Source organism: Taudactylus pleione, unplaced genomic scaffold (genome assembly GCF_031769625.1).
Source record: "Taudactylus pleione unplaced genomic scaffold, aTauple2 ptg000146l, whole genome shotgun sequence".
Taxonomy (NCBI): Eukaryota; Metazoa; Chordata; class Amphibia; order Anura; family Myobatrachidae; genus Taudactylus; species Taudactylus pleione.
The window spans coordinates 1746827-2035184 of NW_028284548.1; positions in this window are offsets into that span (position 1 = coordinate 1746827).

The window sequence follows — 288358 nt, forward strand, 5'->3', positions numbered from 1 at the left end:
CCCCCCCGGGAAACTTAGGTTTAGGCTGCGGGGAAGGGGGGGTTAGGTTTAGGTACTTAGAGGGGGGTTAGGATTAGACACTAGTGGGGGAGGTTAGGGTTAGGCAACCCCAAAGGAGGGTTAGGCTAAGGAATTAGGTTAGCGGTACTTACCTTAATTAGCGAACGGGATCTTCACCCCGGCCGGGCTTCCGCTGTCGGGATTTGAACCGCTGGCCATGCGGCAGGCGGTAATACCTACTACACCCCTTATCACAGCCTTTGTCAGCAACTCACGCACAGAATAACTGCACAGTAAAATAAAAATTAAGGATTCAACCCTTTGACCTCTCATATTGTAAAAGGTAGCTAGGCATAGGCAAACAAATGCAGTTCTGCACAGAACAGAGTATACTTAACCAGCAGAGTGCAATACATAAAATCACTAACAGGACTATATGATACAATAGTAAAAGTGCTGTGGATACAGTACAACAGGTCATGGCCATAATGGAGCAGACAAGTAGGTGAGTATTTTGTCACATGTTGGAAATTTAGAGGTCTTTATAGGTGAACATAAAAAGTTGGAATTGTATTCTAAACAGGATTGGGAGCCAGCTGAGGATTTTGCACTGAGATGTAAAAGAAGAGGAACAATGGAAGAGGAAGATTAGCTGTGGAAGCACTTTCATCACTAGTGGGAGACAGGTAAACACAGAGGAGGAGGTTGCAGTAATCAGTATTCAAGATGATAAGAGCATGGGTGAGGGACGTGGTAACAGCCAGAGGTAGGGAAGTGTTAATCTTAGCAGTATTGTGAAGGAGAAAGAGACAGGATTACATGAGGGGTTGTATTTTAGGAGCAAAGTTTTCTATGATGACCCTTGAGAGAATTGTATATGACATTGCGCCCTATTTATTAACATTATTTTTACTAAAAACTTCGGATCAGCTGTCAACGCATCGGAGCAATGCTGAATTTCTCCAGATCCTGCGGTGAGTTAAATGTTAATTATCTGGGTCAGAACCCCAATAATTAACTTAATGAATAGACCCATAAATGTGGAATGTAGTAAATAGGGCCCTTTGGGTGGTGGAAAGAAGAAAAGCACAGTTTTGGGTGTGTTGAGCTTTGGTTATGTTGAGGCAGCATTCAGAGATGGCAGAGAGACAGTCAGATACACAGGAAAGCAAAGACATGGAGACATCATAGGAGAAAATCGAAATTAAAGTATCACCAGCATAGAGCAGTGGTTACCAAACTTTTTTGAATGATGGTGCCCTAGAGTATCAGCATTGTATTCATGGCACCCCTAAGCCAAAAGTTTGTTATTGAGAAATTCAGAAGAAAATGTAGTAAAGTGAAGTAAATTGTGCTTACCTGTAATTCTTAGGGTCAGTTATGTGGTGGTGGGCAGGTTTGTGCTTCTGTTTGTGCACATATTTACATTACATTGACCATAAATAATTGAATTTGGTGCTGGATCACCAACCTGAGGCACAGTTGCAAGTGTCTGGAGGCACCCCAGGGTACCAGGGCACACAGTTTGGGAATCACTGGCATAGAGCCAACAAAGAGTATAAGTAGACAAAGAGAGGAAGTGTAAATAAATAAAGAAAAGCAATTAAGAATAATGGGAGCCCGACAGAAAGAGGAAAAGGAGAGCAGCAGACCCTAGAAAAGAGACTCTGAAGGAGTGAACAGAAATGTAGGTAGTAACCTGGAAAGATGGTGCCATGAAGGCCAAGAAAGTGTAATCAAGGCTAAGAAAGTGTAAGATGACAAAAAAACAAAGATGGTTGATTGTGTTTTTATAAGCAGAAGAAGGTTCAAGTAGTACTGACAGGGAGAAGTGGATCTTCAATTTAGCCAAGAATAGATCATTTGTCAGCCTGGTGAAGTCAGCCTCAATGGAGTGGAGAAGGGTGTAGCCCAATTGTAAAGGGTTAAGAAGAGAGAGAAGCAGTGAGAAAGTGTGTTAAACATTCCAATCAAAGAGTTTGGGAAGCAAAGGAAGTAAAGATATGGGACAATAGCTGAGGAGGTATATGAATTACTGATCAGGCATATGAATTACAGATCAGGCACATGCACAAACATGCAGTTTGCCATTGCGTTATTTATGAAAACTGAATGGCAGTGGAACAGGGGCCATAGGGATGTATGGACATTATAACAAATTAAACTAGGTGCAATCAAGTGTAATTATGACTATTTGTTAGAAATAAAGCAGCCTCCCAATAGATGTATCTGAAATTACAGTTTTAAATTAATAAGAATTATATATGTCTAAAAAGTGCTAGTTTGTTTTTTATAGTTATAATTTTAAAATAAAATCTTTTGAATATATGTGTGCTCATGCAATAATTCGTAAGCGCCCCCTATGATGTCATTTAGACATATATAATTCTTATGTATGGACATTAGTATATGCAGCATATTTATTACTTACCGTAATAAAAAATAGTCACATTCTCAGATATCTATTACTTTCTAATGTGAAATGTAAAATTTGATCATTTGATACTTATAAATAAGAAGCTAGAAGTGCATATAACTACATCTAGCTATTCCTGAGAATCATTAGGAGATAAACTGATAGGAAATTGCATTGATCTTTATTTACTTTAGTTACATTTGCAAGTCGACGTGAACCTCTGTTTGACTGTTATGTTAACATATCTTTGTCTGTTCATTAATATCTAGCTGCTGCTACATACATGCAGTCCTATTACAGTCTGCAACATTCTGGTCTTTATTGTTACAGGTATTATTATAAAAACTCAAAGAGCAAAATTTACTAAGCGGCAGGTTCTAAACTTTGGCGTTTTGGTGGTGGTGTGGTAGCAGTTTTGCTATCCATATATTTATTTTTACTATTTACTAAGGCCAAAAGCACTGCAAAACCGATGTCAAAACAAATTTTAGAATATAATAAAACAGAACTGTCATCTAGAAACCGCCACCAAACTGCCACCAAACCCCTGGGGTTTAGGACCCCACGTCAAACCATCACCAAACTGCCAGGGTTTAGAAACTGCCGCTTAGTAAATTTTGCTCAAGGTCCTTAACAAATATCCTGCTGAAAAAACACGTGTCTGATATTTCCTGGCTGGCTTCATAACTCCAGTCCTGGCCTCCACGACAGAAATATGTGTTAAAGGGTAATACAGTAGGTCTTTTAGCATCATAAAGATAACAAGGAACAAACTATTTCATATTCACAGCAACTAATGATATATATATATAAATTACAGTGATGCATACTTTTATTTCAAGACTACTTTTAGAAAATATTTGAAGAGTTTCTTGGTTTGAGAAATTAAAACTTGCTATGGTCAATTTTTAATAACAATGTATCTGTCAATGAAAACAATGAATGTGGAAAAATCACATATAAAATTTATATGGTGTGATTAATGAAGAAATTTGATGCAGCTTAGAACAGTGTATTGTGTTGGTTTAACTCAATGAACTGTGTAATTCTATAAATGAATTTACTATGAAAATATTCACTTTATATTTTGCTGTTTAAATGCATTTGATTAAAGACAAAGGACCTTATTGTTATCAATCATCTTTTGTTTGTCAAAATGTCCCCAGTTTTAAAGTAGACTGGGAAAGATAAATCCATTCACTGAATGTTAACAGCAGTGCAGAATATTTCAGGAGATTATTGTTCTGATCATATGAAAAGCACTGATCTGTCCACTCTTTTGACTAAATAAGTGAAGATATTACAGCAAGTGACAGGGGTAGTGTCAGGATCCAGGGATCAGAACATCCTAAGGGTCAGACTCATTGAGACACAGGTTGACTTATGTAGACTGTTCTCTTGAGAAAAGTGCCCAAATTTATCCAGTTAGAGACCCACAATCAATCCATGAAACAGGTGCCAAGCATTCTAACTTCTCAAACCTCAGAAGGGTGCAGCAGAAATAAGCTTTAGCTGCTGCCTCAGAGCTGTTTGCAAATTGATCACCGGTATATGCAGTTCCGTAACAAGAACTTTAACTGCTCTGTGCGAGCCCTGCCCCCTTTGCGAATGATGTCATGATTATTGTGTATAGCGGGTAGGGACACCTGGAACTGCAGCAGTGCCCGGAGAGTCTTGAAGAGTCTTGAAGATGCTCTGGTCAGCTATATTTACATGAATGACAGTAATACGGAATCTGCAGTTAACAACAGGGTGAGATGGCATACCATATCTGTATTGGACAAGAACACGTCCATTAAGGCATCAGCCTTAATGATAGGAATTTCATTGCTTTTTTAGTTTGAGTGTCAGAAATGCAGTAGGTTTTGTGAAATTTAAGATCATGTCAAATGAAGCCTCAATGGGACATGTGAAACCATATGGTTTTTTGTCTATGGAATATCATTACTTTTTTACATTTATTAACCATATCAATCATGTGTGCCTCCATTATAATTCTAAATCACTCTAATATAAACCACCTAGCTCACTCATGTACCCCAGTATAATCCCATGTCATATCAATCATATGTGCCTCAGTTATAATATATAATTTACCCCAGTATAGACCTCCTAGCTCACTCATGTACCCCCAGTATAATTCCTATATGAACAGTCATGATGTATATTTGATACATTGCATGCACATACTATGCAGGGCGGTGAATGTGAGTAGGATAGGATTGCTAGACATGCACATTAATGTCTCACAAAGAGGCTGTGTGGGCCAAATATCAGCAGCATGGTCTACACGCCCAGCAACACACCAGCAATGTACAACCGCACAATACACACAGAGAATATAATATAATATATACATGCATTTCTCTATCCTTCTCCTGTCACCGAGTGCCCGAGCACAACACCGACACAATAAATAAATAAAGCTGCACAACTTCAGGACAGATTAGTGCGCTGCGCGATATGTCCTCTTGGAGTTGTAGCTCTTTGCATGCTGCTTAGTAATGGCTTCAACTGAGTAAAATGTCCTTTGTGGAACTACTGCACCCGAGACACTGACAAGGCAACCAGCTCAGCCTCTCATCCCGTCCTCTGTTGCCACGCTGCTGGAGAAGAAAATACCTGGACACAAATTTCTGGTAGATGGCAACAGAAATGGGCACCAAGGAGGGAGCGCTTGCTGCCGCTCACAGCTGGATGGGAACATGCTCCCTGTGGGCAGACACAGGCGGCTCAGCACAGTGGCATCATTCCAGGAGATCGGCATCACACAGAGGCAGCAGGAGTTTCGGTGTGAAAGACAGAAGTTGTAAGATGTGCAGCCGCCTCTTCTTGTTGGTGCCTTATTGCCCGCTTTCTGTTATCCCCTGCTGATGTGTATCATCAGTACAGCCCACTGCTCCTGAAGCCCTTGAAGTGTAGTTTCGGTCATTTCCCAGTGCCTACACCCAGAGTCATGATCCGGACCAGTTTCCTCTTACTGACCTGGTGTGTCCTGTGCAGGGGTGAGTCAGTGTGACAGTGCCGAGGGGTGCAGCCGCTCTGCTGCTGGGCCATGTACTGTTATATATATATATATTTATATATATATATATATATATATATATAGTCCAAATAGGTCCACACTCTCGTCTTCAATAATAAATTTCTGGGGTGACACACCCATATGGGATCACAATAATCCTCTTCATGCAAAAGTAGAAAAAAGGGGGGGTAGCACTCACCAGTCTTCTTAAAAACATCTCTTTATTGCATCTCAGTAAAAATGTTACAACATTGCAAAATCCGACGTGTAACTTTTTTTCTACTTTTATATATATATATATATATATATATATATATATGTAAATATCTTGTAGCCTACACCATTACATACACTATATATACTTATATGCACCATGAACATCTGATATGTACACTGTACACCTAATAAAAATGGGATGCAGCCTAAAAGGCAGCCATGTTTGTTCACCCAAGTGAAGCCATTGTACACCCCCTGCTGGAGGCCACCTACTGAGCATGTGCAGCAAGTTGAACTTCCCAATCTTTAAAAAGGGGCACATTTTGCCCAATTATTAAAAAACTTTAACTTTCTCAATAACCTGAACCACAAAAGGCCCTATACTGGAACAAGAGCTATCTAACAAAACAAACCACAATTCTACCCGTCCATTCCAAATTTCAGTTTAGTACGTCCAATAGCTTTTGAAATGTAGCCCCTCAAACATCATTCCCCATCTCAGGAATTCCCTATAGGAGAATTCCATTTATTTGATTCAGTCTTATTATAAGGGCACGACCATAACCTTATTATAAAACACTTTTAAATGTTCTGCTGACTTTCCTCCTCTGAATAAATTAGTGATGTCATGATCACGTGCTGTATCAGACTCCTCTGGCACCGCTCAAACCAGAGGATTAAACTCATTAATGTGAGCATTGCAAGGGTTTATTACTGTGATAATGTGAACACACCAACCCCCCCAAAAAAACCTGCCCCACTGTATTACAAAAATGTATGTAATTCCCCTCCAGTTCACCTAATAAAAATGGGATGAGGGCTAAAAGGCAGCCATGTTTGTGTACCCAAGTGAATCCACTGTACAGGAGGCCACCAACTGACATTGCTCAGCAAGTTGACATTCCCTGTCACTATAATGGGGCAATTGTGGGCTAATAGTTTAAAAACTATAAACTTTCTCACTTACCTGAACCCCGAAAGCACCTACTCTGGAACAATAGCTACCTAATAAAACAAACCTAAATTCATCCCATACCCTGACTTATGCCTTCCCAAAAATCACCCATAGAGAACAGCAGAAAAGTGTTCCTAATTGAGAGTGGCCCAAAAAACTGACAGTTGGAACTTTAGATTACTCCCAAATCCTAATTTTTATTTTTTTGCCCTGAAATTTGGCATGCAGCACCAAGCGACAGTTCTACCCGTCCATGCAAAATTTCAGCTTGGTACCTCCAATACCTTTTGAGGTGTAGACTCTTAAACACCATGCCCCCCTCAGGAATTCTCTATGGGAGAATGTATTTTCTTTATTCAGCCTTAGTATAAGGGCACGACTGTACCCTTATAATTAGGGGTGTGCACCGGCCACTTTTCATGTTTTGTGTTTTGGTTTTGGATCTGGATCTTTCTTCGTGTTTTGGATCTGGATTGGTTTTGCCAAAACCACCCTTCCGTGTTTTGGATCTGTATTTTTTTTTAAAAAAGCATAAAAACAGCTAAAATCACAGAATTTGTGGGTTTTTATGCTCCTCCTCAATTATTAACCTCAATAACCTTCATTTCCACTAATTTCCAGTCTATTCTGAACACCTCACAATATTGTTTTTATGGCCAAAAGGTTGCACCGAGGTAGCTGCATGACTATGCTAAGCAACACGAGTGGGCGGCACAAACACGTGGCCCATCTAGGAGTGACACTGCAGTGGCAGACAGGATGGCAGTTTGAAAAACTAGGCCCCAAACAGTACATACTGCAAAGAAAAAAAAGAGGTGCAAGATGGAATTGTCCTTGGGCCCTCCCACCCACCCTTATGGTTGTATAAATAGGACATGCACACTTTAACAAACCAATCATTTCAGCGCCAGGGTCTGCCACATGACTGTGGCTGAAATGATTGGTTCGTTTGGGCCCCCACAAAACAAGCTGGCAATTAATGTGTCCCTTCACAAACTGGCTCTACGGAGGCAAGATGTCCTCATCCTCCTCATCCACCGATTCCTTGGATAAAACAGGAAAAAGGGATTTAGGTGTCCCTGGACTGCTTACGGTCTTAGCCAAAGTTTCTGAACTTGACAGTAACTTTTTATGAACGCGCTGCAGGTGCCGTATAAGGGAGGATGTTCCAAGGTGGTTAACGTCCCTACCCCTACTTATTTCACCTTTACATATGGTACATATGGCAAGACAGTTGTTGTCCGGATTTGGATAGAAATATTGCCAGACCAAAGAGGTGGAATGTTTGGTCTTCTGCCCAGGCATTACAGTGCTGGGTTTTTTCATCCCACGGACAACAACTGTCTCCCCCGGAGCCTGATTTAAACAAACCACATCACCATCAGAATCCTCCTCGCCAACTTCCTCCTCTGCACCAGCTACACCAGTATCATCATCCTGTTGTACTTCAACAGTGACATCTTCAATTTGCATATCAGCAAGTGGACTGTGGGTGCTCCTTTCAGCACTTGCAGGGGGTGTGCAAATGGTGGAAAGAGCCACCTCTTCCCGTCCAGTGCTGGGAAGGTCAGGAATCGCAACCGCCACCACACTTGGACTCTCCGTGGGGATTTGTGATATCTTCTTAGAACGCACAGTTCTTCGCTGTGCTTTTGCCAGCTTAACTCGTTTGATTTTTTTAGCGGGAGGAGGGCTTCCATCATCATGTGAAGCTGAACCACTAGTCATGAACATAGGGAAAGACCTTAGCCGTTCCTTGCCACTCCCTGTCATAAATGGCATATTGGCAAGTTTACGTTTCTCTTCAGATGATTTAAATGTTTTTTTTAAGGTCATTTTCCTGAACTTTGTCATTTGGGATTTTATGTGCCCTCTACTATGACATTGGGCATCGGCCTTGGCAGACGACGTTGACGGCATGTTATCGTCTATGTCATGACTAGTGGCAGCAGCTTCAGCACTAGGAGGAAGTGGTTCTTGATCTTTCCCTATTTTATTTTTATCGGAGAAAGTTTGGTCCTCCATTTATGTTATATTGATATATATGTGCGGCTAAGGCGCACACAAACACAGAAAATAATTTTTTATTTTTGTTGGAGACTAGTGCACTTTGTGGGTTACACCACCCTTTAAGAAATGAGCCAGCCGGCCCTTTACTTATGGGACACAGGCGCACGCTTGGTGCTGCTCCTTTGTTGATGCATGTGCAGCCACAGTGCACACAATTCACAAACACAGAAAATATTTTTTAATTTTGTTTGGAGTGTACTTTGGGGGTTACAGCACCCTTTAACGGTCAAGCCAGCCGGCCCTTTACTTATGACACAGGCGCACGCTTGGCACTACTTTGTTGATGCACGTGTGGCTACTGCGCACACAATTCACAAACACAGAAAATATTTTTTTATTTGGTTTGGAGTGTACTTTGGGGGTTACAGCACCCTTTAACGGTCAAGCCAGCCAGCCCTTTACTTATGACACAGGCGCACGCTTGGCACTACTTTGTTGATGCACGTGCGGCTACTGCGCACACAATTCACAAACACAGAAAATATTTTTTTATTTGGTTTGGAGTGTACTTTGGGGGTTACAGCACCCTTTAACGGTCAAGCCAGCCGGCCCTTTGCTTATGACACAGGTGCACGCTTGGCACTACTTTATTGATGCACGTGCGGCTACTGCGCACACAATTCACAAACACAGAAAAACATTTTTTTTAGCACTTGGGGGGAGCACCCCTGATGGACAGAGCACCCCCTGGACAACACTACAGCACCCCTTTAGGACTGGGACACTGCACAGGACTTTGGACTGGACACAGCCCCTATGGACAACTGACTGCAGAACACAGTCCAGCCAGCCCCTATGGACTTTGAAGTAGTGGACACAGCCCCTATTAAAAACAGCAGCACTGCACAACACAGACAGCCCCTATGGACTTTGAAGTAGTGGACACAGCCCCTATGGACAACAGCAGCACAGCGCAGCACAGCACAGCACAACACTACTCTGCACTACACTACGCTACACTACACAGCCCAGCCAGCCCTAACTCCCACCCTCCCTCTTCACTGTCCACAGCCGAGTGAGAAAATGGCGCCGACGCGGGTACCTTATATAGGATCCAAAACCCGTGAGACCCGGAAGGCGGGATGATGACGTTTTGCCTCGATTTCAGATCCGAGTCAGGCGGGAAAAGTCGAGCCTGACTCGGATCAGCCTCGGATCGGGGGGGGGCTCGGGGGGGTTCGGATTTCAGAAATCCGAACCCGCTCACCCCTACTTATAATATATGGATATAATGATACACAGTACAATTCAACCTAGCATACATAAAATGAGTTTGTCATTCTAACAATTCTATACCTTAGTTAAGGTGACAGACAAATGAATCTGTCTTGTAACACAGGATTCAGAGATCATGATTGGATTTGTCTAGTTATTACCAGGTTTATGATGAAGAAGAAACACAGGATTATTAGTGACCTTAAAGGTTAAACTATATCTCTTTTAAACCACAGGAAACCTTCACTCATGTTCTTCTTATGTATTTTATCAGTATTTTCCATAATTAGCAAAGGCAATTTACAGCACAACCAGATATATTAAAATGAGGAGAAGCAGACTGTGAAGACAATTACTAAATAAGAATAAATACTAGTACAGCGCATAGATATGCATATTTAGACACAATATGGTTTTGTACAGATTCACCCATGCAGATATTTAATTGATGGAACATGTTGGCACACGCTAAATTGCCTACCTGTATAGGCAAGGTTCTCATGTAGAGTTAGACACTAAACTAAACACAAGCATAAAACACTTCCAAAAAAAGGCAGTTACATCTGCATGCTGAGTTGGACACGCATCGAGATGTGTACAGATCTGTAACAATTGTTTATGTGCCAGGTTGACATCGCAAATACATTAAATGTATGTGTGATATTTCTCAATGACAATAGCTCATAGACGCTACTGTAGCTCACAGATTATACATTATTTTCCCTTTGTATTTTTTATGTACCCTAATCATACACAACATCCTACAGTATAGGATGTTGTGGGTGACTAGGGTACTGCTATGCTAGCAGTGTGTAGTATTTAGATCCTGTTTCTTACACTATCACTTTTTAAAGGACAAGAAGTGAGTAATTTTTCATGATGCACTTTATCACCTAGCACACACTTCATCAAAAACAATCACACTTTCTGATGACATTTGTGAATTTTGTGTGATTTAATTACAATTCATTTATCACCTAACACAATTCTATAAGCAAACAAGCAATTTTGCAGATATTTCTGGTAGCTATACTATTAATTAGGGGTGTGCACCGGACACTTTTCGTGTTTTGTGTTTTGGTTTTGGATCTGGATCTTTCTTCGTGTTTTGGATCTGGATTGGTTTTGCCAAAACCACCCTTCTGTGTTTTTGGTTCTGGGTTTTGTGTTTTGGATCTGTATTTTTTTTTAAAAAAAGCTTTAAAACAGCTAAAATCACAGAATTTGTGGGTTTTTCTGCTCCTATGCTATTATTAACCTCAATAACCTAAATTTCCACTCATTTCCAGTCTATTCTGAACACCTCACAATAGTGTTTTTATGTCCAAAAGGTTGCACCGAGGTAGCTGGATGACTATGCTAAGCGACACGAGTGGGCGGCACAAATACGTGGTCCATCTAGGAGTGACACTGCAGTGGCAGACAGGATGGCAGTTTGAAAAACTAGGCCCCAAACACTACATAATGCAAAGAAAAAAAAGAGGTGCAAGATGGAACTGTCCTTGGGCCCTCCCACCCACCCTTATGTTGTATAAACAGGACATGCACACTTTAACAAACCAATCATTTCAGCGCCAGGGTCTGCCACACGACTGTGGCTGAAATGATTGGATCGTTTGGGCCCCCACAAAACAAGCTGGCAATTAATCTGTCCCTGCACAAACTGGCTCTACGGAGGCAAGATGTCGTCCTCATCCACCGATTCCTCACCCTCTTCAGTGTTGTGTACATCCTCATCTGCACAGAGTATTAATTTGTCCCCGCTGGAATCCACCACCACAGGTCCCTCTGTACATTCTGGAGGCTGGTCTCCCTGGAGGAGTTGATAATTAATTTTTATGAACATCATCTTCCCCACATTTTGTGGAAGCAACCTCCTACGCCTTTTTGCTGACAAGGTTCCCGGCTGCACTAAACACTCTTTCGGAGTACACACTGGAGGGGGGGCAACTCAGATAAAATAGAGCCAGTTTGTAAAGGGGCCTCCAAATTGCCTCTTTTTCCTGCCAGCACAGGTACGGACTGTTTGACATGCCTACTTGGATGCTGTCACCGATGTAATATTTTAACATAGACGCATGCTTGTCGCTGCTGCTTTGAGGAAGCAGGTGCGGCTACAGCCCACACAATTCACAAAGACAGAAAAAAAAAGAATTTTTTTATTGTTTGTGGAGCGCACTTTGAGGGTTACACAACCCTTTAACAGACAGACGCACGCTTGTCGCTGCTGCTTTGAGGATGCAGGTGCGGCTACAGCCCACACAATTCACAAAGACAGAAAAAAAAAGAAGAATTTTTTTATTGTTTGTGGAGCGCACTTTGAGGGTTACACCACCCTTTAACAGACAGACGCACGCTTGGCGCTGCTGCTTTGAGGATGCAGGTGCAGCTACTGCGCATACATTTCACACACAAACACAGAAAAAAAGATTATTTTATTTTGTTGGAGCGAACTTTGGGGGTAACACCACCCTTTAACAGACAGACACACGCTTGTTGCTGCTGCTTTGAGGACAGTATCATATGCAGTGACAGTAGACTTGTCAGAAATTGTGGAGCGCACTTTGAGGGTTACACCACCCTTTAACAGACAGACGCACGCTTGTCGCTGCTGCTTTGAGGATGCAGGTGCGGCTACTGCGCATACATTTCACACACAAACACAGAAAAAAAGATTATTTTATTTTGGTTGGAGCGCACTTTGGGGGTTCACCACCCTTTAACAGACAGACGCACGCTTGGCGCTGCTGCTTTGAGGATGCAGGTGCAGCTACTGCGCATACATTTCACACACAAACACAGAAAAAAAGATTATTTTATTTTGTTGGAGCGAACTTTGGGGGTAACACCACCCTTTAACAGACAGACACATGCTTGTCGCTGCTGCTTTGAGGACAGTATCATATGCAGTGACAGTAGACTTGTCAGAAATTGTTGGCACGTCCTTCAGTCCGGCCAGATGTCCAAACCGGCCCTTGACTTATGACACAGGTGCACGCTTGGCACTGCTACTGTGTTGATGCACGTGCGGCTACATCGCACACAAGTCATAAAGACAGAAAAAAAATATTATTTATTTTTTGGAGCACTTTAGGGGTTACACCACCCTTTAACAGACTTATGGGACACAGGCGCACGGTTGGCACTGCTCCTTTGTTGATGCACGTGCTGCTACAGTGCACACATTTCACAAAGACAGAAAAAAAAATAATAATTTTTTTATTGTTTGTGGAGCGCACTTTGAGGGTTACTCCACCCTTTAACAGACAGACGCACGCTTGGCGTTGCTGCTTTAAGGATGCAGGTATGGCTACAGCCCACACATTTCACAAAGACAGAAAAAAAAGAATTTTTTTATTGTTTGTAGAGCACAGTTTGAGGGTTGCACCACCCTTTAATAGACAGACGCACGCTTGTTGCTGCTGCTTTGAGGATGCAGGTGGAATCTAGATGGGATTTGGAACAGGGGACACACTACCTCCATCAATTGTCTAAATCCCACTGCACTAATGGCGGATACCGGACGCACATCTAACACCAACATAGCAGTCAAGGCCTCAGTTATATGTTTTGCTTCAGGATGACTGCTGTCGTACTTCATCCTCCTCGCTAGGGTCTGTTGGAGGGTCAATTGTTTAGTAAAAGTAGTGGTGTTCCTACTTCCTCTCTGGGATGATGAACAATTCCCAAGAGCAGCAACAGCACTTGGAGGAAGTGGTTCTTGATCTTTCCCTATTTTATTTTTATCGGAGAAAGTTTGGTCCTCCATTTATGTTATATTGATATATACGTGCGGCTAAGGCGCACACAAACACAGAAAATATTTTTTTATTTTTGCTGGAGAGTAGTGCACTTTGTGGGTTACACCACCCTTTAAGAAATGAGCCAGCCGGCCCTTTACTTATGGGACACAGGCGCACGCTTGGCGCTGCTCCTTTGTTGATGCACGTGCAGCCACAGTGCACACAATTCACAAACACAGAATTTTTTTTTTATTTTGTTTGGAGTGCCCTTTGGGGGTTACAGCACCCTTTAATGGACAAGCCAGCCGGCCTTTTACTTATGGGACACAGGCGCATGCTTGGCGCTGCTCCTTTGTTTATGCACGTGCAGCCACAGTGCAAACAATTCACAAACACAGAAAAAATATATATTTTTTTGCACTTGGGTGGAGCACCCCTGACGTACAGACAACCCCCTGGACAACACGACAGCACCCCTTTAGGACTGGGACACTACACAGGACTTTGGAGTGGACACAGTCCCTATGGACAACTGACTGCACAACACAGTCCAGCCAGCCCCTATGGACTTTGAAGTAGTGGACACAGCCCCTATGGACAACAGCAGCACAGTGCAGCACAGCACAGCACAACACTACACTGCACTACACTACACAGCCCAGCCAGCCCTAACTCCCACCCTCCCTCTTCACTGTCCACAGCCGAGTGAGAAAATGGCGCCAACGCGGGTACCTTATATAGGATCCAAAACCCGCGAGACCCGGAAGGCGGGATGATGACGTTTTGCCTCGATTTCAGATCTGAGTCAGGCGGGAAAAGTCGAGCCTGACTCGGATCGGCCTCGGCTCGGGGGGGCTCGGGGGGGTTCGGATTTCAGAAATCCGAACCCGCTCACCCCTACTATTAATAGTTGTAATGGTAGTGTCTTTACATAGATTTTTCTTTAGAAATGTACTCATTGGGACTGCGTATGAATTATGGAGTCGAAATTATTTTTTTTCAAAATTTTTGTATGTCAGTCTGTTCATTCCAGCATCACGCATATACTATGGGATGAATTTGGATTGCATTTTCAATATTGTATAGCTTAGTCACCTAGAAAGAAATTGAGGTATGTATTACCTCAATGTGACATCAGGGAGAGGAGCAATAAAGGAGAAACCAGACACTTAACAATTGGCGCGTGCTGTGTGCAGACGCCTCAAGCAACAAATAACTATACTTTTATGGACTGTTTATTCACTATGGAGTCCAAAATTACTATATGTATATAAATATATATACATATACAATATATATATATATATATATACATATATACATATATTGCACTCCCCAAACGCAAATACTTATATATGCAAGCATGTATAAATAAACACACAAACATATATATATATCTATATCAAGATCTATTTTTCACGAAAATCCAACTATATATTCAGCACTAATCAGGCAGCTTATCTTGACTCATGAGGTTGTATACATTTCAATCAAGTAGATGGTGGACCAAGAAGCATCTTTTTGTGTTAATCCCTGAAGGAAAATCTGCAAATATTGTTTACTAAGAAATTTTGTGATCAATATCTACAATATAAAATATATATATCACAATATTAGACGCCACTACTGTCTTTGTAAAATTAGTTCTGCTGAGCAATAACAGACATCCATTTGAGCAAGGCTGTGGGCAAACACTTGAATATATGCTCGATATCTAAGCATTGCATTTCTTTCTCATATGTACAGTTACTGAGTCACTAAAAGATAATGTTATATATGCAAAAAATTGTCCTGATTCACCTTGTAGCAGCAGAGACTTCTGTCTTACTATCTCTATGTCCATTTCAACATGTTTTGTACTCAGGGCCATCCAATTGTTTACTTCTCCCAGGTCCGTTCTCTGTACTCAGGTGCTGATTTTGGTGAAAAGTGTCAGTCGCTGTCTGTATACAGGAGTTGGTAAGCATGTGTGTAGGAGCTCCGGTGGTGAGCGTGCATGTCTGTCTCACCGCCGGGAAGCTTCTACCGGGCTCTATTCGGCAAAGGGGGGCATGGACAATGCATTTCACCTGCTTGTCTCCAATGGGCTTCATCAGGGCTGTGATGTTCTGTGTCTGTCAGTGTGTCTTTATTTAAGTGCAGGCTGGGCTCCTTCTTCTTAGTCTATTTGGGTTCAGACTGGGATACTCCTTCTGTGTCTGTTTAAAGGGGAATGTCTCCTGCGCTTTCCAATTATTCCTTTCTTTTGGTACTTTGTGTATAAATTGTAATTACATAGTATCACTTGTTGCAATGATTTATTATTGTACCACATAATTGTTTGCACTTGGAACATAACAACATGATATAATTGTTCATAATTAGTAGGTACTAGGTAGAAAGGAAAGTAGAATATCAATTCAAAGATGTACTATAGTTGATGGAGTGTACTTTATTTTGTAGAAAAGTATGGGGATGGGAATAATTGATCCATTACTCTGGATATTGTTAGCTGGAACTTGTAATACAATAGGGGAGTGTTAAGATAGAAATAGATGGGTTAATATTCTCATTATTGATCTGTGGACTGAATAGAGTTAGTATAGTAAGTTCTTATCACTAATTGAGTACTGGACCTAAATTGGTATTAGAGATAAAAGTGAATACCAGTGACTTGCAATTGGATGTACTAGGTATCCTGAAGTTGATTCCGTTTTTTTGTTTATTTAATTTTTTTAGGAATGAACTGATAATGTAGTTCCACCGGATTTGTATACTATTCTTCTCTTAGGTTTTGCTGTCTTTAACTCTATGGGAGAGAGAGCGCCACTGTATATAGTGATGTAGCTACATAACCATAGATTTTTAAGTGGTCTCCCTCCTCAGTACTGGTCTGGCCTGTCCCTGCTTAGCTTCCAAGTTCGGAATTGTTTGGGCGTGGCCAGGATGGTATGTATGTAGATATCGCTATAAGTCTTGCTCTCTCTCCTAAGGGTGCTGGATGTATTATTTTTTCAAGAATTCGGAGAACTCAAAATCAATGTTCAGACCTTTTGGTGCTAGAGTTTTCAGCTTATAGATCCATCTGGTTTGTTCCTGTGACATGGATCTTATGTGGTCTCCACCTCTCCAAGCTGTTTTTACTTTATTAATCTCTGTGAAGGTAGCTAGGCTGGGGTCGCCATTGTGTTCTTTGATAAAACGATCTGAAACATTGTGTGTGTCTACCCTCTTCTTGATGTTCCTTAAGTGTTCGCCTATACATAGGCTAAGTTTTCTGGCAGTTCTTCCAACATATTGTAGGCCACATGGACAGGCCATCAAGTAGATTACCCCTTTGATGTCACAGGTCTTTCTATCTTTGATTTTGTGGATGGTTTCCATAGATCTTGCAATACATTCTTTAATGGGAGCAGTATGTTTGTGCTTAGTTGTTCTACATGCTAAGCACCTGTTACAATTAGAGATGAGAGGGTCCAGTTCTCAGAGAACCAGACCCACCCAAACATCCAGATCCGAGATGAGAACCGATCTAGGGTTGGATTTTCCCACGTGACTCGGACCTCAAAAAGAGGCAAAACGTCATCCTCCAACTGTCGGATTCTTGCGAATTTTGCATTCTATAAAGGTCCCGGTGATCGGCGCCATTTTCACTCCAGGTTTGGGTGGTGAACAGAACAGATGTGTTGCTGTCACTGTCTGTGTCAGTGTGTTGACCAACTTGTCCTGTCGGGGTCTGGTGCTGAAGGCTGCTGCTGTGTTGTCCATAGGGGCTGAAGTATATAAAGGGGGTTTCAGTGGGTGCTGCAGCTGCTGTGTCACTTGTCCCTTAAATCAAGTGGCTGCTGCTGTGTTATTATACATAAGGGCTGCTGTTGTTGTCCTATCCATCAAGAGGCTAGGGCTGCAGTCCATAAAGGGGTGCTGTGTTGTCCAGGGGGGATGCTTTATCAATCAGGGGTGCTCTTCTCCACTGTAAAAAAAATAAAAGTGTTGTTTTTTTTGTGTGCTTTAGCAACTTAGCTGCGCTATTATTGTTTGGTAACACTGCCAGCAAGACCGCAGTTTATCGTCCATGTACTTGTGACTCTGCACTGCAGGTGGTCTGACCGCACTCATCGGCAGGAGTGCTTTGTTGCCCATCAAAAAGGGGTGCTGTCTGTGTTGTTCATCAATAGGCTGCTGCCTCATTCAGGGGTGCCCTTCCCTAGTGTGAAAAAAAATACAAGTGAAATTAAATTAATAATATCAATATCAATCAGAAAAAAAATAAAAAATTGTGTGTGTGCGTTAGCAACTTAGCTGCGCTACTACTGTTTGGTGACACTGCCAGCCAGACCACAGTTTATCATCCACTTATTGTGACACTGTAAGTTGTAGCGCAATGTGTTATTCTTATTCATAAATAATTAATCTTGTGACACTGTAGTTGGTAGCACAGTGTTATTCTTATTCATAAATAATTAATCTTGTGACACTGTAAGCTGTAGCGCAGTCTAATATTCAACTTTTCACTTCTTTCCTCAATTGTGAATAAATAATTACTCTACACGCCGACAACAAGACCACAACATAGTGATAAATAACATGCATTATATATAAAACATAATGACATCACTGTAAGTGGTAGTGCAGTGTGTTATTCTTATTCATAAATAATGAATCTTATCACATTAAGTGGTAGCGCAGTGTGTTATTCTTAATCATAAATAATTAACCTTGCGACACTGTAAGTGGCAGCACAGTGTGTTATTCTATTCTTATTCATAAAAAATCTTGTGACACTGTAGGTCAGGGGTCTTCAACCTTTGCCCTCCAGCTGCTGTGGAACTACACATCCCAGCATGCACTGCCATAGTTTTAGCATGCTGTTATATCAAAAAGGTATCAGTGCATGCTGGGATGTGTATTTCCACAGCAGCTGGAGGGCCAAGGTTGAAGACCCCTGCTGTAGGTCATTGTTACCACAGTGTAATATTTAAAATTGGCAGAATATGATGTGTGTTCTGTACCCCACTTGATTCATGTTTGTTGATATGGAGAACGATCAGTTGAGACTTGATAGGAGAGCAGGAACCACATACTAGTGCTGGAGCTGCTGCCAGTGTCACCAGTCATGATGATACTGGTGGCACTGGCATACAGGGCTTAAGTCAGGGCATCTAAAATCAAGAACTAATCTTTTACAGTGGTAAAGAAGAAAACATCAAAGAGAAAGTTAGCTGCAGAAAGACATAAAATTGGCAATATGCCAGTTTCAGCACATGAAATGGCAAGGAAAGGCTAAGGCCTTAGCCTTTATTTATGACTGGTGGTTCTGCTTCTTATGATGATGTAAGCACAAGTGAATATGCTGACATATAAAATGAGGAGCTTCTATGGAGGTGCACCAGGATGAGTAGGATATTTGTTCAGCTGATGCTAATGAGGATGTCGATGATGAGGTTGTTGTTAATGAGGATGTTGTTTGTGGAAATTAGTCACCAGTGGATGAAACACATTTTGCCCATGATAAGGAAAAGCCCATTGTCATGCCTGGGCACAAGACAAACAAACGTGGTTGTGTTGACTCATCTGCATCACCAGTGGGTTTTTTTGGGAAAGTTTAGTTTTTTCTTGGCAGATGCACTTGCTGGAGAAATTGAAGGAGAACCCACCACTGCATCAAGTGCCACTTGAGCTGACAATTGCTTACCAACAGCTCTTTGCATCTCTTCAGATCTGTATCCATTGAGAAGAAAGACACAACATATTCATCCCTTCTGGGATGAAAATTCACTCCCAGTAGATGCAGCAGGCATAGCGCTCAAAGATTCACAAGAAAGATACAATGTAAAACTTAAATCTTAAATCTTGCATTTGTTCTGTTTGGCTTGTCCACATATCTATGGTTAATGGCATTTTGGAGGCCACTAATTAAGTTATTTTTTATGTCCCTGTATAGGTTGGGAAATGCTTTTCTAGTAAAGTGGAATCTTTGCAAAGGATTGTATAACAGTTAATTGTTTTTTGAAAGCACTACTAGTAGTCTTCCTGGTCCCCTTCTGGAATGAAAATCCACTCCAAGCAGCAGCAGGAATAGCACTCAAGGATTCTCAAGAAAACACAACGTAAGACTTAAATCTTAAATCTTGCATTTGCTCTGTTTGACTTGCCCACATATCTGTGGTTAAGTGTACAGTGGGTACAACGGAAATTTGGAGGCCACTAATTAAGATTTTTGTCATGTCCCTTTAAAAGTTGGAAAATATTTTTCTAGTTAAGTGGAATCTTTGCAGATTTAACAGTCAATTGTTTTTGAAAGCACTATTATTAGTCTTCCTGGTCCCCTTCTGGGATGAAAATCCACTCCAACAGCAGCAGGCATAGCACTCAAGGATTCTTCTGGGGCAAGCACTGATGTGAATGAGAAATATATTTTTTGTAAATGCCTCCCCTCCTTCCCTCTCCTCCTCCCTCATAAATTTGCTTTGGAATAAAAAAATGAAATACAATTTACTACCAATCAACCCTTCTTGTCCCTGCCTTCAACTACCTACATACTCCTACTATTTCAGGCCTCTTTAATAATAAAAAACATTTATTTCCTTTTGGAAGTTGAACTGCCACGTGTTTGTGCCGCCCACTGCTGCCGCTTAGCTTAGTCAGCCAGCTAGCTTGGTACAAATTTGGGCCTAAACTGGATGAAAACAATATTGTGAGCTGTGAGGTGGTCAAAATTTACTGGAAACGAGTGGAAATTAATGTTATTGAGGTTAATAATACTGTAGGAACAAAAAAAAATTATGTGATTTTAGCAGATTTTATAAATTAAAAAAAAAATACAGATCCAAATATAAAACACGCAAGGGGCGGTTTGGGCAATACCAAATCCAGATCCAAAACACAAGGAGATACAGATCCAAAACCAAAACACGGGCTCAGCACACATCTCTACTAAAATGTATACATTCCGCCTCCAGTCTACACTCTGAGCCACACTTGCTCCTCTTATTTAGGCTGTACATTCTTTCTATTATCAGAGTATTAGTAGTGGAATTTTGCAATGGGATAACACAGGGTGGAATTGAGTGCTCCTCATTCAACACTTTCTTCCCTTATGAGCAAGTCCGTCTCTAGCCTTTGTTTTTATGTCTGCATTATTTTGTCCATGTTTTACATTTGTCTATTACTCCCACTTTACTGTATACACCTATTATATGTATGGTTGAGAACAAGATCCTGCTACTTGTTCCCTTCTTGTAAGGTATCATTTCTGGAAATACTGTACTTGCTGCACTGCTCTTGCAGGAGAAGGCAGGAGCAAGACATGTTTGTTCCAATATTGTTTCTAGTAAAAAAAAAGTTCTATGTTATATAATTGGTTCAGATGTTCACTGTGCTAATGTTGATTGGTATAAAAGCAGTTCAGATTTGTGATTAAATAAAACAGACACTTCTATACTTCCCAATTGTCCTATTCTAAGATTCCCTTTGAAGTGGGGCTGTTATCTGTTTTAACAGTCAGAATTTTTGTTATACTGTAACACCTGGGGTTGTTGGGAGTAGTATCATTCTCACTGTGGCCAGTGGGGTCTACATGCACCTGTGGCAGCGCATTCAGCATTACGGGGGACTTTTTAGGAGAGGAAATGCTGGTTGGGGTTGGCAATGGAACAGCTGAAGAGCTTTGCATGTGGTAGTCATGCCCAGAGCTGCCATCAGAAATCGTGGGGTCCGGGACTCACAAAATAGGCAGGCCCCCCCCTCCCTGTGTTTCTGCAACTAGTCTCCCTAGCCAGCACCCCTCTGTCTCTATTCAGCCCTCTAAAGCCCACAGACATTTACCTTCTGTATCTTCTGGCTGTTCCTCTTCACGCTGCAATCAGATCCTCTGTCAGTGGTGGCGTCATGCGTGCTTTGCCTCAATAAAAAAAAAAACTTTATTGTACCAGACAGTTGCAATCCCCCCCACATTTCACTCTCTCTCAGCGATCCCCCAATTTCCCTGTCTCAGAGATCTGTTCGCATTCCCCATGTCTCAATGATACCCCCCTACTTTCCCCTCTCTCTCTCCATGATCCCCTCCCCATTCCCTTCTCTCTCCCAGTGATCCCCCTACATTCCCTTCTCTCAGCACCCACTACACACACACTCTTTGTCTGTCAGTGACCCCCCACACACACATTCCCCTCTGTCTGTCAGTGCCCCCCTCCAGACACACACACACACTCCCATGTCTGTCATTGCCACCCCACACATTCCCCTCTGTCTGTCAGTGCCACCCCACACATTCCCCTCTGTCTGTCAGTGCCCCCCCCAGACACACACACACTCCCGTTTGTCAGTAACAACCCACATATTCCCCTCTGTCTGTCAGTGACCACCCCACACACATTCCCCTCTGTCTGTCAGTGCCCCCCCAGACACACACACACACTCCCCTCTGTTTGTCACTGCCTCTCCCCAGACACACACTCCCCTCTTTGTCAGTGCACCCCCCCAGACACACAGACATTCCCCTCTGTCTGTCAGTGCAACCCCACAAATTCCCCTCAGTATCATTGCCCCCCCCGCTGTCTCTCAGTGGTGCCCCCCACCTCCCCTCCCCAATTAACTTACCTTTGTCAGTGTCCTGAGAGGCCCTCTGGTTCACGTCAGTCTATTGCAAGGTGCAGGAGTCAGACTTGCAGAGAGTACAGTAGTCCATGTGGGCAGACTGGTGAGAAACACTGCTCTGTCAGGCATATGTTGTCTTAGCTGCTCTGTGCTCATTGTCAGGTGGCTGGTCTGGGGGAGGGGCCAGCTACCAGGAAGTAAAGGAACTAGCTGTGCTCATTCATCACTGTCACTGACAGATGCCCTGGCGCTGCGGTGCGGATCCTGAGTGAGAAGGATCTGCTACATGCTGGGGAATACTTGCAGGCCATTACTCCCAAGGGGCACCTGCTGTATGACTGGTAGGTCCGTCCATGTGCAGGCCCCCCTCTCTGCCCGAGCCCGGAACTCCAGACCCGGTAGTTCCCCCCTGATGGCGGCAGTGGTCGTGCTGGGAAAGTGGCATGACCATAGCAATGCACATCCTCAGCACGATGAAACCATGCCCCTTTATGAGCTGCATGGGCATACCACAGTGTTTTCTCATATATGGGTGGATGCACAGCTTTTTATTGAAAAGCAGAAACACCATACTTTATTTTCTGCAACAGACCACATGTGCACCTTATTATAAGACCAGAATCTGGTTATTTAAATTGTGCGTTTCTAACCAATGTTTTATAAGCTTTATAGTCAAGATTGATAATATTAGTATGATTTGTAAAATTATCATGGTGTTTTACAGGGGAGGAACTGTCCATAGCAAAATTTTGTTTGGTGTCTGTCTGGTGATAGCACTGTAAAATCGATGGCACCTCCATTCTCCTCTAAAAAAAGCAGATCTAGGGCCCCTTTGCAGCTTGCACATCCGGCTTGCAAACACATGCACACAATGCATACAGAACAGGCATACCAAGCTTCTTGGAAAGGGGCGAGCATGGGCCTCAGAGTGGGGTGCAATATGGTTTTGCCAGGCTCACTCCAAGCCTAGTAGCAGTCCCACCACTTCCATCCATTGTAATTTCACCCCTTGTGCTATACAGTCGGTTTTCAAAGTAATCTGATATTACATACATATAGAATATATGTGTATTTGCTAATACATGTGTCCTTTTTGTTCATTGTTGTTAAATATACCATTCACAGCATGGTTTACTTTATTCCTATATTGTTTTTAGCCACCTGCAAAAAAGGGAATACATTTTCTTTTACCCACCCTATTCTTTGTGTGCAACTGTAAGAATTGGTATAAGATAAAAGACTGATGCGATCACAGGAGATTGAGGAAAAACACATCAAAGCAAAATCAATGATCTATGGGGACTATTAATATTACAAGATCCAGCAACTCCAACTGTGAATCACAGCTTTTGAGTCAGAAAGCAACAGGAAACACAGAACATAGACATATTCTCTACCTGGGACCTGCGGGAGGGGAAAAGAAACAGGAAAAGACTGTGAACATGGTATTTGTTTGTTCAATACTTTTAATATGATCCATTTCAATTAGGTTATTTATCTGTATGAAAATGCATATTTGGTACAAATTATAAGTGCATCACAAAGGTGTGTGTTATTTTGTATTTTAATATATTGGCACTACTCTCTGTGTACTTTATTTATCATACAGCTAGCACCAAAGATGTCCAATTGACACCTGTATATAGTGTTTAAAAATAAAACAAATTGATAAATTGTTGTGACTGTTATATGTATGTGCAGTCCCTACCACATTTGAGTCTGTGGGCTCAAATTGGCCATTTAAGTTACTTGAGCATTATCAATATTCATAGACAAAAAACCTTACGGTTTCACATGTCTCATTAAGGCTGCTTAGACATGATCTGAAAATTCACAAAACCTATTGAATTTCTGTCACTCAAACTCCAAAAAGCAATTAAATTACGATCATTAAGGCTGATGCCTTAGTGGACGTGTTCCTTGCGTAATACAGATATGGTATGCCATCACACCCTGTGGTTAACTGCAGACTCAGAACTCTCACAGAATGAGATTGCTGTCACTCACAAATTGGTGGAGCTGCTAATTCACATAATTGTGTTCTCATCGGAATACACACATGCAGTCTATGCAACTGAGGTCTGAGCAGTTATGTGGCACACACATCCCACTCAGTGCCCACCATCCTTCTCACTCCATACATCCATCTCATTCATTATACACATTCAGCTTCCCAATTGCTAAAACTGTCATACTCTGTCTATACATGTACACTATCTTTGCCTCCATGCTGCTATAACTTCCCCAATCCCTACAGTTGTGTGTTCTCCCAACTGTGCTAGTCTGCATGCCCTGATCCACACCAATTTGTCTCTCCCCATGAGCACCACCCTGTCTTCCTGCATCCGTGCCACTATGTTTCCATCCATCTGCACCACTGCCTTGCCCCCAGCCACGTCACTCTGTCTTCCTCTTATTTCTGCCACTCTTTATTCCTCCATCTGCACCACTCTGTCCATCCCAAATGTGCCACTCTGTCTTTCCCCTCCCACCCATACCACTCTGTCTTCCCCTCATCTGCCACTCTTTCTTCCTCCATCTGCACCACTCTGTCCCCCCCAAACGTGCCACTCTGTCTTTTCCCTCCCATCCACACTAATCTGTCTTCCCCAATCCCTATTGTTTTGTATTCTCCTATTGTGCTAGTCTGTATTCCTCATCCACACCAATCTGTCTTTACCCATCTGTGCTGCTCTATCTTCCCGCATCCATGCTACTCTGTATTCCCCATTCATGTTGCTCTGTTCCCCCAAACCATGCCACTCTGTCTCCCCCCCATGAGCACCACTGTTTTCAACCTATCTACATCACTTTGGCTCGCCCCCATCTGTACTGCTTAATCTTCCCCTCTGCACACCTTTCTGTCTGCCCCATCCACAACACCCTCGGCCTTATTCAGACCAGGTCGTAAGCGCTGAGCGCTCGCAACCGGGTCGATGATTGCCCACAGGGCATGCGTACGTCGGAGCCGGCTCCAACATGCGCATGGGCGAGACCCGGCTAGCGATGGGTGCACCATCGCTACAGGTCTCGCACCAAAGGGGGCGAGCTGACGATGGTGATTGACAGATCGCCCCATTTGGGAGGCGGGCAGGGGGGTGGCCGGCCAAATGGCGTTCCCGACGGAACGCTTGCCATTTGGGGGCGGCCCCACTGACATCAGCAATGATGTCAGTGGGGAGCTTCCTGCTCGATGACCATCGCAACCATCCTGACCTGACTTGATGGTCCTGACCATCGCAACCATCAACCTGGTCACTTGCTAGAGCTGTGGGTGGTAACCCACAGCTTAGCTAATGACCAGGAGGCCGCACTTCACACCACAAGCGGGCGCCCTCATTCAGAGTGACCGCTTGTATCTAGCGATCGACTCTGAATGAGGGCCTCTGTCTTCTCCCCCCATCCACCATACTCTGATCTCATCTGCTCAGACCTCAGGCCCTGATTTAGAGCTGGACGCTCTGACAGAGCGCCCGCTCTGAATCAGGGTGTCTTTTTTTTTTTTATGAAGCGGCCTCCTGGCCGCTCGCATTGCTGTGGGTTGCCACCCACAGCTAATGCGAGCGGCCAGGATGATGTTCGCGATGGTCAAAACCATCGCGACCATCGGGCTTGCGACGAGACCCTTGTTGTAGGTTCTCGTGGCCGCAAGCCCCAGAGAGCTTTTGGCTCAAACAGAGCCGAAATCTCTCCCACTGACATCACTTGTGATGTCAGTGGGGCCGCCCCCAAACAGTAGGCATTCTCATGGGAATGCCTCCGTCTGGGCAGCCACCCCCCCAACCCACCCAACAAACGGGGCGTGCTGTCACTCAACATTGACAGCACGCCCCCTTTGGTGCGAGACCCGAAGCGATGGATTGTCTGTCGCTATCGGGTCTCGCGCATGCGCACAACGGAGCCGGCTCTGTCGTGCGCATGTGCTCTCAGCCACCATCGACCTGGTTGCGAGCACTCAGCACTTGTGACCAGGTCTGAATCAGGCCCTCAGTTGCATAGACTGCATGTGTGTATTCCAATGAGCACATATTTCTGTGAATTAACAGCTCTACCATTTTGTGAGTGACAGCAATCTCACTCTGTGAGAGTTCTGAATCTGCAGTTAACCACATGGTGTCATGGCATACCATATCTGTATTACGCAAGGAACATGTTCATTAAGGCCTTAATGATCATAATTTCATTGCTTTTTGAAGTTTGTGTGGCACAAATTCAGTAGGATTTGTGAATTTTCAGATCATGTCTAAGAAGCCTTAATGGGACATGTGAAACCATAAGGTTTTTTGTCTATGGAATTTCATAGCTTTTTTATAATTTATTAACCATCAGGGTTTTGATGAGTAAACCGGGCCACCTGCAGGGCAGTAGGACAACAAATAGGTACACTAACATGACTGGAGGAGCAGACAGCACACAGGAGGTGTTTTAAGGTTGCAGAGGGAGATACGGCTGTGGGGGCAGGCTTCAGGTGTGTGGGGCAGTGGCAGCAGCAGGGGTGTGGAGCAGTGGCAGCAACAGGGCCATGCACAGAAGCATCAGCGGGCGACAGAGGGATTCACTGGTGCTGGGCATGCACCTGAGAAAATCAAATCAATAAGACACAGATGCATTTACGTATCAGTGAGATCCATCCATGCATTGTTTTAAAAAATGAATGTGTAATATAAAAAAAAATGACGTGCCCCTACAGCACAACCATCATCGAACTTTGGAGCCCCGGTGCTGGTTGTGCTAAACACAGGGGACAAATGACATAGGGGTCCCCTGTATGAAGCACAACCAGCAACAGGCTAATCAGAGCCAGTCCTGGTTACCAAAATACAGGTGACAAATGATGTAGGGGTCCCCCCCCAAAAAAACGGAATTCTCCCATAGAGAATTCTGGAGGGAGGGGGCATGGTGTTTAGGGGCTACACCTCAAAAGCTATTGGAGGTATGGAGCTGAAATTTTGCATGGGCTGGTAGAATTGTCACTTGGTGCTGCTTGCAAAATTTCAGAGCAAAAACATAAAAAATGAGGACTTGGGAGTAATTTAAATTTTCAACTGTCAGGTTTTTTTACACTCAATTAGGACCACTTTTATGCTGTTCTCTAAGGTGGATTTTTGGGAAGGCATAACTCAGGGTAGTGGGTGAATTTAGACTTGGGGTTTGTTTTATTAGGTAACTATTGTTCAATGGTAGGTGCTTTGGGGTTTAGGTACTTGAGAAAGTTACAGTTTTTAAACTATTACCTCACGAATCCGCCATTATATAGATAGAAAGTTTCAACTTATTGCACAGCCTCAGTAGGAGCATCTATCAGGTGTACTTACTGTGGCTTCACTTGGGTGCACCAAGATGGCAGGTCAGTGTGGGCAGTAGCAGCGTATGGGCTCGGGAGAAGGAAGCAGCCATAAGTTATGACAGGAACCCAGGGGAGCAGCAGGCGTTAGCTGTGGCCGGGACCCAGGGGCATTAATGGTGGTGGTGGTGCAGGCAGAAGGACCTGGGGGAGGTAGCAGCAGACAGATGCAGGCTTGGATCTGAAAGATCTGTGGTACCTGCATCTGTGTATAAATAAACACAGAAGCACAGATGGGCTCAGTGAGACCTGTCTATGCTTCTGTGATAAAAAACAAACAAAAAAATGGCATGGCCCTACCCCCCAACTGACAACCAGCACTGGGGTATGGAGACCCAGTACTGGTTGTGCTAAATACAGGGGACAAATGATGCAGGGTCCCCAGTATTAAGCACAACCAGCACCAGGATTTTCAGAACCAGTCTTTGTTGACAAAATACAGGGGACAAATGGCATAAGGGTCCCCCATATTCAGCGCAACCAACACTGGGCTCTGAGCCGGTCCTAGTTCTGGAAATACAGGGGGAAAAATGCATACAGTCCCCCATTATTTGCCAGAACCAGCACTGGACCCTTTCTAGCAGGGGTGATGCCACAGCCAGGGGAGCCCTTTCATTGGGTCCCCCAGCCAAAGCATCACCCCTGACTGCTAGTCAGCCCAGGCCAAGGATCACTGGGGAGTTGGGGACCCCCCAATAAAGGGGTCCACCCTCTCCAGGGCACTCCAGATTGATAGCCTGGGTCTATCCCCAGCACCCCTGGGAGGTGGGTGCTGGGTTGATTATGTAAAGTGTGGTGCATATGAAAATGTAAATATTGTCTTTTGCAGTAGTACTACAGGTCCCAGCATGCATCCCTGCAAACTGGTACTTGGGAGAACCACAAGTATCAGCAGGTAGGGCATTAAGGGTCTGCTGGTACCTATAGTACCCCTGCAAAATAAATATTAAAATAAATCAAAGACACAGTTTGTTTTAATATTTTATTTTTCTGCACCTTCACCTAGGGGATGGCAGTTTAAGCTCTTTTTCATGGCTGCCACTTCTCCCAGGACCCCCACGGCATCTTCCCCTGGAGCGCGGCAGCCTTAAGCTCTTTTGCATGGCCACCACCCATCCAGGGCTTCCGCGGTGTCTTCTTTATTCAGCTGGTCTTCTCTCCAGCTATCTGGCCGACGTACTGAGTGGACGGCGCCTCACGCTGGCTGTATATATGCCAACCGAGGGGGAGGGGCAATGATATCACGAGCCGTGATTGGCTCACGTTGGCCATCTTTGAATTTCCAAAGTGGCACTGTGGTGCCATTCTTGAAAAGGGCATGCTCGGTTCTCACCATTGAAGACAATGATGAGAACGCTCATTAGCTGAAAGGCGGAAGGCTCACCTCTCTCAGCCAATGAGCGCTCCGCATCGGGATTTCTGAACTGAAATCCTGTATGGAGCTGTCATTCGGGTAGTAGTGTTCTCTAAGAACACTACTAATGTCCGTGAGTTCGGGTATCTCTTTTTTTTTTTTTTGCCAAGACCCTGGATTGTCTGTAGAGGACAGATCCATGCATAGGAGGAGGTGAGTATGGAATTTTTATTACAGGTACTCCATTGGATTACCTACTGGAGAAGAGAACAGATTGGCTTCAGGGATACATAGGTGAGTATGTGACATAATGTGTACATGTGTGTGTGCATGTATGTTTTAATAAAATGTTATTGTTTTACGGTGTGTGTGTTGTGTGTTTTTTTAATATTGCTTTTGCTGTGGAACTACAGGTACCAGCAAGCCCGTAAAGCCCCGCATGCTGATATTTGTGGTTCTGCAAGTACCAGCATGTGGGGAGGCTTGCAGGGAACAATATTTGAATTATTTCATATGCACCACACTTTACATAATTAACCCGGCACCCACCACCCAGGGGTGCTGGGGATAGCCCCGGGCTATCAGCCTGGGCCTGTGGAGCCCTGGAGAGGGGGACACCTTTATTGGGTGGGTCCCCAGCTCCCCAGGGATCCCCGGTCTAGGCTGAGTAGTGGTCAGGGGTGATAATTCAGGTGGGAAGCCTGGTGAAAGGGCTTGCCTGGCAGTGGCATCACCCCCTCCACTAGAAAGAGTCTGGTGCTGGTTCTGGTAAATACAGGGGAACCCTACACATTTTTCCCCCTGTATTTCCAGAACCAGGATGGGCTCAGAGCCCTGTGCTGGTTGCGCTGAATACAGGGGACCCTACGTCATTTGTCCCCCATATTTTGGCAACCAGGACTGGTTCTGAAAATCCTGTTGCTGGTTGTGCTTAATATGGGGGGACCCCTACATTGTTTGTCCCCTGTATTTAGTACAACCAATACTGGGTCTCCAAAGCCCAGTGCTGGTTGTTTTTTGGGGGTAGGACCATGCCATTTTTTTTTTATTAAACACAGAAGCAGGTATCACAGATCTTCCAGATCTGAGCTTGCATCTGTGTGCAGCTACCTCCCCCAGGTTCTAATGTATGCCCAACCACTGACCACACTGCCACCCGCTAAGGCCCGCTACCATCCGGGGTCCTGGCCGCAGCTAACACCTGCTATCCCCCCACGCCTTTCCCATGGGTCCCACTGCAGCTAATGCCAGCTTCCTTCCCCCGAGCCCACCACCTCTAAAGCCAGCAAATGACAGCCATTTCTGTGCCCCCAAGTGAAGCCACAGTGATTGCACCTGCTGGAGGCTAATACTGCGGCTGTGCAACAAGTTGAAAAATCCTATCTATTCAATGGCGCATTCTTGAGGTAATAGTTTAAAAACTGTAACTTTCTAATTTACCTGAACCCCAAAAGCACGTACACTGGCACAAAAGCTAACAAATAAAACAAACCCCAAGTCTAAATTTGCCCCCCTACCCTAAGTTATGCCTTCCCAAAAAAAAACCATAGGCTACAGCAGAAAAGTGGTCCTAATTGACAATGTCAGAAAATGTAACAGTTGGAACTTTAGATTACTGCCAAGTCCTCATTTTTTATGTTTATGCCCTGAAATTTGGCAAGCAACACCAAACAACAATTCTACCCGCACTTGCCAAATTTCAGCTTGGTACCTCCAATAGCTTTTGAGGTGTAGACCCTTAAACACCATGCCCCCCCTCCGGAATTCTCTATGGGAGAATTGCAGCTATTTACACGCAGCCTTAAAATCAGATGTCCTGAACTGGGTGGTCCCAGTTTTAGCACTGTGGGCCCAATTCAGACCCAAATGCTAAGCCGCGTGTGAATGCTATGGGCGATTGTTGCACGTCTGCGCATGCATATGCATCGCAGTGCGCATGCGCGAACCAGTCATTCTGATCGGGAATTGTGCGCTCGTAGCAGAAACACTGAGTGCTACTTTGAGTGACAGATAGTGAATTTTGTGGGTGTGCATAATTAGCATGGAAGCGTCATTGTACACATCAATTGGTTATATTTCAGCCTGCAGTGATCACAGTGCTTTCGGTGGAGTAGGGTCTACCTCAAGCGCTGCGCACAGTTTCGTTGGCTCTCGGTGGATCTGATTAGGGGTGTGCACCAGCCACTTTTCGTGTTTTGTGTTTTGGATCTTTCTTCGTGTTTTGGATCTGGATTGGTTTTGCCAAAACCACCCTTCCATGTTTTGGGTTCTGGATTTTGTGTTTTGGATCTGTATTTTTTTTAAAAAAAGCATAAAAACAGCTAAAATCAAAGAATTTGTGGGTTGTTCTGCTCCTATGCTATTACTAACCTCAATAACCTTACTTTCCACTCATTTCCAGTCTATTCTGAACACCTCACAATAGTGTTTTTATGTCCAAAAGGTTGCACTGAGGTAGCTGGATGACTATGCTAAGTGACACGAGTGGGCGGCACAAACACGTGGCCCATCTAGGAGTGACACTGCAGTGGCAGACAGGATGGCAGTTTAAAAACAAGGCCCCAAACAGCACATAATGCAAAGAAAAAAAAGAGGTGCAAGATGGAATTGTCCTTGGGCCCTCCCAGCCACTCTTATGTTGTATAAACAGGACATGCACACTTTAACAAACCAATCATTTCAGCGCCAGGGTTTGCCACATGACTGTGGCTTAAATGATTGGTTTGTTTGGGCTCCCACAAAACAAGCTGGCAATTAATCTGTCCCTGCACAAACTGGCTCTACGGAGGCAAGATGTCGTCCTCATCCACCGATTCCTCACCCTCTTCAGTGTTGTGTACATCCTCATCCGCACAGAGTATTAATTTGTCCCCGCTGGAATCCACCACCACAGGTCCCTCTGTACATTCTGGAGGCTGGTCTCCCTGGAGGAGTTGATAATTAATTTTTATGAACATCATCTTCCCCACATTTTGTGGATGCAACCTCCTACGCCTTTTTGCTGACAAGGTTCCCGGCTGCACAAAACACTCTTTCGGAGTACACACTGGAGGGGGGGGCAACTCAGGAAAAATAGAGCCAGTTTGTACAGGGGCCTCCAAATTGCCTCTTTTTCCTGCCAGTACAGGTACGGACTGTCTGACATGCCTACTTGGATGCTGTCACCGATGTAATCCTCCACCATTCTGTCAATGGTAACAGTATCATATGCAGTGACAGTAGACATGTCAGAAATTGTTGCCAGGTCCTTCAGTCCGGACCATATGTCCAAACTTGGTCCTGCCTGCCCTGCATCACCACCAGCGGGTTGCTTAGGATACCTAAGTTGTTTCCTGGCAGCCCCAGTTGCGGGAGAAGATGAAGAAGGAGCTGTTGAGAGAAGATGAAGAAGGAGCTGTTGACGTGTCACGTTCCTCTTCAGCTGACAGTGTTTTCACCAGCAGGTCTTTGCACCTCTGCAGGCTTGTGTCGACCAGAAAGAGAGACACCACATAGGCTTTAAACCTAGGATCGAGCACGGTGGCCAAAATGTAGTGGCCTATTTTCAACAGATTGACCACCCTGGAATCCTGGCAAAGCGAATGAAGGGCTTCATCCACAAGTCCCACATGTTGAGCAGAATTGCTCCCATCTTAGCTCCTCCTTCACTTTCTCCAGCTGCTTCTGCAAAAGCCTGATGAGGGGAATGACCTGACTCAAGCTGGCAGTGTCTGAACTGATTTCACGTGTGGCAATTTTGAAGGGCTGGAGAACCTTGCACAACACGGAAAACATTCTTCACTGCGCTTGACTCAGGTGCATACCTCCTCCTTTGTCATAGGTGGATGTATAGGCTTGAATGGCCTTTTGCTGCTCCTCCATCCTCTGAAACATATAGAGGGTTGAGTTCCACCGTGTCACAACCTATTACTTCAGGTAATGGTGGGGCAGGTTCAAGAGTGTTTGCTGGCGCTCCAGTCTTCGGCACGCAGTCGCTGAATGGCGAAAGTGGCCAGAAATTTTCGGGCCACCCAAATCGTGTCCTGCACGCCCCTGTTACTTTTCAGAAAATTCTGCACCACCAAATTTATTGTGTGAGCAAAACATGGGACGTGCTGGAATCTGCCCAGATGTAATGCCCGCACAATATTGGTGGCGTTGTCAGATATCACAAATCCCCAGGAGAGTCAAGTGGACTAAGCCACTGGGTGATGATTTCCCTCAGTTTCTCTAAGAGGTTGTCGGCGGTGTGCCTCTTACTGAAACCGGCGTAGCCTGCCTTGGAACAAACTGGCGTTTCTGAGATGCTGCGACTGGTGACGCTGCTGTTGTTGCTGCGTAAGGTGATACATCTACCCTGTGGGCTGTTACAGTCATATAGTCCTTAATCTGCCCTGTTCCACTTGTCCACATGTCCGTGGTTAAGTGGACATTGGGTACAACCACATTTTTCAGGACACTGAGGACACTTTTTCTGACATTTCTGTACAGTCTCGGTATCGCCTGCCTAATGAAGTGGAATATAGACTGGATTTGGAACCAGAGACACACTACCTCCATCAATAGTCTAATCCCACTGCACCAATGGTGGATATCGGACGCATGTCTAACACCAACATAGCAGTCAAGGCCTCAGTTATACGTTTTGCTTCAGGATGACTGCTGTCGTACTTAATCCTCCTCGCTAAGGACAGTTGGAGGGTCAATTGTTTAGTAAAAGTAGTGGTGTTTCTACTTCCTCTCTGGGATAATGAATGACTCAACAGCAACAACGGCAGCAGTAGGCATTGCAATGCAGGTTCCTCTGGAGGAATCCCAGATAGGAGAGTCAGTCATGCCAGTGACATGGCCTGCAGGACTACTTACGATCCTGACTAAGGAGGAAATTGACAAGGAGGGAGTTGACGGTGTGGTTTGCAGGCGCTTGGATACAACAGGACAAAGGGATTTAGGTGTCCCTGGACTGCTTATGGTCTTAGCCAAAGTTTCTGAACTTGAAAGTAATTTTTTTTAACACGCTGCAGGTAGTGTGTAAGTGAGGATGTTCCTAGGTGGTTAACATCCCTACCCCCTACTTATTTCACATTTACATATGGTACATATGGCAAGACAGTTGTTGTCCGGATTTGGATAGAAATATTGCCAGACCAAAGAGGTGGAATGTTTGGTCTTCTGCCCAGGCATGACCATGATGGGCTTTTTCAACAACTGTCTCCCCCGGAGCCTGATTTAAACAAACCACATCACCATCAGAATCCTCCTGGCCAACTTCCTCCTCATCACCAGCTACACCAGTATCCTCATCCTGTTGTACTTCAACAGTGACATCTTCAATTTGCATATCAGCAAGTGGACTGTGGGTGCTCCTTTCAGCACTTGCAGAGGGCATGCAAATGGTGGAAAGAGCCACCTCTTCCCGTCCAGTGCTAGGAAGGTCAGGCATCACAACCGCCACCACACTTGGACTCTCCTTGGGGATTTGTGATATCTTCTTAGAACGCACAGTTCTTCGCTGTGCTTTTGCCAGCTTAACTCATTTGATTTTTGTAGTGGGAGAAGGGCTTCCATCGTCATGTGAAGCTGAACCACTAGTCATGAACATAGGGAAAGACCTTAGCCGTTCTTTGCCACTCCGTGTCGTAAATGGCATATTGGCAAGTTTACGTTTCTCCTCAGATGATTTAAATGTTTTTTTTAAGGTCATTTTCCTGAACTTTGTCATGGGATTTTATATGCCCTCTACTATGACATTGGGCATTGACCTTGGCAGATGACATTGATGGCATATTATCGTATATGTCATGACTAGTGGCAGGATCTTCAGCACTAGGAGGAAGTAGTTCTTGATCTTCCCTATTTTATTTTGAGTGGACAAAGTTTGGTCCTTCATTTATGTTATATTGATATATACGTGCGGCTAAGGCACACACAAATACAGAAAAGAAGAATTTTTCTTTTTTTTTGGAGGCGCACGCTTGGTGCTGCTCCTTTGTTGTTGGACGTGCAGCTACAGCACACAAAATTCACAAACCAGCAAAGAAGAATTTTTCATTTTTTTTGGAGTGCACTTTCGTGGTTACACCACCCTTTAAGAGATAAGCCAGCCAGCCCTTTACTTATGGGACACAGGTGCACACTTGGCGCTGCTCCTTTGTTGATGCACGTGCAGCCACAGTGCACACAATTCATAAACACAGAAAATAATTTTTTATTTTGTTTGGAGTACACTTTGGGGGTTACACCACCCTTTAATGGTCAAGTCAGCTTGCCCTTGATTTATGACACAGGCGCATGCTTGGTTCTACTTTGTTGATGCACGTGCGGCTACTGCGCACACAATTCACAAACAGAAAAAAAAAAGTTTAAATATTTTTTTGGACTGCACTTTGGGGGAGCACCCCTGATGGACAGGTCACCCCCTGGACAACACTACAGCACCCCTCTAGGACTACATTCTTTATGGGACACTGCACAACACAGTCCAGCCAGCCCCTATAGACTTTGGAGTGGACACAGCCCATATGGACAACTGACTGCACACACAGCCCAGCCAGACCCTATGACAGCAGCACAACACAGCCCAGCCAGCCCCTATTGACAACAGCAGCACAACACAGCCCAGCCAGCCCCTACCTCCCACCCTCCCTCTTCACTGTCCACAGTCGGAGTGAGAAATGGTGCCGACGCGTGGACCTTTTATAGCATCTAAAACCCGCAACATCCGGAAGGCAGGATGATGATGTTTTGCCTCGATTTCAGTTCCGAGTCAGGCGGGAAAACCTGAGCCGGACTCGGTTCCTGACTCGGATCGGGGGGGCTCATCCCTAGTTCTGATTAATTATACAATTCCTGGAGATGCCGTGTGCTAAGAAAGAAAGGTGGGCATCTTTATACCGGCTTGCGCTCACTCTGCAGTCGCTCTCTAAGACTTAGACATTTCGATTCATTTTTAATCTTTGTCAAGGCATTAACAACTGTATCACTGTTTACTATAATTAAACAAATACATTATTATGAGCAAACAATGGGGCAGATGTATGAAGCTCTGGAAAGTGATAAAGTGCAGAGTGATAAACGACCAACCAATCCACTCCCAACTGTCATGTTACAGGCTGTGTTTAAAAAATGACAGTTGGGAGCCGATTGGCTGATCGCTTATCACTCTGCACTTTATCACTTCCCAGAGCTTCATACATCTGGCCCAATGTCTGTCAGGTCCCTCCCAAATGGTAAACTAAAGAAAATAGTATATTCATTAATAGGCAAAACATATATATATATATATATATATATATATATTCCATAGGCAAAAAGCCTTACGGTTTCACATGTCCCATTAAGGCTGCTTAGACATGGTCTGAAAATTCACAAAACCTACTGATTTTCTGCCACTCAAACTTCAAAAAGCAATGAAATTATGATCATTATGGCTGACACCTAGTATCCCTGAAGCCAATCTGTCCTCTTCTCCAGTAGGTAATCCAAAGGTGTACCTGTAATAAAAATTCCATACTCACCTCCTCCTATGCGTAGATCTGTCCTCTTCATTCCAAAGTAGACAAATCCTGGGTCTTGGCAAAATAAAAAAACTAATTACCCGGACCCACGAACATTAGTAGTGTCCTCTAAGGTAGGGTAGGGGGGTACATAGTGTCACACACACAGGGGTAGGGGGGTACAGGGTGTCACACACAGGGATAGGGGGGTACAGGGTGTCACACACACACACACACAGGGGTTGGGGGGTACAGGGTGTCACACACACACAGGGATAGGGGGGTACAGGGTGTCACACACACAGGGGAAGGGGGTACAGGGTGTCACACACAAGGTTAGGGGGGTACAGGGTGTCACACACACAAGTGTAGGTGGGTACAGGGTGACACACACACAGGGTTAGGGGGGTACAGGGTGTCTCACACACACACACACAGGGATAGGGGGGTTACAGGGTGTCACACACACACAGGGGTAGGGGGGTACAGGGTGTCACACACACACACAGGGATAGGGGGGGTACAGGGTGTCACACACACAGGGGAAGGGGGTACAGGGTGCCACACACAGGGTTAGGGGGGTACAGGGTGTCACACACACACAGGGATAGGGGGGTACAGGGTGTCACACACACAAGGATAGGAGGGTACAGGGTGACACAAACAGGTGTAGGGGGGTACAGGGTGTCACACATAGTGGTAGGGGGGAACAGGGTGTCTCTCTCCCCCCCACCACCACAGGGTGGGATGGGAGTGGTGTATATATATATATATATATATATATATACACACACACACAAACACTATTACACACCCACAGAGCTGCAGATCTCAGGCAGCACTCAGTCCAGGGAAAGCAGTGTAGTGGAAACACAAGCAGGAGATATATAGATGGGAAGAGAGAGAGGGAGGGGGTGCTGGGGGGAAGTCTCAGCTAGCACTTACCCATGAGGAAGCAGACACCGGGACTCTCACAATCTGAGCTCTCCTTCAGCCGGCAGCGCTGATGCCTGACAGACGACCACAGTACTTCCTCTTTCACCTGCTGCCTGCTGCTGCAGCTGGGGGGGCGGCCAGGGAGTGAGGAGACAGACAGTGTGCAGCACTGACGCTGCAATCGCACTGCCTGTTCCTGACACAGCGTGGTGGCCACGGCCTGCTTTATAATTGTTGCCACCGCCACTCAGATATTACAGGGGCGGCCAGGCATTTAAAGTAGTACACTGAGTGCCTGAACAAAGCGCTGGTCGCGGCTGCCATTACAAGTGCCGCAGGCGCCGCTCGGAATTTACACAGGGGCCGGCCATTAGCTAGTAATACACTCACTGTTACTAACATAACAGGGCAGTGTGCAGCGCCCTCCAGTGGCCGGCGCCTGTAGGCAGCTGCCTAATGGTGGCACCGGCCCTGCCCCCCTTCGAGCCAGCCCTGCTTCAGGAGTCGGACCTGGCTCCTCTGTGCACAGTATGCATGGATCCTCCCACCGCTGATGTCAAAGCTGATTCCAGGAACTGAAATTGCTGCTGCTGCACACTGCCTGACCAAAAGTGTCCCCTCGCGGGCTCGCCAGGGTTTGTTCACCCACCCCTCATGGATGGTAACGCAGGGGTGCTACAGCCCTCCTGCAGCGATCACATGTTTGATATGTCACAGCGGTCCTTTCTTTACATAGTATCTAGCAGAGTGAGGTGGTTAAAAACAAAAGGCTGTACTGTAAACATACTTGAAAGGAAGTAAACAATGCAACAAGGTCCTGACGTCTCTTGTTTTTCTTCTGTGGGTTTGTCTCAGATGTTGGGATGTGGGGGTGCCAGGAATGGGGGGTGGCCCAAAGCATATTCTTGCACCTGGGCCCACCACTCTCTAGTTCCGCCACTGCTAGCACCCCTTCTGTGTCCCCAGCCAGCCCCCTTTTTTTATCCCCAGCCTCCCTTCTGTGTCCCCAGCCAGCCCCACTTCTGTGTCTCCTGCCTGCCACAATTCTCTGTCTCCTGCCAGGCCCCCTTCTGTATCTCAAGCCCAGCCAGCCCCAACACTTACCTTTTTCTTGTTGCTTCAAGGGCACGCGACGCAGATCCTCTCTTGCAGCAGCCCGGCGTGACACCATGATGTCACGAGCCAGGTCTCATAAAAAAAAGAATGTTATTGCACAGTAGTGGGCGGGCAGTGGGCAGTACGGCAAACAGGGCTAATGGGTGGTACCGTGCACCCTGGACCACCCCCCAGTTTTGCCTATGGTCCCAACTAACTGACTTTTTAACACCCAGCCCAAACCCCTGGACCTAGAAATATGAAAATTGGTGAGTATATTCCTTCCATGACATACGTGCCCACTAAGAAGGGATTTTCAACTCCTAAGGTGGTAAAAAGGGCTTAAATGTTTCCTCCCCCTGTGCAATGTCCTGCCTGACTATCTCATCGTGGCCGTAGCACAGTTCATATTCAAACACCAACTGGTATCCCAAATGCTGCCAAACATCACTGGAAGTTGGTGTGGCTCCCCTATTTGAATAGTGAGGGAATGGTTGGGGTTAAAGATACAATATTGGGTGAAGGGTTATGGGGTAAGGGTACAGAATTGATAGCAGGGTTATAGGATAAGCGTAAAGGCTGGTGCTCCATGAGCGATATCACCTAGTGTTTGCCCTGCAGTACCGGGCTCAATGTCCTTAACGACATTGAGCATTCACACTGAATGATATAATTCACGATATCGTTCAGTGACGTAACCTCCCTCATCCCCATACTTGCCAAACCTGACGATATCATCAGGTTGCCCTGCAACTACGGGCGATGAAAGATGTCATCACCAACCAGTGGGAGCTCACATTGCTAGTAGTTGATGGCATACCCACTGAACGATATTTCAGACGATGAACAATAACAATATCATTATTGTTCAATTTGTCCAATTTATTGTGTAGTGGATACGCACCTTAAGGTATTGATATAAGTGTTGAGGGATAAGGACACAGGATTGGGTGCAGTGTTAAGGGGGGGTAAGCATATAGTAGTTTGTTCAGGGTTAGCGGGTAAGTGTAGAGTATGGAGTGTAGTTTAAGGACACTGGGCTAAAATGTTTCCTCCCCCTGTGCAATAGCCTACTTGACTGTCTTATGGCTGTAGCACAGTTCATGTTCAAACACCAACTGTCATCTCAAGTGCTGCCAAATATTACTGGCAGTTGGTGTGGCTCCCCTATTTGAATAGTGAGGGAAGGAAATATGTTACTACACCGGTAAGAGAGGAAAATGTGTTACTACACAGGTGAGGGGGCGGAATGTCAATTGTGTTACTATGGGGTGAAGGAAGAGAATGTGTTACAACATGGGCAATGGAGGGGAATTTGTTACTGCAGGGGTGAGCAGGGATAATGTGTTACTACAGAGGTGAAAGAAGGGAATGTGTTAACTCCAGAGGTGAGGGAGGGGAATAATTTACTACAAGTGTGAGAGAGGGATTGTAATTCGACACAGGTGTGGGAGAGGAATGTCGAATTTGTTATTACATGGGCGAGGGAGGTAAAGGTGTTACTACAGAATTGAGGGAGTGCAATGTGTTAGTGCACAGGTGAAGGAAGGTAATATCTTACTACAGCAGTGATGCATTACTATAGAGGAGAAGGATTAATGTGTTATTGGAGGGGTGAGATGGAAACGGAAATAGTAAATACTGTATCTATGGCCTACCTGGGTGAAACTGGCCACAACTAAACTCAAATAATTTAAAACTGTTTGAATATTACCAGCTCACCTGGTTGGTAGATTTAGTTAACCCAAATTAAGTAGCATTCAAGTTTTAGCTAAACTGAAAAAAATATTGTGACTTTAAAAAGGAAATATATTTTTAAAACATCTTGTATGATGTTATTTGTAAAGATTTGAAATGACTCAAGAAGCATTATAGTAGATACATTTTATATACTGTATAATGTATATTCGAATAACATTTTTTTGAGCACCAACACCATATCTACAGCACATGCAAACATATACATTCTAAAAGGTGATTCATAAGTACATGTATAATCAAAAATAGGATGCATCTCTAAGGGTCATCCACAGCCATATTGTATTGTGAATGCCCCTGCCCCACCTCTGCCTTCCCTCTAAGCTCAAAGGGCTGTCCAGTGAAGTTGACAGCCCCTTGCATGGCATTAATGTGGCCTCTCCTCCTAGTGCTTAATGGCACATTTGAAGCCACGATGACCCAATTCACAGCACATTGCACCCACAACTGCAAGATGGCACTCATTAAATGTTGGCAAACATGGTTAAAACACTCACTTTTCAATATAATCATTTATTCTATTTCAATATACTTGCATTATATACTTTATATTGTATAGTTACTTAAGAAATTTGCAGGTAATGGCTCATAGATTGCCTGACAAACAATTACTCAAATGTGAAGTTGTTTACCTCTGCAATTTTTTTTTTTATATATATATTCTTAGTAGGGATGTGCGCCAACCCCCGTGTTTTGGTTTTGGATGTGTATCTAATTCAAGGTTTTGGATCTGGATTTGGTTTTACAAAATCACCCTTGCGTGTTTTGGTTATGGATCTGTATTTTATCTAAAAAAAAATCATAAAACCAGCTGAAATCACATACTTTGGGCCTGTTTTTTTTTCCTACAGTATAATTAACCTCAATAACATTTATTTCCAGTCTATTTTGACCACCTCACAGCTCACAATATTGATTTCATCCAGTTTAGGACAAAAGGTTGCATTGAGCTAGCTGGCTGAATAAGCTAAGTGACAGCAGTGGGCGGCACTAACATGTGACAGTTCATCTGCCAACATGGCACAGAGTGGCACTGCAGTGGCAGACAGGATGGCAGTTTAGTAAACTATAAATGTAAAAATGTCAGGCAGCAATGCCCCAAACATCACATAATGCAAAGAAGAGTAGTGCAAGATGGAAATGTCCTTGGGCCCTTCCACCCACCCTTATGTTGTATATAGTTAACAGGACATGTACAGTTTAACAAACCAATCACTTCAGCAACAGGGATTGTCAATTGTGGCTGAAGCGATTGGTTTGTTTGGGCCCCCACAAAACAAGCTAACACCGGGCAGCTGACATTGCTGGCAATGATCTCTCCGTGCACAAACTGGCTTTCCAAAGGCAAAAAGTTGTCTGTGTCATCATCATCCGATTCCTCACCCTTATCATTGTGTACATCATCTTCACACAATATATATTTATTTATTTAATTATTACCAGTTATTTCTATAGCGCACACATATTCCGCAGAGCTATACAGAGAATATTTGACCATTCACATCAGTCCCTGCCGCAGTGGAGCTTACAATCTTTATTCCCTACCAAATGCTCATTTACATACACACTAGGGATCATTTTGTTAGGAGCCAATTAACCTACCAGTATATTTTTGGAGTGTAGGAGGAAACTGGAGCACCCAGAGGAATCCCACGCAAGTACAGGGAGAATATACAAACTCCACACAGTTAGGGCCATAGTGGGTATTGAACCCATGACCTCAGTGCTGTGAGGCAGTAATGCTAACCATTACACCATCTGTGTAATATTAAATTGTACCCAGTGGAAACCACCATTACAGCCTCAGGTGCCTCTGTCATTTTTGGATGTAATTTGTGGTAAAGGTCTTCCTCTTGAAATTTGTAGCTCATTTTGATGAACAACATCTTTTCCACAGTTTGAGGAAGTAGCCTCCTCTGCTGATCGCTGACAATATTCCAAGTTGTGCTGAAAACTCTTTCGGAGTACACACTGGAGGTGTGTAGGTGGAGTTTGTGCAAGGGCCTCCAAATTGTCTTTTTTTCCTGCCAGTAGTGAAATGGACTGTCTGACCTGCCTATTTGGATGCTATCATTAAAATAGTCCTCAGCCATTCTTTGAATGGTGACCATATGAGATTGAGTCACGGTAGAGGTCTCATTAATTGAAGGCAATTCTTTTAGGCCTGACCAGAAGTCAAAACTCGGTTTTGTTGACTCATCTGCATCACCAGTGGGTCTTTTTTTGGGATAGTTTTTTTTTCCTGGCAGCCACTCTTCCTGGAAAAACTAAAGAAGGAGCCATCTCTGCATCACATGCCGCTTGATCTGACAATTTTCTTACCAACAGCACTTTGCATTTCTTCAGATTTGTGTCCATTGGGAAGAAAGACGTGATGTATGACTTAAACCTAGGATCCAGAAGGGGCACCAAAATGTATTGATCCGATTGTAAGATCCTGGCAACCCTTGGATCCTGGCGAAGTGAATAAAGGACATGTTCTACAAGTCTGACATGCTTACTGGAATCACTTCATTTCAGCTCCTCCTTCAGTTTCTCAACCTGCTTTTTTCAACAGTCTAATTAGTGGCATTACCTGACTCAAGCTGACAGTGTCTGAACTCACTTTACAGGTGACTACTTTGAAGGGTTTCAGCACTGTGCACAATAAAAGTATTTTCCACTGAGCTTGAGTAAGGTACATTCCCTCTCCTCTTCCTTTGTCATAGCTCATTGTGTAGCTTTGGATGGATTTTTCCTGTTCCTTCATCCTGTGAAGCAAATAAAGGGTGGAGTTCCACCTTGTAACTACCTCTTGCTTCAGCATGCACCTGCTGAATGGTGAAAATGTGCAGAAATTTTGCAGGCCACAGACAGCATCTCCTGCATGGCCCTGTCATTTAAAAAATAATTTTGCACTACCAAGTTGATTGTGTGAGCAAAACATGGGATGTGTTGGAATTTACCATGCTGTAATGCTCTCATAATATTGGTGGCATTGTTAGAATTCACAAATCCTGATGAGAGTCCAAGTGGGGTAAGCTATTTTGCAATTACTTCTCTGAGTTTTTCTAAGAGGTTTTCAGTGGTATGCCTCCTAGTGAAACTGGTGATACACAGAATAGCCTGCCTATGAATGAGTTGCTGTTTCTTAGATGCTGCTGCTGTTGTTGCTGCTGAGGCAATACACCCACCCAGTGGGCTGTTACAGTCATATAATCTTGCGTTTGCCCTGTTCCACTTGTCCACATATCTGTGGTTAAGTGGAAAGTGGGCACAATGGCATTTTTGAGGACACAAATTAGGTTTTTTTAACTGTACAGGCTGGGAATTGCTTTTCTAGTGAAGTGGAATGAAGAGGGGATTTGGTAGCTGGAACACAGGACCTCAATTAACTGTCTAAAACCCACTGCACTAATGGCGGATATCAGATGCACATCTAATACCAGCATAGATGTTATGGCATCAGTAATTCGGTGTGCAATTGGGTGACTGCTATCACACTTGCTATCACACTTGCTCCCTGTTGAAAAGGATTGTTTAACAGTCAATTGTTTTTTTTAAGTACTACTAGTAGTCTTCCTGGCCTTCTTCTGGCTTGAAGATCCATTCCTAGCAGCAGCAGCAGGTGTAGCGCTCAATAATTCTTCTGAGGAATCCAGGTTAAGGGAGGACTGAGTTAGCCTTATCAAATTGGATACAGAACTACTTCCAATCTTGATTGAGGATATTGTTGATGAAGGTGTTGGTGGTGAAGATACCAGGTGCTTGGATCTAGCAGAGAAAGGGAACTAGCTGATGCTGGACTGCTTGTTGTTACTTTTTTAGCCAAGGTTTTGAATTTTGCAAACACTTTTGATGTAACACTGTAGATGTAACAGGGAGGAGGTTCCTAGATGGTTAGGGTCCCTACCTCTACTTACTCTGGCATGACAACGGGTACAGATGGCTTGACAGTTGTCCAGATTTGGGAAGAAATTATTCCACACATAAGAAGTGGATTTTTTGTTTTATGCCCAGGCATGACAATGGCTTTTCCTTATCATGGGCAACAACTGTTTCCACTGGGGCCTGATTTACACAAACAATATCCTCATCAACAACATCCTCATCATCAGCATCCTCATCATCAACATCCTTATTAGCATCAACTACACAAATGTCCTCCTCATCCTGGTACATTTCCATAGAAGCATCCTCAATTTCTATGTCAGCATGTTTACTTGTGCTGCTCATCCCCACATTTGCAGAGGACGCACAAGTGGTGTAAGGAGGCTCCTCTTCGAGTACAGTATTGGAAAGGTCAGGCTCACACATGGCACCTGCCAACACTCTTAGACTATCCATAGGGATTTGTGACATTTCTGAGCACACAGTTGGTTCCTGTGCCTTAATGATTTTCATTTTATTGAAATGTCTACAGGAAGAAGGGCTTACATCATCATCAAGAGGCAGAACCACCAGTCATAAATAAAGGCCAAGGCCTTAGCCTTTCCTTGCCACTTCATGTGGTGAAAGGTATATTGCCAATGTTATGTCTTTCTGCAGCTAACTTTCCCTTTAATGTTTTTTTTCTTTACCACTGTAAAGGATTGCTTCTTTGATTTTAGAAGCCCTTGGGCATCGGCTTTAGTTGATGATGTAGATGGACTAGTATCATCATGACTGGCAGCAGCTCCAGCACTAGTGTGTGGTTACTTCTTTCCTCTCAAATGATCATTCTCCATATCAACAAACATGAATTAAGTGGGTACAGCACACACTTCAATTTGTACCAATTTTAAATATTACACTGCAATATCAATGGCCTAGTGTCACAATATTTTTTAGAAATAAGAAAAGAATAACACACTGTGCTACCACTTATAGTGTCACAAGATTTTTTGTGAATAAGTATAAGACACTGTGCTACTACTTACAGTGTCACAATTTTTTTATGAATACAAAAAGAATGACACACTTTGCTACCACTTACAGTGTCCCAATATTTTTTATGAATAAGAAAAGAATGACACACTGTGATACCACTTACAGTGTCACAAGATTTTTTATAAGTAAAACACTGTGCTACCACTTACAGTGTCACAATTTTTTTTAGGAATAAGAATAAAACACTGCGCTACGACTTATACTGTCACAATACATGGATGATAAACTGCGGTCTAGCCGGCCATGTCACCGAACACTATTTTTTTTTCACTGGGTAAGAGCACCCCTGGATGAGGCTTCAGCTCTTTGATGAAAAGCACAGCACCCCTTTATGGACAGCAAAGCACCCCTGCAGAGTGAGGAAGTCACAAATACGTGGATGATAAATTGCAGTCTGGCCGTACACTGGAGAAGAGAAGCCCTGGACTAGGAAGCAGCCCCTTGATGAACAACACAGCACCCCTTTATAGACAACAAAGCACCCCTGCGGAGTGCGTCCAGACCACCTGCAGAGTCACAAATACATGGATGATAAACTGTGGTCTGGCCGGCAGAGTCACTGAACAATATTTTTTTTTTACACTGGGGAAGAGAACCTATGGACAAGGCAGCAGCCCCTTGATGAACAACACAGCACCCCTTTATGGACAACAAAGCACTCCTGCGGAGTGCAGATGGACCACCTGCAGAGTCACAAATATGTGGATGATAAACTGCAGCCTGGCTGGCAGTGTCACCGAACAATAATTTTTTTTACACTGGGGAAGAGCACCCCTGGATGAGGCAGCAGCCCCTTGATGAACAACACAGCACCCCTTTATGGACAACAAAGCACCCCTGTGGAGTGCGGAAGGACCACCTGCAGAGTCACAAATACGTGGATGATAAACTGTGGTCTGGCTGGCAGTTACACTGAACAATAATGCTGGTGTCGCCGAGGGGTGACACCAAGGTGTAGACTGACACTCCCCTCACAGTGACAGGAGCCGGGTGCTGCACTGTATAAATAAGTGCAGCACCCAGCTCCTGACACTGTGAGGGAGCAGGCAATACAACACAAGGCAGTCAGCACCCCCTGAACCACCCCCAGTAATATTAAGAATAGGACCACGAGGGATCGGGCCTCGAGACCACGTCCCCATCCTGCAAGATCATGCCCCTTACAATGAGACCAGTCCCCATTATTGCATGTCTCCCCCCACACCGGGTGACACCATGGGGAGGGACGTCACTGCACCTTGTTAAGGACAACAAAGCACACCTGTGGAGTGCGGACGAACCACCTGCAGAGTCACAAATACGTGGATGATAAACTGCAGTCTGGCCGACAGTGTCACCGAACAATTATTTTTTTTACACTGGGAAAATGCACCCCTGGACGTGGCAGCAGCCCCTTGATGAACAACACCGCACCCCTTTATGGACAACAAAGTACCCCTGAGGAGTGCGATGGACCACCTTCAGAGTCACAAATACATGGATGATAAACTGCGGTCTGGCCGGCAGTGTCACCGAACAATAATAGCATAGCTAGCACTTACAAAAAAAAATAAAAAATAGATCTTTTGATTTTTTTTGTGGAATGATAATTATTAATTTTAACATTTTTTTTTTTACACTGGGGAAGAGCACCCCTGGATTTACAGAGCACCCTTGGATAACACAGCACTCCTTTATGAACTGCAGCCCTAGCCCCTTGATTGCCAGGATAACAGTGACACAGCAGCACCCTCTACTTTATGTACTGCAGCCCCAGCCCGACAATAATGCACCCTTGAACAACAAAGAAGAACAGAGCACATCTGTTTTGTACACTCTCTACAGTCGGAGTGAAAATGGCGCTGATCACAAGGACCTTTATAGAATCCAAAACCCACGAGAATCTGACAGAGATGATGATGTTTTGCCTCGTTTTGGATTCTGAATTAGGCTGGAAAACCCTAGCTGGACTTGGATCCTACTAGGATTCCCAAAGTTCGTGTAGGTCCAGACCCACTCATCTTTAATTCTTAGTTTCTTACAAATGCTGAAAACATTGTGTATCTAGACCACTAATGAGTATTGCGTATTGTTAAGTTTAATGAATCTAGTCACTTTGACTCATCTATGGAAATAAAATACTTGATTTACTTTCTGGGTCGTTTATCCCCCCAATTTGACACGACAAGAGAATATTGTGTATGTGGAGTTTGTAGTAGTACAAGTTATGAAAGGAATCCAAATGTTTTAGTCAGGGTTATATTTCTGGAAAAATAGGTTCAGGAACTGTATATATAAATATAACTTCATATATATAGTATTTAGAGAAGAAAGCACTCAAAAGAGACTTTAAAATAAAACTTTTCTTATGTAAAATACATTTTGGCCGAGTACATTACGTCATAGTTAATGAGAAGTTCAGGAACTGAGGGCCTGATTCAGAGCCGGACGCTCTGACGAGAGCGCTTGCTCTGAATCAGGGCCCTCCTACCTAAAAATGGAGCGGCCTCCTGGCCGCTCGCATAGCTGTGGGTTACCACCCACAGCTTATGCGAACAGCCAAAAAGATGGTCGCGATGGTCTTGACCATCGCGACCATCGGGCTTGCGATGAGACTCTGCGGTAGGGTCTCGCTGCCGCAAGCCCAGGAGTGCTTTTGGCTCTATCAGAGCCAAAAGCACTCCCAATGACATCACTAGTGATTTCAGTGGGGCTGGCCCCAGATGGTAGGAGTTCCCATGGGAACGCCTCCGTCTGGGCAGTAACGCCCCCATCACGCCCACCAAAGGGGGCATGCTGTCACTCACCATCGACAGCACGCCCCCTTTGGTGCGAGACCCAGCTATGCGGGTCTCCTGCATGCGCATGACGGAGCTCCCTCCGTCGTGAGCATACGCATTAGGGCACCATCAACCCGCTTGCGAGCGCTCAGCACTCGCGAGCGGGTCTGAATTAGGCCCTGATTCAGAGCCGGACGCTCTGACAGAGCGCTCGCTCTGAATCAGGACCGTCCCCGCTCCTTTTTGGAGTGGCCTCCAGGCCGCTCGCATAGTGGGGGTGACCACCCACAGCTATAGCGAGTGGCCAAAATGATGGTCGGGATGGTCAAGAACATCGCGACCATCGGGCTTGCGATGAGACCCTTGTGGTAGGCTCTTGCTGCCGCAAGCCCTGGAGTGCTTTTGGGTCTATCAGAGCCAATAGCACTCCCAGTGACATCACTAGTGATGTCTGTGGGGCCGGCCCCAGATGGTAGGTGTTCCCATGGGAACGCCTCCGTCTGGGCAGCCATGCCTCGGCACGCCCTCCAAAGGGGGGCGTGCTGTCAATCACCATCGACAGCACGCCCCCTTTGGTGCGAGACCCATAACGACGGCTTGGCCGTCGTTATTCGGGTCTCGTGCATGCGCACGACGGAGCACCCTCCGTGCGCATGCTCACTTGGGCAACATCGACCCACTTGCGAGCGCTCAGCGCTCGCGAGCGGGTCTGCATCAGGCCCTGAGTTCCTGCTTGTTCATGCTGAAACATAGCACTGGCTTTAGTGCTTATGACCATTAAAGCACAGGCAACACGTATCAAGGCTTCCTATTGCTAACACTAATAATATGTAAAAAATTTAAAATTTAGGTTTATAATGAAAAATGAAAGTCGCAAAGTAAGGTTCATGACACTGTAAAATTGCAAATACTTTTTTGATAAATTAATTTACAATGGTTTTTGTTACTCTTAAATAATATTATAAATCTTATATATAAAATTCATTGGTCTGTTTTTTTGTTTGAATATCCAGTTATGCATTTGGACACACCCCTCCACAGATTGGGATGAAACCAATGTGATGTGGTCCAGTTGGATACTGGCCAGGTTTTAGGGGGGGTTAGAGTCTTTGACCTGGGTAGCCTGTTCTGAGTCTTCGACTGGATGGATTTTTACAAAAACTAACATTGGATCCCAGAAGACATACTAGGGGGTTGAGATCCCTAAGTTTGACCTGAGGATGCTGGGCAGAACTTTGACCTGGGGACACTGGGCAGAACTTTGACTTGAGGAGCCTGTTTTTGGCTTTCACTGGATGGATTTTGATTAAATCTTCACAGAGGGGTGGCAATTGGTCTGGGAGTAATTGGGGTCCTGATCAGACCTCATGGCGGAGAATGCCGGGCAGAACTTTGACCTAAGGAGCCTGTTCTGGGCCTTCCACTGGATGGATTTGGACAACATCACAATATATATGGAAGAAAACTTCACAGAGTGGCATATTGTATCCCAGAAGACATACTAGGGGGTTGGGGTCCTGGTCAGACCTCATAGCGGAGTGTACTGGGCAGACCTTTGATCCAGGGAGCCTGTCCTGGGCTTTCTACTGGATGGATTTGGATGACATCACATAATAAAACTTACTTACTTGAAGATTTAAACCCGGGCAACGCGGGTACTTCAATTAGCTAAAAGTATATTTTCAGTGTATAAATTGTTTCAGCGTTTCATATTTTGTACCTTTGTTTTTAAATCAATCTACATTGTAAAATTGTGGTTGACCATACCCTGCCGCATTCTGCCAGGTGACGTGTACTATAACGCTGCATCTTAATTATGCATGCCTCTGAAACGGCATTGAGACGCCTTGGCATGCCTGTGTTCGCACCACCACTCCCCCGTTTTTATGGATCATCCCCTGTCACCACCCGCAAATGGCTTGTCCTGTCACACTGGCTAGCAAGCTGTCTATGCGCAGCGAGCGAATGCTTCCCGATCACATAGACTAGTTTGTGCACTGTGATAGGTATGCATGCGCAGAATGCAAAAATAGTCTAGCGAGTGGGTTTGAATCAGGCCCACAGTTAGCAGGGTTCTCACTGTTCACTGATGGGGATGCTCCAGGGACTGGATACAAACATTCAGCTCACAGGTGCCAATATTGATGCAGAGCAAGTTCACTAAACAATCCGAGGTCTGGGTAGGCAGAAAGCAATGTAAGATCCAGTAAACATTAAAAAGTCAAGGGCATGAGGCAGGCAAGGCTCATTCCAGTACATAATTTGAGGTTAGGGGTAGGCTATGGGCAAGCCAGGGTTCAGTAAAAAGGCTAAGGTCAGGGCAGGAGACAAAAGCAGAATCCAAAGACATAATAAGGGTCACATCAAGGAGAATTAAAGGAACAAAGATTTAGCACCATAGGTCAACAGTACAGGGGCACACAGAGCGAGCCTGAATTATAATATAGAACTAACAGGAGAGAAACTGGAGGTTCACCTACCGAATCCTATGATCACTTAATGAAGCAGCAGCACCTGTGACAGTCCCTGAAGTAAAAGACAAGCCATTACATATAAGCCAGCATAGAAATCTAGAGAGCAGCAGCCCTGGCTGAATGAAGCCAGCCTGTACTACCTAGCAATAGACTCAAGTTTTGTGGCTTATGCCATGAATCATCAAAGTTTTCTTTTACAGTAGTACTGTATCTTTTCCATTCAGTATTTGACTCTCTCACCACTTTCTGTTGAACCTTTGTTGACCTGATAGGTAGACTTTGTATGACCTCAAAGACATAAAACATAACTTTTCTCACCATTTCTGTCTTAATAAAATTAAACTTAATCTACTGATTGGGCCATAGCAGTTGGTATCCAATAGAAATCAGCCTACACTTAACAAATCACAGACTAACTATACTTTAGGTTACTACGAAAAAAGTAAGAGTGTGATTACTAGAAGGACCTTCAGCAAGGTGGTGAGAATTTTTTTGTTGGGGATGTAGTTAGGGAGTCCATTGTCATTTTGACTCCAGTGACTGGATTGTCAGCAAAATGTCAGCACCAGATCTAGATACGGTAAAAATGCTACTTCCAGCTTTTTTATCGTCCAGACATTATAATTAGATTGAGAGATGTGCGCTGACCCCCATATTTTGGTTTTGGTTCTGTATCTCCTTCAAGGTTTTGGATCTGGATTTGGTTTTGCAAAACCGCCCTTGTGTGTTTTAGTTTTGGTATCTAAATCTGTATCTGTATTTTTCTTAAAAATTATAAAAACAGTTAAAAACTTAAAACCACATAATTTGGATCTGTTTTTGTTCCTACAGTATTATTAATATTAATAACAATAATTTTCAGGCATTTTTAGTTATTATTAACTGCCTCACAGTTCACAATACTGTTTTCACTACTTTTTTTCGACAATATAGGCCAAAGGCTGCAGCGAGCTGGCTGGCTAAAGTAAATGACAGAGCAGTGGCACAAATGCTTGGCAGTTTAAAAAAATATAGGACATCTATGAAACATTACCACACAGCAGTGGCAGACAGGATAACAGTTTAATAAACTATAAAACTGTCAGTCGACAATGCCCCAAACAGCACATAATGTAAAGAAAAGAGGCGCAAGGTGGAATTTTCCTTGGGCCCTCCCATACACAGTTTAACAAACCAAGCACTTTAGCGACAAGGACTGACACTTTTGTGGCTGAACAATTTTTTGGAAGGAATACCTCGAATCATTAAGAAGGAAATTGATTAAGAGGGTGTTGGTGGTAGGATTGCATGTGCTAGTCCAAACTGCTGGTAGCTGATACAGGACTGCTTGTTGTAAATGTACTAATTATTATAATTGTGTTAAATAAATAGCATGAACTCTCTGCAAATGATGTAACAAGGAGGAGGTGCCTAGATAGTTAATGTCCCTGTGTCTACTAACTTTGGCTTCACAAATGGTACAAATACCTTCACAACTGTCAAGATTTGTTTTAAAATAATTCCACACCCAAGATGTGGCTTTTCTGTCCAGGCATGACAATATATTTATTTTTATCATGAGCAAGAACTGCTTCCACTGGTGGCTGATTTACACAAAGAACATCCTCATCATCAACATCCTCATTAGCACCAAATAGGACACCAATATCCCCCTCATCCTCCTTTTTCACTTCCTCTACACTATCATCTTCAATTTCTATTATTTTAACATGTATAACTAGCACAGCCATCATGGCATCAGTGATCTGCTGTGCAACTGAGTGTCAGCAGTTATACTTGCTTCCTCTTTCAAATGATTGTATTACAGTCAATTGTTTTTTTTTTAAACTAGTCTTCTTGGTCCCTTTCTGAAATGAAGATCCATCCCCATCAGCAGCAGGCCTAGCACTCAAGGATTCATCTAAGGAATAATGGATAAGGAAGGAGTCACCTAGCCTTATCCTGGATGCAGACCTACCTCTAATCATTAGTGAGAATATTGAAAGTGTTGGTGGTGGAGATTGCAGGTGCTGGGATCTAGGTAAGGGAAGAGAGCTAACTGATGCTGGACTGTCTATTGTTATTTTTTTAACACCACTTTATGATTTTCCTAAACATGTTCCATGAATATGCTGCAAATGACATAATAGGGAGGAAGTTCCTAGATGGTTATGGTCCCTACCTCTATTTACACTGGCTTTACAGAGGGTACAAGATGGCTTGACAATTGTTGTCCAGATTTGGGTAGAAATAATTTCACACATAAGAAGAAGATGTTTTTGTTTTATGCCCAGGCATGACAATGGTAATTTCCTTATCATGGAGAACAACTGTTTCCACTAGGGCCTGATTTACACAAAACAACATCCTCATCAACAATATCCTCATTATCAACATCCTTATTAGCATCAGCTACACAAATATCCTCCTCATCCTGATGCACTTCCACAGCAGCATCCTTGATTTCTATGTCACCATTTGCAAAGGGCGCACAAATGGTCAAAGCAGGAGGTCAGGCTCACACATGGCACCTGCCAACACTCTTAGACTCTATTCAGGGATTTGTGACATTTCTGAGCACACAGTTGGTTCCTGTACATTAACAATTTTTTTTTTTTTTAAATGTCTACAGGGAGAAGGGTTTACATCATCATAAGAGGCAGAACCACCAGTCATAAATAAAGGCCAAGGCCTTAGCTTTTCCTTGCCACTTCATGTGGTGAAAGGCATATTGCCAATTTTATGTTTTTCTGCAGCTAACTTCCCCTTTGATGTATTTTCTTTACCACTGTAAAAGAATTGGTTCGTTGATTCTAGGTACCCTGACTTATGCCCTGTATGCCCTTGGGCATCGACTTTAGTAGATGATATGTAGATGGACTAGTATCATCATGACTGGTGGCACTGGCAGCAGGAGCTCCAGCTGTAGTATGTGGTTCCTGCTCTCCTCTCAACTGATCATTCTCCATATCAACAAAGATGAACATATTAGGGTACAGCATACACATCTTTGAACAAATTTTAAATATTACTCTGTGGTAGCAACAATCTACAGAGTCAAAAATATTTTTATGAATATTACACTGCAGTATTACTCACCAACAGTGTCAAATACTTGTATGAATAATATTGCACTGTAATACCACCTACAGTGTCACAATACATGAATGTTACACTGCGGTGCCAGCTACAGTGTCACAATACTTTGATGAAATTGGGGTACCACCTACAGTGTCACAATACGTGTATGAATATTACACTGCAGAGCCACTTATAGTGTCACAATACATGTATGAATATTACACTGCGGTGCCACCTACAGTGTCACAATATGTGAATGAATGTTACACTGCAGTACCACCTACAGTGTCACAATACTTTGATGAAATGGGGTACCACCTACAGTGTCACAATAAGTGTATGAATATTACATTGCGGTAACATTTACAGTGTCACACGAATATGAATATTACACTGCGGTCTGACCGGCAGCATCACAGTAAAAAAATAATAATAATATAGTACACTGGGGTACAGCACAAAAAAATATATATATTTTTAAATTATATTATTAGCTTTTATTTTGTTCACAATGGGAACCCTTGGATGGACAGAGCTCCCCTGCAGGACACAGCATCCCTTGATGGATGGACAGAGCACCCCTAGACTGATAGAACACCCCTGGAGGACACAGCATTCCCTTGATGGATGGTCAGAGCACCCCTAGACCGACAGAGCACCCCTGGAGGACACAGCAGTCTCTTGATGGACAGACAGAGCATCTAGCACGTCTGTTCACTACACCCCTAGATGGACAGAGCACCCTTGGAAGACACAGCAGCCCCTTGGTGGATGGACAGAGCACCCAACATGTCTGTTTACTACACCCCTAGATGGACAGAGCACCCCTGGAGGATACATCAGCCTCTTGATGGACAGACAGAGCACCCAGCATGTCTGTTCACTACACTATCCACAGCCGGAGTGAAATGGTGCTGATGACCGAGGATCTTTATAGATTCCAAAACCCGCGAGAATCCGACAATGGAAGGATGACGTTTTGCCTCATTTTGGGATCCAAGTCAGGTGGGAAAAACCGATGAGAACCGGATCCGCTCATCTCTAATTTTAAATATGCTATTTTAGAGGCATGTTTAAAATGATAATGCCCACGCTGTAAGAATGCTTTAAGTAGCATTTTACCATGTCGGAATAATACTGCTGGCATTCTACGGTTGATCTAATGACTGTTGACAAACTGACCACTGATATGTTATGTATTCCATATACAGTACTTTTCTGCTTTCACAGGGGAAGTGTATCCACAGCCACAGCTGCAGGACCTGTAGTAATTGCAGTCACCACTAACATGGTTGTCCCATTTCTATGATGTAGTACATACAAAGCTAGTGCCTTTAATAAAAGATAAATCTTAAAATATTACATGTGGTACTTATCCTAATTTTATTTGGACAGGACATTATGACACTACAAAGGAAATGTAATATCATCTTCTGTTTTTATATAAAGCTTAGAGCTGTATAACAATACAGAATATCAGCATGGAGATAATTTAATGGATGCGGCTAGACAAAATACAATTATCATCAGAAATGCCTTGGATAATAACATTTGAGTGTAAAATGATACACAGTTTTCAGGAGCAAAAAGCATAATTTTGCATTGAGGATGAATTTTGTCAACATTGCTTAAACTAACTTAAGATATAAATTACATTTCAAATGCGATTCAAAATCGTTCTATTCTGGTGCTGTGGAACAAGAGTGTTAAATGTTTGCTCCACTTCAAAATGCTCAATACCTGCTTTCAAACACACATCTCTGCATGTACACAGATGCATATACTACTGAAAATATGCCTGGATGTTGTGCAGCACACGCCCTCACAATGACTCTCCTCTGATTGTGACTATGGCATGGGTATGGCATATGGGGCTGGAATATCCCCGGAATATTCAACTGCTTAACAAATAAGACCTTGTGGAGTGGTGACATGGACAACAGATGCAGTGCAAAGTCTAATGCTGGGTGCACACTGCATGATGAGTAACCAGTACGACATCGCCAGCGAAGGGACTGAGCATGCAGCAAGTGCATACACACTTGGCAAGGACGGGTCCAATGGGGGGAAGTTACGTGTCACGCTGCATTCTGCAGCATGGCATTGTATAGGCGTCCCCCGTCGGCCCTGCAATAGGGTAAGCTCAGCTCCAAGGACAATTTAATAGCGAGGAGTTCTTCATCCCCAATGGAGTAGTTGTACTCTGCTGGAGTGAATTTCTGAGAGAAGAATCCACAGGGGTAGAGATGACCATCTTGGTTGCTTTGAGAAAGCACAGACCCAACTCTCACAGAAAAAGCATCTACTTCCAAGATGAATGGCTGTGTGACATCAGGTTAACGCAAGACAGGAGCAGAGATTAACTTTTATTTGATACTCTGAAAAGCTTCCTTTGCCTTCTCTGACCACCAAGATGGATTGGCACTCTTCTGGGTGAAATCTGTAATAGGAACAATAATAGTGGAGAAATTCTTTATGAATTTGTGTTAGTAGTTCACAAAACCAAGGAAGCTTTGAATAGCTTTAAGGGTCATAGAGAGTAGCCAGTCCTGAATTGTTTGGAGCTTCCCAGGATCCATTCTGAGACCAGAACCTGAAATATTATATTCCAGGAAGAGGATAGACTTGACTTTGAAGACACATTTTTCCAATTTACAGTATATTTGATTGGCATGGAGATGTGAGATACCCGCCTTCACTTGCCTCCAAATCATTGGCGAATATCAATATAACATCCAGATAGATGACTCCATGCTTATACAGGAGATCACAATAAATTTCATAGAAGTAGTGCTGGAATACTGCGGGAGTATTACTGAAGCCGAAGGGTTACCATCGCGGGTGTTAAATATGGTCTTCCACTCGTCCACTTCACAAATACGTATAAGGTTGCAGGCTCCATGCAACTCCAACTTGGTAAAGATGGTGGCTCCACTAGATGCGATGTGAATCGTGGGTGGACCTCTGCGATATCCGTGAGTGATGTGCGCCCACTGCGAGCAGCCCTCAGCGCCTGTCAGGATAAACACAGCATAGATAAGAAAGTGGTTTTAAAACTCCAAAACGTGACTTGCTGGACTCAACCTTTGAACTTTCCTGGTCCTTGCTTATCCACTTGGCTGGGATCCCCATGGCATTAGCTGTTGAGCCAGTTCCCACCTATGATGGCTGTCCTCTGTCCTCATGTGCTGGACCTTTCTCCATCTCTATGGAGGATCGCTCTGGACCCTGCTGTAGCTCTCTCTTTGTGTCTTTTACCAGGATGCTGTTGTGGTAAGTCTGACTGCCGCTGATTGTCCCCCTCTCATCCCCCTTTCTACTTACAAGTCCCCATTCTGTTGTCCCCCTTATGCTACTCTTTTTTTTACCCCTTTCTTTGTCCCTTGTACTGTACTACCCCCTTCTCCTTTTTGGCCCCCAGTGTATTATAAATGTGGAAATAGGGCTTGACTTAGTCTAGGGATGAGCGTGTTCAGATTTCTGAAATCTGAACCCCACAGAGCCTCCCCGATCCGAGCCGAATCCGAGTCAGGTTCAAGTTTTCCCGCCTGACTCGGATGTGAAATCGAGGAAAAACGTAATCCTCCCGCTGTCTAATCTCGCAGGTTTGGATTCTATAAAAGGTCCCCGTGTTGGCGCCATTTTTCACTCTGGCTGTGGACAGCGAAGAGGGAGGGTGGGATTTGTGCTGCTGTTGTCCATAGGGGCTGTGGCCCTGATTCAGAGCTGTACGCTCTGACAGAGCGCTCGCTGTGAATCAGGGCCGTCCCTCTGGTTTTTTTGAGTGGCCTCTAGACCACTTGCATAGCTGTGGGTGGCCACCCACATCTATAGCGAGCGGCCAAAAAGATGGTCGCGATGGTCAAGACCATCGCGACCATCGGGCTTGCGACGAGACCCTTGTGGTAGGGTCTCATTTGTCGTAAGTCCTGGAGTGCTTTTGGCTCCATCAGAGCCCAAAGCACTCCCACTGACATCACTTGTGATGTCAGTGGGGCCGGCCCCAGATGGTAGGCGTTCCCATGGAAATGCCTCCATCTGGGCAGCCACGCCCCCGGCACACCCACCAAAGGGGCAGCATGCCCCCTTTGTAGTGAGACTCATAGCGACGGCTTGCCCGTCGCTATCCGCGTCTCGCACATGCGCACGACAGAGCCGGGTCCATCGTGCATATGCGCACTGGCCCAACATCGACCCACTTGTGAGTGCTCAGCGCTTGCAAGCGGGTCTGAATCAGGCCCTGTGTCCACTCCACAGTCCATAGGGGATGGGCTGTGTTGTGCTGCTGTTGTCCATAGGGCTGTGTCCACTCCAGAGTCCATAGGGGCTGGCTGGGCTGTGTTGTGCAGTTTGTTGTCCATAGGGGCTGTGTCCACTCCAAATTCCATAGGAGCTGGCTGGGCTGTGTTGTGCAGTGTCCCATGAAGGCTCTAGTCCTAAAGAGGTGCTGTAGTGTTTCCAGGGGGTGCTCTGTCCATCAGGGGTGCTCCACCCAAGTGCAAAAAAAAATAAATATTTTTTTTCTGTGTTTGTGTGCGCTGTAGCTGCATGTGCATCAACAAAGTAGCAGCACCAAGCGTGCGCCTGTGTCATAAGTCAAGGGTCGGCTGGTCTTTTGAAGGGTGGTGTAACCGCCAAAGTGCCCAAAAAATTAAAACATTTAAAAAGTGTTTATTTTTCTGTGTTTCTGTGTGCGTTAGCCGCACATGCATCAACAAAGGATGAGGATGACACCTTGCCTCTGTAGAGCCAGTTTGTGCAGGGACAGATTAATTGCCAGCTTGTTTTGTGGAGGCCCAAACGAACCAATCATTTCAGCTACAGTTGTGTGGCAGACCCTGTCACTGAAATGATTGGTTTGTTAAAGTGTGTATGTCCTGTTTATTCAACATAAGAGTGAGTGGGAGGGCCCAAGGACAATTCCATCTTGCATCTCTTTTTTTTTCTTTGCATGAGCTCTTTGGAGCCTAGTTTTTCAAACTGCCATCCTTTTCTGCCACTGCATTGCCACTCCTAGATGGGCCATGTGTTTGTGCCGCCCACTCGTGTCGCTTAGCATAGTCATCCAGTTACCTTGATGCAACCTTTTTGCCTAAAAACAATATTGTGAGGTGTGAGGTGTTCATAATAGACTGGAAATGAGTGGAAATGAATGTTATTGAGGTTAATAATAGCGTAGGAACAAAAAAAAACAAATTCTGTGATTTTATCTGTTTTTATGCTTTTTTCCAAAAAAATACAGATTCAAAACACAAAACCCAGAACCCAAAAGTAAACACGGAATTGTGGTTTTGGCAAAGATCCAGATCCAAAACCAAAACACAAAAAGTGGCCAGTACACACCCCTAATTTAGACCAGCTCACTAGATGCGTTCACACACTAGATGTGTATGCAAATTTTGGCATGACAAGCGATCGCATGCCAAGGCATTAGCACGCTCACTATGTCTTGGCGTGCGATCGCTCTGTGTATGCAGATGCCCACCAGCCTACTTGCACATGTCATCTCCAGGATGTGTATGCAACCATCGGTATATCGAGTAACATCGGAAGCGAACGCAGCGCTTGTGGCTGACCATACCCTACTGCAAGCATTGCGAGTGCTTCAGTGTGAAATACAACCTAGTGACGTGTACTATGACGATGCCTCTTAATTATGCACACCTCTGAAATGGCATCAAGTTGCTCAGGCACGCCTGCATTCACACCCCCACTCCCCCGTTTCTAGTGGCCAGCCCTTGTCACTACCCACAATGACGATGCCTCTTAATTATGCACACCTCTGAAATGGCATTAAGTCGCTCAGGCACGCCTGCATTCACACCTCTACTCCCCCATTTCTAGTGGCCAGCCCTTGTCACCACCCACAAATGGCTTCTCCTTCACTCATTCTTCAGGGCTGTCTATGAGCGGCGAGCGTACACTTCCTGATCGCTCGCACTGGTACACACACATGCATTGCGATGTGTACGCATGCACAGAATGCAAACAATCGGCTGGCTGCGTGTGGACGCATCCTAGCGAGCGGGTCTGAATCGGGCCCATAGTTTGGACATTGTTTTAAACAGAACCTCCCATGAGGATTCTTTTACAAGTACTAGCTTGGCCTGCTCTTTATCTGGACTATCTGGCCCATTTACAATTTACTGTGCTACTCTGCTGTTGGGTAGCTATTACTTGTGTAAGCTTCACTTTCACTGTGCCATATTGGTTCTCACCCGCCTCAGCCTATGATTCTACTGGTCATTTACTGCTACTGTTTAACTTCTGATCTTGATCATTATTTGATCCCAGTGTCGGAAGTCCTGTAGTGAGGTGAGATCTGTCCCCAGCAGGACACATCAATTGCTGGGGCTGGGACAGAGTGTCTGTTCTCAGCACTGATCAAGGACCAGCGGCGGGTGACATTTGTGGCTCGTGGACCGGCAGCCAATAGAATGAGTCAAATCTGTTGCGGGTGTAGGATGAGGATATCGTGCGAATATCTCTAGCAGCCACAAAAGAGGCCAGAAGACACCAAGCTCAAGAGAGAAGAGCTCCAGCGGCCATGGAAGAGGCCAGAAGATGCCAGGCTCAAGAGAGGAGAGCAGGATGGGACAGCGCAGAGAAATGTCTCTGAGGACCGGAGAGTGCTGCAGTGGTGGGAAAGTAAAAGAGCTAACGAAGCTCCCCGCTGCAGCTTCTCCCACCTGACAGGTAGGCTCTCTATGATGCCTTCCCATCATTAACCACTCCCTAGACCTCCAGTGAGGGTAATCAGGCTTTAGGCCTGTGGCACTGATAGGCAGGTATTAGGCCCTTACTCCTTAGACTATAAATGACCCTGGGCAATAGCCCCAGGTTACATAAATGAGAGGGAACACCATTTTTTTTACTTGCCCTGGGTGCCAAAGTCCCTAGTTCTGGCCCAGTGCATGCCACTCTGCAAAAAAAAATCCAAAGAGTTGCCAAGGCCTAAGGCACCTGCTGCCCAATAGAGACTAGTGCAGGAATCATTCTTCTATTGATGTGGGAGGAAGGTGGGCTCTCTGTGGGAACCCACCTAAAAGAGGCATTCCTTGCCTAGCTTAGGCACTCACTTTGAAGGGCTGTGGCTGAGGCAGAACTGGTTCTTCCCTCTTCCAGTCCACTTTAACTCTTGGCTGCACCCTTGGCCTTCAAGCTAAACAGTGCTCATGGACTGACTGTGGATGCACCCCCTGGCCACAGCGCCCAGGGTTGTAGTCCTGCCAGCATGGTCCTTGAGTCACCCATGCTTGCACATTATGTTCAGTGGGTATATTGTATATTTCACCACCTGCATAATAGTTTTATTGATTACTAATAATAATTTTCTCTCACAGCTCCAGTCTTATGAATAAATGTCACAATACTGAATAGACAGCAGTGGTTTCATGGCATGATAGTTTCCTCCATACATCAACAAACAAAGAATGGGCTATGAATCGGAAAAACTTCCCCTCACAATGGTGACTCTCTTCTACATACACTCTCTTCCAGACAGGAACAGCTACCATTACAATATCTGAGGACTCACTGCCACATACAATATATTTCAATCTCCAGAGACTCTTCCCTCTGTACATGTCAACTTTCTGCAGACTTGACTTTCACTGCTGGGTTCTCTCACTTACAGATGCTCTTTCACAGTACACGCTATCAAGATTCCAACCGCTCAAAATAGAAGCTCTTCTCTGCAAGCTAAACAAACATAGGGCCTGATTCGGACCTGCTCGCGAGCGCTATGCGCTCGCAAGCGGTTCGATGTGCGCATGCACACGACGGAGTCAGCTCCATCGTGCACATGCACGAGACCCGGATAGCGACGGGCAAATCGTAAAAAAGGGGGCATGCTGTCGATGTTGAGTGACAGCACGCCCCCTTTGGTGGGTGGGCCAGAGGCATGGCTGCCCAGACGGAGGCATTCCCATGGGAACGCCTACCGTCTGGGGCCGGCCCCACTGACATCACAAGTGATGTCAGTGGGAGTGCTTTCGGCTCTGTTAGAGCCGAAAGCACTCTAGGGCTTGCAGCAATGAGACCCTACCACAAGGGTCTTGTCGCAAGCCCGATGGTCGCGATGGTCTTGACCATCGCGACCATATTCCTGGCCGCTTGCTATAGCTGTGGGTGGTCACCCACAGCTATGCGAGCAGCCAGAATGCCGCTCTAAAAAAGCAGAAGGCCGGCCCTGATTCAGAGCGAGCGCTCTGTCAGAGTGCTCGCTTTTCTTCACATTGCACTCACCCTAACATCATGGATGTCTCTTCCACTTCTATCCATACAGGAGGTCACTCACTGACCTCTACTGTGACAATAGGCTGCCTCTCTAGGCCTCTGTATGTAAGGGTGGGCTGGGGCTATAGAACAGCAGGGACATTCCTCTGTGCACGGGAAAGGAGTGTGTCCACATTTTTACAGGGGTGTGGCCTCACAACATGCCTTTTGTCTTTCTGCATGCTGGCCGAGCAGAGTGCTGGGGGCTTGAAGCTGCTTGGCCAGCCTTTTAACTTGAACTAGTCAATCAGCCCATCTGGCATTTGCCAGAAGTTCCAGATGTCCAATCTGATCCTGTCTCTGACACTGCATAATGGGGATTCTTCTCCTCTAATTTACTTCTGAATCAACCTCACTCTCAGACAATGCAGAGTCAAATGCATTTTCACTTGATAGTGCATTGGCATTAATGGATATTAACAGGGCATTCTCACACAGGCTTAGGGTAAAGAGGGTATGTCCATGGAAGTGAGGATGATGTAAAGTTGACAGGGAACACAGTTTTATGCATGTGTGCAGACTCATTTTTGCACCTATTATAAGACTGGCACCAATGCATATTGATGATGATGATGGGTATCAAAACAAGCAAACAGACAAAGATCCATACAATTCTGCACAACATTTGTAACTAATATATATTTTTTTTACTAAATGACTAGCCCATCTTCTGAAGTACTGTGTTGTACAAATTTATTTTCATTGCCAGCCTGAAAAATCACTCCACAATGCTCTACGGAGGGATACTTTAATTTTAATAGACTTCCCAATATAAATACCTGTCTGTGTTTCTTTTACAGGAGATCCAACTGCTCAGTGTGGGTCAGAAGCCAAATGTTAATTCTGTAGCAGCAAACCAGAGCAGGACTTAGTATGCTATGCATACTAACATGCAGCCAGGTAAGTAACAGGGAAAAGACATCATGCATTTAATGGAGGTGGTATTACTGTAGGTGACACAGCAGCACCCTCAATTCAAGTAATGAGGGAATGTGTTTCAGTGAGAATGTAGTTAGTATGCCGGTGGATGGGATGCCAGCCATCAAAATCCTGATGTCGAAAGCCCTACCAGGATCTAAAGATAGGCGTCAAAATCCTGCTCTAGTCTATATCCCGATGCTGGAATCTCGATAGCCGCTATCCTGGACGAAGGAACATTGGGACGTCTTAGATGTTAGCCACGGTGGGGGGGAGGGTTAGATTTAGCTACCATGGGGGGTTAGGGTTAGGCTTTTGGGGATGAGGTTAGGGTCAGTCACCACTGGGAAGAGTGTTAGGTTTAGTCACTGATGGGGAGGGTTAGGGTGCAGGGTGGGAAGGGTTAGGGTGCAAGATGGGAGGGTTAGGGGGAGAAGGGGGAGGGTTAGTACACTCACCCGATCCCTGTCGGGATATCGAGCATCGGGATGCTGCTGTCGGCATTTTGACAGCAGGCATCCCGACTGCTGGTATTTCTTACCCAACCCCTTTCAGTGAGAAGAACCTCATGACTTGCAGAAAAAGGAACCCACTCCTGCAATCTGCCATCCTATAAGCACAAGTGTGGGCTGCTGTCTGAGCAGTAAATAATCCTACTGCAGAGTATCAGTTCATTCCCCTCCACAATCAATTACTGACCCTCTCCCCTATCACTTCATGCCCTAAATTTAATTCATGCCTCTCTCAGGTTAATTTATCTACCCGCTCCAGTCAATGAATGCTTTCATGTATTGCTTTGGGTATCATCTTGTAAAGACCCCTGGTTTCCAACAGTCCTGAGAGAGTGGAGTGCACCAAAGTCAGACTGGGAGCGACATTGTACCCGCCTCAACCTTCTCCTGAATTCCTTAATGGGTTGTCTCTACAAAGTCTGTGTCTAAATTGTAAGAGCAAATGCTCTTTCACAAAGATGCTTAATCTTAGTAAATGAACTTTAGTATGGCATAACTTTTGAAGTTAACCTGTGAAAAATGTATAAACCACATGTAACTTTGACAAGGAAGATGGGCCCTCCTAAGCTCTGGGCCCCATAGCAGCTGCACCCCTTGCACCTATTGGTAATTATGCCCATGGTTACAAGTGGAAAATTGCCGCACAATGCATTTTTCAATAAAACAAATAAATATAGGATTTAAATAAAAATATCCATATTGCTGTCTGGAGATCAATTGCAGCATTTGTTTCCTGGTATCATTACTTTTCGCTTTGCCCCAATCTAGTACTAGGGACCATATATCCTTACCTAATGTAATGTGGAGCTGGGTATTAATAAAATAACCACCAAATTGAAAAGGGAATTACAGTAATAACAAAATAACCATTAGGGAAGAGGAAGAATAATTGAGTGTTACACCAGCTTCCAGGTGGAACCAATTGCATTAAATTTACAGTATTAATCACTTTTGGTAGCAATATGGAACCACAGCCAAACATAATCCTAATCTTGTGTATTGGAGAGACAATGTAACAATATAACCATGCATGTGTGCGTGTGAAATGTAACAATTTAAATGATCTGCTTATAAAGTCTGACCCCTCTCCAACATGCATGTGCAATGGCAGCTGCCCAGTTTGCTAGAGGACAAACCCTAGCCTAGAAGTAGACGATGAAGGACCCACAGGGAACTGGTAATCATGCAGCACAGGGAGGGAGCTAAGGGGCAGAATGGAGCGGGTGGCGTAGCCGGATACAGACCGATGTGACCTGAATTAAGCCAGGTCCGATATACTAGTATTAATTATTTTAACTGGCTAGTCTTGTTTCCAAAAACCACTCAGAAATTGTTGGGTATTTTTATGATTGAAGTAAGTCAAGAACATTTATAAGTTATACAACACGATTCTATTAAAAAAAAAAAAAGTTACCTTTTTTTTCAGTCTCGTAACATAAATTCTAAGATCGATCAACGATATATCGAACCACTTATGATCAGAACATCATGACATCCTGAATTTGCATTTCCGCAGCAGCTGCTCCTCTCTGTAGCAGTCAGGTGGGTGTCCTGCTAGGCAGTCAGATCAGCAGTGTTTTTATTTAAATATATATATATATATATATATATATACACGCACACACACATACATACTCCCATATATATATATATATATATATATATATATATATATATAGCAATACCACGGGTGCGGCACTCAGGGCTATGTAGAGAAATAAAACTCCAACACGTATAATAACGTACAACGTTTCAATCAATTTATGATTTTCATCAGGTAATAACAGACAAAACAAAAAGTACCTTACCTTACACCTTTACAAACAGCAAATGAAACACCCAGTGACTCGTGCTCCAGCCCGACTCGGGACAGCGCGCACAGCAATGACGTCAACCACAGACGTGTAGTATCTGTCAGTGAGACCCATAACACAAACCATCACCATGGAGACAGCAGAATACATGAAAATATTGCAAATATCAAAACACAGATCTTAAAAGAAAAAGGATCTAATCATGACACACTCATGCATCTCATATATATCAACAATAGTCACGAGTAATGTAAAAATCAATAATTCAGACACGCTAATGGCAACATTTCGTTTAAGCCCTTCGGTGCTATAACATCCAGAAAATGAATCCAAAATGCTTCACGTTTGAGTAATAACGTATTCCTGTCACCTCCCCTCAAAGGTTGGGTGACATGGTCAATCATCCTGTATTTTAAACAGGAGAGACCATGACCAGCCTCTAAGAAGTGGCGAGCCACAGGCTGATCGCTAGAGCCTTTTGTAAGTGCACTTCTGATAGCAGATCTATGCACCCCCATTCTCTCTTTGAATTTTCTGGTTTTACCTATATAGGTAAGTCCACATGGACATAAGATCTGATATATAACATGGGTCGATTCAGAGGTAAGATGATGCTTAATGACTAACTTTTCACAGAATGTGGATGATAGAAAGTGTCACCAGTAAGCATAAATCTGCAAGTTACGCAAAGGCACCTAAAACATCCGCGTTTATTGGGAAGTATATTGCCTATTGGGTTAATCCCCTTGCCAGTAATGTCAGTCTTAACTAATAAACTTCTCAAGTTCCTGCCCTTAGAGTAGCAGGTACGTAATCTGTGATTATTTAGCCCAATATCATTATCCGTCTGGACCAGATGCCATAGTCTCTTACTAATGCCGTTAATCACAGGAGACAGGGTGTTATACTGTGTAACCCACGTAAAAGATTCCTGTTGCTCAGCATGTACCTTTCTGGTTAACAGCTCATCCTGGTCAAATAGTAACACTTTATTTTTAAGCTGCAGCAAGTGTTTTAATCCGTAACCCCTCTCAATGAACCGCAGTATAAGCTCATCTATTTGTTGTTCAGCTTTATGTCTATCATTGTTAATCCTCCTTAATCTGACCATCTGCGAATAGGGGATACCTAATTTTAGACCTTTAGGATGGCAACTACTAGCATGTACAAATGTATTACGATCAGTATCTTTACGAAAGACTGTAGTATCAGACGAAGAATTATTAAAACTAATTCTCTCATCCAAAAAAATCAACTGTCTCTGCATGTATATTAAACGTAACTTTCACAGGACAGTCAGAGGCATTGTGATTATCAAAAATCGTACTAAGATCATTACAAGGACCAGACCATATCAAGAACAAATCATCTATGAATCTCTTGTAAAACAGAATCCTGGACGAAATTCTAACATCATCAAAAAATATCTGTTGTTCAATATCGAACATATAAATGTTAGCATACGTAGGGGCGACAGATGTACCCATCGCACATCCTTTAGTCTGTAGGTAATATGCCCCATCAAAGATGAAAAAGTTACAAGAGAGAACAAGTTCCAATAGTCGCAAGATTATATCAATAGTATCTGGATCCATAGTGCTCTTATTAATCAGAAGTCTCTTTACAGCCGCTACTCCATCCTGATGGGGAATGATGGTGTATAGGCTTGTGACGTCAGCCGTGACGAGCCAAATCTCCATAGATGGAGGAATATTGATCAACTTTAGTAATTGTAACAACATAGTTGTATCCAATAGAAAATTCGGGTGCTCCTGAATAAGGGGTTGAAGTATAGAGTCCAATAATATGGAGGTCGGTTGCAATAATGATTTTCTGGCTGACACGATCGGCCTCCCAGGTGGTGGGTAAAGGCCCTTATGTACCTTGGGAAGGGTATATAACACCGGTTTAAGTGGGAACGCTGGAATAAGGATTTGTAAAATCTGCTCATCAATCAAATGTGCATCTTTAGCCAAAGTTAGGATTTCTTTAAGCTCACGTGTGAATGTCGCAGTTGGGTCACCCCTCAGTTTACTATAGACACCCGGTTCATTTAGTTGCCTCATGATTTCAGCTCGATAAGCCCCAATATCTTGAAGAACTATTGCCCCGCCTTTATCCGCGGGGCGAATAATAAGTTGATCATTGTTACTTAGAGATTTTAATGCATGTCTTTCATCAGGAGTAAGATTATGATGGACAAGTCTAGGTTGTGATACACAGTCAGCAGTCTCACTTTCCAAAAGTCTCATAAAAGTTTTAATGGATGGATTATTAGATAATGGGTCAAATGTAGATTTACTTTGCAACGATTTTAATGTATTCGGTATAGGTATTTGCCCAGTATTCGGTCCACTGACATTCTTTGAAAAGTACTCCCTAAGTTTAAGCTTACGATTAAGCTGAAATCTTTCAGCCTGCCATCTGAGATCAGAAAAAGCATTAGTGGGGATAAATGAGAGGCCTTTCGATAATAAGCTGCGTTCACTCTTAGTTAACTCATGGCTAGATAGATTGAATATTATTTCCTCTTTGTTGGCATAGGAGGTTTTCTTCCACGTCCTCTCGCGCTTGTATTGACCTCCTCCCCTGGTGTGTTGTTTCTTTGGGCCCCTTGTGTACGGGTGATAACCCCTAAAGGGACAGACCGAACTTGCAGATTTATGCTTACTGGTGACACTTTCTATCATCCACATTCTGGGAAAAAGTTAGTCATTAAGCATCATCTTACCTGTGAATCGACCCATGTTATATATCAGATCTTATGTCCATGTGGACTTACCTATATAGGTAAAACCACCAGAAAATTCAAAGAGAGAATGGGGGTGCATAGATCTGCCATCAGAAGTGCACTTACAAAAGGCTCTAGCGATCAGCCTGTGGCTCGCCACTTCTTAGAGGCTGGTCATGGTCTCTCCTGTTTAAAATACAGGATGATTGACCATGTCACCCAACCTTTGAGAGGAGGTGACAGGAATACGTTATTACTCAAACATGAAGCATTTTGGATTCATTTTCTGGATGTTATAGCACCGAAGGGCTTAAACGAAATGTTGCCATTAGCGTGTCTGAATTATTGATTTTTACATTACTCGTGACTATTGTTGATATATATGAGATGCATGAGTGTGTCATGATTAGATCCTTTTTCTTTTAAGATCTGTGTTTTGATATTTGCAATATTTTCATGTATTCTGCTGTCTCCATGGTGATGGTTTGTGTTATGGGTCTCACTGACAGATACTACACGTCTGTGGTTGACGTCATTGCTGTGCGCGCTGTCCCGAGTCGGGCTGGAGCACGAGTCACTGGGTGTTTCGTTTGCTGTTTGTAAAGGTATAAGGTAAGGTACTTTTTGTTTTGTCTGTTATTACATGATGAAAATCATAAATAGATTGAAATGTTGTACGTTATTATACGTGTTGGAGTTTTATTTCTCTACATAGCCCTGAGTGCCGCACCCGTGGTATTGCTATTACTGTTGTGTAGTGTGGAGGCACCGGGCGAAGATATGCATTTTACATGAGTGCCGGACCATCTTCTGATATGATATTATATATATATATATATATATATATATATATATATGTGCATACACACACATATATATATATATATATATATATAAAAATATCATACAAACTCGGCACTCGCTTGCTTTTCAAACTGCAACTCCTTTGAATACAGGGAATGTTGGTTCCAAGATATTGCAGTAATTTGTTAAGCTGACCACCACTTCACGGTCATTCCCGTCTGGCCAGTCCCTACACTGATTCTCAGATAAATGATCTTGGTCTGCCACCTTTGGCTCAAGCTTGCATACATTTTAAACATGAATATGGGTCCTGGTTTAAAGAGACAGGACCCCACCCAGGGATATCAGTTAATAAACACCTGGAAATAGAAAAAAATAATACAAAAAAAAATATATAAATAACAGGCATCTGGGGTGCCCTTGGTATGTGACCACACCATTTACATAACAAAATCATACAAACTCGGCACTCACATACTTTTCAAACAAGCCAGATGGGAAGACGTTGACGTGGTTGGCCAGCTGGACAAATTATTGCAATATCTTGGAACTAACATTCCCTGTATTTAAAGGAATTACAGTTTGAAAAGTAAGTGAGTGACCCTGGTGGCACAGCAGATTCTGGGGGAGAGTGCAAGAATACATAGGTATTGGGAGGTCCCAGTGAGATTGGCGACTGCTGGAAAATTATTTCTTGGCAGGCATTTAGTGTGCGTTTTTGACTGGGCGCATTGTTTGAGATGATGTCAAGAAATGCACAGCCTGGTGTGGTTGCACATGATGCGACCAAGCCAGGCAAGTGGTTAATATAAAAGCTCCAGGCACCCCTCTTGATGGTTTGTGGAAGCTTACACTCACAAACACAGGAGCAGTTACTAATACCCTACTTGATAACCTTGTCGATATATGGAATTGCTTTATTAAAATCAGGCTGCATACTGGCCCTGATTCAGAGCCGGACGCTCTGACAGAGCGCTCGCTCTGAATCAGGGCCGTCCCTCCTACTTTTTGGAGTGGCCTCCTGGCCACTCGCATAGCTGTGGGTGGCCAAAAATGATGGTCGCGATGGTCAAGACCATCGCGATTGCGACAAGACCCTTGCAGTAGGGTCTCACTGCCGCAAGCCCTGGAGTGCTTTTGGCTCTATCAGAGCCAAAAGCACTCCCACTGACATCACTAGTGATGTCAGTGGGGCCGTCCCCAGACAGTAGGCGTTCCCATGGGAACGCCGCCGTCAGGGCAGCCATGCCCCCGGCACGCCCACCAAAGGTGGCGTGCTGTCAATCACCATCGACAGCACGCCCCTTTTGGTGCGAGACCCATAACGACGGTTTGGCCATCTTTATTCGGGTCTCGCACTTACGCACGACGGAGCCGCCTCCGTCGTGCGCATGTACACTTGGGCAACGTCGACCCGCTTGCGAGCGCTCAGTGCTCTTGAGCGGGTCTGAATCAGGCCCACAGTGCTTAGTGAAAGTTTTGTGCTACTGCACATAAAAGTTATTCATATTAACAAAAACATTTTTATGTTTATGCACTTTTTCTTGTCCTATGTAAAAAAATCTCCAATTTTTATTTTCAATTATATACTTTCCAAAAATAAAGAACCCAGTAGGAGAAGAATGATTAATTTAGTTTGATAAAGGCGTCAGTATTGGGAAATTGATCTTGTAAGTGATGCTGCCCCAGATATGAACGGACATAAAATCAGAATATGTTTGTTTTATTTCGATGGAATCAACAAAGCAGAACAGACATTATCCCTTAGAAGCAGTAAGAAGCCTGTTCATTGAATCATTGCAGGATATGAAACCATTTTACATTAGTGCTTTTATTACAAAACAATATGTCACAAGAGACAATGTTATTACTTCAATAGCAAACGCAATAGATTTGCTTACGGAACAGGATCAATTGATAGATACTGAACATTTTGCAGAAATTACTCAGGCTCCAGCAAGCTGCTATATATTATCAAGAATGGAAGCGTGTTTGTTTCAATCGGCGGAGGATTAAACAATATAGCATTTATAGTTGGATAATCTAATTTGAGGTTGAGTAGCTACACTTGCTGTTTCAAGGCTGTAATTTTTATAAACTACCCATCGTCTGATGTCTGTCTATATTTTATGCAGGTGTTAATGATAAATCAAAACTTATGCTCTATGAATAAAAACACAGAGACTTATTGGTGGGGAAAAGTGTCAGCTTTATTTAATAAATAGGATATGAGGAGGGAAATAATGCTGATGAAGGAATAAAGAAAACTCCCACACAGCATTGTTGCTCTCTGCTCACTACTCCAATCAGGCCTCGATGGGGGCCTTCTGCCAGCCCATCATACACAGACTTAAGGAATCCAAACTTCCCTCCCAATTACATTAAAAGTCCCACCAGGACCGGTGGTGCCGCTGAACCAAGTATGGTAGAATCAGCCTAACTGTATTGATGGGGAAAGCATCTCAAGATCTACAATAGAGACAGCCACTGATACCGTTCTTTCCTTTAATAATGACGACAACCAAGATACAATAACGGGATGGGTGGATGGGAATGTCCAAAAAGCAAGAGACCTCCCCAACACAGAAATCAGTAGAAAAACTACACAACACCCACAAAAACACCCTAAACAATTTATTGGCTAACTGCAACAAACACCACAATAGTATAATCGCTTCCAAATCGTACTAGGTATTTAATACATGCCAGGCATGTACAAATACCTTCTGTTCCTCTTCTCACTAAAAAGTAGTTTGTTTGTTGTAGAAAAATAGTACCTTTAAATGAGACCTGACAAAAATACAACACTGCAGCCAATATTCTTTACAGTAACATACATCCCAACCATCCCAATTTTAGAGGGACAGTCCCTACTTAAGGGTTCTGTCCCATGCTGTCGCAGAATTGGTATTTAATGCGGCAGCAGGACCCCGATGGACCTAATTCCTGACTGGGGCTGGTAAGTAACCTACCCTCCCCTCTCCCCCCCTAACCCTCCCTTAGTGGTGCCAAACCCTAACCTCTTCCTCCTTGTGCCTACCCCTAATCCCCCCTGTTAGTGCCTAAACTTAACCCCCCCTCCCTGCACCCTAAACTTAACCCTCCTGGGTGGTGTCTAACCCTAACACCCCCTAGTGGTGCCTAACCCCCCTTTTCCTACCTTAACACTTAACACACGGGGTGTGCCTAACCCTAAGTCCACCTGGGGGCCCCTAAACCTAACCCCCCCTCACTGCTAGACGCTAAGACACCCGGCTTACCTTCGTTTGGTAAACCGGGTCCCGGTATTTTGTAGTGGGGCTAATGATAGCTGTCGGGATTTCAACGCCTATCTTTAGTCCCCTGTCAGGCTGTCAGTGTCGGGATATCGGTGGACAGGATCCTGACTGCATCCCGCTGTCACAATCAGTAATGCATTGTTTCTACTGCTGGTGAGTTGGGGGAAGTATGCTAGTCCACTGCTGCACTGCATAGCAAAGCAGCATTGAATAGGTGCCATATCCTAATTTTAAACATAAGAGGTCCTACCATGCTGAGACTTGTAGTACAATGCAGGGGACAAATAATGCAAATGCACACTATTATTACTAAGAACAATGATAGTCAAAATAATTCTGATAAACTCTACAATTAAAATGGAGTATAAATGAGGTTTTTGTCAGGATTATTGGTGTCATTGCTGAGAAATACAGGCATGTACTGTACTTATCCATCCTACAATACCATCAGGAAGATGTCTGATTGGCTCCATATTTATTCTGCATCAGGACAAAGACCCCAAACATACAGTCAATGTCATAAGAACTATCTTTAGCATAAAGAAGAACAAGGAGTCCTGGAAGTGATAACATGGCCCCCACAGACCCTTGATCTGAACATCATCGAGTCTGTCTGGGATTATATGAAGATCCAGAAGGATTTGAGCAACCCTACCTCCACAGAAGATCTGTGGTTACTTCTCCAAGTTGTTTGGAACAACCTCCCTGCTGAATTCCTTCAAACATATGTGTAAGTGTCCTGAGAAGAATTGAAGAATTGAAGCTGTTTCGAAGGCAAAGGGTGGTCACACCAAATATTGATTAGATTAAAATTTATCTTCTGTTCATTCACTTTGCATTTTGTTAATTGATAAAAATAAACTATTACAACTTCTACTTTTTAAAGCATTCTTACGTACTTTGCAGCATTTTTTCCACACCTGCCTAAAACGTTTGCACAGCACTGTATGGGCCTGATTCAGCAAGGATCGCTGATACGATCGTGACTGCAATCGCGCACGCAGGTCTGCTGCGAAAGTATGCTAACGCTTTCAATCGCAAAGCACTCGCACGGACAAAATGCAGACGCCCACTTCCCCTCTCTCATATCCGTATTACCTTGCAAACATCCTCAAACATCGGAAACATTGAGTACCTTCGACTCCTCATGTAGAATTACTGCAGCCCTAACCTTACCTATAAAGTGCTAACCTCGTTGTACGCATTGAGTACTCAAGCTGCGTATGCCCCTACAACGGCATTCAAATGCACTGGCATGTCTGCATTTCTCTGACCACCCCCCGTCACCACCCCCAAACTGTACTTTCTGTCACTCAGTCTGCAATGGGTCTGCATACTCATTGCGATAACAGTCCCAATCGCAGTGAGGCATTCGCGCATGCGCACTGCGATGCATACGCATGCGCAGTACGCAACAATCAACCATCTGCGTACGATTTTGCAGTTGCAATCCTTGCTGAATCAGGCCCTATAAAGTATATACACAAATATAGTGGAAAGAGGGAGGAGGTTGAACTGTACACCTAACACATTATGTCAATTTATCCATGACTTACCTATAATAGTGCTCATTCTAATATGCAGATAGCAATGTTGGAACCTTAATTGATTAATAACACCTAGGGGCAAATGCGTGGAGTGTAAAAGGGATGGGTACGGGATGATGGCGCCCTGGATCCCAGCAGTCAGAATCCAGAAGCTGGCATCCCGACCAGATTACAAATCCGACGGCTCTAGGTAAGTACTCCTAACCTTCCCTCCTGGATGCCTAAACCTACCTCCCCTAGTGCCTAAACCTAACCTCCCCTTAAACCTGACCCTCCCCCCTTAGTGACTAACCCTCCCCCTAGTGCCTAACCCTCCACCTAACCCTGCTACTTATCTTTGGGATCCTGGTGGTCGGGATGCTGGTGCCAGGATTCCGATAAGTGTTGGGATTCCTGTGTCTGCATTCTGAACGCCGGAATCCCCGCTGCCAGGATTCTGAATGTATCCTGTGCATATACCAAGCAGAAGGAGTCTCAGCCTTCAAGTGTACAATATATACACAAAGGGACCAGCACTAGGCAAGGGACAGCAGGATGCTGCCAAGCCCTCTCTGCCAATGTGCCCAGTACCAGTGAAAGGGTTCTGGGAGTCCGAGGCAAAACTTCACCCTACCACCTCTGCTCCTTTCAATACCAATTATATACTCACATACAGGCCTGTTTGACCATAGGATGTTTTACCTTGAAATTAGAGCCCTTCTCAGCACTGGAGCAGTTATCTCCAGCACCCTGTACCACTGCCAACCCAAACCTGTGATGTCACAGTAGGGTTGTGGGGCCACAGGCAGGAGAAATGTGTAGCGAAGCCCAGGATGTTCTGGAAGGCTCTACATCTGGGTGGCCAAAGCGTTGACTGTTGCACCCAGGGATGGCACAATGTGCTTAGCTGACACTGCACTACAGGTAGGCGCCAGTGCTGCCTACTCTATTTGCTGGGTGCCCACTGAGATTTTGTTACCAGCGGGCACACGACTGCTACTTTCCAGCAGCAGAATTGGTTATGCAATCCCCTTGTACAGCGTTGTTTGATGCTGGATACTGCAGGCTATCACACTTTTTCCTGATTTGTTCTTGAATTTAGCATCATAGCTGCATTCAAGATCACTTACAGGCACTTATAGGCACTTTTGATTAGTATTTTTATCGCAAAGGAATTAGTATAAAGTCACAAATGAATCACAATGGTGCATAGCACAGCTCACTTGTTCGGTCCTCCTTCTTTTGCCTTTTTACCCAGGTTAAAATCACACACAGCTGCTGCATGCAATGCCAGAACCAGTATTTAGCATACTCATCTATTGTACTTTTGTTACATAATTGATGCGAATACAGTGATGTGTATATTTTGTGAAAAGTGTGTGGTGTACCGTTTGGCATCGCTTAGGGCCTGATTCAGAGATGGACGGAATTGCACAGCCATATACAAGCAGCTCTGCAATTCTGTCCATTTAAAATGCAAATGCAGAAGGAGGTGTCAGACACCTCCTTGCTGCATCTGCGTGATTGGAGCTCTGTGACCGAGGTCGCAGCCTGGAAGCACCATTGGAGCAATCGAGATTGTTGTCCCTTCAGCCAAGCTGCGGTAGCTGAAGCTTACCACAACCTGACTGGGTCCTGGCAGCTTGCGAGGCCAGGAGGTCTGCATGCACCCACGCAGACCTTGGCCTTTTTTCCTCTCAGAAAACAGGGGTGACACGCCGCCATTTCTGGGAACACCCCCGCTCTGCCTCCTAAACACCGCAGCCTGTCAATCAGGCCGCGGCTGTGAGGCTCTGCTAGGAAACTCACATACGGAGGGCTACACATGCGTAGTCCACCCAACCATCGGGTCAGCGTACATCTCTGAATCAGGCCCTTAGTTGCAAAGTCTATTGTGATTTCAGGATGTGTGTGTATGGAGTCTGGACAGATCTTTACTCTTTCTCTGTCTCACAGACGAGTCAGAAGAATGGCCATTCAGGTACAAGTTAAAGTATGGAGGCGATGCAGGGGCAGTGGCTTACTACATTCATGACTGTTGCAAGCATTTAGCACAACAAGTGTTAGGCTGCCTCAAGGGCAGACCCTGTAGGTCCAAAACCTCCAAGTCAAGAGGTATGAGGGGCCGTTCAAGTCAAAATTACAGATTTCTGGATATGTCATATACCTAAGGTATTGCTTTCTGGATGTGACATATGTTGAAATGGATATGACGTATGCTGAAATGGATATAACATATACTGAAATGGATATAACATATACTGAAATGGATATAATGTATACTGAAATGGATATGACGTATGCTGAAATGAATATGACATATGCTGAAATGGATATAACATATACTGAAATGGATATAATGTATACTGAAATGGATATGACGTATGCTGAAATGTATATGACATATGCTGAAATGGATATGGCATATGCTGAAATGGATATGACGTATGCTGAAATGGATATGACATATACTGAAATGGATATAATGTATACTGAAATGGATATGACGTATGCTGAAATGAATATGACATATGCTGAAATGAATATGACATATGCTGAAATGGATATGACGTATGCTGAATTGGATATGACTTATGTTGAAATTGATATGACGTATGCTGAAATGGATATGACATATACTGAAATGGATATAACATGCTGAAATGGATATAACATATACTGAAAAGCACATGACAGTGCCTGACAATCACAGCTCTCCTATATAAGCAGGGCTGATGGGAAGGAAGAGCAGGAGTACAGTGTGGCAGAGCTGGAAAGTGGAGGTGAGTGCTAACACCATAGTCAGTGGTGTAATGACTTTTGCTGTGCTGATGATGGTAATGTAACACATAACTACTACTGCATGTACTATTAGTTACAGCTGCAGATAGGAGACTGCCTCTTTTCAGCTTGTTTCTCCTGTGAAGATTGTGCTCCTGCTGCAGGCAGGTTATGTATTAATGTTACTTTCACTTCCTTTCTGTCATCATCATGTCAGCTCTTTCTTTACTCTCCTTTCTTTTCTTTCTCTATGTCTGATTTCTTGCCAGTGCCCCAGGTCCCTGCTCATGTTAGGGAGTGTCCTGACTCCCAGCAAGATGGCTCCTTCATAATCCAGCAGGTGGGGGAGGATTCCCCTACTGTCTGGCTAGATGTACTGTTGCTGTATGCAGGCTGCTGGGTCAGAGGGTTATAGTCTGCCACAATCAGCAGTAGGCTGTGGTTTTCATACCCCACACGTGCCAAGCATTATTATAACCATACCACCCAACTGTCTCGCATTCAGCGGGACAGTCCTGTTTTTTTGGGACTGTCCCGCTGTCCCACCCGCATGCTGCAGTGTCCCGCGGTGGGGGGGAAGTTGGGGAAGTATACATCTCGCAGAGCGAGAATAGATGTTGTGTGCATGCGCACAGTATCTATTCACAGTATGGGGGGAAGGCTGGGGGCAGCACAGCATTTTGGAGATGCTGGGCACACCCCTTAGCAATGTAAATGGGGCGTGCTGCTAGGGTACGCCCTTTTTTCACATAGGTCATACCCCTTTTCAGGAACACGCGCGCCTTCGATGTGCGTATGTCCCGAGTGGAGCTCTTCAAATGTTGGGAGGTATGTTATAACACTTACATGGCTTTGTCTGTTTATGTAGTGCATATTCTGCAGGGGTGGCTAACCAGTCAGAGGCAAAGAGCCCAAAAATATATGTAGTCAATAGAAAAAGCCTATAGTACGGGCGCAAAAGGGCTGTGGTCTATCTGTCACAAGGCCACGCCCCATTTTTGTGCACACGCCTTTGGTATGACATTTGCAGGAGCATGACCTTGTGTCACACCCCTGTTTTTAGTCATGCTGGGTCGAGCCCAGGATATTAAAAATAAACATTTTACATAATCTTCCCAATATACATTTTTCTTTGTTGAAGTGAAAGAAAAAGCCAGAGCTATATAGAAAACATTGAAATAGCCACGTTCACATAAAATGCAGATTGAAATCCAGAACCACATGAAATACATTGAAAATGCCAGTGCCCATTTTGCTGTGCCCCCTGTAGTTGTGCCCCATATGTAATGCCCCCAGTAGTTGTGGCCCTTATGCAATGCCCCTGTAGCTGTGGCTATTATGCAATGCCCCCAGTAGTTGTGGCCCTTCTGCAATGCCCCCTTGAGCTGTGCCCCTTCTACAGTGCCCCCTGTAGCTCTGCCCATTAAGCAATGCCCCCAGTAGTTGTGGCCCTTATGGAATGCCCCTGTAGCTGTGCCAATTATGCAGTGCCCTCTGCAGTTGTGCCCCTTCTGCAATCCCCCGTGTAGCTGTGCCCATTAAGCAATGCCCCATTAATTGTGGCCCTTATGTAATGCCCCCTGTACTGTACCCATTATGCAATGTCCCCCAGTAGTTGCCGTTCTGCAATGCCCCTTGTAGCTGTGCCCATAAAACAATGCCCCCCAATATGTGTGCCCCTTCTGCACTGTCCCCTGTAGCTGTGCCAATTAAGCAGTGCCCCCATAGCAGTTCCCCTCCTACAATGCTCCCTGTAGTTGTGCCCCCAGCACTAGCTCCCCACCCCTATGAAGAAACTTACCTTTGTGCTGGCACCGCTCCACGATGACAGGGCTCCAGAGTCCTGCCGTGCCATCACTGCTGCTTCTGCCACTGCGCCGTCGCTGCTGCTTCTTCTGCCGCCTGCTGGATCTAACTGGATCCAGCAGATGCGCGGACTCCTCACATCGCGGGTGACGTCATGACATCACCCGCGCACTGCATTACTGGGAACGTTGGCCTCTGAATCAATCAGAGGCTTCTTTAGCCTCTGATGGCTTTAGAGACCAGTGTTCCCAGTAACAATGGGGGTCTGTCGGGCTGTGAGCCACATTAGAAGCTCAGAAAAGCCTAATGCGGCTCGAGAGCCGTGGGTTGGCCACCGCTGATATACTGTAACTTGAGCAGGGACCTGGGGTACTGGCAAGAAATCAGACATAGAGAAAGAATAGAAAGGAGAGTAAAGAAAGAGTTGAGTTGAGAGAGAATGAGGACAGAAAGGAAGTGAAAGTAACATTAATACATAATCTGCCTGCAGCAGGAGCCTGACCCTCACAGGAGAAAAAAGCTAAAAAGAGACACTCTCCTATCTGCAGCTGTAACTAATAGTACATGCAGTAGTAGTTATGTGTTACATTACCATCATCAGCACAGCAAAAGTTATTACACCAATGACTATGGTGTTAGCACTCACCTCCACTTTCCTGCTCTGCCACACTGTACTCCTGCTCTTCCTTCCCATCAGCCCTGCTTATATAGGAGAGCTGTGATTGGCTGGCACTGTCATGTGCTTTTCAGTATATGTTATATCCATTTCAGCATACTTCATATCCATTTCAGCATATGTCATATTCATTTCAGCATATGTCATATCCATTTTAGCATACGTCATATCCATTTCAGCATATGTCATATCCATTTCAGCATACATCATATTCATTTCAGCATATGTCATATCCACTTCAGAATACGTCATATCCATTTCAGCATATGTCATATCCATTTCAGTATAAGTCATATCCATTTCAGTATGTCATATCCATTTCAGCATATGTCATATTCATTTCAGCATATGTCATATTCATTTCAGCGTAAGTCATATCCAATTCAGCATATGTCATACTGATTTCAGCATATGTCTTATTCATTGCAGCACTTATCATATTAATTTTAGAATGTCATATCAATTTCAGCATATGTCATATTCATTTTAGCATATGTCATATCCATTTCAGTATATGTCATCTCCATTTCAGCATATGTCATATCCATTTCAGCATACGTCATATCCATTTCAGCATACGTCATATCCATTTTAGCGTATCTGATATGCCATATCCATTCCAGCATAAGTCATATCCATTTCAGTATATGTCATATCCATTTCAGCATATGTCATATCCATTTCAGCATATGTAATATCCATTTCAGCATACGTCATATCCATTTTAGCGTATGTGATATGTCATATCCATTCCAGCATAAGTCATATCCATTTCAGCATATGTCATATCCATTTCAGCATATGTCATATCCATTCCAGCATAAGTCGTATCCATTTTAGCATACGTCATATCCATTTCAGCATATGTCATATCCATTTCAGCATACGTCATATCCATTTCAGCATACGTCATATCCATTTCAGCATACGTCATATCCATTTCAGCATAAGTCATATCCAGAAAGCACAAACTTAGGCATATGACATATCCAGAAACCTGTAATTTTGACTTGAACGGCCCCTCATAAAGAGGTATACAGTTACAGTATGACACCTGGAAGGAAACAAAAAACACAGATTAGCTGTTTCAGAGTTCTTTTTCAGTTTATAATAAAAAACCCTAACTGATATGCTGTTTGTGCAGCTTTATCATTTTTATTTTATTTGTGTTTATACACAACAGAGAACAATTCCCAACATCTGTTCAGTTTGATCCAGGCTAAGTGCTGATGCCATCATGATAAAAGGTGTGCTGAGATTTCATACCCTGCGTCACTGTGTTGTGAATTCAATGCTACCTTCTGTTACTTATCATTCGAGGCAGGGGAAGCCCTCAAAACTTCTGCATTGGTTCCAGAGAGCTCATGATGTGAAATTGCCTAACACAATACAATAAACAAAATGTCATCAAATAACACAAATCACGTGACTTACTACACCTGGTAAACAGGCGACAAGTGGCTTTTACAAATGTCAAACTAGCTTTCCCAGCACTGTAACTGGTGAAATGAATTGGAAACTTACCATTGAAAATACAAATCTGCCACAACATACAGAAACTGGAAGCCAGAGAGCAGATAAAAAAATCATTTATACTTTCCCATACTCAGAGATACACCTGAAATGGGACTATTGCCTAGCAAATAGATTTGCAGTAGCGCCAGAAAGTCTAATGTATTATGCCAAGTGAGGAAACAAAACAAATTAAGTTGGAACAGGAGTCAGAGCATTCAGCAGTACAGTGGAGGAACTAGCCAATGTAAGGGCTTATGTAGATTCAGAGCCTGATTCATTACGGATCGCAACTGCAACAGCGTATGCAGCAGTGGCCGATGGCGTGTACTGTACATGCGTATGCGTGCGGGAGTTGGTACTGCGATCACACATGCAGAAAGAAAGCCATCACAGATGAAAGGACAGGACATCAACTTTTGGGGGTGCTGACAGGGGAGTGGTCAGAGAAACGCAGGCGTGTCTGTCCATTTAAAAGCCGTTTCCTGGTCATGCATAAATTAGCCACTGCATTGGCATACGCAGCTTGAGTACTAAGGTCAGACCTGTTGTAATTCTGCGTGAGGGGCCGATGTTACTCAATGTTCCTGATGTATACGCAGGTCTGCAAGGTATTATGCATGTGAGATAGTGGTAGTGGGCGTCTCTATGCTGGCTGAGCAACGAAGTTGTGATAGCATTCATTAGCATATTTTTGCTGCAAAACTGCGTGTGTAATCGCAGCCACGATCACAATAGTGATCCGTAGTGAATCAGGCCCAATGAGCGTTAGCTAGATGCTTCTCATTCGCTACCTTATGATTGCCTGTTTGTGGAAAGCCTTATCCAGCTGTTGTGCTTAATTTATTTATTTGTGGTGTGGCTGTATTATATTGTCTGTTCACATTTTTTACTTTAAAGCTTTTTGGTCATTGTGCTAAAGATGCAGAACAGTACAAGTGCCCTCATAAAGTGACAAGTATAGAGTTTTTTTCTAATTAATGATCATTACATTATTTAAAGGCTGGATCTGCAAACACAATAAGAAACATATATTTTCTTATAGATATACCCACAAAGGGAACATTATGAGGTTGATTTGGGTACTGCATTTCCTTACCCACACTGCAAGCATACATAATATACTGGTATGTCATTATCAAATATCACTTTGTTGCACACCTTTTTAACAGATCAAAATAAATACTTTTCCTGGCAACTTTCAGATATAGGATAAATTGTAAGAGCACGTTTCTTCTTTGTATGAAAAAGAGCTTATTCTTATTCAGGGGACATCTGCTTACTCTATGCAACTGTGGCTCCTTTCTCCTCTATTGCACTGAACCATAGAGAAAATATTGTCATGTGCATGCATTTGCATTTTGCACATTCCTTCATGATATTCTTCATAGAATTAGCCTTTGGGTTATATTCATCATTTCTTAATTTCTACAAAAGTAGGTGAAAATAAAAATTTTCTACTACAGGTTGTGTCTCCCATATCCGTTATTCCAAAAACCGAAATATTCCAAAAACCGGAATATTTCGGTGCATATGTGACATCACGACTTGACCTGACATCATGACGTCACTAGTATCAGCGGCCAATGACTAGCGGCCTGAGCGTGGTCCACACGCCAGGCCACCCCACGCATCACCCTCCGGACCCCAACGGCTGCCGCCAGACCCTTGTGACAGCCGCAGCACCTGCCGGACCCTTCCACCTTACCTGCCGGACCCTTCCGCCTCAGTCACGGGACCCCTCACGAAACCCGCCGGACACCTGTAGCACACGCCGGACCACCGCAACACCCGCGCGACACCTTCCGGACCCACCCGCCGGGCCCCCCCCCGGGTATTCCGAAAACCGGAATAATCCAAAATCCGAAATGCTCCTGGTCCCGAGCATTTCGGATATGGGAGACTCAACCTGTACTAAATTAAGTTTCAGAGCCATTCATTAACTGTGTAACACAGGATATCTCACTGGGTTGATCCTGTCCCGAATGAGCAGTTGTATCTCCTGCTGGCAGCGGTCCAGAAGTGCAATTCTGATGCCATCACGAAGAAAAAAATCTCAGCTCTTAGATGTTACTACTGGCGAGGTACTGGGTGTCCAAGAATCTAAATCAAAGGTCAAGCACCTCCTGCCAGCGGTAGAATGGTCTCAAGGGTCATTTGTTATGTGGCTGTAGCACCCCTTCCCCCCCCATGTCAATGCAAATTAATGAGTCTGGGCTTGTTGAATAGAGAGGATTCTTTGCTTTCTGATGGTACCACGAACTATGTACAGGGGTGCATGAAATCGGAGCTAGGCCAGCTCAAATTTCTAGGATCCTTTAACCCTCTATCTGCTCATAGACACTGATAATAATAACATTGGATCATTCTGCATTCTTTAGTGGAGAGCTGAAAGAACACATCTTGGATTGTGGGGTGCAAGGAGATGTGGGAGGTCTCTTTCAAAAGCTTTGACCCTTGGCTTCAGGGTGATAGCACTAGCCATGTTCTAGGGTGCCTGGGATCAAAGGTGAAGTGCCCACTCTTGCTGCTATCACCTCAGATTTGAAAGCCTCTAGTTCCGCTCCCCACTGACTCCTGGAGCTGGGCTTGAAATTTAAAGGGGGCTCTGGGTTACCGGGTGGAGCTTTCAGCTTGTTCCTACCCCCCAGGGAACCAGAGATATCTGGGTTCAAATTTACAGGTAATCGGGAACCAGAAGTTTGGCTGGAAGCTCCAGTGTGCATGCCTGAGGTGTTAAAAGGCACATGCACAGTTTGACGACAGCCTGTGAATATCAACGGAGCAGCTGCAAAGATGGTGAAGTGTCTCAAGCTTTCGAAAAGCTGTCTCTCCTGAAAGAGCAGCTTTTCAGAAGCGCTAATTAAGTAAAGAAGGCATGATGACTGTCTCTGAAATTTACTTTCAACTAGCTATGAGTTCAAAACATAATTATTACCTGTCACATATTTACTATTGTCCATTGTCTTGCTGAAATTACATATTTGTTGTCTGGACCACTCTGGTAGGGTACTTAGGTAAGCAAAGAAAATTGTGTTACATAATAGCTCTATGTGCTATATTTCATAACATTGCCATCATAAATGTGACGCCTATAGATGAGGAAGATACTTTAGTAGAGGAGCAGTTTGGAAATCACTCTGATTCTTGAGGTATGGGAGATGGACTGCAGAGGAGGGAACATGTTATCCACCAGTACTTCATTAGTATGTACGCCACTACACCCTAGATTTGCATTAAAATAATTTTTTATTCAGAATGGGTGTGTGAAATGCTTCTTCCTTCTGACCTTGTAGTCCATGATGGAGTATGAAGCAGTAAATTGATCGTTAATGCTAATTTTAATGGTTAATGGGTAAGTAATGAATGCAGTCTACAAATCCTGTTTACCCTCCCTAGTTTAAAAGGACACACACCACCCTACCCTTTTCTGTAAATCCCACCTACAGCATATGATGCTACAAATCTATACACTATTGTTAATAATTCAATGGTTACCAATGTAAAAACACTTTTACATTCAACCCATGTAATGAATGAGGACTACAAACTGGTTCACATTATCTGCCACTTCATAATGTAGGTTCAGTATATGCCAGGACATTCTACATTTGTCACTCAGCACCATAATATCATTAACCATTATGGGTGAGATGTATTCATTTTCATGTGACAATTATGATGCACCCTGTCCTCTTTCACCTGCATACTGGCATCTATGATCACAACTATGCAGGCACACTTACCTGCTTGGACATCTCTTCTGACAAGAACTGTCCTTTGTGAAGAGAAGACTTCCTGATTTATGACAAGGAGTCATCAGCCTGTACATGTACAATCATCAGTGGGATACAGAGGGATCCCTCTCCATGGATTTTTGCACAATGAAGCCCAAAGGCTTCGTGAAGAAATAACAATATTAAGGCATTGTGAGTTATCATGCCTCCTCTGCATTACTTGTCCAACGCAGCATCAGATAATCTGCATATCATCGGCCGGCTGCGGTGACCCATGGGGGTCCCGCAGCTGGTCGCCACAGTTTAAAGAAAGAGGCCAGGAAATCTCCATCAGGTGACGGAGAACCTGGCTGCATCCCTCCCTTGCAAAGGCGGCGACACGCCTCAGATTCGGGGAATGAATGGCATCACCACCCCCTCCCCGCCCACAAATGGCAGCAGACTGTCAATCACTGCCAGTCTGCTGCCAGTCTGCGAGCGCGTTAGCAGGACCCATTCTGCACACTCAAAAAATGGGTCCTGCGCCTGCGCAGATTCCTGAACATTGGGAATCTACATTCAGCAGTGCACTGGAATGCACTGCTGAATCAGGCCCACAGTTTCATTATCATGATAATTCACTCAGGACGCACTGAGGTGAGCCTGTGTGGCCATTAGAATAGATACAGTACCTCTGAGGACATCCTGGAACTAGAATGCCTAATTTAAATATACACTCACTTAGGGTAACTTTGTCACCAGTATACTCCAATTACCTGACAGGACATGTAGATTGCACAGCCTTTTTACTGTGTTTGTCGTTAAAGGAAGCAAGCACAGTGGAAGGTAATCAGACCACAAATGTATGCCTTCTAGCAACTCAAGAGTGATTAGATACAGCAGAGATCAAAAGTCACATTATGTTTAATCTGGTTTATAATGTGAAATTGATATTTCTATGATAACTGAGAGAGTGCAAAATCATATAGGAATATATGAATCGATTCACAGGTACGGTGCGAATTGAAAAGCACTCAGAAATATAGAGTTAGAGTTATGAAGTTTCTAACCTCTCACACATCTCAAAGGCATCATATTTGTATTCATTTTCCAGCTAAAATAACACAGATTAATATGAGCATGCCATGTTTTCTGTAACTATGACACCGGTTAGGTACAATTATTGGTATTTAAATTAAAAGTGATGTGGGCAGATCTTGGTGGTCACATATCTAATTAACTAATCAACCAGCCAGCAGAGACTTGGATCACCTTATCACAAGGGTGTGATAATCAACTGATAAGAGCGATGAGAGGTATGAGTGCCCTTTGTTCTGTGTCCAGACTGGGGGATCATTGTCTGTGTTGATGTTTGCAACCTGCATTTCCTGCACTTTTGCTCCATTCCTCCCGGGCAAATTAACTTTGTTAACTCTGTAAGTTTTTTTCCTTTATTATTTGAAATTGCAACACATGTATTGTAACCTTTTTACTTGTAACATTTTTTGTACTAATAATTATGTCTTTTATAAATAATGTTTTATTAAGGTGCGTACACATGGTACAACTTTGCAGGATTATATGAACGATAACAACATCGATCATATTGTTATTGTTCATATCATCCATTTTTTTGCCCCTTCCAACCCCCAAACGATGGACAAAGTGCGGGCATGGATGGTCGATAACGATTACAACCATCACTCATGCATGCAATTCAACCTGGTCGATATCGACCAGGTTACTATAGGGACCCATGATCGTTGATCGCGGGTCATTATAGTCATTTGGGGGGGTGGTGTGAGGATGATCAATATTGATCATCCAGCACATGCTGGATGATCAAACAACAACATAATTATCGTTGTCTGATATGACCGTGTGTATGCACCATTAGTCTTTCATATATGCTCCAGAACCCAGTCTTTGAGGAGACTATAAGACCATTAAGGTTACTCTGTAACTATTATTAATTGCAAGAAGCAAAGAGCAGACCAGCTAACAGCATGGGAGTTGTGTAACTGTGCTTGGACGATTGTGATAGAGGGTTTGAGAACAATGTGTAAAATGTTGACATTGGCAGAATGTTGGCATTAGGGTTTGACTGCAGGACTGGAGGGTTAGGGTTAGGCCTTGGGCAGAAGTTATAGTCAGACTACAGGGGTTAAGCGTTAGGCACTAGAAGTAGGGGTAAAGTTAGGGATAGGGATTAGGGAAAGGGCAGGAATACTCACTGGAATGCCACTCCATCAGATAACTCCAGCAGAAATTACACTCACATGACCGCCGTAACCTCTAAGATGCTACTGGAGCCACTGCAGCCATCAGGAGCAGGTACGTCACTTCTGGCCCACCAGTGGCAACATGTCTACATTTCACATGTCGACACTGAAAACTGAAAATGCATGTTAACCGTCTTTACATTATTAAAATTGACATGGGCAATGTCGACATTATGACCATGTCAACATTATGACTGTCGACATATCATGCCACACCGCTCTTGTGCAGATGCCAATCTCTACTATGCAGTCACAAGTCTAGACAGTAAAAAGATATTTAGCAAACAAGTTAAAGGTGGGCGCTGTTATGGGGTGCTTGTGTAGCAGCTACCACAAAGGGGATAGTCAGTCCCACAATAATATACAAAAAGAAAAAAACAAAACCAAGGTGGCGCTCATATGGATTAATACAACACTATAACAGTGAAATCACTTGGATTATGACTAAAAATCAATATTTAATATGAAAAATGCATACATATACATAAAAAGTAATATTGCACAATATACACTCTTAAGCAGTCTGATACATATTATAATCTTCAGTACTAATTAGTAAAATATGTGCTGATAAGAAGAAATCCACCTTGTATAAGACCAATTTGGGGGCAGCCAGTTTTGGGTTTATACAAAAAGAAAAAAACAAGGTAGCGCTCACATGGATTAATACAACACTATAACAGTAAAATCCCTTGGATTAAGGTTTAATAAACATAAATAAAAAATGCAATTGCAGTATAATCTAGCACAGATAAATATAACAACATGAATAGATCTAATACATTGACTTGTTCTTTTTGTACAAGTCTAGACAGCATGGCCTCAAAATATACAAAAAAATCAATGTAAATTTACTACAGATTATTAAATTAAATTTAAGAGAACAAATCCAGTTTCTGTGAATACAGGTTTGGTTTTATATAACTCTTCCTCATAGATGTGAGAATAATAGAATATGCAGCAGGACAGTATAAGCAGAGGTATATGTTAACAATGGTTAATCGTAGTCAGCACTGTATTAACTGTGTAGCCGGACTTGGTACACACAATGGAACTGAAGTGAGACTAATCTTGGAGTATGCAATGAACCTGGAGTGGAACCAGACTTGGAGTATGGAGTGAAGCTTGGGTGGCACCGGACTTGGAGTTCACACAAGAGCCGGAATGGGACTGAAATTGGAGCATGGACTGAATCTGGAATAGAACTGGACTTAAAGAATAGAATGGAGCCGGAATGGGACCAGACTTGAAGCGTAGACTGGAGTCCACACTGGAGCCGGAATGGAACTAGACAGGAGTTGGAGTAGGATTCATCAGAGCGTCTAAGAAAACTAGCATGGGATCTGGAGTCAAGGACAAGTAGCACAAACAAAGGTCAGGCACTGAAATCTTTCAGGACCAGAAATATATACCCTGTGATGCAACCTGTTTATCACTGGAGACTTAGTAGTCAGCTGAATTGGACTAATATGGCAGCGTCCAGAGTATGGAGCCGACGAGAATGCTGCTGGAGCTCCGGGCCTCTGGGACCACCACCACGCTGGGAACCTGTTGACAGAGCACTCTGAGAGCCCCCAGGCCGGGACCCCCGCCAAGACAGAGCAGCATGACCCTGAAGGTAAGCATGGTTCCTGACAACCTCTATGTGTTTGGGTAGGTGTGGCTGCAATTGTCTGGAGGGTGTCTCTCTGCTTTGGTCTAGGATTAGGAATGGTGAGAAGTATGTTCTTTCATCATATTTCTGTAAATGAGAGAATCAATGAAACATTACTGAAGTTACTATTTACATCTGTAACACTACATAATGATAGATTTGTGGTTTTCAAATCTCAAGAATATCTTTTTTTATCCTAAATTGGAAGCAACATGAAACCATAATAGATGCAATTTATAACAGTGGCAACTAAGGACAAATGTAAAATGTTTATAATAGCTAAATGCTACATTTTGAAGAAAGGAGAGATAATCCTCATAATGTTATTAGTAACACAATCATCCAATACCAAAGCCAACATAACTAGGTCAGTATATAAATTTGTGTTTAAATAATTAACAAATGCAGAAACAAATGTTTAGCTGCAAGTGAGCTGATGGCTCATGTTTTATATATTTGTGTATGTAAAATATACTGTATTAAGGTGCCAATGTAAACTGGACATATAAAGCATAGTACCAACAGGGTCACCTTAAAGTATGGACACTTTGGACAGCTTGATATGTGGATGGTGTATTGCGCTTCTCAGGAGTGGTTCGTGATGCAGAGGTAGGGGGTATATAATGTGTGGTTGGGTTTGTGCTGTGGCCAAAGACACTGGTGTGCTCCCCATTCTCACCAATATAAATGATACAATGGACATGGATGTGTGTCTGAAAATGGCGCACATACAAACTCACATGAATCTGCAGAAGTGAATGCAATACCAACAGACAGGATCTAGGTGGTCAGAATCCCGATGCCTGGATCCCAACAGGGTTAACATACCGACACTTGATGCTCAGCATGCTAACCCTTCCCCTCTACCTACCCTAAACCTCCCTCCCTGGTGCCTGAACCTAACCTCCCCCCCCCTAGTCCCTAAACCTAACCTCCCTGTACCCTAAACCTAATCTTCTCCCTAGTTCCTAAGCCTAGTCTTCCCCCTAGTGCCTAACCCTACCCCTAAACTAACCCACACCCCCACCCTGCTACTTGCCTTCAGCATCCCGTCGGTCGGGATGCCGGCGCCAGGATTCTGACCGGCGGAGGCATTCTGGTGCTGGTAACGTAAGCGACGGCATCTAGACCACCGGAATGCTGCCGAACCCATAAAGGTATTTTTATATATATATATATATATATATATATATATATATATATATATATAAATATATTTATATATATATGTGTGTGTGTGATAGGAATTGCTATCGGATAAAATATGCTTTAAGACTAAATAAGAATGAAACTATGCATATGTAAATTTATCACAATATGTAGGGGTCATCAAAGTAAGCTAAAAAAAATACAATTCATGCAAGGCAATATGAAAACAATACATACGAGGCAATTTAAAACCCAGTGCAATCACAATAAGTTGTCCAGAGATACTCTATTTAAAGGTATTGGTTGTAGTATGTGTCAGGAGAGATATTGTTATATATCTTGTTCAGATATGCATACAATTTTTTGAGGTAAAGTGTAACTCTAGAGTGATTAGATACAGTCACTTTATCTTTGCAAGATTAGGAGCTGGTTTATACAAACTAGGTGCACGCACCTCCTACCTCATTGCCAGCATCTCAGCGCTGTCCTTGGAATGGGTCTGCCTTTAGAAAAGCGTGAATTCCCTTGTGCTTTAATATGAAGGTTAGCACATGTCTTTGATGTTTGGAGGACTGCGCATGCACAGAAGGTTTTACTGCACATGTGCAGCCCTCCGAATGTGAGACAACTCACAGTGTGTCCCAGCCGCAGCCTTATTGACAGACTACAGCGTTTGGGAGGCTGAGCGGTGGCATTCCCTGGCAGCTTTCCGGGAATCGGGGCCGTGTTGCCCCTGTTTTCTGGGAGGGATGAGGCCTAGGTCTGCGTAGGTGCACGCAGACTTCCTGGCTTCGCAAGCTGCCAGCACTAGGCCAGGCTTTAGCGCTTGCAGACTGGCCAATGGAACATCGTCAACAATCGTGACTGATGGTCACGAATGTTTTGATGGTGACAGATGGTGACCACAGGCTGCGACCTGGGTTGCAGTGCTGGCATCATGCAACTGCAGCAAGGAGGTGTGTGACACCTCCTTCTGCTTTTGCATTTAAGTGGATGGAATTGCACAGCCACTTGTGTGTGGCTGTGCAATTCCGTCCATCTCTGAATGAGTCCCTCTGTACTTAGGTGCTGCCTTTTGAGAAAGGTTGCAGCTGCTATCTGTATACAGGAGTCAGTCAGCTTGTGTATAGGAGCTCTGGCGGTGAGCGTGCACATCTATCTCACTGCTGGGTAGCTTCTTCTGGGCTCTGTTTGGCAAGAAGGGGCAAAAAAACCAACGCGTTTCACCTCATTGTCTCCGTTGGGCTTCATCAGGGCTGTGATGTTCTGTGTCTGTCAGTTTGTCTTCTATTTAAGTGCAGTCTGGGCTCCTCCTTCTGAGCCTATTTGGTTCCAGACTGGGATACTCCTTCTGAGTCTGTTTAAGGGGGAATGTCTCCTACATTTTCCAATTCTTTTCTTTTGGTACTTTGTATATAAATTGCAATTACATAGTATCACTTGTTGCAATGATTTATTATTGTACCACATAATTGGTTGCACTTGGAACATATAAACATGATATCATTGTTCATAATTAATAGGTACTAGGTAGATTATTGATTCAAAGATGTACTATAGTTTGTGGAGTGTACTTTATTTTGCAGAAGAGTATGGGATGGGAATAATTGATCCAATAATCTGGATATTGTTAGCTGGAACTTGTAATACCATAGAGGAGTTGAAGTCACAAATATATGGGTTAATATTCTCATTATTGATCTGTGGACTGAATAGACTTAAGGCCCCCATGCACGGTGTGATTTGCATATGATGTGATATGGTATGCAATCGCCCTTGAAATCTCTCCGGCAGCTTAAGTGAATGATGTGTAGCAAAAGCTGCACAATGTTCACCCCAACGATCGTACACAATCTAATGATTTGCATAATCATTAGATAGTGTACAATCTGACACAGATGCATGTAGCACGTACAAGGGAGATCCGTGCTACATGCATCTGTGTAATTGACACCGAGCACGGACGGGTCAGTGAGACCCGTCTGTGCTGCCGTGTATTTCAATTACACAGATGCACGCATGGACCAGGAGATCCGTGCTACTTGCATCACCGATGGGTCCGGGAGACCCGTCTGTGCTGCTGTATATTATAATGACACAGATGCATACACAGACCAAGAGATCTATGCAAATTGCTTTTGTATCATTGACACAGAGCACGGACAGGTCCATGAGACCCGTCTGTGCGGTATACGTTTATGATGCCAGCGGTCACAATGCCGACCGCCGGCATCTAGACTACAGATCCCGGCGAGGGTTAACTAACCTATGCCGGGGGACCGGCGCCCGGCATCCCGGTCGAAGGGATGCCGGGTGCCGAGCACGGACAACCGTGGGGGGGAGGGTTAGGTTTAGGGTTCCCGGGGGGGACTTAGGGTTAGGCACCCCCCCCGGGAGGTTAGGTTTAGGCTAAGGGGAGGGAGGGTTAGGGTTAGGCACCCCCAGGGGAAGGTTAGGGTTAGACATACCCACAGGGGAATTAGGTTTAGGCAGTGGGGAAAGGGGGGGTTAACTTTAGGCACCTACAGGGGGGATTAGGGTTAGGCACAGGGGGGAGGCTAGGGTTAGGCACCCTAAAGGAGGGTTAGGGTTAGGGGGTAGAGTTAGGTTAGTAAGTACTTACCTTCTAGATGATCGGTATTTCCTTTCATGTTGGGCTGGCGCTGCCGGGATTTGAACCGGCCGTGTATCATACCGATTCCGTCTGTGCTGCTGTGTATTTCAATGACACAGATGCAGGCACGCACCAGGAGATCTGTGTTACTTGCATAAAACTTATTTTCACGGTGTGTGAGTATTGTGTTTTTTTAAACATTTCTTTACAGGTGTACTACAGGTACCAGTGGGCCCTTAATGCCCTGCATGCTGGTACTTCTGGTTCTCCAAGTACCAGCATGTGGGGAAGGCTTGCTGGAACTTGCAGTACTACTTGTAAAGAAAATGTTTGCTATTCTTTATTTACACTACACCACATAATCAACCTGGCACCCACCGCCCAGGGGTGCTGGGGATAGCTCCAGGCTAATAGCCTGGGCCTTGGATACCCTTTATTGGGTCCCCAGCTCCCCAGGGATCCCCGGCCTGGGCTGACTAGCGGTCAAGTCTGATTCCGGTGAAAGGCTCCCCTGGCTGTAGCATCAGCCCCCCACTAGAAAAAGTCTGGTTCTGGTTCTGGTAAATACAGGGGAACCCTACTCATTTTTTCCCCCTGTATTTACAGAACCAGGACACCAGATCAGAGCCCAGTGCTGGTTGCGCAGAATACAGGGGACCCCTACGTAATTTGTCCCCCGAAATTTTGGCAACCAGGGCTGGTTCTGACTAGCCTGGTGCTGCTTGTGTTTGAGTACGGGGGCCCCTACATAATTTGTCCCATGAATTTAAGTACACACAGCACTGGGTCACTAAGAGCCCAGGGCTGGTTGCTCTGTTCTTGGGGGGAGGGGAAGGCCATTTTTTTTTTACACAGGTTTTTTTTACAACAGCAGCACAGACAGGTCTCACCAAGCCATCCGTGCTTTGTGTCAAAGACACAGATGCAAGTAGCACAGATCTCCTGGTCAATGCATGCATCTGTGTCATTGAAATACACAGCAGCACAGACGGGTCTCATGGACCCATCCATGCTCTGTGTCAGTGACACAGATGCAAGTAGCACAGATCTCCTGGTCTGTGCGTGCATCTGTGTCAGTGCAATACACAGCAGCACAGATGGGTCTCATGGACCCATCCGTGCTCTGTGTCAATGACACAGACGCATGTAGCATGGATCTTACTGGTTCATGCTACATGCATCTCTATCGTGTATGATTTGACAAACAGCATACGATGCATGTCACATTGTACACTATAGATTGTAATCTTGCGGTTTTCCCATAAGATCTACGATCCAACTAGACGATGGTGGGGACGCACATCGGCATCGTAATATTGCAGAAACAACACATGACGTGTACTATTGATCGTTACGATCTATCAAAATAGTCAACATCATGTAAAAAATTGCACCGTGTATGGGGGCCTTTAGTGTAGTAAGTTCTTGTCACTAATTGATTACTGGACCCAAATTCGATTTAGAGATAAGAGTGGATACCGGTGGCTTGCAATTGGTTGTACTAGGCATCCTGAAGTTGATTCAGTTTTTTTGTTGATTTCATTTTATTAGGAATGGACTGATAATGTATAGAGTTCCTCCAGATTTGTATGGTATTTTTCTCTTGGGTTTTGCTGACTAATTCCATGGGGAGAGAGCCGCTGTATATAGTGATGTAGCTACATAACTAGAGATTCTTGAGTGGTCTCCCTCTTCATTATTGGTCTGGCCCGTCCCTGCTTAGCTTCCAATTTTGGACATTTTTGGGCATGGTCAAGGTGGTATATATGTAGATAACGCTATAAGTCTTGCTTTCTCTCCTAGGGGTGCTGGATGTATTATTCTTTCAAGAATTCGGAGAACTCAAAATCAATGTTCAGGCCTTTTGGTGCTAGAGTTTTCAGCTTATAGATCCATCTGGTTTCTTCCTGTGACATGGATCTTATGTAGTCTCCACCTCTACATGCTGTTTTTACTTTCTTAATCGCTGTGATGTAGCTAGGCTGGGGTTGCCATTGTGTTCTTTGCTATAATGATCAGAAGTACTGTGCGTGTCTACCTTCTTCTTGATGTTCCTTAAGTGTTCACCTATATGTAGGCTAAGTTTTCTGGTAGTTCTGCCTACATATTGTACATGTTGTTCTATAGGCTAGGCACCTGTTACAATGGTAGAACCCGGGGTTTCCTTCTCCTAGCCAGGTTCCTTCTTTTGATTTATTGCTCCCATCTATGGGAAGATAGTTTTCAACTAGCTTCTGTTTGATACTTTGTGCTTTCTTATATACAAGTTATGGTTTCCTTGGAATGATGTCCTGTATAGAATCATCTTTCATTAATGGGTGTCAGTGTTTACTGACAATTTTTTTCTATGTGTTTATGTTGATCGTTGTACAGGGTGATGAAAAGGGGGCACATTTCTTCTTCTTTTTTAGTTTTGTATTTTCAAAGACTGTCACTGTTATTGCTTTGTCTATGGTATCTTGATTGTAGTTTTGATTCAAGAACTTGATCTTCAGATGTGATGATTGCCCTTTGAATGTGTTTGATTGGAGCAGTTTTGTCTTAATCTTTTAAATTTGCACCCCTGCAATTCTGTCTAGCCAGTTTTTGTGACGATTACTGACTTTTTTGTCTGGGTGACTAAGGAAATAGATAAGGGGGGCCTTAGTAAGGCTTTTTGACACTGTTCCACATCGCAGACTGTTAAATAAACTGGAAAGCATGGGACTGGATACAAAGATAGTTGAATGGATAAGATCATGGCTGCAGGATAGGAAACAGAGAGTTGTATTAAACAGAGTGCAGTCTCAAGAGGGAAATGTTACAAGTGGAGTACCTCAGGTATCTGTACTTGGACCAGTGCTATTTAATATCTTTATTTGTGACATTGCAAATGGTAATGAAGGGAAGCTATGCCTTTTTGCAGATGACACAAATATATGCAACAGGATAGACACACCAGGAGGGGTAAAACAAATGATTGATGATCTAGGTAGACAAGAGGAATGGTCAAGAATGTGGCAACTACAGTTTAATGCCAAAAAAGGCAAGATCATGCACTTGGGTCTCAAAAATCCAGTGGCTAATGGCACTATACTGGAAACTACTGAACAGGAAAGGGATCTAGGAGTCACTATTTCAGGTGACTTAAAGGCAAGCAAACATTGTAACAAAGCAATAAGGAAGGCAAGTCAGATGCTTGATTGCATAGGGAGAGGAATCAATAGCAGAAAGAAAAAAGTGATAATACCACTGTATAGGTTATTGGTACGTCCTCATCTCGAATACTGTGTTCAGTTCAGGAGGACATATCTCCAGAAGGATTGTAACACATTAGAGACTGTACAAAGAAGGGCAACTAAACGGTGCAAGGTCTACACCACAAAACATACCAGGAAAGTCTAAAAGATCTTAATATGTATAGTTTGGAGCAAAGAAGGGAAACATAATAGAAATGTTCAAATATATCAAGGGTTTTAACAAGGTAAAGGAAGGAGACATTGTTCAAAGAAAGAGAAGTATTAGAACAAGAGGACATGTTCTTAAACTGGAGGGAGGTAGGATCAGGGGAAATTTGAGGAAAAATTACTTCACAGAATGGGTAGTGGACAAGCAGAATAGCCTCCAATCAGAGATGGTATAGGCTGAGACAGTAGAGCAATTTAAATATGCATGGGATAGACATAAGATTATCCTTCAGAAGAGTAAGAATCAATAAGGGTTGAGGTAACAATATGTTTAAAGATTGGCCAAGTGGTTCTTATCTGCCGTCAGATTCTATGAGCTGCCAAACCAAAAGTTGTTATGATTCAATATGAAATTAATACTTTTGATTATTAAGGCTGTTGAGTCTTCCTTGATGTTAGGATCCATCTACATGATTGTTTCCACTCCTTTGCATCCTTGCTAATGATCAATGTAAGTAAATGAGGATTTGACATCAAATGTTGCCAGGAGATAGCCTTCTTCCCATTTAGTTGTGTTCAATCATTGTATAACTAGTGGTTGTAGAATGATGTCTACATATTGTGAGAGTTTAGTGGTTAGTGAACCTATTCCAGATACTGTAGGACGGTCTGATGGATTATTGAAGGTTTTGTCAATCTTTGGAAGGAAATAAAAAAAACTGTAATATTGGATATTGTTGTTTAATGTAATCATATTTCACCTTATTAAAATCCCCTTATTTTTTCCTTGTAATAGAAGATGGTTAATTTATTTCTTGTAGTCTTCAATTGGGTCATTTTGGAGGTGTTCATCCATGTCTTGATCCGACAAAAGTCTTATGCCTACTTGAATATAATATTCTTTGTCCATGTCAATGACTCTTTCCCCATTTTCACCGGTTTAATCACGATTAAGCTGTTCTCTTTGAGACTTTGTATGCCCATTTTCTCCATTCTGGAGAAATTCAGATTTTTGTTCTGTTTCTTATATTCACTTTTTTCTCCCCAGTGTTTCCAAATCGAACTCGACTGCTTTTTCGATGGCTTCTATGTATGCCCCTTTGGCGTGTCTGGCGTAGAATGTGGACTTAGGCCCTGATTCAGAGCCGTTCGTTAACAGCAGTACGCTCGTTGCGTTCCGATGTTGACTAACCGCGCATGCGTCGGTGTTACACTGCGCATGTGCGTACGGCAGATTGCGAGCTTTTTTTGTCTCGTTCGTCAAATAGCGTACAGGAAGTGACATGTCAAATGTGATTGACAGAACAGGGCGTTTTTGGGTGTTGACGGGGGAGGAGATGGAAAAACGCAGGCGTGGCGAGGCGTTTTTGGGGCGTACATACATTAACAAATGCGAACGTCAAATGTGTTCGTACCAACTCATACGTCACTGGATGATCCTCTTTCCCTTCAAAATGCTTGCACAGCTTAGGGTCTGGATAACTCGACCACATTGGCGATGGCCTTCTCCTCCGTCCCGGCACTCCACGATGTTGCATCGATTAATCACGGCTTGACAGAAAATCAATTAGTGTTGGATTGAAAACCGGCTTGGTATGTGTTTGGAAAGCAGTTTTTTTGGATAGCACAAAACCGAATGCAGGTGGAAATCATAGCTGCTAATGTCTGGATTACACAATCAATTAGCGTACATTTGTGGGGCTTTATTTTGGCTGCAATGTGTTGTTTTTGGACTATTGTAACAATCATGTCATCATGTTTAGGTATGTGTTGTATTTGTGATTATCACTGTGTGTTTTGTTTGTGAGTGACCACTTTGATTTTTGAGTTATGTTGTGAATAAATGTTTTGAGAGTGAAATTTTGTACCTTTTTTTGAACGTTACAAGCAAGTGTAACCAGGTTCACACACGTTACATTTGCCTAAGGGATAATCCAGTAATGACGCCAGTTGAGCTAAAATGTAATATGTTTTCAGGGTCCAAACCAACACCCAAAGGAATCCTGTACAATCATTTGGCTTCGTAATATTGGCCTAAGCAGCTTGCACCCCAACTAGGAACCTGTAAAATGTAGTAATATCTAATTGTGACTACACCAAAAAAGGGAAATGAGATTGTTACTGTTAGGTGTTTCTTGTGCCTGTTTTACATAAAAATACAACACAATCTTAGTGACAAAAATTGCTAATCCTTGCAGGAAGAGTCTACTTATGTCAGGGTAAACAATCTCTGATTTTGACAAAACGAATGAGCCAGAACGTTACTTAGAAAATATTAATTTATTTAAATTTGGCCAAAAAATAATAAAAACTAGTCCCTAAGGAGGAACGACATATGGTCAAGGACCACCAGCAGACCGATGATATTGTGCCGCATACGGGCCACACAGGCGGCTAATTCAGCCCGACGCCTCTGTTCCTCTGTGGGTGAGAAAAGTGTGGGGATTAATACAACAATAATGAAACCACATTAAAAAACAAGCCAAAACCAAAAAAAAAAAAAAAAATTAGAAACTAACCATAATTACACCATTAAAACCCATCCACCCAAATGGTGTAGGCCAAAAATACAAGGCCAATCTACAAATTCCGACAGGTGTGATATGTGTATGTTGAAATCAGCAGTAACAGGTAAAGGCAACCTGCAAAATCACCAAAATTCGAGCAAAAAACTCCAAAAAAGGGAATGACACATGATTACATACAAACAGTTTGTGGCGAAAAAGAAACCCAAACACAAACATACCGGAAGATACAACGGCAGCTCCAGAAGGCCCTCCCTCGTCCTCCTCGGAGGTGCCTCCATTCCCCAACGATCTGGGCGAGGTAATTACCGATTCCGGGGAGGGGGTAATTCGAAGAGGGGAGGTTGGAGGAGAGGGGGAATTGGGACGGAGGGGAAGGAGCCTCGAAATTTCACCCAGAGGGTCTTGGAAGGCTGAGGAGGAGTGGGGAATAGGGGAATTTGGGGTTGTGGAGGGTTGGCTGGGGGTTGGGGAGAGTGGCTGTGAGCGCCGTCTGGGCTGAAGATGACGGCGTAGTCTTTGCTGGGCCCCTAGAAGATGTGAAACAAATTGTGGTTAGTTTCAACACAAATACTAGAAAAACACCATTTTCTAATCCCCAAAAAAAAAACATAGCCATGCAGATATGAGTACAATGAATAAATATGACCTACATGGAAAACATGGCCATGCAGATATGAGTACAATGAATAAATATGACCTACATGGAAAACATGGCCATGCAGATATGAGTACAATGAATAAATATGACCTACATGGAAAACATGGCCATGCAGATATGAGTACAATGAATAAATATGACCTACATGGAAAACATGGCCATGCAGATATGAGTACAATGAATAAATATGACCTACATGGAAAACGTGGCCATGCAGATATGAGTACAATGAATAAATATGACCTACATGGAAAACATGGCCATGCAGATATGAGTACAATGAATAAATATGACCTACATGGAAAACGTGGCCATGCAGATATGAGTACAATGAATAAATATGACCTACATGGAAAACATGGCCATGCAGATATGAGTACAATGAATAAATATGACATACATGAAAACATGCACACGCAGTTAGGGCCACAAAGACAAACATGAAAACCACAGTCCCTAAAACTTACTTTCGGCGATCTGCATGCGAAAGCATGCCAGCAAGCGGGGTGTCCGCCGTTGCAGGTCCGAATACCTGCGCTCCAGCTGCCCGATCTGGCAGCGTGAGCCGAAGGAGCGCAGGCGGGCCCGTACCTCCGCATATGCGGAACGCTTTTCGCGGTTGGTGATGGGTGGAGGCTGGCTGGTGATCCGCCTATCCATGACCTCCGTTAGCACCAGCAGCTCGCGCCTGGTGAATGCGGAGGCTCTCATGATGGCAATGGTGTATTTGTGAAAAATCATTTTTAATAAAGTGGCCAAAACATTTTTGATTGGCTAATGTATTTGGGTAATTAACAGGACCAATTCTATTGGTTAGTGTATGAGTCATGTGTTCGACAGGGCCAGAAATCTCTTGAGAGTTATGATAGGCTTGATGCAGTGACATGCTAAGCAAATTTAAATAAAGAAATGAACTCCGGGAAATATGCGGGTAGAAAAACAAATAGAACAATTGTTTAATTGGGGCTAACATGTATTTTGACAATTAAAAGCGAATGTTTAAGCCGTACGTATTCTGCGGGTAAACACAAACACGGACATGAATAAAGTTTATTGCATTGTGTTAAAAAAAAAAAAAAAAAACAATTAAGCTAATTGATATATTGATTGGCATGATACGATTGAGGGAGGTAGGCAGAATAAACGAGCAGATAATCGAAATCTGACAGTCCAACTTCCGGGTAGTACTTGTGCGTGCATTCCCTTCAAGCCACTTCGGGGATGTACGCTCGCTATTTGGCACTCTCGTTAGTTAGAGGAGGCGTCGCTTGAGTTTGGGGAGGATGTTTGGCTGCGAGCGAAAATACGAGCGAGTGCTTGAATTTAAATATTTTTTTACATACGCCGAACGTACGAACGGCCACTTGCGTCCGGGTCTGAATGAGGGCCTTAGTTATTAAACTAGTGTGGGGACAGGTGGTTGTATCTGTATCTTCTTCCTGTTTCCCATCTCTCTGTTTCTGAAAAAAAAATATTAGGGTCAATTTACGACTGAACTTGCGAAGATCTCTAAATGTTTAATCTGGTTGAAGTCATTATTAGGGGCAAACTTGAGTCCCTTTGCTAGTACACTTTTTTCCTCCTTACTTAGTGTGTGTTTACTGAGATTGTAGATGTCAAAATGTTGGATCTCTTTTTCTTCTGTAATCGTGTCTTTTCTCCCTTTTTCTTGTATTTTGAGTTTTCATTCTCCTCTGTTTCCTCTTCTGTATTTCAATGTCTGATATTGCATGTTTTCTTTTCTGTGTATTTTCTGGTTTTGGGTCTGGTGGGGTGTCTTCCCCGAGGAGGTCTAAAAAAAAGACTTGGGGGTAAATATACTAAGATTCGAGATAGGTCGTCATGACCATCTCGGGTGATTTATTAATTTTTTCCCTTCTTGCAAATTTACTAAAGGCTTAGCCAATGAGCGGCTCCTCCACGTGGGTCCCAGCCAAAGAGTGGCCGCTAATGTTAGCCGCCGGTGATTGGCTGGCAGCCCTTTACTGAAGTCAGCTCGTTCCCACTGCCAGACATTAACACACTGTAACACCATGCAGAAGCATGTTGTTACACTGTATCCAGGCTACGTATTGGATTTCTGCGGAGAACATCGAGGGACATAAAGGTGAGTATTGGATCTTTTTTATACAGGTAATTTGATGGGATACTTTGCATTGACAAGGGGACATGAATATCTGGAAAAGGAATAGGTATGAATTACTTCCTGTCCCCTGCCCGGCGTGTGGAATTCCGACACCAGGAGGCTGGCAGAGGAGGAAATCCTGATCGTCTGAGGTAAGTATTTGCTAACCTAAATCTAACCCCCTAACCCTAACCCTCCTTTAGGGTGCCTATCCCAAACCTTCCCCCCCAGTGCCTAACCCTAATCCCCACTCTAAGTGCCTAAACCTAACCCTCCCTTCCCTGTCGCCTAAACCTAAATCCCCCAGGGGGGGTGTCTAACCCTAATTCCCCCCCAGGGGGGCCTAATCCTAACCATTCCTCCCCCTAGCCTAACCTAACCTCCCAGGGGGGTGCCTACCCTAACTACTCCCCAGGAACACTAAACCTAACCCTCCCCCCCACAGCTGTCTGCAGTGGGCCCGGCATCACTTCAATCGGTAAAATGACCCTCACCGGGATATGACAGTCGGGAAGCTGGCTGTCAGTATAACGTCAGTCGGTTTCTCAACTGCATACCCTGGAAACATGGAGTATGTGTAAGTGTGTTTATGGATGCATTAAAGCTTTGTTATCTCAGTGTGTTGTGTGTTTTTTAACCATTTCTTTACAGGTGAACTACAGGTACCAGTGGGCCCTTTATGCCCCGCATGCTGGTACTTGTGGTTCTCCAAGTACCAGCATGTGGGGGAGGCTTCCTGGTACCTGTAGTTCCACTGTAAAGACAATGATGAAAAATCTAATTTTTACACTACACCAACAACTCCCCAGAGATCCCTGGCCTGGGCTGAATAACGGTCAGGGTTGATGCTAGCTGGGAGGGCCAGGTGAATGGGCACCCCTGGCTGTGGCATCAGTCCCCCATGAGAAAGGGTCCAGGGCTGGTTTTAAATATACAGGGGATCTCATGTATTTTTTTTCTCTCTGTATATTTAATACCAGCTCTGTCTCTGCTGCCTTGTGCTGGTTTTTACATTATAGTGGATACCTACACATTTTTTTCACAGTAATGTTAAGAACCAGGACAGGCTGGCAAGCCCGGGGCTGGTTAGTGTTTTGGGGGGGACCTCACATCATTTTTTTTAAAAATAATTTTTCTAATTTTTACAAGGGTTAAAACACAAGCAGCAAGCACATATCACACTGATATGTGCTGGCTGCTAGCTCGGGAGAGATTTGCAGAAAGAAAACAATGCAATCTCGGGTGAGTAATCTCCTGCAAAACAAGCTACAGTACTCGGGAGAGATATCTCGTTCTGCTTCACCATTGGCCAACTCGTTTAGCCTCAAATCGCCCGTTGGTAAATTTGTTAAAATAAAAGGGATTAAATCACCCAAATTTTGGCGAGTTCCAGCGAGATAAATCACTTTGAAAATCGGGACCATCTCGAATCTTAGTAAATTTACCCCTTAGAATATGTTCTGATTCATTTTGCTCTGTTACTAGAGTAGACATCCTTTTTTTTGATGTAGCATTTTGTTCTAAGCCTTTCAGGATTTTTTGGGGGTATTCAAAAGAAATTGCTTTATATGCTTCCTCTTCCCAACTGCGTAGGTGGTTTTTCAATAAGTGGTCGCTTGAGTCAAAACTACAATCAAGATACCATGGACAAAGCAATAACAGTGGAAAGAAATACAAACAGGGAAAGTCTTCAAACATTCAAAACTAAAAAAGAAGAAATGTGACCACCTTTCATCACCTAGTACAATGATCAACATAAACATAGAAAAAATTGTCCATAAACACTGGCACCTATTAATGAAAGATGATTCTCTACAGGACATCATTCTAAGAAAGACAAACGTGGGGACCAGATGCTCCGCACAACCTATTTCCTGAACTCTGTATATTCTAAATATATTCTAAAGTAGTAGAACCCAAAATGATGAGAGGGTACCAACTAAGAAACAAATGTTGCTTTTACTGATAAAAGTTTCACAATAATAGTCACTACAATTGTAATGCAATATAATATGGTGCCTGTAAACCATTGGTTATACACCAACAGAATAAACAAACAAATAAACACAATGGACAATGCTGCAATATGTCAAAATTATCAGAAGGAAAAGTAAACAAATATAAACAAAAATAAACAAAATATAGACAAATGTAGACAAAATATAAATAGCAAATGTGCCGATCTATTTGTGAATAGGCACTGGTACTGGTCTCAACCTTAGATGCCGCCAACTGAATAGTCAATATGATAGAGATGGTTAAAGTATAGTGTTTAGTCAGGGAGATCTAGTGGCGTCCCGCTAGTTCCAAAGGGGTACCTCGGTGGTATGCTGTAAGTCCTGTGGATGTCTGTACGTTGCCCGGGTTATTCTCCGTGTAGTGTGGGGGAGGCTGGCTGTGGCAAGCGCCGGGGATCACTCTGCGTCACGGGCGCCCTGAGTGCCGAGATCACGGACACTGTCCCTGTTGCCAAGGGGCAGGTCCGTGCGCGTGCACCAGGTGCCGGACAGGGGAGAGGGGTGCCTACGGTCCTGGCTTGCGCAAGCCGGGGGCCGCGGACGACTCTGCACCAGGGGATACTTACCCGGATGCCAAGCTGCCGGTCCCGGCGGTCTTCGTCGGCGGTGATGGCGCGCTTCTGTTGCTCGCTAGTAGATTCAAGTTCCGGTAGTGGTAAGCTGAAACAGTTGGACGGCAAATGTGGTACTGGAGACGCTGTTAGATAGGGATTGCAGTGTTCCTCCAACGTGTTTCGACCTGTCAGGTCTTCTTCTGGGAGTTGAATTGTTCTAGTACTGCTGCTTGAGCCTTCAAATACAGCGACAATGTCTGTGATTGGTTCAAATTGTGATTGACAGGAGGGCGGGTCACCTTGGTGATTACATCCTCCTGAGCGTGCTAGCTATAATGTGTAGCTGATAGGCTGGATAATAAGGTTCCACATACATAGATGAATACTTATGATATTGCTTGTATAAATGTATCTACATATACATATATATATGAAAAGTATGTAATTGATACATAAAGGTGAATAAGAGTTTTCCTTATATTATTGTCTAACGGGATATAGATAGCTCAAACCTAGACCTCAATAGTATATTATCATATTGTATATTGTGTATATGAGAAAGTGAAGCAAAAAGAAGCCAATACTTCTGTAATCATATCCGAGTAGGGGGTATATGGGGTATACGGTCTTCATAATGAATGGAATGGAATAGTAATCTAATTTTTACATATTATGGATTTTACCTCATTGTCACGATTCAGACCTTTAGGATGAAAAGTTTGCAATTTATACATCCATTCTAGTTCCACTCTATTTATGTAGTTATCAAAATTGCCCCCTCTCCAGTTTGGTACAACTGTCTGTAATGCTATAAAACTCAAATGTTTTGGATTATTATCATGATGATCATTAAAATGTTTGGATAAATTATGGCTGTCCAATCCCTTATTTATGTTTCTGGCATGTTCCATAATTCTTACTTTCAGGGGTCTAGTAGTTCTGCCCACATATTGTTTCGGACATGTACATTGTAGAAGATAAATGACATTCTTATGGTTGCATGTTAATGTTTCCTTGATATTGTATGTATCTCCTGTTGAGCAAGATTCAAATGTCGTAGTTGGTTTAGTGCTTGTTGCTCCTGTGCTTCTGCATCCGGAGCATGAATTGCAATGGAAGAAGCCATTTGATGGTGTACATAAAGTGGTCTGTATTGTTTTTTTAGGTGGAATATGGTTCTTTATCAATTTAGACCTCAGGTCTGGTGCCTTCCTATATGTTATTTTGGGTTTATTGGGTATTAATCCTGCCAGCATATCATCCTCTTTGAGTATTCCCCAATGTTTTCTTAGGATCTTTTCTAATTGTCTACTTTGTTGTGAATATTGTGTAATGAATCTGACTTCGTCGTTCGATGTTCCTTCCCGATTTGTGCCTGATACTTTATGAGTCAGTAAATCAGCTCTGTCTCTATCTTGTACTGCCTCTAGTGATTGAAGTATTAGGGTTTGTGGGTACTCTTTCTCTTCAAATTGTTTGGTAAGATCTTCACTCTGTTTCAGAAAATCTACTTGTCTATAGCAGTTTCTTTTTAGACGTAGGAACTGTCCTTTGGGTATGGCTTTAAGCCAGTTTGGATGGTGCCAGCTTGTTGAAAGAATAAAGCTATTGACATCTACAAGCTTTTTGTGAGTATTGGTGTGTATCTGTCCATCCTGTATGAATATATTGAGATCCAGGAAAATGATGTCAGTCTTACTGTAGTTGGCTGTAAAGATTAGATTGTTCGAGTTGTTATTAATTTTGATCAGAAATTTCTAAAGGGTGTTTTCATCACCTCTCCATATGAAAAAAAATGTCATCTATATATCTCTTCCAAAGCACGAGGCTTGCCCCAAGCTCTTGAGTATGCCAGATGTTATGCTCCTCCCACCAACTCATAAAGAGATTGGCGTAGCTTGGGGCAAACCTCGTGCCCATTGCCGTACCAGTAATTTGTAAGTAGAATTTGTTGTCGTAGCAGACATAATTGTATTTAAGAATATGTTCTATGCTTTGTAATATGAATTCGCACTGTATTGGAGATAATTTGGGATCTTTCTCTAGATGATAACGGATGCTGTTGATCCCCTGTTCATGGTTTATCACTGAATATAAAGATGTCACGTCTGTAGTGACTAACCAATAGTCATCATCCCATTGTACGTCCTGTAGTATATTGAGGATATGTGTAGTGTCTTTAAGATGTGCTTTTTGTTTGTGAACGTACGGTTGAAGTATGGAATCTAAATATTCTGACAAGTTCGATGTCAATGATCCTATTCCAGAAATTATGGGTCTTCCTGGGGGGTTGACTGAATTTTTGTGAACTTTTGGTAAGTAATAAAATACCGGAATGATTGGATGATCTGTTGTTATGAATTTGTTTTCCAATTTTGTCAGGATTCCTGTTGTCAAGCCTTTTAGTATATGTTGATCTAATTTCTTTTTAAATAATTCTGTGGGATCATGGTCTAATTGTTTGTAAGTTGTTATATCCCCCAATATCCTAATGGCTTCCATGTGATAGTCCTCTTTGTTCAGGATGACTATCCCTCCCCCTTGTCTGCTGGTTTGATGATAATTGATTTTGTTTCCTGAAGATCTTTTAATGTTTCACATTCTTTTCTAGTCAAATTACTGGTCCTTGTTGTATTGGTATTCAATCTTGCGATGTCCCTTTCTACCATATGTGTGAATGCTTCTATTTGAGTTCCTTTCATATGGCTTGGGTAGAAGGATGATGCTGGTTTTAAATTTGTATGTCTAAAGGGATCTGTCTCATTATTTGCTAGATTTCGGATTTCCGCTGGTGTAGTTGACAAAAAGTATTTTTTTAAAGATAACTTACGCACAAATTTGTGTAAATCTAAATATGTGTTAAATTTATTGATGTTGTTGGTGGGGGCAAATTTGAGTCCTTTGTCCAGTAATTTTAGATGATCATCTGTAAGTGTGGTGGTACTTAAATTGAAGATTCCTCTTCCTCGTACCCCTTGTTTATTTATGATTTTAATCTTGTTTTTTTCCCCTCCTCTACATCCCCTTCTGATTTTTCCAGTTTTCTTTTTGTTGCTTTTGGGATATCGAAGTGTTGTTTTATATCTGAGATCCCTGGTGTTTTTGGGGTTTGGTCTAAAAAAGAAGAAGGATCTTATTCCTGTGGTGTACATGGCTGGAATGACTTGTGTCTAATTCTGTGTGTCACGTGTTCAGTGGATATAGCTGGTCCTGATGTTTGATTAGCTTTAGATGTTTCGTCACTTATTGAAGATAATAATTCATTAGTGTTATTGATTGACCAGCCAATATCTAATGATTGTCTGGGGAGTGCGCCGTAATTTGGAACACTATCTAATTCATACACAGAGAATGATTGATTGGAAAATTCCTCTAAATTGTCAATGGATGAATTGAATGATTGTTCTGGATTGAGTTCTGGTTCTTTTATTCCAGATGTTTTTGTATTATTGTGTATTTGTGTCATATATTGTTGGTAGGTCAAGTTTAGTTTCTTGTATATAGGACTATGTTTAATACGGAGTAGTTTTGGTGTTGTTTTGGTTATATGTCCTTTCTTGTTTTGTTTGCCTCCAAATTTATCCCTAAGAATTTTCCCTTTTTTGGTTTCTATTAGGCCAGTTTCTCCTTTTTCGATTCTTTTTAGTGTCAAACTCGAGAGTGTGATAAATTCTGGATCTGATTTGTAAGGGTCATGTTGTTGATCTAGATTTTCAATTTCTGGTTTTAGTTGGTCTAATTCTATTGTGTTTTGATCTATTAAAAGTTTTATTAGTTTAAATGAGCAGTCTTTAAGAATATTGTCCCATTTAGTCATAAATTCTTGGTTGTCATGATTACAGGTGGGTGTTTTTTTCACATGTAAACCTTTAGGTATGGTTTCATTGTCAAGATACCATTTCAGGGTATGCGTGTCCCACCATATGCGTGTTTCTTTAGTGACAAGTTTCTCCAATTTTAGAAAAATGTCACAGAAGTTGTTTGTAGTATGTTTGGCATTGATTGTTTGTGAAAGTGCAGAAAAGGCTTTATGGGCTCTTTCTTCCCTATTGGTTCTAATATCTAGAAGTCCCATTTACTCCTGTCTGCTGCTGGACCTTGGTCAGTTTTAAATTGGATCTTTCTTGAGAGATTGTAGGTCCTGCGCAAGTGGTGTAGATGGTACTGCTTGCAACAGGTATGCTGCTGCACTGGGGGATGCCTGACCTCATCCAGTGGGTAAATACAGAGAAACGTGGGGACCAGATGCTACACACAACCTATTTCCTGAACTCTGTATATTCTAAATATATTCTAAAGTAGTAGAACCCAGAATGATGAGAGGGTACCAACTAAGAAACAAATGTTGCTTTTACTGATAAAAGTTTCACAATAATAGTCACTACAATTGTAATGCAATATAATATGGTGCCTGTAAACCATTGGTTATACACCAACAGAATAAACAAACAAATAAACACAATGGACAATGCTGCAATATGTCAAAATTATCAGAAGGAAAAGTAAACAAATATAAACAAAAATAAACAAAATATAGACAAATGTAGACAAAATATAAAAAGCAAATGTGCCGATCTATTTGTGAATAGGCACTGGTACTGGTCTCAACCTTAGATGCCGCCAACTGAATAGTCATTATGATAGAGATGGTTAAAGTATAGTGTTTAGTCAGGGAGATCTAGCGGCGTCCCGCTAGTTCCAAAGGGGTACCTCGGTGGTATGCTGTAAGTCCTGTGGATGTCTGTACATTGCCCGGGTTATTCTCCGTGTAGTGTGGGGGAGGCTGGCTGTGGTGAGCGCCGGGGATCACTCTGCGTCACGGGCGCCCTGAGTGCCGAGATCATGGACACTGTCCCTGTTGCCAGGGGGCAGGTCCGTGCGCGTGCACCAGGTGCCGGACAGGGGAGAGGGGTGCCTACGGTCCTGGCTTGCGCAAGCCGGGGGCCGCGGACGACTCTGCACCAGAGGATACTTACCCAGATGCCAAGCTGCCGGTCCCGGCGGTCTTCGTTGGCGGTGATGGCGCGCTTCTGTTGCTCGCTAGTAGATTCATGTTCCGGTAGTGGTAAGCTGAAACAGTTGGACGGCAAATGTGGTACTGGAGACGCTGTTAGATAGGGATTGCAGTGTTCCTCCAACGCGTTTCGACCTGTCAGGTCTTCTTCTGGGAGTTGAATTGTTCTAGTACTGCTGCTTGAGCCTTCAAATACAGCGACAATGTCTGTGATTGGTTCAAATTGTGATTGACAGGAGGGCGGGTCACCTTGGTGATTACATCCTCCTGAGCATGCTATCTATAATGTGTAGCTGATAGGCTGGATAATAAGGTTCCACATACATAGATGAATAGGTATGATATTGCTTGTATAAATGTATCTACATATACATATATATGCAAAGTATACATATATATATTTATACATATATACACACAAATAAACGATAAAATAAAGATAAATAAAAATAATAATAAATACCATCTTTCATACTCAAGAGCTTGGGGCAAGCCTCGTGCTTTGGAAGAGATATATAGATGACATTTTTTTCATATGGAGAGGTGATGAAAACACCCTTAAGAATTTTCTGATCAAAATTAATAACAACTCGAACAATCTAATCTTTACAGCCAACTACAGTAAGACTGACGTCGTTTTCCTGGATCTCAATATATTCATACAGGATGGACAGATACACACCAATACTCACAAAAAGCTTGTTGATGTCAATAGCTTTATTCTTTCAACAAGCTGGCACCATCCAAACTGGCTTAAAGCCATACCCAAAGGACAGTTCCTACGTCTAAAAAGAAACTGCTATAGACAAGTAGACTTTCTGAAACAGAGTGAAGATCTTACCAAACAATTTGAAGAGAAAGAGTACCCACAAACCCTAATACTTCAATCACTAGAGGCAGTACAAGATAGAGACAGAGCTGATTTACTGACTCATAAAGTATCAGGCACAAATCGGGAAGGAACATCGAACGACGAAGTCAGATTCATTACACAATATTCACAACAAAGTAGACAATTAGAAAAGATCCTAAGAAAACATTGGGGAATACTCAAAGAGGATGATATGCTGGCAGGATTAATACCCAATAAACCCAAAATAACATATAGGAAGGCACCAGACCTGAGGTCTAAATTGATAAAGAACCATATTCCACCTAAAAAAACAATACAGACCACTTTATGTACACCATCAAATGGCTTCTTCCATTGCCATTCATGCTCCGGATGCAGAAGCACAGGAGCAACAAGCACTAAACCAACTACGACATTTGAATCTTGCTCAACAGGATATACATACAATATCAAGGAAACATTAACATGCAACCATAAGAATGTCATTTATCTTCTACAATGTACATGTCCGAAACAATATGTGGGCAGAACTACTAGACCCCTGAAAGTAAGAATTATGGAACATGTCAGAAACATAAATAAGGGATTGGACAGCCATAATTTATCCAAACATTTTAATGATCATCATGATAATAATCCAAAACATTTGAGTTTTATAGCATTACAGACAGTTGAACCAAACTGGAGAGGGGGCAATTTTGATAACTACATAAATAGAGTGGAACTAGAATGGATGTATAAATTGCAAACTTTTCATCCTAAAGGTCTGAATCGTGACAATGAGGTAAAATCCATAATATGTAAAAATTAGATTACTATTCCATTCCATTCATTATGAAGACCGTATACCCCATATACCCCCTACTCGGATATGATTACAGAAGTTTTGGCTTCTTTTTGCTTCACTTTCTCATATAAACAATATACAATATGATAATATACTATTGAGGTCTAGGTTTGAGCTATCTATATCCCGTTAGACAATAATATAAGGAAAACTCTTATTCACCTTTATGTATCAATTACACCTTAGGTGACACCTAGGGATATATCTCCACTCGTTTATTAATTTCATCTCTATTCAGTATTTTTGGTTTAGTTATTCTTTATTTATTTATTTTCTTCATTTATTTTCTTTCTTTCTATATTTATTTATTTTATTCATTAATTATTTAATTAATACATTTTTTATTTATTATTATTTTTATTTTTATTTATCTTTATTTTATCGTTTATTTGTGTGTATATATGTATATATATATGTATATATATATATATATATATATATATGTATACTTTGCATATATATGTATATGTAGATACATTTATACAAGCAATATCATACCTATTCATCTATGTATGTGGAACCTTATTATCCAGCCTATCAGCTACACATTATAGATAGCACGCTCAGGAGGATGTAATCACCAAGGTGACCCGCCCTCCTGTCAATCACAATTTGAACCAATCACAGACATTGTCGCTGTATTTGAAGGCTCAAGCAGCAGTACTAGAACAATTCAACTCCCAGAAGAAGACCTGACAGGTCGAAACGCGTTGGAGGAACACTGCAATCCCTATCTAACAGCGTCTCCAGTACCACATTTGCCGTCCAACTGTTTCAGCTTACCACTACCGGAACTTGAATCTACTAGCGAGCAACAGAAGCGCGCCATCACCACCGACGAAGACCGCCGGGACCGGCAGCTTGGCATCCGGGTAAGTATCCCCTGGTGCAGAGTCGTCCGCGGCCCCCGGCTTGCGCAAGCCAGGACCGTAGGCACCCCTGTCCGGCACCTGGTGCACGCGCACGGACCTGCCCCTTGACAACAGGGACAGTGTCCGTGATCTCGGCACTCAGGGCGCCCGTGACGCAGAGTGATCCCCGGCGCTCGCCACAGAAAGCCTCCCCCACACTACACGGAGAATAACCCGGGCAACGTACAGACATCCACAGGACTTACAGCATACCACCGAGGTACCCCTTTGGAACTAGCGGGACGCCGCTAGATTTCCCTGACTAAACACTATACTTTAACCATCTCTATCATATTGACTATTCAGTTGGCGGCATCTAAGGTTGAGACCAGTACCAGTGCCTATTCACAAATAGATCGGCACATTTGCTATTTATATTTTGTCTACATTTGTCTATATTTTGTTTATTTTTGTTTATATTTGTTTACTTTTCCTTCTGATAATTTTGACATATTGCAGCATTGTCCATTGTGTTTATTTGTTTGTTTATTCTGTTGGTGTATAACCAATGGTTTACAGGCACCATATTATATTGCATTACAATTTACAATTGTAGTGACTATTATTGTGAAACTTTTATCAGTAAAAGCAACATTTGCTTCTTAGTTGGTACCCTCTCATCATTTTGGGTTCTACTACTTTAGAATATATTTAGAATATACAGAGTTCAGGAAATAGGTTGTGCGCAGCATCTGGTCCCCACGTTTCTCTGTATTTACCCACTGGATGAGGTCAGGCATCCCCCAGTGCAGCAGCATACCTGTGGCAAGCAGTACCATCTACACCACTTGCGCAGGACCTACAATCTCTCAAGAATCATTCTAAGAAAAACACAATTTGAATATAAGAAAGCACAAAGTATCAAGCAGAAGCCAGTTAAAAACCATCTTCCCCCAGAAGGAAGCAATAAATCAAAAGAATTAACCTGGCTAGGAGAAGGAAACTCCAGGTTCTACCATTGTAACTAGCGATGTGCGCCGACCCCTGTGTTTTGGTTTTGGATCTGTATCTCCTTATGTTTTGGATCTGGAGTTGGTTCTGCCAAAACCACCCGTTGCGTGTTTTGGTTTTGGATCTGTATTTTTTTTTTAAAAATTGATAAAAACAGCTAAAATCACATTATTTGAGGGGTTTTTTGTTCCTACAGTTTTATTAACCTCAGTAGCATTAATCTCCACTTGTTTTCAGTCAATTTTGACCACCTCACAGGTCACAATATTGTTTTCATCTGGATTAGGCCTACAAATTGCACCAAGCTAGCTGGCTGACTAAGCTAAGTGGCAGCAGTGTGCGGCACAAGCACATGGCAGTTCAACTTCCAACATGGCACATATAAAACATATGTTCTCATTAATCAAGAGACCTGAGGGAGTTGGAGTATGTATGTAGATGAAGGCAGGGACAGGAAGGGTTTATTGGTAGTAAATGTTATTTAATGTTTTGATTTTGAAGCAAATTTATAAGGGAGGAGGGGAGAGCATGGGTGAACAATATGTCCCATGTTTTGCCCACAAAATAAACTTGGTAGTTCAGAATATTTTTTTTTTAATTAAAGGGGCATGCCTGAGATGCTGTCTGTGGCCAAAAACATTTCTGGACATTTTTTGGCATTCAGCAACCACATGTCAAGATTGCAGCAGCGAGGCAGTTCAACTTCCAGCATTGCACATCAGAAAACAAATGTTTTTATTAATCAAGAGGCCTGAAGATGTTGGAGTAAGTATGTAGTTGAAGGAAGGGAAATGAAGATTTGATTAGTAGTAAATTGAATTGAATTTTTTGATTCCAAAGCAAATTTATGAGGGAGGAGGGGAGAGGAGGAGGGAAGGCATTTACAAAAAATACTTTACTCATTCACATCAGTCCTTGTCACAGAAGAATCCTTGAGCACTATGACTGCTGCTGATGCTGGGAGTGGATTTCCATCCCAGTAGGGGACCAGGAAGACTACTAATAGTACTTTAAAAAACAAATGACTGTTAAACAATCCTTTGTAAGTATGACAGCAGTCACCCAGTTGCATAGCGGATCACTGATACCATAACATCTATGCTGGTATTAGATGTGCATCCAATATCTGCCAATAATTTAGTGGGTTTTAGACAGTTAATTGAGGTCCTGTGTCCCTTCTACCAAATCCCATCAAGATTCCACTTCACTAGAAAAGCAATTCCCAATCTATATAGGGACATTAAAAAAAACTTAATTAGTGGCATCCAAAATATCATTGTACCCACTGTCCACTTACCACAGATATGTGGACAAGCTGAAAAGAGCAAATGCAAGATTTAAGATATAAGGTTTAAGTCATACGTTGTGTTCTTCTTCCCAACGGACACAGATCTGAAGAGATCAAATAACCATTGGTAAGCAAATTGTCAGCTCAAGTGGCATGTGATGCAGCAATGGCTTCTCCTTCAGTTTCTCCAGCAAGTGCATCTGCTAAGAAAAAAACTAAACTTTCCCAAAATACCCACTGGTGATGCAGAAGAGTCAACACAAAACACAAAAACTTTGTGGATGGATGCACTGCAGATGACATAACAGGGAGGAGATTCCTAGATGGTTAAGGTTCCTTCCCCTACTTACTCTGGCTTTACAAAGGGTGCACATGACTTTACAATTGTTGTCCAGATTTGGGTAGAAATAATTCCACACATGAAAAGTGGATTTTTTTGTCCCGTGCCCATGACAATGGGCTTTTCCTTATCATGGGTAATTACTGTTTCTTCCACTGGTGCCTGATTTACACAAACAACATCCTCATTAACAAAATCCTTAGTAGCATCAGCTACACAAATATCCTGCTCATCCTGGTGCACTTTCACAGAAGCATCCTCGATTTCTATGTCAGCATGTTTACTTGTGCTTACATCATCATAAGAGGCAGAACCACTAGTCATACATAAAGGCCAAGGCATTAGCCTTTCCTTGCCACTTCATGCTGTGAAAGGCATATTGCCAATTTTATGTCTTTCTGCAGCTAACTTTCCCTGTGATGTTTTTTTCTTTACCACTGTAAAAGATTGGTTCTTGATTTTAGATGCCCTAACTTATGCCCTGTATACCCTTGGGCATCGGCTTTAGTAGATTATGTAGATGGACTAGTATCATCATGACTGGTGGCACTGGCAGCAGCACCAGCACTAATATGCAGTTTCTGCTCTCCTCTCAACTGATTGTTCTCCATATCAACAAACACAAATGAATTGGGGTACAGCACACACATCAATTTGTACCAATTTTAAATATTACATTGCGGTATCAATGACCTACAGTGTCACAAGATTATTTATGAATAAGAAAAGAATAACACGCTGCAATGCCACTTAGTGTCACAAGATTATGTATGAATTACAATAACACACTGCGATACCACGTACAGTGTCATAAGAATATTTATGAATAAGAAGAGAATAACACACTGCTCTGCCACTTAGGGGTAAATTTACTAAGAATTGTGTTGGTCCTGAATTGCATTCTCGGGTGAAAATCTCACTTTTTTACAAATCAGGAATTTATTATCATTAAAGTTGGATGATTTCTTCATCTTTTGGGGTTGAAATCGGGTGGTTTAATTTCCAGCAAATTTGGCCATTTTGAACAATAGAAATTATATCACCATTGGCTCAATTTGGAAGTAGTTTTCACTTATTTCTGCCTAAATCAGGAATTTTCCATTATTTGTTTTGCCAAAGTTGGCCATTTTACACTCAAATTGGGGACTCAATAGAAGTTTTAAATGCACCACCTCAAGAGCTGCGAGTTGCCATCCAACATACACAAATCAGTGTGATTTGTATATGTTTATGAATGGAGAGTGTGTTGTAAGGGTTATTTAAAAAAAATAATTACGTAGCACCCCCCCAAAAGCATAACAAGCCCCGGACTTGTCAGCCAATCCTGATTCCTAAAATTATGGTGAACAAAATAAGTAGGGTTCCACCGTAATTTAAGAACCGGAAAAAGGCTGCAGAGCCAGTCCTGATTTTAAAAATAGGGGGAAAAAATTGCTTAGGGGTCCCCCTATATTTAAAACCAGCACCGGACCCAAAACAACTGCGGTGCAATGCTACAGCCAGGAGACCCTCTTACCGGGTCTCCAGGGCCAAAGCATTCTCACCCCAAGTCAGTCAGGCCAAGCTGAGGATCTCAGGGGAGGTGGGGACACCCTGTTAAAAAAGGGGTCCCCCATCTCTGAAACCCCAGGCTTGGTCCAAAGCCCGGGGCTCTTCCATGCACACCTAGGTATGGGGGTAATAAAGTGAAAAATAGATTAAAATTTTTGTATTTTGCAGTGGAACTATAGGTGCCAGCATGCCTGCCCATGTCCTGCCAGCCAATCAGAGGCCACTTCACATCTAGCGGCCTCTCATTGGCTGGGGTACACGTGGGTTCCAGCCAATGAGAGGCCGCTAGATGTGAAGTGGCCTCTGATTGGCTGGCGGGACGTGGGAAACCCTGTGATGTCCCAGCAGCTGGCATTCGCATAGTATTGGTATGTGTGACAAGACACACACCAATACTAGTCCGTTTGGTATTGTGGAAGTGTGTTATTTTTTTGCAAAGACCCTCCAGGATCCTACAGAGACCAGGGCAAGGATCAGGTGAGTATATGATCTTAATTGCAGGTCATTCCTCATGGATTCTACTCAGACAAGTGGAAAGATCGGCTGGTACAGGTAAGTATGTGTGATTGATGTATGTGCGTAATAAATCTTTACTAGTCACGGTGTGTGTGTTCTGTCTTTATTTCACTATTTATTTTACAATGAGGGTACGGGTGCCAGATGCCTGCTGTGTAGTTCCACAAGTGCCAAAGGGCAGGCATGCTGGCACCTGTAATCCCACTGTAAAATACAATACTTTTCTACTAAGATTCTCTTTATTATTATTATTATTATTATTATTATTATTATTATTATTATATTAAAACAATCCTGTCAAAACCAGGAGCTTGGTTAATTCCCAAATTTTGAAGAGAAAAAAACTTCCGTTTTTGATTGATCCTATCCGAGTTGAAAAACGGGACAAATCGGGACCAACACGAATCTTAGTAAATTTACCCCTTAGTGTCAAAAGATTAATTTTGAATTAAAATAACACACTGCGACACATTTTGCAGTGTCACAAAATTATTTATGGTTAAGTAAAGAATAACACACTGCGCTAAAACTTACAGTGATGTCATTATGTTTTATATATTGCATGTTGTTTAGCACTTTGTTGTGGTCTTGTAGACGGTGTGTTAACTTATTATTTATTCATCATTGAAGAAAGAAGTGAAAAGTTAAATATTAGACTGCGCTACCACTTACAGTGTCCCAAGATTTTTATGAGTAAAACACTTTGCTACCATTTACAGTGTCATAATATTTTTTGGACACTGTAGAAGTGGTCCCCTGAATGAGGCAGCAGCCCCTTGGTGAACAACACAGATAGCACCCCTTTTTTATAGACAACAAAGCACCCCTGCCAAGTGCGGACAGACCACCTGCAGAGTCATAAATACATGGACGATAAACTGCGGAAGTGTCACCATACCATGATAGCACAGCTAAGTTGCTAATGCACACACACGAAAAAAGCACTTTTTTTTTTTGGACACTTTTGAAGAGCACCCCTGAATGAGGCAGAAGCCCTTTTGACAAACAACACAGACAGCAACCCTGTCTCAATTCTGAAGTAGTTTTCACTTATATCTGCCTAAATTGAGAATTTTCCATCATTCATTTTGCTAAAGTCTTCCGTTTTACACTCAAATCGGGGACTCAATAGAAGTTTTAAATGCACCACCGCCAGAGCTGCGAGTTGTCATCCAACATACACAAATCAGTTTGATTTGTGCATAAACAGAAACTGTGTTGTAAGGGTTCATTTTTCTAAAAATTATGATGTAGGGTCCCCCCCCCCAAAAGCATAACCAGCTCCGGACTTGTCAGCCAGTCCTGTTTCCTAAAATTATGGTGAACAAAATAAGTAGGGTTCCACTGTAATTTAAGAACCGGCAAAAGGCTGCAGGGCCAGCCCTGATTTTAAATATAGGGGGAAAAATTTGCATAGGGGTATACCTGTATTTAAAACCAGCACCAAACCCAAAATGACTGGGGTGTAATGCCATAGCCAGGAGACCCTCTTACCGGGTCTCCAGGGCTAAAGCATTCTCACCCCAAGTCAGTCAGGCCAAGTCGGGGATCTCAGGGAAGATGGGGACCCCCGTAAAAATGGGGTCCCTCCTCTCCGAAACCCCAGGCTTGGTCTGAAGCCTGGGGCTCTTCTCCGCACCCCTGGAGCAGTGGGTACAGGCATAATAAAGTGAAAAATAGACTAAAACTATTGTATTTTACAGTAGGACTACAGGTGTACTGTAATTAAGCTGCAGGAACATCTCAAAGATGATCAGTGGAAACAGGATGCACCTGAGCTCAATTTTGAGCGTCATGGCAAAGGCCGTGAATACTTATGTACATGTGATTTCTTAGTTTTTTTTTTTAAATTAAATTTGCAAAAATCTCAAAAAACTTTGTACTCGTTGTCATTATGGGGTATTGTGTGTAGAATTTTAAGAACAAAAATGACGTTATTCCATTTTGGAATAAGGCTGTAACATAACAAAATGTGGAAAAAGTGAAGTGCTGTGAAAACTTTCCGGATGTGCTGTATGTATGTATGTGTCCGGTACACAGCCTCTGGTTCAAATCCCGACTCCGGAAGGCCGACTATTAAAAATCCCAACGCCGGCTGGTAAGTTTATATATATATATATATATAATATATATATATATATATATATATATATACAAATACAGTAAATTCAGTGCGCAAATCAATCAATCAATCAATGCATAAACACATATAATACTGGGAAAAGTTTTTTAGAATCCAATAAATAGATGGATTTTTGGAACAAAGTAAATCTGTGTCACAGACGCCAGATATAGCACAGGCCACAGGTACCACACAGGCCGGCGTCTTCCCCACAATAAAACCCGGATCCAAGCGGGTATTGGTTTATCTGGAATTGAGAGCAAGAAAGAAGGGGCGCCACATAGTGCATGAAACTGTAAAACAGATTTTATTGCAGACAGCGGACATAAAACTCGTTCAATGAATATGCGTACCACAATCAGCGGTCAGATACCATCGCAAGTAATAAAAATGAAGAAGCCTGAATATCACCCGAACGTCTCCGGGGACTCCGTCGGCTATTCGACCAGTAATGGAAAGCAATGCCAAACCACGCCCCAACGCGTTTCATCATCGACTTCGTCAGGAGGCTGTATGTATGTATGTGTCCGGTACACAGCCTCTGGTTCAAATCCCGACTCCGGAAGGCCGACTATTAAAAATCCCAACGCCGGCTGGTAAGTTTATATATATATATATATAATATATATATATATATATATATATATATATATAGCAATCAAATTGTCTGGTACTACCAAGGAACTTCCAATTACGTGCAGAGGTGCCCCCATGTGAAAGAACATACACACTCCAAGGTGCAGTGCTCTTATAAAATCACTCCAATAAACGGTTGCATTTATCAACGTTTCAGTACATTAAGTACAATATTCAGGATTACAAATACAAGTAAAATACATCTTACCTTAAATACCATCCACCTCAAAGTGAAGTCACGCCGGAGAACCGGGACCGGCAACCTGTCCGGCGTCGACTACAAATGATGCCATCATGTCCAAGGACGCAGATGCATGACACAGAATGCCATCACCATAACAACATATAAACAAATGAACAGCGCTAGAATGAATACAAAGCAAGATGACAAAAAAAATAGCAATAAGTTATATACAAAAGTAAATGGCATATAAGCAAAAAAGCAGTGACAGAGCATATATAATATAATATAATTATAAAACAGCCAGACAAATATGATATGAAAAAATCTGAAAAATAGCTGGTATTTAAGGTAAGACGTATTTTACTTGTATTTGTAATCCTGAAGATAGTACTTAGGAGCTCATTCAGACCGCTCGCAAAATGCGATCGCTCGCTGGCGAAAAGGGGGGCCCGATATTTAATTTAAGTGCTCACACTGCATCGCGTAAGGACGCTCACTATGTTTTAGCGAGCTATGGCAAAGTGCGCTCGCAAACGTCTGAAGACGCCCCCTTGCCACTCGCAACACATGTCATATCTGGGAAATGAAGGATTAATCAGACCATCGTGAGCCATTGGAGCTGCTAGCAGCCCTTGGGGGTGCCTTAGCCTGATGCAAGCACAGCGATCAGCGCTGGCTGATACATGCAGGTGACATGTACAATGATGCTACTTTGCTAATTATGCACGCCCTTTAAACTGTGTTTTGGTGGCCAGACACGCCTGCATTTGCACATCCACTCCCCTGTTCACAAACACCTTCCCCTGTTACCATCCACAAACGGCACTATCTGCCACTCAAAGCAGCGACCTGATAGTGGCTTGCGATCTACCAAAATTAGATCGCAACGAATGGGGAGAGGGAGTTGGCGCTTTTGTGATCGCAAGGGTGTGCAACTGTGATCATGTCCAGCACCCAGGGGAGCAATAGCTCCGCCTCCTGTTGACCATGGTTTATAGACACTAGAGCCCACCTCTGCCTCTTGCCATTTTTTTACATTTGCACCATGCGGCGGCGGCCATTTTGGGGGGGATTTTTCGATGTGGTGTGGAGACATACTTGCCGGGCATCTTAGCAGCTGGACCGGCCCATCTGAATAAGGCAGCAGACCCTTGATGAACTACACAGACAGCACCCCTTTTTTCATGGGCAACAAAGCACCCCTGCCAAGTGTGGACAGACCACCTGCAGAGTCACAAATATGTGGACGATAAATCACGGCTGTGTCACCTTACAATAATAACGCTGATAAGTTGCTAATGCACACACACACAAAAAATTGCTTATATTTTTTTTACACTGGGGAAGAGCACCCCTAATTGACAGAGCACCCCCCCTGGACAACACATCACCCATTTATGGACTGCAGCCCTAGCCTGTTGGACTGGACAAAAATACAGCAGCAGCCACAGTTAATTGACAGGACAAGTGACACAGTTTCTGCAGCACTCACTGTAGGAACCCCTCCTTTATATACTGCAGCCTACGCCCCTTTATGAACAACACAGCATCAGCCTTCAGGCCAAGACCCCGACTGGACACACACACACTGAGTGACTGACAGTGACTGAATACACGTCTGCCAGCCTCTCTCTCCACAGCTGGAGTGAAAATGGCGCATATCGCGGGGACCTTTATATAATCCAAAACCTGCGAGAATCTGAGAGCGGGAGCCTCATTTTTGGATACAAGTCAGGTGGGAAAACCGGAGCTTACAGAAGCTCACTTCTCACTTCGGATCTGGAAGTTCGGGTGGATCTGGTTCTCAGAGAACTGGACCCGCTCATCTTTAGTTTCTATGGGGGTTGCTATATTGTGAGATTATTTTTAAATTAAATCTGGCTTTATAAATGTTCATGTGCGGCAAGAGGCATAGGACCCGTAACAGAAAGGGATTTGAAAACACTTCTTCGGGGACATTTGTAAAAATAAGATCGTAGTAGGGATGGACATCAGAAAGCTGATGGTTAGCTTCCACCGAAGCTCCTTTCCATCGTATAGCAAGTTTGTGATGGTTGACAGCCATCAGATGCTACTTTTCGATGCCCGTCCATTGTCTGTCTGTTTTTTATTTCACTTATGGACACCCAGAAGTGCAACTAGTCTATTTTTTCCATAGCAAAGCTCAAACTGCTTATGTAACATTTAGACTTACCTTTCCAAGCTGCCCAGAATTGACTTATGTTGAATTACTGTATTAATATTATGCTGCACGTCTCTTTTGGTGGAAATAATTTTTCACAATTTGAAGAGGAGTAATTTTACCCCACAGAAATAAACTGTAGTGTAACTACTGAATTCAACAGTCTGCATATGTTTGTTCACTCTAGGTTTTCACTAGCACCATAAAGTCCTGTATGTAAGTGGGTGATGCCATTACAACACCAGCTCATTCATTCCACGTTTTTATGTGGACTTCACTCTATTTAAACTGAAACATTTGTAGCTCTCATTGTATATATACAATTCACCCTAGCACTCAAAAACAGTCCATGCAGAGCTTTTGGTCAGTTTACTAAATAGTTGCACAACAAGATAAAAAGAATATATAGAAGCAATATATGTTTAAATCTGAAGACGAGAGAACGTAGGATGCAAGAGTTATTTCTGTTATTATCTTTATTTAAGAATAATTAAATCACTAAGAATATTTTAGATGAAACCTTGCTGTAAAGAGTAACCTCAATGCCAACTTGCCGTGGGTAACACAGGAGGGAGAGAATCATTTCTCTGATAGGAGACCAAGTTTAATTGCCAGATCTATGACTCATGCAGCTGGTTGAGAGCTGCACATACATTCTCAACATGGGACTGTAAGGATGAATATGCTTTCCATCTGTGAGAACCTAATTACGAGCAAATTCAAAAACACAGTCAGATGTTTTCATTGTGTCGGATTCAACGTGCAGTCGGTGAGATGCGAAAATATTATTTCAGAAAAAATGGATCTTGTCTTGTCTGGATAAAGGGGTGTCAGAAAAAGTCATTTAGCTGTGTAATTGGCTTCGTTTTCTTTTTTTTATTGAGAGTTGGTTTTATTTAACACTAATGAATAATGAATCATTATTTTTGTACGCGGCTACTGGAACTCATCACCTTCATCTTAAAATGACTGACCCACACTTTTAGCTGTTTGACTAATGAGATAATCTTATTTACTTACCATAAAGAACACAGAACATCAGACAAGGTGGAGGTGAACTTTAGATAAAAATAGATTAGATAAAAATTGTTAACTCTGTGAAACTTCTAGTTACCATGCTAACATTGATAGATATGAATATAACTGTAATCAGGCAATTCCATAAAGTATTGAATAATTTATATGTGTACAAAGTTATTCTTTTTAATGCTGATCACTCAGGATATGTTGTATATTAATATTACTAGCATAGTACCATTTCTGTGTGACCATGAAAGAGCATCACAATAGACAATAGACACAAATTGAATCTGTGTTTTTCTGTAATGTTTTGTATTGCTAATTCATGGAAGGTCTTGTAGCTGAATTATGCTCTACATGGACAGTGAGACTAATATATAGCCAGATTTGCCATTGTCACTACTTAAGAAGACTCCAATCAGTTGGCTAGTTTCACACACCGGAATCATAGCCCCGGTTACCAGGTCTGGTGATGTCAGGTCATCACCTACGGTGCCACTCATGGCTGGCATAGCTACATGTGGGCCTGCTATCCCATAGTCTCTGGCTGGCACATCTTCATGTGGGCCTGGCATGTCCTACCTGGTAGTATCTGTGGAGCCAGAGCATGGGCTCTGCCATCTTGGATGCTGATCAGGTGACCTCATCAGCCTACTGGATTCCTGGACTCAGGCTCACATGATCTGGCTGATTAATAGGCATTGAGAGCTCCCAATTTAAACCATCTCAGCTGACAGAACCATGGTCAGAACAACCCACGTCCTACTGAAGTTTAGTGTGCTGAGTCCTGGATACAGTAACATGTTGTCCTGTACCAGTTCATGCATTCGCTCTGATTCCAGTCTTTTGCACTCCTGGTGCAAACCATACCTGTGTATGTACCTGCCATCAGTGAATGAAGTGCATTTGCCATTTATTATGACTATCAGCACTCACAGAGTGCATCTGCACCAAGCATTCAGTACCTGTCATTTATTCTGCTTACAGATATCTGCACACACAGAGGTGCATCTACACCAAGTATCCAATACTTGCACCCATGGTGTATACCATGCTAGGGACTTATATCCAGTTGCCTGCACATAAATGGTATCCTGCATTGTTTAGTATGTATTCATACCTGGGCTGCCCTGCACTGCACACTCAATCCAGCATATGTCTCACCATTCACTGGAAGGGATGTGGTTAGTTTAACGGGGGCCGCGATGCCAGCCATAAGAATCCTGACAGTGGAAGCCCGACCTGGGACTAAAGATAGGTGTCAAAATCCTGATGCTTATCTTTAGCCCCATGCTGGATGGGTTAAGTTTAGGGTGCGGGAAAGGGGGATTAGGGTTAAGCACCACTGGGGGGAAGGTTAGGGTAAGCAGTAAGGGGAGAGGGTATGGTTAAGCACCACTAAGGGAGGATTAGGGTTAGGGGGGAGAGGGGTAGAGATATTATACTTACCTCCCCTGTCGGTATCTTCAGATGTCGGGATGCCACTGTCAGGATTCGAACTGGTGGCTATTGAGCTACCGGTATTTCATACCGATTCCCACTGGAGTCCAACTTATGTCCTATCTACAGTATTGTGCAGTGTGAACATCATAATTTATTCTCCTACAGGCAGTCACTGGTACTGCAAGCACTGCAGTGCATTTGTTCCTCCTACTTGTACTGATTGCCAGGTTTGAGTTCATTCTAGCTTCATACTGTCTCAGTATACACCAACATACAATGTGTATACAGATATACACATTGGTCTTATACAAAGAAATCCTTTTAAATCCTTAAACTTCTGCTATTCTTAGCCATGAGAGCTAGGCCTGTGTCTGGTCATGAACCTCAATGTTGTGAAGGATTCTATACTGAAATCAGACTAGAACGTGAGAAGAAAGGAAAAGATTTCTGGAGAGTTAAAATTAATATGATAGTAGGAAGTAACCTTCTTTGGACCACATGTGTAGAAACTTAACATTCTATTTCCTATGTTTTGATGTAATTCTACAAAGTTAAAACAAATGAACACTGTAAGGGTTTTGTAATAAAACAGATTACTGCATTGATATACCTTTGGATCATAACAATAGTGATATATAAACCATATTTATTAAATTTATAGACATAAAAATACCTAAGTACATATATAAATAAAATATTAGATAATTCTAATAGAACACTTCTAGCAGCTTAAAATAAATAGATTGCTGCACACAACACTCAGAAAACTATTGTATTCAAGAAAAAATTCAATTGTGAACATCTGAGTGTACAAATATGCCTTCAGTCACAGACCAATTATATTGTGTTGCACTGTTAAATTGGAGCTGATCAGGCTCATAGCAAAGTCAAAATATATACAGTAAGCGGTTAACCAAATCATTATAGGGCTTAAGTTCAGCAGGTCTCCTTGATTAATCAGAGGTTTAATATATTAACTTTGTGACCGATAGGCTCTAATCTGAGCTGAAGCTCTATTGCACACACGCAGCTGATACAAAGTTGCAAATAAACATATCAAGCTGTAAATAGCTTGTTTGCTGGGAATCCTCTCCAGCACAAGCTGACACAATACACAGTGCACGGGACCTCCGCTGAGAGATTTACAAGTTAAGTATTAATAGCCAGTGCTTGTTCGCCGGGAAACCCACTATCAGCCCAAGCTGACACAGTGTCAGACCTCGGGCCATCCTATTCGGCTAAGGTCTACTAGTTACATTACCTCACTAGCTGCTATAGTTCTGCGCAGACAAACTCCCTCAGCCGGGTCTCCACAGGGAACTATAAAAAAGAATATGTGTATAAGCGCTCCCACTGTTGGGATAAATGTCTAAAAGACACTGCACAAGTCCTTTCAATCTTGTTTAAAGACAGTATTTAATCCTCCAGGGGAATCTTTCTGATTTTGGGTTCCAGCGTTGCTTACACCTCAGAGAAAGTCAGAAATGGATGCTTCCTATAGTGTAAAACTATTTTTCATTTATTGCACATAAATAAACATATAAAACATATTAGTTCCACCAATAGAAATACTGCGTACCAGAAAAGGCCTTAAGTAAAGGCATGTGGGAAGCATGAAGGGTTAAGTCCCAGGTACAGCTCCTCCAGGCTCCAGATGGAAAACCTTCCAGGGTCCCCTTAAGGCAGCAGTTATCCTGTCCCACCACCGCGATTCAACTGTGTTAGTCTTTATCAAGGTGTAAGGATAGTGTACATGGACATCAAGGACTAGCTGGAGGCTGATCCTGATATTCCTATACAATCAATTCTATAAAAATAATGAGTCAACATCCTCCCATTGAGATCAGAATGTATTTCATATTGTATAAGTGGTAAATAAATTGGTTTGTTCCAAATGAAAAAAATGAGGAATAATAATAAAAATGAGTAGTGACTGACATCAATTCCACTCCTGGTGGTGTTTATTTAAAATGCTCCCCCTATTAAGAAGGCAACCTAGAAAATGAATCCCTCCTTCCCATTAATTGGGAGCAGAGCATACTTACTGCTCAAGCTTAATGGGGGGAAAAACAATACCGTGTTCCTTTACCGTGGAGCCGGAAGTTTGGGTTAGTCACTTCCGGTTTCGATACTTCTTACTGTGGAATGCAAAAAGAGTTCCACCCGGGGGTCTCCAGATCTTGTACACGGAAGTGTACATATGAAACTACCAGATGCATTCCAATTCATAGACAAAGTGACTGGTGCATGTTGGTATTGATAAATTATGACCTCTTCAGTTCACAAATTATATGATACAAACATTAACATAATTAAAGGAGAATAAGATACAACTACAATAATAAGGCTGAAAATAGGAGTAAATATTAAATAAGTTAATTGAAAAAGAAAGAAGAAACTCATAAAATCCATCAATTTTAAAAATGGTTAAAAATTCCATACATTCATTTAAATCACCTAGAGTCCATCAACAATACTAAAATGGCTAATAATTTCATAAAATTCACATATCGGGACTGACAATCTGAACATCATAGAAAAAAATGCCATAACATTGTGACCATCAAAACTGTAACATGATTTAATATGCATATAAAAATCATAAACACCATTTAAATTAATTATTAAGCCCCTTTTTGTTCCAGTGTCTGCCTCTCATCGATTAATTTCATTTTGGCTTTTGCTAAAAATTATTCAGTACCCCTTGATCATCAGTGTCCCTCCACTTTTTTAAGGCCCACCATCTGTTTGGTATTACAGTTGTTGTGTTCTAAAAAATGTTTAGAGACTGAATGTTTATCAAAACACTTTTTTATATTTCGTAAATGATCTGCCCAGCGTATTTTTAGAGGTCTTGATGTTCGACCAATATATTCTAGTCTACAGTCACATTGTATCAAATATATGCAGTTATGGCTATTACAGGTTATGAATTCTTTGATTTCATATTTCCTCTCCTGTGCCTTAAATTTAATAATATTAGTTTTATATGTTTGTTTAGTGTGAGTTTTACATGTATTACACATGCCAAATTTATGGGTTTGATTCAATCGGATTTTTTCTCGGGAAATGCGCTTTTAACTCATTTATTTCTTATATTAACCACTTTTTGATATGTGGTTTATGTGGGATAATGTCTTCTAATATTGGGTCCTAATTTAATAGGAACCAACATTTATGAACTATGGGCCTGATTCAGACCCATTCGCAAGCACTATGCACTCGCAAGCGGGTCGATGGCCGGGCAGCGCGCACTGCGCGTGCATAAGTCCATTTTTAGACCACTTTCTCCAACCTGAAGTAAAAAAGGTTAAATTGGATGTAAAGGACACCATTGAAGTGATTAATAAATTGAAATCATTGGTAATAGATGAAAACAGTTTTTTGGTGATGGCCAATGTGGGCTCACTCTATACTGTTATTAAACATAGTTCAGGGATTGAAGCCGTAGAGTATTTTTTAAATGTAAGTGAACCCATTCATGAAAAAATTGATTTTAATAAAGATGACATAAGTTTATATTAAATAATAATAATAATGTTTGGTTTAATGGGGAATTTTATATCCAAAAACAGGGCACTGCTATGGGCACCCACTTCACACCCTCATTCGCTAATTTATTTATGGGATGGTGGGAAGAAAAAGTGATATGGAAAAACACATATTATATATATATAAATGAGAGAGAGAGAGAGAGAGAGAGAGTATTTTAATATGGCTATGGTTTATTGATGATATTTTATTTATTTGGAAGGGAGAAGAGGAACTTTTTGTGATATACTGAACAAGAATGATTTGAATATTCAATTAACTTTTAATAAGAGTAAACAGGAAATACATTTTTTAGATCTCTGGATATATAAAGATGGGGAACGTCTATCTACTAGAAATTATTTTAAACCTACAGAGAGCAATTCGTACATTAATGTGAAAAGCCATCATTACCCCAAATGGTTATTGAATATACCTAAGGATCAGATTTAAAAAATATGCATGAACTGCACAGATAATGGAATATTTAGACAACAAGCAAATGAGCTTAATAATAGATTTGTTGAAAAAGGTTATGTTAACATCCAGATAAATGGGATTATCAATGAAATGGAGAAATACAAACAAGAAGATTTTCTTGAATATAAAAATAAGGAAGATAATAAACATCAGACACTTCCATTCATTTCAACTTTTAATTCTCAATATAAACAAATAGAAAACATAGTTCGTACAAATTGGATACTATTAAAACAAGACCCAATATTAAAAGACATTGAGCCTGATTCAGACCCGGTGGCAAGCACTGAGCGCTCACAACCGGGTCGATGGTGGCCCAGAGCGCATGCGCAGGACGGAGCCAGCTCTGTCATGTGCATGCATGAGACCAAGATAGCGACGGGCAATCAGTCACTCCGGGTCTCACCCCAAAGGGGGCGTGCTGTCGATGTTGAGTGACAGCACGCCCCCTTTGGTGGGCGGGCTGGGGTGGTGGCTGCCCAGATGGAGGCATTCCCATGAGAACGTCTACAGTCTGGGGGCGGCCCCACTGACATCACAAGTGATTCCAGTGGGAGAGCTTTCAGCTCTGTTAGAGCCGAAAGCTCTCTGGGGCTTGTGGCAATGAGACCCTACCACAAGGGTCTCATCGCAAGCCCGATGGTTGTGATGGTCTTGACCATCGCAACCATCATCCTGGCCGCTCACATTAGCTGTTGGTGGCCAGGATGCCGCTCCATAAAAAAAAAAAAAACGCCCTGATTCAGAGCGTCCGGCTCTGAATCAGGGCCATTATCCCAGATAAACCGCGCTTTACATATCAAAAAGTGATGAATATAAGAAATAAATGAGTTAAAAGCACATTTTCAGAGAAGAAATGTGGTATTTGTAATATATGTAAAACTCACAATAAACAAACATCTAAAACTAATAGTGTTAAATTTGAGGCACAGGAGAGGGAATATGAAATCAAACCTGTAATAGCCATAACTGCATATATTTGAGAAAATGTGACTGTGGACTAGAATATATTGGTTGAACATCAAGACCTCTAAAAATACACTGGGCAGAACATTTTTGAAATCTAAAAAAAAGTTTTGATAAGCATTCAGTCTCTAAACATTTCTTAGAACACCACAACTGTAATACCAAACATATCAAACAGATGGAGGGCTTTAAAAAAGTGGAGGGACACTGGCAAACAAAGGGTACTAAATCATTTTTAACAAAAGCTGAAATGAAATTAATCGATGAGAGGCAGACACTGGAACCAAAGGGCTTTATAATAAGTTAATTCAAATTGAAATAGTTTTTATGATTTTTATATGTATATTAAATCATAGTGAGTGGGGTCTAGCGCAACTTATGTAAATGGTGTGGACTTGAGAAAAAAGTGTGCTGCTGCCCTGAAGGATGTCTCACCTCATCCAATATGAAACAATATGATAATAACCAGATGCTGTGCACAACCTTTATACTATAATGACATATGATGATGAGTGTTAATAAGCACAAATAGGATGTATAGGAATAGTATTTAATTAATACTGGAAAACATGGTGCAAAAAATACAAATGTTAAAATTCTCAGAAGTGAATTTCAGTTCGCACAATGTGATGTGCACACATATGTGGAGTGTAAAGATGTCCTAGCATGGATATCTTGAACACTTCTGAGGTATTGAATGGACAATTGCCTAAATTACTTCACATGAAAATTTCTGCCAAAAATGCAGGTAAGTATAGACATAGATGAATAAAAAATTGGAATAAGAATGAAATGAAAAAAATTAAAAAACAAAACAAAAAGTCAAATGTGCCGTGGTTACACCTGTATCACACCACTGTTAGTCTGTGTTCAATGTAAAGAGTATGGGTCTGGGAGACCTAGCGGTATCCCACTAGTCTCAGTACTAAGTACCTTAGAATATGTCCTTAGGAGATGGTTCGTAGCCCGGGGTGATTCTTCTCACAATCCAGGGACGGATGATACCTCTGTTACCAGGGTCAGGACCAGGATCGCACCCGAGTGTGCCAACAAGCAAAAGGGGAGGTGCCAATGGTCTTAGCTCTGACGAGCCGGGGGCCGTGGATGCTACCCTAGATAGAGGATACTTACCCAGATAGGCTCAGCTTCCTGTCCATTCTCTTCTTCCTGTTGAGCTGCAATCTCATTGTGGTCTTCCTTTCTTGCCGGTTTTGAAGATGTAGTGTCTTAGCGGTGGATGGATATGGGTGAATGGCATGGAGGTGAAGGAGTCTCAAGGTGTCAATCTCAAATGCATTTCGACCTGTGTGGTCTTCTTCTTTACAGTTTTGATGTTCACATCGTAATGGCATTTTTTCTATGATGTTCAGATTGTCGACCATTTTAGTATTGTTAATGGACTCTAGGTGATTTAAGTGAATGTATGGAATTTTTAACCATTTTTAAAATTGATGGATTTTATGAGTTTCTTCTTTCCTTTTTAATTCCCTTTTTTAATATTTACTCCTATTTTCAGCCTTTTTATTGTAGTTGTATCTTATTCTCCTTTAAATATGTTAATGTTTGTATTGTATAATTTGTGAAATGAAGAGGTCATAATTTATCATTACAGGCATGCACCAGTCACTTTGTCTATGAATTGGAATGCATTTGAGCTGCAAGCAGCAGTGTCATATGTACACTTCCGTGTGCAAGATCTGGAGACACCCAGTTGGAATGCTTTTTGTGTTCCACAGTAAGTATCGAAACCAGAAGTGACGGACCCAAGCTTCCGGTTTCATGGTCAAGGAACACGGTATTGTTGTTTCCCACAGAAAGTATGCTCTGCTCCCGATTAAGGGGTAGGAGGGATTCATTTTCTAGGCTACCTTCTTAATAGGGGGAGCGTTTTAAGTAAACACCACCAGGAGTGGAAGTGACGTCAGTCACTACTCATTTTTATTATTATTCTTCATTTTTTAATTTGGAGCATACCAATTTATTTACCACTTATACCATATGAAATAAATTCTGATCTCAATGGGAGTATGTTGATTCATTATTTTTATAGAATTGTTTGTATAGGAATTTCAGGATCTGCCCCCAGCTAGTCCTTGATTGGCTTAGAGGGGGTAAAAATAGGTTTCTCCGCCATGTATCCTTACACCTTGATAAAGACTAACACAGTTGAAACGCATTGGAGGGACAGGATAACTGCTGCCTTAAGGGGACCCTGGAAGGTTTTACATCTGGAGCCTGAAGGCGCTGTACCTGGGACTTAACCCTTCATGCTTCCCACATGCCTTTACTTAAGGCCCTTTCTGGTATGCAGTCATTTCTATTGGTGGAACTAATATGTTTTTAATGTTTTATATGTTTATTTATGCGCAATAAATGAAAAAGTTTTACACTATGGGAAGCAGCCATTTCTGATTTTCTTTTAGGTTTAAGCAACGCTGGAGCCCAAAATCAGAAAGATTCCCATGGAGGATTGAAGACTGTCTTTAAACAAGATTGAAAGGATTTTTGCAGTGTCTTTTAGACTTCTATCCAAACAGTGGGATCGCTTATACACATATTGTTTTTTATGGGTCTCCAATAGTGACTGCAGCCAGCAAATGGAACAGTGTGGTGGTATAGCTGGTGGCTAAGCAAGCGTTAGAGTTCCGGGTGTCTTATATGAAGAGAAGAGAGCCTGAAATGGGATGTAGTTAATAGATCCTGCCAGTCTATATCCCTACACCAGAAGACCAGCAAGGAACAGAAGATAGGTGTCGAAATACTGATGCCTATCTTCATCCCAATGCAGAGTGCAGAAGGATGCCGGACCGATCCAGGTGAGTCCAGCCATCCCTAGCACTTAGCCGTGGGGGGGTATGTTTAGGCAACCCCGGGGGAACGTAGACACCCCCCGCGGAAGGTTCGGGTTAGGCATGGGGAAGTGGGGGTTAGGGTTAGGTGCCGCTGGGGGGAGGTTAGGTTTAGGCACCCCCCAGGAGGGTTAGGTTTAGGGTGTGGGGGAGGGGAGTTAGGTTTAGGCCCCCACAGGGGGTACTTAGGATTAGTCACCACCTGGGAGTTTAGGGTTAGGCACCCCTAAGGGAGTGTTAGGGTTAGGGGGTGAGAGGGGAGGGTTAGGTGACTTACCTGCCACTGTCGGGATTTCCTCCTGTCAGACTGACACTGTCGGGATTTGAACCGGCGGCTAAACAGCAGCCAGCATTTCAATTCCATTCCCATCCTACAGTGTATTTGTATAAAGCGCATTAAGAAAAGTAAATATTACAATACTGAATGCTGCCTTTTTCCAGACCAAATAAAGATGGTATTCACAAACTGTTACACGTTATATAGTGGCACAAAGCTTTCCATGTGAAATGTGGTTTTTCTGCCATACATGAGTAATTCCGCTTTTAATATGCTGCAACCATCTTTTTACCAGTTGAATTTCTCATATGACCAAAAGGGAAAAGATAACAGCCATTCAATATTGTTTGTTACTTATAAAACTCTAAAATTTACTGGTTTGAAAAATAAGAATTGCTAGTGTGATATAGCCTATACATATTGTGACACTGGTGCCTCCAAATGTAATGGGCCTGATTCAGAGATGTACACTAATGCATTCACAGCGGCGATACTGCACGCAGCTGCTGTGAAAAAATATAATGACTGGAAATGTAATAAGATGCAGATCCAAGTAAGTGTGTACACATACACAGTCGCCGACACAGACCATTCGATGATCGACCATCTGAAAGCCACTCAGAAAGGCCGCCTAAACTGAGCCTTTGGAAATACTTTATCTGCAGACTGGATTGCAGACGCATGTTACAAAATGCCCTGAAAAAGGCCAGAACACTCCTGCGTTTTTTGGTGACACTCCCCATTACCTCCCACAAATGGTCCCTGTTTGTCAAACACTGAGAAAAAAATTCTCTGTCAGTGGCATCACAAAGGTACCTTGGCTCATGTGCAATGTGACCATGACGCATGCACAGTTGACCGATAATCGCTCAACTGCGTAAATATCAGAATAGCATGTATCTCTTAAACAGATGCAAAGTTCACACAGTCTCTATTCTCCTATTGTGATTCCCAGTTGAAGTAAAACCAGCAGACATACGCTGAGAAAAGGGGACAGACAGGTACACTCAGACTGAGAGTAAGAGATCTGTAGACAAGTTCAGCTCCTAAAACCACAAATCAGTGCATAAATCAGCTTTTAAGTCTTTCAGCTCATACTGTTTTCTGCTTCCAGCACCATCAAAGCATCCCAGTTCCCATTTACCACCTCCATCTAGAGCAGACATGTCAAACATGCATGCAGCCCAAATGCAGATTTTGGCCCTCATTCAGAGCCGTTCGTTAACAGCAGTACGCTCGTTGCGTTCCGATGTTGTGACACAGCGCATGGGTCGGTGTTACACTGCGCATGTGCGTACGGCAGATTGCGAGCTTTTTTTGTCTCGTTCGTCAAATAGCGTACAGGAAGTGACATGTCAAATGTGATTGACAGAAGAGGGCATTTTTGGGTGTTGACGGGGGAGGAGATGGAAAAACGCAGGCGTGGCAAGGCGTTTTTGGGGCGTACATACATTAACAAATGCGAAAGTCAAATGTGTTCGTACCAACTCATACGTCACTGGATGATCCTCTTTCCCTTCAAAATGCTCACACAGCTTAGGGTCTGGATTACTCGACCACATTGGCGATGGCCTTCTCCTCCGTCCCGGCACTCCACGATGTAGCATCGATTAATCACGGCTTGTCAGAAAAACAATTAGTGTTGGATTGAAAACCGGCTTGGTATGTGTTTGGAAATCAGTTTTTTGGGTTAGCACAAAACCGAACGCAGGTGGAAATCATAGCTGCTAATGTCAGGATTACACAATCAATTAGCGTACATTTGTGGGGCTTTATTTTGGGCTAATTTTTTGGTTTTCCCACTATTGTAACAATAATGTCATCATGTTTAGGTTTTTAGGGCCATTTTGTTTTTGCCAGGTGAATTTGCATCCTTAGGTCAAATTTTAAACGTTCCTTAAAGAGCCCTTTTTTTCACCATGTAAAATGTTGTTGTTGAACGTTGTTGCCTTGTGGGCCCGGATTAAATGTAACCCATTTGGACAATAATGTCAGAATACAAAGTCGTACATTTGATGTAAATTTATTGCTATCCAAGAAAAAAATCATGCACATATTTTACACAAACATTTTTTGCAGTGTTCATTCCACAATATTTATTAATTGTGCAAACAAAAAATTTTTGGGAAACGTAAAGCAAAAAATTAAAAACAATTCACAAGAAAGGAGAGGGAAGTTTTGGCCAGAAAGGAATATGAGGCAAGCACAGAAGGAGTGTGGGAAAAGTAGCCAATGCTGTCAACGTTTTTTCGCCCGTTTGGCTGGTGGAGGGAGGGCGCCAGACCGGGTCCGGGATGTCATCGGGCTGGCCTGTCCAGAGGCAGATGTTGTGTCCTCTGGACTAGGCACAGGGCTAGGCACATTTTGAGGATTGGCTGATGTTGTGCCAGAGGTGGAGGATCCTGATGTTCCGGCAGGAAGGGAGGTCGGCTCCACCATGTGCTGGCGAACGAGCTGCTCCAGGGCATTGGCGATGCGGATGTTGGCCCTGATATTTTCCGCCAGGGCCTGACCAATGGTCTCGTTGGCCGCAGCATTTTGCTCCAGGGCCTCAGCCACCCGTACCAGACTGGCGTCCATCCTCTGCAGAATCTCCGTATGGAAATCCGATTTAAAATTGAGTTCTGTGAGGAGGGACACTGTCTGCGAGGGGGATTGCCCTGGACTGGCTTCTGCAGGGTCCTCAGCCGGATGTACTGGTTCCTCCCCTGCAGAGCCAGCAGAAATTCTGCGCCCAAGGCTCCCCTCTGGAGCAGACTCATCCGCCTGTGTCTCTGTTGGGAAAATGAGAAAAGAGGAACATTACAATCTACATATTGGCACAATAACATTTCAGAGTTGGTTACATCACAATATTTACCTGGGACAACATGAGGAGCCGCAAAGTCTGGCATGTCCGTATCCATGTTGGACACGCCAAACACCTCCACAGCCTGCACACAACCCTGTGCCAGCTCTTCTAAATCATTTAACTCCAATGACACAGGGGTGGGACCCCCACCTGTCCCCCTTGCATGCCTAGCCCTGTCCGCCATTTTTTGTTTCAGGCGATATTTGAAGTCTTGCCATCTGTGGGTGAAAAAGGAACCATTATTTTTTATTTTATTTGGTTTTTGGTTTTAGGGTGGTCAAGTTTTTACTTACCGCCGTTTGACATCCCGGGCTAGACGGACATAATCACCCACCCTATTGACAGCAACGGCTACCTCTTCCCACATTCTCCACTTCTGGCTAGCACTCATATTCCTGTCTGCCTGTGGCAGGATGTCCACACACTTCTGAACCAAAACTTCCATCTCCTTTCTTGTGAATTGTGGCTGCCTTTTCTTTTTGGCAGCTTTGCCCGGAATACTGGGCCCGGCAGCCTCTTCCATGTCATCCTCCTCACCTATTTGTGTAAATTTGGAGAATTGTCAACTTCACAACTTGCACAATATTATGTTTCTAATTAATCATTGAGTCTAAATGCCTGAAATACTTACCGCCAGACTGTTGTCCATTGTTTCCCTGGTCTGTAGCCATGTCTGAGCTCAAAACAAGAAATACACCAGAATGTTTGGTTTGGCTCGTGACGTATTTATACATGCGTCCTTATTTTTCGGCCGCATCATTGATTGTGCGTTCCTATGATCCCTCCTTAATTTGTGCGGGAAACTAAACACTATTTATGGCTTGGGGCGTCTCGAGTCGAGGTGGTGTTTTTTGATTGTTGGAGGATATGTTAGTTGGAGTTGATTGTTGGCGGGTTTTGGAGTTTGCGTTGGTTGAAGTAGTTTATTTTTTATATATTTGCATTTTTTATTTCCGTTCGCATTTTTTCGTTTGGATTTCTTTTTGGCGTTTCTTGTTTTGGTAAGTTTTTGGAAGTCTAACTTGGGTTCAATTTGTGTCTCCTTCTGTTTTTGAATTTTCTAACGTTTTTTTGGCGTCATTTCTTCTCTCTTAGGTTTTTTTTTGGCTCTGCCCCAAAGACCTTTTGATCCGGAATCTTATATATTATCTCTTGGTAAGTTCATTTGTTTAATTGCTTTCTAAATGTTCATGTTTGTCTTTACGCAACTTTGGGTGGCCTTGCACTTGTACCCTTTGTTTTTCTAACTCAGAAATGTTTTTTTTTTTTTTTTTGTAGCTGCGTATTTTTTAACTTGTATTTGCGAACTAATTAGAGCCTTTTTATTAGTTTCTATTGTGACTTGTATTTGCAAACTAATTAGCGCCTTTTTATTAGTTTCTATTGTGACTTGTATTTGCGAACTAATTAGCGCATTTTTATTAGTTTCTGTTGTGACTTGTATTTGCGAACTAATTAGCGCATTTTGAAATGCTTATTCATCCCGTTAAATTGTTTGTGTTTTCTCTTTAGCATTTGTTGCTTACATTTGGCCACAATTTGACGTAGTGTGCGCAATGTCGTTTTGCTCTTTGGCCAAATGTGTGTTTCTCCCCTTTAATGTTTTGTCTTGCACAAAATTTTGAAACAGAAATGCCCAGCATAAAATGTTGTATATTTATGTTGTGATTATTTCCAGTTTGCACGTATCATGACAATACCCCGGCATGTAAGCATCAATGGATGGTATCATCAAGCAAAGTTATATTTTTTTTTGGGGGGGGGTTAAAAAGCCTTACATTAAAATCTTGCCAATTCAGGTTGATCTGGGTCGGATTGTTCTGGCCATGCTCCCGGAAGCCGACCAACCTCAATCTCGTCCCAGGCGTAGGCATCGTAGGCGTGCAAGGCCCCAGATATTTCGAACACATGTCACCCTTTTTGGAATGCCCGATGATGAGGTTTTAAGACGCTACCGTCTTCCTCCCCAAATCATCATAGACACTCTCATTAATAGAGAGTGATCTTGAGCGGCAAATTGACAGTCCTACAGCAATACCACCACTTACGCAATTTATGGCGGTGTTACATTTCTGTGCCTCAGGATCATTTCAAACAATGGTGGGAATAGTGGTGGGCATCTCCCAATCCTCCTTTTCCAGGATCCTGAGGGCAGTGATGGAGGCACTTTTCAAGCACCTCCATCATTTTATTCAAATGCCTTTGGATATGGGTGCCCTTAGTGTGGCCAAGGCCAATTTTTAACAAATAGCTGGCTTCCCACACATCATAGGGGTTGTGGATGGTACTCACATACCACTTCAGCCTCCAGCATGGCTGGAGGCAATATTTAGAAACCGGAAACACTATCACTCCCTGAATGTAATGGTGGTATGTGATGCCTCCCTCCAGATCCTGTCCCTGAATGCAAAATTACCAAGAAGTGCACATGACTCCTTCGTTATCCGGCAATCAGGGATCTGGCACAAATTAAACAACCTACAAGCTGGTGATGCGTGGCTTCTGGGTAAGTGGAGACCGTTAGTACATAACAATGTTAAGCTTCATACAGAGTGATCCTGATGTTGTCTATTCTTTTTCACAGGAGACAGTGGCTACCCTTGCACGCCCTGGCTGCTCACTCCTTATTTGGCTCCCACACCAGGGCCACAAAGTGAGTTTAATGCCGCACTTACAGCCACCAGGCAAGTGGTGGAGCGCTGTATCGGCCTTTTAAAAGGCCGATTCAGATGCCTCCACCGCTCTGGTGGCGAGCTCATGTATTTGCCGGTAATGGTTTCGAAAATTGTAGTCCTGTGTGGGATATTTCACAACATCGCCATAAGGAGTGGTGTTCCAATGCAGCCAGAGAATGCCTTACCTGAGGATGGCCCCCCCGAGGTTGGTTGGAGGTCAGTATGTGGGGGAGCCATACGCGATGATGTGGTGGCCAGATATTTTAGGTAATTATTGTCCAAACAACAGTGTTTAGACCCAATGTGGTACGGTTTGTTTGAGAACATCTAATAAATTTTTTATATTTTCTCCATCTTCTGTTTTTTTCCATAATCTTTGGCACTCCAACGATGACTACTTCCTGCTACCCTTTAAAAACCTGTATGTGGAAATTTTGGGGATATATTATGGAACCCATATTGCAATGCCATATTTGTGGAATCATGTTGGCATGGTCCTTCGTCAACCAGTTCTTGATTTGTTGTGTTTTTTTTTTTTTGGTATGTGTTGTATTTGTGATTATCACTGTGTGTTTTGTTTGTGAGTGACCACTTTGATTTTGGAGTTATGTTGTGAATAAATGTCTTGAGAGTGTAATTTTGTACCTTTTTTTGAACGTTACAAGCAAGTGTAACCAGGTTCACACACGTTACATTTGCCTAAGGGGTAATCCAGTAATGACGCAAGTTGAGCTAAAATGTAATATGTTTTCAGGGTCCAAACCAACACCCAAAGGAATCCTGTACAATCAGTTGGCTTCGTAATATCGGCCTAAGCAGCTTGCACCCCAACTAGGAACCTGTAAAATGTAGTAATATCTAATTGTGACTACACCAAAAAAGGGAAATGAGATTGTTCTGTTAGGTGTTTCTTGTGCCAGTTTTACATAAAAATACAACACACAATCTTAGTGACAAAAATTGCAAATCCTTGCAGGAAGAGTCTACTTATGTCAGGGTAAACAATCTCTGATTTTGAAATAACGAATGAGACAGAACGTTAATTTGTAAATATTAATTTATTTAAATATAGCAAAAAAACCAAAAAAAACTAGTCCCTAAGGAGGACCGACATATGGTCAAGGACCACCAGCAGACAGATTATATTGTCCCGCATATGGGCCACACAGGCGGCTAATTCAGCCCTATGCCTCTGTTCCTCTGTGGGTTAGAAAAGTGTGGGGATTAATACAACAATAATGAAACCACATTAAAAAACAAGCCAAAACAAACAAAACAACAATACAAATATTTTGAAACAAAGCATAATTACACCATTAAAACCCATCCCCCCAAAATGATGTAGCCCAAAAATACAAGGCCAATAAACAAAATCCGACAGGTGTGATATGTGTATGGTGAAATCAGCAGGAACAGGTAAAGGCAATCTGAAAAATCACCAAAAGTATACCCAAAAACTCCAAAAAAGGGAATGACACATGATTACATACAAACAGTTTGTGGCAAAAAAAAAACAAAAACAAAAACATACCGGTAGAAAAAACGGCAGCTCCAGAAGGCCCTCCCTCGTCCTCCTCGGAGGTGCCTCCATTCCCCAACGATCTGGGCGGGGTAATTTCAGAATCCGGGAGGGGGTAATTCGAAGAGGGGTGGTTGGAGGAGAGGGGGAATTGGGATGGAGGGGAAGGAGCCCCGAAATTTCCACCAGAGGGTCTTGGCAGGCTGGGGAGGAGTGGGAAATAGGGGAATTTGGGGTTGTGGAGGGTTGGCTGGGGGTTGGGGAGAGTGGGCGTGAGCGCCATCTGGGATGACGATGACGCCGTAGTCTTCGCTGTGCCCCTAAAAGATGTGAAACAAATTGTGGTTAGTTTAAACCCAAATCCGAGAAAAACACTATTTTATGACCCAAAAAAACGAAAAACATGGCCATGCAGATATGAGTACAATGAATAAATAGAACATACATGAAAAACATGGCCAGGCAGATATGAGTACAATGCATAAATATGACATACATGAAAACATGGCCATGCAGATATGAGTACAATGAATAAATAGGACATACATGAAAAACATGGCCAGGCAGATATGAGTACAATGCATAAATATGACATACATGAAAACATGGCCATGCAGATATGAGTACAATGAATAAATAGGACATACATGAAAAACATGGCCATGTAGATATGAGTATAATGAATAAATAGGACATACATTAAAACATGCACACGCAGTTAGGGCCACAAAGATAAACATGAAAACCATAGTCCCTAAAACTTACTTTCTGCGATCTGCATGCGAAAGCATGCCAGCAAGCGGGGCGTCCACCGTTGCAGGTCCGACCACCTGCGCTCCAGCTGCCCGATCTGGCGGCGTGAGCCGAAGGAGCGCAGGCGGCCCCGTACCTCCGCATATGCGGAACGCTTTTCGCGATTGGTGATGGGTGGAGGCTGGCTGGTGATCCGCCTATCCATCACCTCCATTATCACCAGCAGCTCGCGCCTGGTGAATGCGGAGGCTCTCATGATGGCAATGGTGTATTTGTTAAAAATCTTTTTTAATAAAGTGCCAAAAATAAATTTGATTGGCTAATGTATTTGGGTAATTAACAGGACCAATTCTATTAGTGTATGAGTCATGTGTTCGACAGGGCCAGAAATCTCTTGAGAGTTATGATAGGCTTGATGCAGTGACATGCGTAAGCAAATTTAAATAAAGAAATGAACCCCGGGAAATATGCGGGGATAAAAACAAATAGAACAATTGTTTAATTGGGGCTAACATGTATTTTGACAAATAAAAGCGAATGTTTAAGCCGTACGTATTCAGCGGGTAAACACAAACACGGACAAGAGTAAAGTTTATTGCATTGTGTTAAAAAAAAAAAAAAAACACCAATTAAGCTAATTGATATATTGATTGGCATGATACGATTGAGGGAGGTAGGCAGAATAAACAAGCAGTTAATCGAAATCTGACAGTCCAACTTCCGGGTTGTACTTGTGCGTGCGTTCCCTTCAAGCCATTTCGGGGATGTACGTTCGCTATTTGGCACGCTCATTAGTTAGAGGAGGGGTCGCTTGAGTTTGGGGAGGATGTTTGGCTGCGTTCGAAAATACGAGCGAGTGCTTGAATTTACATATTTTTTTACGTACGCCGAATGTACGAACGGCCACTTGCGTCCGGGTCTGAATGAGGGCCTTTATGTGGCCCAACAGAGTGGGCCCAAACACACATATTATGCGGACCAACAGTGACAGTGCCACGTTATGACCCGTGCGCTGCCAGCGAAAGAGAGAGGCCACACCCCACAAGACCTGCACTCTCAGAATACCATATTCCGATAGTAAAGCACTACCTGGGAGGGACACCACACACCTCAAGGCCTGTGTTCCCACAAGCCTGTCTTCCGTCAGTAACGCGCTGCCAGCTGAATCTCAGTTACATACCCTGACCTCTGTATAGGTGCCTGTGAAACAAGCTCAGCCAGCCAGGACAGGACAAGCGCTGCAGCTGAGACTGGAGTCACTCATAATATCGCACCTGTAAGTACTGCCTAGTGCTGCCATGCTCTGATAAGTGCCTCTATCTGTGCAGTCACACAGCTGCTGCCTTCCTTTCACAGTTATAGAATTGGGGGCAGCATGTGTGTGAGGCTATGGATGCAAATGGAAGTAATTGAGATTCAATGCGATTCAAATTTGAAGCTTGAATTCAATAAAGTAGGTGTACCTGACTGTTATAAGTATTTGCATGAACGATTTGTAGAAACTCGCAAGTTCAAATGTGAAATTATTTCCATGTTTTGAAGTACCTACCAGTGTGACCAATTATTCTGATTGATGAAAGCAAAGAAGTCTCTTGATTGACAGACTTTCAACTTGGTTCAGTTTTAAAAGTTATCACTTCCAATAAGATTTCTCCTGTAATAGGAAAACTGGTGACAACAAAAAGATTTAAATTATTGGGAAGCGAAAATTAAAGTTAATACACTTGACATCTCTTTGCTTAAACTCTATTGTTGGTTTTTCTTAATAATAAACCTTTCATACAAAATGAACCCTTATAACGCGCGTACACTGGTTCAGCTGCACCAATTAGGTGGACCTCTGCTAGTAGAGGACCTAAAAATAGAAATGGAAGAGAAGGGGTACCTTTGGTGCGCTACAACTTTGAGTGTTAATAGAATAGAAGAAATTTCCACCACTTAGGGGGAATTATTGCAATATTAGCTGTTGGTCAAACACAACCATCTAGTTAGTCTTCAAATCACCATAAGTATGTTTTGGATATTGTTCATAAAATAAAAGCCCTATGGTAGCCCATAATACTTATACCTGAATATTTTATTCTTGGTAAATCAACAAAGGTAAAAAAATAAACAATTTACAATACAAATCAATACATAAATAGCATCAAACAACTTTTAGTAAACCTGCCCCAGTACAGAAGGATAGATGTTATCTGCCACCTACACCTTTACAGGTGTCAGCTCTTAGATGGACTTCTTATGTGGTAGGTGCAGGTTATTCAAAGCGATGACCCTACGCATTTCGTCCACCTATGGGACTTCATGAGGGGTAAACACTTTAAAAAAATAAAACATATGGTGATAAATACAATTGCATATTTACAGTGTATAACAGATATATCCATAATTATGTACTTGTAATCAATTTTGATTAATATTTATACAACATGAAGACAGAAGAGAAGGTTCAAATAACAGAAGTTTATCCAATCAGAGGTTTAACAATGGCTACTGATGACAGACACATAATAAAAGTACATACCAAAAATGGAACTGGTCTGAACAAACACTTGATGATATGGAACTGGTTAGAACACTCAGTGGTATAAGCTTATTTTCTGTCCCTTGATAGGGAGAAATTCCTAGAAAGGCTTTTAAAAGCCTAATAGGAGATGCAGAAAAATTAATATTACATTATAAAATTTGGTATTTATTTTCAATATACTGTAGTCACATGTCACAAAAAACATAAGAATAAAATTCATGATAAATTCAGTATATACCAGATGGTTCTTATAACCCTTATATTGTAGAGATTGGGTCTGAATACCTCTCAATAATATAAGTTTATTTTTTGTCCATTAGTTGGGAAAGACCCAAAAAATGGCTCTCAAAAGTTTATATAAAAGTAGAATATTAATTATACTTTATAAGGGCTACTGTTAATTTTAAATATATTTATTAGGAAAAGAGGATTAGTACATACCAAGTAGTTCTTATAAAGATTTTACTGGAACGATTAGATGGATGTTTCTCAACCCATAAATATAACCTAGTGTATAAGGGATAGTATTGTACCTTTGTTATTATAAGTACATTTATTCAAATTACAACATAAACATAATTCAAAGTGGGGCAGTATAAATACCGCCACTTCCTGCCACCACTTCGTTTTTGCCACATTAAAAAAGGTACCAGTATTGGGATCGTATATGCTGGAACACTAGCGGCATTGCGTGGAGATGTGTCCCACTGGGGACACATCTCGACGACAGCGCTGGGATGAAGACAGCCAGGAGCCTACACTGACATCAGTTAGTACCAGCCACCAGCCAATCCTGGTTCGCGGACAGGCTGACAATTATAAGAAGGGGCAGCCTCAAGCCAATCACGGCTCATGGCCCGCCAGCCAATGAGAAGCTGCCAAGTGGCAGCTTCTCATTGGCTGCCGGGCAGTGCCGGCTTTAAAATGCTGCCTCGTCTGCGGAAACATCTCTCTCCACTCAGTTGGGAACCATCAAGCGCTGCTCCTTAGGTGAGGCTGATCTTCAATCCCCCAGCGTGACTAAGGCTGCAGGGACAGTACAAGGCAGGGTGAGTACGTGCACTGCCTACCGCTCACTGCCGGCACATGAAGGGGGGGGGATGGAGATTCAAAGTTCCATACCCCCACCTCCAAATTCCCACTTCGAGCACTGTATATATATATATATATATATATATATATATATATATACTAGGGGTGTGCACTGGTCATTTTTCGTGTTTTGGTTTTGGATCTGGATCTTTCTTCGTGTTTTGGATCTGGATTGGTTTTGCCAAAACCACCCTTCCGTGTTTTGGGTTCTGGGTTTTGTATTTTGGATCTGTATTTTTTTGAAAAAAAGCATAAAAACAGCAAAAATCACAGAATTTGTAGGTTTTTCTGCTCCTATGCTATTATTAACCTCAATAACCTTAATTTCCACTCATTTCCCGTCTATTCTGAACACCTCACACCTCACAATAGTGTTTTTATGTCCAAAAGGTTGCACCGAGGTAGCTGGATGACTATGCTAAGCGACACGAGTGGGCGGCACAAACACGTGACCCATCTAGGCGTGATACTGCAGTGGCAGACAGGATGGCAGTTTGAAAAACTAGGCCCCAAACTGTACATAATGCAAAGAAAAAAAAGAGGTGCAAGATGGAATTGTCCTTGGGCCCTCCCAACCACCCTTATGTTGTATAAACAGGACATGCACACTTTAACAAACCAATCATTTCAGCGCCAGGGTCTGCCACACAACTGTGGCTGAAATGATTGGTTCGTTTGGGCCCCCACAAAACAAGCTGGCAATTAATGTGTCCCTGCACAAACTGGCTCTACGGAGGCAAGATGTCATCCTCATCCTCCTCATCCACCGATTCCTCACCCTCTTCAGTGTGTACATCCTCATCCTCACAAAGTATTAACTCGTCCCCACTTGAATCCACCACCACAGGTCCCTCTGTACGTTCTGGAGGCTGGTCTCCCTGGAAGAGCTGATAATTCATTTTGATGAACATCATCTTCTCCACATTCTGTGGAAGCAACCTCCTACGCCTTTCGCTGACAAGGTTCCCGGCTGCACTAAACACTCTTTCGGAGTACACACTGGAGGGGGGGCAACTCAGGTAAAATAGAGCCAGTTTGTACAGGGGCCTCCAAATTGCCTCTTTTTCCTGCCAGTACAGGTATGGACTGTCTGACATGCCTACTTGGATGCTGTCACCGATGTAATCCTCCACCATTCTGTCAATGGTGACAGTATCATATGCAGTGACAGTAGACATGTCAGAAATTGTTGCCAGGTCCTTCAGTCCGGACCAGATGTCCAAACTTGGTCCTGCCTGTCCTGCATCACCGCCAGCGGGTTGCTTAGGATACCTAAGTTTTTTCCTGGCAGCCCCAGTTGCGGGAGAAAATGAAGAAGGAGCTGTTGACGTGTCACGTTCCGCTTCAGCTGACAGTGTGTTCACCAGCACGTCTTTGCACCTCTGCAGGCTTGTGTCAGCCGGAAAGAGAGACACCACATAGGCTTTAAACCTAGGATCGAGCACGGTGGCCAAAATGTAGTGGTCTGATTTCAACAGATTGACCACCCTGGAATCCTGGCAAAGCGAATGAAGGGCTTCATCCACAAGTCCCACATGCCGAGCGGAATCGCTCCGTCTTAGCTCCTCCTTCACTTTCTCCAGCTGCTTCTGCAAAAGCCTGATGAGGGGAATGACCTGACTCAAGCTGGCAGTGTCTGAACTGACTTCACGTGTGGCAAGTTCGAAGGGCTGGAGAACCTTGCACAACACGGAAATCATTCTCCACTGCGCTTGAGTCAGGTGCATACCCCCTCCTTTGCCTATGTCATAGGTGGATGTATAGGCTTGAATGGCCTTTTGCTGCTCCTCCATCCTCTGAAGCATATAGAGGGTTGAGTTCAACAGCGTCACAACCTCTTGCTTCAGGTGATGGCGGGGCAGGTTCAAGAGTGTTTGCTGGCACTCCAGTCTTCAGCACGCAGTCGCTGAATGGCGAAAGTGGCCAGAAATTTTTCAAAACATGGGACGTGCTGGAATTTGCCCAGATGTAATGCCCGCACAATATTGGTGGCGTTATCAGATATCACAAATCCCCAGGAGAGTCTAAGTGGGGTAAGCCACTGGGCGATGATTTCCCTCAGTTTCTCTAAGAGGTTGTCGGTGGTGTGCCTCTTACTGAAACCGGTGATACACAGCGTAGCCTGCCTTGGAACCAGCTGGCGTTTCTGAGATGCTGCGACTGGTGACGCTGCTGCTGTTGCTGCGTAAGGTGATACATCTACCCAGTGGGCTGTCACAGTCATATAGTCCTTAGTCTGCCCTGTTCCACTTGTCCACATGTCCATGGTTAAGTGGACATTGGGTACAACGGCATTTTTCAGGACACTGAGGACACTTTTTCTGACGTTTCTGTACAGTCTCAGTATCGCCTGCCTAGTGAAGTGGAATCTAGACGGGATTTGGAACCGGGGACACACTACCTCCAGCAATTGTCTAAATCCCACTGCACTAATGGCGGATACCGGACGCACGTCTAACACCAACATAGCAGTCAAGGCCTCAGTTATACGTTTTGCTTCAGGATGACTGCTGTCGTACTTCATCCTCCTCGCTAAGGACTGTTGGAGGGTCAATTGTTTAGTAAAAGTAGTGGTGTTCCTACTTCCTCTCTGGGATGATGAATGACTCCCAGCAGCAGCAACAGCAGCAGCGGCAGCAGGAGGCGTAGCAATGCAGGATCCTCCGGAGTAATCCGGGATAGGAGAGTCAGTCATGCCAGTGACATGGCCTGCAGGACTACTTCCGATCATGACTAAGGAGGAAATTGACGAGGAGGGAGTTGACGGTGTGGTTTGCAGGCGCTTGGATACAACAGGACAACGGGATTTAGGTGTCCCTGGACTGCTTACGGTCTTAGCCAAAGTTTCTGAACTTGACAGTAACTTATTATGAACGCGCTGCAGGTGCCGTATAAGGGAGGATGTTCCTAGGTGGTTAACGTCCCTACCCCTACTTATTCCACCTTTACATAAGGTACATATGGCAAGACAGTTGTTGTCCGGATTTGGATAGAAATATTGCCAGACCAAAGAGGTGGAATGTTTGGTCTTCTGCCCAGGCATGACCATGATGGGCTTTTTCATCCCATGGACAACAACTGTCTCCCCCGGAGCCTGATTTAAACAAACCACATCACCATCAGAATCCTCCTCGCCAACTTCCTCCTAAGCGCCAGCTACACCAGTATCCTCATCCTGTTGTACTTCAAAAGTGACATCTTCAATTTGCATATCAGCAAGTGGACTGTGGGTGCTCCTTTCAGCACTTGCAGGGGGCGTGCAAATGGTGGAAAGAGCCACCTCTTCCCGTCCAGTGCTGGGAAGGTCAGGCATCGCAACCACCACCACACTTGGACTCTCCTTGGGGATTTGTGATATCTTCTTAGAAAGCACAGTTCTTCGCTGTGCTTTTGCCAGATTAACTCTTTTGATTTTTTTAGTGGGAGGAGGGCTTCCATCGTCATGTGAAGCTGAACCACTAGTCATGAACATACTAGGGATCGACCTTAGCCGTTCCTTGCCACTCCGTGTCGTAAATGGCATATTGGCAAGTTTACTTTTCTCTTCAGCTGATTTAAATGTTTTTTTCAAGGTCATTTTCCTGAACTTTGTCATTTGGGATTGTATGTGCCCTCTATTATGACATTGGGCATCGGCCTTGGCAGACGACGTTGATGGCATGTTATCGTCTATGTCATGACTAGTGGCAGCAGCTTCAGAACTAGGAGGAAGTGGTTCTTGATCTTTCTCTATTTTATTTTTATCGGAGAAAGTTTGGTCCTCCATTTATGTTATATCGATTTGATATATACGTGCGGCTAAACACAGAAAATATTTCTTTATTTTTGCTGGAGAGTAGTGCACTTTGTGGGTTACACCAGCCTTTAAGAAATGAGCCAGCCGGCTCTTTACTTATGGGACACAGGCGCACGCTTGGCGCTGCTCCTTTGTTGATGCACGTGCTGCTACTGCGCACACAATTCACAAACACAGAAAATAATTTTTTTTGGGGTTTGGACTGGAGTGTACTTTGGGGGTTACAGCACCCTTTAACGGTCAAGCCAGCCGGCCCTTTACTTATGACACAGGCGCACGCTTGGCACTACTTTGTGGATGTACGTGCGGCTACTGCGCACACAATTCACAAACACCGAAAATATATATTTTTTTGGTTTGGACTGGAGTGTACTTTGGGGGTTACAGCACCCTTTAACGGTCAAGCCAGCCGGACCTTTACTTATGACACAGGCGCACACTTGGCACTACTTTGTTGATGCACGTGCGGCTACTGCGCACACAATTCACAAACACAAAAAATAATTTTTTTTTTGGTTTGGACTGGAGTGTACTTTGGGGGTTACAGCACCCTTTAACGGTCAAGCCAGCCGGCCCTTTACTTATGACACAGGCGCACGCTTGGCACTACTTTGTTGATGTACGTGCGGCTATTGCGCACACAATTCACAAACACAGAAAATATATTTTTTTTTGGTTTGAACTGGAGTGTACTTTGGGGGTTACAGCACCCTTTAATGGTCAAGCCAGCCGGCCCTTTACTTATGACACAGGCGCACGCTTGGCACTACTTTGTTGATGCACGTGCGGCTACTGCGCACACAATTCACAAACACAGAAAATATATATTTTTTGGTTTGGACTGGAGTGTACTTTGGGGGTTACAGCACCCTTTAATGGTCAAGCCAGCCGGACCTTTACTTATGACACAGGCGCACGCTTGGCATTACTTTGTTGATGCACGTGCGGCTACTGCACACACAATTCACAAACACAGAAAATATATTATTTTTTTAGCACTTGGGGGGAGCACCCCTGATGGACAGAGCACCCCCTGGACAACACTACAGCACCCCTTTAGGACTGGGACACTGCACAGGACTTTGGAGTGGACACAGCCCCTATGGAGAACTGACTGCACAACACAGTCCAGCCAGCCCCTATGGACTTTGAAGTAGTGGACACAGCCCCTATTAACAACAGCAGCACAGCACAACACAGCCAGCCCCTATGGACTTTGAAGTAGTGGACAACACCAGCACCACACTTCACTACACTACACAGCCCAGCCAGCCCTAACTCCCACCCTCCCTCTTCACTGTCCACAGCCGAGTGAGAAAATGGCGCCGACGCGGGTACCTTATATAGGATCCAAAACCCGCGAGACTCGGAAGGCGGGATGATGACGTTTTCCCTCGATTTCAGATCCGAGTCAGGCGGGAAAAGTCGAGCCTGACTCGGATCGGACTCGGATCGGGGGGGCTCGGGGGGGTTCGGATTTCAGAAATCCGAACCCGCTCACCCCTAATATATACACATACACATGACCCATGTGTTAAATATAGATGGTGTTTTTTTTTTTGTGTGTGTTTTATGTTGTGTACAAAGCCTTTGTGATCACCTTTTGTTTTACATAATTCCATAGTTATAATCTTTAACAATTTCATTAACACATTGTTTAACATAGTTTAGTAAAAGAAAAAAATATATACGAAGGTGCTTTATATAAAGAATAGCTTACATGGCTAAACACATATAGTTAAAGATAGACAGACCTATAAAAAAGACACAATGTCGATCCCCTCATTTAGACCTTTTGGAGAGAGAGTGTTGAGGGTATATATCGAAAAGGATTCCCTTTTAGAGAGTTCTAATTCTCTACTTCCATCTCTAGGGTTGAGTTTTATATGTTCCAATATGGTAAATGAAAGATCATTAATATCCGACCTAAGGTGTTCTGTAAAATGCCCATGTAGGCTATGTGTCTTTATATTATGTTTAATATTTCTTAGATGTTCCTGGATGTGTATCTTAGTGCTCCTAGTCGTTTTTCCTATATACATTAGGTTGCATTTGCATGTGATTCTATATATTTCAAAACAAGTATTGCATGTGACCACTTCATTAATGGTATAGATGGAGCCATTCTCCTGTTCCCAATCAAATGTTTTCTTCTCCATCAACCTGCAGCAATTACAATGGTTGCATGGAAAGCAGCCATTCCTTTTACGAAAAAACTGACTCAAAGTAGTTTCTCCTTTTTTGCCCTCCTCTAGTGATCTCAATTTGCTAGGGGCTATAATGCTTTTTAGATTTTTTGCTTTCCTAAACACAATATTAGGCTTATCAGGAATGTGAGGACCTAAAATGGGTTATTTTAACAATAAATGCCAATGTATCTTGAAGATTTTTTTGATAGCATAATTTTCTCTATTGAATTGGGTAATGAATGGTTTTTGATCCCATTTCTTAGATACAACTTTGTTACTATCAAGCAGTTCATCTCTATCTCTTTGGGCTGCTTGTACTCTTGCTTCCTCAACTTTAGTAGGATCATATCCCCTATCTGTGAACTGCGCCTTCATCATTAGGGATTGGGGGCTTTATTCAGAGGCGGCCGTATGGTCTATGACCGCACGGCCGCCTCGATGTTTGTCTAGTGCGCATGCGCACGAGGGAGCCGGCTCCTTCGTGCGCATGTGTGAGACCCGCTATGACCGACAGCGCCGGTCATAGCGGGTCTCTTTCCAAAAAAGGGGGCGAGCTGTCGATGTTGATTGACAGCTCGCCCCATTTGGAAGGCGGGCCGGGGGGGGTGGCAGCCCAAATGGTGGCATTCCCATGGGAATGTCTGCCGTTTGGGGGAGTCCCCACTGACATCACTAGTGATGTCAGTGGAGAGCTTCCGGCTCTGACAGAGCCAGAAGCTCTCCAGGGCTTACAACAAGTGAGACCCTACCCTAGGGTCTTGTTGTAAGCCCCGATGGTCGCGATGGTCAATGACCATCGCGACCATCACCCTAGCGGTCGTTAGAGCTGTGGGTGTTAACCCACAGCCTAACAACCAAAACAGAGGCGGCCGGTCAGGATGCAAGCGGCCGCCCAGTTTCTGAGCGACCACTTGCATCCTCCGACCGCCTCTAAATGAGGGCCTGGGACTCATAATCTTCCATAGAACTACAATTTTTCCTGAATCTTAGAAACTGGGCATATGGAACATTATTAATCCATGATGGATGGTGTCAACTTGTGGATGGGATATAGCTATTTGCATCTGTTTCTTTGAATAATGTGCGAGAATTGATGTTGTTACTGTCATCACTTTGTAGTAGAGTTAAGCTAAGCCAAAAAACAGAATATAATTTGTAAGAGGAATTTGAATACCTCTTTCTTAAGCTTCCTATAACTCCCATGTTTTATCACCTTCCAAAGGTACATAAAAATAAAGATAATCTGTCTGGAAGACCTATTATTGCAGGAAGCGATTAATTAACTGCCAACTTATCCCACTTCATAGATTTGAAGTTACAATCATATGTTAAAAAGCAGAGATCACATTTAAAGGACTCTACTACCCTCCTTAAATTACTTAGGGATGTCAGTGGGTCCCAAGATTATCAATGGCTTACCATCGATGTTCAGGCCCTATACTCCTCCATCCCCCACAATAAGGGAATAGAGGTAGTACATAATATACTAGAAAAAGATCCTGAAAAGTCATCGACTGAAGTCATGTTCATCCTAAATAGTATACTATTCATATTAGAACATAACTTCTTCGAGTTTGAGAACTCGTTCTTCCTCCAGCAGCAGGGAACTTGATGGGGACCAAATTTGCCCCATCGTATGCTTACCTGCTGATGGGGGAATGGGAGGATAAATTCATCTTTAATATAGAATTTGAAGAGAATAATATGATCTTATATAGGAGATATATAGATGACTTAATCTTTATTTGGTAAGGGGACAAGCAAAGTATAGAAAAGTTTATTACGTTAAGGATTCTGGATTTCAACCTCTATAAGCACCTAGCTATACCTTCTAAACCCTGCCTATAAACCTCTAAAATTGACGCTATTTGTGTACATAGTCATACAGTAAAATAAAGACTTTAGACCTTGAACATGTGTTTCCAATTTACAATTTAGCACAAAGAATTAAACAGACCCAAGATACAGTTATACATACGTACACGCTCTGGACCAGATCCCAGCATCAGCAAGAAACCTCCGTCAATCAGCAATCAGCAAGAAGACTCCAGACTGGGGTCACAACTCACACATTTATACCCTTACAGAAACAGACAACACAATAGAGAGGTTTGTTGCTGATCCCATTGGTTCCCAGTGCGGGTACATCTGTTACAGGATATTTAACAGGTTGATTCAAATGGACACAGAACAGCCTCTAACAGCTTGTTGCCTCCTCTATTCCCCCTGCATGCAAATCTAGGCTGTTGGTTTCACAAAATACATTTTGGTGTTTTATATCTCTATGGGGGCCATTCTGTCTGATAGTGAGACTAAAACCTGTTTAGGATTCAGACAAATTCAATTGTGTAGATCAATGTCTGTATTATACTACAATTGCCACAGCTCATACACTCTATATGTAAAATGCTCACAGTATTCTGGTGTATTGTTAGTTGTTTTCCTAGTATACTATGTTTGTTATGGTATCAAGGTTATCCCCAGAATGGGCTTTGTGTACATCAGGGCATGATTTCTGGAAGGATTACTAAAAAGTGTTCTAATGCTAATAAGTCATTTTTTATGTATGTTAAACACTGTCGGTATGTGTTTGGGGAAGATTGTTAATCTGTGGTTTTAACAAAATGGCGTTGTGTGATCTATTTCTAAGATGGAGTGAGATGGCGTCGCACAGATTCCGATTGTAAACAGATTCTGTCTCAGCTGATTATCCGGCTTTGACAGTTCCACCCTTTGATAGCCAATCAGACGCTATCACAAACTATTTTGAATCTGTTTAGCCATGCATGAGAATATACCATTTAATGTTACTATGGTATGACACAGTTTGGTCATTTGAACCATTTAGATAATGTGTCTCCAAGAAGGGTAAAACAATCCTTATACGCCATCTGCGGATCCTCAAGGGATCATTGGCAGGATGTGGGAACTCATCTAGCCTATAAAGGAAGTTTGGAAAGGAGATTGGGACTGCGTTACCTAAGATGACTTAAAATAAACTAAACAATATATTTATGCACAACTATTCAAATTCAGATTACATTGTCATACATTACATTATAACTCAGGATTGTAATACAGTTCTTCCTTATTATTGGTATCAATATCTCACAACAATTTACTGTACTAAAATTGGTCAGACACTCCCCTGATTTGGTATAACACTCCTCCTCTCGGTTCCACTCCATTAACAGTAGCATCAGCTCCCATCTCCTCTATCTATCCTCCGTCACAGGAACCGGAAATCCCCAGACAAACCAAGATGATGGAAAGTCTGGAAGAAGAATACAAAAATGAACACAGCAGAACAATCCCTTGCTGCGACACTGATCTACAGTTTTCTTTTAGCTCAGGTTTCTCACGGTCACCTTTCTAATCCTCCCGGCACAAGCTCGCGATCAACAGGTCCATATTATCGCCCTCGTCTCCGCCTTGTATCACCACCGGTTGGTTAACCTCCCTATAGTGAGTGGAATGGACCCACGTATCTTCCCCGGCCACCCTTTGAGGATGTGGTACTTTGTCAACAACGTCAGATATGGACCTTTCCACCGATCAGTCAGGCAACCTGAAAATAAGAAATTATTGGATCATAACTGATTCTCTAGGTTTACCATCATGAGAGTTTGCTTCAGTCATGTTAGTTAATAACACTTTTAATTCCTGTTGTTCTTACTCATTTTTGTGAGACACTGCACAGTAACCTCATTATCATATTTTCACATGAGGCTGCCTGTTATACAGTATCTCAAAGGGGGACAGGTAGACAGATGGTCTGGGATGATCTTAATATTAATACCCATCACCTTACACAGGTTATAAAAGACATTACTTGTGAAATGAGTATCCCTCCTATATTCAATTATTCTAGTGATACTGTATTTGTACACAAATTCCTGCAATTTAAATTCTGTTATCAATATCTACTGCTCTAAATATTGCCTGGGCCCCTGGATTGGACAGTATTCCGAGTATTTGACCTTAGCCTGGCATGGCTGCTGTTTGTCCTTAGCGACCTTGTGTCCTGTGTGTGAGAGATAAATCACAACAGTTTAATATCATTTAAACATGACCTAAATACAACAATAAATTGTCCACATTTTACATTAGAACAGATCCATTGGCAGGTTGAAAAGATTGTAAACAGTCATATAGGGCCTGGGAGAAGATACTGGGGTTGTCTATGAACCCATGGGACACTCGTGTCCATGTGTAGCGTACACCTCCCCCTAGGTGGGAAAAGAAAAATACTGACAGTCAGGGTGTTAGGGCACAGGGAAGAAAGCAGAACAGAGATTGGGTATCAGTTACCTCAATTACCATTACCAATTTTTCCCTAGTACTTCCCATCAACCTGTCTATCTGCAGACCACAAGTATGACCTGACTCCTAGCGTTGGCTCCCACTCTCCAATAAAGTATTAATGGCCACAATTGGAGCTGGTGCCTGTTGGAGGTTTCCTGTTACTATCTGGTTTGGGAGTCCTACATTCTTCACTTTGCAGTACTTACTTAGGTGTCCCACTTGGTTGCAGTTAAAACATTTTTGTGAGCGGGGTGGATGAAAGGATTGTTGTGGGAGTTGAGCAAGAGGGAAAGGTGGTGGGTATGGGTAAGGATATTGAGGGGAAGGATATTGTGGGGGGTATGGAGTTTGTGGGTAGTATGGGACTTGTGGCTGTGTGTGATAAGTGGGGTAGGGCTGTGTGTGCAGTGGTGTGGGATTGGTGAGGACATTCAGGTGCAAGTGTGGGTGCAGGTGTGTCTGCTGGCTGTGATGTTACCGTCATTCCTTCTAGAGCTTGAATACTGACTGCCATTAGTTTCTCGCTCTGGATCTCTCTCTTCTTTGAGATGTTTTTGTCATGTTCTATGGGGGATTCTATGAGGGTATCTATTGTGACTCCCCTCCAGCCAGGCTGTGAGGTCTGAACCCGGGTCTTTAGGTCTTCTTTAAGGCCATCCATGAGTATAGTGACAATCATTCCCTGTGGTGAGTGCTATCTTTAATATCTTCTAACCCAGTGTACTGGGTGATAGCCTGTAGAGCCCGGTCACAATAGTCTTCTGCAGATTCACTCTCTTTTTGTTTTATAGTGAAAATTTTGTTCCAGTTAACTACTACTGGAAAATATACACCCAATTGAGTTATAATACGGGAAATGTTACCTTGGTTCACTTCATCTGTTAAGGGAACATCACCATCCAATACACAATCCGTGACAAATTTTGTCACGTCGATATTGCGTGGTAGACAGGCCCTTAACACCACACGCCAATCTTTGTTAGTTGGCTCGTGAGAACTACCCAAATTTCTCAAAAATCTTTGACATTTGGCTAATTCCTTCTTGGGATTGGGGAAATCATTTATGATGGAATTTAGCTCTGCCCTTGTCCAAGGACAATGCATTACCACATCTCTTGAAGGTACAACTCCATTCGCATCCACATTCCCATTCGGAACAGTTATTGTCCGGATGGGATGCAGACCGGCCGCATTACTACCTTTGACCTTATTATCTGGCTGGGGGTTTAGTCTGTTGCTGCAACATATAGTATTAACAACTTCCTCCATGGGCACAGAGGAGTTTAACACTTCCTGTGCTGTTACTGATGGAGATGGTGGCACCACTTGGGCTTGTCGTGGTGCCGCATCTAACATGTGTACAGCATGGGAAACGGCAGACATGACAATAGGCTCATCATCCACATCATAAACATTTTCTTTATGGTTACTTAAGAGAGGGTACAAATTGCTTGTTACATTTTTATGAGTTTTTTCAATAACTGTACCTGCAGCCCCATCCACATGAGGTGGCAGTGGTGCGCGTGAACTACTGGCAATACCTTCTGCAACGCTACCTTGCCGCACAGGTGCGCCATTTTGCGGCTCACACACATTGCAATTTAGCACCGAGGGTGTATTTTCTGACAATCCGTTCGCAACACTAGTTTGCGTCCTTACACACTTTTAAGCCATGCATCCCCTTAATGCTGCAACAACTTTAAACATTCATAATATTTTACCTTTTTCTCTCGAGAGTGCATCAGACTGATGTGATCCCGGACATTATCTAATACATCTTTATCAAAACTACCAATTCTGGGAAATGGTTTAACACTATTCATCGTTATTTTAAACCACACGTCACAATACCGTATTTAGTATGCATAATACGATGGGCCAAACCAAGCGGCACTTCCATTGTCTAACATTTCTATTGTTTGTGTGGCTCCCATCTTGGGACAACTGCTACGTTTTTCAATAAAAATTTAAACTGGTGAAAACAATCAAGTTACTTTCACTTACCTGTGGACGCCTTTGAAAAAGGGTGTATCCACGAATCCTATGGAGGACTTCTAGATGTCTCCACTCACCTATGGGAGAAAAGCTGCTCCCATGCAGAAAATCCCTTTTTGACTATGTTTCAACTGCTAGTGGGTAGCAAAGTACCCTTTATTTTCCAGTTGATTTCATCCACCCTCTCACCAGCTCACAATCACAATCTAACCAAAATTATGCAGTTCAATTATAATGTTCAAATAAGCCTAACAAATCACACACATTGATTACTGAACACTATAATCACGCTGGGAGCATAACCCTAACAAAAATAACAACCCATACACCTGCTTTGTGTAAAGTAAATGGTAAGCTGCTACCGAGTCACAAGGCCAACTCCTGCGCCTAGCACTTAAGGGTCCTACGTTACCCTTAACATTTAGGTCCCGTGTTACAACCTAAACAAGTACTCACAGTTACACACTTTTTTCCTGCGCAGAAAAATACACGATAACCCAGTTATTGGCAACAATTGATAATGTAAACTCAACGGCTTTGATTAAACACGTGGCAGCACTACCGAAAGTACGTATATGCTATTGTGTGACTAGTCGCATACACAATAATGCGAATACCACACAACCATATGACTCTTACCCTTAGCTGCATATGCAAAAGTGCATCTCTATTACGAACGCAAAAATGTATCTCAGCCGTGTGCGCAATACTGCGGTACCCTTTTTAGCGTAAAATACTATCAACAAAGGAAAACAAACTTTTTCCTTTCTTGTACCTGGATTCTAGTCAGCGTATCTTGACTCACACGATAACGGATAGTGATCTCTCAGCATAGAGTGGTTGCAGGGAAAACTGTGTGTGGCCACTATCCACCCTTTGGAGAGATATTGATAACCGTATTTTATTGTGTGAACAGGTAAGTGACCTCACACTATGAGCCCCCATCTAAGGATTCTGGATTTCAACCTCTATATGCACCTAGCTATACCTTCTAAACCCTGCCTATAAACCTCTAAAATTTACGCTATTTGCGTACGCAGTCATACAGTAAAATAAATACTTTAGACCTTGAACATGTGTTTCCAAAGCACAAAGTATTATTCAAGTAAAGTACAGTCAGTTACATGCTGTGATCTTAGTACAATTTAGTGTAAAGAATTATACAGACACAAGATACAGTTATACATACGTACGCACTCTGGACCAGATCCCAGCATCAGCAAGAAACCTCCGTCAATCAGCAATCAGCAAGAAGACTCCAGACTGGGGTCACAACACACACATTTATACCCTTACAGAAACAGACAACACAATAGAGAGGTTTGTTGCTGATCCCATTGGTTCCCAGTGCGGGTACATCTGTTACAGGATATTTAACAGGTTGATTCAAATGGACACAGAACAGCCTCTAACAGCTTGTTGCCTCCTCTATTCCCCCTGCATGCAAATCTAGGCTGTTGGTTTCACAAAATACATTTTGGTGCTTTATATCTCTATGGTACATAAGTTGAGAATGCATGTTGCGATCTTCACACCGATGATATCGGGAAGCTGTTGAGAAAGTGCAGATCAGTATAATACCAAACATGGCTTACTTATCACGTATTAAACCTTAGATACCAGAATAGTCTTTATTTCACAACATTTGTAATAAATGAATAAAACTTGGATCTTATACTTTAAAGCTATGGAACCTTTTATGTGAGTGTGCATTATGTAAGTATTAGGGGTTTGGGAAAAGACACTAGTTAGGTTTATCTGATATGGGGAAGATATGCATGCATGCAGCTAATAAACAGTGTTCGCATGCAGGATATTGTGCATTTGCTAATGTGCGTCGTGTTAGTAGCGCAACTGTACGTAATGTACGGTGTTTATGCATGAGATTCTATTTATTATGGATTTTATATATATATATCATTTCTTACTAACATTTTCAAACTGCAATGCAAATGTGTTATGGGCAGTGAGCTTCACTCTCAAACTGGGTGGAGACCCCCAGCTGTGAAGCTGGGGCCATTCTGTCTGATAGTGCGACTAAAAGCTATTTAGGATTCAGACAAATTCAATTGTGTAGATCAATGTCTGGGTTATATTACAATTGCCACAGCTCATACACTCTATATGTAAAATGCTCACAGTATTCTGGTGTATTGTTAGTTGATTTCCTAGAATACTGTGTTAGTTATGGTATCAAGGTTGTCCCCAGAATGGGCTTTGTGTACATCAGGACATGATTTCTGGAAGGATTACTAAAAAGTGTTCTAATGCTAATAAGTCATTTTTTATTTATGTTAAACACTGTCGGTATGTGTTTGGGGAAGATTGTTACTCTGTGGTTTTAACAAAATGGCGTTGTGTGATCTATTTCTAAGATGGAGTCTTGTCGCCATTTGTGAGATGGCGTTGCGCAGATTCCGATTGTAAACAGATTCTGTCTCAGCTGATTATCTGGCTTTGACAACGTATATACATAGGAATGATTTTAATTTAAAATTTACGTGTAAATGTCACAAAAACAGCATTGATTTTTTGGATTTAGTCCTGGAAAGTGATGACAGTAACAACATCAATTCTCACACATTCTTCAAAGAAACAGATGCAAATAGCTATATCCCATCTACAAGTTGCCACCATCCATCATGGATTAATAATGTTCCATATGCCCAGTTTCTAAGACTAAGGAAAAACTGTAGTTCTATTGAAGATTATGATTCCCAATCCCTAATGATGAAGGAGCAGTTCACAGATAGAGGATATGATCCTACTAAAGTTGAGGAAGCAAGAGTAAAAGCAGATAGAGATGAACTGCTTGATAGTAACAAAGTTGTATCTAAGAAATGGGATCAAAAACTATTCATTACCCAATTCAATAGAGAAGATTATGCTATCAAAAAAATCTTCAAGAGACATTGGCATTTATTGTTAAAAGACCCCATTTTAGGTCCTCATATTCCTGATGTCTAATATTGTGTTTAGGAAAGCAAAAAAATCTAAAAAGCATTATAGCCCCTAGCAAATTGAGATCACTAGAGGATGGCAAAAAAGGAGAAACTACTTTGAGTCAGTTTTTTCCTAAAAGGAATGGCTGCTTTCCATGCAACCATTGTAAATGCTGCAGGTTGATGGAGAAGAAAACATTTGATTGGAAACAGGAGAATGGCTCCATCTATACCATTAATGAAGTGGTCACATGCAATACTTGTTTTGTAATATATAGAATCACATGCAAATGCAAACTAATGTATATAAGAAAAACTACTAGGAGCACTAAGATATGCATCCAGGAACATCTGAGAAATATTAAACATAATATAAAGACACATAGCCTACCTAGGCATTGTACAGAACACCATAGGTCTGATGTTAATGATCTTTCATTCACCATATTGGAACATATAAAACTCAACCCTAGAGGTGGAAGTAGAGAATTAGAACTCTCTAAAAGGGAATCCTTTTGGATATATACCCTCAACACTCACTCTCCAAAAGGTCTAAATGAGGGGATCGACATTGTGTCTTTTTTATAGGTCTGTCTATCTTTAACTACATGTATATAGCCACGTAAGCTATTCTTTATATAAAGCACCTTCGTATAATTTTTTTTTCTTTTACTAAACTATGTTAAACAATATGTTAATGAAATTGTAAAAGATTGTATCTATGGAATTATGTAAAACAAGTGGTGATCACAAAGGCTTTATACACAAAATGAAAAAAAAAACACCATCTATATTTAACACATGGGTCATGTGTATGTGTGTGTATATATATATTTATATATGATTCTATGTGTTAACATAAATGATAAGATAATATTCTAATTAATATTTCACTTAATAGGATCACGAAGTATGGTCACCTTAATACCACACATAAAATTAATATTTTAATACAACATATCCCACTGGATACTACAGTGGAATATAATAGTATTTAATAAAAATAACCTATATGAAATTAAGCACTACAATTAAGCACACATATTGTTAATCACCACTTTGAAGCAATGTCATTCCCTGGTGATAGCATAATTTAGTTAGGACCCAGAGATGTATAAAGTACCACCTATAATAAAGATTAATAGCTATGGAATGCATGAGATAATCAGTCCCTATGCATCCAGCAGGGGAAGGCCATAGACCACTGAGGAGTTTGAATCATCAATGGTTTATGGCTGAAAAGAACGTTTTTCCCATCGATGTGGGAGAACCATTTTTTCACCCATCGATGGCACAATATACTGAATTTCATTTTATTTATATTATGTTTTTTATTCATTCTTCCAGTTTATTTATTTTTTTGTTTTTATTATGTGCCATATTACAGAGCATAGCTCCATCATCCCCGACACCCAAGAAGATTTATCCCTAACTTGGTTGGCCCATGGTCAAGTCAGTCTAAAAATAGGGAGGACCATCCGATGGTCCAACCATCAATTGTGTTTAGTTGCCCTAATCTCAACCATTGATCTTATATTACCATCGATGGTGACCATCAATGGGGACCACATTTATGGCCATCCCTATTTCCAGCCACTATATATTCAGGCACATAAAATTAGGGGAAAGCATACGCAGATAGTTATGCATTCCTACGCTAAGAAACATGCGTTCCACCATCATGATTGCGCGAATGGAATGCATGCGTCTTTCAGCATGCATTCCAAAGGCAGGAAATAGTAAAGCTAGGAATCGGGTGTTCTACCATCGTGACTGTAGTCTGGAGTGCATGAGCCGATCGCCATATGCTCCTAAGGCAGGAAATATTAAACTGGATAGTGCTGAGTACTGCCTAAACATTCCAGCACATAAACCCTAAGGAAAAATTTATATCCATCTCCCTCTCATAGTATTGTGGGAGGCTAGATATTTCCACTCCCCATTGGTAGAATGCAGGAAAAGTTCTAATTTAATGTGTTCCAATGGCGCAGTGCTATCTGGGATAATCGAGGGGGATTCTATTATTTAAACTAATTTCTGTATCACCAACGCATTGCTAATACTTTAATTACTTCATTATAGGCTAATTGTTCTAAATTCTGCATATATAATTCTATGTCCACTTTTTGCACACTACCTCACCTCTGAATATTGCCAACACTTTAATTCCCTTATTATGGGCTAATTGAATTCCATGTTTTACAATTATATAGAATCCTATATCCACTTTTTGCACACTTCCTCATGTCCAATGAAGGAGGAAGTGATGTCAGGATAAGGGAGTATAAATAGAAAGCCCTGAGATCTCCCAGCATTTACTGCTAACAGAGGGAGACATACACTTCATTGGACTGAATAGAGTGAGTAAAAGTCTTTTTGCTAGCCCTTGTTAAAGCAATTTTTTTGGAAAATCTAATTGTAAACTATGGCTACATGGACTACACTAGCCTGTTAAATACTATCTTTTATAAACTCTGTTATATACTATTTTAATTATGGATATGGAAACTATGCAGCATTATGTATGAACTCTCCTGTATAAGTAACAAAGATACTGGGTCTATGCTTGGAAATGTGAAGAAAACATTCTAATTATGTGTATAACATTTATGTGTACAAACATATTAACATGCATTATAATTATATGGTTTCTAAAGATCTATTATGGGGTATACACACACCTACATTTTATATATGTATGTGTATGTTTATATATGTATGTGTTGATAATAAATACTTTAGAGAAAACCAATGAACCAACTAAGGGAGGAATTTCATCCATATAATTATATTGTCCTCCTCCATATTAGGTTTTACCACTTGCTTGGCACTGGGTCTCATCATTTTTACACTTTGGGAGTATATGATGCATCTTCATATTTAAATTGCTATTAAGGAATCTGGTATGTATCCTTCTCATTAAATAGGGATGTTTATGTTGTAATTTGAATAAATGTACTTATAATAACAAAGGTACAATACTGTCCATTATACACTAGGTTACATTTATGGGTTGAGAAACATCCATCTAATCATTCCAGTAAAATCTTTATAAGAACTACTTGGTATGTACTAATCCTCTTTTCCTAATAAATATATTTAAAATTAACAGTAGCCCTTATAAAGTATAATTAATATTCTACTTTTCTATAAACTTTTGAGAGCCATTTTTTGGACCTTTCCCAACTAAGGGACAGAAAATAAACTTATATTATTGGGGGGTATTCAGACCCAATCACTACAATATAAGGGTTATAAGAACCATCTGGTATATACTGAATTTATCATGAATTTTATTCTTATGTTTTTTGTGACATGTGACTACAGTATATTGAAAATAAATACCAAATTTTATAATGTAATATTAATTTTTCTGCATCTCCTATTAGGCTTTTAAAAGCCTTTCTAGGAATTTCTCCCTATCAAGGGACAGAAAATAAGCTTATACCACTGAGTGTTCTAACCAGTTCCATATCATCAAGTGTTTGTTCAGACCAGTTCCATTTTTGGTATGTACTTTTATTATGTGTCTGTCATCAGTAGCCATTGTTAAATCTCTGATTGGATTAACTTCTGTTATTTGAACCTTCTCTTCTGTATTCATGTTGTATAAATATTAATCAAAATTGATTAAAAGTACATAATTATGGATATATCTGCTATACACTGTAAACATGCAATTGTATTTATCACCATATGTTTTATTTTTTTAAAGTGTTTACCCCTGATGAAGTCCCATAGGTGGACACTTTGAAAACCCTGCACTTACCACATAAGAAGTCCACCTAAGAGCTCACACCTGTAAAGGTGTAGGTGGCAGATAACATCTATCCTTCTGTACTGGGGCAGGTTTACTAAAAGTTGTTTGATGCTATTTATGTATTGATTTGTATTGTAAATTGTTTATATTTTTACCTCTGTTGATATACCAAGAATAAAATATTCAGGTATAAGTATTATGGGCTACCATAGGGCTTTTATTTTATGAATAATATCCAAAACATAAACTTATGGTGATTTGAAGACTAACTAGAAGGTTGTGTTTGACCAACAGCTAATATTGCAATAATTCCCCCTAAGTGGTGGAAATTTCTTCTATTCTATTAACACTCAAAGTTGTAGCGCACCAAAGGTACCCCTTCTCTTCCATTTCTATTTTTAGGTCCTCTACTAGCAGAGGTCCACCTAATTGGTGCAGCTGAACCAGTGTACGTGCAATATAAGGGTTCATTTTGTATGAAAGGTTTATTATTAAGAAAAACCAACAATAGAGTTTAAGCAAAGAGATGTCAAGTGTATTAACTTTAATTTTCTCTTCCCAATAATTTAAATCTTTTTGTTGTCACCAGTTTTCCAATTACAGGAGAAATCTTATTGGAAGTGATAACTTTTACAACTGAACCAAGTTGAAAGTGGTGGAAATTATTTCTATTCTATTAATACTCAAAGTTGTAGCGCACCAAAGGTACCCCTTCTCTTCCAATAAACCTTTTATAATAAGACTTTTTTTCTTGCGACCCACACACTCAAAGTCCAGGAATACTCAGCATGTTGGGATTTTGAGTTTGACTTGCTTGATCTACAGAAATTGGACTGGAAAATGTAAATAGATAACTATATAACATAACATGCATTGTTCCCTTCCTGAACTACTTTTACACTGTTTGGCCTTTATGGTTTTGTTTTTACATTTCATTAGTAAATTTGTTGTGTGAGTTCCCAGTGACAATACTCATCATTTTACAAGCAAATAAAAATGATTTTACTGTCGGAGGCTTGTGCAAATATTATGCCCACAGGTGTCCAGATCATTCCTTTTGGAATTTGTTATACATTGTTTAAGCCTCATTGTTGTGAATGGAGATGCTGAAGGACAAAATTCAGGTTTTGTGCTGTTGTCCTCATCCCAATTATCAAAGAAATAATCTAAACAGCAGCCAGAAGGCATCAGGCATGTTCCATATAAGCTTGTCCCCGGGTACTCTTTACGTTCATGTAAAAATTGGCATATTATGTGACAAAAATGGTGCCCATGGCTGTCCCCAATGTTTGTATATAGAAAGTGTTATTAAATAGGACAAACATTTGGGGTAATGATAAATAAAATTGAATCAATAAGAAAGTAATGCTGCCTTTCTGATATCTCCATTTCCTGTTACAAACAGTCTTGAAATTTCCAGCATAGTTGTGTAAAATATATTAATGAACTAAAAGGGCTTTTGTGGTTACCAGGAAATGTCAAAAAGGGAGAAAATTCTGAACTAGCCAAATGTCTATACCCTTGATCCGATAGACTCTCTACTATTGAGTAAAAAGCAGATTCCACAATATACAGAATAATAGATGTGAATTTACAATATTTTTTCATGATATGACATACAAAATACAGTTTGTGACATAAAGTGACCGATTCTGAATTGCCCGCTGCAGCATCCATGTTGGCATCTTTTGCGGTATTGCTTCTGCAATTCTATGCAAATACCCTACAAGTTCTTCCCTTGTTTACAGCTATGTGGCTGAATGTACAAGAACTTAGATGCCCTATTTTAGCATCTTTAGATGCTTAAATACAGATTGTTGCCTCTATAGATACAACATCAGTTGCACCATGGAAACTTGCAGCAGCACCATGCTAGATGTAGGTCATCTGTCAGAGTATGGCCTCCAATGTGAATGATGAAGCATTTCCATCTGCTTCAGTTCTCCAACACACCTGCGATACTCCCATAACAAGCCTATAAGATGGACCATCTCTGTGTATCTGCATAACCACCTCCTTGTAACCTCCCAGTCACTTCCAGGAATGCCCAGTGTATTTTCAAGACATTTCTGAGACCATGCTTCTCAATGCAAGTGCAAATCTGTGCACATGGACTCTGTACGCAAATGCAGTGTGATTTAGCACTTGCATGCGCAGTGAAAACAAGTCGCTTAACTTCATCCGACATCGACATTGTGCCCAACTCAGAATCAGGCCAAAAGTGGAGATATATTGGTTTAGATTCAGAATTGGATCAAACATACAGTATCTGAATTAATGCCAGGGGCAAGATGTAATCTTTTTTTAAGTCCTCAACTGTGCAGTATTGAGGGTATAATGTAAATGTGGTTGCTATTGATTCCATGCCTGATGTATCTTGGTTTTTAGATTATGAATAGTAACTATAACTTTTCCAAACAGGGCCCTAACATTCCAATATCCAGTCAAGCAGTAAATGAGATAGCAGCTGTAGCTATGCATAAATGCAGAAACAGATAAAGGAAAGCAGTACAGCCAACTGGTGGGCCAGTCCTGATTTTGCACATCTGACTACAATCTGTCCTCTCATTTAATATTAAATAGAATATCACAATTGAAAAGGAGGTTCATAACAATTTGAAAAATTGTTATAAGATTAAAAGAAAATCCTTTAATTTCTCAAAATTTAGATTAATTTTCAAAGTGAGCTAAATTCAAGAAAAACCTACAGATTGATTATGTTCAACCAGATTTTATCATATTTCAGCATGTTCAGAAAGGTTTTAGACTCCAATATGGCTGATAATAAATAATGCAAATCAGATTCCATGTTTCATCTCTGTTGTTACTGCTGGTGCAAGTCTAAGGGGCCAATGTATGATTCATTCCCCAATCATGACAATACCTGTAACATTTTGTTGCCCTTTAATTAGTTCTGAACAGCATTTTTCATTGTAAATTTCCTAAGGCAGCTAAGATTTACTGAACTGTCCCAGCGAAACTGGACTAAACAGAAAGAGTTAACTTACCATTTCCCCAGGCTAGCCTCTATAGTTGCTAGTTTTCTCATGCTGTAGTAACTGAAAGTTCAGACATACAGAGTAAGCAGAAACATATATGTAACAATTTATTAAATACTAGCGACCCACCGGCATCGCAAGGGAGCAATTTCATCTCGCCACATCCCCCTGCATCTCATAACAACATATGCCATGTCACCACAGTCCACTGCATGTCACCACAGCCCACTGTATGTCACAATAACCTCCTGCTTCTTACTGCTGCCTCCTGCATCTCATAACAGCATTCTATATTTAACCACAGCCAGTTATGTATCTATAATGGGTGCAGTGTGTGCGGGGCACATGGGCCCCTGGGTCCAGAGGGGCCTTGCTCCACACACCCTTCACCCATACTAGTTTAAACTTACCTGTCCTTGGTCCTGCGTCGAGTGTCAGCACTGCTCAGGACACCGGAAAATGGATGCCGTGGCCATGTTTCTGGTGTTCTGTGCATGCGCAGTAGACCCCGTGCACACTCTAGTGCCCAGAGTCTACTAATGCTCCATTGACTGGCCAGCCATGTCAGTCGGCCGCAGGCCACCGGGGAGAGAGGAGGGAGCCCTACATGGGGAGTGCACACGGGCCCCATCCTCTCTTAAGATGCCCTTAACCACAGCCCCTTACATCTCACCACAAGCCCCTGCTTCTCACTTCTGCCTCCTGCATCCCACCATTGTCACCACAACCCCCACTGCTGCTACTCTGCAGCAGGCTGGGGCCTAGCCATTGGGATGTGCTAGGAAAGGCACGTGGTTCATGGATGAGAGATTTGTATTGCAGCTACTGTAACCTTTATTGGCATCATTTTCCCAGGGCTGGGGCACCTGTACATATTTCTGCAGCCTCCATGCGCTCCCCTTCCCAGCTGCCAAACATGGCGATGAGCAATGTCCTCTTTGTACAACATACCCTGTATTTCCTGGGCTTCCTGTTGAGCTTCCTTACCATGGTGCCCCAGTCTGAGAACAGAGTTGACTTCAGTGAGGGGTGGCTACTGTTCACAGAGGGCATGTGGCTGAGCAGGAAAAGTTCATGGTAGAGGAGTGGTGGAGAGAGAGCAGTTCATGGTAGAGGAGTGGTGGCCAGAGTTTGCCTGCAGGTTCATTGTAGGGATGGTCATCAGAATCCAATGGTTTCTAACCATCAGTTTTTTTTTCCGATGGTAGTGTTTTTATCATTTGGTGCATGGGAGCAATTTCATATTGCCACAGCCCCCTGCATCTCACAACAGCCTCTTGCTTCTTACTTCTGCCCCATGAATTTCACCACAGTATCCTATATGTCACCACAGGTCCCTAATTCTCACTCTGGCTACGTACCACAACCCCCAGCATCACACCACCATCTGCATCTCACTACAACCCCCTGCTTCTCATTCCCCATCATCTCAACAGTGTCACCACAACCCCCACTGCTGCTTCCAGGAAAAGGGGTTCATCGATGACAGATTTGTATTATAGCTACCATAAGCATTATCAGCAGCATGGTGTTTTTATTAAATTCCTGATAGCTATGCCCCCCTTGGCTCCTTTCTGGCTACTGTGACTTCATGGGTTCATTGGAGGCTGTCTCTCGCTATCTGGGCCTGATTCAGAATTGGGAATAGAGTAAGATAAAGCAAGTAACTCTGTACATGTGTGTAATCCGTGCTGGGATCAAGCGTCTGATCCCAGCACCGGCACAGCTGCAGGTGATGTGTTCCCAGCAGGACACATCAGCGGCTGGCGCTGGGATGCTGTTTCTGCTCCCTGCACCGGGTAAACAGTGGCAGCGGGTAAGGCTTGGCTCCAGGTGTGGGTTTAGTATAGAAGCCCAGTAACCTTGATGCAACGTTGGGTGCGGCAGGTATTTGGCTCTAGCCATGAGCCAATCCAGGCTCGTGGTCCAGCAGCCAATAGGTGGCCGCAGTGAGCCAAACGAAGCTCACTGCATCATAGCCCTGCCCACTTGTGGCATCTTATACTAGTCGCCGCAGAGCAGGACAGGCAGTCCAATGGTGGAGAGGGAGGAAAGAAGACCTTCCGAAGAAGAGGCGAGGAGCATTGCAGCGGAAGTTATGGCGGGCATGGAAGAGGCTGGAAATCAACATGATCATGAGGGAAGTTAGGCATCGCCGGCTGGAGGAAGAAAAGAAGAGGCAGCTGAGGACCGGGCAGATTGTGGGCGTGGAAAGTAAAAGAACTAATGAAGATTCCCCCCGCTGCCTCTTCCCCCATACAGGTAAACCCACTGTGAGGCCTACCATTAACTCCTCCCTTGACCACCAGGGCTGTCAGGCACTAGGCCAGTGGGGTCAATTCAGGCAATAGGCCTGTGGGTAAGTAGGCAAGCATTAGGCCTGGGCACAGCAGAGGGCACTAGACCCTATAGATTTTAATTTACCCTATCAGGAGTGAGTGACCTGGGTATTAGACCCAGGTCACTAAATGTGCATATAGGTTGGCCACCCTAAATATATAAAGTGGCATGGGTATTAGGACCAGGCCACTGAGTAAGCTCCTCAGTTAGGCAGGCCCATAGGCCTGAGTCTCCAATACAGTGGATCTGGGCACTAGGCCCAGATCACTGAATGTATGCCCACCATTAGGCAGGCCCATAAGGCTGATCCATCATTTTAAAAAGGGGATTCTGGGCAGTAGGACCAAATCCTTATCTGCACCCCTGAAATAGACAGGCTAATAGCCTGAGCCACTAGTAAGACCTTGGGTGTTAGACCCAGGGCACTGAGCCCATTGAGAGTGACTCAGGGCATTAGGCCCAAGTCACTGAAATTATATTTGGATGGGTGGGCCCCTGCATAAATATATAAATCTCAGAGGAGTGTTGTAAGTTCTGCAGTTCTCACCCTCTGGTTGGGTATTTTGTGTATAGGCATGGCCCAGCTCATTGATTCCCCGTGGAGAGCTGTCAAGCTCCCACTAAAATATTGAGTGTTTCCCAGTCACCTAGCAGAGGAGCTGGCCATCTCTAATTAGACAGGATTAAAAAGGCAGCACTGAGGTTATTAGTCTGTGGTTATCTTGAAATTGTATAAATCTGTCCTTACTATGTATATGGATTTTTGTGCCTTGCAGGTTAGATTGACGTAGCCCTGTTACCAATTGTTGCATTTGCAGATTGTGTTACACCACACATAGTTTGTTAGGCCATAGAGTTAGGGCAATTATTAATGTAGATACAGTAGGTGTATTAGTGCGACACACTGTTAGAGCAGGATAGGGCCCTGCATGGTGTTATAGTTGTCTCCCTATAGGGACCTGTGAGGCATCGAGCAGGACGAAATTACAAGAGTGCCACCGGTGAGAACCTCTTTGTTTGTCTGTTTTCCTTTTCTGTCTTTCTATCCTTCTGGGCGGACAGTGGGCCTTGCACTCCAGTGCAAGGTCGAGTTTTCACCTGGTGTGTGATTACCTACAGGTTAAACTCGGCATCTGAGGTCAAAAGTGCCAAATCCGAATCCATTTGTAGTGGTCCTCGGTCCGGTAGGATGTGTCGGTCAACGTTGCTGAAGGACGGTTCTCACATCATAACCTTCCTCCAAAGTCATCATGTCCATGTCCAGTCTGGTGTACCAGGAGTGTTTGTTCATCATATGGCCTGAAGGTGACAGGGTGCGATGCAAGGTAAGATACGGAAGTACACCTGCATTGCAGCAGGCACCGCACTGGACAAACTATGTTGCAAAGCAAGGAGTGCAAATGCATACACATTATTGCATGTGGCATAAATACTGTCTGCTTTTACATGTAGCCTACAAGTGCTGGACAGCTTTATTTTTAAACTGGAATTAAGATTTCAGTTTGTACACACCCTTCCCAGATCTAAATTTCTCTGCACAATTTAAATCTGCCCAACCTGCAGTACAACATGGTTTTACCAAGATGCACAGTTACTTACTCTTTCTTACTCTATTCCCAAATCTGATATTGGCCCTCTGTCTACCTCAGACATGGTCCTACTCCAGTCCCTGACTCCCTCCCCACTCTAGGTTTATGTTATGCAAAAGGGCACATTGCTAGCCCTGATTGGCTCTCACTTTGCTGTTTCAGCACGAGAGAGAGAGAGAGAGAGAGAGAGAGAGAGAGAGAGAGATTATCTAATTAATGTTAGATGCATTTAAAGACTAAAGTGTTTTTAATACTTTTTAAATGTTTTGTTATATTTAATGATATCATTAACAGAACAGGTATAAAAATTATACAAGTACTGCCACAAAACGTTTTAAATAGGCTACCCCATACAACAGAATGTAGAAGTCTTTGCCAACAAAAATAATCAAAACTTATGTTTAATGAAACAATAAATAGAGTCGGTAGAATGAAACTTACATTGGTGTACCTGTTGTTCCCCTAGCGGTATACAGAAACAGTACACTGCAGAAGGAATGACTGCAAGCTACCTCCAGTAACAGTGTAAGTTTCTGTACTCCCAGCAGTGACAGCCCAGAGATAGTGTTCAGAGAACAATGTTTGTATGCTGTCACAGATCAAAATAGGAACTATCCCTAGGGACTGAGAGCCTGGAATGGAAATCAGAATCCATGACATATATCAGGAGCATTGACATATCCAAATTAATCTTCTGTGCATCTTTGGCCATTTAAAATGTTGTGAAATACATTACATAGGCCAATATTTATAAAAAAATATTTTTTTCTTAGTGACGTATATTAACACATCTCAAATTAGCACAGGATCTGCTACAAATCATTTATAAAACATGTTTATTACAGCTTTAGGACATTCTAAGTTACGTATTTAATAAAATGCTATAGTATGTAAACAGCTTGTATATAAACCCTTCTGTGGTACGTTTAAAGATAAATATTGATGAAATGTGTGGCACTGTAATAGTGCTCCCAATTAAATTAAGGTGGCAAATGAATTAAATACTGTTGGAAATGGAATATGAGGATAGAATTGATTATGAGACATGGACTCTGCAAACATAGGAAAAGAGTCAGCTCTGACAGGCAGAATAAATTACTCCAGCTCTCCTACACATTCACAGTTTTGCCATAGGCAGAAAGTGACATAAAACTCCAACTACTAAATAAAGAAATAAAACACTTCTAAAAAAAAACTTCATGGAAATTTATAGTCAGAAAGTAGCACGGCACATACACTATGTAAGGTCTGTGTCAGAGGTACAGTAAGCATCCAAAGATACTTTTATGGTTGGTGAACTATAATACCAAATAAGTACATTTGCATGTTACAAGGTTTATGTGTGTTGTATAGACACTTTATTCTGTGCGCAGATACTCAGAAAGCGAATGCACCTTCATGCACATTTGCAGATGCAATTATAGAGGTGACATTGGGGAGTGGATGGGTATTCTAACATAGACCAAATTCAGAAAGGCCATGCTTATTCAGATGTGACTCATGCAGACCACGTGTTATGCACATATGTGCCTGATGGGAAGTATATATATTGCATTTGCTACAGTGAAGGTGCAAATACCATTTGGTGATAATTAAATTTTGAAAACCTAGCTGTATACTGTATATTGTTGTTAGGGATGTTTACAGATTCACATGAGATCACATGTTGCAAAAAAATAGTACACTACATTGGACTGAGAATAGAAGTGGAGCGAGAATCTGCACGGAGCAGGACCAGCTCCAAGTCTAGTAGCACCCTGTGCAAGAATTTTTGGAGCACCTCCTCCTTCATCCCCCCCCCACCCACCCCATCACTTAGTACTAGATAGATAGATAGATAGATAGATAGATAATGGAAAATAACAAGTTTAACTTACCCTTGACTGTTGACTGGGAAGCAGCTGTCACAGCATTGTATGCACTGTTTATCACTCTTTATAGTACTGACAGCAGCAGAAGCTATAAAGTTTCAGACTACAGGAGGATGAGTATCCGGACTGTAGGAAGAAGGGAGGATTCAGACTGCAGGGGGGAAGGAGGGATTCTGGCTGCAGGTAGAGAGGGGTTTCAGACTACAGGGGTATAGGGGGCTTATGGTTGCAGGGGGAATGTGGGTTTCAATCTGCAAGGGGATGGGAGAATTCAGGCTGGACCACAGGTAAAATAGGGGATTTAAACTGCTGGGATGAGTGATATGAGGCAGATTGCAGTGCAGAGTCTTAGTCCTGACAGAAAGCAAGTCTCATGAGATGTTGATACAGTTGCAGCATCCCACAATACCTGTACTGTAGATCTGCTGCAAATGCTCTCTTAGCTAAACATTTGAGATAGCCCCTGAAAGGACCGACAAGAGGCAGGGAAACACTGCCTTCCTGCCCAGTCACCAGTCGCCAGTTTGTGGGGCCATCTATATGGTAATCCGGCTCTAGACAGCCGCACTGCTCCCACTATGGGGTGGCACCCCCAATTCAACCGCTCTGCTAGAATGGCCATCAAACTGGCCCTGGCATGGGGACAATCCTAACAACTTAAGAGCTGGCCAGAAGGCTCAATGGTCCAGCAGCCATGAGGATACAAAGGGGAAGGGAGGACCCATTGTAGCAGTTAGTGCAGCACTGGGCAGTGGATAAGGACAACGGAGGTGAAAGAGACTGACGTAAGTAGGAGCCAGCACTACAGCTCTTGATCTGCCACAACTTCTACTGGTGTAGAAACCATTCTCATCCTTTGCATAAGGGCAGTGACAGCCGACAGTAATTCTGCAGCTACTGGTCCTTTGCTGTGGATTCTGGAGTAGAAGAAAACCTGCCCAGTTCAGAGGTGTTGATGTTGCAACACAGGAGGCGGCAGATAAAGGAACAAAGCACAGCTGCAGGAACCTGTCTTCTACCAAACTGTCCCGCTACCTAAATTTCCACTCCACCTTCTCAATAACCTGCCCATTTCTTCTGAAACAGCCTTGATAGGTAAGCTACTCCCCAAAGCTGGTTGACACAGCACTGTCCTGCCTTCTTCAACTCCCCCTTTTCTTTAAATGACCCTTCTCTTACTACTTCAGCCTTGGCCAAGTGAGTTCATCCCCTGGGGCTGGTTGTTAATTTTGGAAGGAGTGCACTCCTTCGCTGCCTCCCTCCAGCATCCTGTTAGTTACACTCAACCAGCAGTCACTAGTACCAACTAAAGCTCAGTCAGAGTAGGCCTGACCTCTGACATGCGCTACTGTGCATGCATGGTGTCTCCATGTGTCTTAACTCTATTGCGACTTTTAGGACAGAAGGACTCTGAGACTCTCAACACAATGAAAGTAATTTCAGGGCCCAAGCATAACTGCAAGTACCCTATACCATCATTGATATTAAAGATGTGCGCCAACCCCGTGTTCTTGTTTTGGAACTGTATTAACTTCATGTTTTGGTTTTGGCAAAACCGCCGTCACGGGTATTGTTTTTTGATCTGTATTTTTTCAAAAATTATAAAAACTGCTAAAATCACATAACTTGGGCCTATCCTATGGTATTATTAATCTCAATAACATTAATTTACAGTAATTTCCTTTCAATTTTGACCACCTCACAACTCACAATATTGTTTTCATCCAGTTTAGGCCAAAAGGTTGCACAAGCTAGCTGGCTAACAAACTTAATAGTTGCACTGCAGAGCAACTAACTAGTTTTAAGGAGACTGACCTGCTGGCCATACTAACCCCCACCCCTAATTGGGTAACACACCCCTGCAGTACATTTATGAGCACCAGAGAGTCTGACTATGTGGTATAAGACACACAATAACATTTTGATTTTGATAATAGACAACTAAAAAAAAACTGCCCACCTCAACCCACTCAGCTCTCACTGTTGGGAGACAGAGCGCTTATATGTACGTGAAGAAAAAATGCACTGGAGGACAGCGCACAGACGTAGTACAAACAATAGGAGAAAATATTTTATTTCAACTTTTTAAATTCACAGCCTAGCTGACACTGCGTGCAGTCACAGCGCTTATATATACATGAACAAAAATGCACTGGGGGGGTATGCAGTTGGGATGCTGATGGTCTAAATGCCGACCGTCGGCATCCCGACTGTCTAATTCTGGCAAGGGTCTAATGACAAGTCTCGAAATCCTGACGCCTGTCATTTTACCAATGCCGGGAGCCCAACGCCCGGCATCCCGATCGAAGATAAGCCTGGCGCAGACAGCCGGGCGGGGGGGTTCGGTTAGGGCTCCTGGTGGGAGTTAGGGTTAGGCACCCCCCAGGAGGGTTAGTGTTAGGCTAGGGGAGGGGGGTTAAGGTTATGGAGCCCCTCAGGGGTAGTTGGAGTTAGGCACCCCCCGGGAGGTTTAGGTTTAGGCAGCGGGGAAGGGGAGGTTAGGTTTAGGCACTTAGTGGGGAGTTACGGTTAGGCACTAGGGAGGGATGTTAGGGTTAGTTAGTACTTACCTTTAGCGCAGTCGGGATCTTCACTGGTGCCGGTCTTCCGGCATCGGGAATTGAACCGCCGGATATATTGATTATGCATGCTATGTAAGCATATTTTACATTGATAATATTTTTTTATAATAAATATTTATAAAATGCTACACAATAAGTGGCAATGGGTCGTTTTTGATAGTTTTCTGGTGGAAGGGTCTAAAACCAGAATCCAGAGGAATTTAAAAGACGTTCATCTACAGACCAACCTTTAAGATGAACATTTGAATTGGTGCAAAGAATATTTAATCCATTTCTTTTCCATCTCTCCATTTTGAATAATAAGATTCTTTGGTGGGGAATACAAAAGATTCACTAAGAACTACAGATAACCACAACAAGTTTGTAAAGACATTTGTACATTTTTATTATAATTGTCTAAATAAATAAAAAATAGTATTAAGCAATTGAAATTTACAGTGGAAATACAGTTGCCATCATGCCTGCCCTTTGGCACTTGTGGAACTACAAGTTCCAGCAGATGTCTGGTACCCGTACCCCCGCTGTAAAATAAATAGTTAAATAACCACAACACACACACCATCTAAATTACAACTTTATTACATACACCTACCTCACTCACACATTCTTAACTGCTGCCAGTTGATCTGTCCCCTTCTCCATGTAGAACTAGAAATCCAATGGGAGTACATGGAAAAAAAAGATGCTATACTCTCCGCTATCCCTGCGCTGGTCTCCATAGTATCCCTGGAGTTGGCAAAAAAAAAAAAGAGTGACCTGATCCATTCCAGACAAGAATTAGTATATGTCTTGTCACATATACCAATACTTTGCAAATGACAGGAGACGGGCCTCTAAGGGACATCCCTTGGCTTTCCAGCCGATCAGCTCAGGAGGTGGTCTATTTGCAACTTCTATTTAATCTCTGATTTGCCTGCAAAAATGGCCAAATAGAACAAAATGAATAATGGTAACTTCCCTTGTAATGCTGAAGTGAATGAAAAGTACTTCCGAATTGAGTCGATGGTATATCATGTCTAGTGAAAAAAACATCCGAATTTGCGAGATTAATACGGTCGAATTCACCCCCCTAAATGAATAAAACATCTGATTTTAACAATAGTAAATTTCCGTGTTGGTAAAAACTGATATTTTCACCGAGTTTGCAATCTCGGACCAATACAAATCTTAGTAAATTTACCCCTAAAGGGGCATACACACGTAGCGATCAGCCAGCGATACAATATCGCTGGCTGATCATCCTGCACCCTCCCTGGTGTGCTGGATGATCGATATCGAACATCCATCACACCACCAATGATCACGGGTCCCTATAGTAACCTGCTCGATATCAAGCCAGTTGACCGTCCATACGTGGCTGCGCATCTCTGGTCAATAATGAGTTGGTAGGGTCCATTTAAATGACCGATTTCAATGATAACGGTAATGATAACATATTGTTATCGTTCAAATCGCTCATTTATATCGCTACGTGTGTACGCACCATTAATCTCAGAAAGATATATAGAAAGAAGCACTAGTCATCAGATTAGATTAAATTAATATTTTAATTTTTTTTAAATAACATAAGCAACAACACACTGCCAGTGTTATAAAAAAACAATGTTTATAGCTAAAACCGTTATTATAGTTAAAACAGTTGTCCATACACAGGAATATTAGAAAAACATAGATGTAACTTTGTTAATAAAATAATAGTTAATTCAGCATGCTGTTAGTTCAAATATTTACCCAATTGGTAGTGTGTTAACTTTGGGCCTACTTCATTACCGATTGCAACTACGATTACACACGCAATTGGCCGATTGTTGCATTCTGTGCATGTGTATGCTTCGCAGTGCGTGTGCGCAAAGTCTTCACTGCGACCAGACTGCGATCGCAGTGACTACGCAGACCCATCACAGAGTGATTAACAAGAAGTGACCATTTGGGGTTATTGATGGAGGGGTGGCCTGCGAAATGCAGGTGTGCCAGTGTGTTTGAACGCCATTACAGGGGCGTGCATAAATTAGCCACTGTGATGCCATAAGCAGCTTGGGTTTTCACTGTATGCAATGAGGTTAGCAAGAGTAAAGTCTGACCTTGTGCAAGTGTGCGTGAGGCTCCTGTGGTACTGTGGTACTCAATGATACTGATGGTTTTGCAGACTTGCAAAGTATTACGGATGTGTGTAAGGTATAGCTTATGTTTGGCTGCAATGGCGTTGCGATTGCAATCATTAGCATATTTTCGCAGAGAGACAGCGTGTATAATCGCAGTTGCGATCGCAATAGCGATCTGTAATGAATCAGGCCCTTTATTACTTACATCCGCCATATATTTTCCAATCCCAATCATAGAAACTTACAAGATATTGTAATATTTATAGTTAGCCAATAGTTGATTTAAAAGTCCCATTGGTCCACTCAATATATCAGCATTTTCTAGCAGATGCATGTTTACCCTCCTGGCTACTGGTAAATTCTGGGTGTACAGCCTAACAGAAGAACCTGGAAATTCATGCAGGAATCTGGCACTCTGACACAGATCAATCACCTTGTTTGGTGAAGCATCCACTTAATGCGTTTCTCCATTATTCCAATTTATCAGTGACTACCATAGATAAATTAGTGGTAATCATGCGGAAACTGCTGTTTCTGCATGATTACTGGTGCCAGAGTGGATAGAGGATATGCCTGGTTTTGGATCCCTTGGGAAAAAAAGGGGGTATATTTAATAAGTATATTTCATAAGCAAAAATATGGCTTTTCTTCATCATTTTAGATGATGAAAGCCAAACTTTTTTTTCTCTCTATTTAGTTACATGAAACTGCAGAGAAACCACAAATTTCTTCTCTCTTATGCTGTAGCACCCATTGGATATAATGGGCATTAATGGTATTTTTGTTATATAAATGATAGAAGCATAGCTTCTCTCATCTTTTTGATAGATATAATGTCATTCCCAGGTGGTGCATTAGGGTACCTCCCAACTGTTCCTGATTTTGACAGGACAGTCCCGATTTGAAGGTTTTGTTCCGCGGTGACAATCCGGACCACATTGCCCTGATTTTCCTTATAGTAGGGATGTATGTCCCATGCACCACTGCTCTACATATGAACTTACATTGCTCATCTCATTTGCATTGCAGATGAGTACTCGCACTGTTGGTTTTGGAGAAGGGAAACTTGCAGCAGTCTGGTTTTGATTCTTCTACAAAACTACAGTATACAGCATTTGAGCAGAAGAAGAGCAATACATTTGTCCTCTACATTCATTAAATCCTTTAATGTATGAGTCCCAACCATACCTGTAGGGGAACTATTCTATGGCTCTATCACCCTTTCTGTGACAAGCTGATCCTTGTGTTACAATTCAGTCTTCCATCCTACAGTGTCATAGAGGGATATATATCAAGCCTTGAAAAGATAGAGAAGTTGCCACAAGCCACCAATCAGATTTTAACTGCCATTTACTGTATCTTGCACATTCTTTACAATGATATTTGAAAGCTGATTGGCTGCTTTGGGAGACTACTCCACTTTATCTCTCTCCAAGGACTGATACTGTAGATCTCCTCCAAAGTGTGTCCCCTTGTTCTAAAAATACTTTTGATATCTTTAAATATGTTTCATCCTTATCAACTTTCTCCATTCTTACTTGTAAAGTATGTGTTCAATTTATTTATAAAGCATCAAGTTAAAAAAATATGGTGCTTCCGATCGTGTTTATGTCTGAATTTTAAAAGGGCAACGCTTTTACTAACAAAGCAAAGCTAATTAGTATTGTAAAAATGCAAGCCAACTCATGGATGCACACTTATGCAAACAATGGCCTGCTAACTAGCAACTTGCCCTTTACTTGGATGTTGTTGACATCCTGGCTGTCGAGATGCCGGCGTTCAGAATGCTGGAGCCAGAATTCCGACCGCCAGCATCCCAACAGTAAATATTGGAGTTAGGGGGAAGGTAAAGGTTGGGGTTAGGCACTAGGGGGGAAATTAGGGTTAGGCTGCAAAGTGTGAGGGAGTTTAGGTTTAGGCTGCGGGAAGGAGGGTTAGGTTTAGGGGTAGGGCTAGGATATTTACCGACACATGTCAGTATCCTAACCCTGCTGGGAAGCCAGCGTTAGGATTCTGACTGCCGAGATCCTGAGCAACGGCATCCCATACCCAACCCCCTTTACTGGTCTAGGCCAAAAGCACTAAGGCAGCTAAATATCCCATGGCTCCTCAAGCAATATCTTTTATTAAACTGCGGCGATTATGCTCTCAATCATAAAAAATATCCCTTAGTTATTGTAATACTTTAGGATTTATACCATCTGGACCCTTTATCTTACTTTCATTTTATTTTGAGAGTTTAAGTAACTACTCCGCTGTAGTATATCAAACATATTTGTGTTCAGAGTACACTAGGATATATTTTTCCCTCCTAGCGTACGTGACCCCTTTGAATTTTGAGCAGTAAATGCAGATTTAAAATAGATTTTTAGGCAGTCTATAATTTCTTTTCTGTTTCAACATATCCATTCTCTTCCGTTTGCAGCTTCTGCTGATTGGGTCTATATTTCTTATCTGTAATTTTCTTAGCACTTACTGTATAACAACTGCTGCTTCCTTGGAGAATCATATTGGCTTTATATGTTCTCCAGCATTTAATAACACTTTTCTTCGTTTATGCCACTGTTCCTGCAATCCACTTATCAATTTATATGCTGTAAAGAGATTCAAATAAATAATTTATTATTTAACTAAAGTTAGCCTTCCTTAAATGTAAGACTTTTATGTTGGTGCAGTTTAGCTTTACTTGTGCCTGTACATTAAACAATACTAACCAAAGCTTAACAGACCCCAAATTTTGCGCATTGAAATTTTGCATGCCGTGTGAAATTTGTTATAGTATAATATACACAACTTGCACCAGTATTTTGAGCTGCACATATCTGAAACTTGTAGTCCTTTGTGCTTCAAGAGGTATTTGAGTGACACTCACATGAAAGTGCAGCTCAGCAAGTTCATGCAGACTTAAGTCAAGCATGTCCTTCTGAGATACGTCATATCTTAAGTTACATATATCTGAAACGTTTCTTTCTAAGCGTAAATTCTGCACCTACAGTACACAAGAAAAGTGCAGTTTTAGAGATTAAAGTTTGTTTCTAATACATTTATGCACTAGATTTAAGGTTGCATACATCTTAAGATGCATGTACAGTAACTGCACAGGCTGGAAAACACATGTGCAGACACATTTACACAAATGGGCATTTTTACATTAAACTATAAGCCACTCCTTTCTAAAATTAATTGTAGGTTCCCTAATTAAATACTTTCCTTACTCAAGCCAGCAAGTCACTACTCCTGGCTAATTTATCCATTGGCAGATTCCAGTCCACGATCTTACATAATTATCACCCCATGTATTACTCATCTCAGTGATTTCTCTATTACTAATTTGTCACCTTGACTTGGTGATCTATATAGTGTTCCTATTTGTGGAAAATGAAATACTCTCAGCCCTATTATGTCCTGTATTAACCAAATAACTGGCTAATATTTTTTCCACAAACTGCTCAGAAATTGTGTTAAAAAAAACCAAAACATAACATTAATATTGATTTTTAAAATATTGACCTGTGATATATCGGAATATCAATCATCGGGCTATTGCTACTTTGCATTTCCCTGGACGCAATTAGCGCTCGCTCGTTCAGAAAAAGGGGGTGGCTATTCAAATGAACCATTCGCTCCTTGCGGTCTGTTGCCGCCCCCATGTCTGAACGAGCGAACAAAACATGCAGACGTTTATTTGAAAAATACGCCCCCTGGCCGATTGCATCATACGTCATATCCGCTAATTATTAGATTAATCGAGTACATCGAACAGCGTATGAACTGCTCGCTATTCTTGTGGTTGGTTTTTCCTACCACTATATTGCGAGCAGTTCTGACTATAAAACAACCAAGTGACGTGGGCAATGACGTTGCTGTATTAATTATGCACACCCATAAAACGCCCGCTTTGACCTTTAAGCACGCCTGCGTTCTGATCTCCACTCCCAGTTTTCAAGCACCTTCCCCTGTTACCACCCACATACGCCTCATTCTGTCACTCAAAATAGCAGGCATTCGCTATAAAGCGAACAAACGATTTTCGGCTGCACTGACAGGTTTACGCATGCGCAGATGGGCGAATATCGCTCAGAACGAGCGTACTGCCGCTTACGAGCGGCTCTGAATCAGGCCCATAGACTGAAGCCAGAGTGGGACCAGACTTGGAATACCCACTGGAACCAGAATGGAGTTTTTAACTTGGAACATAGACTGGAGCCGCAGCTGGAATACACACTGGAATCGGAGTTGTTTTCGTCAGAATGTATAAGACCTTTAGCATAGGAGCTGGAGCCAAGGACAAGTATCAGTGATGAAGCTCAGACTACAAAATGCTGTCAGGACCAAGAATTGTGAAGCACACACAGGAATTGGCTGATGCAGTCAGGTGGACAATGGCCTAGCTCTCACTGGAGACTTAATGGTCAGCTGACTGGTACCAATATTATGGCGCCCAGTGTCTGGGGCCAGTGGGAATGCTGCCAGAGCCCCCTGAGACCATCACCATACCGAAAACTCGCAAGCAATGTATGTGGCTGATCAGGAGCTGCCATGGCTGTGCCCAGTGTCCAGAGCAAGAGGGAATTCTGCTGGAGCTCTGGGCGGCTGTGACCCCCACTATGCTGGGAACTTGCTGACAGCACACTCTGGGAACATCCAGGATGGGCCCCCTGGGAACCTCCAGGCTGGGTCCCCTGCCAAGACAGAGCAGCATGACCCCAAGGGTAAGACCAATACCTGACAGAAGGGACTTAAAGGAATTATGGATCAATATTTTTATGTGTATGGCTGTATTTTCTCTTCACATACAAAGGCATTTCAACAGAAGTGCATGCCTTACTCACTATTGGACATGAAGTGATCTTACTGGAAGCTAGTGGTAATGTAGAAGAGACAGAGGGCCTGATTCAGAGCCGCTCGTAAGCGGCCACTCATTCGCTCCAAGCGATGTTCGCACAACTGCGCATGCGCATGGGTTGTAATGCGCATGCGCCAACCAGTCATTGCGGTTGGAAATCGAGCGCTCGCAAAATAGCGAGTGCCTGCTAATTTGAGTGACAGGATGAGGCGTTTGTGGGTGGTAACAGGGGAAGGTGCTTGAAAACGGGGAGTGGAGATCCAAACGCAGGCATGCCAAACAGTCAAAACGGGCATTTTAAGGGTGTGCATAATTAACAAAGCAGTGTCATCGACCACGTCACTTGGTTGTCTCTTAGCCTGAACTGTTAGCATGATTGCGGTAGGATAAACCTACCACAAGCACTGCGAGCAGTCCAGATGCCTTTCGATGTACTCGATTAATCAAATAAATAACGGAGATGATGTATGATGCGAGCGGCCAGGCAGCGTCTTTACAAAATAGCAAGCGCATGTTTCGTTCGCTCGCTCAGACATAGAGGCGTCAACAGACCGCAAAGACCGAGCGCTTAATTTAAATAGCTGGCCCCTTTTTCTGACAGAGTGAGCGCAAATAGCGTCCGGCTCTGAATCAGGCCCAGAGACCACATTGAGAGCTAGCCTGTGGTCCATTCAGCTTGGGCAGGTGAGAGTGTATGGCTTACACTACATACACAGTATGGTTTGGTAGCTGAAGTACAGTAGCCCACATATAGAGACACAGGAGTCTACAATTCAAGATAGATTAAAAAATACATCAGGCAATTAAGCGGAGTCAAGGGAGGCATCTTTCAATACAAGGAGTATTTAGCTTTAGCTGCATTCAGTTGTCCCACTAATTGAACTCTGTGTGACAGTATAATAGGAGTGGACTTACAATACAAAAGTATAACAGCTCGAGCAAGGTTTGTTATGAGACAAGTGAGCTTCTGTGAAGTCTCAAAAGTTCCTGTCCCTCCAGGGAGGCTTCATTTCATGTTCCAAGAAGGCCGACAAGCTTACTACTGAGTATGTGCAGGGTCTATCTTGTTTTTTTTTTTACTGAGTACTGTGTAGTTTGACATGGTGGGAGACAGAAGGCCCCTACTTAACTCCTAAAGAGAACCTGGTTAATACGTGCAAATAAAGCTGCCCCAGCTTCCCTGCACAAACTACCCACTTGCAGCAAACCTGTTTGCAGCATACACTCACCGGCTGGTGAGCTGTTTAGAACCCCACTTCACTCAAACTCCACTCCATTCCCAGTGTGCATGTAACAGTGAGTACAGTTGTATCTACTATACTTTAATAAACTAAAACCACTTTTAAGTAGGGGTGAGCGGGTTCGGATTTCTGAAATCCGAACCCCCCCGAGCCCCCCCGATCCGAGTCCGATCCGAGTCAGGCTCGACTTTTCCCGCCTGACTCGGATCTGACATCGAGGCAAAACGTCATCATCCCGCCTTCCGAGTCTCGCGGGTTTTGGATCCTATATAAGGTACCCGCGTCGGCGCCATTTTCTCACTCGGCTGTGGACAGTGAAGAGGGAGGGTGGGAGTTAGTGCTGTGTAGTGTAGTGTAGTGTAGTGCTGCTGTTGTCCACTACTTCAAAGTCCATAGGGGCTGGCTGTGTTGTGCTGTGCTGCTGTTGTTAATAGGGGCTGTGTCCACTACTTCAAAGTCCATAGGGGCTGGCTGGACTGTGTTGTGCAGTCAGTTCTCCATAGGGGCTGTGTCCACTCCAAAGTCCTGTGCAGTGTCCCAGTCCTAAAGGGGTGCTGTAGTGTTGTCCAGGGGGTGCTCTGTCCATCAGGGGTGCTCCCCCCAAGTGCTAAAAAAATAATATATTTTCTGTGTTTGTGAATTGTGTGCGCAGTAGCCGCACGTGCATCAACAAAGTAGTGCCAAGCGTGCGCCTGTGTCATAAGTAAAGGGCCGGCTGGCTTGACCGTTAAGGGTGCTGTAACCCCCGAAAGTACACTCCAGTCCAAACCAAAAAAAAAATTATTTTCTGTGTTTGTGAATTGTGTGCGCAGTAGCCGCACGTGCATCAACAAAGTAGTGCCAAGCGTGCGCCTGTGTCATAAGTAAAGGGCCGGCTGGCTTGACCGTTAAGGGTGCTGTAACCCCCGAAAGTACACTCCAGTCCAAACCTAAAAAAAAATTATTTTCTGTGTTTGTGAATTGTGTGCGCAGTAGCCGCACGTGCATCAACAAAGTAGTGCCAAGCGTGCGCCTGTGTCATAAGTAAAGGGCCGGCTGGCTTGACCGTTAAAGGGTGCTGTAACCCCCGAAAGTACACTCCAGTCCAAACCAAAAAAAAATTATTTTCTGTGTTTGTGAATTGTGTGCGCAGTAGCCGCACGTGCATCAACAAAGTAGTGCCAAGCGTGCGCCTGTGTCATAAGTAAAGGGCCGGCTGGCTTGACCGTTAAGGGTGCTGTAACCCCCGAAAGTACACTCCAGTCCAAACCTAAAAAAAAATTATTTTCTGTGTTTGTGAATTGTGTGCGCAGTAGCCGCACGTGCATCAACAAAGTAGTGCCAAGAGTGCCCCTGTGTCATAAGTAAAGGGCCGGCTGGCTTGACCGTTAAAGGGTGCTGTAACCCCCGAAAGTACACTCCAGTCCAAACCAAAAAAAAATTATTTTCTGTGTTTGTGAATTGTGTGCGCAGTAGCCGCACGTGCATCAACAAAGTAGTGCCAAGCGTGCGCCTGTGTCATAAGTAAAGGGCCGGCTGGCTTGACCGTTAAAGGGTGCTGTAACCCCTGAAAGTACACTCCAGTCCAAACCAAAAAAAAATTATTTTCTGTGTTTGTGAATTGTGTGCGCAGTAGCCGCACGTGCATCAACAAAGTAGTGTCAAGCGTTCGCCTGTGTCATAAGTAAAGGGCCGGCTGGCTTGACCGTTAAGGGTGCTGTAACCCCCGAAAGTACACTCCAGTCCAAACCAAAAAAAAAATTATTTTCTGTGTTTGTGAATTGTGTGCGCAGTAGCCGCACGTGCATCAACAAAGTAGTGCCAAGCGTGCGCCTGTGTCATAAGTAAAGGGCCGGCTGGCTTGACCGTTAAGGGTGCTGTAACCCCCGAAAGTACACTCCAGTCCAAACCAAAAAAAAAATTATTTTCTGTGTTTGTGAATTGTGTGCGCAGTAGCCGCACGTGCATCAACAAAGTAGTGCCAAGCGTGCGCCTGTGTCATAAGTAAAGGGCCGGCTGGCTTGACCGTTAAGGGTGCTGTAACCCCCGAAAGTACACTCCAGTCCAAACCTAAAAAAAAATTATTTTCTGTGTTTGTGAATTGTGTGCGCAGTAGCCGCACGTGCATCAACAAAGTAGTGCCAAGCGTGCGCCTGTGTCATAAGTAAAGGGCCGGCTGGCTTGACCGTTAAAGGGTGCTGTAACCCCCGAAAGTACACTCCAGTCCAAACCAAAAAAAAATTATTTTCTGTGTTTGTGAATTGTGTGCGCAGTAGCCGCACGTGCATCAACAAAGTAGTGCCAAGCGTGCGCCTGTGTCATAAGTAAAGGGCCGGCTGGCTTGACCGTTAAGGGTGCTGTAACCCCCGAAAGTACACTCCAGTCCAAACCTAAAAAAAAATTATTTTCTGTGTTTGTGAATTGTGTGCGCAGTAGCCGCACGTGCATCAACAAAGTAGTGCCAAGAGTGCGCCTGTGTCATAAGTAAAGGGCCGGCTGGCTTGACCGTTAAAGGGTGCTGTAACCCCCGAAAGTACACTCCAGTCCAAACCAAAAAAAAATTATTTTCTGTGTTTGTGAATTGTGTGCGCAGTAGCCGCACGTGCATCAACAAAGTAGTGCCAAGCGTGCGCCTGTGTCATAAGTAAAGGGCCGGCTGGCTTGACCGTTAAAGGGTGCTGTAACCCCTGAAAGTACACTCCAGTCCAAACCAAAAAAAAATTATTTTCTGTGTTTGTGAATTGTGTGCGCAGTAGCCGCACGTGCATCAACAAAGTAGTGTCAAGCGTGCGCCTGTGTCATAAGTAAAGGGCCGGCTGGCTTGACCGTTAAGGGTGCTGTAACCCCCGAAAGTACACTCCAGTCCAAACCAAAAAAAAAATTATTTTCTGTGTTTGTGAATTGTGTGCGCAGTAGCCGCACGTGCATCAACAAAGTAGTGCCAAGAGTGCGCCTGTGTCATAAGTAAAGGGCCGGCTGGCTTGACCGTTAAAGGGTGCTGTAACCCACAAAGTACACTCCAGTCCGAACCAAAAAAAAATTTATTTTCTGTGTTTAGCCGCACGTATATATCAAATCGATATAACATAAATGGAGGACCAAACTTTCTCCGATAAAAATAAAATAGAGAAAGATCAAGAACCACTTCCTCCTAGTGCTGAAGCTGCTGCCACTAGTCATGACATAGACGATAACATGCCATCAACGTCGTCTGCCAAGGCCGATGCCCAATGTCATAGTAGAGGGCACATACAATCCCAAATGGCAAAGTTCAGGAAAATGACCTTGAAAAAGACATTTAAATCAGCTGAAGAGAAACGTAAACTTGCCAATATGCCATTTACGACACGGAGTGGCAAGGAACGGCTAAGGTCGATCCCTAGTATGTTCATGACTAGTGGTTCAGCTTCACATGACGATGGAAGCACTCCTCCCACTAAAAAAATCAAAAGAGTTAAGCTGGCAAAAGCACAGCGAAGAACTGTGCTTTCTAAGAAGATATCACAAATCCCCAAAGAGAGTCCAAGTGTGGTGGTGGTTGCGATGCCTGACCTTCCCAGCACTGGACGGGAAGAGGTGGCTCTTTCCACCATTTGCACGCCCCCTGCAAGTGCTGAAAGGAGCACCCACAGTCCACTTGCTGATATGCAAATTGAAGATGTCACTGTTGAAGTACAACAGGATGAGGATACTGGTGTAGCTGGCGCTGAGGAGGAAGTTGGCGAGGAGGATTCTGATGGTGATGTGGTTTGTTTAAATCAGGCTCCGGGGGAGACAGTTGTTGTCCGTGGGATGAAAAAGCCCATCACGGTCATGCCTGGGCAGAAGACCAAACATTCCACCTCTTTGGTCTGGCAATATTTCTATCCAAATCCGGACAACAACTGTCTTGCCATATGTACCATATGTAAAGGTGAAATAAGTAGGGGTAGGGACGTCAACCACCTAGGAACATCCTCCCTTATACGGCACCTGCAGCGCGTTCATAAAAAGTTACTGTCAAGTTCAGAAACTTTGGCTCAGACCGTAAGCAGTCCAGGGACACCTAAATCCCGTTGTCCTGTTGTATCCAAGCGCCTGCAAACCACACCGTCAACTCCCTCCTCGTCAATTTCCTCCTTAGTCAGGATCGGAAGTAGTCCTGCAGGCCATATCACTGGCATGACTGACTCTCCTATCCGGGATTCCTCCGGAGGATCCTGCATTGCTACGCCTACTGCTGCCGCTGCTGCTGTTGCTGCTGCTGCTGGGAGTCGTTCATCATCCCAGAGAGGAAGTAGGAACACCACTACTTTTACTAAACAATTGACCCTCCAACAGTCCTTAGCGAGGAGGATGAAGTACGACAGCAGTCATCCTGAAGCAAAACGTATAACTGAGGCCTTGACTGCTATGTTGGTGTTAGACGTGCGTCCGGTATCCGCCATTAGTGCAGTGGGATTTAGACAATTGATGGAGGTAGTGTGTCCCCGGTTCCAAATCCCGTCTAGATTCCACTTCACTAGGCAGGCGATACCGAGACTGTACAGAAACGTCAGAAAAAGTGTCCTCAGTGTCCTGAAAAATGCCGTTGTACACAATGTCCACTTAACCACGGACATGTGGACAAGTGGAACAGGGCAGACTAAGGACTATATGACTGTGACAGCCCACTGGGTAGATGTATCACCTTACGCAGCAACAGCAGCAGCGTCACCAGTAGCAGCATCTCAGAAACGCCAGCTCGTTACAAGGCAGGCTACGCTGTGTATCACCGGTTTCAGTAAGAGGCACACCGCCGACAACCTCTTAGAGAAACTGAGGGAAATCATCGCCCAGTGGCTTACCCCACTTAGACTCTCCTGGGGATTTGTGATATCTGACAACGCCACCAATATTGTGCGGGCATTACATCTGGGCAAATTCCAGCACGTCCCATGTTTTGCTCACACAATAAACTTGGTGGTGCAGAATTTTCTGAAAAGCGACAGGGGCGTGCAGGAGACGCTTTGGGTGGCCCGAAAAATTTCTGGCCACTTTCGCCATTCAGCGACTGCGTGCCGAAGACTGGAGCGCCAGCAAACACTCTTGAACCTGCCCCGCCATCACCTGAAGCAAGAGGTTGTGACGCGGTGGAACTCAACCCTCTATATGCTTCAGAGGATGGAGGAGCAGCAAAAGGCCATACAAGCCTATACATCCACCTATGACATAGGCAAAGGAGGGGGTATGCACCTGACTCAAGCGCAGTGGAGAATGATTTCCGTGCTGTGCAAGGTTCTTCAGCCCTTCGAACTTGCCACACGTGAAGTCAGTTCAGACACTGCCAGCTTGAGTCAGGTCATTCCCCTCATCAGGCTTTTGCAGAAGCAGCTGGAGAAAGTGAAGGAGGAGCTAAGACGGAGCGATTCCGCTCGGCATGTGGGACTTGTGGATGAAGCCCTTCATTCGCTTTGCCAGGATTCCAGGGTGGTCAATCTGTTGAAATCAGACCACTACATTTTGGCCACCGTGCTCGATCCTAGGTTTAAAGCCTATGTGGTGTCTCTCTTTCCGGCCGACACAAGCCTGCAGAGGTGCAAAGACCTGCTGGTGAACACACTGTCAGCTGAAGCGGAACGTGACACGTCAACGGCTCCTTCTTCATTTTCTCCCGCAACTGGGGCTGCCAGGAAAAAACTTAGGTATCCTAAGCAACCCGCTGGCGGTGATGCAGGGCAGGCAGGACCAAGTTTGGACATCTGGTCCGGACTGAAGGACCTGGCAACAATTTCTGACATGTCTACTGTCACTGCATATGATACTGTCACCATTGACAGAATGGTGGAGGATTACATCGGTGACAGCATCCAAGTAGGCATGTCAGACAGTCCATACCTGTACTGGCAGGAAAAAGAGGCAATTTGGAGGCCCCTGTACAAACTGGCTCTATTTTACCTGAGTTGCCCCCCCTCCAGTGTGTACTCCGAAAGAGTGTTTAGTGCAGCCGGGAACCTTGTCAGCGAAAGGCGTAGGAGGTTGCTTCCACAGAATGTGGAGAAGATGATGTTCATCAAAATGAATTATCAGCTCTTCCAGGGAGACCAGCCTCCAGAAGGTACAGAGGGACCTGTGGTGGTGGATTCAAGTGGGGACGAGTTAATACTTTGTGAGGATGAGGATGTACACACTGAAGAGGGTGAGGAATCGGTGGATGAGGAGGATGAGGATGACATCTTGCCTCCGTAGAGCCAGTTTGTGCAGGGACACATTAATTGCCAGCTTGTTTTGTGGGGGCCCAAACGAACCAATCATTTCAGCCACAGTTGTGTGGCAGACCCTGGCGCTGAAATGATTGATTTGTTAAAGTGTGCATGTCCTGTTTATACAACATAAGGGTGGGTGGGAGGGCCCAAGGACAATTCCATCTTGCACCTCTTTTTTTCTTTGCATTATGTACAGTTTGGGGCCTAGTTTTTCTAACTGCCATCCTGCCTGCCACTGCAGTGTCACTCCTAGATGGGTCACGTGTTTGTGCCGCCCACTCGTGTCGCTTAGCATAGTCATCCAGCTACCTCGGTGCAACCTTTTGGACATAAAAACACTATTGTGAGGTGTGAGGTGTTCAGAATAGACTGGAAATGAGTGGAAATTAAGGTTATTGAGGTTAATAATAGCATAGGAGCAGAAAAACCTACAAATTCTGTGATTTTAGCTGTTTTTATGCTTTTTTTCAAAAAAATACAGATCCAAAACACAAAACCCAGAACCCAAAACACGGAAGGGTGGTTTTGGCAAAACCAATCCAGATCCAAAACACGAAGAAAGATCCAGATCCAAAACCAAAACACAAAACACGAAAAGTGGCCGGTGCACACCCCTACTTTTAAGTAACTGGGCTGTTCATGGATTGAGTCATTTACTGATGTGTGCCTACATAACTTTGCAACATCAACACCTGAACGCACATAATTTCCACAAGGTTGAAGAGTAAAATGACAAGGAAGTTTCAAGTGTAAGGAGACAGATTGGCCTCTTACTGCATGGTTAAGGCCTCAATGCTGATTCTGATAAAAAGGATAGAGCCATAGCTAAGGCACAATTTTGACAAGAAAACAGCTGACCTGTTTAACCCAAAGTCACAGCACGCGTGGCCGAATGCGGCTCTCACTTAATGGGTCTGGCAGCATTGGGGTCTGGGTTGGCAAAAGGCAGTAGGCAGGGAATCCCCAGTGCCTGCTGCTAGTGTCCTGGCATCTCCTGTGTGCAGGCAGCCGTGGCTCCCCCTAGTGGTGCGCGCACTGACCTGAAAGGAATTTAAGGGACAGTCATCATGTTTGGCATGAGAATTTAACTCCTCCCTTTATAAGGGAGTCCCTGGGCACTAGGCAGGTGCCAGAGAATAGGCTCCAAAACCTTACTCCAGTGCCCCAGTCGTCTCCATTCTGGTACTGTGCTTGGTATTCCGATTTTGACCTTCCCTCTGTGACCTGTTAATGACTGCTCTCTGGTACCAACTTGTCCGTTTGGTTCCGACTGGACTTATCAACTACGTGGTAGGCCTACTGGTACACCACTCTAATCCAGAGGAACACCAGCACCTGTACAAAGGAACTAAGTCTGAGGGCCGAGACCTGCATGTGGGATACAGCTAAGTCCAAACCTCCTTGCTGAGCCTGGTGAATACCTCTAGCACGTTAGACTCCACGCCTCAGTACTGGGTCTAACCAATCCCAAAGTACGGGATAGCAACCATTATCCATCCGTGAGTTGTGACACCAAAGTAGAGAGAAAAACTTTACAGTGTTGTATAGTGAGGCAATTAGATTAATTGGCAAATGAGGTATTGCTTGGGATATTGGCATATCTCTTTGACAGGCTTCCCATCCAGGTTTTTGTTTTGTGTGTGTGTGTACAGGTACATTTTCTTTATTGGTTTTAGAAACCCAAGAAGAAAAATAAAACAACTGAAGAAATAAAAGTATCATGGTGTCCCCTTTGATTGTAGTTCAAAAGAAGGAGTCAAGTACAATCATAATGATTCACCAACTTTCTTACTTCGAAATGTCTGTCAATTGTGCCATTCATCCGGAGGTATGCAGGGTGGCATACAATTGTACTCATCAAGTTTCCAGAAAGTTATGAGTAGTGCGAGGGCATCATTAGTCTCTGAGCAGATAGATAGAGTTTTTCTTGTTTTCATTTACTACTGTAGGTTGTAGATTTAATGGTCACCACTCTGTGTATTGCATAATACCTTGGAACTTATTTGAAGGATTCAGCTATTTTTTAGAATGTGTAATGAAGTTGGAGTCAGGTGATAGAGGATAATGATTTCTGTTTACGTTCATTAATGGTAATACATAAACATGTTTCCAACATATAGCTAAGAATTTTTGGGGTGCCCATAGCACATAAAAATTAGTGGGTCAGTGTGTTGATTTGACTTTCCGGTGGAGGGGAGTTGCACTGTGGAGATTTGTACTTGATCCAGAGGTCGTTGAATTAGATGCTGGTTCTGGATACCTCGATCCACTGAATTGACATTTTTATGCGTCTAAAGCATTGACTTCTGATAAAGTCTGCACTCCTATAAAAAATAACATGCATATCAAAATAATCGGCAGAAATTGATAATTATTTTTGATGAAGAAATTGCCTAAACTATATCACACTATTGTGAGGATATTGGGCCTGATTCAGACCCGGATGCTATTTGCATCCGCTCACTGGCTAAAAGGGGCTGGCTATTTAAATCATGTGCTTGCACTGCGTCGCGTAAAGCCACCCACTAAGTAATGGCGAGTGGCCGCACTATGCGCTCGCACCTGTATAAAGAAGCCCCTTTGCCACTCGCAACACACGTCATCTCCGGCAGTTGTAGGATTAATCGGGAACATCAAGAGCCATCGGAGCTGCTCGCAGTGCTTGTGGTAGCCTTTTCCCACCACAACATTGCAAGCAGTTCAGGCTAACATACAACCCAGTCACGTGTATAATGATGCTATTTTGCTAATTATGCACGCCCATTAAATGCCGTTCTGATGGTCGGGCATGCCTGCGTTCGCACATCCACACCCCCGTTTGCAAGCACCTTCCCCTTTTGCTACCCACAAACGGCACTATCTGTCACTCAAAATAGCGGCCAAACTGCGGGCTATGGGCGAGCACTTTTCCATCGCAATGACTGGTTCGCGCACACGCATTGCGACTCATATGCATGCGCAGATTGCGAAAAATCGCTCAATGCGAGCGAGTCCAGCATAGCGTCCGGGTCTGAATCAGGACCATTGTTTCCTTTTTTTCTATATATCCTTCATATATATACTGGATACCTTCCGTCCTGAGGAACATGTGAAAAAGGACAACTATTTATAATCACGAAAGGAAAGTATTATTCCAACATTTGTAATCTTTTCTTTTTTTCTTCTTTACATTATGCAGTGAATATTACCATTTTTTCCTTATATATCTCTATTTGAACATCTTGGTTTATGCGCCAGGGTCCTATTCCACTTTTATTTAGAATTGTAGTAATTTGTTGTTTGGGGATGAAAACCAAAGGTGTAGGACTTGGCTGCTGAACCTGTGAGCGCCTATCAGTATTTCCAAAATATTTGTTTCATCTGCATTACCCCTTGCTAGTCAGCCCAGGCCAGTGATCCCTGGGGAGGTGGGGACCCCACAATTAAAGGGGTCCCCTTCTCCAGGGCACCTCATGCTTGGGCTGATAGCCTGTCAGCCTTTCCACCATAAATTTCAATGGTGGGAAAGCTACATTGAAGTCTACGGTAGGAACCACTACATTGTAGCCTATGAAGTTAACCTCAAGGTTCACCTCAATTAACCTTGCTGTTACATCATTGGATACAATGTAGTGGTTCCCTCCATAGACTTCAGTGGAGATTTCCCACCATTGAAGTCTATAGGGGAAAGGCTGACATACAGCCTGACCGATTACAGCCAATCAGCGGGCAGCTCCTACAGAGGCTCCTGCTGATTGGTTGGTGGCTCTGGCAATGACAGGGCACATGTGGGTCCAATCATTCACGCAGAGGTAGGGTATGTGTATCCTGTCCGTACTGGATCAGGACTTTGCATTTTTTTAACACCCTGGATGCCTACATTGACCAAAGAAGACATGAACTACACATAGGAATTAGGGGTGTGCACCGGCCACTTTTTGTGTTTTGGTTTTGGATCTGGATCTTTCTTCGTGTTTTGGATCTGGATTGGTTTTGCTAAAACCACCCTTCTGTGTTTTGGGTTCTAGGTTTTGTGTTTTTGGATCAGTATTTTTTTGGAAAAAAGCATAAAAACAGCTAAAATTACAGAATTTGTTATTTTTGTTCCTACGCTATTATTAACCTCATTACCATTCATTTCCACTCATTTGAAGTCTATTCTGAACACCTCACAATATTGTTTTTAGGCAAAAAGGTTACACCGAGGTAGCTGTATGACTATGCTAAGCGACACAAGTGGGCGGCACAAACACTTTGCCCATCTAGGAGTGGCACTGCAGTGGCAGACAGGATGGCAGTTTGACAAACTAGGCCCCAAAGAGTACATACTGCAAAGAAAAAAAAGAGGTGCAAGATGGAATTGTCCTTGGCCCTCCCACCCACCCTTATGTTGAATTAACAGGACATGCACACTATAACAAACCAATAATTTCAGCGCCAGGGTCTGCCACAAGCCTGTGGATTAAATGATTGGTTCGTTTGGGCCCCCACAAAACAAGCTAGCAATTAATCTGTCCCTGCACAAACTAGCTCTACAGAGGCATGATGTCCTCCTCATCCTCCTCATCCACCGATTCCTCACCCTCTACAGTGTTGTCCTCATCCTCACAGAGTATTAATTCATCCCCGCTGGAATCCACCACCACAGGTCCCTCTGTACTTTCTGGAGGCTGGTCTCCCTGCAAGAATTGATAATTCATTTTGATGAACATCATCTTCTCCACATTTTGTGGAAGCAACCTCCTACGCCTTTCGCTGACAAGGTTCCCAGCTGCACTAAAAAACTCTATCGGAGTACACAGTGGAGGGGGGTAGCTTAGGTAAAATAGGGCCAGTTTTTACAGGGGCCTCCAAATTGCCTCTTTTTCCTGCCAGTACAGGTACGGACTGACTGACATGCCTACTTGGATGCTGTCACTGATGTAATCCTCCACCATTCTGTCAATGGTGACAGCATCATATGCAGTGACAGTAAATATGTCAGAAATTGTTGGCAGGTGCTTCAGTGCAGACCAGATGTCCAAACTTAGTCCTGCCTGCCCTGCATCACTGCCAGCGGGTTGCTTAGGATACCTAAGTTGTTTACTGGCAGCCCCAGTTGTGGGTGAAAATGAAGATGGAGCTGTTGATGTGTCACATTCTGCTTCAGCTAACAGTGTTTTTACCAGCAGATCTTTATACCTCTGCAGGCTTGTGTCCACCAGAAAGAGAGACACCACGTAGGCTTCAAACCTGGGAACAAGCACGGTTGCCAAAATATAGTGGTTTGATTTCAACAGATTGACCACCCTCGAATTCTGGCAAAGCGAATGAAGGGCTTCATCCACAAGTCCCACATACTGAGCGGAATCGTTGCATCTTAGCTCCTCCTTCACTTTCTCCAGTTGCTTCTGCAAAAGCCTGATGAGGGGAATGACCTGACTCAAGCTGGCAGTGTCTGAACTGACTTCACATGTGGCAAGTTTGAAGGGCTGGAGAACCTTGCACAACACGGAAATCATTCTCCACTGCACTTGAGTCAGATGCATGCCCCTTCATATAGAAGCATATAGAGGGTTGAGTTCCAACGCATCACAACCTCTTGCTTCAGGTGATGGCAGGGCAGGTTCAAGCGCGTTTGCTGGTGTTCCAGTCTTTGGCACGCAGTCGCTGAATGGCGAAAGTGGTCAAAAAATTTTCGGTCCACCCAAAGAGTCTCCTGCACATCCTTGTCATTTTTCTGGAAATTCTGCATCACCAAATTTATTGCGTGAGCAAAACATGGGACATGATGGAATTTGCCCAGATGTAATGCCTGCACAATAGTGGTGGCATTGTCAGATATCACAAATCCCCAGGAGAGTCTAAGTCGGGTAAGCCACTGGGCGATGATTTCCCTCAGTTTCTCTAAGAGGTTGTTGGTGGTGTGCCTCTTACTGAAACTGGTGATACACAGCGTAGCCTGCCTTGGAACAAGATATAATTTCTGAGATGCTGCTATTGGTGAAGCTGCTGTTGTTGCTGCGTAAGGCGATACATCTACACAGTAGGCTGTCACAGTCATATAGTCCTTAGTCTGCCCTGTTCTGCTTGTCCACATGTCCGTGGTAAAGTGGACATTTGGTACAATTGCATTTTTTAGGACACTTTTTCTGACATCTCTGTACATTCTCGGTATCGCCTGCCTAGTGAAGTGGAATCTAGACGGGAATTGGTACCGGGGACACACTACCTCAATCAATTGTCTAAATCCCACTGCACTAATGGCGGATTCTGGACACATGTCTAACACCAACATAGCTGTCAAGGCCTCAGTTATACGCTTTGCAACAGGATGACTGCTGTCGTACTTCATCCTCCTCGCTAAGAACTGTTGGAGGGTCAATTGCTTAGTAAAAGAAGTAGTGGCATTCCTACTTCCTCTCTGGGATGATGAACGACTCCCAGCAGCAGCGGCAGCAGTAGGCGTAGCAATGCAGGATCCTCAGGAGGAATCCCGGATAGGAGAGACAGTCATGCCAGGGACGTGGCCTGCAGGACTACTTCTGATCCTGACTGAGGAGGAAATTGACGAGGAGGGAGTTGACGGTGTGGTTTGCAGGTGCTTGGATACAACAGGACAAAAGGATTTAGGTGTCCCTGGACTGCTTACGGTCTTAGCCACAGTTTCTGAACTTGACAGTAATGTTTTTTGAATGCGCTGAAGGTGACATATAAGGGAGGATGTTCCTACGTGGTTAACATCCCTACCCCTACTTATTCCACCTTCACATATGGTACATACGGCAAGACAGTTGTCCAGATTTGGATAGAAATATTTCCAGTCCAAAGAGGTGAAATGTTTGGTCTTCTGCCCAGGCATGATGGGATTTTTCATCCCACAGACAACAACTGTCTCCCCTGGTGCCTGATTTAAACAAACCACATCACCATCAGAATCCTCCTCATCAACTTCCTTCTCAGCGCCAGCTACACCAATATCCTCATCCTGTTGTACTTCAACAGTGACATCTGCAATTTGATTATCAGCAACTGAACTGTAGGTGCTTCTTCCAGCCCTTATAGAGAGCATGCAAATGGTGGAAGGAGCCACCTCTTCCCATCCATCGCAACTGCCGCCACACTTGGACTCTCCATGGAGATTTGTGATATCTTCTTAGAAGAACGCACAGTTCTATGCTGTGTTTTTACCAGCTTAACTATTTTCATTTTTCTGGTAGGAGGGCTTCCATCTGAAGCTGAACCACTAGTCATGAACATGGGGAAAGACCTTAGCTGTTCCTTGCCACTCCATGTCGTAAATGGCATATTGGCAAGTTTACATTTCTCCTCAGACAATTTAAATGTATTTTTTAAGGTCATTTTACTGAACTTTGGCTTTTTGGCTTTTACATGCCCTCTACCATGACATTGGGCATCGGCCTTGGCAGATGACTTTGATGGCATGTCATCGTCTATGTCATGACTAGTGGCAGCAGCTTCAGCACTAGAAGGAAGTGGTTCTTGATCTTTCCCTATTTTATCCTCCAATTATTTTTTGTCCTCCATTATTTTAATGGAGTTAATCACCTCTGTATTTTTTTTTTTTTCTCGGGTCAGCAGCCCTCCTTGACAAACAGCAGCACAGGACACCTGCGCAGCTATGCCGATGGCAGTGACAGCTACACCGATGACTGTGACAGCTCCACCGATGACAGTGACAGGTGTTTTTTTTTATGACAGTGACAGTGACAATGATAGGTGTTTTTTGTGATAGTGACAGCAACAATTACACCGATGACAGTGACAGCTACACCGATGACAGTGACAGCTACACCAATGACAGAGACAGGTGTTTTTTTATGACAGTGACAGCTACGTCGATGACAGTGACAGCTACGCTAGTGACAGTGACAGCTACACCGACGACAGTGACAGCTAACTGATGACAGTGACAGGTGTTTTTTTTATGACAGTGACAGCAACAGTTACACCAGTGACAGGTATTTTTTTATGACAGCGGCAGCTACGCCGATCACAGTGACAGCGAGAGCTATGCTGATGACAGAGACAAGTGTTTTTTTATGACAATGACAGCGACAGCTACACCAATGACAGTGACAGGTGTTTTTTTATGACAGTGACAGCTATGCCAATGAGAGTGACAGCGACAGCTACGTCAATGACAGTGACAGCTACACCGATGACAGTGACTGTGACAGCTACACCAATTACAGTGACAGGTGTTTTTTTTATGGTGGTGATAGCGACAGCTACGCTGATGACAGTGACAGCGACAGCTATGCTGATGACAGTGACAGTGACAGCTATGCTGATGACAGTGACAGCAACAGCTACACCAATGACAATGACAGCTGTTTTTTTATGACAGTGACAGCGACAGCTACACCAATGACAGTGACAGGTATTTTTTTATGACAGTGACAGTGAAAGCTATGCCGATGACAGTGACAACAACAGCAATGCTGATGACAGTGACAGTGACAGCAACAGCTACACCGATGACATTGACAGCTACACCAATGACAGTGACAGGTGTTTTTTATGACAGTGACAGCAACAGCTACGCCGATGACAGTGACTGGTGTGTTTTTTTTAATGAATGTGACAGCGACAGCTACGCCGATGACAGTGACAGGTGTGGGTTTTTTTTCTTTCGGGGCAGCAGCCCTTGACAGACAGCAGCACAGAACTGGACAACAGTAGCCAGCCAGCCCCTATGGTCTGAGTCAGCAGCAACCAACAAATCAAAGCTCCCTCCCTGTGCACGCTCCACAGCAGCCCTTGACAGGCAGCAACACAGCACTGGACAACAGTAGCCAGCCAGCCCCTATGGTCAGTGTGCACTATGGTTAGTGTCAGTCAGAAGCAACCAAGACACAAATCCCAGCTCCCTCCCTGTGCACACTTCACATCCGGAATGAAAAATGGTGGCGATCGCTGGACCTTTCATAGAATCCAAAACACGCGAGAATCCAACAGCAGGATTATGATGTTTTGCCTCGATTTCAGGTCCGAGCTAGGTGGGAAAACCCGAGCCTGACTCGGTTCCCGGCTCAGATCAGGGGGGCTCGGGAGGTTTGGATTTCAGAAATCCGAACCCACTCATCCCTAAGAGGAATAGGTAAGTATTGACTTTGTTTAAAGGTATCCATGGATAAAAAAAGGATTCTTATTTCCCCTTTATTTCCTTATACTGTTCCTTATTCTATAAGTCTTTCCCCACTTTCACCACATGAAATAACATAAAACACCCACAGAGTTCTCTGTATAACATTAGTTTATCAAAATATGATTTACACAGTACAAAATACAAATAACTACACAATTACACATATAAAATGCAGTTTACATATATATTTATATATATATATATATACATACATGTATATATTGTGATATGATCGGGGTAGGGGTCCCTCTCCTGGGATAGATGGACTCCTCCTTACACACAGCAGCCAGGAACAGCACTCCAGTCTTGGGTTTTCATGCAGGCTGGTCGGTGCCAGTTTTTATTGTGCAACACCAATAGACAAAAAAAACAAACATAAAATAACTCCTAGCCTGGCTGGGCACTGACTAAACAGGTAATTTCCTCTCTACAAGTGGCAAGGCCTACTACCTCACCACAAACACAGCACTTTCAAAAGGTCACAGTGTCTCTGAACAAACCTCTGTATCTGTTCTTCCCAGGGTGTGAGACACTGCATCAAAACTATATTGAGCCACTTCCAGGTGTAATCCCTAAGTAGCCTGCTCTCAGGCTAAAAGGTCTAACACCTGAAATGGCTCTGTGGATGGAGCCCTCCCTTCGTTCTCACATCCAGACCCACAGGACCCATTCTCCGGCTTTTTCCAAAAGCCGATACTCAGATCTGTTTGCAAAACAGACTCTTCCTGGGGGTTAAAACACATATTACAGGAATCTGGAACACAAATACATGCCATCCCTAACTTGCCACAAGTACCAGTATCCCTAATGCCCAGTATGCTGGTACTTGTGGTTCTCCAAGTACCAGTATGCGGGGGAGGCTTGCTGGGATCTGTAGTTATCCAGCAAAAGACAATATTATTAAATGTATTTTTTACACCACACATTTAACACAACCAACCCGGCACCCACCTTCCAGGTATGTCGGGGATAGTCAAGGGCTATCAGCCCAGGTCTGGGGAGCCCTGGCTTTCTGCAGCTGAGCCCTGCGCTGGTTATTCAAATACTGGGGACCCCTATGCATTTTTTCCCCTGTATTTTAAGAATGTGGACAGGCTCAGCATAACCCAGTGCTGGTTCTTAAAATACAGGGGACCCCTACGCATTTTTCCCCTGTATTTTAAGAACCAGGACAGGCTTTTCAGAGCCCGGGGCTGGTTATGCTTGTGGGGAGGGGATGCATGTAAATTTTTCTTTTTTTTACTGTTTACTTTTTGTCTACACTCAGAAAGATCCATGGATCTTACGAATATGTGCATATTTCTGTGTTACTCAGATCTGTCAGGCTAGACTCGCTATCCTGAAACTGGTCTGTGTTTTTTATGAGTTTTTACATAGTAATAGGGGGCAAGTGAAGCACTCGCACTCTATTACATTGCCCGAGTTCGATGCTCACAATAGCAAAACATCTGGATGCGTGTTTTGTCATTGCGAGTTGTGGAGATGTGAGAAACATGGGAGTTTGCATGTTCTCACATCTTATTACATAGGAAGAGTTTTGAAAATTTTTTAGTATAGCTCTATACTTGCACTTTTTCAAAACTCACACCCTATTACATCTCGCCCCTAGTCTTTTTACAGAAACACAAACTACTCTTCATGTTATGTACACAGAAACACGTACCTCTACTTAGTAGTAAGACAAGGCAAAAGGTAGATTTACTAAAGCTTGTAAACCAGACAAATGCTGGAGTTGCCTATAGCAACAAATTGGGGATGTGCGGGTCCTGTTTTCAGTAAACTGACAACAACCAAATTTAGGGGTTCCAAGTTGAACCGAGTCCCAGTTCGGATCTCCCATGGTTCGGAACTCGGATTTAAAGACCGAACTTGGGTTTTGGATTACATGCCAACAGGTCATAATGATTTCATTTTAGCTGTTATATATATATATATATATATATATATAGATTCCATAGAAAAATTGGCACTCAGAGACTGTTATATGAAATGTATTCAAAGGCAACGTTTCGGGGTATAACCCCCTTTGTCAAGCCACAGTATTGTCTACTGTGGCTTGACAAAGGGGGTTATACCCTGAAACGTTGCCTTTGAATACATTTCATATAACAGTCTCTGAGTGCCGATTTTTCTATGGTATCTGCATTTTTTCTTCATCGAGCACCGGAGCAGATGGGATAATTTATCTATTTTAAGGAGTGCCAACAAAAATTGATTCTATATATATATATATATATATATATATATATATATATATTATTTTAAATACTGATCCAAAACCAAAACATGTGAGGGTGGTTTTGTAAAACCAAACCAAATCACAAAGATGGCGCCAGAGCTGGATTAAGACTTTGGGGAGCCTGGGGCACTTAAGATTGGAATACCCTAGAGGGCAACATTTGAGACACTGGGATCAAGTCCTCGTGTTCAAGCCTTGGGCACGCTAATGAAAATGGGGTCAAGGCCACACAGCATGTCCCCATTTAATTTCACACTGGGGGCGTGCACATCACTCTCCTAGATGCTGAGCTACCCTTCCTATATTTCCTCCAGCCCACAGGTGGAACAGCACACATGGTTGGGGAGTATGCATACATACACTGCATATATACTGTTTTACGCATAGCCACACATAAATAGTCACACAAATATAGTACACAGCCACACATATACAGTCACACACATATACACTTACATATGTACTGTTGTACACATACACACACATAGTCACAAATGGCAGGTGTTCCTTCGAGAATGCCTCAGTTTGTGCAGTCACCCCCCCCGACCCACCTACAAAATGGGGCGAGCTGTCGATCAACATCGACAGCTGCCCCGTTTGATGTGAGCCCCGAGCGAATGAAGTTCTCACTTGCTCCGGGGCTCGCGAACATGCAGTGCGCACGCTGTGCGTGCACACTACCCGACCATTGACCGGCTTTCGAACGCTATGTGTGCTCTGTCAAAAAGGGGTGCTCTTATCTGCGCTATTAATGTTCTGTGACACTGCCACAGTATATCATCCACGTATTTGTGATTCAGTAGGTGGTCTGTCCTAACTTGGCAGGGGTGCTTTGTTGTCCATAAAAAATGGGTGCTGTCTGTGTTGTTCATCAAGAGGTTGCTGCCTCATTCAGGGGTGCTCTTCCCCAGAGTCCAAAAAAATAAAAGTGCTTTTTTTGTGTGTGTGTGCATTAGCAACTTAGCTGCGCTATTATTGTTTGGAGACACTGCCGGCCTGACCGCAGTTTATCATCCACGTATTGTGACACTATAAGTAATAGCACAGTGTGTTATTCTTATTCATAAAAAATCTTGTGATACTAAGTGGTAGCACAGTGTGTTACTCTTATTCATAAAATAATAATCTTGTGACACTGTAAGTGGTAGCGCAGTCTAATATTCAACTTTTCATTTTTCCTCAATCGTGAATAAATGATTAGTCTACACGCCGACTACAATACCACATCAAAGTGCTAAATAACATGCTTTATATACAAAAACATAATGACAGTGCAGTGTGTTATTCTTACTTATAAATAATCTTGTGTTGACACTGTAAGTGGTATCGCAGTGTGTTATTCTTATTCATAAATAATCCTTTGACACTGTAAGTGGTAGCACATTGTGTTAGTTTTCTTTATTCAGAAAAAATCTTGTGACACTGAAATTGGCATAAAATTGGCATACTGTATTGCCAATGTTATGTCTTTCTGCAGCTAACCTTCCCTGTGATGTTTTTTTCTTTACCACTGTAAATGGTTCTTGATTTTTGATGCCCTGACTTAATCCATGTATGATCTTGGGCATCGGCTTTAGTAGAGGATGTACTGTAGATGGACTAGTATCGTCATGACTGGTGGCACTGCAGCAGCTCCAGCACTAGTATGTGGTTCCTTCTCTCCTCTCAACTCATTGTTCTCCATATCAACAAACACGAATTAAGTGGGGTACAGCACACACATCAATTTGTACCAATTTTAATTATTACACTGTGGTATCAGTGACCTACAGTGTCACAATATTTTTTATGAATAAGAAAAGAATTACACACTGCACTACCACTTACAGTGTTGCAATATATTTTATGAATAAGAAAAGAATAACACACTGTGCTACCACTTATATTGTCACAAGTTTTTTTATGAATAAAAAAAGAATAACCCACTGTGCTACCACTTAGTGTCACAAGATTTTTTCATGAATAAGAAAAGAATAACCCACTGCGCTACCACTTACAGTGTCAAAAGATTTTTTATGAATAAAAAAAGAATAACATGCTGGGCTGCCACTTACAGTGAAGTCATTATGCTTTATATATTACGCATGTTATTTAGCACTTTGTTGTGGTCCTGTAGTCATTGCGTAGACTAATCATTTATTCACGATTGAGGAAAGAAGTGAAAAGTTGAATACTACACTGTGCTACCACTTAGTGTCACAATATTATTTATGAATAAGAATAACACACTGCGCTATGACTTATTGTGTCACAATACGTGGATCATAAACTGCGGTCTGACTGGCAGTGTCACAGAACAATAGCAGTGCAGCTAAGTTGCTAAAACACACAAAAAAAGATCTTTTTTTATTTTTTGAGGAATGATAATTTTTTTTCACTTTTATTTTTATACACTGGAGAAAATCACCCCTGGACGAGGCAGCAGCCTGTTGATGAACAGCACAACACCCCTTTATGGACAATAAAGCACCTCTGTGGAGTGCGGACAGACCACGTGCAAAATCACAAATACATAGATAGTAACTACCTAGGACACACAAGCACCCTGGATAACACAGCACCCCTTTATGAACTGCAGCTCTAGTCCCTTGATGGACAGGACAATACAGCAGCACCCCTTTATGTACTGCAGCCCCTGCCCCTTAATTTACAGGGCAACAATAATGACACAGCAGCACCCCTCAATTTATGTACTGCAGCCCCAGCATGACAACACTGCACCCTTGAACAAATAGTAACAATTCACTGACAACAACACACAGCACTGACTGCACCCCAGAAACAGTGCACATCTGCTCAGTACACACTCCAGAGCTGGAGTGAAAATGGCGCCAGTCACTGGGAACTTTTATAGAATCCGGACTCATGTGATGAAGTTCAGGTGGGTTTGGTTCTCAAACGATAGATAGATAGATAGATAGATAGATAGATAGATAGATAGATAGATAGATAGATAGATAGATAGATAGATAGACAGTATATATATTTATATATATATATATATATATATATACAGTACAGTAACACATTCAACTGTCACACACATGTACACATACATATATATATCATACTTACCGACTTTCTGGCTTCCCCCTCTGGAAGAGGACAGTGCAACAGGAGGCATGGCGATGGTATAAATAGGCGATGCGGGGGCATGGAGGCGCAATAACATCATCGCAGCTCCACCCCCACTTTACAATGTCACTTTTACTAGCATTTTAAAGCAGGGGACGGGGTTACGATGACACAATTCAGTGTGAATCACGTCATCACCCCCTCCCGGACAGCCCACTTTTGCTCGATAAGTGTGTGCGATGGGGAGTGTGTGAGGGGGCAGCGGGGGGCAGCAGCCAACCTACCATATTTACCTGCACTTGTGGCTGGGAACACCACCCGATTTTCATCACAGTCACATACATGGGGCAGATGTACTAAGCTCTGGAAAGTGATATATTGGAGATTGATAAACTACCAACCAATCAGCTCCTAACTGTAATTTTTCAAACAGAGCCTGTAACATGACAGGAGCTGAGTGGCTGCTAGTTTATCTCTCTCCAATTTATCACTTCCAGAGCTTAATACATCTCCCCCCTTAGTCACAAACATATACACATACAGTACATGCAGTCATCACATAGTCACACACTCACATACACAAATACAGTTACACACTTAGGGCCTATTCATCACCACTTAAGTTTTAAAAAAGCAGGTGAAAATTAACATTTTCACCTGCAATTGTAAAAATTAATTTATCGGGCCATTCATCAAGTGGGTAAAGCAGGAGATACCACAGATATCTCCTACTTACCTTCCTCTGGCGGAATGGCCCGCCGTCCACATACACTAGTATGGGGACAGAATTCATCAATCTCTGAAAATAAATTTTCGGAGCTTGAGTGCTGGAGCATTCACCATGGTGAGTGTTCCTACCCTATGGGAAGGAGTCCTGGGTCGCGAAGAGGTATCCTTTTGGATCCCTCCGCCCCTGTCTGGCTCCTTCCACCAGACACGCTTGTCTCACTGCTCTGAATGGAGCAGTGAAAAGATTCACTTCGGGGAGACAGCTGATTTTTGGATCAGCTGTCTCCACACCCGAGCAATGATGAATTGCTCCGGCGCTCGCGTCGAGATGGATTTTTACTTATCGGACCCTGATAATTAACATAATGAATAGACTCCTTAGTCACATATATACTTACAGAAAATAATGTCCTCCCTCCCGCTCACCTTAAACTGTGCCACTAGATGTGAAGCGGCCTCTGATTGGCTGGCGGGACATGGGAAACCCTGTGACATCCCGGGACCTGGCATTCGCATAGTATTGTTCATTTTCACCTGCTTTTGTAGAAATTAAGTGATGATGAATAGGCGCCATAGGAAGATACACATTGCTGTAATTATCATATAAATATATCACCGATTTTTACAGCCAATGCAAAATTTTCATGTTACAAAGGTACGCATTATTCTGCATACTATATTATTGCAAACATGGTACATTATGTTACAGAGGCACATCATCCTACAAGTCACAGAGAGACACATTCTATTCTATGGAAGTTGTGCACCTGATAAACCCTTTAGCTGCGGGAACATGTTTAGAAACTCTCTTCAGTAGCCAAACAGGAGGCAATCCTTACTGACCTTGAGAAGTACCATTTTCAGTGACGGCTGAGAATAGAAAAGCTGTCACCTAATGACACAATGGGGCTAGTGCACAATTTGAATTCTAATAAAACCTGTAATAATTACGTTACCTTACATAACGAAGCAGTTGGCCTGAGCTGTAAAAACTCCTGCTGTGATTTCCCTGGAGGAGGGATGCTTCTCTCTTTCTGCTTAAACATAGCACCAGCGAGGGTTTTTATAAAGCTATCATTATAAAATACCATTATTCTAAAGCTATTTAATTAGGCAGAGCTTAGCCAGCCGTGACTGTGTGTGCTCTGGAAGGAGAAAGGACTTTAAACAGAGCTTGTCCCAAAGTAGAAAGTAAGTCAGGAAAAATTAAGCGAGAGAAATTGGTAGCAGGAAAGAAAGGAAGAGGGGGAGGAAAATGTGTAAATATATTCATCTCTACTTGTCCCCCTGTGCAGGAATCTATCTAACAAGGTACTCAGTTAACTTGGTTTTAGAAGATCAACAGCACTTGCATTTTCAGCTGAAAAAACTGGCTTTAGAGAAGGCATGGGGCTGGCAGTGTCCTGATATAGAAAAGTGGTTGAATGAGGTTAATGTGAGTGAGGAGATTTCTCAAAGTTTGGAGAGAGATAAATTGTAGTGCCAACCAATCAGCTCCTATCTTTCATTTGTCAGACACAGCCTGTACAATGACAGAAGCTGATTAATTTATCAAAGCTTGGCGAGTGATTCTGGAGGATTTCTGACTACTTTGGCTCTAGTCTCATTCTGATACATATGGTGACTTAAAGCTCATTGGAAACTTGCTGGAAAATCACCATTTTTTTTAATCAGAGGCTACATCCCCCTTAATATCCAGCGTACCTGTATTTCTGCTTCTGACAGATACTGTGGATCAAATTGTCTAAAACCTGCTTTATCCCTACAACCCTTGGCTCTAATCATGTGTATAACCTGGGCTTGTGAATCATTTCTCTTTGCCTTTTCTTGGCTCTCTTGCATCAGCTCCATCAGTTACCTTTCCTGTTATGTGACTATTCTCCAGCCTGCCAAGGGGGCTGCATGCTGGTTGCTAAGTCCATGTGGTATATGTAATAATACGGGCATAACTACTTTAAGTGCAAGGGGTACAGCTGCTATTGGGCACAGACCAGACAGATGTAAGTATATGCTGTTGCATACACTTACACCTTGCGAAATGACAGATGACCAAAGTCAGCTGTAATTTCTCACGGGGTGCAAGCCAATCAGCGGCTGCTCATTGGTTGCTCCCACGTGAGTCCCAGCCAATAAGCAGCCGCTACATGTAAAGCGCCCACTGATTGGCTCACTCTCTGTAAGAAATTACAGCTGACTTTGGTCATCTGTCATTTTGTGAGGTGTAAGTGTATGCAACAGCATATACTTACATCTGTCTGGTCTGGTTCAGGTAACTCTTTTATTTGTTTTACCAAGACCCTGGATGCTATGGAGAGCAGCGCCATGATCTAGGTGAGTATAGATTCTTTTTTGCAGGGCCAGGCACATGGATCATACTTGAGAAAGGGACAGACATCTGCAGCAGGTACAGTAAGTATGTGTGAATGGGTATGAAATAAAGGTTTACTAGGCACGGTGTGTGTGTGTTTTGTCTTTATTTAACTATTTATTTTACAGTGGGGGTACGGGTACTGGACGTCTGCTGGAACTTGTAGTTCCACAAGTGCCAAAGGGCAGGCATGATGGCACCTGTATTTCCTCTGTAAATTTCAATTGCTTAATACTATTTTTTATTTATTTGGATAATTATAATAAAAATTTACAAATGTCTTTACAAACTTGTTGTGCTTATCTGTAGTTCTTAGTGAATCTTTTGAATTCCCCACCAAGGAATCTTACTATTCAAAATGGAGAGATGGAAAAGAAATAGATTAAAGATTATTTGCACCAATTCAAATGTTCATCTTAAAGGTTGGTCTGTAGATGAATGTGTTTTAAATTCCTCTGGATTCTGGTTTTAGACCCTTCCACCAGAAAACTATCAAAAACGACCCATTGCCATCTGCTGGCACTTGTAGTTCCACAAGTGAAAAAGGGCAGGCATGCTGGCACCTGTAGTCCCACTGTAAAATACAATAGTGTCCTTATATTTCTCACTTTATTACCTCCGTACCCAAAGCCCCAGGTGCGGGGAAGAGCCCCGGGCTTCAGACCAAGCCTGGGTTTTCGGGAGGGAACCCCTTCTTGGGAGGGTCCCCATCTACCCTGAGATCCCAAGCTTGGCCTGACTGGCTTGGGTTGATAATGCTTTAGCCACGGAGCCTTTATATTAGGTATTCAGGCAGAAACATACACAAATCACACTGATCTGAGTATGTTTCTGCCAAACTCTCAGCTCAGGAGGTCGTCTATTTAAAACATCAATTTATCAGTGAGTTTGCTACAAACTCATCCCAGATTGTAAACCTGATTTTTTGTAAATTTGCGAGTTGGAACTTTTTTCATGTAAAGTACTTTCTAGTTTGGCCGATGGTGAGTTTAGTTGAGTTTTGGTTAATTTGCCAACTCACATGAGTTTTAACAGTGAGAAGAAAAAACTCACTTCCAAACTCAAACCTGTTTGGTCTGTGGTAAATTTGCGAGTTTGAAAAACAGGCTAAACTCGCATGATTTTGCAAACTCACCCACATTCAATTCTTAGTAAATTTAACCCCAAGTCACCTTGGTTTGGTGGAAATATAAATTCAAATACATTTCTCTAAATCCTGATTTAGTCACTCCGTTTGACCATTGCTTTGGGGGTGGTACGTCAAAGAGAAACTCAGGTTGGTGTTAAAGCATTTACACAGCACTCTCCAGAATTATGTGGTAAACTGTACCGCTCGGTCGGAAACTATATCCATGCGACTCTTCCAGCTGGAAAATCTCTGTTACGAACTCCACAGCCAGCCTTGGAGCTGAGGGTAAATCCTTTAGCAAAAGGAAATGAGCAGTTTTAGTTAATCTATCCACCATGACCCACATTGTCTTAAAACCTTGACAGGAAGGTAATGTTACAAGTCGCAGTCACAACTTGTCTTCCTCGAGCAATTTGCCTACCTGGATGTTGTTGTTCCGGTTCCCTCGGTTGCTAGTTGATCGGCATGCCTCAGGACATCACATGCTATCATTAGCACTGTGTGATTGGATGGTCATCCTATTTGTACAACCTGGCCTTTTGCCACCTTGCCAACTATAGCATTCCTGTGGGTTGCCTCGGCTCAGCTGTATGGTCAGCATTCTGTTCCACCTTGTGGTGCAGATTCTGATTTTCCTGTAGTGGCTTCTGTGCTGTCTCCATCTCTCCTGCTTCTTCTATGGCTTCCTATTGTGCTGCCATAGGCTCTCAAAGCCGCAGCACCTACTACTAACTTTCTACCATCAGCTCTTGCCGCATCATTAGCACCCTAACCGCACCAGCAGCTTCCATGCTGTCTCCGGCTCTCTAGCTTCTCCTACAGCTTCCTAGCCGCACCAATACTACCGTGCTGCCATTCGCTCTCAAAGCAGCAGCATCTACTACTAGCTTTCTACCATCTGCTCTTGCCACATCATTGGCACCCTAACCGCACCAGCAGGTTCCGTGCTGTCTCCCGCTCTCCAGCTTCTCCAATGGCTTCCTAGCCGCACCAATACTACCGTGCTGCCATCGGCTCTCAAAGCCGCAGCACCTACTACTAACTTTCTACCATTGGCTATTGCCGCACTATCAGCACATTTGCTGCACCAATGGGACACAAGCTGCATCATCGCCACATTTGCCGCACCATTGGCACATTTGCTGCACCATCAACTCTCAAAGCTGCAGCACTTATAATAATCTTTCTACCATTGGCTCTTGCTGCACCTTCGGCACACAAGCCACACCATAAGCTCTATAAGCTACACCATTGACTCTTCCTATTCTAACTCTTTTGTTCATCATTGGATTCCAACCTACCTAAGCTGCTACTACTCCAAACAGTAAGTCCATTAACCTCTAAGGGAACAATGGGCGGTTGTTAGTGGTGGAAAACCTCGATAGCCTGAGGTCTAGATGACTTACTTGGAGTGGTCACTGGAATTCATAACAGGTAAATTAATTTGGAGATATGGGTCCATGGATAATCGGGCACTTGCAGTGATTGTAGGGAACCTAAAGGAGCTTGAAGTGGAACCTTGTGCTCAGTACAAATAGGAGAGGCTATCACAAAATTCCTTAACATCACGGCAATCTGTCGGCCACCAATGTTCTCTGAGGACTATTTTCAACATCTTCCTTACTCCTGAATGGCCAGAGAAGCGCAATGTATGTGACCACTGGAGTAACTTCTGTTGTCATCAATGTCTTCCGGGCGGAATCTTAACTTGGCTGATTACCACCATAAGGCAGGCTGTGTTTTAGAATGGCTTATCTTCAAGAGATTTTCTTCTTCTGTGGTACTAAATGCCCAGGATAATACATCAGCCTTAGTGTTTCTACTACCTGGATGAAAGGTAAACAGATTGAAGCAATTGAAGAATAATGACCATCTGGCCTGATGGTAATTTAAGCAATGATTTACAATAAGTTCTTATGATCTGAGAAGACCGTTACTGGGAACTTTGCCCCCTCCAGTAAGTATCTCCACTTTTCTAGAGCCAACTTGGTGGCTAGCAATGCTTTGTATCCTTTAGCATAGTTTTTCTCTGGAGCTGAAAACTTTCAAAAATAGAAGCCACAAGAATACCAGTTCCCTGCTGCATCTCTTTGTTAAAGCATGGGCCAACCCTGGCCATAGAGGCATCAACTTCCAGGAAGAACGCCTGCTCACAGTTTGGTTGTCTGAGGATAGGTGCTGAAGTGAAACGTGGAGTTAACCCGAAAAATGCCTCTAACTTCAGGAGGCCAAATCCTGGTATCTGGCACTTTTTTGATGAGCGAGTGCCATGATGGGGACTACCATAGATGAGTAATTTTCAATGAATTGTATAAATTACAGATCCTAGGAAATGCTGTATGACTTTTAGTCCTGTCAGCTGAGGCCAGTTAGTAATGGTGATAAGCTTCTCAGGATCCATCTTAAGACTTGATTTAGAGATAACATATCTCAAGAATGTGATTTCTTTCTGTTCAAAGGTGGATTTTTCCAGTTGACAATAAAGCTGGTTTGCATGAAGATGAGAAAGAACTTCATGTACATGCTCATGATGGCTGGTTAAATATTTAGAAAATATCAGAATGTTATCCAAATAGATCACAACATATTTGTACAAAAGGTCTCAAAAAATATTGTTTATGAATTTCGGAAAACAGCAGGGGCATTGCTTAATCCAAATGGCAAGACCAAATTCTCATAATGTCCATGAGTGTTGAAAGCTACAGTATCTTCCTCTCATTTCCTGACCAGATCCTGATTAGGTTATAAGCTCCACACAGATCAAGTTTAGTAAATACGTCCGCTCCTTTGATGCTATCAAAGTGCTCAGAAACTAAAGATAAGGGGTATCGGTCCTTTATGGTGATCACATTTAGCCCCCACGAAAGTCTATACTCTGAGACCTCCAACATTAAAAATGAGCCTGGCTCCTGCTGGTTATTTTTACCCACTGAAGAACCCACGTTCTAGGTTCTCCATTATACTTTACATTCAGTAACTGCATAAGTCTCTGCTAGTGACAGAGGAAATACTCTTCCACAAGGAGTTGTTTTTTCAGGCAATAGGTCAAATGGGCAGTCCCATTCCCAATGGACATGTAGGGTCTCTGTAGCCTTTTTATTAAATACATCAGGAAAGTCGAAGTAATGAACTCGCAGCCAAGTATCTTGCGCAAGGACTGATCTGAGGACAGGTTTACACAGAGGATTGATTTTGGGTAAACATTTTTAATGACATTGAGAACCCCAAGAGAAAATCTGAGGCTTGTTCTAATCCAAAGTGGGAGTGTTCAGGCATAACGACTAGAGGCAAAGAATGATTGGACTCTCAGATGTAGGAAGTACATATGCCTTATGGAGAGCACTAATTTGCCGTTGGTACCTGAATCAAGAAAGGACTGAAATGATTTGATGGATTTTTTTCAGTAGTAATAGCACTTCAGTGGTGAACCGAGACAAATCTTTTTCCTTCGGGGTGTGTAGAATTGTACCTAATCAGACCACCTCATGATCAGTTAAACCTTGTCATTTACTGGACACATGGAACTATGCCAAATCCTAGTGAACGTCGACTCAGCTCCACCTACAGGAAGGAGGCAGAGTAGTAGCACATTCCTTCCAACAGTTGCAACTAGTAGCTCACACTTTATCAAGGTGGACAGGGACAGACCCTCTATCACCTCATATAATTTAAACTGAAGTGTTATCCTCACATCTCCTCTGACATATACATTCAGTGCACAATACATTTCTCACTAAAATCTACAATGTATAACTAGTTTAACATTATGCTGGTTATCCTTTGTTATACAGAACTGACTTGCTATAAGCAGCTGGGTAAATGGGAACTACAGTGCATACCACCTAAGCAAAATTATTTGGATTCCTATTGTTTGGATTCATAAAACACCATATTAGAGACAACATTAACTTTATATTTTGTTCTCCTATATACATTCTTTCATACCTGATTGTTTTTCCAATTTTGTAATAATCAATTGTGCCTAATAATCTGTAACTCACATATTTATATATGATCAAGTTGAAATGATCTTATATCACATTATTATTATTAAGCTTAACCAGCAATCCTGGGTTTATTTTGCATAGTTTATGTCAAACTTTATGCAACAAAATCACCATTTATTAGTGGCAATTTCTATAATTTCCTATGGGAGTAAGTTCTGCTGCATAGTTGAACTAGCTCTGAGTTCAAAATTGGTTTAAAAATTATAAGCATCACCTTGTACAGGATTCAAGAGTCAGGAACTCAAGAGAATTCCCACTGAAGCAAAACCAGATTAATAAAAAGTAGGGGTGAGCGGGTTCGGATTTCTGAAATCCGAACCCCCCCGAGCCCCCCCGATCCGAGGCAGATCCGAGTCAGGCTCGACTTTTCCCGCCTGACTCGGATCTGAAATCGAGGCAAAACGTCATTATCCCGCCTTCCGAGTCTCGCGGGTTTTGGAACCTATATAAGGTACCCGCGTCGGCGCCATTTTCTCACTCGGCTGTGGACAGTGAAGAGGGAGGGTGGGAGTTAGGGCTGGCTGGGCTGTGTAGTGTAGTGTAGTGTAGTGCAGAGTAGTGTTGTGCTGTGCTGCGCTGTGCTGCTGTTGTCCTCTACTTCAAAGTCCATAGGGGCTGGCTGTGTTGTGCTGTGCTGCTGTTGTTAATAGGGGCTGTGTCCACTACTTCAAAGTCCATAGGGGCTGGCTGGACTGTGTTGTGCAGTCAGTTCTCCATAGGGGCTGTGTCCACTCCAAAGTCCTGTGCAGTGTCCCAGTCCTAAAGGGGTGCTGTAGTGTTGTCCAGGGGGTGCTCTGTCCATCAGGGGTGCTCCCCCCAAGTGCTAAAAAAATAATATTTTTTGTGTGTTTGTGAATTGTGTGTGCAGTAGCCGCACGTGCATCAACAAAGTAATGCCAAGCGTGCGCCTGTGTCATAAGTAAAGGGCCGTCTGGCTTGACCGTTAAAGGGTGCTGTAACCCCCAAAGTACAATCCAGTCCAAACCAAAAAAAAAAATATTTTCTGTGTTTGTGAATTGTGTGCGCAGTAGCCGCACGTGCATCAACAAAGTAGTGCCAAGCGTGCGCCTGTGTCATAAGTAAAGGGCCGGCTGGCTTGACCGTTAAAGGGTGCTGTTACCCCCAAAGTACACTCAAGTCCAAACCAAAAAAAAAATTATTTTCTGTGTTTGTGAATTGTGTGCGCAGTAGCCGCACGTGCATCAACAAAGTAGTGCCAAGCGTGCGCCTGTGTCATAAGTAAAGGGCCGGCTGGCTTGACCGTTAAAGGGTGCTGTAACCTCCAAAGTACACTCCAGTCCAAACCAAAAAAATATATATTTTCTGTGTTTGTGAATTGTGTGCGCAGAAACCGCACGTGCATCAACAAAGTAGTGCCAAGCGTGCGCCTTTGTCATAAGTAAAGGGCCAGCTGGCTTGACCGTTAAAGGGTGCTGTAACCCCCAAAGTACACTCCAGTCCAAACCAAAAAAATATATATTTTCTGTGTTTGTGAATTGTGTGCGCAGAAACCGCACGTGCATCAACAAAGTAGTGCCAAGCGTGCGCCTGTGTCATAAGTAAAGGGCCGGCTGGCTTGACCATTAAAGGGTGCTGTATCCCCCAAAGTACACTCCAGTCCAAACCAAAAAAAAAATTATTTTCTGTGTTTGTGAATTGTGTGCGCAGTAGCCGCACGTGCATCAACAAAGTAGTGCCAAGCGTGCGCCTGTGTCATAAGTAAAGGGCCGGCTGGCTTGACCATTAAAGGGTGCTGTATCCCCCAAAGTACACTCCAGTCCAAACCAAAAAAAAATATATTTTCTGTGTTTGTGAATTGTGTGCGCAGTAGCCGCACGTGCATCAACAAAGTAGTGCCAAGCGTGCGCCTGTGTCATAAGTAAAGGGCCAGCTGGCTTGACTGTTAAATGGTGCTGTAACCCCCAAAGTACACTCCAGTCCAAACCAAAAAAAAAATTTTTTTCTGTGTTTGTGAATTGTGTGCGCAGTAGCCGCACGTGCATCAACAAAGTAGTGCCAAGCGTGCGCCTGTGTCATAAGTAATGGGCCGGCTGGCTTGACCGTTAAAGGGTGCTGTAACCCCCAAAGTACACTCCAGTCCAAACCAAAAAAAAAATTATTTTCTGAGTTTGTGAATTGTGTGCGCAGTAGCCGCACGTGCATCAACAAAGTAGTGCCAAGCGTGCGCCTGTGTCATAAGTAAAGGGCCGGCTTGCTTGACCGTTAAAGGGTGCTGTAACCCCCAAAGTACACTCCAGTCCAAACCAAAAAAAAAATTATTTTCTGAGTTTGTGAATTGTGTGCGCAGTAGCCGCACGTGCATCAACAAAGGAGCAGCGTCAAGCGTGCGCCTGTGTCCCATAAGTAAAGAGCCGGCTGGCTCATTTCTTAAAGGCTGGTGTAACCCACAAAGTGCACTACTCTGCAGCAAAAATAAAGAAATATTTTCTGTGTTTAGCCGCACGTATATATCAAATCGATATAACATAAATGGAGGACCAAACTTTCTCCGATAAAAATAAAATAGAGAAAGATCAAGAACCACTTCCTCCTAGAGCTGAAGCTGCTGCCACTAGTCATGACATAGACGATAACATGCCATCAACGCCGTCTGCCAAGGCCGATGCCCAATGTCACAATATAGGGCACATACAATCCCAAATGACAAAGTTCAGGAAAATGACCTTGAAAAAAACATTTAAATCAGCTGAAGAGAAACGTAAACTTGCCAATATGCCATTTACGACACGGAGTGGCAAGGAACGGCTAAGGTCGATCCCTAGTATGTTCATGACTAGTGGTTCAGCTTCACATGACGATGGAAGCCCTCTTCTCACTAAAAAAATCAAAAGAGTTAATCTGGCAAAAGCACAGTGAAGAACTGTGCTTTCTAAGAAGATATCACAAATCCCCAAGGAGAGTCCAAGTTTGGTGGTGGTTGCGATGCCTGACCTTCCCAGCACTGGACGGGAAGAGGTGGCTCTTTCCACCATTTGCACGCCCCCTGCAAGTGCTGAAAGGAGCACCCACAGTCCACTTGCTGATATGCAAATTGAAGATGTCACTGTTGAAGTACAACAGGATGAGGATACTGGTGTAGCTGGCGCTGAGGAGGAAGTTGGCGAGGAGGATTCTGATGGTGATGTGGTTTGTTTAAATCAGGCTCCGGGGGAGACAGTTGTTGTCCGTGGGATGAAAAAGCCCATCACGGTCATGCCTGGGCAGAAGACCAAACATTCCACCTCTTTGGTCTGGCAATATTTCTATCCAAATCCGGACAACAACTGTCTTGCCATATGTACCATATGTAAAGGTGGAATAAGTAGGGGTAGGGACGTTAACCACCTAGGAACATCCTCCCTTATACGGCACCTGCAGCACGTTCATAATAAGTTACTGTCAAGTTCAGGAACTTTGGCTAAGACCGTAAGCAGTCCAGGGACACCTAAATCCCGTTGTCCTGTTGTATCCAAGCGCCTGCAAACCACACCGTCAACTCCCTCCTCGTCAATTTCCTCCTTAGTCAGGATCGGAAGTAGTTCTGCAGGCCATGTCACTGGCATGACTGACTCTCCTATCCCGGATTCCTCGGGATGATCCTGCATTGCTACGCCTCCTGCTGCCGCTGCTGCTGTTGCTGCTGCTGGGAGTCGTTCATCATCCCAGAGAGGAAGTAGGAACACCACTACTTTTACTAAACAATTGACCCTCCAACAGTCCTTAGCGAGGAGGATGAAGTACGACAGCAGTCATCCTGAAGCAAAACGTATAACTGAGGCCTTGACTGCTATGTTGGTGTTAGACGTGCATCCGGTATCAGCCATTAGTGCAGTGGGATTTAGACAATTCCTGGAGGTAGTGTGTCCCCGGTTCCAAATCCCGTCTAGATTCCACTTCACTAGGCAGGCGATACCGAGACTGTACAGAAACGTCAGAAAAAGTGTCCTCAGTGTCCTGAAAAATGCCGTTGTACCCAATGTCCACTTAACCACGGACATGTGGACAAGTGGAACAGAGCAGACTAAGGACTATATGACTGTGACAGCCCACTGGGTAGATGTATCACCTTACGCAGCAACAGCAGCAGCGTCACCAGTCGCAGCATCTCAGAAACGCCAGCTCGTTCCAAGGCAGGCTACGCTGTGTATCACCGGTTTCAGTAAGAGGCACATCGCTGACAACCTCTTAGAGAAACTGAGGGAAATCATCGCCCAGTGGCTTACCCCACTTAGACTCTCCTGGGGATTTGTGATATCTGACAACGCCACCAATATTGTGCGGGCATTACATCTGGGCAAATTCCAGCACGTCCCATGTTTTGCTCACACAATAAACTTGGTGGTGCAGAATTTTCTGAAAAGCGACAGGGGCGTGCAGGAGACGCTTTGGGTGGCCCGAAAAATTTCTGGCCACTTTCGCCATTCAGCGACTGCGTGCCGAAGACTGGAGCGCCAGCAAACACTCTTGAACCTGCCCCTCCATCACCTGAAGCAAGAGGTTGTGACGCGGTGGAACTCAACCCTCTATATGCTTCAGAGGATGGAGGAGCAGCAAAAGGCCATTCAAGCCTATACATCCACCTATGACATAGGCAAAGGAGGGGGTATGCACCTGACTCAAGCACAGTGGAGAATGATTTCCGTGTTGTGCAAGGTTCTCCAGCCCTTCAAACTTGCCACACGTGAAGTCAGTTCAGAGACTGCCAACTTGAGTCAGGTCATTCCCCTCATCAGGCTTTTGCAGAAGCAGCTGGAGAAAGTGAAGGAGGAGCTAAGACGGAGCGATTCCGCTCGGCATGTGGGACTTGTGGATGAAGCCCTTCATTCGCTTTGCCAGGATTCCAGGGTGGTCAATCTGTTGAAATCAGACCACTACATTTTGGCCACCGTGCTCGATCCTATGTTTAAAGCCTATGTGCTGTCTCTCTTTTCGGCCGACACAAGCTTGCAGAGGTACAAAGACCTGCTGGTGAACACACTGTCAACTGAAGCGGAACGTGACACGTCAACAGCTCCTTCTTCATTTTCTCCCGCAACTGGGGCTGCCAGGAAAAAACTTTGGTATCCTAAGCAACCCGCTGGTGGTGATGCAGGGCAGGCAGGACCAAGTTTGGACATCTGGTCCGGACTGAAGGACCTGGCAACAATTTCTGACATGTCTACTGTCACTGCAAATGATACTGTCACCATTGACAGAATGGTGGAGGATTACATCGGTGACAGCATCCAAGTAGGCATGTCAGACAGTCCATACCTGTACTGGCTGGAAAAAGAGGCAATTTGGAGGCCCCTGTACAAACTGGCTCTATTTTACCTGAGTTGCCCCCCCTCCAGTGTGTACTCCGAAAGAGTGTTTAGTGCAGCCGGGAACCTTGTCAGCGAAAGGCGTAGGAGGTTGCTTCCACAGAATGTGGAGAAGATGATGTTCATCAAAATGAATTATCAGCTCTTCCAGGGAGACCAGCCTCCAGAAGGTACAGAGGGACCTCTGGTGGTGGATTCAAGTGGGGACGAGTTAATACTTTGTGAGGATGAGGATGTACACACTGAAGAGGGTGAGGAATCGGTGGAGGAGGAGGATGAGGATGACATCTTTCCTCCGTAGAGCCAGTTTGTGCAGGGACACATTAATTGCCAGCTTGTTTTGTGGGGGCCCAAACGAACCAATCATTTCAGCCACAGTTGTGTGGCAGACCCTGGCGCTGAAATGATTGGTTTGTTAAAGTGTGCATGTCCTGTTTATACAACATAAGGGTGGGTGGGAGGGCCCAAGGTCAATTCCATCATGCACCTCTTGTTTTTCTTTGCATTATGTACAGTTTGGGGCCTAGTTTTTCAAACTGCCATCCTGTCTGCCACTGCAGTATCACGCCTAGATGGGTCACGTGTTTGTGCCACCCACTCGTGTCGCTTAGCATAGTCATCCAGCTACCTTGGTGCAACCTTTTGAACATAAAAACACTATTGTGAGGTGTGAGGTGTTCAGAATAGACTGGGAATGAGTGGAAATTAAGGTTATTGAGGTTAATAATAGCATAGGAGCAGAAAAACCTACAAATTCTGTGATTTTAGCTGTTTTTATGCTTTTTTAAAAAAAAATACAGATCCAAAACACAAAGCCCAGAACCCAAAACATGGAAGGGTGGTTTTGGCAAAACCAATCCAGATCCAAAACACGAAGAAAGATCCAGATCCAAAACCAAAACACAAAACACGAAAAGTGGCCGGTGCACACCCCTAATAAAAAGTATATGTATTTAATAAAATGGCATGCATGACCATAATCATCCTATAATTGTCCCCAAAATTGACCAGCAAGGAATGATTATGGTTAAAATGGGGGAAATGAGCAGCATTGTACTGGAACTCTACCAGAAGGTAGGGTATAGGTAATGAGGATCTCCAACTTAAGAATTTGCCATTCCCGTGATCCTGTGCAATGGACAAGGATTCATAATATACAGATATTCTCTGTAAAGCGCTGCGGAATATGTGTGCGCTATATAAATAACTGGTAATAAATAATACATAAATAATATCTATAAACCATAAAACATAGATAACCACACACTAGTTAACCTAGTAATGCATGCCTGCTGTATTTTATATTTACATCAATGTTTCCAAAATTTGGGATTCACGCCGCCAACAGCTCAGCTGTCTGTGAGAACAGGTAGGATAATTTTAATTTATGATCTAGTCAAGTAGCCTAATTATCCCCAATTTAACAAGCTCTGAAAAACATAGCATTTAGCTTGTCTCCAATAGCTGGGTCATATACCTCCACTACTTCTTGGTATTGTTGAGCACTTTGGTGACTCAAGGGGCTGATTCAGTGGAGGACACTAAAGGCACATCTGCTGCGTATTTGTATGCAGCGACTGTGAGAATTGTGCCACAGATGTAGGAGGCGTCTTTAGTAAAAAGACACCCACTGCAGGCTTCTGTGATCCGCTGCTGCGTCTGAAGAAGCAACATCAGATCAACTGCATTAACATTGGACATCGGACATTTGAGTAACCCACAGGTTACTCAGGATGTCCAATGAAATCATGCGGCTCTGACTCCCCTGCTCTTTGTCCTATTCCTTTCTCAGCTTTCATACAGTATTTACCCCTGCAGCTGGTCTCCCAGTTCTAACCCGTCTTCCTCACTCACAGTGGGAGCTAATGGGGAATGTGCCCAGGATTACACTGTGCAAGTATTGTGGAGATGGGGCAGCCTTACACAATTTTTATATAGATATGCTGATATTATAATATAATTATAGTGGAACTATGGACCTGATTCAGAAAGAGCAAGTAACTGAGCATCTTGGCAATACCATGCTGCACTGCAGGCGGGACAGGTGTAAAATGTGCAGAGAGAGTTAGATTTGGGAGGGAGGTGTCCAAACTGACATCTAAATTGCAGAGTAATTAATAAAGCTGTCCAGCATTTGTGGGCTACATGGAAAAGCAGCATGCAAAAATAATGCATTTATTTGCACCCCTTGCATTGCAACATGGTTTGCCCAGGTACTCGGTTACTTACTCTATTCCCAAATATGAATGGGCCCTGTGCTAATAATGGGGCTTATGTTGAGATGCAAGTGCACAATGCTTATTTTACAGTGTTTACTGTATATGTAAGAGGTACCCAGCTTGTCAAGGATACACTATGTGGAGAGAACAGTAGAACAGTGTATATGTGCCTGGTTTATACCAGGAGGTGTGGCTTCACAGTGGTAGTTGTAAAAACTAAAAGTATGGTACACAATTTAATACACAAGTTAGTTCAGTGATATTAATAACAAATAAAGCAGCATTCACAGTATCATTAAAGAAAATTACAACAAATGGTAAAAGAAAAAATAAAGTTTTTATTAAGTTTATATTAATATGCATATCTGTTGCATTCTAGTTTAAAAAATCAAAAGGGAATAAGCTTTATTGCTGTGAAATAACTGCTAATCACACTGCATTCCATCAGCAACATTATTATAGCATTAGCATAATTGGGAAGGATTCAGATGCATTCAGTCAATCAGAAGTGGACATCAATCATCATCATCACCAATTTGTATTTTGTACCAGCTCCAAACAGGGGCATATGTGTATTTCTTGTGGTCAGCATGGGACACATATGTAACCGTACTTATGGCCACACATACATGCCCCCTCCAGTCTTGTAGTGTAATGGATCATTGCCATGCCGACAAAGGAGTTTTGGTTTGTATGCGGAGTACAAAGATGAGCAATTTGTGGGAAACAAAAGCTGACAATTATGTTTGTGTCCAACTCTGCATGAGAAGCAATATGTCTATGGTGAAAAGTTTCCATCCAATTTCAGCAATGCCAGTATTTACCAATTGGTTCCCATCTGTACTGCTAGACCACCAAAAGATTATATCTACTAAACTTTCTTACATTATAAGGACGGGATGCAATCAGGAAGCCGACGGTCGAAATGCCGACTGCCGGCTTCCCGACTGTCTAATCCCGGCAGGGGTCTAATGACAGGCATCGAAATCCTGACGCCTGTCATTTTAACTAAAAGCGGGGGGCCCGACGCCCAGCATAAAGAGCGAAGGTAAGCCGGATGGCAGGAACGGACAGCCGCAGGGGGTAGGGTTAGGTTAGGGTCTCCTGGGGGGATTTAAGGTGAGGAAACCCCCCCGGGAGGGTTAGGGTTAGGCTAGGGGAAGGGAGGTTAGGGTTAAGCACCCCCGGGGGAGGTTAGGGTTAGGCACCCACCCTGGAGACTTAGACTTAGGCTGTGGGGAAGGGGGAGTTAGGTTTAGGCACTTACAGGGGGGTTAGGGTGAGGCCCTTGGGGGGAGGTTAGGGTTAGGCACTCCTACAGGAGGGTAGAGGGTTGGGGGGAGGGTTAGGTTAATCAATACCTAAAATATTTACCTGTCGGGATCTTCACATGTGCCCGGAGGTGTTTCAGACCGATCCCATAAGGACTGCTACAGCAAAAAAACAATTAACAAATGTGTGACTGATGATTTATGCACAAAGCACAAAAATGAGTAAGGTGCTGATCCGAAGTTTGATGCAAGTGTCATTGCTGATGGTTCTTGCGGATTTCAGCTTACTGCGCATGTGGCATATTAGCAAATCAGCGACTGCGCATGTGCCAAATTAGACTTAAGCACATGGACGGACTTTGATAATGAGTACCGATTGATCTGTCCTTTGACGGACCAGACTATACATTAAATGAGCGCTTCTGGGTGACAACTAGCAGGTGCCCATGCAATGACATGGAACCAATACATCTCATGAGGGTGTCATGGGATTGTTGTGGGTGGGTCTGCCAACTATAGTGCTTGCTCACAGCGTGCAGACGGAGATGGGATGTCTGTTTCAGATGGAACTTTTGCACCTAGCACCTAGCATGGGACTAGTGTTAATCCTGATGCTAACGATGATGGCTGTGGATGAACTTCCACATGTATTCCCATGGATTCCCAGCTGGATTCTTCCATCAGCATAATGTAGTAAGCAGACATCCGCAGCCAGATGGAAAAGCAGCTATGCATGCATCTGACTTTGGATCAGCCCCAAAGGGCGTTGCTGGACGTTGCCATTTTGCGAAACCTTGATGTCCCGCTATAAGGGACCCATGAGATCACTGTAAATTACACATCAAAGGCACCCATATGTATTCAAACAAAAGTTTATTGGTACACAAAAAACTTTTTTCTTTTTCCCAACTGATAGTGTATGTCTGTTCCATCCACTCACTCAGAGAATATAGGAGGCTCCCAATCTCTTTCATTTAGTCCAAGCACTAGTGAGTGGGGTGGGGGCATTTTTATGTCTAATACATTTTTCTTCCAAAAAATATATATATTTATTTTTTCTGTTTCATTTAGTCTGACCATCACTAGTGAATGTATGACAAGCTTTAGCACACTCACCGAGATTAGTCACAGTCAGTACAACTGTTATCAGACCTTGGAACTGTTATTAGACTTCTCTCTCTCCACAGGTCATGTAAAGTATTAGTCACTGTCACGTAACTCACACTGTCACAGCCACAAGCTTCTGTAACTGTAACCAGTGTACTGTTACCAGTGTTGTCTGGCTCTGCCTTGTTGGGTAGTCACTGTTAATGTGACTCTCACACAGGTGTCAGCATTTTCACAGCTGGGTATTTATTTTGTCTTGATTCACTGAGCTTGAAATGTTTCAGAGACCCCCTAGGGCAGTGCAGCATTCCTACAGCTAAAGTGACACAGACCCATGAACATGTATCAGTGAATGAGCTGGTAGGATGCCTACAGGGATACACTTCTCGCTATCCCTTGACCCTTTACCTGCTAGAAAGGAATTGCAATGTTCATTGAGGAGTGAAATCTATGGGATGGTTAAGAAAAGCAAAATAAAATAACTGAATAACATTCAAAGCTTTATGTGACAAACAATGAAAATGAAATGTTGTTTACTGTCATATAACAAACCTACTAAATGATTCAATCTTGCTTCCAAATTCCATTACAACTGAATAGAAAACATTTGCAGCTGTCAGTACCCTCCTACTGTAGGAGACAATTTTAATTATTAAACTAATTCTAAAACTCAGTCAATGTGATTATTGTGTCATGCATCATATCAGCTAAAACACTGAAATATAGAAAGCAAATACAATATACGGTAGACTTTAGTGCCAAAATGTGCTATGTATGCAGGGTCAAACTCAGGATTTTTACAGGGGGGTTTACACACAAACACACACACACAATGTGCATATATATATTACGCACATGTAGATATTCACACACCTACTCTACATATGTCACACATACATTACACACACACACTTATCTTGCAGCAAATGCGAGTTGCAGACCTATGATGAGGATGGGACCTGGCAGGCTGGCACCATGTCATTAGGCCCCTCACCCTAGTGACAAACTGCTGCGATTCGCTGGTCAATCAGGAGGAGACGGCACCAAAAGATGCGATTCTAATGGAATCACGTAATATTGGCCCGCCTCCTCACGATTGACCCACAAATCGCAGCATTTTGCCACGAGGGGGCAGGGATTAAGAAGATGGTGCCAGCTCTCAAGTCTGTCAGGGGGGTTTCTGGGTACTCAGAAACCCCGCCTGTATGCACTAGTGGTTTGGATTCCTATATTTGCTATAAAGTTTGCATTGCTACAAAAACAGTATTCTGTACCTGTCTAAAAGGCCTGTTCAGGCCAATAGGCCCACAATAATAAATTGTGTACATGTGACTATGAAGTTGAAAAGTATACTGTAGTCATACATGCCTACAATCCCGTTTTTTTGGGTAACCCCCCACAGTCCCGGCGGTGTAGGCACTTCTCCAGCATCCTGCCCACTTCCTAGTGAAGTTTCTTAGTGAAGTGGGCAGAATGGGGCAGAATGGGGAGAAACTTACCTGAGATCCATGGTCTGTCATTAGGGGATTCTAGTATAATCGCATCATTTGTCCCCGCCCCCTATTAAAATATGAACAATTTGAGGGTGATTTGACACAAAGAGGCGTGGCCTAATGACACGATTGTCTGGCCCCGCCCCCATTACTGCCCGACAGCTGCTTCTCGCGGGGGAGGGCAGAGTAAAAGTCGGCAAGTATGACTATAATACTATACACTAAGAGTCACTAAAGTCACTCTTTAATCATTTAATCAATATTAATGTGGGTTAACTAAACAAGTGACAGCCCCAGCATAAACAGTAAATAGCAGTGAGCCATGATAACTGGCAATTTTAGCACCAATATGATTCAGCAATGGGCAGAAGTACAAACCCTACTCTCTCACATTGAAAACCCTCAATCATTCCTCCTCTCTCGGGCAAGTTTGTCTGTGATTAAACACAGGTAGAAACACAGGGTTTTTCTTAAAGAAATTCGGAAATGTACAGTACAAAGCTCTCGGGTTTGACAGGATCGTGTTTTCCAATGTTGTATGTGATCATTCCTACCCATGTTTCCCTAGCCTAACACTCCCAAACAAGCAGCCTGCACATATCAGTGAGATATGTGCAGGCTGCTTGTTTGTATTAAAGAATAAAAGAAAGGATTAATTTAAAAAAAAACTGATGTGGGGTCCCCCCCAATGCATAACCAGCCCCGGACTCCTGAGCCAGTCCATGTTCTAATAATACATTGGACAAAATGTGTAGGATTCCCCTGTATTTTATGAACCGGCACCGGGCTCTGTGAGCCAGGCCTGGTTTTAAAAATAAGGGGGAAAAATGATGTGAGGGTCCTCATATTTTTAAAACCAGCACCAGACTCTACTTGCCGGGGTGTAATGCCACAATAAGGGGACCCCTTCACCGGGTCACCCCAGCCAAAGTATTAACACCCCAAGCTAGTCATCCCAGGCTTGGGATATGAGGGAAGGTGTGGACCCCCCCCAATAAAGGGGTCCAACTCTTCTAAGCACCCCAGACCTAGGATGAAGCCCAGTGCTCTTCCCTGCACCCTTGACTGGTGAGTTCAGGGGTAATAGCTTGAATAATAGATGGTTACTATTGTTTTTACAGTGGGACTACAGGCAATTGTGGAACCACAAGTGTCAGAAGGTGGCCTGCGCCTATACCCTCACTGTAAAAAAATCACAGAACACACACACCATAGATAGTAACATTTTATTACACACTAAATACACTCACTCATACTTAGCTTCTCCCCGGTGATCGGTTCCCTACTCCAGTAGGAATCCAATTGTTACCCTAAAAGAAAAAAAAAACTCACCTACCTCCTGGCGCAGGTCAGTCCTCTTCTCCAGTAGAGTCCCGGCCATGGCAAAAAAAAACGAGTTACCCGACCACGGACACTAAAGAGATGTGTTTCCATATATATCTCTTCCCCAGTAAAAGATGGAGCCCTTGTGAGTCCACCAGCCAATCAGGGGCCGCTCTAGAGTAAGTGGCCACTGATTGGCTGTGAGCCACTTGGCTGTCAATCAACAGCCATGTGGGTCACAGTCAATCAGTGGCCCTCTAGAGTAAGCAGATGCTAATTGGCTGTGACCCACACGGCTGTTGATTGATAGCCATGTGGCTTACAGCCAATCAGTGGCTGCTTACTCTAGAGCGGCCTCTGATTAGCTGGCGGCCCAGCAAATGATGGAAACCACCTGGCCTCTGTCATTACCAGGGAAGAGATGTATGTGGAAACTCATATATCTCTTCAGTGTTTGTGGAGTTTTGTTACTTGTTTTTTTCCCCATGACCAGGACTCTACTTGAGAAGAAGACGACCTGCACCAGGAGGTAGGTGAGTATTTATTTATTAAACCCTTGGATTACTACTGGAGAAGGGGAGAGAATGTAAGTATGTGTGAGTGTGTATAGGGTATAATAAAATGTTACTATCTATGGTGTGTGTGTACTGTGTTTTTTTTACAATTGTTTTTACAGTGGGGGTATGGGTGCTGGCCGCTTTCTGAGACTTGTAAGTCCACAATAGCAAAAGGGCAGGCATGCTGGCACCTGTAGTCCCACTGTAAAAAACAATAGTAGCCATCTATTATTCACACTATTACCTCTACACCTACCAGCCAGGGGTGCAGGGAAGAGCCCCGGGCTTCAGCCTAGGCCTGGGTTGCTTAGGAGAGGGGGTCCACACCTCCTCTTAGATCCCCAGCCTGGCTGACTAGCTTGGGGTTTTAATGCTTCAGCCTGGCTGTGGCATTAGACTCACCTAATTTGAGTCTTGAGCTGGTTTTAACAATACGGGTACCCCCACTCCATTTCCCCCCCCTATTTTTAAAACCAGGACTGGCTCACAGAACGGAACCCTACACATTTTGTCCCCCATATTTTTAGAACCAAATCTGGCTCATGAGCCCGCGGCCGGTTATACTTTGGGGGGGACCCCACGTAATTTTTTTATTAATTAACCGTTTCTTTTACTAATTACAGGCAGAAACATACACGGATCACGCTGATCTGCATATTTTTCTGCCAAACACGCTGCTCAGGAGGAGGTCTATTTGAAATATACAGTATATTTTTTAACTGTGTTTGCTTAAGTGACACCCATGATTACAACTAAGATTTTTGGTAAATTCCCGTGTTGTATTCCTGTCTATGGAATGTACTGCCGTGTTCAGACAATGGTGTATTCATTTCTAGTTGTATTTAAAGGTGCATTTTAACTTCAGATTTGGACAACTTTACCTCTAAAATTACAGAAAATTCCCATGTTTGTGAAAATGGCAAAATACTCTTGAGAATGCAATCTCGGACAAACACAGAGCTTAGTAAATTTACTCCTACATCTCCAGCTTCTTTCTCACACACAGGGGGTGAATCAGAGGTTGACTGCAGTAGCAGTTCTGCCTCTTTATTCAACTGCAATGGCCGATGGGCATCCTATTGAGATTCCCAATGGCTGCAGCGTATTTTCGCTGATATGCATATCATTGGCCAGTCCACTGGACTTTGCTACTGCCAATGGCAGACAAAGAATGTCTAAATGACCAAGGCCAACTTACACAGGCATGCCCATGACTGGTCCTCCCTCAGTTAACACCCAGAAATGCCCATCTAAATGGCATGTAACACAGTGTAATTTCAAACTGCAACTCTGTGCAGTAACAATTGCAGTGCACATGCGCAGAAGGTAACCATCAAACACTTGCGCCCAATTGAGTTAAGATGAAGCACTGAGTAGACCACTATGATCTGTGCAGGCTTCATTAGCTTTAAATGTTAAGAGCTGATATTTGAAAATAGGGGGTAAAAACTGTATGAAGTTCCTCCTATTTTCAAATAACCAGCATCAGGCTGAATCAGCCAGGGGTGAGAGAGAAGGATGTGATCCTATAGATTATATAGTATATGATTCCAGTCCTGGGCAGACCAGTTTGGGGCTGATTGTCGTTATGGCAGGAGGATCCCACTTTGTGTGTCCCCCTGCTGTAGCATCAGACCCCCAGCATTTTTTTCCCCTATTTTCCAAAACCAGCCTAGGCTCAGAGGTCTGGGGCTGGTTATTGATTTGGGTGGGGAGCCCAACTCATTTTTGTATTTTCATTTTTACACCCTTTTTTAATATTTAAAGTTGACAAAACCTGCATACTGTATATCATTATTTGACGTTGACTGTCAGTTTTGAAATAGACTCAAAACCAACGGATAGTAAATTAAAAATTAGCCCCTCTAAAATGTAAGTATATGAGCTGTGCCCTCTCCTTCCTGGGTCTCTATGTAATTTTGTAAAATTTAGCAAGTTGTGAACTTAAGAGTTTAGACTCTTACAAAGCAATGTTATTACCGTAGCTGGAAAGTGATGCAAAATAATGTACAAAGAATAAAATCATTGTACCCAGTATTTTTCTTTGTTACCCACCTCCTAAAACATTGGGAGAAGGGGGGAGGGTATCATAATAGAGTGGTACCCAGGCTGTTGTGCCAATGTTTAAGAAAATAGCCCCCATGCCTTTAGGAAGGTGTTTCTTTGCACAATCTGGTATGCTGTAGGGCCTAGATAAAAACACTACTGGGTGCTGCTTGGGCACCCATCTTCCCTAGTGCCAGGTAGAATGTGAGTCAGTCCTAACCCAGCCTTGGGATGGGTTCATTTTTTATCTTGTACTTTTTAACCTACTGCTGTGGACAGTGTCAGACTGGGGCATGAAGGGCCCACTAGGGGTTGCAATAGTAAGGGCCTGCTGAAGGGGTGTAACCATCTGCCAAAGTGGGTGTGCCCAGTGAACAGAGAGATGTGGCAATAATATGTGCAAATAGATGAAGGAGGAGTTAACTAGCGATAGACCTCCAAAATGCCAGAGAAAGGGTTGTCCTATTTAATAAATAGACTGGAACAGTAATGTTCTGACAGTGACCCAGAACATGCATAGCAACAAAGGTTTGGATTGGGATGGAAAACCAGCCCAGGTAATTTCTGGAAACAGTCCTTAAATAGGGGTGGGGTCTGAGTCTGTGGAGGAGGGGTGTGCGGTGAAGAATAACTCCAGTGTGTACCCAGCTTAAGAACATGTCTGAAATACTATATTATGATAAGATGTGACATAATGGGGCCAGTGGGTGATGTCCTGAGTGATTGGTCTGGTCAGTATGTGATGTTCTGGATGATTGGTCTGGTCAGTATGTGATGTTCTGAGTGTGTGATCTGGTCAGTATGTGATGTCCTGAGTGTGTGGTCTGGTCAGTATGTGATGTCCTAAGTGTGTGGTCTGGTCAGTGTGTGATGTCCTAAGTGTGTGGTCTGGTCAGTATGTGATGTCCTGAGTGTGTGGTCTGGTCAGTATGTGATGTTCTGAGTGTATGGTCTGGTCAGTATGTGATGTCCTGAGGGTATGGTCTGGTCAGTATGTGATGTTCTGAGTGTGTGGTCTGGTCAGTATGTGATGTTCTGAGTGTGTAGCCTGGTCAGTATGTTATGACTTGCGTGTGTGGGCTGGTCAGTATGTGATGTCCTGCTTGTGTGTGGTCTGGTCAGTATGTGATGTCCTGAGTGTGTGATCTGGTCAGTGTTTAATGTCCCAAGTGTGTGGTCAGTATGTGATGTCCTGAGTGTATGGTCAGTATGCGATGTCCTGACACAAACACACTACCCCAGCACTCTATAGGAGCTTATACACGTACACAATATAAAAGGCAGTAGAAATATACACCCTAATGCACCACTATGAGAAAGATAATGCTGTAGATGTACAAGGCAAATAGAGATATCTAACAACCCAGAACCCAGGACATAGCAGAGAGTGTCAGCACAGCAACATAACAACATAAAGGGGCCTATAGGAGAAAGCACATACCTACAGCATATATCACCTTAGTGATATATACTTACTACAGCCTATATACACCAACACACAACTCTATATAAAACTGCAGCTCCCTATATACCAACTCACAGCTCTATATACTGTAACACATATTTGCCAACTCTTCCTGATTGTCGGAGAGACTCCCTGACATATTAGCAATTTCTCCCTGAAGAGTCTAGCTATCTCCCTGATTGCACATTACCCACATTATGTAGCTGTTATATAAAAGAAAAAAACAGAGCTATGTACATTTAAATGAGACCATTAGTTATAAGTTCCCTGCATTGGTTATAAGGCACAATGGGCCTGATTCAGACCCGGACGCAAGTGGCCGTTCGCTCGTTCGGCGTACGAGCGGGAAAATGTAAATTCAAGCGCTCGCTCGTATGTTCGCTCGCAGCTAATCTTCCGCCCCATAGTCTCCCAACCCCTCCTCTAGCTAGCGAACGTTCAAAATAGCGACCGTCCGTCTCCTCTTTGGTTGCAGGAAACGCTCGCACAAGTCAATTCCGGAAGAGGCCTTGTCAGTTTTCGATTGCCTGCTATTTCATTCAGCAAACATACTTGAATCGATTAATGGCAATCACTATATTAATTAGCTTAATTGGTATTCACATCTTTGCAATCTTTTTTTTTTTCAATGTCAATAAACTTTATTATTGTTAGTGTGTGTCAATGCTTCCGCAGAATACGTACGGTTTGACCAAGGGGATGGTTGTTCAAAATTAAAAGTTTGTTTGAATGCTACTATTGTTTTGCGGTTTTTTATATGCAGATTTTTCTTCTTTTTTATGAATATTTAAATTAGCTTACGCATGTCACTGCATCAAGCCTATCATAACTCACATTATATTTGTGAGGGTGTAGGTCACATGACTCATACAATAACCAATACAATGCTTTCTGTTAATTTACAAAGTACATTAGCCAATCAAATTTTTTCTAGGACCTTTATTAAAACTGTTTTTTGTAAAAAAAAATCATTGCCACCATGAGAGCCGCAGCTTTTTGTCGCCGCGAACTCCTGGTCCTCACAGATGTGATGGACTGGAGAATCACGGAGCATCCGGCCCCCATCACTAACCTCCGCAGGCGGCTCGCCTATGCGGAGGTGCAGCGCCGCCTGCGTAGGATCGGATTCCGCAGAAATATCTGACAGTTAGAAAGGCGGTGGTCCCATCTCCGGCGCCGATCCCCATGCCTGTTGGACAATTTGCGGGAGCAAATAATGGAAAGTAAGTGTTTTTTTTTTAATATTTAAAATGTAAGCATACCTGCCTGTGCATGATTCCCGTATAGCCCTGTTTCTTTATTTTGGACATACCTGCGTGTGCATGTTTTCCGTATAGCCCTGTTTCTTTATTTTGGACATACCTGTGTGTGCATGTTTTCCATATAGCCCTGTTTCTTTATTTTGGACACACCTGCGTGTGCATGTTTTCCATATAGCCCTTTTTTTTTTTTTTTTTGGTGTGTAAATTTTGTTTTAAAAATATTAAATATGTAATAATTAAAATTTTTCAACCTCATTTAGGGGCTGAGCGCAGACTTCGACGTCAATAAAGTATACGACGTCAGGCTCGTCCCCTATCCCCCACTCCCTCCCAAATATCCTCTCCCCAACCCTCCGCAAATTCCCCCTCCACCCCAGACCTGGCAGACCGTGATGCCCCTCCCTCTCATCACATTCCCATCCCTCCAAATTCAGACTCCCCTCCACCCCCCCCTATCTTTTCATCACCCTCCGTTCCACCCACCCCTTTCTTTTCATCACCATCAACCTCCTCCCAAATCACCCCTCCTCCATCCGACCAGCACTGGCCCACCTCTGAGGAGGACGATTTCGGGGCTCCTGGCCCAGTCAGCATAATGACCGGTATGTTTCCCTTTTTAACTATGGTTGCTTTAGAAATTTTTGGTATTTGGTTGATGTTGTCCTTTTGCCTGTGCTGATCAAAATTGTCAAGTTTTTCTAATGTTTTGGATATATATCTTTGTGAAACAATGCCTAGGATGTTTTCCCCTTACACATATGACACATGTCCAAACACTCATACTTGTGTCTTTCTTGTTTACGGTACCAACAAATGTAGTATTTTTGCGTAGTTGTCCCTATTTCTTGTTGTTGTTTTTTTTTTATTTTGTTTTTGTATAGTCTGATGTTTAAGTTGTTTGGTAACATATAAATTAAGGTGTCATTTTAGTAATCCACACATTTTTTTAACCCACAGAGGACCAGAGGCGGATGCAATAAATGTTTGCTGGCTGGCTTGCAGAGGTTGAGGGGCCATGTAGTAGGCATGCTAGTGGTCCTGGATCATATGTTGGCGCTCCTGCACCACTAATTTTTTGTTTTTCCCCCAAAAAAATGTTTTCAAAAATAAAATATATTTTGATTTATTAAAGTCTCATTCCTTGTCTGGAAATATTAGATTGTTGAACCTTACATAAGTTGATTATTGTAGCATGAGTTTTTAAGTAATGTAAATTAGATTGTAGAAAGCTCAAGTAAGTATGTAAGCTGGCACATTAAACACCTAACAATACCAATAGGTTTGTAGAATTAACTGCAAATGTTTTTTTAAATTTTTTGTGGGTAATGTAAAAATTAAATAAAACCTGCTTAGGGCTAGATTAGAAAACATACTGATTCACCATAATACCTTTGGTGTTTGTTTTTAGCCACAAAGCAGGGTAAAATACTTTACAATTTAACACATTACAGGATTAGCCATTAATCAAGTTTGCCTTTTTTGGACCAGGTTACACTTGCTTGTAACTTAACAAGGAAATGTTTGTTTAACGTTAAAAATAAATTTAATGCACACAAATAATAAACACATAGTGAATTGGCACAATCATTTCACACAGTGAAAACACACACAAAAATCCAACCAACACCAAAAAGAACAAAATAACAACAACAATCAAGAACTGTTTGAAGAAGTAGCATGCCAACATGAATCCACAAATGGGGTGAAGAAATCATTGTTCCTGAAGTTATATCCAATGTGTCCACATGAAGTAAATTTTTTGGATCAGGTAGTAGGCATCATTTTTTAGGTTAATTTTATGGAATAAAAGACAAAAAAATATAAAACACAAATTAAAATTGTCCATTAAAATCTTACATGTCTACATTGTGCAGAAGAAAACAAAGAGCAAAAATACATCTGCACACTTAACATATAGTTAATAGGATGCCCCATACTTAATAAATTACTATCAATGTTTCAATTGGGGGTGCTGCCATTTTGACAAAAATAAATGTTTACTAAGTTACTGAAAGAAGAAAAAGGTATTTGTCTGGATATGTGGCGCACAAAAAGCTATTGCAAAAATTGTTAAAAGTTAATAATTCTTTATTGGCTATACATGAAAAAAGAGCGTAATACCAGTATCAGCAAAATAAAGGTTAAAATCAAGAAAAAGGTGACGAAAAGTGAAAGTATAGTGAATATCTGTGAAAGAATAAAGTTTTTTAATGGTTTTAAATTTTTAATAAAATTGCATTGGATTCCCGCTGTGCATCTTCATTTATTCAATTATGATAGTTGTAGACTGTTGTAATAGTGTAATCCAGTATTCATAACACTATTTATTGATACTTTAAATGAGAGGGAAAAAGAGCTCAAAGAAGTTATATTATTGATCCATTATTATGGAACATATATATCTTAATATCAATACAGGATCTCATTAGAATGATGGGGGAACCCTTCTATTCAGTGATCTTGTTATATAAAGATGCTATGAACATATTTCTAAAATGGTCAAGTAGTGGTATTTCCTCATTTGAACTACTAATTATGTGTAGCAAAGAAGTCAGAAAATTCTCCGTCAGTTATTAGACTCCAGCTGTGTGTGTTGCTCAAACACCTAAGATTGGTAATACAATCAGAATCTAGTAGTCATGATGTAAATATAACCCAATATGGTTTATTAAATAGAGTGATTCACACAGTTGGTGAATGGCCAGTATTTAGGAGTTATAAATATAGTTTTTAAAATATGCCTAATTCCCCATACTTGGCAGTATATTATAATGACAAAGTTCAAATTGCAATGAGAAGTCCCCCAAGACTGAGTGCAGTGGTTGACAATTCACTGCAATGTTAATATTCTTCCTGCATCTTATGCTGCTAGATTGCTATTGAAGAATAACAGGAGTGAGCTCTTTTCTACTGCAGCATCATATATCACAGCTAAATCTATCCAGTGTTGGCTTAACAAATATACAAGATGCAACTATGTTTCCATTCACAAGTTAGTTCATGAGTGAGCGTTATCAAGCTGCAGCGCTGTATTTCTCAGTAGGACTCTCCTTAGTATACTGTATCAGACATTCAATTTAATTAACAACATATTTACAACATTTTAGAATAAACAGATTGGAAGAGTGCACAGCGAGCATGCCGACGCGCATTTCGCTGTGTGCTTTTTCAAGGCAAGCCGATTGTGTGTATTTCCACAAAGTATATTGGTATGTGAGAGCCAATGAAATCACTACATTCAGACATGTGATGGTTGGGACCAATCACGCAATGGTTTACACTTATGCAGCAAGCTCCGTGATTCCTCCAATGGGATACCAGGTCTTGAAGTCCTAAACAAAGGTGTGTCATTTCTAGCCAATCAAATTGACCTACATGTTACAGATATCCCTGTATCGATTTAATATTAATACATAAAGTGAAGCAGTGAATTTAAGTGGCCTTACACACTACAAGGTAAGTATCGATCATATTGACATAATTTATTAATAAATATTTATCAATAAATATTGATTATTATCATAAATTATGTTATGAATTAATTCATGTAAACTATTGGTTATTAAAAGAGAAGGGATCATGGTTATGTCAGGCAGACCAGATTATAGTGCATATATGGATACATATTACAAATATAATACCATTTGATATCTATATTACCTGTTGGTAAATTAAGAATTATTGTCACACTGTACCATATAATGTGTTAGTGAGTGTGAAGTGAAAGCAAAATGAATAAAATGTATTTATAAGTGGGAAAACATCCATTGTTAATGGATGATGAATATGAAATTAGTGTATACTATGGAAGATTAAATATTAATGTTATATGATAAATAAAGTGAATGTGAGTGCATGGAATTTATTAATAAAAATGTGAGATGTGCAAAAAAATAATAAACTAATTAACGTGGAAAGGTGACCAACAGAAAAAAACACACATACAAGGCCATTATCTAGTGAGATATCTATAGTGATGTAGAGAGTTATCGAAAATAGTTCTGTACATATGTGTGTACAGTTTAGAATCCTTGTGTGATTTAATGTATATTCCACATTATCAAAAAGAAAATACATACATATATCATCCCCTAGCAATATTCTCCTCTTAGGTTGGTGATGGTTCATGAAAACTCCTAATATTGCCAAGGCATAATATATTGAACTAAATTATAATAAATCTAATCCATAAATTCTATATACCCTCAGCCTTAAATTGACTGGAAAGATGATAGATATACAGATATGGTATTATACATAAAAATTGACAATATATTGGAATATCAGATGTTTCATCATCCAGATTTGGGGTAGTATGAAATAGGTCGACTATTACTATCATATCTGGTTGGTTTCAAAATGAGGTATCCAAAATCTTGTCATTAAAGATCAAGATATTATCCATATTAAAATTTAAATCAAGCAGGTTTTTGTCATTTTTATTTAAAGTGAAGTTATGGTTCCGGCAAAGGGAGGTAATTTATTTACATTGATTACTCAATAGTTTTTAATATTCTTATACTACCTATCTTTCTTATTATACATATTTAAAAAGGATGATGAAAACTAATGAACCCTACTCATCCATGAAATAACTGGGAAATGATAATGAGGATGCACAGTCATACAATTCATCACCATTTGATGGATCCAAATTGAAAAGCAAGTCTACTTTCTCTCCTGACAGCAAAATCTGTCCGGCTGTACAAGTATATCAACAACTGGTTTCCAAAGATCTAGACCTATTATTCTCCCAAAAAAAGCCATATAAGGATAACATTACCAAAAATGAAAGACTTGCATTAGTACAAATCTCCAAATGGCAAGATGTAATAATAAAGCCCTCAGATAAGGGGGCATAGTCCTCTGGCCCAAACAACAATATATTGAAGAACTCAATAAAGAACTTAATGATAGTAGGTGTTACAAACAGCTCATATTCAACCCAACATCAAATTTCCTCATACAGTATAAGAATTTAATCACCACAGCTTTTAAAAATGGGGTCATCAATAAGTCTGATTTTGAATTCTTAAAAATTGACAAACCCAAAACACCTACATTATACCTCCTGCCCAAGATTCACAAAAATGAGAAAGCTCCACCAGGAAGGCCCATCGTATCCGGCACCGGTAATCTAACGGAAAAAGCCAGTATTTTTGTGGACCAACATCTGTGTAAACACGTATTATCTTTACCATTATACATAAGAGATATGATGGATGTACTAAACAAATTATACAACCTTAGTGTGAGTCAGGGAGTGTGGTTAATCTCTTGCGATATAGAAAGCCTGTATACCAGTATTAATCATCACAAGGGTATTCAGGCCATTAGATATTTCCTCAATATGGGAACATTCAATGATTTCCATGAATTCTTGACCACTCTATTAAATTTTGTCCTAACAAAAAACTATTTTGTCTGCAATGAACGCCACTACCTACAGGTTAGAGGGACAGCAATGGGGACAGCGTGTGCCCCTACCTATGCTAACCTCTACCTGGGGTGGTGGGAGAAGGAAGTGGTCTTCCATGAGTATCATGACAAGTATACCAACAATATTCTACAGTACCTTCGGTACATAGAAGACATCCTCATAATATGGGAAGGCGACAATAAGACATGGGAAGAGTTTATCACAATCTTTAACATCAATGATTTGAATCTCAAATTGACTTATGTCATGAGTCAAAGTGACATTAACTTCCTAGACTTGACAATAAGGATTGAAGAAGGGGTCATATTAATACCGATATGTTTCGGAAAAATACGTCTACAAATAGTATACTTCATTCATCTAGTTCCCATCTACCAGCCACTATCCGAGCTATCCCGAAGGGTGAACTATTAAGAAGCAAAAGGAATTGTTCTACTCCAGAATTATTTGCAGTCAGACAACAGGAATTGAGGGAGAGACTCCATAACAGGGGATACAGTAAAAGATTAGTTAAACGAACAATAAAGGATATTGATAAACATCCAAGACATACATTATTACAACCCAAAATAAATGCTCAGGAAGAGGACAAGATCAGATTTATTGGAACCTACAATGTATATTGGAGAGAAATTAACCACATCCTCCAGAGACATTGGTCAGTCCTAAGGACAGATAGTGATCTGGCCCTAATTTTACCCCAGAGAATTTCAAACAGCTGGAGAAGATCCCGCAATTTGAAAGACAGATTAGTACAAAGCCATCTAAATACCAAGGCTACATCATTGTACAATAAAAAAGGTTATTTTGGTTGTGGACACTGCAAGGCCTGTAAATACATGACACCCACTAAATGGTTCTTTGATAAATACCAGAAAAAATGGACAATTCAAAGCTTCATCACCTGTACCACAGTAGGGACAATATATTTTCTAATATGCCCTTGTGGTAAAAAATATGTGGGCAAGACATCTAGGCCAGTTAAAGTGAGAATATTGGAGCATGTCGGAACAATCCGAAATGCTAGCCAAGATGCAGCAAAATTCAAACCTTTAACATCAGTCGCTAGACATTTTCTCCAGTTTCATCAGAGCAATCTTTATTCTCTTAGAGCATTTGGGATGAAACACATCCAGATGGGAATTAGGGGGGGCAATTTGGATGAAGAACTTCTTAAGGAAGAGACCAAGAGGATTTTCCTAATGGATAGCCTATACCCTAAAGGCCTTAATGAGAACAATAGCTACACTCCTTTTCTTTAAGTAATAACTAATGTTTTAGTATGGAAGTCACTACCAATTCCTGGCCATTCAAGATGGGAACAATAATTTATACCATTGTTAATTCCTAAAAGTAATGACTCAAGGGTCATTATAGTTATTGATTCATATGTAACATCCATTTCTCCCTAACTCCAGTTATTTCATACATGAGTAGGGTTCATTAGTTTTCATCAGCCTTTTTAAATATGTATAATAAGAAAGATGGGTAGTATAAGAATATTAAAAACTATTGAGTAATCAATGTAAATAAATTACCTCCCTTTGCCAGACCCATAACTTCACTTTAAATAAAAATGACAAAAACCTGCTTGATTTAAATTTTAATATGGATAATATCTTGATCTTTAATGACAACATTTTGGATACCTCATTTTGAAACCAACCAGATATGATAGTAATATTCGACCTATATCATACTACCCCAAATCTGGATGATGAAGCATCTGATATTCCAATATATTGTCAATTCTTATGTATAATACCATATCTGTATATCTATCATCTTTCCAGTCAATTTAAGGCTGAGGGTATATAGAATTTAAGGATTAGATTTATTATAATTTAGTTCAATATATTATGCCTTGGTAATATTAGGAGTTTTCATGAACCATCACCAACCTAAGAGGAGAATATTGCTAGGGTATGATATATGTATGTATTTTTCTTTTTGATAATGTGGAATATACATTAAATCACACAAGGATTCTAAACTGTACTCACATATGTACAGAACTATTTTCGATAACTCTCTACATCACTATAGATATCTCACTAGATAATAGCTTTGTATGTGTGTTTTTTTCTGTTGGTCACCTTTCCACGTTAATTAGTTTATTATTTTTTTGCACATCTCACATTTTTATTAATAAATTCCACGCACTCACATTCACTTTATTTGTCATATAACATTAATATTTAATCTTCTATAGTACACATTAATTTTATATTCATCATCCATTAACAATGGATGTTTTCCCACTTATAAATACATTTTATTCATTTTGCTTTCACTTCACACTCACTAACACATTATATGGTACAGTGTGACAATAATTGTCAACAATTATGTTTTTACTGTTCTAATAAGATATAGACCCCTCCATATAGACAACAACTCTCCTAGGTTTCTTAATTTACCAACAGGTAATATAGATATCAAATGGTATTATATTTGTAATATGTATCCATATATGCACTATAATCGGGTCTGCCTGACATAACCATGATCCCTTCTCTTTTAATAACCAATAGTTTACATGAATTAATTCATAACATAATTTACAATAATAATCAATATTTATTGATAAATATCTATTAATAAATTATGTCAATATGATCGATACTTACCTTGTAGTATGTAAGGCCACTTAAATTCACTGCTTCACTTTATGTATTAATATTAAATCGATACAGGGATATCTGTAACATGTAGGTCAATTTGATTGGCTAGAAATGACACACCTTTGTTTAGGACTTCAAGACCTGGTATCCCATTGGAGGAATCATGGAGCTTGCTGCATAAGTGTAAACCATTGCGTGATTGGTCCCAGCAATCACATGTCTGAATGTAGTGATTTCATTGGCTCTCACATACCAATATACTCTGTGGCAATTCACACCATAGGCTTGCCTTGAAAAAGCACACAGCGAAATGCGCGTCGGCACGCTCGCTGTGCACCCTTCCGATCTGTTTATACTAAAATGTTGTAAATATGTTGTTAATTAAATTGAATGTCTGATACAGTATACTAAGGAGAGTCCTACTGAGAAATACAGCGCTGCAGCTTGATAACGCTCACTCGTGAACTAACTTGTGAATGGAAACATAGTTGCATCTTGTATATTTGTTAAGCCAACACTGGATAGATTTAGCTGTGATATATGATGCTGCAGTAGGAAAGAGCTCACTCCTGTTATTCTTCAATAGCAATCTAGCAGCATAAGATGCAGGAAGAATATTAACATTGCAGTGAATTGTCAACCACTGCACTCGGTCCTGGGGGACTTCTCATTGCAATTTGAACTTTGTCATTATAATATACTGCCAAGTATGGGGGATTAGGCATATTTTAAAAACTATATTTATAACTCCTAAATACTGGCCATTCACCAACTGTGTGAATCACTCTATTTAATAAACCATATTGGGTTATATTTACATCATGACTTCTAGATTCTGATTGTATTACCAATCTTAGGTGTTTGAGCAACACACACAGCTGGAGTCTAATAACAGACGGAGAATATTCTGACATCTTTTCTACGCATAATTAGTAGTTCAAATGAGGAAATACCACTACTTGACCATTTTAGAAATATGTTCATAGCATCTTTATATAACAAGATCACTGAATAGAAGGGTTCCCCCATCATTCTAATGAGATCTTGTATTGATATTAAGATATATATGTTCCGTAATAATGGATCAATAATATAACTTCTTTGAGCTCTTTTTCCCTCTCATTTAAAGTATCAATAAATAGTGTTATGAATACTGGATTACACTATTACAACAGTCTACAACTATCATAATTGAATAAATGAAGATGCACAGCGGGATTCCAATGCAATTTTATTAAAAATTGAAAACCATTAAAAAACTTTATTCTTTCACAGATTTCACTTTTGGTCACCTTTTTCTTGATTTTAACCTTTATTTCGCTGATTCTGGTATTACCCTCTTTTTTCATGTATATCCAATAAAGAATTAATAACTTTTAAACTTTTTTACAATAGCTTTTTGTGCGCCATATGTCCAAACAAATACCCTTTTATTCTTTCAGTAACTTATGTCTACATTGTGTCAATTAACTGAATTTTTGAAAATAATTACCTAAAAAATCTGGCCACAATGTCATCGCGTATGGTGCCCAGACATACTGACCTCCGACCTACGTCGGGGTGGCCACCCTCAGGCAAGGCATCCTCTGGCTGCATTGGGACACCACTCCTTATGGCGATGTTGTGAAATATCCCACACAGGACCACAATTTTCGAAACCATAGCCAGCAAATACATGAGCTCGCCACCAGAGCGGTGCATTCATCTGAATCGGCCTTTTAAAAGACCGATACAGCGCTCCACCACCTGCCTGGTGGCTGTAAGTGCGGAATTATACTCACTTTGTGGCCCTGGTGTGGGAACCAAATATGGAGTGAGCAGCCAGGGCGTGAAAGGGTAACCACTGTCTCCTGTGAAAAAATGAAAACAAACATCAGGACCATTGTGTAACAAGCTTTGCATTGGTTGTAACAGAAGGTGTCAACTTACCCAGAAGCCATGCATCACCAGCTTGTAGGTTGTTTAATTGGTGCCAAATCCCTGATTACCGGATGACGAAGGAATCATGTGCACTGCCGGGGAATTTGGCATTCAGGGACAGGATCTGAAGGGAGGCATCACATACCACCATTACATTCAGTGAATGAAAGTGCTTGCGGTTTCTAAAAATAGCCTCCAGCCTTGCTGGAGGCTGAAGTGGTATGTGAGTGCAATCCACAACCCCTATGATGTGTGGGAAGCCAGCTATTTGGTAAAAATTGGCCTTCGCCACATCAAGGGTACCCATATCCAATGGCATTTGAATAAAATGATGGAGGTGTTTGAAAAGGGCCTCCATCACTGCCCTCAGGATCCTTGAAAAGGAGGATTGGGATATTCCCGCAACTATTCCCACAGTGGTTTGAAAGGATCCTGAGGCACAAAAATTTAACACCAACATTAATTGAGTAAGTGGTGGTATTGCTGTAGGACTGTCAATTTGCCGTTCAAGATCACTCTTTATTAATGAGAGAGTGTCTATGATGATTTGGGGCGGCAGATGGTATCGCCTTAATACCTCATCATCTGGCATTCCAAAAAGGGTGACACATGTTCTATATATCTGGGGCCTTGCATGCCTACGAGGCCTACGCCTGGGACGAAGTTGAGGTTGGTCGGGTTCTGGAACCATGGCCAATATTATACGACCAACATCAACCTGAAATGGTAAGCCAGGTAGTTATTGTTTTAGACAAATGTGTTAAGAAAAATATACTTATCTTTTCTAAGAAATCCAAAGATGCTTACAGGCCTGGGCTGTGTCATGTGAAGAACAACCTACATTTCCAAAGTAGAAAATATGTTTTAGATTAATTTTATAAAATAGGATTGTAAACAAATTATTTTGGAGAAAAAATAGAGAATTAGTGAAGAAACTAGCAAGCTACATTTTAGTGGAAAGAGATGATTTTACAAGAAAAAATTAAAAAAACATAACTGCGCAAAATAGTACGCTACTTTTACAGTTAAATCAAGACACATTAGTTCGCAAAATAGTACGCTACTTTTACAGTTAAATCAAGACACATTAGTTTGCAAAATAGTACATTACTTTTACAGTAAAATCAAGACACATTAGTTCGCAAAATAGTACACTACTTTTACAGTTAAATCAAGACACATTAGTTCGGAAAATAGTACGCTACTTTTACAGTTAAATCAAGACACATTCCTGCGCAAAATAGTACGCTACTTTTACAGTTAAATCAAGACACATTAGTTTGCAAAATAGTACGCTACCTTTAGTGGTAAGACATGATTGTTCCCAGAAAATAAACAACATTACTTTTCCAAACATATGCTAACAACACATCTAATTTGTAAAATCATGAAACCAAAAACACTTACCAAAAACAGACAAATATCCCAAAGTTCAAAAACTTCACTGGGGCAATGCCAAAATAACTGTAAACCAAAAAAAAAAATATTAAAAACATTTGTAAACTATTTACTATGATTTTTTACAGTGTTTTTTAAAAATACTTACTCAACAAATCACAAAAAAATAGCCAAACAATCCTAAAAATAACCAACGGAAAAGAAAGAAGCTAGAAAAAAAACAAAAAACGCTCCGAAAATGTCCTCCTTCTACTCACTAAACCTCAAAACCACTCCAACGCCAACCACCAACAAACAACATGCCACATTGACTCCAGTCACACCAAGCCATAAATAGTCTTTATTTTCCTGCTCAAATTAAGGACGGACAATAGGAGCGCACAGTCAATGATGCGGCCGAATAATGCTGACGCATGTATAAAAACGTCACTGAAAACCCAAATCGGTCTGCTGTAGTGAGACCTGAAAGTCCAAAATGACTATAGAGCAGCAAAGCACTGGCCAAGAGGCGCCAGGTAAGTGTTTCTCTTTTTTGGGCAAAAGGATTATGTTTAACAATAATTTTGGGAACATTTTACATTATAAATTTTAATCCCATTTTAAAAAAAGGTGTTCAGGATGCCATGGAAGAGGCTGCTGGGCCTAGTAGGCCAACTAAACAAAAAAAAAAAGGCAGCCACATTTCACAAGAAAGGAGATGGAGGTTTTGGTGCAAATGTGCAATGACAACCTGCCACAGGCAGCAAGGAATATGGGTGCAAGCCAGAAATGGAAAATGTGGGATGACATAGCCAGTGGTGTCAATAGGGTGGGTGAGTTTGAACATTCAACCCGGGAGGTCAAACACCGGTACATAAAAACTACATTTTAGTAAAAAGTGTTTACAGGTCCAAATACTGCAGGAATAATGCCAACTTTTTACCCCTCAGATGGAGCGACTTCAAATATCGTCTTAAGCAAAAAATGGCTGATAGGGCTAGGCATGCAGGGGGGACAGGTGGGGGTCCCACTCCTGTGTCACTGGAGCTCACAGATTTGGAGGAGATGGCCCAGGGGTGTGTGCAGGATGAGGAGGTGTTTGGCGTGTCGAACATGGATACCGACATGCCAGACTTTGCGGCTCCTCATGTTGCCCCAGGTAAATGTTGTAATGTTAACAACTCAGAAATATGTTTGGGACAATATCTAGATTATAATGTTACTCTTTTCTCTTTTTTCTCACAGAGACACAGGCGGATGAGTCTGCTCCAGAGGGGAGCTTTGGCCGCAGAATTTCTGCTGGCTCTGCAGGGGAGGAAGCAGTAGATCAGGCTGGGGACCCTGTGGCAGACAGTCCAGGGCATTCCCCCTCGCAGGCAGTGGGCCTCCTCACTGATCTCAATATTAAAACGGATCAGCAGACCGAGATTCTGGTGAGGATGGACACCAATCTGCTACGGGTGGCGGACGCCCTGGAGCAAAGTACTGCGGCCAACGTGACCAATGCTAAGGCCCTGGCGGAAAATACTGGGGCCAACGTGCAAATAGCAAATGTCCTAGAGCAGCTCGTTCGCCAGCACATGTTGGAGCTGGCCTCCCTTCCTGCCGGAACATCAGGACCCTCCACCTCTGGCACAACAACAGCCATCCCTCCAAATGTGCTTAGCCCTATGCCTAGTCCAGAGGCCACAACATCTGCCTCAGGCCAGGCCAGCAGAAGGACATCCCGGACCCATTCATGTTCCCTTCCTACCCCGGCCAAATGGGCCAAAAGGTGATGACAGCACTGGATAATTTTCCCACAATCCTTCTCTGTGTTTGCCCCATATTCCTTAATGCCCAAAACTTCCCTCTCCTTTCTTGTGAAATTTTTATTAATAGTGTTTGTTTGTGGATTTCAAATGCCACTTATTTTGTTTGTGTGTTTCTAAAATCATTTGTTATTTGTTTTTACGTTATCAAGTTTTTATTATTTCCCAAAAATGTATTAAAAAAAAAAAGAACAAAAAATAAAATCATGTTGAAAATCTGCACAATTCTATTGTTAATTTATTCCAAAACTGGTTAAAAGGTAATCCCACAAACAAAATTACAAATAATACAACGGAAATGTAAACATTATTTTTGAAAAAAAAAAACAAGGGTTAAAAACAATTTATGAGTTTTAATTAACACTTTGCAAAAAACCAAAGGACGATTGTTTTCTTGGCCCCTAAAAAATGAAGAAAAACAACAAACATGCGTACAATATTGTTGCCCTAAAAAAAGAAGAAAACAAATTTGGCAAAAACACGCAAATTGAAAATAAATTTGTAAGCTAATTGATTGTCTTACCCAGAAATTAGCAGCTGAATAGTTCATCTGCGTACGGGTTTTTTGCTACTAAAAAAAGCCTATTTGCTAAACACCTAACAAGCATTTTTGCAATTCAAAACTGATTGTTTTTGAGGCCTCAATTGATAAATCGGGAAACCATCGATGAGCCACGGGAAGAACAAAGAGACCATCGTCATTGCGGTAGAGAATACCAGACCACAAGCTGAGCGAGCACTTTTAATGGAAAGTGGATCAGACAGTGATGTAACAGTTGTTCCGTTCACATTGGCCGTTCGCATCAGATAATTTATGTACGCCAAAAAAACGCCTCGACACGCCTGCGTTTTCCCATCTCCACCCCCGTCACCGCCCCAAAACGGACAGTTCTGTCAATCACATTTGACATCTCACTTCCTGTTCGCTATTCGACGAACAACTGAAAAAATTATCGCAATCAGCCGTACGCACATGCGCACTGTTACACCGACGCATGCGTGATTTAACAACATCGGATGACTACGAGCGTACGGCCGCTTACAAGCGGCTCTGAATGAGGGCCTATGATCCCTATGGCTACATGAATTTTCTGAAAAGTATCAGTGTGTTTTCACCAACATGCAGATCTTACTAACTGCTTTGGGGATCATTCACATTTGGATGTAAGTCAGTGTTATGACACACCTCTCAGATGTACAGTAACAGTACACATCCACTTTACCGCTGCTCTCATAGGTGTTGCTTTTACAATCTCCCTGAAATGTTTTTTTCAAAAGTAGGAATGTATGATATAACACTGCAGCCCCTCGTATGCCAACACACAGCTCTATAGAACACAGCAGCCCCCAATATACTGACACAGAGCTTTATATAACACCACAGCCCAAATAGGGTAATAGCTCCTATATAGAGATACTGGGCCTAATTCAGTCCCAGTTGCAAGCGCTGAGCGCTCACAACCAGGTCGATGTTTGCCCACTGCGCGAGACCCGGTTAGCGGCGGGTGCTCCGTCGCTCCGGGTCTCGCACCAAAGGGGGCGAGCTGTTGATGGTGAGTGACAGTTCGCCTCGTTTGGTGGGTGGGTCGGTGGTGTGGCTGCCCAAATGGAGGTGTTCCTGAGGGAATGCTTGCCATTTGGGGCGGACCCACTGACATCACGAGTGATGTCAGTGGAGAGCTTCCGGCTCTGTTAGAGCCAGAAGCTCTCTGGGGCTTGCGATGAACGAGACCCTACCACATGGGTCTCATCGCTAGCCCGATGGTCGCGATCGTCTTGACCATTGCGACCATCAACCTGGCTGCTCGCTATAGCTGTGGGTGGTCACCCACAGCTATGCAAGCGGCCAGGAGGCTGCTCCAAAAAAAAAATGCCCTGATTCAGAGCGAGCGCTCTTTCAGAGCGTCCGGCTCTGAATCAGGCCCACAGTCCTTTATAAGGTAACACAGCACCTATATACAGACACACAGCCTCATTTAGGTGAAAATGGCCCGTATATACACACACAGCCCCCTATAGGGTAACATAGCTCCTATATAAAGACACATCCCCTCCATAAGGTAACACAGCCATTATATGCAGACACACAGCCCCCCTATATGGTAACACAGCTTCTATATACCATACTTGTCGACTATCTGGCTGCTCCTTCCGGGAGGGAGCAGCCAGATCGGCAGGGGGCGTGGCCGGCAAAAGGGGGCATGGCCAGATGAGTAGAATATGTTTTGCGGGTGTGACGGGCGGGGCCACGCCATCGCATCATTTTGGCCCCGCCCCCGCTACACAATGCCGAAAAAAATGGCATTGTGAAACAGGGGACGGGGCCAAAATGACGTGATTCAGCGTGAATCGCGTCAACGGCCCCCCGCTGCGGGGGTTTGACAGGTATTGGCAGGGGGCCGGGGGGGGTCGGCGGCAGACAGGAGGCTTGCCTGCCTTTCAAGGGGGGCGGGAGCTGCACCCGTTTATCGGGAGGCTCCCGCCCGAATTAGGAGGGTAGGCAAGCCTGGTATATACAGACACACAGCCCCCTATAGGGTACACAGCCGCTACATACAAACAGCCCCCTATAGGGTAACACAGCCCTTATATACAGACACACAGCCCCCATATACAAACAGCCGGGTAACAGCCCCTATATAAAGAACATAGCCCTTATATACAGACACACAACCCCCTATAGGATAACACAGCCCCTTCATATAAAACAGCCCCCCTATGAGGTAACACAGCCTCTATACACAGACACACAAACTCCTATAGGTAACAGCCCCTATATACACACACTACCCCATATAGGGTAAGACAGCCACTACATACAAACAACCCCCTACAGGGTAAGACAGCCACTACATACAAACATCCCCTTACATGGAAACACAGCCCCTACATGCAAACAACTGCCTAAAGGGTAACACAGCCCCTACATAGTGGACACACAGTCCCTATAAACAGACAGTCATCTGCTGGACCAGCTCCTCAACATCACCCTCGGCTGCACATATGATGCTCCTGGGCTGCGCTGCCAGCATGGACGATCCTGCTCTGTCCTGAAGACTCCTCTATCTTCCTGGGCCCAGTAACTGTCAGGCTCAGCTCCTTCCTCTCACAAAAGCCTTGCAGCTGAGCAGCTTGCAGTAATGCTGCCAGCGCGACCAGTGTTAGACACTCACCCTGCACTGGCTTTCATGCAGCCTGGCACTGGGGGCATTCCTTGCCCTGAGAGTGGGGGGGGGCAGGGGGAGTCCGTTTGCGGTCTGTAAGCCCTGTCCCCTCACAGAAAGGGGCATAGTCACAACACACTGGGGCCCACCAGGGAATTACCCAATTCCCCAGCAGCCCAGTCTGAGCCTGATTGTGGAACATTTAAACTCTGCGCTCCAATATATTCACCCTACTCCCACTTGTGTGAGCCATAATTGCTTGCTTCTCAAGTCTTACTGAGTCTCCCCATCTTACCCCATTGTTAGTTCATTTGTAATGTGGTTTCCTTTGTTGTTATTGTTGAGATATGTACGTAATTTGTTTTTCATTGTACAGTGCTGCAGACACTAAGAATAATAATAATAATAATAATAATAATAATAATAATAATAATAATATTAATAACAATACAGTATGTGGAACTCAATACAAATTCATTAACTAATATTATGTATCTGTATTAGGGATCCATAACATGTAGTAACTATACCCCAAACAAATCTCAGACAGACTGAAATCATTATTTAAATTACTATATTTACCTAAAAAATTGTTTATTATACCTACTGCTGTCTGTCTATAAAAAAAATGTATTGTGACTCACCTAAAGTTACTAACTGGTACAAGATTTATAGTAGCTTCCGAACTCTGGGCCTGATTCAGCTTCAGACTGAATTGCAAAGTTGCTCGCAAGCAGCTTTGCAATGCCGTCTGTGCAGATACGGTAATCCAGCAGGAGGCATCACGCCTCCTGCTGCATTACGTATCAGAGCTGCGTTGTTCAATGCAGCATCGGAAACCCTGCGGAACATCGGCCGGCTAAGGTGACCCGTGGGGTCATGCAGCCGGCTGCCGCAGATGAGAGGAAGATGCAGGAAATCTCCGTCAGCCGACGGAGAACCTGGCTTCTTCACCCCTCCCAATGGCGATGACACGGCTCCATTTTGGGAAACAGAGGGCATCTCCGCCCCCTTCCTGCCCCTAAACAGCAGCAGACTGTCAATCACTGACAGTCTGGTGCCAGTCTACGTGCGGGATCGCTGTGCAGAATGGGTCATGCGCCAGTGCAGATTCCCGATCATCGGGAATCTGCGTTCAACTGTGCACTAGCATGCACTGCTGAATAAAACCCTCTGCAAATGCTTAGACATTGATTTTATACACTTCTGAAATTATTTTTATAGTTTTTTATTCTGTTTCTGGAAAGAGTTTTTAGAATTCATAGTACATTTAAGGAATCCTTAATAATTGTGGGTACCCTCAAAAACATCTGTTTTTGTAGAACATACTGCAAATATTTAATGATAATTAGGTCCCTAACTATTTTCAGACAACTGAACATGTTACTTGGCTGAGAAAACACATGGTCACTTAATGTAATATAAATATTGAAGAGGAAATAATATCTACAGATGTAGCAGAAGATTTTCAGTCTGCTCCAGATACTCTACAAAACAGAACTGTCCATGATTTATTATTATTATTAATAATAATAATAATAATAATATCATTTATTTATATGGCGCCACAAGTGTTCTGCAGAGCCTTACAAAGTACATAAACAAATTGTTGACCAGTGACTTACGGAGCAATACAATACAGGACTAGGACATGGACAACATACAGTACATTGCTACATTAGAGACCATAAAACCCAGATGAGCAACAGTAGCTTGCAGACTGTATGTCATCTATCTAATCTCTCCTGGATGTCATTGTTTTCAAAAAATACTACTATGGCAGTTCAACTTACAACATGGCACATCAGAAAAAAAAATTTTCATTAATCTAGAGGCCTGAGGGAGATGGAGTATGTATGTAATTGAAAGCAGGGAGAGGAAGGAAGGATTGATTAGTTTGTACATTTAATTTAATGTTTTGATAACCGAAAAAAATGTATGAAGGAGGAGGGGGATCCGATGGGATCCGAGCCCATGCTGTGGTTTTCCCGCCAGGCTCAGATTCAAAATCGAGGCAAAACATCATCATCACGGCATTGGATTTCACTTGGATTCGATATAAGTCCCTCTCACAGTGCTTTGGGCACCATTTCACACAGGACCACCAAAAGGAGAGCTCACACTAGACCGCCAGGGCAGAAATTAATATAATTACAATTGGGTGAACATGTCCCATGTTTTGCCCACCCAATAATTGTGGTGGTACAGAATTATTTTAGAAATGGAAGTGGCAAGCAGAAGATGCTGTCTGTGGCCAAAAAATTTCTGGTAATTTTTGGCATTCATCAACCGCATGTAGATGGTTTCAGAGGCTGTGGCAGTTCAACTTCCAACATGGCACATCTAGGAAACAAGAGTGGCACTGCATTGGCAGACAGGATGGCAGTTAATAAACTATAAAAATGTTTGTCATCTACACAAATAGACAGTCAGCAATGCCCCAATCAGCGCATAATGCAAAGAAAAGAGTTGCAAGATGGAATTGTCCTTGGGGCCTCCAACCTACTCTTCTGTTGTATATATTAAACAGGACATGCACAGTGTAACAAACCAATCACTTTAGCAACATGGGCTGACACTGGTGACTTAAGTGATTGGTTTGTTTCAGGCACCACAAACTAAGCTACCAATGGGCTTAAGATAGCTAACAGTATTGTTAATCCTCTCTACAGTTGGAAGAGGTCATTCTCCTCATCTGATTCCTCACCCTAATCCATGTGCACATACATCATCCTCACACTACAGTATATTAATTCATCCCTGATGGAATCTACCATTATAGGTACCTCTGTAATTTTTTTACATAATTGGTGGTAAAGGTCTTCCTCATGGAATTTCCAGTTTATTTTTATTAACATCATCTTTTTCACATTTTGAAGAAGTAGCCTACTGCGCCGATTTCTGATAAGGTCCCTGGCTGTGCTAAAAACTGTTTCTGAATACACGCTAGAGGGTGGGCTGCTTAGGTAAAGCAAATCCACCTGTAAAAGGGCCTCCAAATTGCCTTTTTGTCTTTCCAGTAGTCAAAGAGACTCTGTGACATGCCTATTTGTATGGTGTCATGAAAATAATCCTCTACCATTCTTTGGATGGTGACCCTATCAGATGGAGTCATGGTGGAGGTGTCAGTAATTTTTGGCAATTCTTTTAGACACGACTTGATGTTACAATGTTGTGTCGACTCCTCTGTATCACCACTGGGTCTTTTGGGAAAGCTGATTTTTTTCCGCCAGCTGCTGGAGAAACTGAAGGAGGAGATGTTGCTGCCAAATTGCTCACCAGGAGCTATTTGCATCACTTAAGATCTGGGTCATTTAGAAAGAAAGACACAATGTATGACTTAACCTAGGATCAAATGCGGTTGCCAAAATGTAGTGATCCAATTTCAAGATATTGGCAAACCTTGGATCCTGGTGAAGCGAACAAAGGACTTGGGGACTAATTCAGCAAGGATCGCAAACTGCAATTATGCATGCAGTTGGTTAATTGTTGCATTCTGCACATGTGTATGCATCACAGTGCGTGTGCGTATGCGCGAACCAGCCACTGCGATCATAACGCAGACCCCTCACACAGTGATTTACAGGAAGTACCATTTGAAGGTGACGGGGGGTGGTCAGCAAAATGCTAGCATTCCAGTGCATTTGAACACCATTGCAGGAGCGTGCATAAGTTAAGCAATGCAATGACATACCCAGCTCGAGTACTCAGTGCGTGCGATGAGGTTAGCAATTCCTGAGTAAGGTAAGAGTTTGCGCAAGTGTGGTTGAGACTGCAATGGTACTTGATGTTACCAATGGTTTTGCAGCCTTGCTAAGTATTATGGATGTGTGTAAGGTAAGGTGGGCATCCTTATGTTGTGCTGCAACAGCATAGCAATCGCAATGGATTAGAATACTATCGCAGTGAGGGCCTGATTCAGCAGTGTATGCTAGTGCACTGCTGAATGCAGATTCCTAATGTTTGGGAATCTGCACAGGCGCAGGACCCATTGTGCGAGTGCGGGCATGGAGGGGGCGGCGATGCCCTCCGTTTCCTGAAATGGAGGCGTGTCACTGCCATTGCGGGGGAGGGAAGAAGCCAGCATCTCTGTCAGCTGGCGGAGATTTCCTGGACTCCTCCTCTAAACTACATTGCCGATGTTACGCAGCTCGGATAAGTAATACACAGGAGGCGTGATGTTCAGTGGCGTATCTATAATGGGTGCAGTGTGTGTGGGCACAAGGGCCCCCAGGTCCACACACACTGCACCCATATTTTTTTTAGGGGTGAGCGGGTTCGGTTTTACTCGGTTCTTATCGCCACTTTACCGCAAATTCGGATTTATTATATTGGCTATCCAAAACACATGATAGCCGATAGCCAATAAAATGGCGTTTAAAGATCCAAGTAAATCCGAGTAAAACCGAACCCGCTCACCCCTAATTTTTTTAAACTTACCTGTCCGTGGTCCCACCGCTTCCATTTTTCTAGCATTCTACGCATGCGCAGTACACTCTGGGCACACTCTAGTGCCTGGAGTCTTCTAATGCTCTGGTGGCTGGCCAGCTGCGTCAGTTGGCTGCCAGCCACCGAGGAGAGAGGAGGGGGCCACACACGGGGAGTGCACACGGGCCCCCTCCACTCTTAAGATGCCCCTGCTCCTGCTGCATTACCATATCTTCAGAGATCGTAATTGCAAAGCTGCCTGCTTACGATCCTTGCAGAATCAAGCCCTGAGACTGTGGGCCTGATTCAGACCCACTCGCTAAGATGCATACTCTCGCTGCTGCCGATGGTATGCATTGTGCGCATGCATCGCAGTGCGCATGTGCATACCTTAGCGAAATTTCACAATGCATTTGCTCGCTGCGCATAGACAGCCCAGCAGAATGAGTGACAGGGGAAGCAGTTTGTAGGTGGTAACAAGGACTGGACATTGAGAACGGGGGAGTGGAGGTGCAAATGCAGGCGTGTCTGAGCATCTCAACTGCGTTTTAGAGGTGTGCATAATTAAAAGACAGCATCAAAGGTACACGTCACCTGGTTTGTTTTTACACTGAAGTGCTCGCATTGCTTGTGGCAGGGTATGGTCAACCTCAAGCGCTGCGATAGCATCTGATGTACCGATGGTTGCATACACTTCCTGGATATGACGTTCACAAGTGGGCATCTTAAAACAGGCTGGTAGGTGTCTGCATACACTATGTGATCGCTCTCTAAGAAATACTGGGCATGCTAATGCATTGCTGTGCGATTGCACTGCCTACACAATTTGCATACACATCATGCGAAAGTATGCATCTTAGTTAGCGTGTCTGAATCAGGCCCTGTGTGCGTAATTGCTATTGCATTCGCAGTTGCGATCCATAACGATTCAGGCCCTTGGTCTACGTCCTACAAACTTAGTGGAATTGCTTTGTGTTAATCTCCTCCTTCAAATTCTCAGGTTGACATTCCAAAAACTTAATTAATCACCTGACCCAAGCTAGCAGTGACTGAACTCACTTCACAGGTGGCTATTTTGCAGGGTTTGAGCACCTTACAAAAGACAGAAAGCATTGTCCATTGTGCTGGATTAAGGAACACTCCCCCTCCTCTCCCAATGTCATGGCTTGTTGTGTAGCTATGGAAGGATTTTTGCTGTTCATCCATCTGTTGATTCATATAAAGTTCAGTTGGTGGAAGGGCAAATTCAACTGTTCTGCTGCAATCTTCTGCATGCTGTGACTGAATGCAAAATGTCTTGAAATTTGTTCGGGCCATAGACAGAATCTCCTGTAACCCTCTGTTATTTTTTCAAAAAATCTCTGTATCGCCAAGTTGATTGTGTGAGCAAAACATGGGACATGTTGAAAAATTCACCCAGATGTAATGCTCTCACAATATTGGTGGCATTGTCAGAAGTCAAGAAATCCTGTGGAGACTCCAAGTTGGGTAAGCATTTTGCTATGACTTAGTTTTTCTAAGAGGTGTCAGTGGTATGTCTCTTAGTAAAGCCAGTTATACACAGAGTAGCCTGCCTTTGAAAGAGTTAGCGTTGTTTGTTAGATACTACTGCTGCTAAAGGCAAATAACCCACCCATTGGGCTGTCACAGTCATGTAATCTTTAGTTTGCCTACCACCGCTTGTGATTTACCACCACTGTGATTAAGTGGACAGTGAGTACATTGGCATTTTGTAGGCATATAATTTTTTTTTTAACAGCCAAGGAATGGCTTTTCGTACAATATGGAACCGAGATGGAATTTGGTACAGAGGACACAGGACCTCTATTAACTGTTAAAACCCACTGCATTAATGGTGGATATTGCATGCAGATCTAATACTAGCATAGCCGTGATGGCGTCAGTTATTTGCTGTGCAACTGGGTGAAAGCTGTCATACTTGCTTCCCCTTGCAAAGGATTGTTTCGCAGTCAGTTGCGTTTTTTAAATAGTAGTCTTCTTAATCCCCTTCTGGGATGAACATCCATCCCCATCAGCAGCAGCAGGCCCAGCGCTGGAAGATTCTTCTAAAAAATCCTGGATAGGGGAGGAGTCACCTAGCCATAACAAATTGGATGCAGGACTATCTCCAATCATTAAACTCCCTATGGTTGATATGTAAACTATACCTTTCAAACTTAACACAACTAATAACGTATCTAAAAATAAACACACGGACAACAGGAGTTGGATTTAAAATTAAAGGTCAAATTTATTTGACATAGATTATTAATAATTAATTAATAATTAATATAATATTGAATTTGGGCTATCTAATTAGATAATTAGAAGTTGCCAATTGAAATTGATTGTGAGCTTAAAGTTAGTCTGGTGGCGTACAACAAAGAACGGACACCCCCACAAAACACACGCAGACCAAACATATAACCATTGGTGTTAAACTCTCCAGCAAAAAGCTCGCCCAGATGGGCTGTGTCATTTCCCGGTAGGGACGTTTCTGGCCTATCATTGAGCAAGAAGAGCGCCCCCATCTAATTTGTATAACTAGAAGCAGACTACCGTTCTTTTTGCCAAAGCAAGGCAACTCAAGCCACAGCCCACCACCAAAGAAACCTAAACCAACTCCACTATCACCTGAAACAAAGCCTCCACCAACATAAGCAAATTGACCTCTGACAGCTGGTCCCCATCAGACCAAAAATGTTCGTCTATGCATCTGAGGGCACTCTGAACCATAACTCCACCATCATCTTCATTTCAGTGCACAATCAAAAAACCATAGGCCGACCAAACAGTCTCACCATAGAAAGATGCCCCATCATTCATGCCACAGCATTCTTCTAAAACCCAACCACTTAACACCATGGGCCAAAACAAAAGGCTTAAGTCATGCACAGCGACCAACTTAGCGTCCCAATAAAAGGAATGACAGTCAATAATCCAGACTGGCCTGTCATTGTAAAACCAGTAAGAAAATAACATAGTTATTTAAGAAAGGTATTGAAAACACAACACTCGAACCACACCATGCGCACCTGAAAGCTGCAGACAGGACAACATAAAACAACAATAACGATGTTAGTGACAAACACAAGTATGCCAAACAGGCTGGAGGTAAAAATAAAAACCTACTAGGATTTTTTCTACTTATATGGGGAATATTTGTCGTCTCCGTTGGAAAAAATAAAAAACCCTCCAAACCCATGAAAGTGAGTAGTCTAAACCCCTGGTTAGCATGCCAAATAGCGCTAGCAAGCACCCGGCCCATACGCACGGAATGCTCCGGAGTTCCACCTACCCAGAGCCTGAATCTCTGATGTTGAAAAGCCGGAAGTGACAGCAGACGTGGCAGTCCCCATTCGGAACAAATGAGCGTCATATTCGCGCTAAGGTAGACCGAGATCCGCCATACACCCCTGCAAAAACTGACCAAATTGGTATTTACCAACTGGAACCCCCATCCTGATGCACCACCACACTTCTCCACATTGAGCACAGCCGCAAATATTCACGCGCTAAAAAACACACCGGGCAGTTCACGGCATCCTTACAGTTCTGCAAAGCTAGCCCGCAACCCCGTCCAAACTGGCAAGTGTTAGAGCGACACATCCTGCTTAGAGATGGGAAATCAAGCTCATTTTGATGATTTGGTCATTATGATCTATTTCACTTAAAAGAGTAATTCAAAAATCAGTTAATTTAGGACATTGCATCACTGGCTCTGATAGGATATGGAACAACTCTATCACACATACAGTACAGTATTTCTACTAGATGAGTCCTGTTCAAATGATCAGATATGGTGATGGTTGGGTAGGACTGCGCTCTGCTGTGTGGGCAGATGTGATATGTTAGTGGGCTGAAAGGTGTGCTATATGAGTGAGTGGGGTGCTGCACTTCCTGATCGCAGGCATACCAGGTCCTGCGTAAAATTGGATAGAGACGGTGGGGTACGGAAAGTGCACTCACCCTGTGGGTGCAATGATGATGGAGTGTTGGACTGTGTATGTGGTTGCTAGTGTGTGTGGTGTGAATGAGAGGGAAGGGGTGGACCAATGGAATGACAGAGGCGGACACAAGGTGGGAGTAAAAGGTTTTATTTTAGTCACAGTACTTCTCCTATATAGTCCCGGGCAACAAAGTGGGTGTGGTGGTGGGTGAGAGAGGTGGGGGGCCGAGACTGGGGAGGTGGGTCGACCCTTTCAGGGGGCTCCTTTCCATGCGGATCAATAGACTGGCACGTTACCACTACTGGACACTATGGTCGACAGTCTTAAGAGTCTCTGTGGGTGAGGGGGGGAAAGCGATAGGGGTATGGTGTGGTGGGTGGGTGTAGTACACCTGGCGGCATCCCGCGTATGAATGAAAAGCCTCGAAGTCTTATACCTACCAGTAGGTAAGGCCTGAGGTCAGTAGGCCATAGGGTTGTTGCGTTGCTGCAGTTCCTTGTTGACTGATTGAAGCTGCTGTGATGGTAAATATTAGTAGTTGAGTAGTTGTTGTTCAAGAGGATCTTCTATTTTGCAGCGGTCAGCGACCGGGTGGTGCTGGTGGTTGTGAATGCAGCAGTGGGGCTGAGTTGCTTGTGGGAGCTGCCATAGGTGCCGGGTCACTGGGGTGGGGGATGGATCCCCCTGTGAGAGCCGGGGGTGTGGTGTGGGTCACCCTTCTGGCAGGTAGATGGACTGCCCGGGACGGGCTTGATGTGTGATGTTCTGTGGTCTGTATGGTTAGGGTGGAGGCGCTTGCAGCAGCAAGTGCGGGGGTGATGCAAATGGGACAGCTGAGGCCAACCAGAGGTCCCCGTGGGGATGAGGAGCTTCGGTGAGAGTAGGCCATGGGTCTGGAATGTGGGCATATGGGGTCTCCAACGCGTTTCTTCAAGGAGGTAAGGGCTGATCAGATTTGTTTAATATGTCTGATCTTGTATTATTTAAAAAAGCAATCACTTAGACAGCAAAGTAGTAGTGACATGTTTAGCTCTGCAATGTAAATTATTGTTGAGAAAGACCCAAATTAAGAATATTGTGACGTGTCACTTTTTCATGCTTTGAAAACACAGTAATTGGGAAAAAAAACACCCATACCATTACCCCATCTTTTATTTTAATTGCACCCATTAATGTCACTGGATGCACCCGTGGGCTAAATTAAAAATGGGCGGATGGGTCTACAGCTCCAGGCCTCCACATAAACGTAGGCCCATCATTACAACGTTATGATACACAGTTTGCTATAAATCCTAGTATTATTATTATTATTATTATTAGTATTATTATTGTTATTATTATTCTAATTGCATTTCTGGGAACCCTCATTTTCCTCTCTACATTAACAATTATTCTATTTTTCATTATTTAGTGACATATGGGTGTAATAGTGTAGGGGTTGTATATGCCAGCTTCTGTCAATTATCTAATACTGTCTATAAAATGATGGAAGCCGATTGGATGCTATGGGTAACTTTCCCCTTTGATCTCTGTTGAAGGTTTGTTACATCTCCACCTATGTCTTGTAAAATAAACAAAACAACAGCATATAGCATGCAGCACTCAGCACCGTGTCTTTAGCTGATGGGGAATCCCACTTGTTTTAACTCATGATGAACTGCTCATTGCCAGAGCTGTGAACTGATTGAACTAGATCATTTTGTAGATCAGTTCATTTGAACTGATCATTAGTGAAATACTCTTAACTAAACCTGCGCAAGAGAGGTTACTCGCCGCACAATACGTCCCGACAAAGCAGCGCAGCTCTGAAGTGCACGCGGTTCCATCAACTCACTAACCCAAAATGCACCATGACACAATTGCAAATGCCAATTTGAGCAAACTAAATTCAAATTGCGATAAGCACACACCTTCGACTGCCGTCAATAGATCAAGATCCAAGATCTATCAGCTAGCATTTCAACCCAGCTAACGTTACCCATTTAAGCAAAGCAACCAATCTATTCAACAAACCACCACATCATCAATCTGGTCAGCAGAGGTCACAGCCACAGCAACACCTGCAGAGGAGGGAGAAGGGAGAACAGGCACAAATTCCATAGCCACATTCTTAGTCGTAGAATGAGAAACCAAAAGGCGCAACACCAGGACTTAACACCCCTAGCAAATGGTAAATGCGCAAAAATGGACCCATGAGTGGGGGGGGGCAAACTTTCCAGCAAGTGTGCAGATGACTGCGCCGACTCTTGGGAGGCCGACATGTACTGCACCGCCAAGAAAGGTGCCAAATAACAAAAGATGATAAGAGGAGCTGAATCAGTTTCCTATTCCAGACATGACCTGATTATAGTAGCATGCAATAATATAAAAACTAGAGATGTGCGCCGACCCCATGCTTTGGTTTTGGTTCTGAACCTCCCCTGGTTTTGGTTCTGGATCTCCCCTGGTTTTGGATCCATGTTTTGTTTTCGTATTTTGGTTTAATCTGGATTTTTTCATAACAAAATCAAAATAACAGCTAAAATCACATAAAATGGGCCTTTTTTTTGGTTCTACAGTATTAATAACCTCAATAAAATTTATTTCCACTCATTTCCAGTCAATTTTCACCACCTCACAGCTCACAATATGACTTTTTTCATCTTGCTTAGGCCCAAAATTTGCACCAAGATAGCTGGCTGACTAAGCAAAGCTGCAGCAGTGGCCGGCATAAACACATGGCAGTTCAACTTCAAACATGGCACATCAGGAAACACTTTTATTATTCAAGAGAGGCCTGAGGGAGTTGGCATATGTATGTAGTTGGAGGTAGGGCAGGGACAGGAATGGTTGATTAATAGTAAATTTAATTTAGTTTTTTGATTCAAAAGAAAATTTATGAGGGAGAAAGGGAGGGGAGGAGGCATTTACAAAAAATTGTGATACAGTACATTTACATCAGTCCTTGCCACAGAAGAATCCTTGAGAAAGGGCTGCTGCTGCTAGGAGTTGATTTTCTCATCCCAGAAGGGGACCAGGAAGAGTGCTTTCCAAAAATAATAAACAATTGACTTAAATAATCCTTTGCAAATCTTCTATAAGGCATTTCCTGACCTGTATAGGGACATAAAACATAGTTATTTTGTAGCCTTCAAACTGCCGTCGTTCCCACTGTCCACTTAACCATATGAGATATGTGAACAAGCGGAACAGAGTAGCAAATGCAACATTTCAGATTTAAGGTTTAAGTCTTACTTTGTGTCTTTCTTGGGAATTCTTTCTTGAGCGCCATGCCTGCTTGCTGGGAGTGGATTTTTTCATCCCAGTAGGGGACCAGGAAGCGTGCTTTCCAAAAAAAAATAAACAATTGACTTAAATAATCCTTTTCAAACCTTCTGTTCTGTAATGGAATTTCCCAAACTCTACAGGGACATTAAAAAAACAGAGTTAGTTAGTGGCCTTCAAATTGCCATTGTTCCCACTGTCCACTTCTTATATATGTGAATATATTAGAAATGAATGTAGAAGGCCAAAAATTGGGTGGACTACACATGGCTGATGGATCAACCATGGTGAATGGATTAGTGTCATAAGGAAGTGGAGGCTGCAAACTGGGTGTCATGTTATGAGTTAGCCATATGGGGTATGTGGCTGTTAAGGGATCAGACTGGTTATCAGTGGACACATTATTAATAATAGTTGTTGTTATTTTGGGTTGCCATCTCCTGAAGGGTGTTTACCAACAGACAGAGACTACCTAGTTATCAGCTCAGGCATAGACACTTCCTGAGAAACAGAGCTCTGTTCTCTGGAGGGAAGCCAAATAGGTGGGAGCCCCTGTTCCAACATCTGAAGCTCTTATCTCTCCACATCAGCTATTATAGATAAAAAAAATGTAATCAGGGACATCTAGCTCCTCTTTCTGTACCCTGCTCAGCCTTTTTGGACAGGAAGTCCAGGATGAATGGTTTGGAAGAAAAAGGCCTAGCAACAGATGGGGATGGTCATTATCAAGACCTGGTCCCCCCAGTGGGTGTAGTCTGGGAGGTATTGTTTGGCATGCAGGCAGCAGAATAACAAAGGCCTCCATGTTGTCTGTGCTTACTATTAAATATTTCAGTTTGTGATTCAGGTAGGAATAAAGTCAGCTTCAGAACACAGTGACAGAATCACTGGATGTCTTAGTGCATTCAGGCCAAATATGATCCATGAATTCCCAGACAGATTCCGGACAGATGAATCCTTTTCTTGTAATAATCTTTGGTAATTCCTGGCAAAGGTGGGTGTTATAGCCAGACACTTTGAAAGCTGTAACTTTGAACTGCTTTATAGAAAACATGTGAATGAAACCTTTCCACACTGCAGAACATGATGGAGAAATCCCTTGAAGTTCAGCACCTAGAGCATCTTTTTTCATGTTCTCTGAGGCCTCTCCTGACTTTTGTTTACGTTTTTGAATAGAACAGTTTTAGAATTTAGGATGTCTACTCTATATAGGTTTGTAAATAAATATAGGCTTTAGTTTTTTAGAGCATATAACTTCATAAGCTGTTAGGATAACATTTCTGCTATGTTTAAGATTAAAAAAAATCTTTTTGTAACCCAATAACTTTAAAAAAAGGTTTTCAATTCAATATTCATGTAGCCCCTTGACAGAGGAGCAGCACAGCACCCCTGCACACCTACGCCAATGACAGTGACAGCTAGGTGTGGCTGACATGCACACAATAAAAATTGTTTATTTATTATTTTGGGCAGCAGTCCCTTGACAGACAGGAGCACAGCATCCATGCGCACATACGCCGATGACAGTGACAGCCAGGTGTGGCTGACGTGCACACAAATTTTTTTTTACAAAAAAATGACAATACATTTTTTTTCTTCAGCTCCAGAACTTGGGCCCAGAGCACAGATTAATGACAACTGCAGTCTGGCAGCACTAGGTTGCAACTAACGTTGTTGGCTGGATCTTGTGCCGTACTGCGGTTAAGCCTAACATGCACGCACACACACACACTGAATAATATAAAAGACACTTTGATTGATTTTTTTTTACTATATATATATATATATATATATATATATATATATATATATATATTAGTCCAGAACTTGTGCCCAGATGGACACAGCACCAGCCTAGATGTATCTGCAGTTCTGCTCCAGCCCAGATGGACACAGCAGACAGCAAAGCACCAGCCCAGAATCGATCAGCAGCATCAGCCCAGGACACAGCAGACAGCACAGACAGCCCAGATGGATCAGCAACAGCCCAGATGGACACAGCAGACAGCACAGTGACAGCACCAGCCCATCCAGAATGGATGAGCACCAGCCCAGGACACAGCAGACAGCACCAGCACCTCTCCCAGCCCTACACTACCCATCCTCCCTGTTCAGTCTCCACAGCCAGAGTGAAATGGCATCCATCGCGTGGTCCCTTATATGCAGGTGATAGTGGTCCGAATAACTCTAGCCATACATCTTTTGAATACGAGGTCAGAATGTGTGATATGGGGAGAGACTAGTATAGATAAGTCAATACTCCAGATTCAAGGGGGGCATGATGAATCAGTATGAGCTGTTATGATATTTAACACAAGAATATGAATAAATAGCCTCATATTTAAATACCTACTAGGTATTTCTGACCAAACAGAAAGATAATATTAAGAGTGGCTAAATCAAAGCTGTGTCACGCTACTATTACATTTATTGATAGAAGTGCAGAAATAAGGATATACTGCACTAGATAATTAGATATATAGGGCCAAATGTAATAGGGTGTCAGTTTTAGTAACAGTACAAACTTGCACTTTCTCGCACTTTTAAAAAGTGCGAGTTTGTACTGAAACTCGCAAATTCAATAGCCTACGAACTTTTCAGCTCAAGGGCTACTACATTTGCGAGTGCAGGCGAGTTTAGGACTATGGGCCTGATTCAGAGCCGTTCGCTATTTGTGGTCGTTCGTTCAAAAACAAGGGGTGGCTATTCAAATGATCTGTTCGCAAATTGCAGTCTGTTCCCACCTCTAAGTCTGAACGAGCGAGCAAAACATACGCTCGTTTATTTGATAAAAACGCCCCCTGGCCGCACGCACCATACGTCATGTCCGCTATTTATTAGATTAATCGAGTACATCGTACAGCGTATGAACTGCTCGCTATTCTTGTGGTTGGTGTTTTCAACCGCTATTTTGCGAGCAGTTCTGAGTTAAAAAAAACCAAGTGACGTGGTCAATGACGCTGCTGTATTAATTATGCACTCCCTTAAAACGCCCGTTTTGACCTTTAAACACGCCTGCGTTCGGATCTCCACTCCCCGTTTTCAAGCACCTTCCCCTGTTACCACCCACATACGCCTCATTCTGTCACTCAAAATAGCAGGCCCTCGCTATATTGCGTACCAACGATTTTGGGCCGCACTGACTGGTTCGCGCATGCGTACTAAAAACCGTACGCATGCGCAGATGTGCGAACATCGCTCGGAACGAGCGTACTGCCGCTAGCGAGTGGCTCTGAATGAGGGCCTATGTAAACTAACACCTTTTAATGCGAGTAGCATTAAAAGGTGCGAGTTTTAGAGAAGCCATCACAGATCAGTGAGATCCGTGATGGCTTCTGTGTGTGTTAAAAAAAAAAAAACGTGCACCCCCTCCCCAAAAGCATAACCAGCCCTGGGCTTTATAAAGCCTGTTCTGGTTCTAAAAATACAGGGGCCAAAATGCGTAGGGCGCCCCTGTATATTAAGAACCAGCACAGGGCTTTGTTGAGCTGGTCCTGGTTCTGGAAAATCAGGGGACAAAACGAGTAGGGGTACCCTGAAAATTCCAGAACCAGCACCAAACTCTTTCTAGCAGGGGGATAATGCCACAGCCAGGGAAAACCTTTCACCGGTTTCCCCGGCCAAAGCATTATCCCTGACTGCTAGTCAGTCCAGGCTGGGGATCCCTGGGTAGTTGAGGAACCCCCCAATAAAGGGGTCCCCCTCTCCAGGGCACCCCAGGCCTAGACTGATAGCCCGGGGCTATCCCTGGCACCCTAGGGCGGTGGGTGCCGGGTTGATAGTGTAAAGTGTTAAATTAAAGTTTCCATATTGTCTTTGGTTGTAGAACCACAAGTACCAGCAAGCCTCCCCTGCATGCTGGTATTTTGAGAACCACAAATAACAGCATGCGGGGCATTACGGGCCCGCTGGCACTTGTAGTTCCACAACTAAAGAAATATGTAAATAAACAAACATACACCGTGAAAGTATCATTTTAATAAAACATACATGCACACTCACACTCACACATACTCACCTAGTATCCGAAGTAATCCATAGGGGTGTACCTGACAAAAAAAATACATAATCACCTCTCCTATGCGTCGATCACGTCCTCTTCTCCAAGTAGGCAATCCAGGGGTTAAAGAAAAAACACAAAAAAACCCGATCCATACGGACTGAGCAAAGGTATGTGTGTACAAATACCTTTGCTCCGCGTAAATGACTGGGGCACACGTGTGCCCCGTCAGTGAAGGGGCCGCCAGCCAATCAGGGAGCATCTCCGTCGGAGCAGCTCCCTGATTAGCTAAATGCAGCCAGCCTGTGTGTCCCATAGACGTCTATGGTGAGAAATCCCCATAGACGTCTATGGTGAGAACCGCTACATCGTAGCCGCAAGATTAATTAGGTACGGAACCCGTGAGTACGGGGTGGGAGGAGGGTAACGAAACCTGCTGTACTACAGGTGCTGCATCACCTAGCAAAAACCGGCGGGGAAAAACACATGTATTACGAAAGCGCGCCCGCCACACACATTATGCTAATGGTGGGGTGTAGGTGTGACCCAGCGCCAAGTGACCCCCACCAGTGGAAAACGCAGGATTTCTAGAGGAGGGTTTCCCAATGCTCATTTTTGGAGTGAGTGTGTCCAGTTTTCTTTTTTAATACATATATATTGAGTGTCCATGAATTCCAGCATATACAGACGATATACAGGACCCACAATCACAATAAGCCATTATATTCGGCAGTAGGGCCATCCTGCCTGAGCTTAATGTTTTTATTTCAGATGTGGGCACAAATCCAGTCCGGGGGAGCAGCAGAAGGACCGAGCACTGCCCTGGACATATATATACATATTGTGCTCTAAAGCAGCACATTCCTAACAGTGCATGGTTTCCAGATCTCCTAGCTGGTGCACTGGTTATTTATTACTGGCTGATACTGTACATGTGAAAAGGTGGTGCAAATTATTTAATTACATAAAATGGGAATTGCGCAAGCTGGCCCTCCGCACACGATGTGCTAACGGGGGGGGAGAGGGGAGTGGTGGAAGTATGACCCAGCGTCAGGTGACCCACACCAAAAAGCATCTCCCCCCGCAGAAACCACCTCACTTAAAGTGGAGCATTATAGGAGCATTATAAACCATCCGGCTAGGAGAGGGCATTATGTCTCCCTGCACAGCAGCAGCATGCTGCACCCAAATCATTGGCCAGTGGGATGCCCAGATGGGACTTGATCCAGAGCTGTACAAAATGCCCTACCCCCCCATGACTGGCCTAGAGCCCCTGAGTACTGGGGCAGCAATGGCAGTTAGCCCCGCCCCCCACCTGGAATTCCGCTGACCCTGGAGGGGACTGCAGCGATCAGGGACCCAGCCCCCAGGCCTGCACCAGTGGTGGAGACAAGCGTGAGGCCTCTCAGAATGCGCCAGCCACAGCACAAGACCACCACCACAGAGCCTCAGGCTCTGGCACAGATGTCACTGGATGTGACTCGCGCCAGCCACATGACCACTAGCTGCATGGGACACAGCAGGCCCCGCTCTGGCTAAACAAGCTGAGCAGGCTGAAGCTGGGCGGTGAGGTATAGCAAGGGGGGAGCTGCGCAATGGGAGGTGGGAGGGAGAAAATTAAGAGAAAAACAAGGTAAAATTAAACTCAGAAATAAAGCAAAGGGGAAATATAGAAGTGCAGAAATACTGGGATACAAGAGGAGGAAGAGAAGAATAGACTGAGTATAGAAAAGAAATAAAGAAAAAGAAAAGACAGTATATGCACAAACTAAACAATCACATTGCACAGAGCACTTCCCTGACTCCTGAACTAGACATTTCCGGAAACAAAGAGGAGGAGTCTTTGGATAACAGACCTAATATACCAGCAAGGCCAAACCCCCAAGGAACCCTATAGGCTAACACTAATGACTGACACCAACATCATAATTCTTAAAGGATTATTGCTACCACAACCATGGAGTTTTAACTGGCACAGTCAGATTGCACCTGCCTTACGCTATCCTACTGTGGATACTGAGGAGGAAGATGTTGGCGATAAAAGGTGCTGGGATTTAGTTGAACTAGAGAGAAGGGAGCTAGCTGAAGCTGGACTGCTTTTTCTTGTTTTTATTTTTTTAGATCAGTTTCTAATGTCAAAAACTTTTCATGAGCTCGCTGCAAATGACCTAAAAACAAGATGGAGTTTCCTAGGTGGTTAACGTCCATACTTCTACACATCGTAGTTTTAAAAATGCTACAGATGGCTTGACAATTGTTGTCAGGATTTGGGTAAAAATAATTCCACACATTAGAGGTGCATTTGTTGATCCTGTGCCCAGGCATGACAATGACCATCCTCTTATCATGGCGCCACTGGTGCCTTACTTACACATACAACACTCTCATCCTCAACATCCTCATTAGTGCTAGCATCAGCAACACAAATACCCCCCTCATCCTCTTGCACTTTCTCAGTGGCATGCTCAATTTCTATGTCATCAGCTACATTGTGCTGCTCAGCCCCACATTTGTAGAGGGAGCAGAAATGGTGGAAGAGGGCTTCTCTGCGAGTACAGTATGGGAAAGGTTAGGCTCACACTCATGGACAAACTTAGGAGTAAATTTACTGAGATTTGTGTCAGTCCAATTTTTAAACAAGAATAGGATTGATCAAAATCGGGAGTTTTTTTTAAAAATACAATTGGGTATTTACCTAGCTCCCATGTTTGTCAGGATCTGTCAGGTCTGGATTATTTTTTGAACCTGGGGTAAATGCAGGAGAAGAAACAGGAACAAGTTTGCAGTATTGGAATGCAGCAGGTTTAATAGGAGTATTATTATTCATGAAGTGGTAATAAATATATAAACTGGCATAAAATAAACAAGTCCAAGTGAAGTGAGACTGAAAACAAATGTCTGGCAGGGAACCAAAGTCCAATTAATGAGGCTGGAAGCAGGTGTCATACAGAAAAAACAAAAGTCCAGTGGAGGTGTGACTGAGGAACAGAGGTCTGAAGTACTGGAGTGGGATCTGAGGGCCTGATTCAGATCCGTTCGTTAGAATCGGCTGCTCGCTCCCAGCATATTCAAATTCAGCTAAGTGACATCAAGGCAGGTGATCACACAGCAAGGCATAAGCACGCCCACTATGTCTTGGCATGCGATCACTTTGCATTTATAGACACCCACCAGCCTGTCTATAGCCGCCCACTAGCATACGTCATCTACAGGAAGTATATACAACCTTCGGTACATCGGGAACCATCGGATCTGACCGCAGCACTTGTGGTTGACTGTACCCTACCACAAGCACTGCGAGCAGTTCTGTGTAAAAAACAACCAGGTGACGTGTACTCTGACACTGGCTGTTAATTATGCATGCCTCTGAAATGGTGTTGAAACACTCAGGCATGCCTGCGTTCACACCTCCACTACCCCGTTACTACTGCCCTGCCCCTGTTTCCACCCACAAATGGCATCTCCTGTCACTCATTCCACTGGACTGTCTTTGCTGGCTGAGCGAGCACTTCTCGATTGTTCAAACTAGTTTGCGCACTGCAATGCATATGCATGCGCAAATGCATAACATCGGCTGCGTACGAGCAAGTGGCTGCTTGCGAACTGGTCTGAATCAGGCCCTGAGTCCGGAGTGCTGGAGGGTACACATACCATGGGGAGAGTAATGGCGGTGCCCAGCAATCCCCAGCATGGCAGTGCTGCCAGTCTTACCTGTCACCACATGGCTTGTACTCCTCAGACATCCACACGCACCTTGCTCCAACTTCCAGGCACCAGCACACCCACCGGTAGCACCCGCACAGGCAGAGACCGCAACTGACCAGGTACAACAACTCTGTTCATGACATGATCGTGTTTTCCGTTGGTGTATTTGATCATTCCTGTCCATGTTTAATCCTCGTGTTTCCTTCCCAAAAAAGCAGCCTGCAAATATCAGTTAATTATGAGCAGGCTGCTTGAGATGTTTTACAGTGTGTAAATGGTTAAAAATAATTCAAAAAATTACGTGGGGTCCACCCCCAAAAGCATAACTAGCCCTGGGCTCAAGTCCTGGTTCCAAAAATATGAGGGGGGGGAGTGTGGGGTTACCTCTATTTTTAAAACCAGCACCAGATGCATTTCTAGCTGGGGTGTAATACTACAGCCAAGGGACCCTTTCACCAGGTCACCCCAGCCAAAGCATTAACACCCCAAGCTAGTCAATGCAAGCCGGGGATCTCAATGAAGGTGGGGACCCTCCCAATAAAGTGGTCCCCCTTCTCCTGAGCACCCCAGGCTTATTCTGAAGCCTGGGACTCTTCCCTGCACCCATGGCTGGTGGGTGCAGGGGTAATAATGGTGGAATTATAATGTACACTAATGTTTTTTACAGTGGAACCAGCGTGCCTGTCCAGCATGCGGTCTGCACTGCACACTGACTACTGACCTTGTGGTACCACCATACCAACAGCACCCAGGGCACATACCCTGCTCGACCGTCCTTAGATATGCCAGTGGTTATCACATACTGTATACCTAAACAAGGCGGAATGACAGAAGATGCAAGTCTTCTGAAATTCTCACGCTCTACGTGCAATGGCTGCTGATTGGCTGTGACCCACATGCTGTAGATTGACAGGCATGTGGGTCACAGCGGACGCTTATTTGCGGGCGGAATGTGAGAATTTCAGAAGACTCATGTCTTCTTTCATTCCGTGTTGTATAGATACATATGATAACACATGTACCTATACTTGTCCGAGCTGGTATGAGTCACTAATTTTGTTGTTTTGCCAAGACACATTGGAGCCTACTGGAGAAGGGGACAGAATCTACACCAGAAGGTAAGTGAGTGTAGTGTTGTTTTTTTTACAGGTAACCCATTAGATTTCTACCTGGAGAAGGGGACGTGAACATCCAGCAGTAGGTAAGTACTATATGTGTGAGTGTGTTAGGTATGTAATAAAATTGTAAAAATCTATGGTGTGTGTGTCTTGTGGTTTTTTTACTTTCATTTTTACTGTGGGGGTATGGGTGCCAGCCGCCTGCTGGTGCTTGTAGTCCCACAAGTTCCAAAGGGCAGGCACACTGGTATCTGTAGTTCCACTGTGAAAAACAATAGTTTACATTAGAGATGAGTGTGTCCGGTTCTCCCAGAACCGTTCCCACCCGAACTTTGAGATCCGGATCGAGATCGCGAGGTTTCCCACGTGACTCAGATCTCAAAATGAAGCAAAACGTCATCCTCCCGCTGTCGGATTATCGCGAGTTTTGGATTATATAAAAGGTCTCCATGATCGGCATCATTTTCACTACGGCTGTGGAGAGAGAAGCTAGCAGACGTGTAGTCACTATCAGACACTCAGTGTGTGTGTCCAGTTGGGGTCTTGTGCTGAACGCTACTGCTGTGTTGTTCATTAACGGGCTTAAGCTGCAGTATATAATGGGGGGGCTACCTTCAGTAGGTGCTGGAGCTGCTGTGTCCCTTGTCCTGTCAATTAACTGTGGCTGCTACTGTGTTGTTGTCCTGTCAATCAGGCTAGGGCTGCAGTCCATAAAGAGGTGCTGTGTTGTCCAGGGGGGGTGCTCTCTCAAATAGGGGTGCTCTTCCTCAGTGTAAAAAAAATAAAAGTAATTTTTTCCTTCCTTTTTTTATTTGTATGTGTGAGTTAGCAACTTAGCTGCGCTATTACTGTTTGGTGACACTGCCGCAGTTTATCATTGACGTATTTGTGTCTCTGCAGGTGGTCTGGCCGCACTTGTCAGGGGTTTTTTGTTGTCCATAAAGAAGGGATGCTATCTGTGTTGCTCATCAAGGGGCTGCTGCCTCATTCAGGGATGCTCTTCCCCAGTGTAAAAAATATTGTTCAGTGACACTGCTGGTCAGACTGCAGTGTAAGTTTGTTGATATGGAGGATGATCAAATGAGAGGAGAGCAGGAACCACTTACCAGTCTTGCAGGTGCTGCCAGCAGTCATGATGATGATGCAAGGCCGTCAACATAATCTATGAAGGCCGATACCCAAGGGCTAAAGTCAAAATTAAACAAGCAATGTTTGACAGTGTTAATGAAAAAAATTAAAAGCTAAGTTAGCTGGAGAGAAACATAAAATTTGCAATATGCCATTTACTACACAAAGTGGCAAGAAAAGGATAAGGCCTTGGCCTTTGTTTATGACTGGTGGTTCTGCATCTTATGATGATGTAAGCCCTTCTCCTGTAGAAGTGTCAAAAAAAATTAAATCGCTAAGGCACATGAACCAAATGTGTGCTTAGAAAAGTCATAGATCCCCGAGGAGAGTCCAAGTGTGTCCGTGGTTGACTTGTTTGAGCCTGACCTTTTTAATACTGTAATTGAGGAGGATCCTCCTTCCACCATTTGTGTGCCCTCTGCAAAAGTGGGGATGAGCAGCATAAGTCAACGTGCTGACATAGAAATCGAGGCTGCTTCTGTAGAATTGCACCAGGAGGATGAGGAGGATATTTCTGTAGTTGTCACTAACAAGGATGATGAGGATATTTATGCCGAGGATGTTGTTTGTTTAAATCAGGCAACAGTTGTTGCCCCTGGTATGAGCTCATTCTCATCCGGGGCAAAAGACAAAAAAATCCACTTCTCATGTGTAAAATTATTTCCATCCAAACCCGGAAAACACTTTTCAAGCCATCCGTAACCTTTGCCAAGCAAGAGTGAGTAGAGGTAAGGACCTTAACCATTTAGTAACCTTCGGTATGTAATAACACTTGCAGCGCATTCATCAAGTTCCAAAGTGTTTGCAACATTCAGAAACTTTGGCTAAAAATGTAACAATCAGTCCGGCATCACCTAGCTGCTCCTGTCTCTCTTTTAGATCCAAGCACCTGCAATCTCCACCACCAACACCTGCATCGTCAACATCCTAATTCATTATCAGAAGTAGTACTGCTGAATCCAATTTCATAAGCATTGTTGACTTCTCTCCTATCCATGATTCTTTAGAAGGACCCTTGAGTACTATTCCTGTAGCTGCTGCTGCTGTGAGTCATCCCAGAAGGGGACCAGGAAGAAGACTACTTTTAGTAGTTTAACAAAACAAATGACTATCAAACAACCATTTGCAAGGGGAAACATGTATGACAGCAGTCATCCAGTTGCACAGTGGATTACTGACTCCACAACAGCTATGCTGGTATTAGATGTGCATCCAATATCTGCCATTAATGCAGTGGGTTTTAGACAGTTACTTGAAATCCTGTGTCCCTGCTATTATGTCCCTTCTAGATTCCACTTTACTAGAACAGTGATTCCCAGTCTGTACAAGGACATTAAAAAAACCTTATTAGTGTCCTCCGAAATGCCGTTGTACCCAATTTCCACTTAACCACACATATATGGACAAGTGAGACAGGGCAAACTAAACTTTACATGACTGACAGCCCACTGGGTAGGTGTATTGCCTCCAATAGTGCATACAGCAGCATCTAACAAATGCCAGCTCATTCAGAGGCAGGCTACTCTGTGTATCACTGGTTTCAGTAAGAGGCATACCACTGAGAACCTCTTAGAAATACTCAGGGAAATCATTGCAAAATGGCTTACCCCGCTTGGACTCCCCTCAGGATTTGTGATTTCTGACAATGCCACCAATACTGTGAGAGCATTACATGTTTTGCAAACACAATTCATATGGGGGTGGAACACTTTTTTAAAAATGACAGGGGCATGCATGAGATGGTCTCGATGGACTGAAAGATTTTGGGACATTTTTGACATTCACCAACTGAGTGTCAAAGAACACAGCACCAGCAAGTACTGTTGAATTTGCCCTGCCATCAGGTGAAGCAAGAGGTAGTAACTAGGTGGAATTCTACCCTATATATGGTTCAGCAGATGGAGGAGCAGCAAAAGGCCATCCAAGGCTACACAACAGCCTATGACATAGGGAAAGGAGCGGGAATGCACCTTAGTCAAGTGCCATGGAGAATAATTTCAGTGTTGTGCAATGTTCTCAAATCCTTTGAACTTGCCACATGTGAAGATAGTTCAGACACTGCCAGCTTGAATCATGTCATTCCCCTAATCAGACTTTTGCAAAAGCAGCTGGAGAAGCTGAAGGAGAAGCTGAAACAAAGTGATTCCACTAGGTATGTTGGACTTGTAGATCAAGATCTTAATTTGCTTTGCCAGGATCCAAGGGGCATTAATCTCTTGAAATCAGATTACTATATTTTGGTGACCATACTTGATCCTAGGTTTAAGTCATACCTTGTGTCTTTGCTTCTGACGGATATAAATCTGAAGAGATGCAAAGAGCTGTTGGTGAAAAAATTGTCTGCTCAAGCAGCATGTGACACGGCAGCATCTCCTCCTTCAGTTTCTGCAGCTGCCAGGAAAAAACAAAATTTTCTTAAGAGACCCACTGCTGGTGGTGATGCAGATCAGTCAGCAAAACCTAATGACATCTGGTTGGGTCTGAAAGAACTGCCTAAAATTAGTGGCATGTCTACCATGACTTTATCTGATACAGTCACCATTCAGAGAATAGTGGATGACTATCTTAGGGATAGCATCCAAATAGGCATGTCAGATAATCCATTTCACTACTGGCAGGAAAAAGAGGCAATTTGGAATCCCTTACATAAACTGGCTTTGCTTTACTTAAGTTGCACACTCTCCAGTGTGTACTCTGAAAGAGTTTTCAGCAAAGCTGGGAACCTTGTAAATGATTGACGTGGAAGGTTACTTCCCCAAAATGTAGAAAAGATGATGTTCATCAAAATAAATTACAAATTACATGAGGAAGACCTTTACCAGCACTTAATTAAAAAAATACAGAGGTGCCTGTAATGGTGGATTCCAGTGGGGACAAATTAATATTATTTGAAGAAGAAGATGTACACACTGATGGGGATGATGATGATGATGATGATGATGATGATGATGACAATGACGACATCTTATCTTACATATGATGTAAAGCCAGTTTGTGAATGGGATCATTGCCACCAATGTCCACTGCTCATTGGCAGCTTGTTTTGCGGGGTCCAAACAAACCAACAATTTCAGCCACAAGTAGCAATTCCTGTCGCTGAAGGGATTGGTTTGTTAAACTGTGAATGTCCTGTTTCATATATACAACATAAGGGTGGGTGGGAGGGCCCAAGGACAATTCCATCTTGCACCTCTATCCTTTGCATTATGTGCTGGTTGGGGTATTGCTGTCTGACATTTTTAATTTTATGGTTTATGAATGTCCAAAAATTGTAATGACCACAGACATCAGCTCCTGTATGCCCCTTTAATTTTTTTTTTTATTCTGAACCACAAGTTGATAGGGTGGCCAAATATGAGCAGCAGCATAGAGCATCTCCCTGCCAGGATGTGTGCAATAAAGTGCAACTACATTTAATACAAAAATGAGTTGTGTATATTGGTTACATACATACATATTTACATGGTACATACAGTGCATAAAGCAGGCTGAGGTAACCTGAAGCACGCCACCTGTTGTTGACAAATAACTTTCAGTAGGCCCAGCAAACATCACAGAAGCTGGAAGTTCTAGTTCAGTCAGAGAACTACAGGCTGCTTTCCTCTTATGTAAAAAGCAAGTCTTGGTCCCATTATACAACCTCCCTGAGTACAAACTCATAAACAACTGTTTACAGTATATTCTAGCAGCACCTCCACAAGCAAGGCCACCTCATTTCTATTAGATGTATAAAAAATAGAAAACATCCTCCAGATCAAAGATGTATTTTAGGAACTGAAGAACTTGATCCTAGATTGATCTTCCCTAATAATTTTTTTTAAGAATCAAAACATAATATAAATTAAAAACTAATCAATCCTTCCGTCCTTTCATGGTCTTCAGTTCATAAACATATTCCAACTCCATCGGGCCTCTGACCTAGTTAAGGAAAACATTATTGGTTTTTAAAATTCCTAGGGGTCGTATAGTTTATTAACCTGCCATCCTGTCTACCACTGCAATGCCACTCTGTGCCATGTTGGAAGCTGAACTGCCACATGTTAGTGCTGCCCACTGCTGTCGCTTAGCTTAGTCTGCCAACTAGTTGGATGAAACCTTTTGGCCCTAAACTAGATGAAAAAATTTATATTGTGTGCTGTGAGGTGGTCAAAATTGGCTGGAAATTACTGGAAATAATTGTTATTGAGGTTAATAATACTATAGGAAAAAAACAGGCCCAAATTATGTGATTTTAGCTGTCTTTATGATTTTTTGATAAAAAATACAGATCCAAAACCAAAACACGCAAGGGGTGGTTTTGGCAATACCAAATCCAGATCCAAAACATGAGGAGATACATATCCAAAACCAAAACATGGGGGTCAGCACACATCCCTAGTTTACATTATAATTCACCCACTATTACGCCTCCACCAATCGGCCAGGGGTGCTGGGAAGAGCCCCAGGCTTCGGCATAAGTCTGGGGTGCTCAGGAGAGAGGGAACCCATTATTGGGGGTTCCCCACCTCCCATGAGATTCCAGGCTTCTATTGACTGACTTGGGATGTTAATGATTTGGCCGGGGTGACCCAGTGAAATTATCCCCTTCGCTGTGTCATTACACCCCAGCTAGAAATTAGGCCAGTGCTGGTTTTAAAAATAGGGGGAACACCATGCTTTTTTACCCCCTATTTTTAAAACAAGGACTGGCTCTGGGAGCCCAGTGTGGTTTCTAAAATACAGGGGAACCCTACTCTGTGTATGTTTCTGCTAGACACGCTGCTCAGGAAGGGGGCTATTTGAAACTTTTATTTGGACACAGAGTTTACTATTATTGCACCTGTGATTATAATCATGATTTTTCATAAATTTCCATGTTGTATTCCTGTCTAGGGAAAGTACTGCCATGGTGTTTTCAACACAATGGTGTTTTCATTTCTTTTTGTAATTTTCACTGTATTTTAACAGTGAATTTGGCCATGATTAACTCTAAAAATATGGGAAATAATCCTGTTTTTGCAAAATTAAATTCCCATGTTAGAAAATAATGACTCCCATACAGCCACATTCGGACAACACGATTCTTAGTAAATTTACCCCTTAGACTCTCCTCAGGGATTTGTGACATTTCATTTTCTGAATGATTAGCTTGTTCTACTGCCTTAGTGGTTTTAATTTTTTTACACCTCTTCTTTACTCATCATGAGAGGCAGAGGAACATGCCTCACTGACACCTGCAGAACCATTATTATTGAATAAAGGGCAAGGCCTGAGTCGTTCATTGCCACTGCATGTGGTGAATGGCATGTTGGCAATTTTACATTTTTATGCACCACACTTTCACTTTATTAGATGTGTTTTTTTCTTTAGAAATGTGTATTGTTTTTATTTTAGATGCCCTGACTTAGACCCTCTATTTCCCTGAGCATCGGCTTTAGTAGATGACATTAAAGGACTAGCATCTTCATCATGACTGGTGGCAGTAGCTGCAGCAACAGTATTTGGTTGCTCTGGACATTATCCATTTTTCAATTTACAGATCACTGCGTGGAGTCACAGGGCATATATATGCATGTGAACAAAGTGCACTAGGGTAAAGCGCACCAAACAGTACAAACAATAATAGATTTGTATTTTTTAAACTTTGCAGCTTGTAAAACTGTGTGGAGTAACAGGGAGGGCTTATGTATGCATGTGAACAAAGTGCACTAGTGTAAAGCACCAAACAATACAAATAATATAAGGAAGATTATCTTTACTTTTTACTTCGTAGCTCAACTCTCACTGTGGCAATTCAAAGGGGATTTATTTTATTATGTATGTAAATTTTAACGCACAGGGGTGCGCTACACAGGTTGTGCAAACTTTTTTTTAACTTTATTTAAAAAATGTAAACATTTACTTTTTTTTACTTTTTCACAACTGACAGTGACAATACACAATGTAGTGCTGCTTGTGAACAGCCCCTTTAGATGGACATAACACAGCCAATTTACAGCAGAGTCAGCTCAGCATTTATCAGCGTGTCCCTATATTGACAATACAGACAGAGTACCTGATTCAGACCTGGACGCAAGTGACCGTTCGCTCGTTCGGCGTATGAGCGGGAAAATGTAAATTCAAGCGCTCACTCGTATGTTTGCTCGCAGCTAATCTTCCACCCCATAGTCTCCCAACCCCTCCTCTAGCTAGCGAACGTTCAAAATAGCGACTGTCTGTCTCCTTTTTGGTTGCAGGGAATGCTCACACAAGTCAATTCCGGAAGTGGCCTTGTCAGTTTTCGATTGCCTGCTATTTCATTCAGCAAACATACTTGAATCGATTATTGGCAATCACTATATTAATTAGCTTAATTGGTATTCACATCTTTGCAATCTATTTTTTTTTTCAATGTCAATAAACTTTATTATTGTTAGTGTGTGTCAATGCTTCCACAGAATACGTACGGTTGGACCACGGGGATGGTTGTTCAAAATTAAAAGTTTGTTTGAATGCTACTATTGTTTTGCGGTTTTTTATATGCAGATTTTTCATCTTTTTTATTAATATTTAAATTAGCTTACGCATGTCACTGCATCAAGCCTATCATAACTCACATTATATTTGTGAGGGTGTAGGTCTCATGACTCATACAATAACCAATACAATGCTTTCTGTTAATTTACAAAGTACATTAGCCAATCAAATTTTTTCTAGGACCTTTATTAAAACTGATTTTTGTAAATAAAATCATTGTCATCATGAGAGCCGCAGCTTTTTGTCGCCGCAAACTCCTGGTCCTCACAGATGTGATGGACCGGAGAATCACGCAGCATTCGGCCCCCATCACTAACCTCCGCAAGCAGCTCGCCTATGCGGAGGTGCGGCGCCGCCTGCATAGGATCGGATTCCGCAGAAATATCGGACAGTTAGAAAGGCGGTGGTCCGATCTCCGGCGCCGATCCCCACGCCTGTTGGACAATTTGAGGGAGCAAATAATGGAAAGTAAGTGTTTTTTTTTTTATATTTAAAATGTAAGCATACCTGCGTGTGCATGTTTCCCGTATAGCCCTGTTTCTTTATTTTGGACATACCTGCGTGTGCATGTTTTCCATATAGCCCTTTTTTATTTATTTTTTGGTGTGTAAATTTTGTTTTAAAAATATTAAATATGTAATAAAAAAATTTTCAACCTCATTTAGGGGCTGAGCACAGACTTCGACGTCAACAAAGTATATGACATCGGGCTTGTCCCCTATCCCCCACTCCCTCCCAAACATCCTCTCCCCAACCTTCCGCAAATTCCCCCTCCGCCCCAGACCTGGCAGACCGTGATGCCCCTCCCTCTCATCACATTCCCATCCCTCCAAATTCAGACTCCGCTCCACCCCCCCTATCTTTTCATCACCCTCCCCTCCACCCACCCCTCTCTTTTCCTCACCCTCAACCTCCTCCCAAATCACCCCTCCTCCATCCGACCAGCACTGGCCCACCTCTGAGGAGGACGATTTCGCGGGCTCCTGGCCAAGTCAGCATAATGACCGGTATGTTTCCCTTTTTAACTATGGTTGCTTTAGAAATTTTTGGTATTTGGTTGATGTTGTCCTTTTGCCTGTGCTGTTCAAAATTGTCAAGTTTTTCTAATGTTTTGGATATATATCTTTGTGAAACAAGGTCTAGGATGTTTTCCCCTTACACATATGACACATGTCCAAACACTCATACTTGTGTCTTTCTTGTTTACGGTACCAACAAATGTAGTATTTTTGCGTAGTTGTCCCTATTTTTTTTTCTTTTGTTTTTGTATAGTCTGATTTTTAAGTTGTTTGGTAACATATAAATTAAGGTGTCATTTTAGTAATCCACACATTTTTTTAACAAACAGAGGACCAGAGGCGGATGCAAGAAATGTTTGCTGGCTTGCAGATGTTGAGGGGCCATGTAGTAGGCATGCTAGTGGTCCTGGATCATATGTTGGCGCTCCTGCGCCACAAATTTTTTGTTTTTCCCCAAAAAAAATGTTTTAAAAAATAAAATATATTTTGATTTATTAAAGTCTCATTCCTTGTCTGGAAATATAAGATTTTTGAACCTTACATAAGTCGACTATTGTAGCATGAGTTTTTAAGTAATGTAAATTAGATTGTAAAAAGCTCAAGTAAGTATGTAAGCTGGCACATTAAACACCTAACAATACCAATAGGTTTGTAGAATTAACTGCAAATGTTTTTTTAAATTTTTTGTGGGTAATGTAAAAATTAAATAAATCTTGCTTAGGGCTAGATTAGAAAACATACTGATTCACCATAATACCTTTGGTGTTTGTTTTTAGCTACAAAGCAGGGTAAAATACTTTACAATTTAACACATTACAGGATTAGCCATTAATCAAGTTTGCCTTTTTTGGACCAGGTTACACTTGCTTGTAATTTAACAAGGAAATGTTTGTTTAATGTTAAAAATAAGTTTAATGCACACAAATAATAAACACAAAGTGAATTGGCACAATCATTTCACACAGTGAAAACACACACAAAAATCCAACCAACACCAAAATGAACAAAATAACAACAACAATCAAGAACTGTTTTAAGAAGTAGCATGCCAACATGAATCCACAAATGAGGTGAAGAAATCATTGTTCCCGAAGTTAAATCCAATGTGTCCACATGAAGTCAATTTTTTGGATCAGGTAGTAGGCATCATTTTTTAGGTTAATTTTATGGAATAAAAGACAAAAAAATATAAAGCACAAATTAAAATTGGCCATTAAAATCTTACATGTCTACATTGTGTCAATTAAATGAATTTTTGAAAATAATCACCTAAAAAATCTGGCCACAATGTCATCGCGTATGGCCCCCCGACATACTGACCTCCGACCAACCTCGGGGGGGCCATCCTCAGGCAAGGCATCCTCTGGCTGCATTGGGACACCACTCCTTATGGCGATGTTGTGAAATATCTGACACAGGACCACAATTTTCGAAACCATAGCCGGCAAATACATGAGCTCGCCACCAGAGTTGTGGAGGCATCTAAATCGGTTTTTTAAAAGACCGATACAGCGCTCCACCACCTGCCTGGTGGCTGTAAGTGTGGAATTATACTCACTTTGTGGCCCTGGTGTGGGAACCAAATAAGGAGTGAGCTGCCAGGGCGTGCAAGGGTAACCACTGTCTCCTGTGAAAAAATGAAAACAAACATCAGGACCATTGTGTAACAAGCTTTGCATTGGTTGCAACAGAAGGTGTCAACTTACCCAGAAGCCACACATCACCAGCTTGTAGGTTGTTTAATTGGTGCCAAATCCCTGATTGCCGGATGACGAAGGAATCATGTGCACTGCCGGGGAATTTGGCATTCAGGGACAGGATCTGGAGGGAGGCATCACATACCACCATTACATTCAGAGAATGAAAGTGCTTGCAGTTCCTAAAAATAGCCTCCAGCCTTCCTGGAGGCTGAAGTGGTATGTGAGTGCCATCCACAACCCCTATGATATGTGGGAAGCCAGCTATTTGGTAAAAATTGGCCTTCGCCACATTAAGGGTACCCATATCCAATGGCATTTGAATAAAATGATGGAGGTGTTTGAAAAGGGCCTCCATCACTGCCCTCAGGATCCTTGAAAATGAGGATTGGGATATTCCCACAACTATTCCCACAGTGGTTTGAAAGGATCCTGAGGCACAAAAATGTAACACCGACATTAATTGAGGAAGTGGTGGTATTGCTGTAGGACTGTCAATTTGCCGTTCAAGAACACTCTCTATTAATGAGAGAGTGTCTATGATGATTTGGGGCGGCAGACGGTATCGCCTTAATACCTCATCATCTGGCATTCCAAAAAGGGTGACACGTGTTCTATATATCTGGGGCCTTGCATGCCTACGAGGCCTACGCCTGGGACGAAGTTGAGGTTGGTCGGGTTCTGGAACCATGGCCAGTATAACACGACCAACATCAACCAGAAAACCATTTGTCTAAAACAATAACTAACCAGGTAGTTATTGTTTTAGACAAATGTGTTAAGAAAAATATACTTATCTTTTCTAAGAAATCCAAAGATGCTTACAGGCCTGGGCCGTGTCATGTGCAGAACAACCTACATTTCCAAAGTAGAAAGTATGTTATAAAATCGGATTGTAAACAAATTATTTTGGAGAAAAAATAGAGAAGGGAGCACACATTAGTGAAGAAACTAGTATGCTTCATTTAGTGGTAAGAGATGATTTTACAAGAAAAAATTAAAAAAACTACTGCGCAAAATAGTACGCTACTTTTACAGTTAAATCAAGACACAGTCGCAAAATAGTACGCTACTTTTACAGTTAAATCAAGACACATTAGTTCGCAAAATAGTACGCTACATTTAGTGGTAAGACATGATTGTTCCCAGAAAATAAACAACATTACTTTGCCAAACATATGCTAAGAACAACACATCTAATTTGCAAAATCATGAAACCAAAAACACTTACCAAAAACAGACAAATATCCCAATGTTCAAAAACTTCACTGGGGCAATGCCAAAATAACTGTAAACCAAAAAAAAATATATTAAAAACATTTGTAAACTATTTACGATGATTTTTTACGGTGGTTTTTTAAAATACTTACTCAACAAATCACAAAAAAATAGCCAAACAATCCTAAAAATAACCAACGGAAAAGAAAGAAGCTAGAAAAAAAACAAAAAAACGCTCCGAAAATGTCCTCCTTCTACTCACTAAACCTCAAAACCACTCCAACGCCAAACCTCCAACAAACAACTTGCCACATCGACTCCAGTCAAACCAAACCATAAATAGTCTTTATTTTCCCACACAAATTAAGGACGGACAATAGGAGCGCACAGTCAATGATGCGGCCGAATAATGCTGACGCGTGTATAAAACATCACTGAAAACCCAAATCGGTCTGCTGTAGTGAGACCTGAATGTCCAAAATGACTACAGAGCAGCAAAGCACTGGCCAAGAGGTGCCAGGTAAGTATTTCTCTTTTTTGGGCAAAAGGATTATGTTTAACAATAATTTTGGGAACATTTTACATTATAAATTTTAATCCCATTTTAAAAAAAGGTGTTATGGATGCCATGGAAGAGGCTGCTGGGCCGAGTAGGCCAACTAAACAAAAAAAAAAAGGCAGCCACAATTCACAAGAAAGGAGATGGAGGTTTTGGTGCAAATGTGCAATGACAACCTGCCACAGGCAGCAAGGAATATGGGTGCAAGCCAGAAATAGAAAATGTGGGATGACATAGCCATTGGTGTCAATAGGGTGGGTAAGTTTGAACGTTCAACCCGGGAGGTCAAACGCCGGTACGTAAAAACTACATTTTAGTAAAAAGTGTTTACAGGTCCAAATACTGCAGGAATAATGCCAACTTTTTACCCCTCAGATGGAGCGACTTCAAATATCGTCTTAAGCAAAAAATGGCTGATAGGGCTAGGCATGCAGGGGGGACAGGTGGGGGTCCCACCCCTGTGTCACTGGAGCTCACAGATTTGGAGGAGATGGCCCAGGGGTGTGTGCAGGATGAGGAGGTGTTTGGCGTGTCGAACATGGATACCGATATCCCAGACTTTGCGGCTCCTCATGTTGCCCCAGGTAAATGTTGTAATGTTAACAACTCAGAAATGTGTTTGGGACAATATCTAGATTATAATGTTACTCTTTTCTCTTTTTTCTCACAGAGACACAGGCGGATGAGTCTGCTCCAGAGGGGATCTTTGGCCGCAGAATTTCTGCTGGCTCTGCAGGGGAGGAAGCAGTAGATCTGGCTAGGGACCCTGTGGAAGACAGTCCAGGGCATTCCCCCTCGCAGGCAGTAGGCCTCCTCACTGATATCAATATTAAAATGGATCAGCAGACCGAGATTCTGGTGAGGATGGACGCCAATCTGCTATGGGTGGTGGACACCCTGGAGCAAAGTGCTGCAGCCAACGTGACCATTGCTAAGGCATCGGCCTGAAAATACTGTGGCCAACATGCGAATAGCAAATGCCCTGGAGCAGCTCGTTCGCCAGCACATGTTGGAGCCGGCCTCCCTTCCTGCCAGAACATCAGGACCCTCCACCTCTGGAACAACAACAGCCATCCCTCCAAATGTGCTTAGCCCTATGCCTAGTCCAGAGGCCACAACATCTGCCTCTGGCCAGGCCAGCAGAAGGACATCCTGGACCCGTTCAGGTTCCCTCCCTACCCCGGCAAAACGGGCCAAAAGGTGATGACAGCACTGGCTAATTTTCCCACAATCCTTCTCTGTGTTTGCCCCATATTCCTTAATGCCCAAAACCTCCCTCTCCTTTCTTGTGAATTTTTTATTAATTGTGTTTGTTTGTGGATTTCAAATGCCACTTATTTTGTTTGTGTGTTTCTAAAATCATTTATTTGTTTTTACGTTATCAAGTTTTTATTATTTCCCAAAAATGTATTAAAAAAAAAAGAACAAAAAATAAAATCATGTTGAAAATCGGCACAATTCTATTGTTAATTTATTCCAAAACTGGTTAAAAGGTAATCCCGCAAACATAATTACAAACAATACAACGGAAATGTAAACATTATTTTTGAAAAAAAAAACAAGGGTTAAAATCTATTTATGAGTTTTAATTAACACTTAGCAAAAAACCAAAGGACGATTGTTTTCTTTGCCCCTAAAAAATGAAGAAAAACAACAAACATGCGTACAATATTGTTGCCCTAAAAAAAGAAGAAAACAAATTTGGCAAAAACACGCAAATTGAAAATAAATTTGTAAGCTAATTGATTGTCTAACCCAGAAATTAGCAACTGAGTAGTTCACCTGCGTACGGTTTTTTGCTACTAAAAAAAGCCTATTTGCTAAACACCTTACAAGCATTTTTGCAATTCAAAACTGATTGTTTTTGAGGCCTCAATTGATAAATCAGGAAACCATCGATGAGCCACGGGAAGAACAAAGAGACCATCATCATTGCGGTAGAGAATACCAGACCACTTGCTGAGCGAGCACTTTTAATGGAAAGTAGATCAGACAGTGACGTAACAGTTGTTCCATTCACATTGGCCGTTCACATCAGATAATTTATGTACGCCCAAAAAACGCCTCGACACGCCTGCGTTTTCCCATCTCCACCCCCGTCACCGCCCCAAAACGGACACTTCTGTCAATCACATTTGACATGTCACTTCCTGTTCGCTATTCGACGAACGACTGAAAAAATTATCGCAATCAGCCGTACGCACATGCGCACTGTTACACCGACGCATACGTGGTTTAACAAAATCTAATGACTACGAGCGTACAGCCGCTTACGAGCGGCTCTGAATGAGGGCCAGAGCACAGCCACACTGACTACACAGAGCATAGCCACTTGTGAGTTTGGAGCCTAGACACAGCACAGCCAGGACAGTGTAGCATACAACAGCATGCCCCCCTATACACATTGACTGTACAGAGCAGCACAGCAACTTGTGAGTCTGGACACAGCACTGCCTATACAGCAGAGTACAGTGCAGCATACAGAAGCGTGCCCCTATATTGACTATACAGATAGAGCACAGCCACTTGTGAGTCTTGAGTCTGGACACAGCACAGCCAATACAGCAGATTAAAGTGCAGCATACGACAGCATGACTGACAGTAAAATGGTGCAGGGTCATGACCACCATGCCTTATTTAGAATCCAAAACTTGCGAGAATCCGACACTGCGAGGATGATGTTTTGCCTCAAAGAAGAATCCGAATCAGGCAGGAAAACCCGAGCCGTCGCTTGGATTGACTCGGATATCGGAAGTTCGGGCGGGTTCGGATTACAGGTAATCCGAACCGCTCATCTCTACTTCCAACAGTCTGCACTGTTAAAAGATGTGGTTATCTTTCCTTTCTCCCTCCTCGGTACCCCCTGACAACTAGCGTCCAGAGACCAATGATCCCATTGCATCTGGGAGTTACAGTACACCACTGTGTGATATAAATTTTATTTCGCTGCTAAATAAATCTGCTTCTTTACTCAGTGTTATCCTTACTTACTAACACAAACTGGCACAGTTTGGTGATTTAAGGTATTGGCATATACAATAGAAGGTCAAAATACGTTTCAAATAATTACAGTATATGGCCTGCAAGTTTGTTATATATACTTTTGAAAACAAGCATTAAATTGATAGGTTTTAACATCTCAAAGTAGTTTTTATGGCTTTTAGTCAGAAGTAACAAAAAATGATATAACTATGAACTGCTGTGGATCGATACAGAGCACAACATTCAGCCCCTTGAAAAGAGACACAACAAAAGAAACATATTTTATAAACACAACTGAAATACCTAGGTAAGTAGTGGGACATTTTTTATACTTAAAAAAATACAAGCCATATGAATAATTAAATACCGCTGAAATGCATTACCACTACCTGATATTTCATAATTTCCTTTTCAGCTGCAAATTATATTAAATTACCAAAAACATGTAGCCTTTCAATTAATTTCTCAACCTCACTATTTTTTATAGACTAAAAAAAAAAAACATTCACAATGGAGCATGGCTGCCTCAACCACTCTTGTCCACATGTCCACATGTTCCATAGTACCAAGTATTATTGTATTAGAAATTACAGGACTGCATATAAGGCATAAACAGGTTGAAAGTCTATATGTCACATAATACAGTTGAAATTAAAAGTTTGTTTATTGAATAATACTGTTAAACAATAGGCGAAACCACAGTGATCAAAGGGCCTGATTCAGAGCCGCTCGTAAGTGGCCGCTCGTTCGTTCCGAGCGATGTTTGCACAACTGCGCATGCATATGGATTGTAATACGCATGCGCGAACCAGTCAGTGCGGCCGAAAATCGTTTGTTCGCTAAATAGCGAATGCCTGCTTTTTTGAGTGACAGGAGGAGGCGTATGTGGGTGGTAACAGGGGAAGGTGCTTGAAAACGGGGAGTGGAGATCAGAACGCTGGCGTGCTTAAAGGTCAAAACGGGCGTTTTATGGGTGTGCATAATTAATACAGCAGCGTCATTGACCACGTCACTGGGTTATTTTATAGTCAGAACTGCTATAGTCAGATTGTGGTAGGAAAAACCAACCACAAGAATAGCGAGCAGTTCATACACTGGTCGATGTACTCGATTAATCTAATAAATAGCGGACATGACGTAGGAAGCGAGCGGCCAGGGGGCGTAGTTTTCCAAAAAACAACAGCATGTTTTGTACGCTCGTTCAGACCTAGAGGCGTCAACAGACCGCAAAGAGCGAATGGTTCATTTGAATAGCCACCCCTTTTTTCTGAACGAGCGAGCGCAAATAGCGTCCAGCACTGAATCAGGCCCAAAGTGTGCTTACTACTATTTGTTTGTTATTGGGCGTATTATATTAACTGGATAAAATATTACAAAGAGTTCCAAAGTAAATCACTAATAGAATGGTACATGCAAAAACAATGAACTCAAACAAGGCTTTCTTAGTATTACTAATACTTTGTTATTAATACATATTGATTTGGGCCGATACAATTTCAATAATAAACCATTATGTAAGATAGAAATATACAGAAAGTCTCTTTGAATATGGGAATAGTTTTATGTTTCCAGAAGATAATCTGTTACTCATATCGCTATAATATATAATAGAGATTTCTTATTGAAATGGTGAATCATATAACCAAAGGTGAAATTATGTACAGTACTTTTAAAGAGATTGCCAGAATTGTTGTATTGTAGGGCATGACCATAAACAATTTAATGGGTTTGCCTCTGGTGAATGGAAATTGCAACATTTATTATCTTGGCTATACCCAATCTGGCATCTTAATTTCAACGTTAAATAAGCCCTATGTCATGAACTATATGTAAAAGGTGTATTCATTTTAACATGGTCATCCAAAATATTAATATTTAATTGTGCAAATGCATCTAGCAATTTAACTATTCCAGTTATAAAAGTGTCTAAATCTATGAAATCCCTAATATGTGAGTTTATTCAAGAGATTTATGATATTTAGAATTGGAAGTCTTAGCACACCGTCCAAAGGAGACAAATGTAAGATTGATGTGGCGTATGAAAATATTGTTAGGGACTGTGTGATTTGAATCTGTTTAATTAAAGAAATTGGTATAGAAATCGAGGTCCTCAATCACTCCAATTTCAAAAGATTTAAGAGGTGTGGCCACTCTGAAAATATGGGTTTGATTTACATAAGATTTCCCTGTGCTCTTCAGGTACTATATATCAAATCATTTTCTTTTCATTGCTCCTGTAGACTGATGTTAAAATGTAATCGGGCCACTAAATCAATTCAGTTTAGGGGGAAGTTAGGACATTTTCCTCCCAACTAAAGATTGCACAGAAGTGGGTGGACACTCTGTCCATCTTCTTCTGCTTCCCGTACCCCCGGCATATGGGAGCAAATTAAAGACTATCATTTGCTCCCACACAATGTTCGATCTTCATTCCAACCAGTCAACTAGTTGGCTGACTTGAACAATATTATTGTGATGTATGGCCAGCTTAACAGATGCAAAAATACAGTCCAGGAAAATTGGAAGTTTGATTGGCAGAAACTGTTGAAAGAGGAGTGTGCTACTGCAAAGAATCCAATCTTTCTCTCCCTCCAGTGATAGTACATGTCCAGTTCCAAGATGGCCACAGATATCACTAATAACTTTGTGCAGGGGTCATCATATCTTTATTGTGTACTGTGCAAGAATGACATAGTGGGAGATAGAAGTCTCCTGCTTAGATCCTATGAAAGACCCAGTTAATACCAGCATATAATGTAGTTCCAGCACCTTGCACAGGTACCTGCAAACAGCATACACTCAAAGGCTGGTGAGCTGTATGGTATCCCGCTTCACTGAAGCTCTACTCCATCATCAGTGTTCATGTAATAGTGAGCATGGCTGTACCTTCTATATATTAATAAACCAACAATACTGGTTAAGTAACTGGACTGTTCATAGTTTGATTTATCCACTGGTTTGTGCCTATATAACTCTGCAATATCAACACCTGCACATGATATTTCCAACAGGTTATGGGCCCTGGCACCCAGACACCCACGGATACAAACATACAAGCTATTAGAGATACCCAGAGCCACATGCAGATGCAATCTTAGGCACATGTGTAGTGCAGACTGCATATGAGCACAGAGTAAAGACAGCACTGAGTGTTTATTGTGCAGGATTGCAGCAGTGAAGCTGATTAAAGTACAGAAGTTGCACAGTTATGTCTGTAAGAAGCATAAATATAGGAGCTACACCCATAATGAGATTTATCAAATTAAAAGTTGCAGAAAATTATACAATGTGGAAGTTTGCTATGGAAATACAATTAAAGTGTAAAAGTTTGTAGAAGGTCACTGTAAAATGAGATGAAGATTCAAACCCAGATGATCTAGAGAGAGCCATGGGAACCTTAGACTTAAGTGTACAGCAACACCTGTACTCTATAGTATATGATAAAGAGTCAGCAAGAGATAGGTTGACAACACTGCAACCAGTATATCAATATAGTGGTCTCATGAGGAGGATTTATTTAAGATGTGTATTTTATATTACCAAATTGAATGAATGCAGTAGGAGGTATGCAATCAGGAAGCCGACGGACCTAATCCCGACCACTGGCTTCCCGACTGCTTAATCTCGGTGAGGGTTAAATGACAGGTGTCTAAATCTAGATGCCTGTCATTTTACCGACACTGGGAGACCAGCACCTGGCATCCCGAATGAAGGGACGCCAGGTGCCGAGCACGAATAGCCATTGGGGGAGGGTTAAGTTTAGGGTTCCCGAGGGGGGAGTTAGGGTTAGGTACCACCCGGGAGGTTAGGTTTAGGCTAGGGGAAGGGAGGGTTAGGCACCTCCAGGGGGGATTTAGGGTTAGGCACCCCCTGGGAGGTTAGGTTTAGGCTAGGGGAAGGGAGGGTTAGGCACCACCAGGAGGGATTTAGGGTTAGGCACCCCCCCTGGGGACTTAAGCTTAGGCGGAGGGGAAGGGGGGGTTAGGTTTAGGTACTTACAGGGGGGATTAGGGTTAGGCACTGGGGGGGATTGTTAGAGTTAGGCACCCATAAGGGAGGGTTAGGGGGTATAATTAGGTTAGTCAATACTTACCTTAGGATGATCGGGATTTCCTCCTCTGCTGGGATACCGCTGTCGGGATTCTAACTGCCGGGCATGGGTCTGGCGGTAATAATACCTATTCCCAGTAGTATAAGTGCTCACAAAATTATGTCTGTCTCTCAGCAACTAATGTCTGTTGGAGTGCAAGTGGATGATGAAGAGATTGTGACAGCAATTCTGCAGAACTTGACACCTAAGTTTATCTTTTATTTTTAATTTATCTCAAGCATATTGCATTGTTCCTGATTGTTTTAAGAATACATTGGTGATTTCGGTCCATAAGAACTCTAAGGTTATGGCCCTCAATGTTTTTAGACCAATTGCGTTGACTCCGCTAATTGTGAAATGTTTTGAGAAGTTGGTTTTGATGCGCATGAAATGTAATTTGCCTGCTGGCTTTTATAACCATCCATTTGCCTATACAGTAGGTCTTAATTAAGAAATGCTCTGATTTCTGTGGTGCATTCTTCCCTCAGTCATTTGAACAAGCCTAATACGTATGTTAGAGTTCTTTTAGTTGATTTTAACTCAGCATGTACTACTATCCTCCCAACTGCATTAATACTAAACTATTGAACCTGTGAATTTCAGTTACCATATGTAATTGAAGTTTAGTTTTTTTTATTAATAGACCGCAACAGGTTAAATTGTATTTTAAGCCCGCAAACAAAAAGTATGGTGGTTGCTCATATCAGCTTAATGACATAGCACAGGTGTTTGTAAAGGGCAGGGTTTACACTGAACACAGAATAAAAAGTGATTTGCCCTCCAGCACACTGCAGCAAAATCAACAAAAAATACTTAAATGCTACATGATAATAGAGATTCAGAGGTATTAGTTACATATATTTGCAAATATATGATTAAGCGCCAGGCCATAGTCAAGGCTCCTCTATACTGGCGTCCCTAACATTAAGGGGTTCACGTCCGAGAAGCAAGGTACCCAAAAAAATTCCAGCCAAGGACCATCCCCAGGGCATCGCATGAAAAGGCGAAAAATGGTGATAGTGAAGTGTAAAGAATAGATATGTAAAGATGAATCAATAAGTGTTAATGAAATGAGAAAGAGTTAAAATGACAAATAATAAACAAACAATTTAAAAGTGATAAAAAATGTCTATGTGAGTTAAGTGGTGATGCCCTGAAAAAGGTCCAGCCAGAACAACTCCGGGGGCCCCACTCCCAAATGCTCACCCCAAAATAATTATTGCTACATAATAGTAGCACCCACTCTGGGTCATACAATTACAAATTGGTGTACTGCATAATAACAGCACATGTATAAGCTGAGAGCTAACTTACCTTGGAGGTACCCCAGAAACCTCCACATGGCACTATAAGGACCAGCACATCCTCCCAATGCTGGCTCCTTTCATGCCTCTCAAGACTGCAAACAAAAAGTATGGTGGTCGCTCATATTAGATTAATGACATAGCACAGGTGCTTGTAAAGGGCGGGTTTACACTGAACACAAAAAAAGGGATTTGCCCTCCAGCACACTGTAGAAAAATCAACAAAAAATACTTAAATCCTACATGATAATAGAGATTCAGAGGTATTAGTTACATACATTTGCAAATATATGAATAAGCGCCAGGCCATCGTCAAGGCTCCTCTATACTGGCGTCCCTAACATTAAGGGGTTCATGTCCGAGAAGCAAGGTACCCCAAAAATATCAGCCCAGGACCATCCCCAGTGCATCACATGAAAAGGGGAAAAAAGGTGATAGTGAAGTGTAAAGAATAGATGTGTAAAGATGAATCAATAAGTGTTAATGAAATGAGAAAGAGTTAAAATGACATAAATAATAAACAATTTGAAAAGTGATAAAAAATATCTATGTGAATTAAGTGGTGATGCCCTGAATATGGTCCAGCCAGAACAACTCCGGGTGCCCCACTCCCAAACGCTCACCCCAAAATAATTAATGCTACATAATAGTAGCACCCACTCTGGGAGGATGTGCTGGTCCTTATAGTGCCATGTGGAGGTTTCTGGGGTACCTCCAAGGTGAGTTTGCTCTCGGCGTATACATGTGCTGTTATTATGCAGTACACCAATTTGTAATTATATAACCTAGAGTGGGTGTTACGATCCACTTTGGTACTATTCCAATTCTACTGGTAAACAACCAAAGCTATTTAACATAAATAAATAATAAATCCAGTAAACATCTCCTTACCCAAATCCTCAACCAATCCCAGAGCTAGGGATCTTGGATTGGGTTCCATTATAACAATGAGATCATGAGCACTGGATACCTCCTGCCATAGTGATAAATGACCCACCCACAAATTAGTGCAAAATGATCAAAGCTTGGAGTCCCCATGGCAAAATTTCTCCAGCCAGACAATCACAATACAACATTTTTTAAAATTCTTCTTATCAGCAGGCTGACTGTTAAAGGAGATTCTTGGGAACTCTTAGCTGTAATTATTTGGTAACAATGATTGGAGATTGAAGTGAGCTTTTATGCTGATTTTTTGGGATTATTGTGGTTTTTTGTTTGAACTATGGTAAATCAAAAAGAAATCATGTTTTGTTTTTAAATGTAACTGGTGGACAATGGTTTGGGGAGCCTTTAATTAAATTACAGTTTATTTAAATGGGTTGTTCTTTTGTAAAATAGACAGGTGTTCTTAGGTCTCATGCCCTTTATACTTGGACCGCTATGGTGTCAATGTGGCGCTAATCTTGTTTATTACATCTTCCCCAAATTCTAGAAGAGTGGGGCTTAGCTCCAGCTATTTTTATTGTGAGGGGTGTATACTTTTCTTTGCTCCACTCCCAATAGTCTCCAGTTATCTGTTGACCAACCTAGAGCTAACTTTCATTATGGTAAGGTGTCCTGTTAAGGTGTAAACCAAACACAGGCTGGTTGATGATTTGGGGAATGGGCGTGCTACCATTTGTTTTTTAATTAATATTATTTTTTCACAAATATGGATGTCACAAGCCGCCGCCGTGGCTTGATACCTTCGTGCTGCTTCTTCCAGCCACTGGATCTGACAGCCTCCCTGGTCACCAGGCAATGTGGATGCCGAACTGGGATGGCGCCTGTGATTGCTGGGAGGCTAAGATGTTGGACAGTTGCTGCTGGGTCTGCCCAATAGGAGTGCAGCGTCCCAGCTGTCAGCGGTCAATTATCTGTGCACTCGCTGCCCATTGGTGGAAGATCTTATAGCAGTATGCTTGGACCAATGCCACGTTGCATGTTATAGTTTACACCTTGTGTGTGAACCCTGGTTCCTGTCAGTTTGTGCCTGTCTCTGTCTGCCTCTGCTATCCGTGGATCAATATCAGTCTGTGGCCTCACCACACCGGCGACATTTACCTCAGAGCAGCGATCTTCATCTCAGCCCTGGTGCTATCTGCATTTACTGCATGACCCGGCTTTCCGTAGCCAATTCAGTTTCGACCTTTTGGAGTAAGTAAACAACACCTTAGTCCAGTATCCCACTCCCAAAACTCTAGATAGCGTTATGCAGCTCACTATCTGGATAGACCACTGCATTAGAGAGCAGAGGATAGAGAAGGAGCTACCAACCTTACCCCTGCCATCTGACCTGTGGATCTGGATGTTCTAATTTGCCTGGGAGATCTACTGAAACATGCAGGCTGCAACACTTCCAGTGTGTGCATTTAGACTGTGTGCTATTCCTTTCAAGCTGATTACTCACCTGAGTCTCCTTCTGTCTGTGAACTCTGCAAATTCCTGATTGGAACAGCAGGTGTAGACCAAAGAGAAGTGTTGGCTTTGACCTGCAGAGCTTGAAGATACAATTGTTCTCTGTGCATGCTGTTCCCTCCACACATCCACAGAATGCTAGTACTCAGGCTGCATGCTAGAGTTCCCTTCTAAACTTAGTATGGGCGCAGCCATGTTGGATCCAGTCACCTGACTTTCCTCCACCACTCAAAGAGCTGTAACCAGACCTCATGACTGCATCAGCAAATCCCCGCCAGACCCAGGGTATAAGTTTCTTGCACTGACAGCATTCAGTGCCTGAGCTTTGTCACTACTAGACATCCTAGGTTCCAGTTCCCTGACTAGCCATCTATGGATTACAAGAAAAAATTATAAACAAACCACACTACTGCGCGCTTCCAAAAACACCAATGTAGACCACGTAAAATTTCAAATTTACAAAGGATAGACCAATAATACCACATCAGGGGTCAAAGTCCTCAATATCGTAGAAAGGTTTTCATCTTGAGCCAGTCATTAATGGAATCTACCCATATGCAAGGAAATAATTTCTATTCCAATTCTTCTGTCAAATGTTCTTGTTGGATGAGGGAAAGAAGAGAAAAGAAAAACACAAAAATGGTGTAGTATGTCACAACTAAGTACTGGATATATAACAATCTTGTGAGAATGGACCATCAAATCATCACCCCTTCCCCCTTATGAAAAAATGGTGAACAATTTTACCGTACTCACGTTGAAGTGTTACGGTTTCCTCCAATAAAAGTATCTTTAACTAGGATTTCTTAAAACCAGTGTGCGGTTATCCAATTAGTGTGGTCACCCTTGTCTTCTTCAGAGAGTTCTCAGACAATCCCAGTGCTAAGGGTTCCTTAACCCCTCATCAAGGGGGTGTTACTGTCAGAAGCTGCCGCTGCAGCTTGTTACCTTCACACCATGATCTGACAGCCTCCCAGGTCACCAGGCAACATGGATGCCGAACTGTGATGGTGTCCGCGGTTGCTGGGAGACCAAGACGTTGGATGGTCGCGGTTGCTGCTGGGTCTGTTGGATAGATGTGTAATCTGTCAATCATCTGTGGACTCGT